A 243,793-nucleotide genomic window follows, 5' to 3' on the forward strand; every position below is an offset into this window, starting at 1 on the left:
TCGACGATTCCAAGTCCCCCTTCTTTGCGTGGTAGTGAAACTCTCTCCAGTGCCGATTGAGGATGGTGCATTCCGGCCTCTTTGAATGCTTTCCTCATCCTCCTCTCAAGGTCCTCTAGGTTAGTTTTGCTCCATTTGACTACACCAAAACTGAAGGTCAGCAGGGGAACCGCGAATGTGTTGATCGCGCGTACCTTGTTCCCCGCGTTGAGGAAAGTCCTCAGGACACAGTTCACTCGACTCAAGAACTTGTCTCGCAGCTCCGTCTTGATGTCGGAGTGGCGAATCCCGGTGAGCTGTCGGAATCCAAGATATTTATAGGATTCGCCACGAACCATGTCTCTTATAAACTCGCCGTCATAGACCTCGTAGCCTCCGGATTCGGTAAGTTGTCCTTTCAGCAGGTGGACACAGCGACACTTGTCGAGGCCGAACTCCATACAGATGTCCCTGCTTATGTCTTCGACAACCCGGATAGCTACACCTAGACGCTGACGTGAATCAGCGTAGACCTTGAGATCGTCCATGTAAAAGGTATGGGTCACTTCTTCGTGGGCGCCGTCGCCATACCTTATTTTATAGCCATGACCGTTTCTATTGAGCGTCCTACTGAGGGGGTTCAGTGCCAGACAAAACCAAAGCGGGCTGAAAGAGTCGCCTTGGAATATCCCCCTCTTTATCTGCAGCGTTCTAGACTGCAACACATTTTCCCCATCACTGAGGTGCAGAGACGTACTCCACTGCCTCATCGCATGCTGCAGGAACCTAACGACGACGGGATCAATTTTGTAGAGCTCCAATACCCGGACGAGAAACGAGTGAGGTATGGAGTCATAAGCCTTCCTGTAATCGATGTAGGCCATACTTAGGTTCCGCTGGTTATATACCGACTGGCCGACTATGGCTGCGTCGATGATGGCCTGGTCTTTGCAGCCATGCGTATTTTTCCTGCATCCTTTCTGCTCTTCTGCGATGATGTGATGCTGTTCGCAGTGAGCAGAAACTTTGGCGGTAATTATGCTGCTCAGTATTTTGTACAGACTCGATAGGCACGTTATCGGTCTGTACTTTGATGGGTTCAATGTGTTGCTGTCTTTCGGGAGGAGGAAGGTGACGCCACGGGTGGCGAATTCAGGAAGGTTGTGTGGGTCACGTAGCACCTTGTTGAAGCACTCAGCTATCTTTGGATGTGCGACGGTCAGCTTCTTGTGCCAAAAGTTCTGGACACCATCGGGGCCCGGTGCTGCCCAGTTCCTCAGGTACCGCGAGGCTTCGCGGACATCGTTCTCTCCGACGATGATAGCTGGCATCTCTCCAATTTCACCACAACTCTCCTCCTCCCGTCTTAACCACATTTGCCCGTCGCGATGTTCTACTGGGGTCTCCCAAATACCAGCCCAGAAGTTCGTCACATCGCTAATATCTGGCAAACCTTCGCGGTAGTCGGGCTTCTCGTCGCTAATGTGGTCGTAGAACGCTTTTTCGTTATCTCTGAACATCCGATTTTGTTCCTGGCGCTTTGCAGAGTCAGAGTAACGTTTCAGCCGTTTAGTTAGGACGCTCAATTGCTGTACCAGTGTGTCGAGTTTTTCCGTCAGCTGGTGAGCTCCCAGCTGGCGAAGTTCAGTAGGCCGCACGATCACAGCAACTTGGCGACATAATTTCGCCGATCTGCTGCCTCTTTTGTACGCCATCAGTCTTCCAATTGCGGCGCGCTTGTTTAGGATCCGTTGCTCCAATCTCCTTCGCCATGGAGGCTCACGCCTTTCACGGAGATGTTGGAGCAGTCCGCCTCTTGGCCTAATACGGTATCCTAAACTTTTGGCGGTCGCCACAGCAGCACAGTAAACTTTCAGTTGCAGCTCCTCCATGTTCTCAGCATCAACCAAGTGCAGCGGAAGAACGTGCTCGTTCATGAGCTTTACTGCACTTGTCAGCCTGCGGGAATGCTGCAACTTCGGGATCCTGGGGCGCGACAAAGGGTCCGTGTCGCGGAACTGTGAGATCGCCTCGTCGTAATGGAAGACCAGATCGCGTAGTAGTTGTTGATCTGGCTGTGGATCTTCCGGCTCAGGGGGTTGTTGTACTGTGGCCTCCACTGGTGCTGATTCGCGTGCCCCACTCGCGAATGAATTGCTCAGCCGTACTGAACTTCGTCTCGACACATCGCTTGCTCTGCTTGTTCTGGAGCTTAGTTCTCTCTGCACCTGCTGCTTGATCTCGTCGACTTGCGTTTGGGAGAGCATATTGTTGCGTACAATCGCTCTACGCCTCGCGTTCATCGCGTTTTGGTCAAGCCTCCCGACGAACTCTGGATACGCTTCCTCGAACATTGCGAGTATTCGAGGGCGACCGCTCATGTCCGTCTCCAAAGCAGTGCAGATGTAATAGGCGCGGATCACGAATTCATTCATTTCATGTGTCCACATGATCCGTCGCCTAGTAGTACCCACAAGTGTGGACGACTGTCGTCTGACAGTCGCAACACGCCTCGTAGGCGCAGCGTTTCGTTGGTGATGTCGATGGCTGCTGTTTCCGTGTGGCGGTAGCTCTTCGGGTTGAACCCGGCTGGTGGCCCGCTCTTGCACATCGCCCTCCAGCCGCTGGCCGCTCGCTCTTACGCCCGTTCCAGGACCAGCTCCAGTTCGGGGACCCTCCTCGGGCGATCGCATTCTGAGTATTCTTCGTGAACGTAGCTCCATTTTCTGGGTGTATCTCCTTTGCCCGGGAGACAGCGGGTTGGCAAGGCCTCCATGACCCGGGAGGCCTTCCCCGGGAGAGATATAGCGCTCTGACTCGCTCGCACCCCCTCACTTAGCCACTTTCGACACCCGTTCTCGGAGCCAAGACCAGGTGTGTGTTTCCAGTTCACGCCCGATCTAAAAATGTCGTCATATGATCTTCGTGGAGGCGTGAGATAGGAACATTTGAGACCAACAGGTAGGCTCCTACCCTAGTGTTGATCCCCATTTGAGAACCAAATTTATTTTAAAAATATTTATAAATATTTTTTTTTTTGGCAGACTTATCTCACTTCTTAACTAGGCGAACCTAGCCAGAATTTTCACCTGCCCCCGGGCTTCTGAATGCCAAAGGGGGACTAGGCTCTGCGGAATGCACGTATCTGCATGCTCGTGCTGTTTTAGTCCTGACCGAGGAATTGTCGGACAATCGCGCAGGTGCTAAGGATGACCGACTTTTGGATGCCGGCCAATTCCTTCTCGATGTTCAACACCTTTAGCGCTTCCAGAAGTGTCTTCGGGATAATTCCAGTTCCAGAGAGAACGACTGGAACAATTCTTGGGACCTCCCTTAGCCCCCACAGTTCCTTGAGCTCCACGGCTAATGGTCGGTACTTGCAGATTTTGCGACCGTGGGTCTCCTCCAGATTCTGGTTCAGTGGAATAGCGACATCGATGATGGTGACTTTACGGTCGCTCTTGTCGTAAACCATTATATCTGGGCGGTTGTGGTGGATCGAGAGGTCGGTCAGAACAGTGCGATCCCAGTACAGCTTGAAACGGTCATTTTCCAGGACAGGTGCAGGCAGGTACCGGTAGTTTGGTACGTTGTCTTCCAGTAGAGCACATTGGAGCGCCAGTTGTCGATGAACAATACGGGCCACGTTGTTGTGGCGCTCGGTGTAGGCTGCGTTGGCCAAAACGGGACAGCCTCCCATAATGTGCTCTATGTTTTCACCTGGTTGATGGCACATCCGGCAAATGTCATCAACGTCTTGATGCCAGACGTACCGCCTGCAGTTTCTCGTCGGCATTATCCTGTCCTGGATGGCTATCATGTCGGCTTCTACTACTGAAGAGAGTTCACCACGCGTTAGCCACAGATTAGATGCGGCCTTGTCGACGTGTGGCCGGTCCAGTTGATGGGGGTGGGCACCATGCACTGCCTTCTGCTTCCAAGCTGCAATCTTCTCCTCCACTGTCTGCAGATTGCAGTTGAGTTGGTACTCCGCTTGCGCCAAGTGCAGAGCGCTGTATCCTCTGTCGGCGGCGCAGACAGCCCGGTATAGCGCGTTTTGGTTGGCGCGTTCTGCGAAGTACTCGCGCAGTTGTCGTACCTGGGCAACACACAGTGCAGATATGTCGACTATTCCAAGTCCCCCTTCTTTGCGTGGCAGTGAAACTCTCTCCAGTGCCGATTGAGGATGGTGCATTCCGGCCTCTTTGAATGCTTTCCTCATCCTCCTCTCAAGGTCCTCTAGGTTAGTTTTGCTCCATTTGACTACACCAAAACTGAAGGTCAGTAGGGGAACCGCGAATGTGTTGATCGCGCGTACCTTGTTCCCCGCGTTGAGGAAAGTCCTCAGGACACAGTTCACTCGACTCAAGAACTTGTCTCGCAGCTCCGTCTTGATGTCGGAGTGGCGAATCCCGGTGAGCTGTCGGAATCCAAGATATTTATAGGATTCGCCACGAACCATGTCTCTTATGAACTCGCCGTCATAGACCTCGTAACCTCCGGATTCGGTAAGCTGCCCTTTCAGCAGATGGACACAGCGGCACTTGTCGAGGCCGAACTCCATGCAGATGTCCCTGCTTATGTCTTCGACAACCCGGATAGCTACACCTAGACGCTGACGTGAATCAGCGTAGACCTTGAGATCATCCATGTAGAAGGTATGGGTCACTTCTTCGTGGGCGCCGTCGCCATACCTTATTTTATAGCCATGACCGTTTCTATTGAGCGTCCTACTGAGGGGGTTCAGTGCCAGACAAAACCAAAGCGGGCTGAAAGAGTCGCCTTGGAATATCCCCCTCTTTATCTGCAGCGTTCTAGACTGCAACACATTTTCCCCATCACTGAGGTGCAGAGACGTGCTCCACTGCCTCATCGCATGCTGCAGGAACCTAACGACGACGGGATCAATCTTGTATAGCTCCAATACCCGGACGAGAAACGAGTGAGGTATGGAGTCATAAGCCTTCCTGTAATCGATGTAGGCCATACTTAGGTTCCGCTGGTTATATACCGCCTGGCCGACTATGGCTGCGTCGATGATGGCCTGGTCTTTGCAGCCATGCGTATTTTTCCTGCATCCTTTCTGCTCTTCTGCGATGATATGGTGTTGTTCGCAGTGGGCAGAAACTTTGGCGGTTATGATGCTGCTTAATATCTTGTACAGACTCGATAGGCACGTTATCGGCCTGTACTTTGATGGGTTCAATGTGTTGCTGTCTTTCGGGAGGAGGAATGTGACGCCACGGGTGGCGAATTCAGGGAGGTTGTGTGGGTCACGTAGCACCTTGTTGAAGCACTCAGCTATCTTTTGATGTGCGACGGTCAGCTTCTTGTGCCAGAAGTTCTGAACACCATCGGGGCCCGGTGCTGCCCAGTTCCTCAGGTACCGCGAGGCTTCGCGGACATCGTTCTCTTCGACGATGATAGCTGACATCTCTCCAATTTCACCACAACTCTCCTCCTCCCGTCTTAACCACATTTGCCCGTCGCGATGTTGTACTGGGGTCTCCCAAATACCAGCCCAGAAGTTCGTCACATCGCTAATATCTGGCAAACCTTCGCGGTAGTCGGGCTTCTCGTCGCTAATGTGGTCGTAGAACGCTTTTTCGTTATCTCTGAACATCCGATTTTGTTCCTGGCGCTTTGCAGAGTCAGAGTAACGTTTCAGCCGTTTAGTTAGGACGCTCAATTGCTGTACCAGTGTGTCGAGTTTTTCCGTCAGCTGGTGAGCTCCCAGCTGGCGAAGTTCAGTAGGCCGCACGATCACAGCAACTTGGCGACATAATTTCGCCGATCTGTTGCCTCTTTTGTACGCCATCAATCTTCCAATTGCGGCGCGCTTGTTTAGGATCCGTTGCTCCAATCTCCTTCGCCATGGAGGCTCACGCCTTTCACGGAGATGTTGGAGCAGTCCGCCTCTTGGCCTAATACGGTATCCTAAACTTTTGGCGGTCGCCACAGCAGCACAGTAAACTTTCAGTTGCAGCTTCTCCATGTTCTCAGCATCAACCAAGTGCAGCGGAAGAACGTGCTCGTTCATGAGCTTTACTGCACTTGTCAGCCTGCGGGAATGCTGCAACTTCGGGATCCTGGGGCGCGACAATGGGTCTGTGTCGCGGAACTGTGAGATCGCCTCGTCGTAGTGGAAGACCAGATCGCGTAGTAGTTGTTGATCTGGCTGTGGGTCTTCCGGCTCAGGGGGTTGTAGTACTGTGGCCTCCACTGGTGCTGATTCGCGTGCCCCACTCGCGAATGAATTGCTCAGCCGTACTGAACTTCGTCTCGACACATCGCTTGCTCTGTTGTTCCTGGAGCTTATTTCTCTCTGCACCTGCTGCTTGATCTCGTCGATTTGCGTTTGGGAGAGCATGTTGTTGCGTACTATCGCTCTACGCCTCGCGTTCATCGCGTTCTGATCAAGCCTCCCGACGAACTCTGGATACGCTTCCTCGAACATTGTTAGTATTCGAGGGCGACCGCTCATGTCCGTCTCCAAAGCAGTGCAGATGTAATAGGCGCGGATCACGAATTCATTCATTTCGTGTGTCCACATGATCCGGCGCCTAGTGGTACCCACAAGTGTGGACGACTGTCGTCTGGCAGTCGCAACACGTCTCGTAGGCGCAGCGTTTCTTGGGTGATGTCGATGGCTGCTGTTTCCGTGTGGCGGTAGCTCTTCGGGTTGAACCCGGCTGGTGGCCCGCTCTTGCACATCGCCCTCCAGCCGCTGGCCGCTCGCTCTTACGCCCGTTCCAGGACCAGCTCCAGTTCGGGGACCCTCCTCGGGTGATCGCATTCTAATTACTCTTCGTGAACGTAGCTCCATTTTCTGGGTGTATCTCCTTTGCCCGGGAGACAGCGGGTTGGCAAGGCCTCCATGACCCGGGAGGCCTTCCCCGGGAGAGATATAGCGCTCTGACTCGCTCGCACCCCCTCACTTAGCCACTTTCGACACCCGTTCTCGGAGCCAAGACCAGGTGTGTGTTTCCAGTTCACGCCCGATCTAAAAATGTCGTCATATGATCTTCGTGGAGGCGTGAGATAGGAACATTTGAGACCAACAGGCAGGCTCCTACCCTATGTTGATCCCCATTTGAGAACCAAGAACCATTTTTATTTTTTTATTTTTTTTATCCAGTTCATTTATTTGTAAGGCTCAATCGCATAAGCTTTGCGGAGCCGCTAATTCAAGGTTTGTTTATACAAAGTTTCAACTAATTTCTATGTTTAGTAGGATTCGACCGAATACTCGCGGTTTACTCGAGGTTAAAAGGGCAACATTTTTGTGGGACGGGTCAGGTTGGGGATATGGATATGAGGTATCGTTGTCTCAACCGAGGGTTGCCGCACGCACTGTAGCATTGTGCATAATGACCAGGGATAGCATCTGGTGTTCGACTAGCTGTCGAGGGTGGGCGACGGTGAGATGGGGGGACAAGACAAACAAACTAATAACGAAAAAGAAAAACACAAAAGCATTAAATACTTATACTAGACCGTTTCACAAACATATAGATCAACTGCATATAGCAGATGTCGCGAGTTCCCAACACGTCTCTAACAGGAACATAGGGTTGTCTTCCTTGGACCTCAAGGGCATTCAATAGGTACTCTCTGGCTGCCTAATTATCCGTACATTGCCAAACTGCGTGATCGATGTCATCGTAACCGTTTCCACACCGACAGACGTTGCTTTGAACAAGATTTATTCTGTGGAGATGCACATCTAGCGAGTAGTGGTTGGACATAAGTCTACTCATTACACGAATGAAGTCACGACTTAAGTCCAAACCTTTGAACCACGCTCTCGAAGAAACCTATGGAATAATTGAATATAACCACCGCCCAAGACTTCCAGTGTTCCAATCAGTTTGCCAACTCAAGAGGGAACTCTGACGCAGTAATTGGAAAAAATCATCGTATGAAATCTGTCTATCAAACAATTCGCCTTTCTGGGCACCCACCTTTGCGAGAGTGTCCGCCTTCTCATTGCCAGGAATTGAGCAATGAGAGGGGACCCAAACAAAGGTTAACTTATAAGATCTTTCGATCAGTGCACTCATCTGCTGTCTCACTTTTGTGAGGAAATAAGATGGGTGCCTACTAGTTTTCATCGACTGGAGAGCCTCAAGCGAACTGAGACTATCCGAGAAAATGAAGTAATGGTCTGCAGGCTTGTTGGAGATCATCCCCAATGCGAAGTCGATTGCTGCCAGCTCAGCAACATAAACGGAACTAGGTTCCTGCAGTTTACGGAAGGCGCTTGAATTTTCATTGAAAACACCGAAACCAGTGGATCCATTGAGGCGAGACCCATCAGTGAAGTATCTTTTCATGCAATTGACTTTTTGGTACTTTCGGTTAAAAATACGGGGAATGAAAGTTGGTCGAAGCTGATCTGAAATCCCAAGTATTGCTTGTTTCATCGACAGATCGTATTCAATTGAGGAACTGCTGATGGTGAAGTGAGCACGGTCTGGAGTAAACGATGGAAGACAAATATCTGATGAAATATAGTGATGATAAATTCTCATAAACCGAGATTGTATATTTAGATGAAGCATTTTATCAAAGTTTTCAATCACAAGTGTGTTCGTGATACCGCATTTCACCAGTATTCTGAGAGAAAGTTCCCAGAATTGGTTCTGTAGAGGAGTTATTCCTGCCAGAACCTCGAGACTCATGTTATGCGTTGAGTGCATACAGCCGAGAGCTATACGCAGACAATGATATTGAATTCGTTCCAATTTTAGAAGGTGACTTTTAGCTGCTGAGAGAAAACAGAAAGAGCCATACTCCAGAATAGATAGAATAGTTGTTTTATAAAGCGTTATGAGATCTCCCGGATGAGCTCCCCACCACGTGCCGCAAATCGAGCGGAGAAAGTTGACTCTTTTTTGACATTTTTGCTTCAAATACGTAATGTGGGTATTCCAAGTGCATTTTGAATCAAACCAGACACCAAGGTACTTGAAGGTCAATGATTGGGTAATGTTTCTCCCCAAAAGCTTAAGTTGCAATTGGGCTGGGGACCGCTTTCGAGTAAACACTACCAGTTCTGTTTTCTGCGGCGAGAATTCTATCCCTAAGTTCCTTGCCCAAGAAGACAAGTTATCTAGGGAATTTTGCAATGGTCTTTGCAAGTTTTCGGCATGGGGACCTCTGACGGAAACCACACCATCATCTGCAAGTTGTCTTAGCGTGCATTGTTCTGCCAAACAACTGTCAATATCTTTCACATAAAAATTATAAAGAAGGGGGCTGAGACATGAGCCTTGGGGTAGACCCATATAACTATTTCTGGAAGTTGTCAGCTGTCCAAGGGTGAAGTTCATTTGCTTTTCTGACAACAAATTGTACAAGAAGTTATTCAAAATTCCAGGAAGTCCACATCTGTTTAGATTGTCTGACAGAATTTCTATGGAAACTGAATCAAAAGCTCCCTTAATATCCAAGAATACTGAAGCCAGTTGCTCCTTGTGCGCAAAGGCCAGTTGAATATCTGTAGAAAGCAACGCTAGACAATCGTTTGTTCCTTTGCTCTTGCGAAACCCAAATTGTGTACTTGATAGCAAATTATTTGTCTCGATCCATTGATCGAGTCTTCGAAGGATCATTTTCTCCAGCAATTTTCTAATGCACGAGAGCATAGCAATCGGACGGTATGAGTTATGGTCAGACGCTGGTTTGCCAGGCTTTTGAATTGCTATCACTTTGACCTGTCTCCATTCGGGTGGCACAATATTGTTTTCTAGTAGAGTATTGAATAAGTCTAGCAAGCGTCTTTTCGCGATATCGGGAAGATTTTTTAGAAGAACGAATTTAATCATATCGCTTCCGGGTGAAGAGTTGTTCGATGAAAGAAGAGCCATAGAAAATTCCAGCATTGAGAATGGTCTGTCCAGAGGTCCACCGCTCGGAGACGTTTCTCGAAGAATATGTTGGGCTGGAACTGAGTCTGGACAGACCTTTTTAGTGAAATCGAATATCCATCGGTTGGAGTATTCTTCACTCTCGTTGGTAGATGAGCGGTTACGCATATTGCGAGCTACCCTCCACAAGGTGCGTATTGAGGTTTCACTAGAAAGACCTTCGATGAAATTGCGCCAGTAACCGCGTTTTTTTGCTTTAACTAATTGTTTCAGCTGTATTTCAAGCTTTGAATATTCCTCGAAGTGTGTGGATGTTCCATGTCTGCGAAAAGCTTTGAAAGCATCATATTTTTTCAAATACAATTTTGTGCATTCATCGTCCCAGCCAGGAGTGGCTGGTTTTCTTTTAAATGAAGCACTTGGAACTTTTGTTTTTTGTGCTTCCAGTGAGCTTTTATACAATAAATCGACGAAGAATCGATATTCTTCCAATTGTGGAAGTATATCTATTGATTCGACACCGATTGTTACCGCCGTTGCAAATTTTTGCCAGTCGATGTTCCTTGTTAGATCAAATGGAATTCGAGATGGTTCAGTGGATTGCGGCCTACACTTGATTGATATATTGATTGGCAAGTGATCGCTACCATGGGGATCATTGATGACCTTCCACTGACAATCTAATGATAGCGAGTTTGAGCACAAAGATAGATCGAGTCGGCTTTCCCGAGCCGGAGGTTTTGCAATTCGTGTCACTTCACCAGTGTTCAAGATAGTCAATTTGAAATCGTCACATAAATCGTAAAAAATAGCCGCCCTAGCGTCATCATAAAGATCGCCCCACCCAGTACCATGGGAGTTCATGTCACCCAAAATTAGAACTGGGGTTGAGAGAATCGAAATTAGATTCCAAAGTTGACTACGGCTAATGGAAGTATTCGGGGGAACGTATGCTATGCAGAGTTCTTTATTCTTTGCTGTTATTTGACAAGCGACGATTTCGACGTCTGATAGAGCTGGGAGAGGAATTTTATAGAAAGAGTAGCACTTTTTGATCCCTAAAAGTACTCCACCATAGGAATCATCTCTATCCAGGCGAATAATATTAAAATCGTGGAAGTTGAGTTCTGTGTCAGAAGAAAGCCATGTTTCACAATCATAATTTTGAAGTAAAAATTTGAACGAGTCTAGTTTAGGCACTAGACTACGGCAGTTCCATTGTAGCACATTGATCATATCTTCCACTACGTTAGGTGAATTATCCATCGAAAGATATGATTGATGCAAGGAGGGGCCATGAAGCAGTCAATTGCTTAAGATAAGACTTTAAAGATGGAAGCAAGGCAGAAATAAGGCTTCTGAGGGGGTCTTGAATTTTGAACGTGTTTAGTATGAAGTCCACAATGTCCGAAAAAGCTATCAATCCTCGATTAGACGCGAATTTTCTACGAGAAGATCGAGGAGCAGCGTTTTGACGTAGGACTACGTCTAACCGGAAGATATAGGGGGTGAAATGGAAATCTAGGCACTGAACAAGTACGAAAAAATGCAAGATTTGGAACGCTTATAACTCGAGCATTTCTCAATAGATCGCAAAGGTTTTTGCATCAATTGATAGGAAATATATCTACGCATATATCATAACGAATAACATTTCATTTTTCTTGAGATAAATAATTGAATAATTGTGAAATATCAAGCATTCTCAAAATTCACTATGTGCCCATTTTTGATTGGTCCATTTTGTGCTCCTCAAATCGTACCGACCAAAACGGGCAACCAGAGCAGCAGCGAAATAGAATGAAGCACGATTGGAAAGGAAAAAGAAAAAAATGAACGAAACATTGGTCGCAGTCTCACACATGCGTAATTCTCGAGGCAGCCAGTCAGCTTAAAAATCCCCGCTCCGCTGCCGTAACGATCATTCTCATTCAAACCGTACACCACATCGGTTCGCATCACAACACATCAACAAACCAACCCAAGCACCCATGTCTGGACATGGTAAAGGAGGAAAAGTGAAGGGAAAGGCAAAGTCCCGCTCGAACCGTGTTGATATGGAGTTCCCCGCAAGGGTAGCTAGGCCGAGCGCGTTAGTACCAGTGCACCAGTCGCCGCCGTTATATAGTTTCGGCCGCCGAAGTGATCGAGTTGGCTGGTAAAGCTGCTCGCAACGATAAGAAAAACCGCATTCAGAACAGAACACATCAAGACAACAACAGGCAGTTGCAGCGAGTGGCGAGTGGCAAACGCAATCGCAAAACGGCAGCAGGTAGCAGAAGAAAAAAGTTTGTTCTTTTTACAATCTGCTTTGGTGGCAAATCCAGAACAAGGCGGCATCGAGGGCGTTCGAAATGGTTTTTTTTTTCAAAACCACGAGTACTAAGTTTTCTGAATTGGAACCATTCCATAAAACAAGGCGCTTTTCAGGGCCATTAAACTTTCCAAAAAAAGAGTTTAGGAAATAAAGTTCAATGCGTTCTAAAACATTATCCAAAATAATAATAAAACACAAATTGATGTTTTCATAATTTGTTTGCCAGGATCTGATGAGTATGTGAATTTGGCAGTAGTTCTGAGCTTATTGATAGTTGGGGACTTTCAAGATTATTCAATTTTCACCAACTCTTAAATTGTTTCCAGATTGAAAGTACAGTAATTTACAATTAGTTCGACATTTAGCTAAATGGACGGACATGTAATGCGACTTATTTAGTTGGACATTTTTGTAAACATAGAGATCCAAATTATGACCGCACATTGAAAGTCGACACTGTACCACTGTCATCGCAAATGTTCAATTACAGGTTCAAATCGCCTCCAATGCGACACTGAGTGGCGCTTCGGTACATTGCATTGAATGTAATTTACTGTAAAATATGTCACAAGCTGGATGGGAAGAAATTTTCCAACTGTGAAAGATGAGGCGAGTGGCAAATGCAATCGCTAAACAGAAAGGTTTAGCCGAACAAGATGGGGATATCGAGTGACAACAAAACAATAAACTCTTTAGATTGAAGATAATTTTGTGATCCTGAAAAGGACCCTTTTCAGCCTGCATGTGAATCCAACGAGCGAACAAATCGTAATGAATGTATTTTTTTTGCCATCGCTCCCTTTTAACGCTCATTCGTTCGTCTCGTTGGACTCGCCCCTCTGGCTGAGTCTGCCGATTTGTCTCTATCCTGTGAGTGTGTACCGCTAGAGTATAAAACACGCGGACCCCAAAAAAATATCTTATTTTCTTTCAAACAGTAAACCCGTGTGGTTGTACGGCATCGGCACCGTGGACGTAACAAAGGAGGACAAGTTAAGGAAAAGGCAAAGTCTCACTCGAACCGTGCAGGTCTCCAGTTCTCTGTTGGTCGCATTCACTGATTGCTCCGCAAGGGTAACTAGGCCGAACGGATTGATGCCGGAGCACCAGTATACCTAACAGCGATTATAGAGTTTCGGCCGTCGGAGTGCTCGAGTTGGCTTGCAAAGCTGCTCACGACAATCAGAAAACCCGCATCAAGAACAGAGCAGCTTCGGTTCGGCGCTCATCAAGGCAACAATTAGTTTCAGTGAGTGGCAAACTGCTTCTCCGGCACGTCGCATTAAATGTAATTTACTGAACAATATGTCACAAGCTGGATAGGAAGAAATTTTCCAACTGTGAAAGCTGTGGCGAGTGGCAAACGTAATAGCTAAACAGGAAGGTTTAACCGAACAAGATGGGAATATCGAGTGATAACAAAAACACAACACCAAAGGTTCTTTTCAACCCTCAACATATTCATAAAGAGTAAACAGTAAACTAATCCATTTTTCAGGTAGATAGGTAGGTATTCACGTAGGAGAAGAAAATAAAACAATATATTTAAAATATATATTTAACAAAAGCTGTCCCCTTTGTATAGTCCTACGTCACTCCGGTTATGTCCCTGACATTACCCACCCGTCTTTTTATTTCTCTCTTCTCTGGGTAATGACGTAAAATCCTTGCTGCAACCAGGAACTGGCTGAGAAGGAGCCTTCGGATTCGTTTTTTTGCTACTATTACCCTTGGAATTAGACAATCTTCCGAGGGTCATTTTAGCTTTCTTACGGTGCACCATTGGTGAAGAGAGCTTTCTTTTTGATGATTCATCCTTTATTGAAGATTCTGGTGCAGCCGAAGTATGACCCTCATCAGAATCAGAATCCGATTCTTGAGATGACAAAATCGAAAATTGGTTTTCATTTTGAGCGGCTGATGCGGTCTTTAGCATTTCAGCATAAGTCCGCTTGGAGCGTCCAGCGATAGAACGCTTCACATTATCGGAATGCTGTTTGTACCTTGGGCACTCTTGTAGAGGGTGAGGATTCTCGCCACAGTGAATGCATTTTTCCACTGTTTGAGTGCAAGAATCCTCACTATGTTTATCGCCACATTTGCCGCAACGAAATTTGTTGCCGCAGTGGCTAACCGAGTGTCCCAACTTTTTACATTTGGTACAATTATAAACCCGCGGTACAAACAGGCGCACTGGGAAAAAAAACATTTTCTACTTTCACATAGTTTGGGAGAACAGAACCTGCGAAAGTAACTCGAAAAGAGTGCGAGGGCTTATAAACTTTTTTATTTTCTTCCAAAGATGCTGAGTGCAGATTTCTAACATCCAGGATCTTTACAAGATCTCCAATCATCGAGTTTTTGAAGGAACCCGACGCTTGTTTTAATTCATCGACACTCAGACTCGCGTCGGTTACTACGCCTTCTATCTCCACATCTCGAGAAGGGATGTAGATGTGATACTCCCTGTTAAAAACTTCGTGGTCAACAATCTTGTTGGCCACATCAAAAGTCGGTGCTTCTACACGCAGTTTGTCCGGTCTCTCTTTATGTATCGAGACGCCCTTATAATTACGCAGCAAATCTCTTGAAATATCAAGAGTTCTCAAAGCTTTTTCCTTGGGCCGAAAGAAAACAACCCATGGTGCCTTCGAGGACTGTTGATAATAACGCGTCCGCGCAACATTGGCATCAGCAGATGTCATAACGGTTGCGCAGACGGTGCGCAACCGCCTATGAAAACGAAAAAAAAAACTCGCACGCACACACACAACTCACACGCACACACTCGCGCAAAAACTCAACTTAAAACTAACTTAGACTAAAAACTAACTTAAACTAAAAACTAGCTCAAATCAAAAATCTTCTTGAAAAAAAAAACAATAATTTCGTAAAAAAAAAAAAATTAATAAATAAAAACTCAATAAAAAAATAGTCTGATGAGTTCGAGCAACTTGAACAACCCTATTCAGGGATCTATACAACGCTGCACGCTACGGTATAAGCACAATAGCGAGACGGCAAAAGCTATTCTATTGTACTTCTCTGTTTGATGTTTGGTGAAGATACAAATGTGACGCTCAATGGAACCAATTCACAGAACACCGGTCCAGCGTCGCTGGAGAGGTGCTGCTTCCTCGCTGTTCCGGATGCGTTGGCACGTAACTTGTCACCAATGGGCGAAAGAAAAAAAAAACAACCAAAAATCACTTTGGCGGAGGGGGAAAAAAAACTTTCCAGCTTCGATATTGTAGCGGAGGACGGACAATGTGTGTCCGTCTCTTGCAAATAATCGATGAGGAATCGCTGCGCTTTTATGTACATGACAAACCACTTTTAACATGCGGGGGAAAAATCTTATATGAAAATTGCCAGGTGTCAATGTTGCCAAGCGTAGACGACATCCGCGCGACGAGCTGTGTATACGAGCGTCGTCTTTAGACGACATGAAATTCATACTGCTCTTCACACCAGCGCGATGTGCATACTTTTCGGCGCAGTGCTTCGTACAGGGGTAGCACTTCGGCACATAGCGTTAGGGTAGCGTTAGTTGCACATGATCAAAGAAAATGTAAAAGTAAACAGTATTTTTGATCGTAGTTTTATATCATTTTTATGATAAGTGGAAAACAATACATTAAACTCTTTCGTTTCAAAGCAATATCGAAAGTCCTGAAAAGGACTGGAATGGTTAAATGGGTTGTACGGAATCTGCTGCGTGCTAATGTGAGGTTTCAGTCGGGTGTAGCAGTTGTTAACTTTTTGGCAGCGGTAGTTTTTTCGGAGTCGCTGCTGCTTTCCTTGGCTTTGGCATCTTCGGCTTCTGTGCGTCGGTTTGCAAGGGTTTCGTTGATACCATCACGGTGAGTTAAACAACGGATAGCGGGTTTGATACACTGGATGTTGTCATGTGGAACCTTGCGATACACTCTTCCTCAACCGGATCTTTTGTCTCCTTTACCTCCATAACCGCATCCAATTGTATTGGTTGATGTGAACAGGAGTACCAGCAATGCACACTAGAAACACATATGTTTATCGATCTGAGCGTCCAACAAGAATGAGAAATTTGACTGAGTAGCAGCAGCAGCAGCAGCAGTAGAGAAAGAGAGCATGCCTGAAACTCTCTACTCATGATGTTTGTTGTTGCCAACAGTAGTGGACCGGTGCGAGACACAGCTCGATTGTTGAGGTTCAGCCTCGATGTTTACCGCCGTTGCTGCTGCTACTGTCACTTATGTGAGACACAGCTCAATTGTTGGCCGCTCAGATTCGATACTGCACTTTCACGATGCCATGAAACGTTCTCGCACTTCTGACGGAGAGAGCGTGCCTGAAACGATCCGCTCGTGATGCTTGCTGCTGCCATTAGTAGTAGACCGGTTTCAACAACCGTTGCTACTGTTTGCCGCTGCTTATGCTGCCATAGAAGCTCGGTGTGAGACACAGCTCGCATTTTGACCGCTCAACTTCTATGCTTGCCTATATATTAGCCGCTTCCACTGCTGCTGCTCTCCACTTGTTGTTGTCCGTTCCACGTCCGTTGTAAGAATGAATGAGATCCACGAATGCTTCTTTCTTTTATATCATTCGGTATGTGTGAAGTAGGCGCCTCCTACTCGATTGCCATGCAGCTTGCCGGTGAGAGAACGAATCGGGCGCGAAAAAGAAATGACGTCAGTTTCGACCAATCAGGACTGGGTATCTCTGTTTAGATAGGGGTTGAATTTTTTCAATTGTTCGATAGTTAGTTATATGATATATACTATTTTATTCAATGTGAAAAATTGTTATGGAGTGCCGTAATCGTTTGATGCAAAAATCTCATCAATCCATCATGAAATGAATGAGTAACAAGCGTTTGAAATTGGACATTTTTCACGATGCGATCGATTTTCATTTTTCAATTTGTACCCCAATATGTTCCCGAAAGACGTAATCCTACGTCAAAATGTCACTCCTTCTATAGAGTCACTCTCCCATCGATGACAGGCATTGAAGTTGTTGCTTGCCGGACACAAATCAATGGCAAAGACCTCTGCATTGCTTCGATATATATCCCTCCCAGAACTACGGTAGGCCGCCATCAGTTCTTTGATACTATCGAGGCAAAGCCGGAGCCGCGGTTAATCTTAGGTGATTTCAACTCCAGTGGACCCGTTTATGTATGAACCGTCAGTAAAGAACATGTTGGATCTGATAAAATGTTCTTTACTGACGGTTCATACATAAACGGGTCCACTGGCTTCGGCATCTTCAATGAAAATTCCAGTGCCTCTTTCAAACTCAAAGATCCTTGTTCCGTGTATGTCGCAGAAATGGGTGCGATATACTATGCTCTAGGGATCATTGAAACACTGCCCATCGACCATTATTTTATTTTTTCAGACAGTCTCAGCTCAATAGAGGCAATCCGCTCAATGAAAGTTGATAAACGCTCATCTTATTTCCTAACAAGAATAAGACATCTATTGAGTGTTTTGGTCGAAAAATTATTCAAGATTACCTTAGCATGGGTTCCCTCTCATTGCTCGATTCCGGGGAATGAGAAAGCGGACTCGCTAGCTAAGGTGGGCGCTTCAGAAGGCACACTTTTTGAAAGGCAAATTGCCTATAATGAATTTTTTCACATTCCTCGTTAGTTGGCAGCGCATGTGGAGTGAAGATGAGTTCGGTCGTTGGTTACACACGATTATCCCTAAGGTCTCGACGAGTGCATGGTTCAAGGGATTGAATGTAGGTCGTGATTTCATTCGCGTGATATCTCGGCTTATGTCCAATCACTACAACCTAAACGCGCATCTCTATCGCATTGGGCTCGCAGCAAACAATCTTTGTGATTGTGGCGATGGCTACCACGACATCGAGCATGTTGTCTGGTCGTGTATCCGGTTCCATGCTGCTCGCTCTCAGCTCTCTAGAGCACTGAGAGCAAAAGGCAGACAATCGGATATCCCCGTCCGGGATATCTTAGGTAGCCGGGATCCTGATCTTCTGCTTCATCTATACCTGTTCCTCAGAAACGCCGATGTCAACGTTTAATGATGTTTCCTTCGTTGTTTTCCTGTTTCATATCCCTCCTATCCGATCGATAAACTTTTACTTAGTCGCGGCAATACATGCACACACTCTTTGCAGATGCACGGGCCAAAGGTTGTGCAGTCCACTGATCATTCAACAAGAGCCAAAGGTTGTACCGCTCATGACAACTCTACACGAACTGATGATTGCGCCGGCTAGTGACCATTCTATCCTGGATTCCTCGAGTCGAGAAAGACGCACCACGCTAGATATGGGGTACAGACTAGGGAGCGTTGCTGATTAATGGTCAGCTGCATCCCAATAGGAAGTAGCCCGTGTCGGGCACACGTATAGAGCATCGAAGACTGCAACATACCAATTATGAGAACACTTGTAATACTAACCTCGAGCCAACCGCGAGTAATCGGTTACATATTACTAACATAGTTGTAAGACAAAAATTGTCAAAATATTGGACTCCCGGCCCCGTCAGGCTAACGCCACATGTGCCTTAATAAAAAATATATTTTGGGGAAAAAAAACTCCCATGGAACAGCATGGGGATCACTCTACGATGACAATCGTGCCACTTTGATTTATGATCTGTGCGACAACTTCAAATTGACAGTTTTGAATACTGGGGAAGCAACCAGAATAGCCAACCCTCCTGCACGGGCAAGCATGCTAGACATATCTCTATGCTCTTCTTCGTTATCCCTGGATTGCATGTGGAAGGTAATCCAAGATCCCCACAGTAGTGATCACCTACCAATAATTTTATCGATCGCTAATGAATCAAGCTCTCGTGAGTCAGTCAATATTTCGTATGACCTCACGAAGAATATTGACTGGAGAACATTTGCGGAAATAATATCTGAAGCAATTGTTTCAATGCATGAACTTCCTCCACTCGAAGAGTATAACTTTATATCGAGTTTGAGCCAAACTAAAAGGTTTGATTAAAGCAAAAAAGCGTGGATATTGGCGGAAGTTCGTCAATGGTTTGTCAAGGGAGACCGCTATGAGCACTCTTTGGAATACGGCTAGGAAAATGCGTGGCTGGAACCATACAAACGAAAGTGAGGAATACTCTGACCGTTGGATTTTTAACTTTGCAAGGAAGGTTTGACCCGACACCGTTCCTGCACAAAACGTCGTACGTGACATTCCACTTCAAAGCGATTATGAGAATTTTTCGATGGTGGAATTCTCAATTACCCTTCTCTCATGTAACAATTCAGCTCCAGGGTCGGACAAGATTAAATTCAACTTGTTGAAGAATCTTCCCGACTTGGCAAAACAGCGTTTGCTGAACTTGTTCAACAAGTTTCTGGAGCTGAATATTGTACCGCATGACTGGAGACAAGTGAGAGTGATAGCCATACGGAAACCCAACAAGCCGGCTTGCGATCACAACTCGTATAGGCCGATTGCAATGTTATCCTGTATTCGTAAATTGTTAGAGAAAATGATTCTACTTCGTTTGGACAAGTGGGTCGAAACGAACAATTTGCTGTCAAATACGCAGTTTGGCTTCCGCCGAGGTAAAGGGACAAATGATTGTCTCGCGCTGCTATCTTCTGAAATCCAAATCGCATTTGCTCGCAAAGAACAAATGGCTTCCGTTTTTCTCGATATAAAAGGGGCATTTGATTCAGTTTTCATGGAAATTCTCTCAGAGAAGCTTCATAATCGTGGACTTTCACCAATTCTCAACAATTTCCTGTACAATTTACTGTCAGAAAAGCACATGATTTTCTCTCATGGCAGCTCGAAATCTTCTCGTTAGAGTTTTATGGGCCTACCACAGGGCTCCTGCCTAAGCCCCCTCTTGTACAGTTTTTACGTCAATGATATGGATGATTGTCTAACTAGAGACTGCACGCTGAGACAACTTGCAGACAATGGAGTTATTTCCATCACGGGTACTAATCCCGTCATTCTACAAAAGTCGTTGCAAGATACCCTGAACAATCAGTTCACGTGGGCCCTCAAGCTGGGTATCTAATTCTCCACGGAGAAAACTGAAATGGTCGTTTTTTCTAAGAAGCACGAACCCGCCCAATTCCAGCTTCACCTATCCGGAAAAACGATCCAACACTCTATGTTTTTCGAATACCTGGGTGCATATTTTGATTCTAAGTGTACCTGGGGGAGACACATTGCGTATTTGAAACAGAAATGCTAGCAAAGAATCAATTTTCTCCAAACAATTACCGGAACATGGTGGGGTGCCCATCCAGGAGACCTCATTCAGTTGTACAAAACAACGATATTATCAGTGTTAGAATATGACAGTTTTTGCTTCCGATCAGCTGCCAGGATTCATATTCTCAAGCTGGAGAGAATATAATATCGTTGCTTGCGTATAGCCATGGGGTGTTTGCATTCGACACATACGATGAGTCTCGAAGTTTTGGCAGGAGTACCCCCGCTTACTCTTTGGTTCACAGAATTATCCTACAGATTTCTCATCCGTTGCAAGATCATGAATCCATTGGTGATTGATAACTTCGAAAATCTACTCCAACTGACTTCTCAGTCAAGTTTTATGTCTTTATACCATGAGTACCTTACCCACGACGTGCACCCTTCACCAGGCATCTCCAACCAAGTTTTCTTCCCATACTTCTGCAATTCCTCTGTCATTTTTGATCTGTCCATGCAACAAAAAATCCATGGAATCCCAGATCACCTACGCTCCGATTCTATTCTGCCGATATTTTCGGCAGAATATGGGAAAGTTAGATCTGATAAAATGTTCTTTACTGACGGTTCATTCATAAACGGGTCCACTGGCTTCGGCATCTTCAATGAAAATTCCAGTGCCTCTTTCAAACTCAAAGATCCTTGTTCCGTGTATGTCACTGAACTGGGTGCGATATATTTCGCATTAGGGATCATTGAAACATTGCCCATCGACCACTATTTTATTTTTTCAGACAGTCTCAGCTCAATAGAGGCAATCCGCTCAATGAAAGTTGATAAACGCTCATCTTATTTCCTATCAAGAATAAGACAACTATTGAGTGTTTTGGTCGAAAAATTATTCAAGATTACCTTAGCATGGGTTCCCTCTCATTGCTCGATTCCGGGGAATGAGAAAGCGGACTCGCTAGCTAAGGTGGGCGCTTTAGAAGGCACACTTTTTGAAAGGCACATTGCTTATAATGATTTTTTCCACGTTCCTCGTCAGTATATGCTCGTAAGTTGGCAGCGCATGTGGAGTGATGATGAGTTCGGTCGTTGGTTACACACGATTATTCCTAAGGTCTCGACGAGTGCATGGTTCAAGGGATTAAATGTAGGTCGTGATTTCATTCACGTGATATCTCGGCTTATGTCCAATCACTACAACCTAAACGCGCATCTCTATCGCATTGGGCTCGCAGCAAACAATCTTTGTGATTGTGGCGATGGCTACCACGACATCCGGTTCCATGCTGCTCGCTCTCAGCTCTCTAGAGCACTGAGAGCACAAGACAGACAGTCGGATATCCCCGTCCGGGATATCTTAGGTAGCCGGGATCCTGATCTTCTGCTTCATCTATACCTGTTCCTCAGAAACGCCGATGTCAACGTTTAATGATGTTTCCTTCGTTGTGTCCCCGTTTCATATCTCTCCTATCCGATCGATAAACTTTTACTTAATCGCGGCAATACATACACACACTCTTTACAGATGCACGGGCCGAAGGTTGTGCAGTCCACTGATCATTCAACAAGAGCCAAAGGTTGTACCGCTCATGACAACTCTACACGAACTGATGATTGCGCCGGCTAGTGACCATTCTATCCTGGATACCTCGAGTCGAGAAAGACGCACCACGCTAGATATGGGGTACAGACTAGGGGGGCGTTGCTGATTAATGGTCAGCTGCATCCCAATAGGAAGTATCCCGTGTCGGGCACACGTACAGAGCATCGAAGACTGCAACATACCAATTATGAGAACACTTGTAATACTAACCTCGAGCCAACCGCGAGTAATCGGTTACATATTACTAACATAGTTGTAAGCAAACATTGTCGAAATATTGAACTCCCGGCCCCGTCAGGTTGACGCCATATGAGCCTTAATAAAAATATATATTTTGGATAAAAAAAAAAGAATAATATTCATAATCCTCAATGACTCAATTCCTTCTATAATAGATTGAACAGCAGAATCAGTACGACTTAAGCTCAAATTATCCGAAAAACATGAATATGTACTGATTTAACAATCGAACGGAGTTCGCAACACCGGCAACGGCAACTTCGACTTGCCGTTGCTGGTGTATGTGAATGCTTCAATAGTAATTGCATGGAAGAATAATTAACGCAACATGACGTGACGGAACTTGAACGTGACGTGGATGTTGTATGTGAATCGCACTTAAAGGTGAATCGGAAATCCACGTCACGTTACGTCAATTATTCATCCATGCAATTCTTATGGAATCATTCACATACACCAGCAACGGCAAGTCGAATTTTCCGTTGCCGATGTATGTGAATGCTTTCATAAGAATTGCATGGGAGAATAATTGACGCAACATGACATGACGAAACGTGAACGTGACGTGGATGTTGAATGTGAATCGCACTTTAGTCGGTAGCGCAAGTCAAAACATTTTCGCCATAGTTCGGAGAATTTTCAGAGGGTATTGAAGGCGTTTTAAAATATTTTATTATTTTTCAAATCCCATTCTGCATTGAGTGTCTAGATGACTTTCAAAGTGCATGCGGGGAAAAATGACATCAGACACTTATGATACATTGATTCCCAACTATGGAATTAAGCTCAAATCTCAACTGTGAAAGTTGAATTTCTCTTGAGACTCATTTTTTGGTCTAAATTGACCTCAATTCAAAATTACGCTACTTAGAAGAATTTAATTGCATTCATTTGAAAGATGAGAAAATTTTCTGTTGTGGAACATTTTAAATAGTAAAAGATAACAATAGGAATAACATTGTAGTGTCGATGAAGGAATTGTAGAAGGGTTGGAGAGCTTTAATTTTGTTGATAGAAACAATCAAGTTTATTTTTATAATATTTATAAAAAAATATGAAAACCCTTGAAAAATGACAAATTTTATTTTTTTTTATCTTCTAAAAGCTACTTCAATCCATCAATTCAAATGTTTTACAACTGCATTATATGCGAAATTTTCGGAAAAAAATAGAATACTGGATCAACTGATTCAAGTTTGACGACTAGTGGTGCATGGATCATTTCACGCAAATGTAAATATTAATTCCTAGAAATTGACGGAATTCCAATACTTTGAAAAACTCTACCTTTTCGAGAAAAGTACAGGAAAACCTGTTTTTGTACGGTTGCTTTTTAAGCGATTTCTCATTTGTGTGACTGTTAGGTGCGATAGTATTATTTGTGCGATTAGTTTGTGTGATTCAGAACCGATGTCATAATAAAATCGCACAAAAAGAGTCGCATGAACGAGGAATCACGCAAAAAGGGACCGCACAAAAACAGGACCGCCTGTAATGCGAGAAAATAATTTTACACAAAATTCTGCATGAAAAATTATACAGACATTATTATCCTAAGACTTCTCTAAGTTCTCGAGATAGAACAAAATTTATAGTAAATTATATTTGATGAAAAAACCATATGTGTAATATCATGAAAACTTAACCATTATGGAATCATTTATTTTTTATAGGTTTGCGCTATGAACGTCTATGCACAGCCCTCAACTATAAAATTATAGGATCATACAAATTAGCTCTGTCGCTCACAGTTTACATGAGTTATTTTCAGAATATAGATTTCAGTGAAGAAGTTCAATGATATTATTGAAAATATATGAAGCACTCTCAGGCAGCTAAATCCGTTTATTGATAAATACGGAGTACTCAGGATGGGCGAAAAGTTTAAAAATTCTTGAATTCTTGGATCAGTTTTTATTTAATTTAGAATGTATCGGTGATTATATTTGAAAAAATATTTATTTTTCGTGTCCACGTGGACATAGTCTACCCCTCCCCCCTCTCCGTGGACAAGCGTGGATATTTTCATGCCCCTACCCCCCCCTAAAATTGTCCACGTGGTATGTGGACAGCCCCTAAAATGTACCAATCGTTGGTAGGGATGTGTATTGCATCTGACGTTTATTTAACTAAAGGTGGCTGTACACTGTTTGATCGGAGGTCAAATATTTGACACTTTTTGACAGAAAAAATTTGGTCAAAATTTAGTACAAATTTAATGTTCGACGGAAAAATTTTACAATCATAATTACACGTATTTTTTTTATCCAAAATTTGACATAAAACTATTTGGCGAAATACAGCTATTTTGAATAAATGACAAACACGGTTATTACATAGTACACTGTTTGTCAAGTCGGATATTATTTTTTGTGCGTCCGCTGTCATTTTTCAAAGCAGAAAATATTTATAAATAAAAATGTCTTCAACTGTGCATCATATGGCGCTATAGTAGTAGATCTGGCCACTGCAGCTATGATAACTGAAGAAAATAGACAAAAAAAAACAAAAACAGTCTTGTAACCGCAGTATCTGGATGAGTAAGTGGGTCAAAAAGCGCAACTTTACAGTCAACTTGAGCTTTTGTAAATTTCATAAAAATGTTTTTTTGTTTGCAGCCAAGATGTCATGGAACGCTGTCGCAATCAGGTGCGCATCAAAATCGCTAACTATATGATGGTTGAAACATCAGTCGGCTGCATTGTGATGATCTTTTGGGTAAACATGTCCAGGAGCGGGGCGAACCCGTCCAGAAAATGAACTTTGACTGGTACAAGGAATACAACGAGAAATCTGCAAAGGAAGAGACTGCCGCGAAGATTTAAGAAAGTGCTGGTGCCTTTCTTTCTTTTCCGAAGGTTTTTGTGATTAAATTAACGCCCTTTTTAGAAAGTGTTTCCTAAGTACTGACAGAGAGTTTTAAAATGCTCGTGCCTGTTTTATTAGTTTATCGCAGGATTATAACAAAAATATATTTTGTAAAATGTCTGACATTCGCAGTTAATTCTTCTTCTTCTTCAGCCTTCAGCCAAGATGTCATGGAACGCTGTCGCAATCAGGTGCGCATCAAAATCGCTAACTATATGATGGTTAAAACATCAGTCGGCTGCATTGTGATGATCTTTTGGGTAAACATGTCCAGGAGCGGGGCGAACCCGTCCAGAAAATGAACTTTGACTGGTACAAGGAATACAACGAGAAATCTGCAAAGGAAGAGACTGCCGCGAAGATTTAAGAAAGTGCTGGTGCCTTTCTTTCTTTTCCGAAGGTTTTTGTGATTAAATTAACGCCCTTTTTAGAAAGTGTTTCCTAAGTACTGACAGAGAGTTTTAAAATGCTCGTGCCTGTTTTATTAGTTTATCGCAGGATTATAACAAAAATATATTTTGTAAAATGTCTGACATTCGCAGTTAATAAAACAGAATATATTCTCGATCGTATAGGATTGTAGTTCATTGGTAGTTTACTTACTATAAAAACTCGAATGTTTGTAAGAAAAAATCTTAGGTATCCAACGGCATTAACGTGTCTGAGAAGCATAGACACATGATTTCTCGTTAGAATAAAGATTCCGACGTCAGATAACATTCATTCATTGTACTTTGTGGTATGAATCGAAATGTTTGTCGGAATTTTGAAATAATTCTAGTGGAAATTGTTAAATTCTTTCTTTCACTGATTAAAATAAACCAACTGTTCGGAGTGAGCACTCGAATACGAATGCCTTTACTTTTTATTTCTCGCTTTGTTCAGACCAAGGCGTCTCTATATACACCAGGTGAAACAATCATATGAAATGCACTTTCAGCCATATTGGAATTGCTGTCGGTATTGTTTACAAACTGCATCAGAACGCTGCCGGCGGCTTTCTACAAACTGCTACGACGCCTATTAGAACGATGCCTACTATGTTCGGCTTTCGCGAATTTATTTGAAAAAGGAGGGGAACTACTCTTGCATGTATAAATGCAAAAATGGCGTATCCTAGCAATAACAAAACAAACAACCCCCGCTCCACAAACCGTAATCCACTTCTTATTGAAGTGATGATGTTGCTTCACCTGTTATACATTGATATAAGCGCCTTGGTTCAGACCTTCGTCTGCGTTATGACATTTTCACCATAACTGTGTTGGTGACCGTTAAACGGAATATACACTCAGATTATAATTTACTCATTATACCAGTCAAGGTAAATATATAATTATTACGAACACTTCAGCTCTTCCCCTTTTGGAAGCTCAGAATTCTAACTATTCTCAGGACTTTTTACTTCATGTTTCAAAAAATTCAAATGTACATTTATAATCCATTTTAAATAATTCAAGAATCTTCACTAATGCTAATACAATAATTCGACATCACTAACTGTGAACAACATTATAAATATAATCTTCGTTAACATTCGCTCTTCTTATTCTTTTCGAGCGCCTTGGAAAACCATTCGGCAATTCATCGATATCTTGCGTTGACCTTTCAACCATGATTTTTCTTTTCCTCCTACACCGGATTTCTTCGTTTGAGAACCCGTGAATCTCCTCCTGGCTGGTACCACTGATGTCTAGCCTCGGCCGTTGCCGGACCAAGCGAATATTGGGTTTTTCGTGAGTACCATCACGTTTACTCATTCGTAGTTGACCGCGATGCGCCATAGCCAGCACGTTTCCAATTTGAATCTGAAAAGTATTGCGGGAAAGCCTTTTAATAAAATCTGCTTTGATCCATTTAGCTGTATGATGAGGGTTATGGTTTCTGAACCAAACTTCATCCCCCGGTGTCAGATTGTCGAAAGGATCTATTAGACTTTTCGGGATATTCCCGCCATCCTTCGAACCAAAATCATCAATTACTGGGACTTTTTCATTAGTAGTCTGATCATAATGCTTATGTTCTTCCCACAAAAACTTTTTATAATAATTTTTTGGATTAAGCAAATCCAATATTGTTTTAGGCTTATAAGAAAAATTCATTTGGGAAGGAAAATTTCTATCAAAAGAAAGACAGTTATTTCTATAATTGATTAAGAATAAGCTGATCTGATCCTCTGCATGCAAATGTGTAAATTCAGGGTCAATTAAAAACTTTTTAAGTACATCTTTTACAGTTCTCACCAATCTTTCAGCTTGTCCATTGCTAGATGGATTATACGGTGGACTCTTTAGAACATTAATTCCTTGTTGCTTCAAAAAGTTCACAAAAGCATGCGCATTGAATGGAGGACCTCCGTCTGATACCACAACGTCTGGTAATCCAAACCTAGCGAATAGCGCTACTAATTTTATCAAAATCTTCTTACAGTCTGTGCCATCGCGCATCAGCTCTATCTCAACCCATTTAGAATAACTATCAACCACTAACAGATATGTGCGGTGCTCGAAGTGGAAAAAATCAATGTGGATTCTGCTAAAAGGTCTTGTTGTTGATATCCACTTGGACTCAGTTTTTGTCTTTGGTACAATCATCATACTGTTGCATATATCGCAAGCCTTTACATAATTTTCAATGTCGGAATTTACACCAAACCAATAAACACATTGTCTAGCTAGTCTCTTCATTTTAACAATCCCTGCATGATTGGCATGTAAAAGTTTTAAAATTCGTTTTTTCATTGCTACAGGTACTACTACTCTATTTTGATATAGTAGACATTCATCCACCAATTCTAAATCTTGCTGATTAGCATGCACATCTATGTATTGCTTGTTTACTTTTGCGGGCCAACCATTTGTCATGAATGAAATAACATTCTGTAAAAATTCATCTTCTTTGGTTTTACTAGCTATCACAGTAAAATCTATAGGAATTTCCCTACTAAAATTAATGCTATTGATTATATTCAAGTCAAATTCAACAGGGACAGGTTGATCTAATGGAAAACGTGAACAAAAATCAGCGTTTCCCAAGCGTTTTGAAGGTCTATAATTAATTTCAAATTCGTAAATCGACAGTTCCAATATAAATCTCTGCAATCTAGTAGCATAAATTGTATTCTTTCCTTCTTTACCGAAAATGCCGACTAAAGGTTTATGATCTGTATAAATAAAAAACTTTTTGCCAAACACAAACTTATGAAACTTTCTCACAGTACAAACCAAAGCCAATGCCTCCAAATGCAGAATTGGATATTTTTATTGAGCTGCATTCAACGAAAAAGATGTGAAATAAATTGGTTTTTCAACACCGTCAATTAGATGAGCCATCACTCCACCCAAGCCATAACCAGAAGCATCAGAAACTATTACAATTGGCTTATTGGGATCATAAAATTCTAAAAATTGTGCTTCCACGAGTGCTTTTTTACTTTCTATGAAGGCTTCATTACAATTGCGATCCCAGTTAAATTTAACATCTGTTTTCAATAAATTATACAAATAATAAAGCTTCGAAGACAAATTAGGAATGAATTTATGATAGTAATTGATTAATCCTAAAAATGACTTCAGTTCCGTCTCATTTTGAGGCAACTTTGCTTTATTTATTGTAGAAATTGTAGAAAAAAAAAATCCAACCATGGCCTTCCAATCAAAGGTGTAAAATTGTTGCTGGTATTCAACACCAAAAGCCTTAAAATTTTAGAATTTCCTTTAAAATTCACCAATACATCTACTTCACCTTAAATCATAAGTTTTGACCCATTCACAACAACCAATTTCTTTTCACTTTTCGCTAAAACTTTAGAAAAATTTTCGTAATATTGTTTTTTACTCATAACAGTTACAGACGAACCACAATCCACCTCCATGTCAAACCAAACGTTATTAATTTTCATTTTCAAAAGACAAGGTTCACTTATTTTACCAACACACAACACATGCATACATTGAAATATATTGTCCTTACCATCCACATCATGTTCACTGTCTGAATCCGCTCGCATACGGTTGACCATAGCACTCAAAATGTCATCCGGGTTGGATTCAGCATTATCAGTATTAACCATATTAACCGCGTTCCTTTGCATGTTTTGACGTAGGACTACGTCTTTCATTTCTATACCGGGGTGTAAAATCAAAGTTTCGAAAACGAAAGCGTTACGCCGGAGACCGAGATTTTGAGCGTTAATAGCTCCTAAACAACTGAACGAAATGGTATGATAAACACTTCATTCGAAAGATAAAATGTCTACGCGTTATATACTTGTTACTTTTTGATCCAAAAACTTGTTTCAATAGTCGTAAAATTGCTTTCAAAACAGGCTATTGAAATCACCAATCGGTATATAAGCGAGCGACGCTCGGAAATCCACTCAGTTCTAATTGAACAGCGATTGGAGCATGTTGTCGCTGTTGCGGTGAAGCTCTTTATTTATCATGAAAGCGCGGATGAACGGTGTCACCAAGAGCCTGTTTGTGCACCCTAGGCCAGAAGGGAATCTATCAGGAGGAGAGTGATGCCACAAACGGTTACCTGGGAAGACATCGCTACATACACATACACGCGCGGCTATTAACAGGTGGTTATCGAGTTGGCATTAACCACTGGTGGGCTTCCAGTATCGAGGAAAATGTGGAAATATCTAATCGTTACTGAGAATAATCTGCCAGTTCCTCTGGGAATTTTCAAAATATATTCATGTGAAAGAGTTTAATTGAATGTTTTCTATCCATGTAACACTGTGACCAAATATGTTTCAATCAAGTGCTATTAACAGGTGGTTATCGAGTTGGCATTAACCACTGGTGGGCTTCCAGTATCGAGGAAAATGTGGAAATAACTAATCGTTACTGAAAAAAAACAGGAAGTGGGTTATATCTATGGTATAACCGCAAGGGTGACGTAGGACTATCGTTGATTTAGAGATCATTTGTTTGAAGTTGAATCTGAATTCATTCTGAATGAATGAATATTTGGAGAACTTCGAAAACGAGAGCGTTACGTTGGAGGCACAAGGTTTTATGCATCCAATATTGGATACGGAAATATCCTACTGATGGGGAAGAATAATCTTCTGAAGCTATCCTGTTAATTGCGATTGATTGAAAAACCACAAAACCAAATGTATTTGGTCACAGTGTTACATGGATAGAAAACATTCAATTAAACTCTTTCACATGAATATATTTTGAAAATTCCCAAAGGAACTGGCAGATTATTTTCAGTAACGATTAGATATTTCCACATTTTCCTCGATACTGGAAGCCCACCAGTGGTTAATGCCAACTCGATAACCACCTGTTAATAGCACTTGATTGAAACATATTTGGTCACAGTGTTACATGGATAGAAAACATTCAATTAAACTCTTTCACATGAATATATTTTGAAAATTCCCAGAGGAACTGGCAGATTATTTTCAGTAACGATTAGATATTTCCACATTTTCCTCGATACTGGAAGCCCACCAGTGGTTAATGCCAACTCGATAACCACCTGTTAATAGCACTTGGTTGAAACATATTTGGTCACAGTGTAACCTGGATAGAAAACATTCAATTAAACTCTTTCACATGAATATATTTTGAAAATTCCCAAAGGAACTGGCAGATTATTTTCCAGCAATGATTAGATCTTTCCGGAACTTTCTCGATGCTGAATGGCATCCTAACGGAAAGAGTTCTGCGCGTGTATGTGTCGATCCTTCGCCATCCACCTCCTCCAGCACGTTAGGCAACGATGTTGTCTTGTCGATGTCCTCACGAAAAATGAATGTGTCTCACCACCAGAATATCGCTTAAGTATGCTTTTTGTGTGTGATTGAATCGAGAGAAGGTGTGGTTTACGATGGCAATTTGGAAGGCAAACTAGAGGGGAATGAACTCTCTGCGATCGGAATTTTCGGCGACTGAGCAATAATCGATTGCGGGCGCATACAATATTGGATACGGAAATATCCTACTGATTGGGAAGAATAATCTTCTGAAGCTATCCTGTTAATTGCGATTGATTGAAAAACCACAAAACCAAATGTATTTGGTCACAGTGTTACATGGATAGAAAACATTCAATTAAACTCTTTCACATGAATATATTTTGAAAATTTCCAAAGGAACTGGCAGATTATTTTCAGTAACGATTAGTTATTTCCACATTTTCCTCGATACTGGAAGCCCACCAGTGGTTAATACCAACTCGATAACCACCTGTTAATAGCACTTGATTGAAACATATTTGGTCACAGTGTTACATGGATAGAAAACATTCAATTAAACTCTTTCACATGAATATATTTTGAAAATTCCCAGAGGAACTGGCAGATTATTTTCAGTAACGATTAGTTATTTCCACATTTTCCTCGATACTGGAAGCCCACCAGTGGTTAATACCAACTCGATAACCACCTGTTAATAGCACTTGATTGAAACATATTTGGTCACAGTGTTACATGGATAGAAAACATTCAATTAAACTCTTTCACATGAATATATTTTGAAAATTCCCAAAGGAACTGGCAGATTATTTTCCAGCAATGATTAGATCTTTCCGGAACTTTCTCGATGCTGAATGGCATCCTAACGGAAAGAGTTCTGCGCGTGTATGTGTCGATCCTTCGCCGTCCACCTCCTCCAGCACGTTAGGCAACGATGTTGTCTTGTCGATGTCCTCAGGAAAAATGAATGTGTCTCACCACCAGAATATCGCTTAAGTATGCTTTTTGTGTGTGATTGAATCGAGAGAAGGTGTGGTTTACGATGGCAATTTGGAAGGCAAACTAGAGGGGAATGAACTCTCTGAGCTCGGAACTTTCGGCTACTGAGCAATAATCGATTGCGGGCGCATACAATATTGGATACGGAAATATCCTACTGATGGGGAAGAATAATCTTCTGAAGCTATCCTGTTAATTGCGATTGATTGAAAAACCACAAAACCAAATGTATTTGGTCACAGTGTTACATGGATAGAAAACATTCAATTAAACTCTTTCACATGAATATATTTGGAAAATTCCCAAAGGAACTGGCAGATTATTTTCAGTAACGATTAGATATTTCCACATTTTCCTCGATACTGGAAGTCCACCAGTGGTTAATGCCAACTCGATAACCACCTGTTAATAGCACTTGATTGAAACATATTTGGTCACAGTGTAACATGGATAGAAAACATTCAATTAAACTCTTTCACATGAATATATTTTGAAAATTCCCAGAGGAACTGGCAGATTATTTTCAGTAACGATTAGTTATTTCCACATTTTCCTCGATACTGGAAGCCCACCAGTGGTTAATGCCAACTCGATAACCACCTGTTAATAGCCGCGCGTGTATGTGTGTGTAGCGATGTCTTCCCAGGGAACCGTTTGTGGCATCACTCTCCTCCTGATAGATTCTCTTCTGGCCTAGGGTGCACAAACAGGCTCTTGGTGACACCTTTCATCCGCGCTTTCATGATAAATAAAGAGCTTCACCGCAACAGCGACAACATGCTCCAATCGCTGTTCAATTAGAACTGAGTGGATTTCCGAGCGCCGCTCGCTTATATACCGATTGGTGATTTCAATAGCCTGTTTTGAAAGCAATTTTAAGACTATTGAAACAAGTTTTTGGATTAAAAAGTAACAAGTATATAACGCGTAGACATTTTATCTTTCGAATGAAGTGTTTATCATACCATTTCGTTCAGTTGTTTAGGAGCTATTAACGCTCAAAATCTCGGTCTCCGGCGTAACGCTTTCGTTTTCGAAACTTTGATTTTACACTCCGGTATAGAAATGAAAGACGTAGTCCTACGTCAATAATCTGCCAGTTCCTCTGGGAATTTTCAAAATATATTCATGTGAAAGAGTTTAATTGAATGTTTTCTATCCATGTTACACTGTGACCAAATATGTTTCAATCAAGTGCTATTAACAGGTGGTTATCGAGTTGGCATTAACCACTGGTGGGCTTCCAGTATCGAGGAAAATGTGGAAATATCTAATCGTTACTGAAAATAATCTGCCAGTTCCTTTGGGAATTTTCAAAATATATTCATGTGAAAGAGTTTAATTGCATGTTTTCTATCCATGTAACACTGTGACCAAATACATTTGGTTTTGTGGTTTTTCAATCAATCGCAATTAACAGGATAGCTTCAGAAGATTATTCTTCCCCATCAGTAGGATATTTCCGTATCCAATATTGTATGCGCCCGCAATCGATTATTGCTCAGTCGCCGAAAGTTCCGAGCTCAGAGAGTTCATTCCCCTCTAGTTTGCCTTCCAAATTGCCATTGTAAACCACACCTTCTCTCGATTCAATCACACACAAAAAGCATACTTAAGCGATATTCTGGTGGTGAGACACATTCATTTTTCGTGAGGACATCGACAAGACAACATCGTTGCCTAACGTGCTGGAGGAGGTGGACGGCGAAGGAGAACACATACACGCGCAGAACTCTTTTCGTTAGGATGCCATTCAGCATCGAGAAAGTTCCGGAAAGATCTAATCATTGCTGGAAAATAATCTGCCAGTTCCTTTGGGAATTTTCAAAATATATTCATGTGAAAGAGTTTAATTGAATGTTTTCTATCCATGTAACACTGTGACCAAATATGTTTCAATCAAGTGCTATTAACAGGTGGTTATCGAGTTGGTATTAACCACTGGTGGGCTTCCAGTATCGAGGAAAATGTGGAAATAACTAATCGTTACTGAAAATAATCTGCCAGTTCCTCTGGGAATTTTCAAAATATATTCATGTGAAAGAGTTTAATTGAATGTTTTCTATCCATGTAACACTGTGACCAAATATGTTTCAATCAAGTGCTATTAACAGGTGGTTATCGAGTTGGCATTAACCACTGGTGGGCTTCCAGTATCGAGGAAAATGTGGAAATATCTAATCGTTACTGAAAATAATCTGCCAGTTCCTTTGGGAATTTTCAAAATATATTCATGTGAAAGAATTTAATTGAATGTTTTCTATCCATGTAACACTGTAACCAAATATGTTTCAATCAAGTGCTATTAACAGATGGTTATCGAGTTGGCATTAACCACTGGTGGGCTTCCAGTATCGAGGAAAATGTGGAAATATCTAATCGTTACTGAAAATAATCTGCCAGTTCCTTTGGGAATTTTCAAAATATATTCATGTGAAAGAGTTTAATTGAATGTTTTCTATCCATGTAACACTGTGACCAAATACATTTGGTTTTGTGGTTTTTCAATCAATCGCAATCAACAGGATAGCTTCTGAAGATTATTCTTCCCCATCAGTAGGATATTTCCGTATCCAATATTGGATGCATAAAACCTTGTGCCTCCAACGTAACGCTCTCGTTTTCGAAGTTCTCCAAATATTCATTCATTCAGAATGAATTCGGATTCAACTTCATACAAATGATCTCTATATCAACGAGAGTCCTACGTCACCCTTGCGGTTATACCATAGATATAACCCACTTCCTGTTTTTCAATTTGAAACATTTCCGCTTAATGTGTCCCTTGACACCGCAGAAATCGCATACAAACTGCGAGTAATCTCGACGACTCGATTGATAATTCCTATGCTTGTCCTGTTCACGACTTTGCCATTGCCGATTCTGCCCGTGCCTGCTCTGCCATTGCTGATTTTGACGATGATCACTTTGGTACGGTGAATAACCTAACCGGCTCTTAACTGCACCTTTGTTCTGCTCAGCACCAGTCATACCATTGGATCTGGCAGCTAGCTCAAAAGTAGTTTCTAATTTCCGCATACTTGATCCCATTGGACTCCCTCTGGGTTTCATCGAAGCTATTAGACTTGCAGTATTATTATAATCCATGTTTTTTACATTGTTTTTAGCGATTTCCCAAGTCGCAATCAACTTTTCCGCAGTTTGCGAAGTAAGTTTTTCTTCGTTCAAAAGTCTTTGCTGAAGAGCTTTATCATGAACACCCGCTACAATGCGATCCCTAACAGCCATTTCTTTGAAATTTTCAAAGTTACAGAATTCCGCTTGAAGTTTCACAGACAGCACGAAATCCTCTAACGATTCATCCGGTTGCTGTACTCTCACATTAAACTTTAATCGCTGCACAAGATCTGATTCGGTCTTGTCCAGTCGTGCCTTTAATTTAGCAACCATATCATCATAAGAAACATCAGCTAAATTGCTGTTGGGATACAATAATTTAAGCTCTCTAAAAATTACAGGGCCACTCAAGGTTATGAAATGGTCTCGTTTCTCCCCCTCGAGAACCTTATTCATATTAAAGAAAAAACCTAAACGTTCAACCCAGTCACTAAAGGAATTTCCCTTGCGGAATGGTTCCAAAGTACTATTAATATTCGATTGAGTCATATTGTATTGTAAGAAAAATAAAAATTATCGCAGATAATGACTGCCACTTATTCTTCAGAAAAAGGTAAAGAAAAAAACTGACTCACCAGAAACACCCCAGTAAACATTAAATCGCATAACAAGCGTATATATAACATCATATGCCCTAAAATTTGGTTGGCATATAATGCGCCTAACTGGCATATGCATGCAAAAGTGGAGGCCATATACATACATGGCAAATGCTTATCGAATTTGTTTGGATGAATATGCAACTTTGACCGGCTATAATAGCGATTATGTTGAAATTGAATTGCGATCTAATATGAATATATTCAAGAATTGTTAAAGCACCAAATACGACTTTTGCCATACTCATATATGATTTATTACAGACATAGAAAAAAACAAATGGCGCAAAATATTTTCGTGAAATGTTTATTATAGCCTCACGAATCGCCATTTTTATATATGAGTATTTATGTTTGTAGAAATAATAATTGTTTGATGGACTTGTGCTGGGAGTGGAATATGAATGTTTAAAATGGCACAGATTGATGTTTGGTGAAAACTGCTCCGATGTGGGTTCGAACTCCGGTCGTCTGGATTATCATCCACCAGCTATGTCGCGCGGCTATCTGAAATTTAATTCAACAGCGGTTGAAACTTTCGAGTGCATCAAAATTTCATTGACATTTCAATATGATGAGATATGTTCTTTATTAGGATCTAATATGATTTACTGTTTCATGATTTGCTACAGTACTGAATCGATTTAAATTATACGCTTATACGACACACAAACTGCATCAGCGTAATATACGCATATGATGCGGATTAAATATATTTTACGACAATGTACATCATAAAACTGATGTTTGTTATACCGAATTGCGACTTAATTTGATAATGGTATATAAAATCGAGTTTTGCATTTTATGCGATATCAAATATACACGACACATACTTTGATTGATATTATATGCGATTATGATTTATTCGGATTTCTTGTAAGACTTGGCACGTGCAAAATTATACGATTTAATGTTTGCTGGGACCTCTCAGCTGTTGCCGACTCGGATTGAAATCGCTGTATCTGCTAGCGGACTTCACCCTTTGGCGAGCGCACAAATTGATGCTGCAGTGCAGCCTGATCCGACACTGCTCAAGAAGGACGAGCCGACAAAAACGGGCCACTATCCAAACCAGATCGATTGTGCTGATAATAAGGATGAAGTGGATGCGCTAGAAACTCACCAGGAGCTACGACAGGACACCTCAATCCGATAACAAAGGAATAATAAATCTATTATTCCTTCAGCGTAATGGCGTCCGTTGGCGTCTATGGGCTGCGATGCTGAGAAAAAAAATTTCCTCACAATAATATGTTGCACATATGTGTTCGTGACCCACAATCCAATCGACGAAAAAAACATCGACCTAACAACGACCGTAACGCTGTTACCTATTCACGATGACGACGATTAGGTATCGACATCTGGATACGGCATTAGTTTGAATGAGGCAAACTATTCTCTATCATATTAGTCGGCCCAAATCAGTTTTTATTTGCTAAAATTTGTATGAAATTTTTTTCTTGGCATAATTTTTTCAACTTAAAGTACGTTGTCATGACCCTAAATTGAATTATTTTTTATAGACGTTCAGATATTCTCAAAAAAACTTGTCATTATAATATAAAATTATCTTCAAACATATTTTTTCATGACGTTTTTTCACCACTTGCAGACAATGGTGATTTTCACTTACATAGAGTACTAATTTGATTAAGGAAAAATCATGTTCATTCATAATTTTCATTTTAAAAGTGTATTCATTCCTTCTGCAAATCCATACTGTCATGCCTATTCCCCAATATCGTCAACGCGGATAGTTCGTTAGTCGAAATACTGAATAATTAAACAAACCAAATGGCATCACTGGTGGTTCTTTTTTCCACTCCGCTAAACTGTCATCTCAAACAAATGGATCATACAACTGGTGAGTATGAAATATATTTCGGCTTTTTAATTATTAATTATTTTATCTTGTCTTATCAGCTATGAATACATTCGACTCGTTTGCTTCCATCAATCGGTAAGGTAGAAAGATGATTTCTCCCATCACCACAGTGCGGATTTCCACTTCTATCACAGCAGCCAACAACATCCGTTTTCCTTCAGCAGTAACCTACAACCCCTGTTGGCAATGCCGGGGGACAGCATTAACAGCAGCAGCAGCAGAATTTGACCATGGTATGGTATTGCGAAGAACTTTCCCCATTAGAGGTTCCGTGCTTCGCGCACATTCAAAAATCCTCTTCAGACACGAAAACTCAACAAGGAAGTATTTATCAACTTGCTCAGCTGAATTACCACCCCGGAAGAACCCGAATGCACTGATTCCGTTGTATAGTAGAATGAAAATAGGTGAGGTAAGCGAACGTAATCGCATGATATTTTAATGTTCGCATTTTTATCCGGATCATACAACTGGTGAGTAGGGAATTCATTTCTGCTTTTCACTTACTAATCATTTTATTTTGTTTCAGCTATGAATACATCCGACTCAATCAATCGGCGAGTGAGAAAGATGATTTCCCTCATCACCACATTGCTTATTTCCACTTCTGTCACACCAGCCAACAGCATCAGCTTTCCCGCAGCAGTATCCTTTAAGTCCAGGGTGTTATTCCGGGGAACAGCATCAACAGCAACAGCAGGTCCTGGCCATCGATAGTATTTCGAGCAATTTTCCCCATCGGAGATCCCGTTCTTCACGCACATTGAAGAATCCTCCTCAGCCACATATCTGTGTCATCAAGGGCAAGGAGGTATTCATCAATGTACTCAGTCGGATTTGAATCGTCAATCCAGACAACCCGGATGCACCGATTCCATTATATACCTTATTTTTATTATACATGGATTTTTATTATTTTTTTTCAATAAAATGATTAAAATCGATCAATGTATTTCCTTTTCATTTTCAATAACAAACCAATACAAACAAGCAGCAAGCAGTGCTGAAAGCAGCGCTGCAAGCAGGTCGACGCCTTGCACATGTTGGCGAAAAAGTGGCGTCAAGTTGTTCGATGAATGCATATGAAAGGTCGATAACTCGATTGCAAGGTGGCAGCATTTGAGGTCGATTGTTGACATTTCATCGACCCGATCTTGGCAGGCAAAACGGAATGTGGGGATCGTTAAACGGAATATACACTCAGATTATAATTTACTCATTATACCAGTCAAGGTAAATATATAATTATTACGAACACTTCAGAAATGAAGATTTTTTGAACATTTTGGAACGTCTGCCAAGCCTCTGTGATACATTCAATTGCATCTCCAATGATGTCGAAACAACAAGCATTCCGCGAGCGCGTTGTACGGTTCTTCGAAATGCGTGAAAGTCTAGGAAAGTTCAAAGTAGGCAACACTCGGGACGGAAATGTGCTGATGAACACTGTTCCCCGGATCCTGGCATCCCGGAACGTCGAACGGAAGACCGGTAGTAGCCGTCCAGTGAAGATCATGAGGAAAAGAGAAGAAGGAATCTCTGAAGAAGCTGTTACTCGAGAGTTATTTTCTGTTGTCAAAGTCCCACATTCCCGGCAATGGCCGGTACTATACCAGCGACAAGGCGTCTAAACCCCCGATGAGAAGTACGAATACAAGCATAAGTTTGAGAAAAAAGTTATGCTGTATATTGCAATCTCCGACAAAGGGATTTAAAAGCCCTGGTATACCAGGAGGAGTGCTTGAAGAAGATTCTGGTTCCGTTCTTAGAGGAGCATCATTCTGATGGGAAGTACGTCTTCTGGCAGAACAAGGCGTCTTCCCATTACGCAAAGAAGACGTTGGAAAAACAGATACCGTATATACTCAAGGAACGGGATCCGACCAGGATTTTTTCGTATTACTCAGTGCCTTGGTGTACAAGAATAATTGGTGGACAACGGACACCAAGCAGCTGACCACGAGGATTCGGAATTGCATTCGGAAGATGGATGTCAGTGCGTCCAGCGCTCTTGTGAGAGCATCTCCACCAAATCACGCCGTACAGCTGCGCACGGCCCATTTGCCAACATTCACTGACTTTTTTTTTGAAGAACAACCGTTATGTTTTTAATAAAAAATACTGAATTACTTGAAATATATATTTTTATTTTACTATAAAGGGTGTGTCACATCAAATTGCATCGCGGAAAAAACGCTGTAGAAATTTAATTTTTAGGAATTATATCTTCAGCTTTCGCTTATAATCAGATAAGAGTGTATAGATCACGTTGGCCATGCTTCACTGTCAATTTTTCGTAAATTTGGAAAAATGTCGTCGAACGAAAAAGAGAGTCGTGAATTAATCCTGCGCACTCATTTCGAGAATCCGGAGTTGTCACATCGGGACATCGGTAAGATGCTGGGAATCGTCCAATCCACGGTCAGCAGAGTACTAAAACGATACTTCGAGAACCTAACCATCGACCGGAAGGTGAAGAACGGCAAAAATGGATGCTCCGTCAGTGAAAAAGATCACAAGCGCGTAGTTAAGCAGTTTAGACGTGATCCGAGAAGTTCGGTCCGGGATGTCGCAAATAAGCTGAATTTGTCAAGTTCATTCGTCCAGCGGACCAAGCAGCGGGAGGGCCTGCGTACATACAAGGTTCAGAAGGCTCCTAACCGCGACGAAAGGCAAAACATGGTGGGGAAGACGCGAGCCCGGAAGCTGTACACCGAAATGCTGACGAAGCCGCATTGCCTGGTAATGGACGACGAAACCTACGTCAAAGTGGACTTTCGTCAGCTGGCGGGCCTGTTGTTCTTCTCCGCAAAGGACAAATTCAGTGTTCCGGAGGAGATTCGCAAGCAGAAACTATCCAAGTTTGCCAAAAAGTACATGGTGTGGCAAGCGATCTGCTCTTGCGAAAAGCGAAACGCCCCCTTCGTGATGACCGGCACGGTAAACGGGCAGGTTTACCTTAAGGAGTGCCTACAGAAGCGCTTACTACCACTATTGAAGCAGAACGAGGGCCCGACCATCTTCTGGCCGGATCTCGCTTCGTGCCACTATTCAAAGGACGTGTTGGAGTGGTACGAAGCCAACGGGGTCACCTTCGTGCCAAAGGAAATGAACCCGCCCAACGCGCCGGAGCTTCGCCCAATAGAGAAATATTGGGCGATTATGAAGCAGGCCCTCCGGAAGAACCCAAAAGTTGTCAAATCGGAGGCGGACTTCAAGAGAAAATGGATTTCTGTTCAAAAAAAACTACAACCTGACGTTGTACAGAACCTTATGGACGGGGTAAAGAGGAAGGTGCGAGCATACGGGCTTGGGCTCGAAGTATGAATAAAAAGAAAATGCCAAAAGTTGTTTAATAGTTTTTATTTTACTGTCTAAAATTTTCAAAAGGATCGGTCTACTGGGCGAATTTCTACAGCGTTTTTTCCGTGATGCAATTTGATGTGACACACCCTTTATCACTGAAGAAAGTGTCATTGTTTATTGAACACCCATTACATACGTCCAAGACACATAAGTGTGATTCACATACAACATCCACGTTACGTTTTCGTTTCGTCTCTTCACGTTACGTCAATTATTCTCCCATGCAATTCTTATGGAAACATTCACATACACCGGCACCGTAACGACCCGTCAGCATACCGTTAAACGGAAACAACCGGCAGGATTTGTAGAAAAGAATACAGTAGAACCCCGATTAATGAATAACGAAAATAGCGGATAACGCGATATTCGACTAAAAATGAGGTGTACGCGAAATAAAGATATTTGGGTATGAAAACTATGTTTTATCAATGCAGAAATCATTAAACTTTCCATCTGTAACGTAGTGTGCACCAGTGGTTAGATAATATAAAAACTGTGGCCTAAACAAAAGAGCAAGCGCCATCGTCTCACTGACAAATTTTGGAAAGCTCTATAGAATTAGTATGGAACTCACTTTCTATTCCAACATATCTCCCAGTTCCAAATTTCTCAGTCAAAACCATTCGCGACTAGCTGAGAAAAACAGTATATATATATTATTATTGTTGAATAAGGGTCGTGACTAGTGTTGTCACATTTTAAAAAAAGATTTTTAACCCCTCTAGTACAGGTTAAAAATCTTTCTCACCTGTACTTTTTCTTCCAATAATCTGTACCAAAAAACTGTACCATCAAAAATATTGGTTATAGAGAAAAATCTAGTTTACGAGTACGAAAGGAATACTCGTTTATTTACTACAAACACTACATTTACATTCACAAGTCATTCGTGGGTTTGATGATGCTTATACATAGTTTTTCGGAATCTAGATTGCTAGGTTGCAATACTGCGGCGTAAAAGTCATTTTGTACCTTGATGTTGCATTGTTTAACACTCCTATACTCGCGCATTGGTCTGTCAGACCGAGAAATCAATAATTCGTTCATTTCTCAGAAAATATCAACACTACGACTTTGCGATTCTCTCTAGCTTCGTTATTCGTCGTTCGTCATCGTTTAGCGTATCGCATGTGTTGGTACAAAGGGGACATGTGCCACTTTTTCAATACTTTCGGTCTGACACACCGACGCGAGTATAGGAGTAACTTTTTTGGACAAGTGCATTTTTTCATATTCTAGAATATTGTATCAAAAATTACTCTGTTTTGAGGAAATTGAATTAGATACAATTAGAATTAGAACATAATGAAGACGAATAAAACATATTTTTTGGAGTTTTTTCATTCAATCATACCCTCTTCTTCAAATAAATGCCAATAAAGCCTGAAAAATACACAATGGAAACATCACAGAGAAGTTCAATTTTCGGTCTGTGACACCGTGCGCGAGTATACGTGTTATGATTTTGCACGCGAGTACAGGAGGGTTAAATGTGAGAATTTCACACTCGGAAAAAATCTGTATCAATATGTACTTTTTGATAAAGATCTGTACTCTGTACTGTACAGAATCTGTACCAAAAATAACGAAAAAATCTGTACCTTTCCAGATAAATCTGTCCGTGTGACAACACTGGTTGTGCTAAAGAGAAATTTCAGGACTATTACTTGGACATGGCCCGGGTTTTCCGCTGCATGTCTCATCATTGGGAGGAAAAAAGTAAATTTGAGGTTATATTCCGCAATACACGAGGAGACTGCAGAAACGCCATACTCGCTGTTAATTTTCGTACCATTGCTAAACTGAAAGAGTTCGGAAAAAATTGACTTGTTAATTTGGACATTATATCAACAAACTGAAAGCAAATACATACCGCGCACGTCCCAAATCGATGAGTTGGAGCAATGGAAAACCAATTCAGTTTCAACAGGTCCAATATTAATAATTATCCTAGAAGAAATTTGAAAGAATTTTCAAAACAAAAATATGATAATAATGCAATGCAATCATGGAAAAAATGGGAACCCAACATAAAAGGAAATAAAAACAGAGAATGATCCTGGTTCGAAATCGATGAGTATAGGGAGGGCCAAAAGTTCATGTCATGGGTTCGTAGATTGTACCAGAAAAGTAAACACTTTCTGTATCACAGCTCTTGAACAACTTGGTTACTTACGTGTTGAAATGGACGCGAACGAAAATGAGGAAATTTCTTTGATGCTTATCACACTTAGCAATGATCTCAGATCATTTGCAAAAGTTGGTATATTAGGTATTCCAGTAATTGGTCTGCTGGATAGTGGTGCAGCTAGGAGTTGGAAGTGAAAAAATCATTGAGAGACATAAAAATTCAACCCACTGAAATGAGTCTTAAAACTGCTGGAGGGGAGAGATTGGAATTACGGGGATGTACAGACATTCCTATAAGCTTCAATGTAAAACAAAAATTCTACTAGTACTAATTGCACCGAAATTATAGCGAAGATGAATTTTAGGATACGATTTCTGGCAGAAATTTGGAATTCGTCCCACTGTACAAGACTTTATCGAGGCTATCGAAGAAGATGATGAATTAAGCAAATAGAATAAGGAACATTTAAGTGGAGCACAACTACAAGATTTGGAAAAGGTAAAAAGTATGTTTTTAACAGCTAGTCCTGGAAAACTCGGTAAAACTAGCTTGATAACCCACAAAATAGAATTAAAACCAGAATTCGTAAATGCGAACCCAGTTAGACAAAACCATGGCAAAGCCATGGAGCCCAAGGTTCAGAAAAAAATGAAGCAATAAAGCACTTGAAAACATGATTCAAGATAATTTTATTGTACCTTCAAATTCAGATTGGGCTTCATCCGTTGTCCCAGTCAAAACGAAACACGGTGATGAGGTGAGGCTATGCTTAGATGCCCGAAAGATAATCTCGATTCCTGGGAAAGGGCTGTACCAATTTACACGCTTATCATTTGGTTTGATCAATAGCCCAGCCACCCTGAGTAAACTGATGGATCGAATCTTGAACTATGGTGCATTGGAACCATTTATATTTGTATATTTGGATGATATAGTGGTAGTCAGTAAAACGTACGCAGATCATGTAAAAAAGTTGAAAGAACTAGCTAAAAGGCTAAAGGAAGCAAATTTGTACATAAAACTGGCAAATTCGAAATTCTGCTGTTATGAATTGCCGTATCGCGGCAAAAAAAAATGTTATTATTTATTTATTCATTTTCGTCAAATAAATGTAGACTACAGACTTATACACTAATGTTACAATGTTTTCTTAGGTTAAATATTATTTTTGCGGTACATGTTTCTTTTTAGCTGTTTTTTATTCATTGTTGTGTCAATTATTTCGCAGTGCTGATTGTATATACGCATCATGCGATTGATAGGGGCGTTATTTGCATAATTTGTTCTGGATGTTTTGGTTAGAAACAAATTTCGCGTTCTTAGTTGATGCATAGAAATTTAGTTTTTCTAGTAATTCAGCTGACTGTACTCGTTGCGAAATTAGATCATTAACAAAAGAAAGCATTGCAAATTCATGGCGTTCTTTTAGTGTTTGGATGTTTATGAGCATGCAACGTGCTTCATATGAAGGAAGTGGAAATGAGGTCCAGTTGAGTTTACGAAGTGCAAATAGAAGAAACTGTTTCTGGACTGACTCAATGCGTTATTCATGTACGACCATATACGGGTTCCAAACGTTGTTACAGTATTCCAGAATAGGCCTTACATATGTAATATATAAAAGCTTTATTGTGTATGGGTCCTGGAAGTTATGTGAGAAGCGTTTGACAAAACTTAACACACTATTCGCCTTATTTATTACAGAGTTGTAGTGTTCTATGAATGTGAGTTTACAGTCCAGGACGACGCCTAGATCTCTAACTATTTCACATTTTTCTACATTTTGATTTCCAAGACATATTACAATATTTGGTACATGTTTTTTTCTGCTAAATGTTATAGAGTTGCACTTTTTCACATTCAGTGTTAGTAGATTTTTATCACACCAAGTATGGAATACATGTATTTCGTTTCGAAATGCTTCGATGTCGTTTTCATTTCCAATTTCCGCGAAAAACTTCATGTCGTCGGCATACACAAGTACATTGATACGCTTGAGAACGAAGTAGATGTCATTAACGTACAGAATGAAAAGAAGAGGACCAAGATGAGAGCCTTGTGGGACTCCCGAAGTGACTTTTACTGGATTTGAAAGAGAATTTTGAAAATGAACAATTTGTTCACGGTTTGTTAGATAAGAATTGAGCCAGTTTAAGAGTCTTTGTTCCATTCCTATTTTCTGCAATTTGAAGAGTAGTAATGGAATGTCGATGCGGTCAAATGCTTTACTGAAGTCAGTGTAAAGAGTTTCTACGTGTTTGCCATTTTCCATTGCATTCAAAATAAAAGTCACAAAAGCCAACAGATTAGTTGCAGTTGAACGGCCTTTGAAGAAGCCATGTTGCATACACGTAATTCTGTTCTTTACTTGTTGGAAGACTTTTTCGTTGACTATAGCTTCGAATAGTTTAGGAATGCAAGAGATAATGGCAATTCCACGATAATTACGTACGTCAGATTTAGCGCCTGATTTAAAGATAGGTACCAAAAAAGATTGTTTCCATTTTTCTGGGAATATTCCAGTTTGTAGTGACATATTGAAAATGCAATGTAAGGGAAGGGTGAGTTCCTCAGCCAGGTTCTTTAGGAATATAGGTGCTATTCCGTCAGGTCCTGGTCTTTTTGTTCCGTCTAATTTTTTTAGTGCATGGCATATTTCCTGTTGTGAAAGATAGTTCACCGATATGTCATTTGGATAATCCGGTAAAAATGAAAAGTAGTTCCGATCGCGATTTTCTTCGGAAAATGTGGTATATACTTCCTGAAAGAAATTTGCAATGAGATTACAAATTTCGTTCGAAGAATTCTTCACATCCTCATCGAGATGCATCTGCGATGGGAAGTTATTGCTTTTGAGCTTAGACTTTACGTAATTAAAGAATTTCTTCGGGCATGATTTGCCTTCAGTTTCGACCTTTCTATTGTACTCTTCGTGTGCACTTTTAATTGCAAAATTTAATTCTTGGGAAATATTTTGATATTCAAGCAAATTTTGATGACTTTTGTCCATTTTGTATTTTTTATGTGCTTTTTGTTTTTTATTCTTTAGATTTCTTATTTGAACGTTAAACCAAATAGGATATTTGCTGGTTGAATTTCTTCGTCTTCTTTTCTTCGGCACAAATTCTGATATTATGTTATTCAGAATTTCGTGAAGAATATGTACAGTTAAGTTGACATCTCGTTCGCTGTTTAATAAAGTTTGCCATTCTATGGCTTGTAAGCTACATTTGATTGCTTCAAAGTTCGTCTTGTTATATTCCGGTACTTCTTCATACTCCCAGTCGATGGGCAATTGTCTATTATGTATAAACATTGAGTATTCAATTGCTGTGTGAAATTTTTCATTTTTCCAAAGAGGAGTCATGGACTCATTCACACATAAGTCGTCGTTGATGTTAGTGAATAATAGGTCTTGTTAGCAGCTCCTGGTTGCAAACGCGCACCCATCATACAACATACAACAACCTTGGACAACACATACGAACACAAGTAGAGTAGAGAGCAATAGAGAAGGTAAATAAAACAACCATTGTAGTGCTACCATTTTGATCCCAAGAAAGTCACCGGTGAATCTAAATCACATAAATTTCAATCACACACAAGAATTACATATAAGAACATTAAATATCGAGGAATAAACATATACAAGGAATTTAAAAAACACTTAGGGGACTAAACGTATATTATAATCTCCATTGAACTACACCAAGTTCCTGTGTTTTATTCTTTGGAGCATTATAATCCCGGAATCAACCCCTTCAGTCCCGTTGGTGGAAAACCAACATCTTATAATATACGTTTATTTATTAAATTCCGAAATGTCGAGTAAGAATCATGGTGTGTCCGAAAATAGCCAAAAGGGCAAAAGTACAAAGTCGAAATCGGGTGAATTAACTCAAAATCGTGCTGATGTGGTAGTCGTGGTCACGGGAGATCTAGAGCAATCGAGGGCAGAAAAAACATTACCTGGGCGGGCGTGCAAATCTTGTCCGGAACCGGATACAGAGAACATGGTACAGTGTGACGGGTGCGATAAATGGCATCATTTCAGCTGCGTTGGAGTAACAGAGGAAATAGAGAACAAAAGTTGGAGTTGTCCGAAATGCGTATCAGCAAAAGGAATCCAGCAAACTGCATCTACTTCCAACAAGAATCTTCAACCAACAGCTGGAGCGAAGCATCTTACTACGAAACACAAACCAAAACCAAATGTGAAAGTTCAAGAAAAACTATGGATGGGTTATACCTATGATATAACCGCAAGGTTGACGTAGGACTGCCGTTGGCTTAGTAATCATTTGTGTTTTTTCAATTAGCAATAATCGCACCTCGGACGTTCCACATTGGGTACGATATCGCCGCTGCGCAGAGCTATCTTTCGCATGTATTGATTAAACTAGTGAATGAATGAAACAATTTACGAATTTAATTGCAAACAAATTCTAATTTAGGTCAATTCATGCATAATGGTACTGGTTATCGCAGCAAATAGTTATCAACATTTTGCCTAATCATCAAACGGTATGCTCGAAGGTTCAGTGAGCCAGTGACATTAAGGGATATGCAGTCTTGAATAACCGAGCCAAAGCGTTGCATTTGTACCCGCTTTTGTAGACCGTGTTAGCAAAACCATTTCCGAAGTGTAAAAATACATGGGAGTATAAAAGTACTGCCAAGATCTGCAATGCCGATTTTCCCAACTTATTGGTTTCGGAATCTGTGTTGGGAAAACACATTCCGGTTTGCAAACAAAGTATAGTAGAGTACAAAAGTACTCGCAGCTTGCATCTCATTTGCAATGCCAATTTACCCACGCTTCATGGTTTTGAAATCCGTGTTAGGGATACATTCCGATTTGAAGAAACGCAAACGAGTCCAATATTACCCGTTGATTGCATCTCATTTGCAATGCCAGTTTCCCCAGGCTCCATGGTTTCGAAGTCTGTGTAGGGAAAAATTCCGATTTGCAGAAATGCAAACGAGTACAAAACTACCCGCTTCTTCTTCTTCTTCAATGGCACTAACGTTCCTAGAGGAACTTCGCCGTCTCAACGTAGTATTACTTGCGTCATTTTTATTAGTACTGAGTTGAGATTTCTATGCCAAATATCACGCCTTGCAATGCATTCTGAGTGGCAAGCTCTATAGAATACGCGTGATCACAGTGCAAGTCGGAGGAAATTTCTTTGACGAAAAATTCCCCCGACCAGAACGGGAATCGAACCCGAACACCCGGCATGTTAGTTATGACGCTAACCACTCGGCCACGGAAGCACTAAAACTACTACCCGCTGCTTGTATCTATTTTGCAAGGCCGATTTCCCCAGGCGCCATGGTTTTGAAGTCTGTGCAAGGAAAACATTCCGATTTGCAAAAGCGCAAACGAGTACAAAAGTACCCGTTGATTGCATCTCATTTGCAATGCCAGTTTCCCCAGGCTCCATGGTTTTGAAGTCTGTGATATGGAAACATTCCGATTTGCAGAAATGCAAACGAGTACAAAAGTACCCGGTGCTTGTATCTATTTTGCAATGCCATATTTGCAATGGTTTTTAAGTCCGTGTTAGGGAAACATCCATTTATTCCACCGATGGTATCTCGATCATTGCACAATCATAACTGAGTGGATTTCCGAGCGACACTCGCTTTTATACCGATTGGTGTGGTTTCAATAGCCTGTTTTGATAGCAATTTTGAGGCTATTGAAACAAGTTTTTGGATCAAAAAGTAACAAGTATAGAGCGCGTAGACATTTTATCTTTCGAATGAAGTGTTTATCATACCATTTCGTTCAGTTGTTTAGGAGCTATTAACGCTCAAAATCTCGGTCTCCGGCGTAACGCTTTCGTTTTCGAAACTTTGATTTTACACCCCGGTATAGAAATGAAAGACGTAGTCCTACGTCAAAAAAACCTGCACAATCGGCTGTCGAGCAGTCAACAAATGAACCTGTAGATGTTAAGGTAACTCATGCTCCCAACGACCAGAAATCCAGTTGTCCGCCCGCGAAGGCACAAAGTGTCGTAGCGTCGACGTCGTCTCGTAAATCGTCAAAGACACTCATCAAGCTGCAGCTTCAGAAGTTGGAAGAAGAACGGAAATTAGAACATGATTATATAGATAAAAAGTATACACTTTTAGAAGGAATTGCCAATGCATCTAGTTCTTGTTCTGGAGTTAGTATGAACCGCGTGCGTGAGTGGGTCGATGATAACACTCATAATGTAGAAAAGTGCGTTCACTCTGGTAATTTTGAGCCTCAACGACATTCTACTCAAAATCAATCACTCGCATCGTCGAATTCAGTTGTAAGCAATAGTTCGATTCCTGAAGTCAATGACGGTCTGAGGGCCATGGCCGTTAATTGTACGGAGCAACCTAACAATCAACAATCGACGAGGAATCTGTGTCCTGAAGAGTATGTTGAATGTCCTATCACCAAGAAACAACTTGCCGCGCGTCAAGCGATTCCAAGGGATCTCCCCTCTTTCTCTGGGAATCCCGAGGATTGGCCTATATTTCTGTCGTCCTTCACCAACACCACTGTAATGTGCGGTTACACGGATGCAGAAAATGCAATCAGATTGCAAAAATGTCTTACGGGAAAAGCATATGAAGCTGTCAAGAGCCGTTTGATGTATCCATCGAACGTGAAGGGAGTCATCGATACACTGCGTATGCGTTTTGGTCAACCTGAAGCTATTGTCCACTCATTGATAGCAAAAATCAACGCGTTGCCGGGTTTAAAAGAAGACAAACTAGAGACTATCATGGATTTTGCGGTAAATGTTCAAAATTACTGCTCTATCGTAGATGCATGTGGGTTGGAAGACCATCTTTACAACGTGTCCTTACTTCATCAATTAGTCAACCGACTTCCACCGTCAATTAAACTTGACTGGGCTAGATATCGTCAAAAGCTTGTTAGCGTCAATTTGGCGTGCTTTGGAAACTGGATTTATTCACTTGCAGAAGCGGCCAGTGCCATTACTGTCCCAGCGATCCAGGAGTCTAAATCCACGCGGAGTGATTTTCATCAACCCAAGAAAAGTGGTGGTTTTCTTAACGCTCATCTAGAATCCGAATCCCCACCTCATGATCTTCAGACACAAACCTATCATAAAAGTTATATTCAAGACTGCGTTGTGTGTGGAGCCGATTGTAAGGGCGTCGAAAATTGTAAGCAGTTCATGGGGCTTCCTCGGGATTCTCGCTGGGCTGTAGTGAGAGAATTCGGTCTATGTCGTCGATGTCTTCGTAAACACAACGGAAGTTGCAGAGCCAAAGTTTGTGGTAAGGATGGTTGTACTTTTAAACACCACGAGCTCCTCCACAATGAACAGCAACACAAAGAAGTTTCAAGACCCGATGATCCTCGTCCAGGAACCAGTTATTCGCACCACGAATGCAACGCTCATCGTGCTAGTTCAAATGCTGTTCTGTTTCGTTACCTTCCTGTCACAATACATGGAACGAAAGGGTCCATTCAAACATTCGCCTTCCTAGATGAAGGCTCTGCGTTGACTTTATTAGACCATGACCTCATGGAAGAGCTTGGACTGGATGGAACAGAAAGTCCATTGTGTCTTCGGTGGACTGGTGGCACTGAGAGATATGAAAAAGACTCTCGAATAACACACGTGTCTATTGCGGGCACGCAGGATGGAGCAAAGAGGTTCAAACTGAATGAGGTGCGAACGGTGAAGGAGCTGCAGTTGCCATATCAATCTCTAAACACAGATGAAATGAGGATCAAGTATCCACATTTACGAGGTCTGCCCATAAGATCATACAACGACGCACGGCCGCGAATCCTAATAGGATTGAAGCATGCTCACGTTAGCTTGGTTCTACAAAGTAGAGAAGGAAATCCAGATCAACCGATAGCGATAAAGACTCGTTTGGGTTGGACCGTTTGTGGTGGTAATGGCGAGAACAATGCGTCGAATTTGGTGCACTACTCTTTCCATGTGCATTCCGAAGAACATTCGGACGAATTCTTACATAACGCCATGAAGGAGTACTTCGCTCTCGATAGTCTTGGAGTAGTAAGACCCAGTCGTGCTCTGTTGTCGTCCGAAGATCAAAGAGCCTGTTCAATGCTCGAATCTCTCACTAAGTACACTGGAGACAACTTCGAGACTGGTTTGTTGTGGAGATACGATGATATTCGTTTACCTGATAGCCGGCCAATGGCTCTTCGTCGGTATCGGCTACTGGAAAAAAGAATGCAGAAAGATCCGGAGCTTTTGAAGGTTATGAACCAGAAAATAGTTGATTACCTGCAGAAAGGATACATACGGAAATTGTCTAAAGAAAAAGAAAATTTGCCTGTTTCACGCGCGTGGTATTTGCCAATATTCCCAGTGGTCAATCCAAACAAACCTGGAAAGGTTCGATTAGTCTGGGATGCAGCAGCTACCGTATTCGGAACGTCTCTAAATTCTGCACTCTTGAAGGGCCCGGACCAAATGTGTTCGCTCTTCTCTATTCTGTTGCAATTTCGGAAGCACCGTGTAGGACTAACTGGGGATATACGCGAAATGTTTCACCAAATCCAAATCCGCGAAACAGACCGATCATGCCAGCGGTTCTTTTGGAGAGACAATACAGGAGAGATTATTGTTTATGAAATGTGTGTAATGACTTTCGGTGCGTGCTGCTCTCCAAGCAGCGCTCAATATGTTAAAAACATAAATGCTGAACGGTTCTCTAGGAAATACGCAGATGCAGTGAACGCTATCGTCCAGCAACACTACGTGGACGATATGTTGGTGAGCGTAGACTCCGAAGAAACAGCTATTCGACTAGCTCAGGAGGTAACGTACGTACATGCCCAAGGCGGGTTCGAAATCCGTAACTGGGTCAGTAACTCAACAGCTGTTATAACTGTATTGAATCAGCCAAAAGCGAACGCGAAAAGTCTGGATTTGTCTACCGAAATATGCACCGAGAAAGTACTAGGATTGTGGTGGTGTACAGAGTCGGATTCGTTCACATACAGAGTCGGATGGGACCGATATGAAGAAACGTTGTTGAAAGGACTACGTCGACCAACAAAACGAGAAGTGCTTCGAGTTCTTATGACAATTTTTGACCCTCTCGGATTGATTGCGCATTTTCTCATATTCCTGAAGATTTTGCTGCAGGAAATTTGGCGCTCTGGTGTTCAGTGGGACGACACCATCAACGATGTTTTGTTCGATAAATGGCGATCCTGGCTGCGTGTGCTACCAACAGTTGAAAAAGTACGAGTTTCCCGGTGTTATTTTGTTCAAACGTCCTGCGAGTATCAAGCTGAGTTTCACACCTTTGTCGACGCTAGTGAGAACGGGTTTGCTGGTGTGTCATTCCTTCGTTTCATCTGTGGTGATCAGATAAAATGTACCATAGTTGCCGCAAAAACCAGAGTCGCACCGTTAAAGTTCCAATCTATTCCAAGACTCGAACTGCAGGCCGCCGTGTTAGGAGGAAGATTAGCACATACGATTCTAGCATGTCTCTCAATTCAAATTACAAGACGCATTTTTTGGACTGACTCTCGCGACGTTTTATGCTGGATTAATTCCGATCACCGTCGTTTTACACAGTTCGTAGCGCACCGGGTTAGCGAGATTCTCGACATAACAGAGGCGGAAGAGTAGCGTTGGGTGCCTACGAAACATAATGTGGCAGATGATGCAACAAAGTGGGAGACTAAACCGGATCTGACACCAAACAGCAGATGGTTCAACGGTCCTAGATTCCTGTGGAAAACCGAAGAAGATTGGCCACAACAACCAATACGAAAGAGCTCAACCAATGAAGAGTTGCGTCCCAATTTGGTGGCTCACCTGTCGAACCAATCACCGCTAATATGTGTTACTGATTTCTCCAAATGGCAACGGCTGATCAACGTCGTCGGATTTGTGTTTCGTTTTCCGAACAACTGTCGTCTGAAGAGCAAACATCAATCAACTTGCACCGGACCGTTATATTTAGAGGAGAAACGTGCGGCCGAGGAACATGTGGTCCGTCAAGCCCAACAGGATGTTTTCCTTGATGAAATAACTGCTCTAAGAAAACAACAACTCATATCGAGAAGCAGTTCTCTAGTTAAGTTCAGCCCCTGGTTAGATGACCGAGGAGTTCTGAGGATGCGAGGCCGAATTTCCAACTGTGTGTTCATTACAGAAGAAGCAAAAAATCCTATAATTTTACCCCGTGACCACTACGTTACTACCTTGATTATCATGCATTACCACCACAAATTTCACCATTTAAACCATGACACTGTTATAAATGAGATACGACAAAAATACTCGATTTCGCGAATTCGCGTTTGCTACGCCAAGGCTAGAAGAGCCTGTCAACGCTGCAAGAACGCCAGAGCAGTACCATCTCCTCCAATCATGGCGGACCTTCCAACTGCTAGATTAGCAGCACATTCTCGACCCTTTACCCACGTAGGGATAGACTATTTCGGACCGATGGAGGTAGCCATAGGAAGAAGAGTTGAAAAACGATGGGGAATGCTGGCTACATGTATGACGATCAGAGCTGTTCACATAGAAGTCGTCCATTCACTAAGCACCGATTCCTGCATCATGGCTATCCGCAATTTAATTGCTCGTCGTGGAGTTCCTCGTCACGTTTACTGTGATCGCGGAACCAACTTTGTTGGCGCTAGCAACGAGTTGACTAGAGTGGATAAACTGCTGAACAAAGAAGCCATCATAAAAGAGTTTTTGGGTTACGAAATAGCATGGTCGTTTAATCCACCAGCATCGCCCCATATGGGTGGTAGTTGGGAGCGTATGATCCGCAGCGTGAAGAGCAATCTGATGTCTCTAGAAATACCCCGTAAACCATCAGACGAAGTACTACGTAATGCGCTGACTGAAATAGAAGGTTCATTAAATGCAAGGCCGCTTACACACGTTCCAATCGAAGATCACGCGGCTCCAGCACTAACCCCTAATCACATTCTTCTTGGAAGCTCTAACGGGACGAAGCCACTTACGTTTTTAGATGATAGCAGCGTTGTCGTGCGTCAATGTTGGCGAACTTCTCAGATCATTGCCAACCAATTTTGGAAACGTTGGCTATCGGAATACCTACCAGAGATAACTAGGAGAACCAAGTGGCATTCAGCCTGTGTGCTACCGGTGAAGATCGGTGACGTGGTCATCGTTGTAGATCCAAAGTTACCTCGCAATTGTTGGCCAAAGGGAAGGGTAATAGCAACTCGTCCTGGCAAAGATGGAGAAGTAAGATCCGCAACGGTTCGAACATCCGGGGGAGTGTATGAGCGCCCTGTGGTTAAGCTTGCTGTATTGGACGTTCGCGAAGGAAAGTAAGTCGACTAGGTGGTCGACATACGCGGGGGAGTGTTAGCAGCCCCTGGTTGCAAACGCGCACCCATCATACAACAACCTTGGACAACACATACGAACACAAGTAGAGTAGAGAGCAATAGAGAAGGTAAATAAAACAACCATTGTAGTGCTACCATTTTGATCCCAAGAAAGTCACCGGTGAATCTAAATCACATAAATTTCAATCACACACAAGAATTACATATAAGAACATTAAATATCGAGGATTAAACATATACAAGGAATTTAAAAAACACTTAGGGGACTAAACGTATATTATAATCTCCATTGAACTACACCAAGTTCCTGTGTTTTATTCTTTGGAGCATTATAATCCCGGAATCAACCCCTTCAGTCCCGTTGGTGGAAAACCAACAGGTCTAGATAATATTTTTGGAAATTTTTTACATGATTTATTTGGTTAAGACCGAGATGTGCAATTTCGTCAAATATATATTGTAGGGTTTCATTTTCCCCGACGACTGGGAGTAGAATGCATTAATTATCATTATCGGGAATGAAGTCTACTTTATTTTGATTGAAGTCGCCATAGATATGCAATTTCACTTCTGGTTCTAGTGTTTCTGCAATTCGATTTGCCGTCTGAAAAAATAATTCATACGACTTTTTATTTGCATGTTCGGGTGGGAAATACACAGAAGCAAATATGTGTACTTCGCCATCTCGGCTATATATTGTCCTAGAAGGATTGCGACCTAATCCAGATCGAGTTCAAGCGATCCTTGGATATGAGGTCTATAAGGGCATTAAGAAAATTCCTTGGTATGGGGAATTACCACCGTAGGTTCATCGAACTGACGAAACCTCTGACGGACTTGTTGAGAAAAAAGCCGATGAGAGTGCAGTGGAATAAAGCAGCAGATGAAGACTTCAAAGCAATCAAGGAGCAGTTAATATCAGCCCCTGTAATGGCCAATTCCGATTTTACGCTACCATTCTGTGATCAGACAGATGCCAGTGATACAGCTCTCACGGGTGTACTCACCCAATAACAAAATGAAGAGAAAAAGATCGCCTATCATTCAGAGAAGTTTAACATATTAAGGTGAAGGTGGAAGCTAGCCACAAATGGCTGCCACTATGGCGCTCATTTCTTTCATCTCCCTCCCTCACCCCTTGCCCAGAAATCAATAATTTTGCGAGACAGTGTGAAGAAAATGATCGCTTTTGCACACTTCCCATCAAGTAATATCAACCAAACTCTAATCGATTACTCACAAGATATTAAAATTTCATCTGCTGTCGCACTGTATAGTGAAAAACTTCGAAAAACGCTGGCAAATGCTCTGAAAGATAAATTTTCATTTTTCAATCTTCGACAATGGTTTTGTTTGTATTGGTGAAAGCATCGTAATTTTTTCGACCAGACAACAACAGACAACATTATCGAAACAGCTATAAAAACCACTCAATAAAATGTTATTCCTGAGTCATAGCGTTTCATGTCATGAAAATCAATAGAATAAAATTGTGTTGATATCAATACAATTATTATTTTTACGTTTAATGGGTCTATAATGTTAGTTTTAGCAACATTAACATTGGGTAAGAAAATTGTATTGCAGAGCTCGGAACACTGCCACGGCTGCCTATGCTTTCAAAAACAGTAAACGAAAAAGTATTACATTCAATCAAAATGCCTCGGCCAACGAAGAGAAGGGTTAAGGCTCTCCAACGTGAATATGTGAAAACAATACGATCAACGAAGGAAAATATTAAGGAATTATCAACATAAAGTTACTATGCGGAAGAACTTGTTAATACCAAAAGATCCCCAATTCGCATGTGTTAAAAATTGGCTCATGTTACGCTCGCGTATAATCAGAATTTTACTTCATATGCAAATGCACCTTCTGTATATATTTATATTTGCAATTGTTCATCGGAACATATCGTTCATACATTTTACTTTAGTATTAAATTGTTATTTTTTTTTCAAATGTATTCAAAGGCTCGTGTCAATGAAGCGCCACACAGTCTGATAAGTGAATTGATCTATTTATGTGTGCTTTGCTCTTTTCTCACAAACACTATTACACCATTTTTACACGTGGGTTTACCTATACTACTACAATGGCTAGCTTCCACCTTCACCTTAAGGACCGCAAAGAAATGTGTAAGACATACGCCTGGGACCACACGTTTTGGGGCAAACTACGAATGAGATCGTTTCTTTCGGTGTGGATTAGACGAACGCGAGCCATCAATAGGCCTTGTTAGATTCTTGGCAGACCAAGGATTTAATCATCAAGTGTAGAAAACACGGGTTATTCCGTTATCCATCCGTAACAGACGGAACGTGAAACACGAGAAAACTCGTTAGCGGTCCGCAACAGATGGGACGCGAAACACGAGAAAACTATCAAGCTGCCGAAAAAGAAAGTTTAGCCGCCCTTCGATGCATCGATAAATTCAGGTGCTACATCGAGGGTACCCGGTTCACGTTAGTGAAAGATGCATCCGCGCTTTTTTTCATTATGAAAGCTAAGTCGAGAACTTCTTCTCGCCCCAGTCGTTGGAGCATAACTCTCCAACAATATGATATGGAGATAAAAGATAGGAAGCGAAAGGACAACGTAGTCGCGGATGCATTATCCCGGTCAATCGAATCACTAGATTCAGAGGTTGAAGACAGGTGGTATACAAATTTGTACAACACAGTTAAAAATACACGAATTTCCGAATCGAAAACAATAAACTATAAAAAATAATTTCAGCACGTTCCGACGTTTTCGATTACAGGTTCGAGTGCAAGGAATTCATTCCTGAATCTGCGCGAGTCAGAATCATGGCTAAAGAACATGATGGGAAAGGGCCTGGCTGGTGAGGGAGTAAAAAGTGCCCTCAAACCAAATCACTTCAAATAAAAATTTGAAGAAAAAAAATACTGAATGTGCATTTTACTACGGTGTATCAAGAAAAATTATCAAAAAAAAAATTCATCAAAAGTTTTAGTACTAAAAAAAATATTGAAATTTTGATTTTTTTTTGTTGGGATTAAGAAATTCAGTACTACTCTAATTCATATTTAAAAGTGTTTCTACGGCTTTTCTAGATATGTGTGATTTTTTTCAGAATTTTTTCATTGTTGCGCGGCACAAAAAAAATATTTCCAAAGAGTCTGGCTGGGTAAGGAATTAAAAAGTCCCCCAAACCAAATCACCAGCTGTATGTTAAATATTGTATAGGGTACTAAAAAACATTTTGGCAGTAGTACCATACATTTGAGTCCTTATATGGTACACCATTGTGTCTATGGTGAAAAATGTACCTTTTCGTTTTTTCACGCCATTCTCAATAGCTTTGAGACAAAAATATGAAAAAATATCTTACTAAGGTAAACTGACCAGACGTCCCGCGTTACGCGGGACAGTCCCGCATTTCAACAAAATGTCCCGCGTAAGATTACGTCCCGTATTTGGCAAAAGAAACGAAAATATCCCGCGATATCAATATATTTCAATATTACAATTGTTGATTTTATTAAATGGATGAACTGTTCAAGAGATCTTCCAATGCATCCAAAGATTAATACGTTGAGCTGGTTTCGTCGCACCGACAGTGGACTTTTTGTTTAGCGAGTGTCAAATGGAAACGACAGCAAAAAAATTAGAAAATGTTTATTATAAAAGTTGCCTATTGATCCGCAGGGACCAACGTGAGTCAGACGAAAAGTTCATCTTTGGTCCCCTAGCTCGGTCAGGGCTTAACGTGTTAAATAAGCCGGAATAACTAGTGAATACAGGACAGGAAGAGACAGGGTTGTTTGATGAAGTATCGTAAATGAAACGCCTGGCGGCCTTACGGAAGTTGGCCGGAACCTCAACTATGGCCGATGAGAAGGTATATGTCAGCGCGTTCTTTTATCTTTTCGTGGCATTGGTGGTCGGCTGTCTCTCCATTTTGGCCATTCGCCCAAAAGTATTCTATCTGTCGCAGCTGGGGGATGTTGGGAAGGTTGGCGGTTTATCTCCAGCCAATCCATCCTCCAGTGATTTTTTGGCATAATGGGCTGATTCCCGGTTAGACCACATCACCTTCGCAACTTCCGGCAAGCATTTCGTACTGTATATCTCCCAGTTTACCATATGACTCGATAGAAGAGCGGCTTGGACATTCCCATCTCGTTTGTCAGAGAATGAGCTTCTCGGAGAACTTGATGTGGGTGATATATTCGTCGCCATCACTTATCTGGGGAACGTAAAGTATCCGGTCCCTTGCATTCGTTGAATTCTAGCATCAAGTACGTTTTGTCTTTCATTATAAGTACGAAAAGAAGTTTTTCATTTCTTTAACCGGAAAGAAGTTCTTCACCGGTACCTCAAGCTACTCCTTCTGGATGATTGCCTGCTGCTCAGATACGGTCGGTCTTGCCTGACGCTTCCGCATAAAAATGTCCATTTTGACCAGATTCTCCTTCATCAATTGATCGGTTGCTTCGATCTCCCTGCTTAAGGAGCTGCAGAGAGAGAATATTGTAAATACCAGATTGGCTATATCTGGCGGACACAAAGTGCCTCAGAATGTCCAACTCCTTCGCGGTGGGGTGGAGCAGGTAGTATGGAAAACTCATCAAGTTGCTTGACAGTGCTGATGTTGCGAATCAACAGCTATGAATCATTTTTGTTGTAGGCCTCATAAACCTAACATTTAAGGAAAATTTGTTCCATTAAATTATCTTTTGTCGTTTTTTTTTCATCGCCATCCGAAATTAGTCCATTTTTTTAATGCATACGTTAACCCTAAAATCGATGAAAAATGGATTAGAATTTTCGGGCATTCCATTCGAAAATTGGAAGAAAATTGTAGAATTTGAATCGTGCTTGCCAGACCTAAATGCTCTGACCGAGTGAAAGATTTTCAGGCGTAAACAAAATCTAAACCACCGAAAAATTACAACTGAGTGATTACAGGTCAGGTTTAATTGCTGGGACACATGTTAGAGTTTCACGAATAAATGAGACTCTTTAAACTATGGTTTTCGTTCACATACGTATATACAGAACGTTTTGTTTTTTGTGTCCCGCGTTAGACCTCTGACCATCTGGTCACTTTATACCAAGGTGTATCGATAAATATCTTCAAACTATTTTTCCATCAAAAAATCCAATAATAAAAAAAATTAAATACGCAGTACAAAAAAAAAAATTATATATTTTCTGGTATTTCGAAATTTTGGAAAAAAAAACTTTGAGACCTTTGAGACTGCTCTAATTTTTATTTAAATGCGTTCGTATGTGTCTTTTTTCCACATGTGGCGTAATTTTTCCTGAATTTTTGAGAGCATGGCGAGACACAAAAATAATTTCTTTCATCGTCTGCATTCGTTCGATAACTCTCAAGTAGATCGGACAGGTTTTCGAAACGATCCAACAAAGGTGTTTTTTTCCACATCGAATCAGACTGTGTTATTTTTTCATCGGTTGCGCTTGCGAGTAGAGCGAAGCTCAAAGTGGTGCGCGACCGAGACGCAGAGGATACAATTCAGACAGATTCATCACACACGCCACACAGCAGCGGCAAGTATTAGTTTATTTTTCTTTTGTCCTCCTATCATTCCTTCTACCATCTGTGCTCGATTTACACCATTGTTCATCTGTGTGTTTACCAAATCGGCAAACGTTGGCATTAGGGTGTCTATTTTTTCTTGGTTACATTACCGTTGAAATTTTATTGGAACTTTTTTTCATTTTAGAATTTTATATAAATAAAATAAATTAATATAAATATTATCCGCAGCATAACCTTATAATATTTTTTTACTTATTCATTTTGATAATTATTATATTCTGTTCATATCGAACAGTTGGCCGATTTTTCTAATATGGCTGAGGGCGGAAAGGACCCCCCGTTGATGCAATTGAATATTTCTAATACCGAACCTCCTCCTGAAGAGCAGGAGGATGAAGCAGAAATTGAGGTAGAAAATTCTGTTTACGAAGTTAATAGTTCCGAAGATGAAGAAATCGACGAGAAACAGGACTTTCGTCCTAAACAATACCCTGCGAACAAAATAACGCGCTGCGACCTCTTTGCGATTGAGTATCGTGTATACGTACCCTGTTGCAACGTCGAAATAGACGGCGTAATAACCGAAAAGGGTTTGACCCGAAAAGAGATAATCGATGGTGTCGGTCGCTTCAAGAACTCCACACTAAAAACTGTGAAGATTCTTGCATGCGATCGACTGAAATCTGTGTCACATAAAAATGACAAAAGAATTCTCAATCGGACAAACTCTTTTCGTGTGACTTTTGAGGGTTCCGCCCTCCCAAATTACGTTGCAATAGGGGCACTTCGTTTACCTGTTCGATTGTTTGTACCCCGGGTAATGAAATGCAACAAATGTATGCAACTCGGTCATACGGCCGCCTATTGTTGCAATAAAAAACGTTGCGCAGATTGTGGAGAGAGCCATGATGAGAATCCTTGCGCGAAAGAGCACAAGTGTCTTCATTGCGGCGGGACTCCTCATGATCTTATTCAATTCCCGGTGTACAAATAACGAGGGGAAAAACTCAAGCGTTCCTTAAAGGAACGTTCCAAGCGGACTTTTGCAGAAATGCTTAAGAGTTCCGTGCCAACGACACAGGACAATCCCTACTCCATTCTGCAGAACGACGAGCCTGTTGCTGACGCTCCCAATGCCGGATGTTCCGGTACATCGCAGGGTGCCATCAGGAAAAGAAAAATTACTTCTTTTCCATCACTCCCCAGAAAGAATACCGAAACTTCCCAAGTTGGAATGAAGCCTCGAACTGAACGTGCTGAGAATAGGCCGAAGCAAGTACCTCCCGGTTTACGTGGTCATGCTACCAACCAGGGGTCCTCAGCACTTCCCGGAACAACAACGAACACGTCTGTTCCATTTTCGCGGTCGAAGCAACAGCCACTACCTGGCCTGCTTGCGCTTTCAGACCTTGTGGATAACATTTTGAATGCTTTAAATATAAATGATCCTCTTAAAAGCATAGTATTATGTTTGCTTCCGGTTGTGAGAACATTTTTGAAAGAAAAATGTGGCTTTTTAGCAGCGTTCATTTCCCTCCATGCCTAATTCAGCGCAAGAGGTCAAGGATTTGACCACTGTCATACAGTGGAATTGCAGAAGCATCATCCCTAAACTAGACCAATTTAAATTTTTAGTTCACAGTTCTAACTGTGATGTATTTTCTCTCTGTGAAACATGGCTTTGTTCAGCCGACGAGCTGAATTTTCACGATTTCAACATTATTCGCCTAGATCGTAACGACTCGTTTGGTGGCGTACTATTGGGGATCAAAAAACGTCACTCCTTCTATAGAGTCACTATCCCATCGATTACAGGCATTGAAGTTGTCGCTTGCCAGATACAAATCAATGGCAAAGAACTCTGCATTGCTTCGATATATATTCCTCCCAGGACTACGGTAGGCCGCCATCAGTTCTTTGATATTATCGAGGCATTGCCGGAGCCGCGGTTAATCTTAGGTGACTTCAACTCCCATGGAACAGCATGGGGGTCACTCTACGACGACAACCGTGCCACGTTGATTTATGATCTGTGCGACAACTTCAACATGACAGTTTTAAATACTGGGGAAGCAACTAGGATAGCCAACCCTTCTGCACGGGCAAGCATGCTAGACACATGAAAAGCACATGAATTTCTCTCATGGCAACTCAAAATCTTCTCGTTACAGTTTTATGGGCCTACCGCAACGCTTCTGCCTAAGCCCCCTCTTGTACAGTTTTTACGTCAATGATATGGATGATTGTCTAACTAGAGACTGCACGCTGAGACAACTTGCAGACGATGGAGTTATTTCCATCACGGGTACTAATCCCGTCGCTCTGCAAAAGTCGTTGCAAGATACCATGAACAATTTGTTTACGTGGGCCCTCAAGCTGGGTATCGAATTCTCTACGGAGAAAACTGAAATGGTCGTTTTTTCTAGGAAGCACGAACCCGCCCAATTCCAGCTTTACCTATCCGGCAAAACGATCCAACACTCTATGTTTTTCAAATACCTGGGTGTATATTTTGATTCTAAATGTACCTGGGGGAGACTCATTGCGTATTCGAAACAGAAATGCCAGCAAAGAATCAATTTTCTCCAAACAATAACCGGAACATGGTGGGGTGCCCATCCAGGAGACCTCATTCAGTTGTACAAAACACCGATATTGTCAGTGTTAGAATATGGCAGTTTTTGCTTCCGATCAGCTGCCAGGATTCATATTCTCAAGCTGGAGAGGATACAATATCGTTGCTTGCGTATAGCCATGGGGTGTTTGCATTCGACACATACGATGAGTCTTGATGTTTTGGCAGGAGTACCCCCGCTTACTCTTCGGTTCACAGAATTATCCTACAGATTTCTCATCCGTTGCAAGATCATGAATCCATTGGTGATTGATAACTTCGAAAATCTACTACAACTGACTCCTCAGTCAAGTTTTATGTCTTTATACCATGAGTACCTTACCCACGACGTGCACCCTTCACCAGGCATCTCCAACCAAGTTTGCTTCCCATACTTTTGCAATTCCTCTGTCATTTTTGATCTGTCCATGCGACAAAAAATCCATGGAATACCAGATCACCTACGCTCCAATGTTATTCCGTCGATATTTTCGGAAAAATATGGGAAAGTTGGATCTGATAAAATGTTCTTTACTGACGGTTCATACATAAACGGGTCCACTGGCTTCGGCATCTTCAATGAAAATTCCAGTGCCTCTTTCAAACTCAAAGATCCTTGTTCCGTGTATGTCGCAGAAATGGGTGCGATATTCTATGCTCTAGGGATCATTGAAACACTGCCCATCGACCATTATTTTATTTTTTCAGACAGTCTCAGCTCAATAGAGGCAATCCGCTCAATGAAAGTTGATAAACGCTCATCTTATTTCCTAACAAGAATAAGACATCTATTGAGTGTTTTGGTCGAAAAATTATTCAAGATTACCTTAGCATGGGTTCCCTCTCATTGCTCGATTCCGGGGAATGAGAAAGCGGACTCGCTAGCTAAGGTGGGCGCTTCAGAAGGCACACTTTTTGAAAGGCAAATTGCCTATAATGAATTTTTTCACATTCCTCCTCAGGACACACTCGTTAGTTGGCAGCGCATGTGGAGTGGAGATGAGTTTGGTCGTTGGTTACACACGATTATCCCTAAGATTTCGACGAGTGCTTGGTTTAAGGGATTGAATGTAGGTCGTGATTTCATTCGCGTGATATCTCGGCTCATGTCCAATCACTACAACCTAAACACGCATCTCTATCGCATTGGGCTCGCAGCAAACAATCTTTGTTATTGTGGCGATGGCTACCACGACATCGAGCATGTTGTCTGGTCGTGTATCCGGTTCCATGCTGCTCGCTCTCAGCTCTCTAGAGCACTGAGAGCACAAGGCAGACAATCGGATATCCCCGTCCGGGATATCTTAGGTAGCCGTGATCCTGATCTTCTGCTTCATCTATACCTGTTCCTCAGAAACGCCGATGTCAACGTTTAATGATGTTTCCTACTACTGTGTCCCTGTTTCATATCCCTCCTATCCGATCGATAAACTTTTACTTAGTCGCGGCAATACATACACACACTCTTTACAGATACACGGGCCAAAGGTTGTGCAGTCCACTGATGATTCAACAAGAGCCAAAGGTTGTACCGCTCATGACAACTCTACACGAGCTGATGATTGCGCCGGCTAGTGACCATTCTATCCTGGATTCCTCGAGTGGAGAAGACGCACCACGCTAGATATGGGGTACATACTAGGCGGGCGTTGCTGATTAATGGTCAGCTGCATCCCAATAGGAAGTATCCCGTGTCGGGCACACGTACAGAGCATTGGAGACAGCAACATCCCAATTACGAGAACACTTGTAATACTAACCTCGAGCCGACCGCGAGTAATCGGTTACATATTACTAACATAGATAATAAGCAAAACTGTCAAAATATTGAACTCCGGCCCCGTCAGGCTAACGCCATATGAGCCTTGATAAAAATATATATTTTGGAAAAAAAAATCGTCTGCATTATTTTTTTTTATTTTCTTGAAATTGATTATTTTATTGTATTCGTGGTTTTGAATTGTAAGGTTAAAATAAAAAAAAAAAACAATATAAAAATAATTCGGATTTTTTAAGTGTAATTTTCATTAACTCAATGATCTTTCCACAAGGATTTTTTTTTCACAGATCTCTATCGTACTGCTGACTCCTATGAATTTGATAAACCATCTAAATCCAATGTAAAGATAATCTCATATATTTTAAGATACGAGAAAAAAATCGTACAGCTCAATGCTCTAAATATACCGACAAAATTTAGGGATATGGAAAACAAGATTGAAAAAATATTAGATGGAAAAAATATTAATGGGTCTCTAAATTTAAAACAAATTAAAAATGCCCAAAGGCAAAAAAAAAACATTTTCGAAATGCCTGAAAATATATATATATATATATATATATATATATATATATATATATATATATATATATATATATATATATATATTTTTTTTTTTTGTTTTGTACCGCGAAAAGCACTCTAAAAATTGTGAAAAAATCACATATACCTAAAACAGACGTAGGAAGAAATTTGAATACAAACTAGATTAGTACTGAATCTCAAAATAAAAAAAAATAATAAAAAATAAAAATAAAAATTAATTTGTAATTTTTTTTAATGTTTGATTTTCTGATGAAAAAATTGTTTGAAAATATTGATCGATACACCTAAGTAAGATGTACTTTCAGTATTTTTTTTTTTCATATTTTTGTCTGGAAGCTATTGAGAATGGCGTGAAAAAAACGATAATAGATCATAGATCCTATGGTGTACCATATAAGGACTCAAATATATGGTACTGCTGCCAAAATATTTTATTTAGTACCCTATACAATATTTTCCATACAGCTGGTGAATTGGTTTCGGGGGACTTTTTACACCCTTACCTAGCTAGACCCTTTGGAAATATAAAAAAATATTTTCTTGTACCGCGCAACACTGAAAAAAATTTGAAAAAAATCACACATATCTAGAAAAACCGTAGAAACACATTTAAATATGAATTAGAGTAGTACTGAATCTCTAAATAAATAAAAAATGATTTCATAATGTCAATTATTTTTTTAGTCTACATTTTTTTATGATTTTTTTAAAAATAATTTTTCTTGATACACCGTAGTGAGATGCACATTCAGTATTTTTTCAAATTTTTATCTCGAAGCTTTTGAGGATGACGCGAAATAAACGGAAAAGTACGGTTTCCACTATAGATCCTGTTTTAAACCACATAAGGGTTCAAATAAACCGCCAAAACTTCTAATTTAATATCCTATACAATATTTGCCATACAGCTAGTGAATAGGTTTGGGGTACTTTTTGCTCCCTTACCCGGCCAGGCCCATTTATCTCGATCTCGTGAAATCGAAGTTTTTGGACGCGCATCAACGACATGCGGATCGGTCAAATGGTAAAACGGAGGACGAAAAAGCCATGAAATCAAACACAAAGTGCGACGATGAGAAAAAAGTGTTTTTTCTGTAAGAAACCGGGACATTTGAAAATAAATTGCCGGAATTTCTAGAATGACAAGTTCTGCTCCACAGAAAGTGAAACAACTTCAAATCTCACGTGAACCCTCGAGTTTTATCGCAGGGCAAACAGTGTAGAATGGCCGGATCATGAGCAGTGGTGCGTCATGTCATATGACGAGTGAAAGAATTATTTCGGTGAGAAGCCGAAGATCATCAGATCAGATGGAGGTGGTGAATACATTAATAAAGACTTACAATGTTTTTATTCCGATGAGAGCATTGTTGCCCAGTAAACTACAGCGTATTCACCTCAATCTAACGGAGTATCGGAATGAAAGAATCGCTCCATTCAAGAAGTGACCTCATGTATGCTTTTGGATACTGGAATGGAAGAAAGATACTGGGACGAAGTATCAAAGGTGGTATGGTAGAAAGCCGGTGTTGGATCACCTGCGGGTTTTCGGAAGCGAAGCTTACGTTCACGTTCCAGACGTATAGTGGGGTAAGCTAGACCCCCTGGGTTGAAAGCTGACGTTCGTGGGGTATGCGGAGAATCGGAAAGGATACCGGTTCTTGAATTGTGCAACAGATAGAGTAGTTCGAGCAGAAATGCTACTTTTATCTAATGGAGCAACGGTTCGTCACAAGTGGGACTCATTGTGAATAGCAAGAATTCCGAATCAAGTAAGGGAGTGCGCCAACAGGTAGAATCCGAATTGATAGAGACGACGGAAGTAACTACTGGTGAAGAAGGCTTGGACATGAAGAATAGTGGAGAAATCCAGTTGCAGCGATTCAGGAGGAGAATTGTGATGATATGAAGAAACAATTACCGTACAGATATACCCGTGGCACAATACCTACTAAATTATCTGATTATTGTATTCAATAAATCTTTCATTCTAATAACGAGTGTTACTCCAGTACAGTTCGTGTGAATAAATCTACTTTTATTTTGTACTAGTTCTCGAGTTATGCAGAGATTTGTGTTTCATTTGTATGGCATTCCCCCTTAGAGAGGCGGTAGAGTGTCTAACCAACAAAGAAACATTAATTGCATCCTAAAATCTCCATATGCCTAATTTGGTTTCGTTTGCTTGATTAATTCTCGAGTAACGAAGAAATTTATGTTTTATTTGTCTTAGAGGGGGGGGGGGGGATCTTGAACTATTGTAAGAACCTTCCCCGGCCTAAGCACCCCTACATACCAATTTCCATGTCGATCGGCAGTAGTTTCCGAGTCCATAATAATCAAACAGACAGACAGACAGAAATCCATTTTTATAGATATAGATAACCACGTGTTTGTTTCTTCCCGAATAAACGTGTTTTCCCACTAGCTACAAACCTCTCACATGTCTAACTCCACTCCTCAAACTACATTTCCGGTCATTTAGGGCCGTTTTCTCTGTTTTCCTCTTTTTAACACTCGTGAAACCCATCGACGAGTAGAAAAACTAGTTAAATAGTTATACTATACATTTAAATGCAGAAGTCGTCAAAAACAAGAATTTGATTAATTATATATATATATATATATATATATATATATATATATATATATATATATATATCTTCCTTTATCTTCCTTTTAGTACTTTCCCACGGTGTGTAAACGGTCGAAAATAATAACTCCTAGCTCGTTCCCGAGTTTTTTAAATTTTCGAGTAGAGTTTTCTTACCATAATGCTTCAGCTACACATAAGTACAGGGTTTTCCAACTTCAAATTCCGAAAGTAAATTGAAATAAAACACACTTAGAATTCGAATTTCGGAGAAACTTTTATTTCAAACCTCGAGCCGACCGCGAGTAATCGGTTACATATTACTAACATAGATAATAAGCAAAACTGTCAAAATATTGAACTCCGGCCCCGTCAGGCTAACGCCATATGAGCCTTGATAAAAATATATATTTTGGAAAAAAAAATCGTCTGCATTATTTTTTTTTATTTTCTTGAAATTGATTATTTTATTGTATTCGTGGTTTTGAATTGTAAGGTTAAAATAAAAAAAAAACAATATAAAAATAATTCGGATTTTTTAAGTGTAATTTTCATTAACTCAATGATCTTTCCACAAGGATTTTTTTTTCACAGATCTCTATCGTACTGCTGACTCCTATGAATTTGATAAACCATCTAAATCCAATGTAAAGATAATCTCATATATTTTAAGATACGAGAAAAAAATCGTACAGCTCAATGCTCTAAATATACCGACAAAATTTAGGGATATGGAAAACAAGATTGAAAAAATATTAGATGGAAAAAATATTAATGGGTCTCTAAATTTAAAACAAATTAAAAATGCCCAAAGGCAAAAAAAAAACATTTTCGAAATGCCTGAAAATATATATATATATATATATATATATATATATATATATATATATATATATATATATATATATATATATATATATATTTTTTTTTTTTTGTTTTGTACCGCGAAAAGCACTCTAAAAATTGTGAAAAAATCACATATACCTAAAACAGACGTAGGAAGAAATTTGAATACAAACTAGATTAGTACTGAATCTCAAAATAAAAAAAAATAATAAAAAATAAAAATAAAAATTAATTTGTAATTTTTTTTAATGTTTGATTTTCTGATGAAAAAATTGTTTGAAAATATTGATCGATACACCTAAGTAAGATGTACTTTCAGTATTTTTTTTTTCATATTTTTGTCTGGAAGCTATTGAGAATGGCGTGAAAAAAACGATAATAGATCATAGATCCTATGGTGTACCATATAAGGACTCAAATATATGGTACTGCTGCCAAAATATTTTATTTAGTACCCTATACAATATTTTCCATACAGCTGGTGAATTGGTTTCGGGGGACTTTTTACACCCTTACCTAGCTAGACCCTTTGGAAATATAAAAAAATATTTTCTTGTACCGCGCAACACTGAAAAAAATTTGAAAAAAATCACACATATCTAGAAAAACCGTAGAAACACATTTAAATATGAATTAGAGTAGTACTGAATCTCTAAATAAATAAAAAATGATTTCATAATGTCAATTATTTTTTTAGTCTACATTTTTTTATGATTTTTTTAAAAATAATTTTTCTTGATACACCGTAGTGAGATGCACATTCAGTATTTTTTCAAATTTTTATCTCGAAGCTTTTGAGGATGACGCGAAATAAACGGAAAAGTACGGTTTCCACTATAGATCCTGTTTTAAACCACATAAGGGTTCAAATAAACCGCCAAAACTTCTAATTTAATATCCTATACAATATTTGCCATACAGCTAGTGAATAGGTTTGGGGTACTTTTTGCTCCCTTACCCGGCCAGGCCCATTTATCTCGATCTCGTGAAATCGAAGTTTTTGGACGCGCATCAACGACATGCGGATCGGTCAAATGGTAAAACGGAGGACGAAAAAGCCATGAAATCAAACACAAAGTGCGACGATGAGAAAAAAGTGTTTTTTCTGTAAGAAACCGGGACATTTGAAAATAAATTGCCGGAATTTCTAGAATGACAAGTTCTGCTCCACAGAAAGTGAAACAACTTCAAATCTCACGTGAACCCTCGAGTTTTATCGCAGGGCAAACAGTGTAGAATGGCCGGATCATGAGCAGTGGTGCGTCATGTCATATGACGAGTGAAAGAATTATTTCGGTGAGAAGCCGAAGATCATCAGATCAGATGGAGGTGGTGAATACATTAATAAAGACTTACAATGTTTTTATTCCGATGAGAGCATTGTTGCCCAGTAAACTACAGCGTATTCACCTCAATCTAACGGAGTATCGGAATGAAAGAATCGCTCCATTCAAGAAGTGACCTCATGTATGCTTTTGGATACTGGAATGGAAGAAAGATACTGGGACGAAGTATCAAAGGTGGTATGGTAGAAAGCCGGTGTTGGATCACCTGCGGGTTTTCGGAAGCGAAGCTTACGTTCACGTTCCAGACGTATAGTGGGGTAAGCTAGACCCCCTGGGTTGAAAGCTGACGTTCGTGGGGTATGCGGAGAATCGGAAAGGATACCGGTTCTTGAATTGTGCAACAGATAGAGTAGTTCGAGCAGAAATGCTACTTTTATCTAATGGAGCAACGGTTCGTCACAAGTGGGACTCATTGTGAATAGCAAGAATTCCGAATCAAGTAAGGGAGTGCGCCAACAGGTAGAATCCGAATTGATAGAGACGACGGAAGTAACTACTGGTGAAGAAGGCTTGGACATGAAGAATAGTGGAGAAATCCAGTTGCAGCGATTCAGGAGGAGAATTGTGATGATATGAAGAAACAATTACCGTACAGATATACCCGTGGCACAATACCTACTAAATTATCTGATTATTGTATTCAATAAATCTTTCATTCTAATAACGAGTGTTACTCCAGTACAGTTCGTGTGAATAAATCTACTTTTATTTTGTACTAGTTCTCGAGTTATGCAGAGATTTGTGTTTCATTTGTATGGCAGTCCCCCCTTAGAGAGGCGGTAGAGTGTCTAACCAACAAAGAAACATTAATTGCATCCTAAAATCTCCATATGCCTAATTTGGTTTCGTTTGCTTGATTAATTCTCGAGTAACGAAGAAATTTATGTTTTATTTGTCTTAGAGGGGGGGGGGATCTTGAACTATTGTAAGAACCTTCCCCGGCCTAAGCACCCCTACATACCAATTTCCATGTCGATCGGCAGTAGTTTCCGAGTCCATAATAATCAAACAGACAGACAGACAGAAATCCATTTTTATAGATATAGATAACCACGTGTTTGTTTCTTCCCGAATAAACGTGTTTTCCCACTAGCTACAAACCTCTCACATGTCTAACTCCACTCCTCAAACTACATTTCCGGTCATTTAGGGCCGTTTTCTCTGTTTTCCTCTTTTTAACACTCGTGAAACCCATCGACGAGTAGAAAAACTAGTTAAATAGTTATACTATACATTTAAATGCAGAAGTCGTCAAAAACAAGAATTTGATTAATTATATATATATATATATATATATATATATATATATATATATATATATATATCTTCCTTTATCTTCCTTTTAGTACTTTCCCACGGTGTGTAAACGGTCGAAAATAATAACTCCTAGCTCGTTCCCGAGTTTTTTAAATTTTCGAGTAGAGTTTTCTTACCATAATGCTTCAGCTACACATAAGTACAGGGTTTTCCAACTTCAAATTCCGAAAGTAAATTGAAATAAAACACACTTAGAATTCGAATTTCGGAGAAACTTTTATTTCAAATTAAAGTTTGGTTTATGCCATTATGTGTGAAATACAACATCATTCAAATGTTCACCTAGGGCTTCCTCGCACACCTTGATCCGGAACAGGTAATTTTCGATGACTTTTCGGCACATATGAGGCGGTATCTCGGTCATAACTTCACGAATGTTGTCTTTCGAATGTTCAAGAGTTTGCGGAAAGTTGGCATAGACACGGTCTTTCGCATAACCCCACGAAAAAAGTCTAGCGGGTTCAAATCGCATGATCTGGACGGCCAATTGGCATCTCCAAAACACGAAATTATTTCGTTCGCAATATGGCCATGTTCGGTCGTGTTGTGTGGCACGTGGCGCCGTCCTGCTGAAACCACATGTCATCCGTATCCATATCTTCAATTTGTGGCAAAAAAATCGGTTAACATGCGGCCATAGCGCTCACCATTCACAGTTACCGTCTCGCCGTCCTCATTTTCAAAGAAATACGGCCCGATGACTCCACCAGACCATAATGCGCATGGATTTTCTGAACCCCATATACGGAAATTTTGGGTGTACACATAGCCAAAGAGCTCGAAATGTGCCTCATCGCTGAAGAAAATTTGATGCGAAAATTCAGCATTTTGCTGCTGTTGTTCGTTCACCCAATCGACGTATGCCCGACGCATTCCATGGTCACCACGCTCTAATTTTTGTACCAGTTGGACTTTATATGGATGTAGGTGCAAGTCCAAATGCAAAATTCGCCACAATGATGTGTTTGACAAACCCAATTGCTGAGCACGCCGTGGAATCGAAACATTCGGGTCATCCTCCACACTGGCAGCAACAGCAGCAATATTTTCGGCCGAACGCACATTACGATGATGCACAGGTTTCACAATATCCGCTACGGATCCAGTTCGTTCGAATTTACGCACTACATTAGCGATTGTGTGCTCTGTAGGCCGTCCATGACGACCAAAATCCGTCCGTAATGCTCGAAAAATATTTGCCGGTTTTTCATCATTTTTATAGTATAATTTAACAAAATTAACACGTTGTGCGATGCTAAAACGTTCCATATTGTAAAATGGCAGACATTTAACTAACGATATGACGCCTTGGTTGACAGCTATGTCAAACGGTTGTCAGCGCAGGTCTGTATACTTTCGGAAGCCCGCAATGGAAAACCCTGTATATTAGTTAAATTATCTAATATCCTAGGCAATTAGTATTCATGGTGATTGGACAACAACGTGGGGGCGACCAAAGTGTTGGATACAAAATGTCATGAAAAGGATAATTTATTTATTTATTATAAAAATCAACAGGCATAATCTATACCTTTTTTTTTTTTTATCCAAAATATATATTTTTATTAAGGCTCATATGGCGTCAACCTGACGGGGCCGGGAGTTCAATATTTCGACAATGTTTGCCTTATAACTATGTTAGTAATATGTAACCGATTACTCGCGGTTGGCTCGAGGTTAGTATTACAAGTGTTTTCGTAATTGTGATGTTGCTGTCTTCAATGATCTGTACCTGTGCCCGACACGGGATACTTCCTATTGGGATGCAGCTGACCATTAATCAGCAACGCCCCCCTAGTCTGTACTCCATATATAGCGTGGTGCGTCTTCTCGAGGAATCCAGGATAGAATGGTCACTAGCCGGCGCAATCATCAGCTCGTGTAGAGTTGTCATAAGCGGTACAACCTTTGGCTTTTGTTGAATCATCAGTGGACTGCACAACCTTTGGCCCGTGTATCTGTAAAGAGTGTGTGTATGTATTGTCTATACCTTAATGATATTTAAGTTGGTTAAAATTCTGTTAAAGTTACGTTTAATAGCTTCCCTACCTAAATTGAAATCGAAGCCCTCTGCAATTCTGTTGAACATTCTGAGCAGACCGGATATAACTGTAAGTGTAATTTCACCGGACCGGTATACGCAGAAAATTTCGGTTCCGCAGACTTCTTGGAGGCACCTGTAGTTGGAATGAACGAAGCAATGCCGGGCGCTATGTTTTCGACGTCAGGACATCAGACACTTGCATAGCACGGGTGACATTGCGGCGAACAGCTAAGGTGTCTCAATTGATAAGAAGGCATCTACTCTCATAGCTGGGTAGCCGATACGGATCCTTCTACGGCAAGTGTCGAAGAGAAAAGCGCACAAACCAGCGCTATACAGTTTCAATTCTGTCGACACCATTTTGGTAGTAAGGACTCCAAACTTGACAGCCGTACTCAAGAGTCGAACGTACCAGCGAGCAGTACAAATACTTCAAGCAATATATGTGACTGAAATCTTTACCGATTCGAAACAAAAAGCCCAGACTTCTGGAAGCTTTGCCAACAATAACGGGTGTTAAATAAAAAATGATAATTTTTTCAATACCTTTCAGTAACTTAAATAAAGAGTGTAAAATTTTCTTTCTTCAAGAAAATTGTTCTTTGGGCTCCCTAGAAACAGTAGGCGTGTTTGGTTTTGCTAGTTTGAATTTAGTCAAAGCAAAGATGGCGTCGAAACAGCACGTGCTCCGCGAACGTATTGTACGGTTCTACGAAACGCATTTCCAGCAAGGAAAAAAGTTCACGGTGGCACATTTTAAGGAAGAAAATGTACCTGTCAGTACGGTATGTCGTATCCTGGGTTCCCTGAACGTAGAGCGGAAGGTCAGAAGTGGTCGTCCGGTGACGATAATGACGAAGCAGAGGAAGACATCGTTAAAGAAGCTGTTTGACAACAAGGACGCAACCAGCCTACGTGACGCCGGTCGGAAATATGGCTGCTCCCACGTATTGATCCATCGGACCCTCAAGATGGAAGGAATCGTCCGCAGGAAGAAGACGAGGTCGCCGGAGTACACGGAGGAGCAGATTGAGACGGTTGAATCACAGTGTCAGTGGATGACCAAAATATACCGCGGGACGTCTTTCGTTCTGGACGACGAAAGCTATTTTCCGCTGTCCAAAACGCATATTACAGGAAATGATAATTACTACTCCAGCGACAAGTCATCCACACCGCCTGAAGTGAAATACAAGTTAGAGCACAAGTTTGAAAAAAAGGTTATGTTGTACATCGCCATTTCCGACCGGGGCATTTCAAAGCCTTGGTTTAAGCCGAGTGGTGTGGCAATCAACCAACAAATCTATCGAGAAGAGTGCCTCGATAAAATCCTGCTGCCGTTCCTAAATGAGCATCACGCGGATGAGAAGTACCTCTTCTGGCCGGATAAGGCGTTTTCCCATTACGCCAAGAAGACGCTGGCGTATCTTGAGGAGAAAGAGATATCGTTCGTGCCGAAAGATCGTAACCCAACAAACTTGCCCCAGTGCCGCCCAATAGAGGATTTCTTTGGCTCACTCAGTGCCCTAGTGTATAAAAACAATTGGAGGGCCAAGGACACGAAGTAACTGACTACAAGAATCCGGAATTGTATCCGGAAAATGGACGTAAGTGCCGTACAACGTTCTTGTGAGAGCATCGCGACAAAGTTGCGTCGAACAGCAGACCACGGGCCTTACTCAAACATTCACTGACATTTTTTTGAAGAAAATACATTATGTTAATAATAAAAAATACTGAAATCGATGAAAAAAAAAATTTTTTTTTATATTTGATTGAAAAATTCTCATTTTTTATTTAACACCCGTTATATGAAATGTGCTGCTGGAACGATAGTTTGCTGTCTAGAAGCACGCCTAGATCATTGATACAGTTGGTTCTCTCGATGGAAATATCCAAGAGTTTATAATCGAACGGTTCCTTTTTTCTTGAATAGGTGATAATGGCACATTTACTTGGGTTCACCTTCATGCAATTAGCAATATACCATTCGGCAAAACTATCCAACTGTTGCTGAAGTAGGCAGGCATCGGCAGTCGAGTTGATTATAAAATAAATTTTTACATCATCGGCGAATGCCAAGCGCGGAAGGTTCAGCTGAAAATTGACGTCATTAAAGTACAAGAGGAAAATCAACGGCCCCAGGTGGCTGCCTTGAGGAATCCCAGAAGGCGCGTCGAATTTGCGTGAGAAATGATCACCAATTTTTACTACTAGTTGGCGACCGATTAGATATGACCGCAGCCAACTGATTATTCTGCCACCGAACCCCAAATTCTCCTTTTGAGAAACCGCAATTTCGTGATTAATGTTGTCAAACCCTGCTGTCAAGTCGAAATATATCGCATCTGTTTGTTTGGCGCTATTGAAACCTTCCGTTATATAAGCCGTGAAAGTCAACAGATTGGTTACAGTAGATTTTTTTTTTTTTTATCCAAAATATATATTTTATTAAGGCTCATATGGCGTCAGCCTAACGGGGCCGGGAGTTCAATATTTTGACAATGTTTGCTTAGACTATGTTAGTAATATGTAACCGATTACTCGCGGTTGACTCGAGGTTAGTATTACAAGTGTTCTCATAATTGGTATGTCGCAGTCTTCGATGCTCTGTACGTGTGCCCGACACGGGATACTTCCTATTGGGATGCAGCTGACCATTAATCAGCAACGCCCCCCTAGTCTGTACCCCATATCTAGCGTGGTGCGTCTTTCTCGACTCAAGGAATCCAGGATAGAATGACGGCGCAATCATCAGCTCGTGTAGAGTTGTCATGAGCGGTACAACCTTTGGCTCTTGTTGAATAATCAGTGGACTGCACAACCTTCGGCCCGTGCATCTGTAAAGAGTGTGTGTATGTATTGCCGCGACTGAGTAAAAGTTTATCGATCGGATAGGAGGGATATGAAACGGGGACACAATGAAGGAAACATCATTAAACGTTGACATCGGCGTTTCTGAGGAACAGGTATAGATGAAGCAGAAGATCAGGATCACGGCTACCTAAGATATCCCGGACGGGGATCTCCGGTTGTCTGCCTTGTGCTCTCAGTGCTCTAGAGAGCTGAGAGCGAGCAGTATGGAACCGGATACACGACCAGACAACATGCTCGATGTCGTGGTAGCCATCGCCACAATCACAAAGATTGTTTGCTGCGAGCCCAATGCGATAGAGATGCGCTTTTAGGTTGTAGTGATTGGACATAAGCCGAGATATCACGCGAATGAAATCACGACCTACATTCAATCCCTTGAACCATGCACTCGTCGAGACCTTAGGGATAATCGTGTGTAACCAACGACCGAACTCATCACCACTCCACATGCGCTGCCAACTTACGAGCGTATACTGACGAGGAATGTGGAAAAATTCATTATATACAATTTGTCTTTCAAAAAGTGTGCCTTCTACAGCGCCCACCTTAGCTAGCGAGTCCGCTTTCTCATTCCCCGGAATCGAGCAATGAGAGGGAACCCATACTAAGGTAATCTTGAATAATTTTTCGACCAAAACACTCAATAGTTGTCTTATTCTAGTTAGGAAATAAGATGAGCGTTTATCAACCTTCATTGAGCGGATTGCCTCTATTGAGCTGAGACTGTCTGAAAAAATAAAATAGTGGTCGATGGGCAATGTTTCAATGATCCCTAATGCGTAATATATCGCACCCAGTTCAGCGACATACACGGAACAAGGATCTTTGAGTTTGAAAGAGGCACTGGAATTTTCATTGAAGATGCCGAAGCCAGTGGACTCGTTTATGAATGAACCGTCAGTAAAGAACATTTTATCAGATCCAACTTTCCCATATTCTGCCGAAAATATCGGCGGAATAGAATCGGAGCGTAGGTGATCTGGGATTCCATGGATTTTTTGTCGCATGGACAGATCAAAAATGACAGAGGAATTGCAGAAGTATGGGAAGCAAACTTGGTTGGAGATGCCTGGTGAAGGGTGCACGTCGTGGGTAAGGTACTCATGGTATATAGACATAAAACTTGACTGAGGAGTCAGTTGGAGTAGATTTTCGAAGTTATCAATCACCAATGGATTCATGATCTTGCAACGGATGAGAAATCTGTAGGATAATTCTGTGAACCGAAGAGTAAGCGGGGGTACTCCTGCCAAAACTTCAAGACTCATCGTATGTGTCGAATGCAAACACCCCATGGCTATACGCAAGCAACGATATTGTATTCTCTCCAGCTTGAGAATATGAATCCTGGCAGCTGATCGGAAGCAAAAACTGCCATATTCTAACACTGACAATATCGTTGTTTTGTACAACTGAATGAGGTCTCCTGGATGGGCACCCCACCATGTTCCGGTTATTGTTTGGAGAAAATTGATTCTTTGCTGGCATTTCTGTTTCAAATACGCAATGTGTCTCCCCCAGGTACACTTAGAATCAAAATATACACCCAGGTATTTGAAAAACATAGAGTGTTGGATCGTTTTGCCGGATAGGTGAAGCTGGAATTGGGCGGGTTCGTGCTTCCTAGAAAAAACGACCATTTCAGTTTTCTCCGTAGAGAATTCGATACCCAGCTTGAGGGCCCACGTGAACAGATTGTTCAGGGTATCTTGCAACGACTTTTGCAGAACGACGGGATTAGTACCCGTGATGGAAATAACTCCATCGTCTGCAAGTTGTCTCAGCGTGCAGTCTCTAGTTAGAAAATCATCCATATCATTGACGTAAAAACTGTACAAGAGGGGGCTTAGGCAGGAGCCTTGTGGTAGGCCCATAAAACTGTAACGAGAAGATTTCGAGCTGCCATGAGAGAAAATCATGTGCTTTTCTGACAGTAAATTGTTAAGAATTGGTGAAAGTCCACGATTATGAAGCTTCTCTGAGAGAATTTCCATGGAAACTGAATCAAATGCCCCTTTGATATCGAGAAAAACGGAAGCCATTTGTTCTTTGCGAGCAAATGCGATTTGGATTTCAGAAGATAGCAGCGCGAGACAATCATTTGTCCCTCTACCTCGGCGGAAGCCAAACTGCGTATTTGACAGCAAATTGTTCGTTTCGACCCACTTGTCCAAACGAAGTAGAATCATTTTCTCTAACAATTTACGAATACAGGATAACATTGCAATCGGCCTATACGAGTTGTGATCGCAAGCCGGCTTGTTGGGTTTCCGTATGGCTATCACTCTCACTTGTCTCCAGTCATGCGGGACAATATTCAGCTCCAGAAACTTGTTGAACAAGTTCAGCAAACGCTGTTTTGCCAAGTCGGGAAGATTTTTCAACAAGTTGAATTTAATCTTGTCCGACCCCGGAGCTGAATTGTTACATGAGAGAAGGGCAATTGAGAATTCCACCATCGAAAAATTCTCATAATCGCATTGGAGCGGAATGTCGCGTACGACGTTTTGTGCAGGAACGGTGTCGGGACAAACCTTCCTTGCAAAGTTAAAAATCCAACGGTCAGAGTATTCCTCACTTTCGTTTGTATGGTTCCAGCCACGCATTCTCCTAGCCGTATTCCAAAGAGTGCTCATAGCGGTCTCCCTTGACAAACCATTGACGAACTTCCATGGTTACAGTAGATCACTTAGGCATAAATCAATGGTGGTCTTATACAATGTAATGCTGGCAGAAACTGAAGATCAGTTCCAAGACAACGAGCTCAAGCAGTTTGGCGACCGAGCTTAGGGCGGAAATTTCTCGGTAGTTGTCGACTTGAGTCTTGGCACCCTTTTTATGCACAGGAATCAAAAACGCCGACTTCCATGAATTTGGAAATTTCCCGCGTGAACCTCGATATGGGAGCAAGACTGGCCGAGAAAAGGTACGTTTCCAGCAGCAGATTCAATTTGCTAGAGCGCTGAGTGGCATCGTCTAAATCAGCTTTTAGGATTTGATTTCAGTTTCAGCTGCATGTTAATAATGTAACTACGATAACACGATTTAGTCATTCGCTTATATGCATTGTTTAGTCGCACATAATAATTCCTAAGTGGCACGGGTCGGTACTTGGCAAATCGACGTAATGCCGCTCTCTTTGCTGTTTTCATTTGACTTAATTCCTTAATCTGCCATGGAGTATGCGAATGCTCTGAAGTAGTCGCTTCGGTACATGCCTGTCAATAGCATAGTTCACTATAATGGAGAACATTTGAACTGCAGTATCTACATCGACACATTCAAAACCATCTTCCTAATCGACAGGACGTTAGAAATGGCGTTATAGTCAGCTTCTTTGAAGTCATAGTACACTGCAGATGCGATTTTGCGGAATTGATTTGAAGCACGGTTTTCCAAAACATGGTATACAGCGGGGTGGTGAGGAGCGGTTTTAACTAGCGGAGCAGCTGCTGCTGAAATAACTGGAGCTGAGTCAGCACTGCTAACGAAGCAGATAATAAGGATAATAAGGTTGAACAGTAGCTTCTGGTTTTTTTTCCAGGAGAGTTGATAAATCGAAGGCACATTTAATGATTCAATTAACTATCATTTGTTTTTTTGCAGTTTCATACAAGTGTTGACCACTGATTACAATAAAACTTTCCATATACATCGTAACATGGGCAATAAAGACTTGAACTAAATATTAATTTTCCTGGTTGTGTTTTTTTTTGGCATCATTACTACATGGAGTGCACGCGTATTTTTTTTGCTTATGTAATTAGTTGTGATTTCTCATGTAAGTATTATTTCCATCACTATTGAAATCCATGGAACTAGGATTGGGCGATCATGGATCGATACATAGAAGATCGATCTTTTCCATTCCGATTTTCGATTTTTTGGATCGATCTTTTGTACTAGAGAAAATCGAGAAAATCGATTTTTTTGTTTTCGATCTTTTCAATTTTAAACAAACTTGCTCAAGATTTGTTTCTCAGTATATATCGATATTTTATCTCAAGGCCAACTAACTTTTTTTTTAAACATAATGTCTACATTTGGATCGCTTCTTCTACGATTTATGTCTGTACAAATGCTGACAGAGACAGAATTAGCAGTAGCTACTGAGGGGATGTACCAGTTGCGCATAGGATCACTGAGCCTGATGCTGACAACAACAGGCGAAAGGTTGTTTTTTAGAACTGGCGCCAAAATCAAGAGTCGGCTTCGACTAAATGACAGATGTATGGCACGATTGGCTTGTATGGGATCAGTGTAAACTGAGTTCTGGGCGGTATCGTTTTGAGCTGTTGTTGAATCTAATAATGCTTTTCCAATTAATTTATTAAATAAAACGACTGCCTTACGGAACAAGATGAATGCATTATGTCCTTTATGCTGAGGAACAAAACAAAATGCTTTTGATGTTTGAATAGAAATATGAAAGTAGTATTCCCTGTTTGAAGAAAAAACGACATTCATATAGAACAAGCAGATAAATCGAAAAAAAGCTTTTAATTTTTCAAAGATCGATTCGGCGAAGATCGATTCTTTGGTACCGATTTAATCGGTGGATCGATTCCTACGCCGGTTGGAAAATCGATTCGACAAGATCGATCTTTTCGAAAAGATCGCCCAATCCTACATGGAACATAAGTTTGTTTATTTTTTTCATTTCTTTCCGTTTTTACTCAGTATCCTGGAACGATTTCCGTGTCTGGTTTTTGACATAATTGATAAGTGAATGTGCGCATGCTGAATTCTATATTCATAGCTCGTGTTTGTGATTATGGTGTAGAAGAACCTACGAATCTGTCAACTATGTTTTTCGATGAAAATTCGTCGAAATAGTGAAAAGCGAGCGACTTTTCTATTTTGAAATAGTAGAAGTAGTATTTTCGTTGAAACGTGACTGAGTTATGTTAATTTTTTAGATGCTCTCGTGAACAGTAAAGGAGGCATTCAATAATGGTATTGGGAAATGTGAAAAACAGTAGTGTTGTGGAATGAAAAGTGGCCGTCTGGTGACTCCAAAGTGGCTGGTATTGTTTTAATAGCTATCAAATAAAAACAAGAGTGTAATGCAGTTAATTAGGTCAAAGCTGTGGCGTAACGTACAATGACACTGATAAACATAATTACTCATAAAACAACCTAAAAAGATATGAGTACTGTAATAGCTTTCTAAAAATATTCACTTTCATGTATAATGAGCTCATTTTTTGACATAAAGTTAAATTTATTAGCATTTGAACATCAAAACACTTTAAAAACATTGATTTCTGAGTCCACTGTTTTGTATTCACATATAATTAGAAAAATAAAAAGCGATTTTGTTATGTACAGAGAGAAGCTTAGAAGAATATAGATTTTCAACACGGGTAAGGTATTATCTTGTTGTGGATATTCCAGCTCGTCGTGTATATATAGGGCGATTTTTGGATTTTCGTTTTTCATACTTTGATGTCTGACAGCTTACGCGTAATTCGTTACATGGGTTAAAAATGTTCATGAATGACTTTTTCACTGAGGTAAGGAAGGAAGATTTAGCAAGATTTCAAGTAATAAGTTTGATCACCGCTACCCGTATTATGGAATTTGAATGAAGGTCAGGGCGATACAGACGTTTACTGGTTAATAGTTATGTTGTAGAAGTATTATTAATCCTTTTTAGGTTTCCAAAAACATAACTTTTTAAAACGTTATATTCCGTATAGTCCATGCCAAACCGATATAGTGGTTCTCATATTTTCGTGAAAATTGTTAGTTTTGTTCTTTCTCGCAAAACATTTGACCCTTTCATTAGGGTGACTATTTCCATTTTAGGATTTTCCGAAAAATCAATTTTTTTCCAAAAATGACTTTTTTTTAAAAATTCATAAATTTTGAATTACTAGACCGATGCGGATGATCGACATATCAAATTAAAGCCAATTACCTTTGTTGAAAAAATACTACACCTGCCGAAAATTCGAATTCTGTTCTCGTTATTATTGATTGTATTCGTTTTTTATTGTTTTCATAGTCTCGGGACGAATCGAATCGAATCGAAATCGAATACGATTTTCCTTAAAGAAGAATTGTGATCATGGTTTGACCACCTCTGATCATGGTTTGCCCAAAAAATGATCCTGGTTTGTCCGGTTTAAGAAATCACCATTTTTGAATGAAAGTCACATTTTACAAGTAGATGTTGCATTTATCATTGCTTAAGTTCATTGTCATATTGATCCATTCATAATTTAGGCTTTCTTCAAAATATTGCCTTTTCTTGGGCATTTTAAAAGTGTTACCCTCAACACACTCAACACAGAGAAACTTTATTTCTGCTATGCGCGAAGGACACAATAAACAAACTGCAGTGCGTCAAGCGGTTGCCATAGAAATCATGTGGACAAAATAACATTATTGAATTGGACAACTCATGATCAGAATTGAGTTCATCAAAATGCATTAATTTAATGGTTTAGCTATGTAAATCTGATACAAATGGTGTGCAAGCATGATATTTACAATATTTGTAAGTGTTATAATCCTTGTGCTCCCGTGGCCGAGTGGTTAGCGTCATAACTAACATGCCGGGTGTTCGGGTTCGATTCCCGTTCTGGTTGGGGGAATTTTTCGTCAAAGAAATTTCCTCCGACTTGCACTGTGATCACGCGTATTCTAGAGCTTGCCACTCAGAATGCATTGCAAGGCGTGTCATTTGGCATAGAAATCTCAACTAAGTACTAATAAAAATGACGCAAGTAATACTACGTTGAGACGGCGAAGTTCCTCTAGGAAAGTTAGTACCATTAAAGAAGAAGAAGAAGAAGTGTTATAATCCAGAAAAGGTCTGAATACGTGCCAAATAATCATCTGGTGATCGATTAAAAGTTAGCTCGAATGAGGGGCGCATTGACACAAATAGAAGGTGTATTTTATAATCCTTTAAAACATGTGATTCCGTAAAAATATACAATAAAACTACTGTAAATCATGAAAAAGACAATTTTATTTATATGTTTTGAAAAATTCGAATACCTTATTTGACACAGAAGCACTGAATTAGAGCATTCAAAAAAGTGGGCAAACCTTGATCATATTTTCGACTGGACAAACCAAAATCATTTACATTATATATATATATATATATATATATATATATATATATATATATATATATATATATATATATATATATATATATATATCACTCTAAATATTAACCTAAATGTGATTCTCATAACATTGATCTGGGAAATAATTTTGCATTTCAGATATACAATGTGTAAAGTCCAGCGGATACATTAGGACGTCTTAAAGATGATCCGATTCTCATTGACAACCATAGTGTTCACTTTATTTGCAAATAGATTACTCCTGGATTTTGTAGTTAGCGGAATGGATAACATTGATTTTGTTAGAAAAAACGATGAGAGCAGCATCAGACCTAAAATGGAATCATTGTTCGGATCTCCGGGTGATAGTACTCAGCCAATATTTTCGGATGGCATAGATGCTACTTACTTCGTTGTAGCTTTGCATGGAGGAGCAAAATTGTGGGGAAGATCATTAACTAGAACGCTTCTGGATATGGGAGCACCATTCTCTAATCCAAAGGGTCCACCGTTGAAGCCACTAATAGTTGAACTACAATCTGACGGAAGGTAAATATTCACTTATAACATGTACAGTCAATCGCAAAATTAAGTATACAACTCGTGCTGGTTTGTTATTGTTGAGTTTCTCGGGGTTAAAAAATAAATAATCAAATGCGACCTATATTCATCGTAAAATCGATACATTTTACTCTCATGTAGTGATAAGAAAAAAATTGAAATGGTCATATTTCTACTTCGTGTTTAAAATACAAAAAAAATCTCTAATTAAGACGTTGCAAAATTGAGTGTAAAGTTCAAGATTTTCTTTAAACGAAAATTGAAATCAGTTCAGAAATGTTTTTTTTATTTAAATCGTTTATTTTTACAGGCTCAGTTACATAGGTTTAAAGGAGCCGAACTCCTTACTGTATTGTTACTAGTATATATACATTTTTCCTTAATTCTAATGTTAATAATATAGGAAACCGATTACTCGCGGTCGACTCGAGATTAGAAGGGTGACATATTTTCTTCAGGAAAAGGAGGGGATATGAGGATATGTTGACAATGATCACACTCACACTCTCAATCACACTCATTACACTCAATTCTTAAACCTATCTTATATCTAATATGTATTTACATTTCATCTTATTCTTAAGAAGGGATCCGATCTCTCACAAAGGAAAAGGAAAAGGAAAAACTAAGGGTATAAGGACAATCACACACGAAGATCGATAGCTTTAAGGAATACATATATTTGGGACATGTAATCAAGGTCTAACCGAGCCAACACGTCTCTCACCGGCATCATGGGCTGCCTTCCTCGGGCCCGAAGGGTGACTACTAAATTCGATCTGGCGACAAGATACAGCTCGCACGACCAAACAACATGCTCGATGTCGTGGTAACCTTGGCCACAATCACAAAGATTGTTGTCGGCAAGATTAATACGAAAGAGTAGCGCATCTAACGAACAGTGATTGGACATGAGTCGGGAGAAGGTGCGAATATTTTGTTCAGAAATGTTAATAGATAACAAAAATCAATCCCCTAGTATTTGGTATGGCCCCTTTGGCATCCAGCACTTCCTGCAAGCACCATGACGAGATTTTTGGTCACTGTAGACGGAAGTACCTCCCAGATCTCCATAATCGTCGTTTTGAGTTCCGCTTCGTTCCCTGGATTTTGATGGATGGTTGGTTCTTGATTTCCCACCATATATACTCAATAGTTCGGTGATTCCGGAGGTGTTTTTAGTTGATTGGGACATAATAGAGCAGGTATTCCAGCACCACGAAGGCAGTTTTTTGCTTCAAGTCATTATTCTGTTGAAAGTAGTAATCACGAGGGAGACCGAATTTCTGAACGGGAGACTCCACGCCATCTATCTTCCATTCGATTCAAAGATATTGTTTTTCGGTTCACCGGGCAGTGTCTGCGGAGACAGGTCTCCCAATGATGCCGGCCACTTCGGAAGTCAATTTTGTTTTAGGATTCTTTCGCAATGTTACGCGTTCATCATCAGAAGATGGGGTCCGTTTGCGTTCTCTACCGGGAGATTTGCCATGGTTCCTTCGTATTTCCACTTGTTTATGATTTTCTTTACTGTAGAGTGGGTTCTTCCGACAGCAACTGCTATTCCGTGCGATGTCTTTCCACGACAATTCATACTTATTATCATTATACGTGTAACAATATCTATTTCCTTCCTCTAACTTGCCATTTTGATAAAAAAAATCAAACATAAATAAAAAACAACACTTCCCAAGCAATGGTTAAGTGTTGACACCAATCACTGATGAATCACACTCAATTTTGCGCTGCCCAGAACAGAGATTATTCTCAACTTTTAGGAATAAACAATTAGCAGAAAGCTTTTCTCGGAATTTTATTGCACGTACAGTTAGTCAAATGTGTGAGTAATAAATATGTATCAAAAGAATCAATGTATTCAAAGTATTTTATACTAAATAAATGGAAAGTATCGTCAAGTAGCATTTGTACACTCAATTTTGCGATAGACTATATATGTTGTGATGTCCTTTAGTCCTAATATTCTGTCCTAATAACAATTCATTTCATATTTTCACACCGTATATGTTGGACCTGCCAAAATTAAGTTGTAGCGTAATTGATTTGTGTCACAACATTTTTCATAGATTTTCATTGGTTATCTCTGATAATTTATTTTGTTTTATAACTTCAAAGATTTAATGATCACAAAAGGCACGCATCACGCTATCACTACCATTACAAAACATCAGGCTTCGCCGGTTACACGTGCGTAGTAAGCTTACACTTACACATATCTTAAGGGTAAAACCTACTCTGGAAAGTCGAAAATATTTTTTTTTCGCGATTTCGGGAGGTTTAGAAATGTTGTGCGAAAAAGGATATTTCGATTGCATTTCATTGCTGTACGAATCTTTAAACGCGTTTTTTTTTCAAAACCATGTTTTTTTTCAGCTGGCTGGCCTAATTTTTTTATAGCACGTAAAAATGAATTCTCCAAATTGTTACATGGCGGTTTTTACAATTGTTCAATTTTTTATGACTTGTTGCGAAAACATCTAATTTTTATTCGAATGGCTGACGTTTTGGCGAGTTTTCAAAAACCGCTACGTAACAATTTAGATAATTAATTATCAAATGCTGAAAGTACATTTCAACCACTAGATTCTAAGAAAAATGTACCACCAGTAAGCAACTGCACGCTCTAGCTGCTAACAACATAATAATCCACATATAATATATTGGCTTCAAGAAATATAAAAAAAACTGGAAGTGGGTCATATTTGTGATATAATCGTCAGGCGGACGTAGGACTAACGTTGGTTTAGCATGCAATAAGTAACAAACATATACTCTTAGACATTTCATCTTTCGAATAAAGTGATTTTCATACCACTTCGTTTAGCCGGATAATAATTATTAACGATCACAGGAGGAATCGATTATTCCTTGGAAAGCACTCGATAATAGAAGTGCTGGTTTCCGAGAGAGCGCCAGCCTATGCATTTCCGAGAGAGCGCCAGCCTATATACGGATTTGTGTGAATTCAATAGCCTATTTTAAAAGCTATTTTTGAGCTATTGTAACAATCTTTCGGGTCAATAAGTAGTAATCATATCATACCATTTCGTTAATCCGAAGCAGAATTATTAACTCTTGAAGAAGGAATGGATTCCTCTTGGGTATCACAGAGCAAACGAAATATCACCTTCCCGACAATTGGAAACGAAGATCGATTGCGGCATTCCTATACAAATAATTTTATAACGCTGATTTCATCAATGTAATTTCTTCGATATGGTGAAATATTCATTACACCATATCAAATAAATCGTATTCTTCACTATCAAATCCATAGTCAATAACTCCCATCGGTATCGAATTATCATCGATACTTCGATTTTCGGATTTCCGAGCTGGCGCCAACTTATATACAAATTTTCGAGCGGAGGCCAACTTGTATACGGATTTTTGTGATTTCAATACCCTTTTTTGAAAGCTATTTTTAAGCTATTGAAACAAATTTTCGGGCCAATAATTAACAATCATATAACTAAAAATAGACACACTTTAGCAATTGTTGTATTTTTGTTTCAGGTTTTCTTCAACCCTTCTCAAGACATTGTGTGACCTTATTGATGGAACACCCATAGTGGGAATAGTGGTCATAGGAGATGGACAAGCAGCAAAAATGATCGCATTTGCAGGAAGTGCAATGAAAGTACCTGTTCTATGGGCGAGAGGAGGAATGGCGTCTTTTCAATCCACAGCAAACGAGGTATATTACACAAATGGAAATATGCAGAAGTATTTGTTTAATTGCATGTACATCATATTAAAACTTCATTCATTGTCATAGTTTTCATTGTGAAAATTTAAAATCTCATTTTCAAATATTAATTCGTGTGAAAAGTGTGTTAGAAACAAAAAATTACTGAATTCATTGCAGCACATGTCTACTTTCCAAGCAATATTGTACCCTTCCGCACGTCAAATTCTGGAGGCTTTAAGATCATTGCTACTACAGGTGTGTATGTTCACATCACTTCATATTTATATGTTGAAAATGCATACATAAATTTTAACTTCAGGCGCATTGGTATTCGTTTTACATATTATCGGACATAAAAACTACAACTTTGCTGGCTGGTTCTGAAGGATTTGTTTTGAAACGAAAACCACTTCATCCAACCATTCTTCAACTTCCAATAGAGGACGAATTTATATATCGGTATGTGCAAAAACAATTTAATTAATTGTTCGTGAATTTTTTCTCCATCTTCTGTCCATAGATGAATCTTACAATTTACAATTTTTTTGACTGTAGATTTCTTGTTACGTTTCAAGTGATACGGTACTTCGTCGATAAATTTAAACATTGTGTATTCCACACCTTTTATGTTTTTCATTGGAATGCGGCATATTATTAAAAGTTAACAAAACTGCGAGCCTCTTTTCGATTTGTTTTTATATTTTTCAACATCGTATGACTATTTTTAGTTGTTACTTTTTGCTTATCTCCATCAATGATCTTTTTATGAAACAAAAAATTATAGACCGTTACTGTTGATATAGGTTTACAAAATTATATCATGTCATGTAGGCTATGGAAACCCCCACTATTCGTTTCGCTGCAGGGCAGCTATTTTCAGAGAATCAGACAAGGGCGGGGCTTCCGATGCAAAGTCTCAATTTTTTCTTGCGATGTCATGTTTCGCTTTGCTTTTTCTCTTCCATCCATTATTTAGGGGACGTGGGGGTAAAAGGGACATGTTAAGGAGAACTTCAAATATATCTTTGGAAACTCATGTTTCCGCAAAACTTTGATGTAGTTTCTTGCAATTTAATATACTGTGTTTCTACCTTATTGTCCAAATATTTTACAAAAAAGTGTTTTTGAATGTTTTTTTTCTAAAATTAAAACAGACCGAAAAGTACAACATTTTTTTCGATGCGGGTACAATGGACATATAGTGGGGGTAATATCGACAGGTTTGTAGTATATGAAGCGTAGAGGTTTATCGATCGCGATAGGAATAATTTTATACAACCAAGGTATGAACTCATCACGAATGTCCGTTAAATGATGAAAAAAAACAGGAAGTGGGTTATATCTATGATATAACCGCAAGGGTGACGTAGGACTATCGTTGATTTAGAGATCATTTGTTTGAAGTTGAATCTAAATCCATTCTGAATGAATGTGTAAATGAATATTTGGGGGACTTCGAAAACGAGAGCGTTACGTTGGAGGCACAAGGTTCTTCACAAGGATAATCTTCAGAAGATTTCCTGCTAACTTCACTTGATTGAAAACTCACAAAACCAATTGTATTTGGTCGCAGCATCATATGAATAGAAAACATTAAAATAAACTCTTTCGCTTGAATGTAATTCTCAATTCCAAGGGGAACTGGCAGATTATTTTTCAGCAACGATCATTTCTTTCCAGGTTTCTTCTCGATAACCAGCAAACGAAAAGAGTTGCGCGCGTGCATGTGTGTGTGTGGCGGCTGCTTCGATGTCTTCCCGGGGAACCGTTTTTCGATGCTGATACTCTCCTGGTCACCTTCTCTTCTCCTTCTGATCGATCGGCTTTTCTGCGCTCCCTCACAGTTAAAACAAACTGATTGCGTTTCAGGTCAGGTCAGGCCAGGTAATGAATCCTTCGATCCCTCGATCCTTCGCCGTTCAGCTCGTTCAGCTCGTCCAGCTAGTTCAGCTCGTTCAGTAACGATGTTGTCTTGTCGATGTCCTCACGGAAATTGAATGCGTTTCATGATGATGATGTTGGATTAAAGAGGCTTTAAACTTTTCAGTTCATTCGCCTCTAAGCGAATGCGTTTCACCACCAGAATATCGTTTCACCACCAGAATATCGTTTCACCACCAGAATATCGTTTCACCACCAGAATAAATGCTTTTTGTGCGCGATTGAATCGAGAGAAGGTATGGTTTACGATAGCAATTTGAAAGGCAAACTAGAGGGGAATGAACTCTCTGAGTTTGAAACTTTCGGAGACTGAGCAATAATCGATTGAAAATTATATAATTTTCGCGAAACGAAACATTTTCCGTTGCGTACGCATACAATATTGGATACGAAAATATCCTACTGATGGGGAAGAATAACCTTCAGAAGCTTTCCTGCTAATTACACTTGGTTGAAAAATTACAAAATCAAATGTATTTGGTCGCTGTGTTATATGGTTAGAAAACATTAAAATAAACTCTTTCACATGAATGTATTTTTCAATTCCCAGGGGAACTGGCAGATTATTTTTCAGCAACGATTAGATTTTTCCAGATTTTCCTCGATACATGAATGTATTTTTCAATTCCTACGGGAACTGGCAGATTATTTTTCAGCAACGATTAGATTTTTCCATTCCATTCCTTCTTTAAGCGTGATTCATTCTGCTTCGGATCAACGGAACAGTATGATAATCATTTCATACAAAAGATAAAATGTCCAAGAGTTATATCATTGCTATTTATTGACTCGAAAAATTGTTTCAATAGCTTAATGATAGCTTCGAAAACAGGTTATTGAAATCATACGTATCCGTATGTAGCGCGCCCACTTGGAAGCCCATTAATCCTATTGGAATGTGAGATGGGGAAGCTCATACTCACGTCTATGCATTATGCTGTACTCTTCCAATTAATTTCGTTTTTGCAGGCCGAACTGAAAAATTTTCAGTTGAGTTAACTGTACTGTAAAAGAAGTAATGCTTTTGAATCCGGACACTGCATTACATTCAAAATCATACCACAGCCATAAAATTTTTTTTCATGTTCAATTTATGCGATTAATAGTTACTAATATAGTTACTGATAGTTACTTGATACTTACTAATCAATCGTATTAATTCAGCATGCACGAAATGTTGTGGCTGCGGTATGATATTGAATGTAACACAAAGTGTCCGGATTCAAATACATTACTGTATAATTACTTCGATGTTATTCTTTTCTCTCTCAGGCTAAGCTAAGAATATAATAAAGAGGGTCTCTTATGGTATATAATATCACGCTTCCTTTGCTTTCGTTCATTTCTTACTCTACTCTCGCACCGTGAGGACTTGTTTGTTTGGGACCAAGAAGACAGCTCGTTAGTCTTTCGGTGGTAAGGCACCATGAAAGCAGCTCGGATAAGCGCACCAGCCGCAGAAAGCGTGAAGAAGCCACATCGCTATCGACCGGGAACTTTAAGTGAAATTCGTCGCTTTCAGAGGTCGAACAAACTGCTGATCCGCAAGCTACCTTTGCAGCGTTTGGTTTGTGGAATTGCCCGGAACTTCAAAACCGACTTGCTCGTCAAACTTCGCGGTTATGGTACTGCAGGAGGCCTATTCGAAGATACCAATTTGTGTGCTATCCACGCAAAGCGCGTCACATTATGCCCAAGGATGTCCTTGGCCCATCGTATCCGAGGAGAGCGTGCTATTAGCTTAGCATATAATCAGCAGCCCTTTTCAGGGCTCCTAATTTGATGTATTAGAGTTCAGGAAAGTTTTTTGCAGGCCGAACTGAAGAGAGCATTTAGCGAAAATCGTGTTGTCGATGACAATTCGATACCGATAGGTGCCATGGATATGGATTTTGATAGTGAAGAATATGAAATACATGACATGATGTAGTGAATATTTCCCCATATCGAACAAATCACTTTGATGAAACTGCATTATAAAGTTATTTGTGTACTAATGGCGCAATCTATAGTCGATTCTAATTTGCGCTGGGTATTTCCTCGGAGGAATCGATTCCTCCTTTGAGCGTTATTAATCTGTTTCCGGCAAAAGGAAGTACTATGATAATCACATTATTCGGAAGATAAAATGAAGATGTTTTCTGCTAATTTCCTTCAACCTTCAAACATCTCTTTCTCCCGTTTGTCGTTTTTGCGTTCGCTAATCCTTTCTCACAACACCCATTTCTCGTTTGAGAAACTGTTGAGTAAACATCGTTTGCCAGTGCGCGTAGAGCGGGAATTCCTAAAGATTCATTGCACCTCTAATAAATTTCCGAAAGACGTGGTCTTACGTTGATCGCAATTGATTGAAAAATCCAAAACGAAATGTATTGGGTCGCAGCAATATATGAGTAGGATGCAAATAATCGCTCGAAAATGACATGATTTTCGCGATGTGTAACATTTTCCGTTTTTCATGTTATGCATCCAATATTGGATACGAAAATTATCTACTGATGGGGAAAAATAATATTCAGAAGCTTTCCTGTCAATTGCGATTGATTGAAAAATCACAAAACCAAATGTGTTTGGTTGCAGTGTTGTATGAATAGAAAACATTAAAATAAACTCTTTCGCATGAATGTATTTTTCAATTCCCAGGGGAACTGGTACGCGGAACGCGGAACGAGGGTTCCGCGCGTGTATGTATGTGTGGCGGCTGCTCCGATGTTTCAAGCGGAACCGTGGCATCACTCTCCTTCTGGTGGATTCCCTTCTGGCCTAAGGTGCACAAACAGGCTCTTGGTGACACCGTTCATCAGCGCTTTCATGAAAAACGAAGAGCTTCACAACAACAGCGACAACATGCTCCAATCGCTGTTCAATTATAACTGAGTGGGTTTACGAGCGGCGCTCGCTTATATACCGATTGGTGATTTCAATAGCCTGTTTTGAAACCAATTTTAAGGCTATTGAAACAAGTTTTTAGATGAAAAAGTAACAAGTATATAACGCGTAGACATTTTATCTTTCGAATGAAGTGTTTATCATACCATTTCGTTCAGTTGTTTAAGAGCTATTAACGCTCAAAATCTCGGTGTCCGGCGTAACGCTTTCGTTTTCGAAACTTTGATTTTATACCCCGGTATAGAAATGAAAGACGTAGTCCTACGTCAAAAACAAATTTATCCACCTAGAAATGATATCGTGCTTTTCAGCAGTATAAATGGACAGGCCCTCAACTATTTTGCTTTTGGTTCCAGTCAGCTTCTAAACATACATTTAGCTATTTGATTTCCATTTATAGACGCAGGGAATTCCTTATGAATAGATTTAACAGACTGTTCACAGTTCACCTCACTCCCACTGGCAACTGTCCGTTTTACCCCACCAGTACAATTATTTCAAAAATTTATTGTCTTTCCACTCAAAAATGAATTTACCTTTCCGTACATACCTAATATCGCTTCTCTGTTAACTCACAAACCGAAATATAACCATCAGCGAATTGAATTTTGATATTAAACCACTCAAAATGCTTAATATCGAAGCAGCTAAAATTACATCCTCACGCGGAATCATGTATGATTTTCGGTTTTTGTTTCCCTTTTCCACTTTCGATCGGTATTCATTGGGTGGCCTAAATATTATAGAATAACATGTATAGGGTGTTCTTATTAACAGAAATCGGAAATTTAAAATGTAACTATACAAATCAACCACCTGTCCATACTACGCCCACTATCCGTATTACCCGGTTTCCCCTATATCTTATTTATTTTTTCTACCGTTGTGTGTGATGGTAGGCTGATAAGTAATGTTAACAGCAGACGAAACAAATAAACATCAGAAGCGCGCCTGGTGGCATTTTCTACACTTTCGTGTACCGGTTTTCTAAAGATTTAATGTTGATTTTTCGTACGTTCCACCTTCTAAATAAAGCCCACGGATGGGGTCACTGTTCGAATGTGCTCTTCCGGTAACTCTTTCATTCCCGGCGAATTGATTGATTGATGGCAAGGATGCAAAATTTCGAAAGAACATGTTGAAATCGAAAAGCAATTTTTATCAGTGCAAAATATCTCCACCGATACTCTTCACATCTTTCTATCGTGGTGCCGCTGTGCCTATGACCGCTGGCTCACCATCTCGTTTGTTTTGATATAGTTTTCGTTCCATCAACAGAAATATCAGTTCATTCTCGATGTCAGTGAATGCTCAAGCCGAAAATATCACCTTTCATTGCGTCCTGGTGAAATTTTCGTTGGTCATACACCCATAAACTCAGTACTCAAATGTGCCGTTGCCCATCGATGTGTGTGCAATAAGCGGCACAAAAATGGGACCGGGGCTAGAAACATACCAGGAAAACATACACACGAACACGCGTTTAAACGTCTGACGCGGTGTCAGTGAGATGATATTTCCTTGTATGGAATTTTGTTCCCTTCCACTGTCAGCTGATGGAAGATGCGTATGAAAATTTCGGGCGTAAATTCTCAGTGAGACAGTGGAACGAATGAGTGTGGGGAATAATGCAAAAACCAAATGTTCCACGTGACGGAGTGTCGGTCGCATGTAATTAAGTTTGGTTCATTTGTCATGAACTGCAGGGGCGTTGGTGGTTGATTTTGATGTTGTTTCAATATCTTGCGCTGTCAGTAAAGTGAGTGTGAGATTTTGCAACTCTGATTGAGGGTGTCGCCACTATGGCAGCCTTCAGTGCTGATCTTGATCCTCAAGATACCCCAAAATGAAGTAATCTAGTAAATCAAATTCCGGAGATCAGACTCCCGCTTGTCAAAAAAAACAATAAACTTTTATAGATTTTCGGGTTTGATTCCTTATAATTTTTTTTTTCAGTTTAGTCCAGTATGTAAAACCAACATTTTGTGATTTAGTTGGTCAATTATCTTTTTACTTTTTATTGTGGTCAGTTTTGAATCACTGGGTTATCTTTAGTTCACGACCTGTAGCCTAGAATATTATATTTCCGTGAACTATATGAATGAATAATAACATTTGAATATAAACATTCCCTATCGTAGGCAATTGGCAATCATTTCGAAATCTACCAGAGGTATTGTGATATTATTATGTGAACTCCATGTAGCCCGTCGTATACTTTTCGAAGCGAAGCGGATGAAAATGCTCAATGGACACTTCATATGGCTGTGGGCGAATACTGTACTTCATACAAACCTTCATGATTCTGCACAGATGCCTTTTGGAATATTTGGTATGGATGCTGAGGAGGAGATTACCAAACATGCAAACAATCCATTCCGATCAGTTAAAACAGAACTTGAAGAGGATTTTTACGACACTTCAGATATCATTCGTCAGTCACATATTGCCGATTTGGTTGAACGTAAAATGGATTTTGAATATTTCCTCCTTAAAAACAAGAAAAACTATACAGATAGTAAGAAAAATATTGACCATCTAAACGATGATAATAACAATTCATTGAATTTGAAAAATGGATATCGGAACGCCAAAGAAGATAAACACAACAATCGGACTATGATTGATCAAAAATATGTATTGAATGGAAGCTTCCATTTATCTTTTATTGATGATTATTCTCCATTTGAAGATGACGGTGCAAACATGCGTAAAAATAGAAGTCGAAATGTCAATCCATCTAATGGTGCTACCTTAACATTCATCGGTACAAGTCCAAACGATCGCAATCACAAGGACAGAATTCCTACAGAGAACAACGAATTATTTGATTGGACGACAGAAAAACAAAAGAATGCGGGTTTGAAAATAAAACGTACTAAAAACTTTCTTAAGCAATACAATGCCTCCTCGTATGTGCTTTTTCACCACTTTCAAGATTTTCCTGTTGGACTTCTTGCATTGAGAGCAGTGTCAATGAAATTGGATCGTCATATGATTCGTTCTACAATTCGATTATTTGCATCTACGTGGGCCAAGGTAGAACAAGAAGACTATGCAGCGCGGAAGCTTTTGCAATCTCGAGAAAAACTAATAGTTAAATCAAATCAACGTTCTGACCATTCCCAGAAGTATAAGCGATCCGTATTTAACAAAACTTATGAAAGTTATGCGGAAATTGTAACAAGTTATAATAGCAGAATTAAGGAAAATGATGTTAACAACAACAAAACCTTGGAATATAGTGGCAATAATGATATTACTAATAAACGACTGTTAGATGTTGACACTGAAACAATTAGCACAGAAAACATTTATATAAGTGATAGAAACGATAGAGTAAATAAAACCATAGCAAAAACATCCCAGAAGAAGAAACGTCGGCAATCGTGGTGGTCTACGAAAGATCATAGTGAATCAATCAAGAATTTACGTTCATACAATGATGGGAATAGCTCATATCGAAATGGTTGCTTCGGAACGGCTAGTTGTGATAATATAAGAAAGAATAAATTATTCACGAGGTAAGTGTAAGTCCAATTGCTTTTTTGAGATTAGAAAAATAAGCTAAAAACCTTTATGGGTATTGTAATTTCAGTTTGTCAGTGTAGTTTTTGGAATATTTGTACTACATTGAATGTTGATTCTTTCGTTTTATTCTATTTCATTTGCCCATTAAATTGTATTTTTAATTTTCTAATGGTTCTGATAGAAATTTGTGAACGTGGGTTTTAATTGCGAATAAATCACAGGAATTCAAGGTGGACACGGCTTATTTACATTCGTTTTCATCACAGAGAAAATCTCAAAAACAGATCCTTATAAATTTACTCTCATTGACAAAAATGAAGTATCAGTAGTTAACCAAATGAACTTCAAGTTCCAATCGACACAAAAACATGGATCAGCAAATAAGATAAAAGAAACTAGAATAGTTAATTTATTTAATTATACCCCTTCATCGAAAAATAACCAGAGAATCATTTGTTCGACTTATTTCTTTTATTTAACGTCATTATAGGTCTGAAGAAAATGGCCAACTAATCCCACACACGGGGTAAGTTGGTCAATATATGGGGCATGTCCATCAATAACTATGTTGTGTTTTGTCAATAATGAGCGTTCTCCTGTTGGATGATTCATTTATTATCAAGTAAAAAAACAAATGTTTTTTTTTTTTTTTTTATAAATTCGTTTATTTTTACAGGCTCAGTTACATAAGTTTAAAGGAGCCGAAATCTTAAATATATTTTTAAAACTATATATATGAACAATTTTCTTAAATCTATGGTTAGTAATGTGGGAAACCGATTACTCGTGGTGGACTCGAGATTAAAAGGGTGACATTTTCTCAGGAAAAGGATGGGGTATAAGGAAATTATTACAATGTTGATAATCACACACACTCAATTCTTAAATCTATTCGTACATCAGTTGTGAATTTACATTTCATTCTTCTGTTTATAGCAAGCGGACCAATTACTCACAAAGGAAGAAATGGAGGGTATAAGGATATAAGGATAATCACACACGAACATCGATAGATTTAAGGAAAACATATATTTGGGACATGTAATCAAGGTCTAACCGAGCCAACACATCTCTCACCGGCACATTGGGCTGCCTTCCTCTAGCCCGAAGGGAGTTCTCTAAATTCGATCTGGCAACAAGATACACCTCACACGACCAAACAACGTGTTCGATGTCGTGGTAACCTCGGCCACAAACGCAGATATTGCTGCCGGCCAGATTGAAACGAAAGAGTAGCGCGTCTAACGAACAGTGATTGGACATGGGTCGGGAGAAGGTGCGAATAAAGTCCCGACTCAAGTCCAGACTTTTGAACCATGGTTTGAGGCTAACCTTAGGGATAATCGAGTGAAGCCACCGGCCCAATTCATCTTCGTTCCATTTGCGTTGCCAGTTAGCGATGGTATTTTTACGGACTAAAGAGTAAAATTCATTGAAGGCGATTTGACGCTGATAAATATCGCCTTCAATCGCACCTACCTTTGCTAATGAGTCAGCCCTCTCATTACCCGGAATTGAGCAATGAGAAGGGACCCACACAAAGGTAATGACATAACAGCGTCTGGATAAAGCACTCAAAATTTTTCGTATTCTCTCAAGGAAGTACGGCGAGTGCTTTTCCGGCCTCACTGAACGGATAGCTTCGACAGAGCTAAGACTATCCGTTACAATGTAATAGTGTTCAACAGGTCGTGAGGCGACGCTGTCCAGCGCCCAATGAATTGCTGCCAATTCAGCAATATACACTGAGCAAGGATTCTGAAGACTGTGTGAGGTGCTAAAAAATTCGTTGAACACTCCAAATCCTGTGGACTCATTTATAGTGGACCCATCAGTAAAGTACATATTATCACAATTGATACCCCTATATTTTTCATCGAAGATCGTTGGAGCGATCCTCGATCGTTGGTAATCTGAATATCCATGGATATCTTGCTTCATGGACAGATCAAAATGCACAGAGGAATTGATGTAGTCAGGGAAACAAACACGGTTGGGAATATACGAAGAAGAATCAACCTGCATGGAGATGAATTCATGATATGAACTCATGAATCCGGAGTGAAAATTTAGCTCGATCAGCCGCTCAAAATTTCCGATCACCAATAGGTTCATGACCTTACACCGGATGAAGAACCGAAGAGATAATAAATTGAAGCGATCTTTTAGTGGGAGTAGGCCTGCCAAAACCTCGAGACTCATGGTATGCGTTGAGGGCATACATCCCAACGCAATACGGAGACAAAGATACTGAATTCGCTCGAGTTTAATTAAGTGTGTTTTGGCAGCTGATTGAAAACAGAAACTGCCATACTCCATCATTGAGAGAATAGTTGTTCTATACAACATTATAAGATCTTCGGGATGGGCTCCCCACCAGGTGCCGGTAATTGTACGGAGAAAATTTATTCTTTGTTGGCATTTTTTACTCAGATACCTAATATGGGCCCCCCAAGTACATTTGGAGTCGAACCAGACCCCAAGATACTTGAATGACATAGCATGAGTGATCGGTTTACCCAAAAGTTGAAGCTTTGGTTTTGCTGGTCTATGCTTCCTAGAAAAAACCACCATCTCTGTTTTCTCCGTAGAGAATTCGATCCCTAGCCCAATGGCCCAGGTTGAAAAATTGTTCAAAGTATCTTGTAAGGGTTCTTGTAGGTCGGATTCTGTTGATCCTACGACAGAGACCACTCCATCATCTGCAAGTTGTCTTAGGCTGCAATTTTGTGTAAGGCAATTGTCGATGTCGCTTACATAGAAGTTGTACAAAAGGGGGCTTAAACATGAGCCCTGGGGGAGGCCCATGTAAGAGACCCGACTTACTGCCGAATCTCCGTGAGAAAAGTTCAAATGCTTCTCACAAAGCAAGTTATATAACATATTATTCAATAGAGGCGGCAGACCCCGAGAGTGTAATTTGTCTGTCAAAACCTCTATTGAAACAGAATCAAAGGCCCCCTTTATGTCCAAGAATACTGAAGCCATTTGTTTTTTTCCGGCGTAAGCCATTTGAATTTCTGAAGAAAGCAACGCAAGACAATCATTCGTCCCCTTGCCCCTGCGGAACCCATATTGTGTATCTGAGAGTAGGCCATTCGTTTCAACCCATCGATCAAGGCGAAACAAGATCATTTTCTCCAACAATTTCCGTATACAAGACAGCATTGCTATTGGGCGGTACGAATTGAAGTCGGACGCGGGTTTTCCGGGTTTTTGAATAGCTATAACTCGTACTTGTCTCCAATCATATGGAACAATATTATTCTCCAGAAACCGATTGAATAAATTCAACAAGCGATGTTTCGCCACATCAGGGAGGTTTTTCAGCAAGTTGAACTTAATTCTATCCGATCCCGGAGCAGAATTGTTACATGAAAGCAGAGCAAGAGAGAATTCTACCATCGAAAACTCGGAATCAAGATCGCACCTATCTTGTGGTATATCTCGAACAATTTTTTGCACAGGAGCGGAATCAGGACAAACCTTCCGTGCAAAATTCAAAATCCATCGATGTGAATATTCCTCGCTTTCATTGGATGAAGAGCGATTTCTCATGTTTCGAGCCACTTTCCATAATTTTTTCATTGACGTTTCTCGTGACAAACCTCCCACGAAATTTCGCCAATAAGCACGTTTTTTCCCTTTGATCAAGTTTTTAAATTGATTTTCAAGGTCCAAATACGTCTGAAAATTTTCAGGGGTTCCACGTTTCCGAAAAGCTTTGAATGCGTTCGATTTATCCTGATAAAGCTTGGAACATTGGCTATCCCACCATGGATTGGGAGGCCTTCGACGAATAGTGGAGCCTGGGATGGGTTTCGTTTGAGCGCGAACCGCGCTGTCATAGATCAAACGAGAAAGGAAGTTATACTCCTCCAATGGAGGTAAACCATCTCTGGAATTGATGGCTAGAGCAATCGCGTCCGCATATTTTTTCCAGTCAATGTGTCTTGTGAGGTCATATGCCATGTTTATAGATTCAGAAAAATTCGACCCAATGGTGATGGAAATTTTGATTGGCAAGTGATCACTACCGTTGGGGTCCTGGATTACATTCCACTTGCAATCTAACGATAGTGAATTCGAGCAGAGCGAGAGGTCAAGAGCACTTGGGTTAGCAGGAGGTTTAGGTACACGTGTTGTTTCCCCAGTGTTCAAAAGTGTCATATTGAAGCTGTTACAAAGATCATATATCAACAGTGAACGATTGTCGTCGTACTGTTCCCCCCAGGCAGTTCCGTGAGAATTGAAGTCTCCCAAGATCAATCGTGGCTCAGGAAGGAGTGAGCACATGTCAACAAGTTGCTTGAGGCTAACCGCAGTTCTCGGAGGCCAATACAAGCTGACAATACAGAGGTCTTTTCCTCTGATGTTTGCATGACAAGCAACAGCTTCAATCCCTCCAATAGGTGGAAGGTCAATTCGAAAAAATGAGTGGCACTTATTGATCTCCAATAGCACCCCTCCGTATCTGTCATCACGGTCCAAGCGTATAATATTAAAATCGTGGAAAGAGAGATCATCTCGCGAAGAAAGCCAAGTTTCGGACAGAGCAAAAACATCACAATTGAAGTTATGAATTAAAAATTTGAATGTATCCAATTTAGGGATAAGACTACGACAATTCCACTGTAAAACAGTGATATCTCCGACCTCTCTATTTGAATTAGACATCAAGAGATAATCATTGCAAGGAGGGGCCATGTTTGCATCAATTGTTGCAAAATTGTCTTTAATACTGGAAGCATTGATATGACAATGGTTCTGATGGAGTCGGAAACATTAAAGCATGTGAAGATTTGAGCCACAAGGTCAGTCAACTTTATAAATCCCGATTGGGAAGTTGAACTGGTCGGTAAAATAGGGACAGTTGGGGTTTTTGATGTCCCTTCGAGTGCTGGGTCGTTCGAAGGTGAATTATTCCCACGGAAGCCAGGAGGAACCTGATTTTGCTTGTCCGCTGCACTCGATTTTTTAGGCATGCTAACAGAGGGTATAACCGGAGGGGCTTGTCCTTGAACTTTGGGAGTGGTCACATTTTTGCGCCGGGGATTCCCTTGGAAGATGTACGGTGTGCCCTCGTTAGCTGTATCCGCTTCCATTTCGTCAACTGGCAGCGAAGCGAAGACATTGTTTGCGGTTAAAGGTTGTTGCTGTTGGGCCAATGGAGAAGCGCCCTTCAAAATTTCCGCAAAAGTGCGCTTCGAGCGTTCCTTTAAAGAGCGCTTCTGCTTCTCCCAGCGACTCTTGTAAGTTTCACAAGCCGAGAGCACGTGCGGATTTCCTCCGCAATATGGACACTTTTGCTCAATCGCACTGCAGGATTTGTCCACATGTTGCTCTCCGCAAGTGGCACAGCGCTCCTTGTTGGCGCAGTAAGCTGCTGTGTGACCAACTGACTTGCATTTCAGGCAAGTCATGGGCTTTGGCACGAAGAGTCGCAGCGGTAGCCTCAATTTGTCCACCATAACGTAGTCAGGGAGGGCGGAGCCAGCAAAAGTGACTCTAAACGAGTCGGACGGCGTAAATTTCGATTCTTTCCCTTCCTGGGAGACTTTGCCGAGTTGTCGGCATTCTAAGATTTTAACCTTAAACAAAGGCAGCTTTTTAAATCTGCCATCTCCTTCCATAATTGATTTGCACGTCAGACCCGTTTCGGTTATCACCCCCGAGATTTCTACGTCATGGGAAGGCACGTAGACACGATATTCCAGGGTAAACCTCTGGTCGACGACAATACCGTTTGCGTCTTTCCGATCAGCCACGACAACACGCAGTTTGGTCGGTCTAACCTTCGTAATTTCTGTCACGGAGGAGTATCTTGCCAGATCTTTCATGATCTGAATAACATTAAGTGCTTTTCCGTTTGGCTTAGGCCTGAAGAAAACAACCCACGGACCAGTTCCAGGTGCATCTTCAGGATAGACCTTGACACGTGGAGAGAAGACAACAGGAGGAGAAGGAGATGACGAGGATTGAAGGGGATCGGGGACAACAGGATGGGGAGGCGAAATCTGAGCTGGGGTAGGAGCGAGGGGGGTTGGAGAGGAGATATTTGCAGGTTTTTTAGAGGGGGGCTTGCTAGAGTTAGCAGACTCGTCCCCGGACGAAACATCCTCTGATGTAGGAACGCGTTTAAGTGTCTTCGCTGTTCCTTTATTTGTTTTTTCAACCAGAGGGGAGTCATCATCAGAGATCTCCATATCTGGAGATCCTCCCCCTCCTTCTGCCATTCCGTAATTGGTACCTCTAATCTAATATTTTGTTTTAATAATAATAATAATTAAAAATAAAAAAAAAATAAAAAAAAAAAATAAAATCTTATATCTAATTTATTTCTATTCACCACAATGCACCCAGTGCTGATGAACTGGCAACCGCTGCTTGCTTCTCAATCGGAGCGCTTGAGCGCTTGAGCACTCGGCACTATCACACACCACTAAGAAGTGATGCTCTCCTTCACACTGCTGTAAGTGAACAGCGAATCGCGCTGCTATTGTGTGCGTGCAACTGAGCACCGATGTCCGACTTCGATTGCGATGGCGACAAATCGGCGAAAACTGAAAGCCGGCTGGCCTTGCCAGGCTTTGATGATTCTGCTTTTCTCACTAATTCCGAGTTCACACTGCGTTTTACGATATCTCGAACAGTTCGAAAACGCGCGAAAAAAGCACACCCGGGCGATAAAAAAAAATAACAGCCAACGGTAACCGAAAACAATGCTTAACGGAGACGCTCACAGCACATGACCGGTTACTCGAAGCTTATGCCGAAGGGAAACAAATGTTAATGTTTATTATATTTAATGGAAACTTCAAGCAAAAAATACAAATATGAATATTATATTGCAAGTCAGCCATTCCAAATGAAATCGTCCTAATAATACAGATTTTAATAACTTGTATTTTTGATTCCAATGAAAGTGTATATTCCGTTTGGGTTGGAGGAAATATGAGTTTTTCACAGCAATTGGGAATTTTTTGACTCAAGCGTAACTTTTGAAAAGGGCGTATCGATTTGAGTAAGAGAAATCTTTGATAATTTATATCTCAAAAACTATGAGTCGTACAGAAATAGTGTCTTAGAAAGAGTTATAGAGTATTGATGGTTGAATATAAAAAAAAGTACACTGAGAAAAAAATAAGTACTCTTTTTTTTTATTTACAAAATAAAAATTCAATTTGCAATATCCAAAATACATTTTTTTAATTTTTTTAAAATTTTTTCATACAAAATAGAAGTCATGCAGAAAATTTAAAAAATGAGCCCAAGATGGTAAAACTATTTTTGACGAACTTTGTGGAACATTGAATTTTTAGGAATTTTCAAAACTTCGAATTTTTGTATGTTAACAATCATTTTTAACCACAAATTATGAATTCTGATGTGATTTAAAACAAAAAAGGTTATCATCAATCTCCTTTTAAATGTAACCATTCTCGATATATTTAAAAAAATATTTCAAATTTATTGTCTTTTTTATAGTAAATAACCCCTTTTAATATGTTTGTCGTGTTATACCGTCATGTTCATGAAATTTTATGAATTTGCTTATAATTTCCAACAACTTTTCCAAATATATCATCATGGTTCATTTTTTGACTCAAGCGTAACTTTTGAAAAGGGCGTATCGATTTGAGTAAGAGAAATCTTTGATAATATATATTTAAAAAAAATATGAGTCGCACCGAAATAGTGTGTTAGAAAAAGTTATAGAGTATTGTTGGCTTAATTTGAAAAAAATATACACTGAGAAGAAAAATTATTTTTTTTTATTTACAAAATAAAATTTTAATTTGCGATATCAAAAAATATGTAATTTTTTATATTTTTTCAATTTTTTCATATAAAATAGAAGTCATGTAGAAAATTAAAAAAATGGGCCCGAGATGGTAGAATAATTTTTGACGAAATAGAGTCGAATTTTTAGGAATTTTCGAAACTTCGATTTTTTGTATGTTAGCAGTCATTTTTAATCACAAATTATTATTCCTGATGTTATTTAAAACAAAAAAGGTTTTTATCAATCTCCTTCTAACCATTCTTCGGCATAAGCTTCGAGTAACCGGTCATGTGCTGTGAGCGTCTCCGTTAAAGCATTGTTTTCGGTTACCGTTGGCTGTTATTTTTTTTTATCGCCCGGGTGTGCTTTTTTCGCGCGTTTTCGAACTGTTCGAGATATCGTAAAACGCAGTGTGAACTCGGAATTAGTGAGAAAAGCAGAATCATCAAAGCCTGGCAAGGCCAGCCGGCTTTCAGTTTTCGCCGATTTGTCGCCATCGCAATCGAAGTCGGACATCGGTGCTCAGTTGCACGCACACAATACCAGCGCGATTCGCTGTTCACTTACAGCAGTGTGAAGGAGAGCATCACTTCTTAGTGGTGTGTGATAGTGCCGAGCGCTCAAGCGCTCCGATTGAGAAGCAAGCAGCGGTTGCCAGTTCATCAGCACTGGGTGCATTGTGATTAGAGGTACCAATTACGGAATGGCAGAAGGAGGGGGAGGATCTCCAGATATGGAGATCTCTGATGATGACTCCCCTCTGGTTGAAAAAACAAATAAAGGAACAGCGAAGACACTTAAACGCGTTCCTACATCAGAGGATGTTTCGTCCGGGGACGAGTCTGCTAACTCTAGCAAGCCCCCCTCTAAAAAACCTGCAAATATCTCCTCTCCAACCCCCCTCGCTCCTACCCCAGCTCAGATTTCGCCTCCCCATCCTGTTGTCCCCGATCCCCTTCAATCCTCGTCATCTCCTTCTCCTCCTGTTGTCTTCTCTCCACGTGTCAAGGTCTATCCTGAAGATGCACCTGGAACTGGTCCGTGGGTTGTTTTCTTCAGGCCTAAGCCAAACGGAAAAGCACTTAATGTTATTCAGATCATGAAAGATCTGGCAAGATACTCCTCCGTGACAGAAATTACAAAGGTTAGACCGACCAAACTGCGTGTTGTCGTGGCTGATCGGAAAGACGCAAACGGTATTGTCGTCGACCAGAGGTTTACCCTGGAATATCGTGTCTACGTGCCTTCCCATGACGTAGAAATCTCGGGGGTGATAACCGAAACGGGTCTGACGTGCAAATCAATTATGGAAGGAGATGGCAGATTTAAAAAGCTGCCTTTGATTAAGGTTAAAATCTTAGAATGCCGACAACTCGGCAAAGTCTCCCAGGAAGGGAAAGAATCGAAATTTACGCCGTCCGACTCGTTTAGAGTCACTTTTGCTGGCTCCGCCCTCCCTGACTACGTTATGGTGGACAAATTGAGGCTACCGCTGCGACTCTTCGTGCCAAAGCCCATGACTTGCCTGAAATGCAAGTCAGTTGGTCACACAGCAGCTTACTGCGCCAACAAGGAGCGCTGTGCCACTTGCGGAGAGCAACATGTGGACAAATCCTGCAGTGCGATTGAGCAAAAGTGTCCATATTGCGGAGGAAATACGCACGTGCTCTCGGCTTGTGAAACTTACAAGAGTCGCTGGGAGAAGCAGAAGCGCTCTTTAAAGGAACGCTCGAAGCGCACTTTTGCGGAAATTTTGAAGGGCGCTTCTCCATTGGCCCAACAGCAACAACCTTTAACCGCAAACAATGTCTTCGCTTCGCTGCCAGTTGACGAAATGGAAGCGGATACAGCTAACGAGGGCACACCGTACATCTTCCAAGGGAATTCCCGGCGCAAAAATGTGACCACTCCCAAAGTTCAAGGACAAGCCCCTCCGGTTATACCCTCTGTTAGCATGCCTAAAAAAACGAGTGCAGCGGACAAGCAAAATCAGGTTCCTCCTGGCTTCCGTGGGAATAATTCACCTTCGAACGACCCAGCACTCGAAGGGACATCAAAAACCCCAACTGTCCCTATTTTACAGACCAGTTCAACTTCCCAATCGGGATTTATAAAGTTGACTGACCTTGTGGCTCAAATCTTCACATGCTTTAATGTTTCCGACTCCATCAGAACCATTGTCATATCAATGCTTCCAGTATTAAAGACAATTTTGCAACAATTGATGCAAACATGGCCCCTCCTTGCAATGATTATCTCTCTTGATGTCTAATTCAAATAGAGAGGTCGGAGATATCACTGTTTTACAGTGGAATTGTCGTAGTCTTATCCCTAAATTGGATACATTCAAATTTTTAATTCATAACTTCAATTGTGATGTTTTTGCTCTGTCCGAAACTTGGCTTTCTTCGCGAGATGATCTCTCTTTCCACGATTTTAATATTATACGCTTGGACCGTGATGACAGATACGGAGGGGTGCTATTGGGGATCAATAAGTGCCACTCATTTTTTCGAATTGACCTTCCACCTATTGGAGGGATTGAAGCTGTTGCTTGTCATGCAAACATCAGAGGAAAAGACCTCTGTATTGTCAGCTTGTATTGGCCTCCGAGAGCTGCGGTTAGCCGCAAGCAACTTGTTGACATGTGCTCACTCCTTCCTGAGCCACGATTGATCTTGGGAGACTTCAATTCTCACGGAACTGCCTGGGGGGAACAGTACGACGACAATCGTTCACTGTTGATATATGATCTTTGTAACAGCTTCAATATGACACTTTTGAACACTGGGGAAACAACACGTGTACCTAAACCTCCTGCTAACCCAAGTGCTCTTGACCTCTCGCTTTGCTCGAATTCACTATCGTTAGATTGCAAGTGGAATGTAATCCAGGACCCCAACGGTAGTGATCACTTGCCAATCAAAATTTCCATCACCATTGGGTCGAATTTTTCTGAATCTATAAACATGGCATATGACCTCACAAGACACATTGACTGGAAAAAATATGCGGACGCGATTGCTCTAGCCATCAATTCCAGAGATGGTTTACCTCCATTGGAGGAGTATAACTTCCTTTCTCGTTTGATCTATGACAGCGCGGTTCGCGCTCAAACGAAACCCATCCCAGGCTCCACTATTCGTCGAAGGCCTCCCAATCCATGGTGGGATAGCCAATGTTCCAAGCTTTATCAGGATAAATCGAACGCATTCAAAGCTTTTCGGAAACGTGGAACCCCTGAAAATTTTCAGACGTATTTGGACCTTGAAAATCAATTTAAAAACTTGATCAAAGGGAAAAAACGTGCTTATTGGCGAAATTTCGTGGGAGGTTTGTCACGAGAAACGTCAATGAAAAAATTATGGAAAGTGGCTCGAAACATGAGAAATCGCTCTTCATCCAATGAAAGCGAGGAATATTCACATCGATGGATTTTGAATTTTGCACGGAAGGTTTGTCCTGATTCCGCTCCTGTGCAAAAAATTGTTCGAGATATACCACAAGATAGGTGCGATCTTGATTCCGAGTTTTCGATGGTAGAATTCTCTCTTGCTCTGCTTTCATGTAACAATTCTGCTCCGGGATCGGATAGAATTAAGTTCAACTTGCTGAAAAACCTCCCTGATGTGGCGAAACATCGCTTGTTGAATTTATTCAATCGGTTTCTGGAGAATAATATTGTTCCAGATGATTGGAGACAAGTACGAGTTATAGCTATTCAAAAACCCGGAAAACCCGCGTCCGACTTCAATTCGTACCGCCCAATAGCAATGCTGTCTTGTATACGGAAATTGTTGGAGAAAATGATCTTGTTTCGCCTTGATCGATGGGTTGAAACGAATGGCCTACTCTCAGATACACAATATGGGTTCCGCAGGGGCAAGGGGACGAATGATTGTCTTGCGTTGCTTTCTTCAGAAATTCAAATGGCTTACGCCGGAAAAAAACAAATGGCTTCAGTATTCTTGGACATAAAGGGGGCCTTTGATTCTGTTTCAATAGAGGTTTTGACAGACAAATTACACTCTCGGGGTCTGCCGCCTCTATTGAATAATATGTTATATAACTTGCTTTGTGAGAAGCATTTGAACTTTTCTCACGGAGATTCGGCAGTAAGTCGGGTCTCTTACATGGGCCTCCCCCAGGGCTCATGTTTAAGCCCCCTTTTGTACAACTTCTATGTAAGCGACATCGACAATTGCCTTACACAAAATTGCAGCCTAAGACAACTTGCAGATGATGGAGTGGTCTCTGTCGTAGGATCAACAGAATCCGACCTACAAGAACCCTTACAAGATACTTTGAACAATTTTTCAACCTGGGCCATTGGGCTAGGGATCGAATTCTCCACGGAGAAAACAGAGATGGTGGTTTTTTCTAGGAAGCATAGACCAGCAAAACCAAAGCTTCAACTTTTGGGTAAACCGATCACTCATGCTATGTCATTCAAGTATCTTGGGGTCTGGTTCGACTCCAAATGTACTTGGGGGGCCCATATTAGGTATCTGAGTAAAAAATGCCAACAAAGAATAAATTTTCTCCGTACAATCACCGGCACATGGTGGGGAGCCCATCCCGAAGATCTTATAATGTTGTATAGAACAACTATTCTCTCAGTGATGGAGTATGGCAGTTTCTGTTTTCAATCAGCTGCCAAAACACACTTAATTAAACTCGAGCGAATTCAGTATCTTTGTCTCCGTATTGCGTTGGGATGTATGCCCTCAACGCATTCCATGAGTCTCGAGGTTTTAGCAGGCCTACTCCCACTAAAAGATCGCTTCAATTTATTATCTCTCCGGTTCTTCATCCGGTGTAAGGTCATGAACCTATTGGTGATCGGAAATTTTGAGCGGCTGATCGAGCTAAATTTTCACTCCGGATTCATGAGTTCATATCATGAATTCATCTCCATGCAGGTTGATTCTTCTTCGTATATTCCCAACCGTGTTTGTTTCCCTGACTACATCAATTCCTCTGTGCATTTTGATCTGTCCATGAAGCAAGATATCCATGGATATTCAGATTACCAACGATCTTCGATGAAAAATATAGGGGTATCAATTGTGATAATATGTACTTTACTGATGGGTCCACTATAAATGAGTCCACAGGATTTGGAGTGTTCAACGAATTTTTTAGCACCTCACACAGTCTTCAGAATCCTTGCTCAGTGTATATTGCTGAATTGGCAGCAATTCATTGGGCGCTGGACAGCGTCGCCTCACGACCTGTTGAACACTATTACATTGTAACGGATAGTCTTAGCTCTGTCGAAGCTATCCGTTCAGTGAGGCCGGAAAAGCACTCGCCGTACTTCCTTGAGAGAATACGAAAAATTTTGAGTGCTTTATCCAGACGCTGTTATGTCATTACCTTTGTGTGGGTCCCTTCTCATTGCTCAATTCCGGGTAATGAGAGGGCTGACTCATTAGCAAAGGTAGGTGCGATTGAAGGCGATATTTATCAGCGTCAAATCGCCTTCAATGAATTTTACTCTTTAGTCCGTAAAAATACCATCGCTAACTGGCAACGCAAATGGAACGAAGATGAATTGGGCCGGTGGCTTCACTCGATTATCCCTAAGGTTAGCCTCAAACCATGGTTCAAAAGTCTGGACTTGAGTCGGGACTTTATTCGCACCTTCTCTAGACTCATGTCCAATCACTGTTCGTTAGACGCGCTACTCTTTCGTTTCAATCTGGCCGGCAGCAATATCTGCGTTTGTGGCCGAGGTTACCACGACATCGAACACGTTGTTTGGTCGTGTGAGGTGTATCTTGTTGCCAGATCGAATTTAGAGAACTCCCTTCGGGCTGGAGGAAGGCAGCCCAATGTGCCGGTGAGAGATGTGTTGGCCCGGTTAGACCTTGATTACATGTCCCAAATATATGTTTTCCTTAAATCTATCGATGTTCGTGTGTGATTATCCTTATATCCTTATACCCTCCATTTCTTCCTTTGTGAGTAATTGGTCCGCTTGCTATAAACAGAAGAATGAAATGTAAATTCACAACTGATGTACGAATAGATTTAAGAATTGAGTGTGTGTGATTATCAACATTGTAATAATTTCCTTATACCCCATCCTTTTCCTGAGAAAATGTCACCCTTTTAATCTCGAGTCCACCACGAGTAATCGGTTTCCCACATTACTAACCATAGATTTAAGAAAATTGTTCATATATATAGTTTTAAAAATATATTTAAGATTTCGGCTCCTTTAAACTTATGTAACTGAGCCTGTAAAAATAAACGAATTTATAAAAAAAAAAAAAAAAAAAAAAAATCTCCTTCTAAATGTAGCCATTCTCGAGATATTTAAAAAAAATATTTGTAATTTATTGTCTTTTTAATAGTAAATAGGCCCTTTAAATATGTTTGTCTTGTTATACCATCATGTTCATGAGATTTTATGAATTCGATTATAATTTCCAACAACTTTTACAAATACATTGTTATGGTAAAGACAAATGTTTAGGAATTACGATACGAAACATTCGAAGACATGTGGGTTAATACAAAACGTAGCGAAACTAAAAAATCTTTTTTATCTTAATACAAACTTCAATCAATCAAAAAAATTGTTGGAAATTATAAGAAAATTCATAAAATTTCATGAACATGACGGTATAACACGACAAACATATTAAAAGAGATTATTTACTATAAAAAAAGATTATAAATTAGAAATATTTTTTTAAATATCTCGAGAATGGTTGCATTTAGAAGGAGATTGATAATATAATAACCTTTTTTGTTTTAAATCGGATCAAAATTCATAATTTGTGGCTAAGAATAATTGCTAACATACAAAAATTCAAAGTTTCGAAAATTCCTAAAAATTCGATGTTCCACAAATTTCGCCAGAAATTGTTTTTCCATCTTGGGCCCATTTTTTAAATTCTCTACATGACTTCTATTTTATATGAAAAAATAAAAATATAAAATAATACATATTTTTTGATATCGCAAATTAAAATTTTATTTTGTGAATGAAAAAAAAGAGTACTAATTTTTCTTCTCAGGGTATATATTTTTCAAATTGAGCCAACAATACTCTATAACTCTTTCTAACACACTATTTCGATGCGACTCATATTTTTTGAGATATAAATTATCAAAAATTTCTCTTACTCAAATCGATACGCCCTTTTCAAAAGTTACGCTTGAGTCAAAAAATGAACCATGATGATGGTTTTTGGAATAGTTGTTGGAAATCATAAGCAAATTCATAAAATTTTATGAACATGACGGTATAACACGACAAACATATTAAAAGGGATTATTTACTATAAAAAAGACAATAAATTAGAAATATTTTTTTAAATATTTCGAGAATGGCTACATTTAGAAGGAGATTGACAATAACCGTTTTTATTTTAAATCACATCAGGATTCATTATTTGTGGTTAAAAATGATTGTTAACAAAAAAAAATTCGAAGTTTCGAAAATTCCTAAAAATTCGATGTTCCACAAAGTTCGTCAAAAATAGTTTTGCCATCTTGGGCCCATTTTTTAAATTTTCTGCATGACTTCTATTTTGTATGAGAAAATTTTAAAAAAATTGAAAAATATGTATTTTGGATATTGCAAATTGAATTTTTATTTTGTAAATAAAAAAACTATTTTTTTTCTCAGTGTACATTTTTTTCATATTCAACCATCAATACTCTATAACTCTTTCCAAGACACTATTTCGGTGCGACTCATAGTTTTTGAGATATAAATTATCAAAGATTTCTCTTACTCAAATCGATACGCCCTTTTCAAAAGTTACGCTTGAGTCAAAAGGTTCCCAATTGCTGTGGAAAACTCATATTTCCTCTAACCCAAACGGAATACACACTTTCATTCGAATTAAAAATACTCATGTTTTGTCATTTGTCGATTTCATTTGGAATTACTCAAGTGGTTTGTACGATGATTGAAATCAGGTTGTCATGTTTCGAATACATAAGTTTTAGCAAAAGAGCATATGATTTCTATATTTGTTTATAGCTTGCGTAATAAAACGCGGCATACCTGAAAATGTTATATACGTTGCTCTCAAACGATCAATTTCTACAACCGTGTTATTCATATGCCCAACAGGCCCCATTGTTGGGTGACCAACTAGCCCCTCTATATATGAAATATAAAATTCATGAAAATTCAATAAAAATCATTTTAACAGCTATTTCCATTCACACTTAAAACTAATACGTACAAGAAACCATTGTTTCACGTTTGAGCCGATTTTTTTTCATAATCATTAACCATTTTAGAACAAATTTCATAATGCGCAAACCGTGAATGATTTTTGGCAAAATCGGAACAATGTTCGAAATTTTTTAACCTACTTTTTAATAAAAAGATTTTCCAATTTGCTTATTTTATTGCATTAGCAATTCGCTATATTTTATCCATTGAATTCCTGTGATTTCTTCTTAATTTTGTCCATTGAATTCCTGTGATTTTTTCTTAATGTAAACCCACCATAAAACCCATTTTGGCCTATGTTTTGGCAAACTGAGTACGCAGAATGATTGGGATGATTTGCATTCTTCCTTAACCAATCCGAGATGATATTCACTAAGCTTTCTTGTAGGTACTTACAGGAAGCCGTTGCCAGAGGCTTATCAGGACAACCGATTATAGATGGTGTAGCGGAGAAGTCATTCATCACACATTTTGAGCTACTCAACCTAGTTCCTATAATAAAGCGAAACCCGATAAAATATGATAAGAATCAAGAGACCGCGAGTGATCATTTTACTGATACCAACTTCACTAAATGGCGACGTGTTGGATTCATATCTGGGAGAGTGGTTAACCTTGATACCATAGTGTGGCCGAATGGTGATATTGTAGTCGCTGGTAATTTTAAGCTATCATTAGGAGGACCTTCTAGTGTTTACGTTGGGGACTTTTGAGTTTAAAACCGAAAACGTTGGAAATAATTTTATTTAATTTATTTTAAAATATCGTGATATGTATACGGTTGGAATTTTTGATGGCTATTTATTTTTTTCTTGTTTTAAACAGACAGTATTTTGCCCAATGATAGTAGTAGAAATTCCGTTGCACAGACTATTAAACAGACATTGAAGACCTACAACAACTAAGTTGGATCATTAGCTGGTACGACGGGAAGGAACTCGGAAAAATGCGTGATTCCCTAAAGCTTGAGGTTGAACTAGAAACTTGATGTTCTACCAAATCACCGACCATTCTCTCCTAGCCAATACAATAATTTCTGTCAAATATATACCGAAAATTTATGTGTTTAAGAAAAATGCTTTATTCATGATCTAAATACATATTACCGTCATAAAAATAGGCTCCTTCTGATACAATACACTTTTCACAACGAACAATCCAGTCATAAAATCACTCTTTATAGCTGTATTCGGGAATTGCCTTCACGCAGTGAATTAGTTTTCATGTTTTCAATGCTGTTAAAACGGGTCTCACGAAGTGGTAATTCAAGTTTCGGAATTATGAAAAAGTCACACTCATGTCTCGTCGCTAGTAATTATGCGCTGCATTTCGAAGAAACTTGAGTTTTTTTTTGGCACTAGTTGTGCTGCGACTTTTCTCATCCCCAAAACATCAACCAAAATATGATGAACGATCTCGTTCTTCAACACATCTTCGTTTGCAACATAAAATTTCACACAATATCTTTGACCAATAGAATTTTCCACATAAAAAATTACCAAGCAACTTGTTCCTGATGACGCTATAAACAAATCAAATAAAAGATCACGCTCAAAATTGACATTAGGACACTGACAGTAGTACCAATTTAAAAAAAAGAAAATGTTCAGCGGGAAGATTTAAAATTTTCAATTCCCTGTATATATTTGACTTAATGTATAAATAAGGTGCGGTTCAGATCCCTTCGAATATGTAGCTTGATTGGCCATTAGTTGGTACCGGCTTTCATAGCAAGGTAGTCGATGATGGTTACTCCAGGACAATCGCCCTGAAGCGAAATAAATTCATCGCTATTGCACGGCTCATATTGACTCCATTCAGGTTACTAATGAGGGGTCAGCTGGAATACAAGCAGCTTTTCGAAAGATCGAGTAACTATGCGGGTATGTTAACACGGGAGACCAGTTTAAGTATTATAGCAGTTCATAACAACGGTTGTGTACTAGGTTAGGAACGGCGTATATTCAGTATTCACAAGATGAAGTATTAAAATGTATCCAAATAAACCTCAAAGATAAAGAGATAAAAATAAACAAAAAAAAATCAACTAAAGGGTGTGTCACATCAAATTGCATCACGGAAAAAACGCTGTAGAAATTCGCCCAGTAGACCGTTCCTTTTGAAAATTTTAGACAGTAAAATAAAAACTATTAAACAACTTTTGGCATTTTCTTTTTTTTCATACTTCGAGCCCAAGCCCGTATGCTCGCACCTTCCTCTTTACCCCGTCCATAAGGTTCTGTACAACGTCAGGTTGTAGTTTTTTTTTTTAACAGAAATCCATTTTCTCTTGAAGTCCGCCTCCGATTTGACAACTTTTGGGTTCTTCCGGAGGGCCTGCTTCATAATCGCTCAATATTTCTCTATTGGGCGAAGCTCCGGCGCGTTGGGCGGGTTCATTTCCTTTGGCACGAAGGTGACCCCGTTGGCTTCGTACCACTCCAACACGTCCTTTGAATAGTGGCACGAAGCGAGATCCGGCCAGAAGATGGTCGGGCCCTCGTGCTGCTTCAATAGTGGTAGTAAGCGCTTCTGTAGGCACTCCTTAAGGTAAACCTGCCCGTTTACCGTGCCGGTCATCACGAAGGGGGCGCTCCGCTTTCCACAAGAGCAGATCGCTTGCCACACCATGTACTTTTTGGCAAACTTGGATAGTTTCTGCTTGCGAATCTCCTCCGGAACGCTGAATTTGTCCTCTGCGGAGAAGAACAACAGGCCCGGCAGCTGACGAAAGTCCGCTTTGACGTAGGTTTCGTCGTCTATTACCAGGCAATGCGGCTTCGTCAGCATTTCGGTGTACAGTCGTCGCGGTTAGGAGCCTTCTGAACCTTGTATGTACGCAGGCCCTCCCGCTGCTTGGTCCGCTGGACGAATGAACTTGACAAATTCAGCTTATTGGCGACATCCCGGACCGAACTTCTCGGATCACGTCCAAACTGCTTAACTACGCGCTTGAGATCTTTTCCACTGACGGAGCATCCATTTTTGCCGTTCTTCACCTTCCGGTCGATGGTTAGGTTCTCGAAGTATCGTTTTAGTACTCTGCTGACCGTGGATTGGACGATTCCCAGCATCTTACCGATGTCCCGATGTGACAACTCCGGATTCTCGAAATGAGTGCGCAGGATTAATTCACGACGCTCTTTTTCGTTCGACGACATTTTTCCAAATTTACGAAAAATTGACAGTGAAGCATGGCCAACGTGATCTATACACTCTTATCTGATTATAAGCGAAAGCTGAAGATATAATTCCTAAAAATTAAATTTCTACAGCGTTTTTTCCGTGATGCAATTTGATGTGACACACCCTTTAAATATGGAAGATCGCAGAGTGGCTGCGATTTCTAACTGCGTCCATATTTTGTGGGGCAGTCTTTGCATGCCTTTTTAATCTGCTGCGCAAGTGACTTGAAACAACAAAATTTCTTAGTGGTCTTCTTAGCCTAATTGGTTGCGTGTCTGCTACTAAGTTAACGATAATTAGCTCATAACTCAGGGCCCCCAACTACCCATCTTTGGTGTTATTCTAGCTACTATGTCCACGCAACAATCATCATGTGACGGTAATTTCAGCCCCTTGCCGCTCACATTACGATCTGCTGCATCGGTAATTTGCACTATGATTAACACAACAATGGATGCCTCATATCAACAGCCCTGCTGTGAACAGTTCAACTGTGAACATTCGAACAATAGGAATATTCTTACACCGAAAAAGGCGGCATGTGTTGTGTATCGATAGAATTGGAATACTCTTAGGCCTAAACAGCTACTGTGTGATAGATAAAAAACAAATGTTTATCGACGGATAGGAATACTCTTGGCTACAGTGTAATATACAACAATAGTTATCTTAAGATAAAAATGTATACGGATAAATTCGGCTCTATTACAGCTGAATTGCTAATAAACAAATGGGATAAAAAAACAAGATTTCCTGCTTTATTTTGGAAGCCACCACATTTTTTAGCTCATATTTCAGCCATTTTATGCCTAACCGATATAGTGGTTCTTAGATTTTCGTGAAAAGTGGTAGTTATGTTCCTTAACGCAAAATTTAGGCCCGAAAAATATGTTTTTCCCTTTTTTTCAAGAATGACCCTTTCAAATTTTCTAATGCTGAATATATATTTTTTTTGCATATGTAATGCTTTTTCAAAGAAGCTTCAGATACTGATTGCTTGCAGAAAGTCATTGAAGTTAGCTCATTGGCTTTAATTTGATATGTCGTTCATTTAATTCAGTTTATTAGTTATGTAAAGTAATTATTAGTAGGTTTATTAGAAGTAAAAGTTATGAATTTTATGAAAAAAGGCAGTTTTGGAAAAAAAGGGAAAAATGATTTTTCGGACCACCCCAAAATGAAAAAGGCGCCCTAATGAAAAAAAAAATACGGGTCTGATATTTTGCGATAAGGACCAAAATACCCCTTTTCACGAAAATCAGAGAAACACTATGTGATTAGAGGTTTATCTATTGATTTCTTTGCATAATAGCCTTAGATAACAGTTTCTATAGCTTTACTCTGCTCTGGTTTTTAATAGTTTCAGGTTCTTTTTCGGACATCTACTATAATGATTCGCCATTCGCCACGGGAAATGGAGGTGATAAAGTTTTAACAGAGAATAACGAGAATGTTTATTTATCATGATTGTTGTATCATGTATATTGTCAAAGATACATTTGTTCTTTCGGAAATACTGCGCTTACATCAGCGTTTCTTTCAATACTAGACCTTTTATTCTGATGGGTGTTCAGTTGCCTCGACGATGTGAGTCATCAACGATCACGAAACATCGTTATGACTACGTAATTTATAATTGTTTTTTTTGTTGTTTTCATAGATTTGGACTAGAGGATCGTTTTGGCATGGAATGGCTGTTATACTATATACCAGGGATATTAGTTGAAAGAGTAAATATTTCTTATTCAAATTTCTGTTTTAATATTTTCATTCCGATGGTTAGTTATTTAATATTAACACATCCAGTTGTTCTACCATATCTTGTAATAAAGCAAAAAAATTTCTCTAGGATCAATTTAAACAATGTTTTCTTCAGGCTTATCATTTTTTAAAAGACCAATTGAAAATGCTGGGAACTTCCGAACACAAACACAATTTTGTTTTTATTGATTTTCGAATATTGATGCTTGTAGCATTCCTGATGCTTTTGGAAACATTTAAGCAATGTTTCAGAATATGCGATTCGCCGACGTTCGAGAAATAACTCGATTCGATAAGACTCTATCAATTTACAACATACGAAAATTTGGTCGATGTGATAGTTATAGGGATCGAATCAACCATTACGGTCCAATCACTCCTCATCAAAATCACATGTTCAAATAGTATTTTTTGTGGATGCAGTGGTGTTTCTTGAAGCACATGTGTGTTTGCATCTGACCAATAACGCCTATTTTGCTTGTCATCATTCATAATCATTCTCTTTAAGATTCGCCAGAGCCCAATCGGAGAAGTTTCGGCGCTTCATATGGGCAAGTGGCTTCAGTTCAATTTGATTTTGTAAGGATGAAGCTATTTTCGCAGAATGCGCCATAATGAAGTTTGGAAGATGCCCAATTCTTGAAAACGCCGTGCAATTGACTGATTTGGGTCATTTCGGATGGATTCACTACTTGCGGTTGCGATATTTTCGGTACTTCGTGCGGGGTGGCATCTCATTGACACGGGTACATCCAACAGCGAAAATGTAAACTCAAATTTGATCATTAAAGTAAGCGCAGCCTGCCGGTTGGAACGGTTATTACGACCGAAAATTGGAGTAAGTACTCTTAAAGTACGGAACAGGTACAATGTTCCTACAGAAGATGTATTTTTTAAATCCCCTCAATATCGGTATCAAATGAAATGATTTGACTAATAATATAGTACATCATGAAAATATTCCGAAGAAAATTAGGTAATTAATAAACGTTAGATTTCCATTATCCACAGTTAGTTGTTTCATTATATACCCCACGATTTTATTTTAGTCTCATAATTGCCCTAGATTAATGAAGGAACGGATGTAATAACTACTAACTGCTACTTGTCTAATTATTTTCTAGCTCTTAGTACATTATTTTTCCAAATTTTTTTTTACTTATTTTATTTTCTAGTCTTTAGTAAATTATCTGTATTATAAGTATACTTCTCTACAATAAAACCATATTCTATTAGTAAAATCAATTCATTTGATACCAATACTGAGAGGATTGCAAAAAATACATAATCGACCATTTTGTGGCGGCGATCTTTTAGAATTTATGTTGTTCATAGTGTAGTGTATTCTTCAAGTCAAGCCATTCAGCCATTTTTTAGCGGCGGCCAAATTGAATTTTTCAAGATCATAGAATTGGTAGTTTTATAATGACAGCAGAATTAAAGGAATGTTCCAAATTTCAGATCAATCAGTGATGAAGAAGGGGATTTAATTTCTGGGATAACCCTACAACACTCCAACATACATACAAACAGGTGAAGCTGAATGATACCATTGAAACGTAATTGTTTATTTGGGAACTAAGACCATTTTGGATTTGGATTTTTCATGATCTACTGTGTTCTAGCAGTCGAGCACTTTCATTTGATACTCATATTGATGGGGCTTTAAAAAACAATATGTGGCTATTTTGGATTTGCATTTTTCATAAATAACTGTGTTCTACTAGTCAATCCCTTTCATTTGATATCCATATTGATGGGGTTCTGTAAAAATATGTAATCCGCCATTTTGTAGCGGCCGCCATCTTGGATTTGCATTTTTCATAAATAACTGTGTTCTACTAGTCAAGCCCTTTCATTTGATATCCATATTGATGTGGTTGTAAAGAAAATATATATGGGGCCATTTTGTGGAGGCGGCTATTTTGGATTTACATTTTTAATAAATAACTGTATTCTACTAGTCAAGTTAGTCAAGCCCATATTGATTATCCAATATGGAATTATTATACAAATTATTCAAAATTTTCAATCTAAAAAAAAGAAAAATCAGAAATAAAATACTCCGGATAATCGAGTCTAAAATTTCGGATAATCGAATCCCGGATAATCGAGTCCGACCTGTACTTATCAATTATTTAGTAACCGATAGTAATTTTTATTTTATAAAATGATTTTTCTTTGAATATTTATTAATATGACCTATGTGTTTCCTTCAATCAATCCTCTCACAGTCTCGGTCTTACAGACTTAATATTTTGTTTTGAGGAGGCTGAGTCATCTATAATAAACTATAGGTAGGTAGTCATCTATAATAAACTGAATGAAGCTGAAAAAAATCTGGAGTATTTTCAATTGATTACATTTTTTTTTATTTTAAAGTATAAATTTCAAAATTACAGAGACACGAACAGTTTGTGACATAGAGTTATGATTTTGCGCGCCAGTACAGGTACTTGGAGTGTCTAGTACTTCATTCATTTTCTATTGACTTCTTGATATAGTCAACGTTGGTAGATTGCGGCCTAAGAATTGACAAATTATTCGCCCGTAGTGGTCAAAAGTTTGGCCACCCCTGCTGTATATCATTAGATGGGAAATTTATTCAACATTTTTTATTTGAAGCACAAACAGTGATGGTAGTAAAACAAGTGAACAACATGCGAAATAAATCAGGTATTTTTTTATATATACTCGCTGCTTGCGCAGTGGGGAAGAGTAATAAAGAACATGTTTGCTATCAATAACCTACAGAGATTGTGTTGATTTTGACGTGGAACTACGTCTAACCGGAATATATAGGGGGTAAAATGAAAACCTAAACACAGAACATGCAGGAAAAAATGCAAGATTTCGAATGCATATAACTCAAACATTTCTTACTGGATCGGGAAGATGTTTGCATCAATCGATAGGGAATATTTCTACGCATCTATCGCAGTTAATAAAATGTTATTTTTCATTAGATAAACATTTGAATAATTGTAAAATGTTAAGCGTTATCTAAACGTCCTAACTGCCTTGTTTTGATTGGCCCGATTTACTGTTTCCCTAGCACAGCTATCAAAACCAAGCAGCCTTTGGGAAATCGGCATTGCAAATACATGGAAGTAGGGGAACTTTTGTTCTCACCGAAATATGTTCCCTAACACAGACTTCAAAACCAAGCAGTGTTGGAGAAATCGGCATTGCAAATACATGAAAGTCGGGGGTATTTTTGTTCCGACTGAAATGTGTTTCCTTAACACAGACTTCAAATCCATGGAGCGTGTGGAAATTGGCAAGGTGTCCGGGGAAATCGGCTTCAAATGCAAAATGCGAGCACTTTTATACTCGCTTGCCTTTGTACAGAACCTGGGAACCTGGGAAAATCGTGCAGACACTAGAGGCGAATGAACATTCAAGTTTAAAGCATCTGTAGTATAAAAAGTAGAAGTTGAAGATATTGATTCATGCAAGCCGGGGATACTTCTGCACATGTATGTTTTGTTCTGCAAAAAGCGTTCTCATAACACGGATTACAAAAGCGGCTACGAATACAACGCTTTGGCTCGGTTATTCAAGATTGAATTGAAGGATATGCCTTCATATACTCTACTCACTGAATTTCTACGCCTACCATTTGATGATTAGGCAAAATGTTTATAACCATTTGCTACGATAACGCCTCTTGATTGAACAATATACGTTCGACGTACGTATCAAAATCGAAACTGAGTGTCTGAAGCTCATCAAATCCAGCAAATTAGCGGTTCGAGAAGTACGTAAACTTGAGAGATGCAAACTTCAGAGGGAAATGTAAAATAAAATAATCGTTTGATAATTCTTCCGTTCATATATTTTGTCCTAGGAATCATACCAATCGTAAAAGGACTGTCATTAAATTTATTTGTAGCGGAGAACATAATCTATCACAATGTATGAATTGACCTTACATGGCATTTATTCTGTCTTTTTACTCACACAGCAATTAAATTGAATTCAGTTGAATTCGGAAATAGTTTCATTCAATCAAAAACTTAATCAATACAAACAAATGATTGCTAAGCTAAGGTAGTTCCACGTCAACCTTGCGGTTTTATCATAGTTATAACCCACCCATTTTTATGATTCCAACCTTGCGGTTTTATCATAGTTACGTCAACCTTGCGGTTTTATCATAGTTATAACCCACCCATTTTTATGATTCCAAATTCTAAGTGACTAGTGTTTCAAGTTGAAAACCACAAGTATTCATTCTGTTTTAGTCTAGGTTCTATTGAAATAAAATGTATGATCAAGAAAAAAGATAACAACAGTGACAATGAGATCAGCCTCTCGTCTCGAAAAATTCCATGTGACTGCAGATATCGATGCGACTCTCGAAATAACCCATAGTAGTATGCCGTCAATATGGGAAACCGACGAAACCATAATCATCCGTTCAATACGTTACCCGCCGGATTTTTTGAGACATTATAGTTTATTAATTGAAAACAAATAGAGTAGGTGCAGATGGACCTTTATTCAACAGAACAAGCACATTGAAATTAACAAAAAACATGCTTTTCAAGGCTGAATTTGAATATTCATTCAACGCGGAATTGGTCAGTGAATGGCATATGTCTACTAACACCCAGAGAATGCCGTTTTCAGCCTAAAAAGAAGAACGTATTCTGGTGCAAATGATATTCATGTTAAAAAACGGCAAAACACAATGAAATTCAAGTTTGGCAGCTGACAATACAAGAATACAAGGATATATTTTCAGTATGAAAAAATGATGACCATTTGTAATCTGATTTCCTTTTTGCTTTCCGAATTCATGACTGATGCTGATGTAAATATTTCTAAGCGAAGAATCAATTTCTTTACTCGGCACTAGAAGTTCCTCTTTCGTTATTATTCCGTAGGCTGGTGATGTGTAGCTATAGTTAATATTGACAATTTTTTATTTATTCCCATACATAGGTCTTACATCAAAAGCACGATCGGTCTTTCGTGTAGTGATTGCGTTAGCTCCACCTTTCGTTATGGAAACCGAGCTAGGAGAGCACGGACAATGTTTACGAGGGCTTATATGCTATAAGATCCATGTTACCGGAAGGCAAAATTTAACACAAATGTTTAACCAAATTGAAACTGAAACCAGGCACAATAGACCCGGAGAATCCGATAAAATTATTAAAAAATCATCATCGAACAACTTCTACAGGTAAGCGTAAACTCATTGAACGATAGATATAATCAATTATGCTGAATGTTGGACTGTTGTAGTGTAAGATGTTGTTATGGATTATCGATGGATTTATTGCAAAAAGTTGCTCGAGATATCGGCTTCGAATTTCATCTGTACATAGTCCATGATGGTCTATTTGGTCGGAAGATACCATCCTTGACTGATTCATCACCGGCACCCAAAAAAGAAACTAAGAAAAGAGTTCAGTTTTCAAAATTCGACGGTAATTTGAATTGTTTCTATCGCCCATCAGTATACCACGATAACTATTTTGAAATGTTTACAACTATTGTTTTGCATCTACATCTTATTCACAGCTCAATCTGGAAGAAGTCTAAAGCGCGGTTCTAAGTTGTTACGAATTATGGATATTGAGCAGGAAGCTATGAATGCTCGAGTACAACCTGAACCACATATAAAAAAACTAAAACGATCTAAAATTGAATGGAATGGTATTATAGGCGATCTAGCAACTGGGAGTGCTGATATGTCCTTTGCTCCACTGACGATATCCAAGTAATGTACATGTTCAACAGTAGTAATACATTCTGTCAAATATACACTCTGTCCAACTTTTATAAGACCACCCTGATTCTATTTCGTTGCAACACAAACAGTACATTCATACATTGTTGAATGCTTAGAATAAAACAAAGGAGTTGTTTGTTTATTTATTGTGCTTAAATATGATAATTTCAGCTGTTCAGTTTCCATAAGACCACTTCAAAATTCATAAGTATTATAAATGAAAAATTCAAAACGATCGGCTGATTTACATGTCAATAATTGGCAACCTTGCCATTTCGACTAATATTTTTTTTTGTATTATAGTGACTTTCAACACTTTTGGCTGGTCACTTTTTAGTTCTATTTTTGAAACAATGACGGGAGCGAGAATTGAACTCGTGACCTTCAGCGAGAGAGGTATGGATGTTACCACTACGCCAGATCGCCTCCTAATAATAATAATTGAAAATGTTGCAGAAATTTGGTGACTCAACTATGTCGAAAAAACGGGTGTATGATGTCATGGTTCGCTAGCGAAACCGGAACAAAAAAAACCCAGCTGAATTCAATGAACAGGAATGAGAAAAGAACCTGAAAGAATTAACCCCTTCCCGTATTATTTAATACGTCACACATCAAGTGATTTCACTAGCCTGCTGAGTGTTCTAGTGCCTATGTTTTGCAAGTACACCACAAATGAGACTCGATGTTGTACGGGAAAGGGTTAATAAATATGAACCAATACTTACCCAATAATTATCCATACCTACCTGTACGACGATGCATGCTGTTACAATCATACCTGCGAAACTAACCAAAAATAGTACTAAAAACCGTCATCTGGTCGGCGAATTTCCGGCCCGGAGAATGAAAGAAAGAGGAAAAGAACTACGAGAAGAGAGATGAAAGGAAAACGAGCTTTGGAATGAAAGACAGGAGTCGACAAGGAAAGTATGGGAGGATCATGTTTTTTTTGGCTACCGGACCGTCGAAGATAGTTGATACGTTGATACGGAGTCGATACTTTTAAAGAAATTTTCTTGAAAAGTTCCATGCGAGAGAAAATAAGGGTGGTACACATCGCATTCCCGGGAATCGTAACGGTCGAGCAAAGTTCGACCCTCCTCGCCTTGGTCCGACGGAGAACGCATAGAATTGGAAAGTGCCAGTGGTCAACGTGTCCTATTGTCATCGTTGCTCCACAAGTCAACGGAACGCTATAGACTGGTTGATCCTGGCGACCGCTCACCGTAGCTAGAATCGAGAAGGTTGACTTCCGTTTACGAGCATCGTGCGTGAGTAGCCACAAAAAAAAACCATACCTTTTTCCTTTCCTCGATCTAAGGGCCCCAACGAATCCTACTCTGCCGCATCGTATACTAACACCTGAAAAAAATATATATAAATAAAATACTTACCTTTCTCTTCTCATTACCTTTGGAATCCATTGCTAAATCTAGTATCGTGAGTCCGCTTTGTTTGGTGAAGAGCCGACCCTGAGGACAATGATAGCCTCTGAGCTAGCCGCCAATGCATTCAAAAACGATCGGTAAGAGATAAACTATTTGCCCAGTCAAGTACAATCATCCATCTCTTCAACTTATGAAAACATCGACAAAATAAAAGGAATGGTGCTCGGAAATCATTATTTGAGAGAGCTAGCCGTATTGTCTAGGTGTTGTGAAAATTCATCGCAAACGGCCAGATATGTGTAAGGATAATACTTGGATTTTGCACCAGCTCACTGTGAACGAATTTTTGACCAAAACTGGCACGAATGTGATTGAACAAGCACCGTACTCTACAGATATGGCCCCGCGTTACTTTTCCTATTTCCGAAATTCAAATCGAACTCTTTTGGTAGCAATGGAGACATAAGAACGAATTCGCTGCGTGATAATTCTTGATTACAGCTATACAAAGTGTTTCGATGACTTGATAATCCTTTGGAAAAAGTGTATTGCTTCTGAAGGGGCCTATTTTGAATAATATACAATTAGACGAAAAATAAACAATTTTCCTTAAAAACACGAATTTCTTGTGTATATTTGACAGAATGTATATTCTCAATTGTTTTATTACACCACTATTACATCGATGCGACATTTATATCACCAGTTGTAGTGCTACACCCACGCCTGAATCCATATTGAAGCTTGTAAAAAACATTGTTTTTATTCAGGAATTCAAGAAATCTCTTCACAAGCAATTTTTCAATTATTTTATTTACTACAGATAGTGTTGAAATGGGTCTGTAATTGCTCGGATTCGTAGAATCACCAGACTTAAAAATTGGCACAACTCTAGCTACTTTCAGGCACCTTGGATAAATTCCCGTAGACAGCATTTTATTGAATATATCTGAACAAATAATTGAGAATGCGGCTGAATTCCCTTTTATGACACTTACTGGAATGTTATCAGGACCGCAACTCTTCTTGCTATTCAACTCACTTATAGTCAGCAGCACCTCAGCTTGGGTTGAGGGAAACAAAAGTATCGTATTTCGGACGGGTTGGGAATTCATAAGAGAAATATTGTCATTATTTTTAGGGATTGCGCTGGACAACTGAGTTCCAATGTTCGAAAAATAGTTGTTAAAAATGTTGCATATTTCGTTGTCGCTTTCAAATTCCCTACCATTATGAATTAGTCTAGTTTGGGGTTTTTCTTTGGAACGTCCTAGAATAGAATTTAATTTTTTCCACATATTGGATTGGTTCGTACTGTTCAACATTTGTTCGAAATATACTTTTTTACTCTTCCATTTTTCAACCTGTGTCTTCTTCGATACGTGATTTAGCAATTCTCGTAGATGGGAGTCGCTAGGCCGTCTTTTTAATTTCTTTAAATATCGATTTTTGATTTTTGTCAATTTCCATAGATCGTAGGTCATCCAAGGGCAATAATTACCCTTAGTATTGACCTCTACCGAGATGGTTCTGGAACATTCCAATAGCATCGAGTTGTATGTCGACGAGATATTAGCAAGACACTCGTCGACATTTTCTCCGCAAGTCACTGTATTTAAGAAATTAGAGAAGCATGCGTTCAATTTATTGTGATCAATTATTGTCTTATTCAATTTAGTTTTCGCTTTGGGACCATGCATTTTGAATGACGACACTATCAGTGAATGGTCACTGAGATCGGAAAACACAGTATCGTTGCGAATGTTCGGCGCGTCTATAATTTTACACACAACATGGTCTAAGATGTTATTACTTGCTGTACGTGTAGTGAATGTATTTGAACACAAGAAACCTAATGATTGAAGGAGGTTGCTATAACGTAACACAGTATTATTATTAGACAGATTCACAGGAACATTTATATCACCTACAATAAAAAATGGTCTTTGTTTTGACGAATTTAGTCTATTCTCTAAGAAGTCATAAAATTTATTAAAGTCAAACGAGGGTGGACGATACACAGTTAAAACATCGAAAAATTGAGTATTTATTGAAACTTCTATTTGTATATAGTGAAATCCATCAAAGTTTTGGTTGTCAATAATTTTATGTTTGATGGAATCTTTTATAAAAACAGCTAGGCCTCCAGCGGATACATCCCTGCAAGAAAAAATTGCTCTGTATCCCACAATGTTATAAAGGCAACAAAATTCGGCTTTAAGCCAGGTCTCACCAATCACTATTACATCTATGGACACTTCACACTGATTTAGAAACAAATTTATACTGTCAAATTTATTTAGGTCATTTATGCCACGAACATTCCATTGAAGTATTTTGAGATAGTCACCGTCAATATTTTTATAACTAATGTTGAAGTCATTTACGTCGAGGTGGGAAAAATTTGTAGCGTCTGTATGAGTCATTGATGTAGTGATTGTCATTGATGTAGTGATTGTCCAAGAAAATTTTATCAATCAATCGTTTTAGTCGAAGAAAATTAGAGAGCGTTGTTGTCTGTTCGTTTTCTTTTTGGTGACGGTGTTTTCGTCAAGTTCAAGTATCGTGTTATTAATTTGCTAAGATCGTCTCTGTTTCTTATAATTTCCGGTCTATCGCCATCCCCCTTCTTTACTAAGATTGTACCATGTCTGCCGGGCCAGACATATTTAATTTTTAATATTTCCTGAGATTCACGCAATTCCTTGAGTAACTCAAAACCAAACGGAGTCAGCTCATCGCGAATAGATACCGAGGTTGGCCTACCATTTAACAGTAACGACGGGTCAACTGATGTTGATAGCAGTTTACCTTTTTGTTTCTTCTTGTCGAGTACTGTTTCTTTATCTGCTACGTCCTTGAAAACTACTTTGATTGGTACCAGTGTGTTATTTGTCATTTTTGAATTTAGTCTGGATACTGATACTATCGATTCTGATTTCAATTGTATTCCCAATGATTCAATTGTTTTGTCGATTAATTGTTTTGTATCTTCATCGTGTGTAACAGGAATACCCATGAATATAGCGTTTTTTTCATTCATTACTCTGTTTGTTTTGTCTGAATTTAATTCCAGTTTATGAACCGTTTCTGTTAATGCTGACTGAGATTTTTTTAAATTTAGTATTTCAAGCTTTAGATCTTCATTTTCTAATTTTAGTTTATGAAAATCTTCAGCAATAGTGTCAAATTTTGCAGAGAGGAATTCCTGGGAATTTTCAATAGCTGTTGTTATTTGTTTAAATTCAGATCGAACATCGGACATTTCTGCAGTTACGGCACCCGCTACAGCGGTTTTCAATTCGTTAGTGAGCGATACAATCAATGCTTGTTTATCATTAGACATCTCGACTATGCGTTGGTAGATCTTCGCACAGTCGGGAGTGCAAAAAAAGGGCTTTTCACGTACACGACGACACGCATTGCCGATTATGTTTCTGCATTTCAGAGACATTATTACACACTTCTTCATGTAATTATGTTACAATTGGTATTCAATGAAATTATATATAAAAAATTCCTCATAGTAGATCATAATACAAATCAGGCATCGTTTCTGCATGAAATTAATCATATTTTTTTTTTGGAGCGCTGTCAGAAAGAAATGATCTATTGAAATTAATCCACCGCGAAAATTAAGTCTGAAAGTCTTTGTATTATGTTTGAATTACATGAAATTATATCTATTTTTGGCATAAAGTGTTCTAAAGTTATTATAATTTCATTGAAAAACTTTAACGAAGCATTTAGCATTTAGTACATTTCTTCAAATTGACAATTGACCAGTTTTCCTGAAACGGCCCTAACTCAGTGATATTGGCCAGCTATTGGACCCCTCTAATTTGAATACGGAGAGGTCGGACCAGAAAATGCTGCTCCAGAAAAGGCAGCAACCTCGTCAGAGGGCACTCTTTCTGATAAATTTGCACGATTCAAGTCGTTACGAAATCATCAGCGAAATTTCAGCCCACAGTTACAAATTGCTTGCCAAACGTGTGACGAATTCTTCCTTGTTCAACCATAATTTTTTTGGTGACGTTCAGCTTACTCAAATCACAATATTCAAGAACACATTTCGGCAATGACGTAATGAAACTGGGTTGAAGAAAATTTTTATTTGATTTTTCACACTACACCAATAGTTTTTTTTTCTTATTGATTCTTATACAGGAAATTTTGAAAGGAAATCGGTGACCTCTTTTTTTGTTTTTTGCTTTGATTAACTTGAAGAAAACAGCATGCAGAGCTCCGGTCCCTTTACACTATTGTCATACCTTGCATTATTTGGGTAATTTTTAAAACAATTACATTTCTTCATACTATCGTTTTAGAGAACGGGCGGAGATAATAGATTTTACAGTACCGTTTTTTCACGGAGGAGTTTCCCTGCTCGCTGCACCACAATCGGTTCCTGATGTCCCACTTTTCGTATTCCTCTTGCCATTTTCACCGGAACTATGGATTGCCATTTTTACATCATTAAACATAACGGCTATTGCTGTTGCCATATATGAGTGGTTAAGTCCATTCGGGTTGAATCCGTGGGGTAGACAGCGGAGCAAAAACTTTAGTATATCGTCAGGTAGAAATATTGTATTTTTGTTTGATAACAATGATACAGCCCAGTTTCTTTGCAGCTCTATGGGTGATGTGGGGGCTACTATGTGGACACTTAGTTGCATTCAAGGCTCCAAAATCCTGGCCCAATAAATTTCTGATTAATGTTTGGGGAGGATTCAGCGTCATATTCATTGCCTCATACACAGCTAACATAGCTGCATTGATAGCAGGTCTTTTCTTTCATAACGAAGCAGGAAGCTACAGTGGACCGGTACTTTTCAATGTGTATTGTTTTCCATATCACACTCACCTATTCTTTTTTTCAGCTTTTGAAGCATCGAGTTGGAGCACCATATGCCACCGCAGCAGAATCTTACATACAGCGTAACGATGCGATTCTATGGGAGCACATGAAAAAATACCAACTTATGAGTATTCAAGAAGGAATTGAAAGATTAAAGTAAGTCTGCGTATCCCTCCTTGTTTTTAAGAGGCTTTAAACTTTGCATTATATTCCCCTCAATCATATGTTATGTTATGTTATGTTATGTTATGTTATGTTATGTTATGTTATGTTATGTTATGTTATGTTATGTTATGTTATGTTATGTTATGTTATGTTATGTTATGTTATGTTATGTTATGTTATGTTATGTTATGTTATGTTATGTTATGTTATGTTATGTTATGTTATGTTATGTTATGTTATGTTATGTTATGTTATGTTATGTTATGTTATGTTATGTTATGTTATGTTATGTTATGTTATGTTATGTTATGTTATGTTATGTTATGTTATGTTATGTTATGTTATGTTATGTTATGTTATGTTATGTTATGTTATGTTATGTTATGTTATGTTATGTTATGTTATGTTATGTTATGTTATGTTATGTTATGTTATGTTATGTTATGTTATGTTATGTTATGTTATGTTATGTTATGTTATGTTATGTTATGTTATGTTATGTTATGTTATGTTATGTTATGTTATGTTATGTTATGTTATGTTATGTTATGTTATGTTATGTTATGTTATGTTATGTTATGTTATGTTATGTTATGTTATGTTATGTTATGTTATGTTATGTTATGTTATGTCACCATCAACTCGTCTAGGATTGCTCGTTGGATGGTCATCCACACCATGTAACATTAGGTAACCTGTAGGAATTTTACACCAGCAGAAAGTGTTCTAAACGGAATATATCCGGAGAGCCAACCTGGTTTCATGCATCCTACACCACTAGACTTCGAAACCTCAGCACTAGGTTTGTTCCTTCCTCATTGTGGTGAGAGTACTGTTGCGACTTCCTCGTTGACTTCTTCCATTTCTACACTGAAGCCGCATAATCATGGACGTCTCAAATCGTATTCACAATTCTCTGCTGCTTCTCAATTTCCTCCCCTCGCTTGGGAATTGATGGTAACTCCTCCGGAATAATCAATCCAGAATCGACGCCATCGCTTCGGGTGGAAATATTGCTTCTTTGAATCATCGAAGATATCGGGGATCATTTTTCGCGATTACTGATCCCAGACACCATACTATGGTGGTGCGAGCCAAACGCACTTTCGTTCGTTCGATCCAGTATACCTTTTTTTTGCTTGGGTACCTAGGAGAACTCAACACCCGCACACTCTCAGCTTAGCGACGTCTGGTTTCTCTTCATTCCAACGCTCCGCAGACATTTAGTTATCTCTTATCGTATCTGTTGGGCTTTTATTGATAACATACACTGTATTTTCAGTTTCAGGATCACTTCTCCCCAGAGATATTTTAATGTATTCGATTCCAACAGCATTGCTCTCATCTTTTCGACAATGGTGCGGTTGAAACGTACCACCACACCATTTTGCTGTGGCGAGTACCCTTCCGTTGACTCTACCTGAATTATCTTCTTTTCGTAGTAGGAAGCTACTCCTTGGAGAAATACTTACTTCCAAGATTACATCGTAGCTATTTTAGTTCCGAATCCAGCTGTAATCAAACCATGTAAACCATTAAATAATCCAATACTTGACACTATTTCTAGCATATCCGAATTCTGGTTTAAGAGGTGCATGTAGTCTTAGTCTGTAGACGCCTTGGATCGATCGTTCAATCCATTTTCAATTTTGGAATTGTTCAGTTTGAGCGTTGTCAATAATGCATGGTCAGGTTTCAATTCGACGTAAAGATTTTCTAGTCTCCAATGTATACGAGCAAGAGTGCATGAAAAGGCAAGATATTGGATGATAAGTTGGCAATTTTGTAAAAACTGCATCGTTCAACCTAGAGATCCGTATATTTCGTTTTTACTGTTTTTAAATTTATGTCTCAATACATAATTTTGTTTCGTCTACACAGGAACGGTACTATCGATTTGCTGATGGCGGATTCTCCAATCTTGGATTATTATCGGGCCACCGATCAGGGCTGTTCTTTTCAAAGAGTTGGTGATACCTATGTGGATAATGCCTATGCAATTGGGATGAGTAAGGGGTTAGTACCCTATAAATCCATGTGAATGGAAGCTTGTCATTATTTTAAATTTCTTTTCATATTGCATTAAGATTCAATTTGTAAGTAGCTCATTTGTTGTTTCTGTTCCAGGTTTCCGTTGAAAGAAACGATTTCCGCTCTAATCTCTAAATATTCGAGTGACGGTTATTTGGATATATTGACGGAAAAATGGTATGGAGGATTGTCTTGCTACAAAATGGACCGTGAAATTGTTCAGCCTAGACCGCTTGGAGTAGCGGCGGTTGCAGGAGTTTTCATTTTGCTTGGTTTGGGAATGATATTGGGTTTAGTAATATTACTTTTTGAACACTTGTTTTATAAATATACTCTACCGATTCTACGGCATCAACCGAGTAACACGATATGGAGAAGCAGAAATATTATGTTTTTCAGTCAAAAGTTATATCGATTCATAAATTGCGCTGAACTTGTTTCCCCACATCATGCCGCGAAAGAACTAGTTCATAGCATACGGCAAGGACAAATTACTAGTTTGTTCCAGAAAAGCATAAAAAGGGTAATTGTAATATTCTTTAATTATTTGTGAATCAATATCTAATATAATTTGGCCTAGAAGGAAGACGAACAAAGACGACGACGCAAAAGTAAAGCCCAATTTTTCGATATGATACAGGAGATAAGAAGGTAAGTTTTAAAAATGTGTGTACCGGAAATTATCCGTAACTAATACTTGCTGGCAATAGCTAGCCTGCAATAAAAATTTAGTTATATTCTTGTGGCGTTTGACTAACGAGGGTATTACGAATGTTAGTTGAATATAAATGGGATTTCCGATAATAAGTATTGTTCTCTTCAGAGTTCTTGCGCTTCTTCTGATATATCGGGTTTTTCAATAAGAGCGCTACAATTTTTTTAAATAAAACAAAAACGGTTTTGGATATCAATGAAATTCTCTATTCACGTGAAAATATATGTCATTATGTATGGAACTCGACTTCTTTTGCATGACCATCACGGGCACGCTTGCAGAAGCCCAGATGCTGAACCCAATATACGACGGGTTTCAAGCATAAATCGGCCGAAACTGCTCCAATTTAACGTTCGATATTCGTACAAAGTTCATCAATCGTCGCTAGCTTGTTGGCATAAACCATAGGCTTGACGTAGCCCCACAGGCCGAGGCGGCCAATTGACTGGGCCATTTCGTGAGATAACACGCTCACCAAACTTGGTTTTCAATAAATCGATTGGTTATTTCGCTGTGTGGCTTGTGGCGCTGTCCTGTTGAAACCACATATTGTCCAAGTCCATATCATCCAATTCGGGCCAAAAATATTCGGTTATCATTGAGTGGTAGTGATTCCCATTTATAGTAACGTGCCGGTCTTGATCATCGCGGAAAAAGTACGGCACAATGACGCCGCCGAACCATAAACCGCACCAAACCGTATTTTTTCGGGATGCAATGGTGACTCATGGACTACATGTGGATTGCTGCCTGACCAATAACGCATATTTTGCTTATTGACGAAACCATTCAGCCAGAAATGAGCCTCATCGTTGAAGATGGTTTTCCGATGAAAATCCGGATCATTTTCAAGTTGTTGCTCAGCTTAATTCACGAACTTACGACGCTTCGGGTGGTCAAGCGGCTTCAGTTCTTGCGTCAATTTGATCTGGTAAGGTTCAAGGCAATTTGATCTGGTTTTAGCAAAATTTGCCACAAAGACGTCACAGAGATGCCCAACGCTTGAAAACGACCTGTGAGAGACTGATTTGGGTCTTGATGCGCTAGCGGCAGCAATATTCTCGACACTACGGGCACTTCTTTGTCTCACTGGCACGGGAACATTTTGTACTGTGCCTGTGGATTCAAATTTTTCCACTAGATGCTCAATTGTTGATCTGGCAGGACGATTATGACGACCATAAATTGGACGTAGCGCTCTCAAAGTTGAGGACATTGACTCCGAATTTTAATAATCTCGACACGTTGTTGGATCGTATGGTGTCGTTTGCTGTCCCTATCGGTCTACTTTTGAAGCGTCCCTATTGGAATGCCCATTATTTACTATTTCATGGTTGGAGGAACGAAGAACGGGGATCTTTTAGGGAACTTCAACCTTATTTTTTTATTTTGCAGTTTTCTTGGGCGCGCTGGCATTCGAATGAGGTATAAAATTCTTATAATTTGTCTCCAATTTCTGTCCAGCCAACAGTCTGTTTTAAGGCAAGGAGCTAGGAGCTAAACTACCTTTTAATCGGCCTTACACCATTCGATACTACTTTGGGAAGACGCTATGATTTTCCCTCTGTTGTGATTAGGGATTGTTAACCGGTTTTACAGTTACCGGTTTTACCGATCATACAGGGTCATTTTTCATTACCGAATTACCGGTAATTTTACAATTGATTGACGGTAATTTCGGTAATTTATTTTTTACACCATAAATTATGTTTGCCTTTATGCCGCTTCGAAATATTACTCGAGAATCAAAATAAGATTGAAAAAAACACAGTGTTGCAGTGTTGCCCCGATTCTAGAACCTCAGAGCTACAGCTTCAGAGCTGCTTGATCTGAAGACGAGACGCAGGATAAGCTTCAGTTATGAAGAACATACAGTGATAAAGGAATTGGTTGATGCCCTCGAACCAGTTCTCGTCGCTGTTAACCCCTTCCCGTATAGTTTAATACGTCACACATCAAGTGATTTCAATAGCCTGCTGAGCGTTCTAGCGCCATATGTTATTCAAGTACCCACGAGTGAGACTCGATATTGTACGGGAAAGGGTTAAACTCCTATGACGGAAGAACTGCACCTTTTATGAAGCTGACGTCGGATTGCAATTTTTGTTAGAACAGCTATCGGAAAACCATCAGAAATTTCGAAGCAGCTACCTGTAGCCTTGGAAGGATAAACGTTATGTATAAAACTTGAACTTGAAAATTGAATGACGATTGCAGCAATCAAAAATATTAACAAAGGGCATCAGAGAAATACATGACAATGGTATTCGATGCTTTTTGTACTGTACGCCAAACATCAGTGAATTATGAACGTGCGTTTTTCTCTTCTGGAAATTTCGTTCATGAGATCCGATTAAGATCAGAAAACGACAAAGTTAACATTATTTCTATCTCTAAGTATTACTTTAACCAACAAACTAAATAGCAAAAGCTTGCGAAACGTTTTCTTGTGAACTAATCATTAGGTTGGGGAAAAAGTAATTCATTATTTTTAGGTGAAATTCAAAACTATTTTCAATATGCTTCGGATTGTTCGATTTGGGTCAAATATGTACCGTTTTGTTGCAAAATTTGTTGCCATTCTAAAGGTAGCTTCATAATGTCTCTATCATAGTCATGGTCCTTATAGGCGTTAAACTCAAGCAATATATTTTTACAATCTTCTCTTCGTCCCAATTTCTTATCACTCTGGAAATTTTGCAATGCGAGGAAAAGGTGGTAATCGGTTGGTGCCGGGTCCGGACTATATAAGGACTATATAGGATATAGCATAAAAACATCCCAATCAAGCTCTCGGAAATCTGTGATCTTGCGCTGTCCTGATGGAACACAAAACCTCTTCTGTTAGTCAGTTTTTAACGTTTCTGGTCAATCGCTAGCTTCAAACGGTCCATTTGTTGACAGTAGTGATCTCAATTTAGTATATTGCGCTAAAATAAAAATTAAAAAAAAAGAAACATTTTTTAGAAAAATAATAAAAAAAATCTTTCTTTCTTATGTTTCTCAAATTCTTAAATTCTCATGGTTCTCAAATGAAGATTAACACTAGGGTAGGAGCCTACCTGTTGGTCTCAAATGTTCCTATCTCACGCCTCCACGAAGATCATACGATATTTTTAGATCGTGCGTGAACTGGATAAACACACCTGGTCTTGACTCCGAGAACGGATGTCGAAAGTGGCTAAGTGAAGGGGTGTGAGCGAGTTAGAGCGCTATATCTCTCCCGGGGAAGGTTCCTCTGGCAAGGTGGGACTCTAATATACCTTGCCAACTCGCTGTCTCCCGGGCAAAGGAGATACACCCAGAAAATGGAGCTACGTTCACGAAGAATACTTAGAATGCGATCACCCGAGGAGGGTCCCTGAACTGGAGCTGGTCCTAGAACGGGCGTAAGAGCGAGCGGCCAGCGGCTGGAGGGTGAGGTGCAAGAGCGGGCCACTAGCCGGGTTCAACTCGAAGGGCTATCGCCACACGGAAACAGCAGCCATCGACATCATCCAAGAAACACTGCGCCTACGAGGCGTGTTGCGATTGCCAGACAACAGTCGTCCACACTTGTGGGTACCACTAGGCGACAGATCATGTGGACACACGAAATGAACGAATTCGTGATCCGCGCTTATTACATCTGCACTGCTTTGGAGACGGACATGAGCGGTCGCCCTCGAATACTAACAATGTTCGAGGAAGCGTATCCAGAGTTCGTCGGGAGGCTTCATCAGAACGCGAGGCGCAGAGCGATAGTACGCAACAACATGCTCTCCCAAAAGCAAATCGATGAAATCAAGCAGCTGCAGAGAGAAATAAGCTCCAGGACAAACAGAGCAAGCGATGTGTTGAGAGGAAGTTCAGTACGGCTGAGCAATTCATTCGCGAGTGGGGCACGCGAATCAGCACCAGTGGAGGCCACAGTACAACAACCCCCTGAGCCGGAAAACCAACAGCCAGATCAACAACTACTATGCGATCTGGTCTTCCACTACGATGAGGCGATCTCACAGTTTCGCGACACAGACCCTTTGTCGCGCCCCAGGAACCCGAAGTTGCAACATTCCCGCAGGCTGACAAGTGCAGTAAAGCTCATGAACGAGCACGTTCTCCCGCTGCACTTGGTTGATGCTGAGAACATGGAGGAGCTGCAACTGAAAGTTTACTGTGCTGCTGTGGCGACCGCCAAAGTTTAGGATACCGTATAAGGCCAAGAGGCGGACTGCTTCAACATCTCCGTGAAAGGCGTGAGCCTCCATGGCGAAAGAGATTGGAAAAATAGATCCTAAACAAGCGCGCCGCAATTGGAAGGCTGATGGCGTACAAAAGAGGCAATAGTTCGGCGAAATTATGTCGCCAAGTTGCTGTGATCGTGCGGCCTACTGAACTTCGCCAGGTGGGAGCTCACCAGCTGACGGAAAAACTCGACACACCGGTACAGCAATTGAGCGTCCTAACCAAACGGCTGAAACGTTACTCTGACTCTACAAAGCGCAAAGAACAAAATCGGATGTTCAGAGATAACGAAAAAGTTTTCTACGACCACATTAGCGACGAGAAGCCCGACTACCGCGAAGGTTTGCCAGATATTAGCGATGTGACGAACTTCTGGGCTGGTATTTGGGAGACCCCAGTACAACATCACGAAGGGCAAATGTGGTTTGGAATGGAGGAGGAGAGTTGTGGTGAAATTGTAGAGATGCCTCGCGGTACCTGAGGAACTGGGCAGCACCGGGCCCTGATGGTGTTCAGAACTTCTGGCACAAGAAGCTGACCGTCGCACATCCAAAGATAGCTGAGTACTTCAACAAGGTGCTACGTGACCCACACAACCTTTCTAAATTCACCACCCATGGCGTCACCTTCCTCTTCCCGAAAGACAGCAACACATCGAACCCATCAAAGTACATAACGTGCCTATCGAGTCTGTACAAAATACTGAGCAGCATCATTACCGCCAAAGTTTCTGCTCACTGCGAACAACATCAGATCATCGCAGAAGAGCAGAAAGGATGCAGGAAAAATACGCATGGCTGCAAAGACCAGACCATCATCGACGTAGCCGGCCAGGCGGTAAATAACCAGCGGAACCTAAGTTTAGACTATATAGACTATAGGAAGGCATATGACTCCATACCTCACTCGTTTCTCGTCCGGGTATTGGAGCTCTATAGAATTGATCCCGTCGTCGTTAGGTTCCTGCAGCATGCGATGAGGCAATGGAGCACGTCTCTGCACCTTAGTGATGGGGAAAATGTGTTGCAGTCTAGAACGCTGCAGATAAAGAGGAGGATATTCCAAGCCGACTCTTTCAGCCAGCTTTGGTTTTGTCTGGCACTGAACCCCCTCTGTAGGACGCTCAATAGAAACGGTCATGGCTATAAAATAAGGTATGGCGACGGTGCCCACGAAGAAGTGACCCATACCTTTTACATGGACGATCTCAAGGTCTACGCTGATGCCCGTCAGCGTCTAAGTGTAGCTATATGGGTTGTCGAAGATATAAGCAGGGACATCTGCATGGAGTTCGGCCTCGACGAGTGCCGCTGTGTCCATCTGCTGAAAGGACAACTCACCGAATCCGGAGGCTAGGAGGTCTATGATGGCGAGTTCATTGAAGACATGGTTCGTGATGAATCCTACAAATACATTGGATTCCGATAGCTCACCGGGATTCGCCACTCCGACATCAAGATGGAGCTGCGAGACAAGTTCTTGAGTCGAGTGAACGCGAAAGCATTCAAAGAGGCCGGAATGCACCATCCTCAATCGGCACTGGAGAGAGTTTCACTGCCACGCAAAGAAGGGGGACTTGGAATAGTCGACATATCTGCACTGTATGTTGCCCAGGTACGACAACTGCGCGAGTACTTCGCAGAACGCGCCAACCAAAACCGGGCTGTCTGCGCCGCTGACAACAGCGCTCTGCACTTGGCGCAAACGAAGTGCCAACTCAACTGCAATCTGCAGACAGTGGAGGAGAAGATTGCAGCTTGTAAGCAGAAGGCAGTGCATGGTGCCCACCCCCATCAACTGGACCGGCCACACGTTGAAAAGGCCGCATCTAAACTGTTGCTAACGCGTGGTAAACTCTCTTCAGTAGTAGAAGCCGACATGATAGCCATCCAGGACAGGATAATGCCGACGAGAAACTGTAGGCGGTACAAACAAAAAACAGCAAAAGATATTTTTAGTGTGAAATGTCATCTTTACAACGAGCCTATACCAGAAATTATATGACCGATATTAAGCGAGATTGATCACAAAACCCAGTTATCGAGAAAATAATGAATAGTATTTTCCCCAATCTAATATTATCAATAAAAGACGTTTCTTCAAGAAAATTGTTTATTTCAAATAATTTTTTTTATCGGTAATTACCGGTTTTACCGGTAAAGAAATTTTCTTTACCGAATAACCGGCTATTGAAATTTTGGCACGGTAATGCAATCCCTAGTTGTGATCACACTTGCCATCTTCGTTGGAGCATGGACATTATTTTTTTATGGCACGGTTAACAGTATCCTAGGTACTGTCTTCTCTACAAATTTTCTGGACGATGTTTTCCACGTTTAAATCGGGATTGTTCGCTAAGACTATTTCTCCGCGTTCCGAAGTCAATTGAAAAACACGTGTTTTTGAAAAAAAAGAAAGATGATGATGGTCCCGCCACCTTCCCCTACAGAGGTTTGAGCAAGACGAGTTATCTAGAAGATATTAACTTTTTTCTTAGCTTTGAAATCAGTTTACTAAAAAAAACGAACTGATTTTACCTACAGATATAAATTCAAAAAATGTTATTTTATTACATTATCAAAAGAGAAGCCAATACTCAGTCTCATCCTCCACTGAGCCGATACGGTCCCGACGAGGCCCTTGCAGCCAATTGGTCCACCAGAGCACGAGTCCAACCGCCAGCCTAGTTTTGGACAGACAATGACTATCCCCATCCAGAGAAGTCGAGAAATTTTCCATTACGGAAAAATCCTAGACCGGCTCTCACAAAAACTTTTATTTTATATCCTTTATATCTGTAAGACGCGCGCGAGGCTCAAACTTATGTAGACTACTTTTATTTTTTTTTAACTAATACATAAGAAAACAACAAAATGAAAAATAAAAATAGTCCATCATCACCAAGATCATGACAGACATAATACTGATAAATACAAATTAAAAAAACAAATAATATTGAAAAAAAAAACAAATTCCACATATAATCCGTTAAAAAAACTTCGTCAGTTACTATAATTCGTCAAAAATAAGAAAAAACATTATTCGGCTGTTAAGAAAATACAGATTTAATGTGTGAAATACAGTGCCTCTTGAATTCTGTTAGTGTTGTTGCGCATTTAATATGTCTTGGCATCGAGTTGAAAACATTTATTCCTTTGAAATACAACGAATTTTGTGAAGCACATGACAAGAAATGAGGTGTTCTTAATTCATTCGCGTTTCTAGTGTTATATCTATGAAAATCACTTCCTCTTTCAACTCGATCACTCAAATATCGAGGCAGCAAACCGTTTACTACTTTAAAAATGAACACCATAGTTAAATAAACAATTCTTTGCTTCACGGATAACCATTGCAGAGCGTCCAGCATCAAAGATGAGGAAGTGAACCTATTACATTTTAGAATCAATCGCATTATTTTATTCTGCAAGCGCTGTAACCTCGATATTTGTGTGTCATTGGCTAAAAATAGAATGGAAGAACAAAAGTCTAAATGAGGAGAGATGATTGATTTGTACAGTAGTATTTTGCTGTGAATGGTCAAATCGTTTTTCAATCGACATAAGATTCCATACTTTTTGGCAATTTTCTTGATGACATTGTCAATGTGAGTGTTGAACTTGAGTCACGTTTTCATTAGAACGATTTCGCGAGATTACCATGTATTTAGTTTTATTTATGTTCAATTTTAACTGCTTATACTTCAACCATCTACTTAAAGAATGTAAATCTCCATTCAAATGTAGCACGACCTGATTTAAATCATTAGCTGCAATGAATAACACAGTATCATCTGCAAAAAGATTGATGTCACAAAATCGTAAAACTCGTCGCATGTCATTAATGTACATAATGAATAAAAGGGGCCCTAATACACTTCCCTGAGGTACTCCATGATTATTCCCTACGGGACTGGAAATGAAATCGTTAAAAATAGTCCTTTGAGTTCTGTCATACAAATAGCTTTCAAACCATTTATATGCAGTACCCGTAATTCCAAAGCGCTTAATCGTATTCAACAACAAGGGCCTAGAAATTGTCTCGAAAGCGCGTTTTAGATCCAAGAAAACAGCAATGATGGTATCTTTAGATTCTAATTTCTCTTTCCATTTTGCTAACACCAAATTCAATGCGGTTTCACAGGAATGACCTTCCCGATATCCCGTTGGGGTTTAAATAGTCCAACAGCTGGCCTTTAACAACTAGTTCCAATATTTTCTCTAATGTGTGCAACATGTTGATGGGACGAAACTCTTCGGATTTAATCGTTCCAGCAACCTTCTGAATGGGGACTATTAGGGATTCCTTCCATACCAGAGGCACATGCCCAGTTGATAAAGATTTATTAATAAGGTCCAGCAAGATGTAATCAATGACATGGAAGCAATCTTGAATAACTCTAGCGTTAACATTATCTACTCCAGCCGTTTTTCCTAAAGAAAAGCAAATACTTCTAAGTTTGTCTATTGTAATTGGGTGAAAACACTCAAATCTACAACTACAATTGACGGGCTGTTTTATTTCATCAGGTTCATCGACCAGTTCAATGGATTGGTTGATCAATGAAACACTATTGATGAAATAATCGTTAAACTTAGATGATATTGCCTGTTCAGACTGTTCAAATGTGCCATTAAAAGTTATGGACCGCGGTTTGATATTGCTAGGCTTTAATAAGGATTTCAAAATTTTCCATAACTCTTTGCTGTTGTTTTGATGCTGATCAATCTTCCTCTGCATATATTCACAACGAGTTTTCTTAATCGATTGTGAATATCTATTGCGCGCGATCGTGTACATATACCAGTGATTTCCATCATTTGTTCTCCGAAATTTGTTGTACCACCTGTCTCTCTTACGTTTAAGACGCAACAGATCCAAATTGTACCAGCTGTTCGAGTTTTTCACACAGACAAACTTTTGCGTAACTAGTCGATTGGTACACGTTTTCAAAGCAGTAGTTAGAACAACTGCTGATTCATCCAAATTACTCGTCCCGAATGGAAAATCCAAGCTTCTCAACACGAGATTCGAAACAGCATGTTTCGAATATTTCCTCCAGCACTTTAATTTCACAAAATCGTCGTTATTAACGAAATTATCTGCAATATTAATAACTATGGTCTCATGATCGGTTATTTTCAAATTTTCATCAGTTACAGTACAAATTGTTTCAAAATTGGAATAAACATGATCAATCAAAGTTTTACTGTGCCTGGAAATACGCGTAAAATCATTTACTGTTTGTTTTAAATTGAAGAAGTCAGCTAAATGCTTCAAATGGTTCGAATTATGGTTGTCTCTCCAATTGATATTAAAATCACCAGTTAATATATTTAATCTGCTGGAATCAAGGAATATTTCTAGCCAGTTTTCTAAAATTTCAACAAAACGTTGGTCGCTAGAGCTGGGAGAATGATACAAAACACCATAGTTGCCCATCTTCATGCACGTTCAACTGTAATGCCCAAGAACCAGTTTCCTTCAATAACTTCGTTGAGGCGAAGATTGAATTGAGTGTTTCGATGTTTTTTCTATTTCCATGCTCTTGTCCGCTCTTTTCTGATGCTCTGTACTGGGTGTTCAATAAGTTCGAATACACTTTTGAAATAAGTTAAAGAAATGAAAATAAAAGATATTTATTTCTGGGTCAATTTTGAGGCAATGTTCATTAAGAACCTCTACGACTTATTAGCTGGGAGCACACCCTCTTTGTGCTGTACTGAGATGTTTCTCAAAAGAATCGCACGCGGCACGCACCTGATTCATCGGCATCTTGTCTCAGATCTTGGAAATAAGCATCTTATATTGGTCCATAGTGCTCACTTTATGTTCGTTCTGCTTGGCCAGCATGTACGGCCATACAGAAAAGTCCAGGGTATTAGGTCCCGGGAGCTGGGAGGGCACAAAGTCTTATCGTGAACACCACGCTTGGACGATATTCGCCGTGTGGGCTGTTGTGCCGTCCTGTTGAAAGACGTAATGATGCTTACCGTAGAGATCTCGAAGTGCTGCGGCCACAACCTTCTCCAGAACTTCGGTCTTATAGTACGTGGCATTGATTTTCACGTTCTTCTCGATAAACATCTGTGGGAGTTTCCCACGCCTGGATACGGCCCCCAAACCATCACCGACGTAGCGTTCCGGAATCGCGAGGTGTTTATGTGGGACGGGGGGAGGTTGGCTAACGTCGGCACCCACAAACGATTTTGAACATCGTCCGGCAGTTGTAAGACAAAGAGTTTCTCATTAGAAAACACGAACTCCTGGCCTTCGTGTCGTGAAAGTATCAGTATGGCTCTGTCCAGCCTCTTCTTCGTTATAGTCTTTCTTAAACCGTGAACCTTGCGTTTTTTATACGGCCCATATCCTTCGTCATGATGGTGTGGGCAGTCCCGATCAACACATCTGGGTCAGTTGCGGTCTTCCGGATCGAGCGGTTCATTTTTTGATGAATCCGCTCTCTCACCACCTTGATGAGTGCTGGCGTTCTCGCCGAACGCGGCCGCTTGGATATCTCACGGTTCTTGGCCAAGCCCGTTTCTCGGTACCGATGGATGGTGGTATAGATGAAATTCCACTTCAGCCCGTGGAATTTCAATGGTCGAAATATGTCACCAGGTCGCTAACCTCTCGCTAACAACTTTACTACGACGTCGCGGTACTCCTTCATCGTGAGCGGTAAACAAACAACAAATGACAGTAAGTCGACACCGTGCGCGTCGGTTAGCTTATATATGAAGCTAAAGCTGACACTAATACCAATGATAGAATGCAAATGGTGCGCACCTACACAACGATGAAAAGTTGTATTCGAACTTATTGAACATCCTGTAGTTTGACCTGTGCAAGGCTTTGACGATGGCATCCTGTCTATTGCATGCATTTTTCACGTCAACTGTTCTTACAGTGCAATGCCAATTTCCGCACCTTCTCGGTTTCAATGCTTGGTAGCTTCGACGACTGACAGGATGGCATCCACCGTGGATTCTGTATCTTCGGGAGTTCATGTTTGCTTTCAGTGCACTTCGACAATTTGTTCAGAATTACCCTCTCCAGCAGCTTAGCGCACCCAGATAATAAATGGGGCTATACCTCCAAATATCCAATAATATTAATTAAAAATTTAAGTTACCTTAGGGATAACAGCGTAATTTTTTTTTAGAGTGAATACAACAAAATAAAGAAGATTCGAATCGAACCATTCTTTCCTCTGGTTTTGTTGCATTACACATTACACATTACATTTTTATTTACATTTACACATTAGGCATACATTTTTATTTACATAGATGTGAATTTGCAATAATATTGTGTTTATTTTGATGAAAATCTTCTACAGGGTTCAACAAGAAGAGCGTGACACGACAACCCCGATGTTAACGATGGATGAAAAATCCAAGTCTTCACTAGAGACGACAATGACACCGAAGAAAAAAGTTAAACAGAGCCCCAAAATGAGTATTTTTGGCATAGGAATAAGTAGCTCTAACCCTTCGATGTTGAATATTAGGCGATTTAGCACAGATAGCGTTTTAAGTGAACGGCTTGATAATATAGGAAGACGTTTGAGTCGAGATATGACTAACTCGCCACCTGATTTTGCTCGTAGGTTTGAGACGTTTGGTAAGCAGAGCGATGGGGGCGATAAATTTGATACTTATTCGGGAAAAGAATCAAAACAAATTATGAATGGAAAGAAGTTTGACACATTTAGCGGAACAATCTATAGTTCCAAAAACGATGAGGAAATCGATCCACAACAGCTGATGAAAACGTCTACTAAACAAAATAAAAGGCTGCCATTAAATTCCGAACTCTTCGTTCGCAATAAAAAACATTCAAAAGGAGAGAGTCGAAAGTTGATTCCCATTGAGGAGCGAGTTGCGCACGGTCTTGCACCGGCATTTGTAGAAACTGATACCAGTGGTGCTTTGTTACGAGATAAGTTACATGAAGAACTTCGCATGAAATATGCTTCCCAAGGTATAAATATTCTTAAATCAGTAGGTCCACAACAAAATACAAAGCCTAATAAAACAGAAATCAGTAGTGACATTTCTCAGAGCAAAACAACAAAAATATTACACGACAATTAACTGTAAATAGGTTAATTGTATTTTATATTAGATGAACCAGTAGTCGTCCGTGGTATTGATATTTTGAATGTGAATGAAACTCAACAACTGGTTGATCCTTGATCCAGGGTATACAAAGAATCTCTTACAATGTTATTTAAAATATAAGAATCTATAAATCTAACTGTTTTGCAATAGATATTCTCTTGAAAAACATACGGTTGTGTATAATTTTTTCTTGTTGTTTTTATTTTCAATTAGCTGCATAATCTTGTGTAGGAACTTTGAATTCTATATTTTTATTCTATAATTTGTCGAGAAATATTTTTTTAGCAATCAACATTTCCAACATTGTGCCAAAAACTAATATTTGTGCAAAATGTTTGATACACTACTGTGTACATTTTTCCGAAAAAAATGGAGAACTTTTTGAAGGTCCCAATACAAAAACAAATGATATTTTCTCTCACGAGGAATTTCAAACCTAGGAAAACATCTGCCGACTATTTTAAATATTTTAGAACATTGGGAAATTTAATGAATTTCTCCTTTTTGAACTTTTTGACCAAAGTAGTAATTCTAAACATAACCATGTTGCGTGAAATTATTTCAGAAGGTACGTCATATAGAACTTTCACAATTTGTCAAAATCATGCACAAAATCAAATATTGCCACTGTTTGAATATTTTCATAGACCCGAAATGATGCACATAAAAATAGTTGTTTGAGTTACGTGGTTGTATTGTTTATTGTTGCAATATAATGTTGGTCAGATGAACTACGAACGATTGTTTAGTGAGGATATATTTAACGATAAAAACAGCCAAAAGAAGGTATACATATATTTACAAAATATATGTTTTATGCAGATTGGAAAAACAGTTTGACGAAGTTTGTATACTCGTAGGGAGATTTTTTATTTCTAAACGTTAACATGCGAAGAACATATATTTTTAGGTCCTAATGCTGAAACAGCGAAACGCTTGTTAAACATCGAACTTGTGACGGAGCTCCACTCGAACTATCTCCGACATCTAATTATTTGTGTGCTCATGTTTTAGTCAAATTAGAGACGTTTTTCTGAAAATGGAAGATTACTAATAAGATATGAATACCGATTGATTATCAATGATTTACTGCCAATTTGTAGTCGAAATAAGAGGTAGAATGATAAAACGTTCAAAGTGGTACTTGACATTATAAAATTGTTATCACATCCATTATTTTACTTGTTTTGCTTATCACTATTTGTCCAATCACCTATCATTTTTTTCGTGCATCAACCGTATCTTCTGGCGACTGAAAACGTCCATGCTAGGGCTGTTGTTCGACGTTCTAGCAACGTGTCCCGCTTATTGCGCTTGTCCAAACCTGGTAGCTTTCTGGATGCAGGGTTCATTCTTCTTCTCCATACTCCGTACTCAGCCATGTATTGTTCTGAACATTCGACGTTCGAAAACACCCGGTGCCTGCGAGTCCGTTTCTTATCAGAGATTTGTACATTCTTCGTACGGAGTCGGAATTTTTGGGCTTAAGGGATTTGTGGAGCCCATACCAAGCACAGCTTTCGTTAACTATGTATCTTCGAATTTCACGGTTGTGGTGTTGTTATCAACAAAGCAAGGTAGACAAACTTGCCGAACATCTTGAGCTCGCCGCCGATAGCAATGTTACCACCAAGGGGAATTCTGTTACGATCACCCCTTCCGCAAGCTTGTATTTTGTCTCAAATGCATTGATTCTAAGTCGAATCGGCCCTGCTTCGTGTTACAACCTAGTATATAAGTTCGCTACCGTCGCATATGCATATGCTCTTCAAATTATTCACATCGGCGAAACAGATACACTGACTAAAATAACCGTTGACTGGATTTTTTGAAAATTGTACCTCGCATGTTGAAGCCCGTTTTCCGCATAACACCTTCCCGCGCCATGCTGTACAGCAGACAGGTAAGTCCATCGCCTTGTCGAAGCCCCCGGTGAGATCGCCTACTTAGCATTAGCATTAGCATTAGCATTGAGCAAGTTGCACAATATCGTAGGTGGTACGAATTCAGAACTATTAAGTTAAAAGCTAGCCTCCATCCGTTGCTGATGATTAGTAATATCTCTTAGATGAAGGCATGCTTTCTCCAACAGTTGAGAATTGTCCTGGCCACGTCCTTGCAACTGCTAAGGAAAGGGAAGGAGCGTTAGTTCAACATTTACTTAAGAGAGATGCAGAGAACTCTACGACCTCTCATAAATGTCTCGGGAATTTAGGAATGTGTTAGTAGGGAAGGTAAGCCATGGGATACACTCAGCCGGTGTTACTGGCGAAGGTTGTTATTACTAATAATTTATCGATTCTTAATAATTATATTATTTTACTATTACTATTAGTATAACTAAAACTAAAACTAACTAAACCTAAAACTAAAACTAGAACTAGAACTAGAACTAGAACTAGAACTAGAACTAGAACTAGAACTAGAACTAGAACTAGAACTAGAACTAGAACTAGAACTAGAACTAGAACTAGAACTAGAACCTGTTGAAAGAATGGGTTAATGAAATGAACAGATGCTAAATTGTAAAATGTTATAAATGGAATCCGCCCTTCTGATCGTTGGCCCCCGGTGAGATCGCCTACTTATGTTAAAATCAAAAATATCGTGCACATCGTTAAAAAGCCTACCACATCTACAATATGATACGGAGCCCAGATTTGCACTCCATACTCTAGCACACTGCGAACCACAGAAAAGTACAGTGACTTCATGACATGTACGTCGTCAAATTGCACTGTATTTCTTTTTAGGAAGCCAAGCATGGAGTTTACATTAGTGATTGTCATCGATATGTGATCCTTGATAAAGCTTACTCTCACAAGCGGTGATTCATTCATCAAATACTCAGACGTGACTTCGGCTGAAGGTGATAATTTTACATTCGGCTGGGTTTTTTTTTCCAAAATATACATTTTTATCAAGGCTCATATGGCGTTAGCCTGACGGAGCCGGAGTTCAATATTTTGACAATTTTTCTTATTATCAATGTTAGTAATATTTAACCGATTACTCGCGGTCGGCTCGAGGTTAGTATTACAAGTGTTCTCGTAATTGGGATGTTGCTGTCTCCAATGCTCTGTACGTGTGCCCGACATGGGATACTTCCTATTGGGATGCAGCTGACCATTAATCAGCAACGCCCCTAGTATGTACCCCATATCTAGCGTGGTGCGTCTTCTTGACTCGAGGAATCCAGGATAGAATGGTCACTAGCCGGCGCAATCATCAGCTTGTGTAGAGTTGTCATGAGCGGTACAACCTTTGGCTCTTGTTGAATCATCAGTGGACTGCTCAACCTTTGGCCCGTGTATCTGTAAAGAGTATGTGTATGTATTACCGCGACTAAGTAAAAGTTTATAGATCGGATAGGAGGGATATGAAACAGGGACACAACGAAGGAAACATCATTAAACGTTGACATCGACGTTTCTGAGGAACAGGTATAGATGAAGCAGAAGATCAGGATCACGGCTACCTAAGATATCCCGGACGGGGATATCCGATTGTCTGCCTTGTGCTCTCAGTGCTCTAGAGAGCTGAGAGCGAGCAGCATGGAACCGGATACACGACCAGACAACATGCTCGATGTCGTGGTAGCCATCGCCACAATCACAAAGATTGTTTGGTGCGAGCCCAATGCGATATAGATGCGCGTTTAGGTTGTAGTGATTGGACATGAGCCGAGATATCACGCGAATGAAATCACGACCTACATTCAATCCCTTAAACCAAGCACTCGTCGAAACCTTAGGGATAATCGTGTGTAACCAACGACCGAACTCATCTTCACTCCACATGCGCTGCCAACTAACGAGTGTGTCCTGACGAGGAATGTGAAAAAATTCATTATAGGCAATTTGCCTTTCAAAAAGTGTACCTTCTGAAGCGCTCACCTTAGCTAGCGAGTCCGCTTTCTCATTCCCCGGAATCGAGCAATGAGAGGGAACCCATGCTAAGGTAATCTTGAATAATTTTTCGACCAAAACACTCAATAGATGTCTTATTCTTGTTAGGAAATAAGATGAGCGTTTATCAACTTTCATTGAGCGGATTGCCTCTATTGAGCTGAGACTGTCTGAAAAAATAAAATAATGATCGATGGGCAGTGTTTCAATGATCCCTAGAGCATAGTATATCGCAGAAATGGGTGCGAGAATCTCAAACTGAGGATCTACTTTGATACTATCGTGGCCAAAACGAAGGCCACGAAAAAGCTAAAGAGAATTGTTCGGGCCATCTGCCGTAAGCTCCCCGCAGAACGCCTAAGCATTTTTTTGTAGAAAGCTTAATAAACGTAGAACTGAAAGAAAATTTGTTCTATTGAATTATCTTTTGTAGTTTTTTGTCGCCATCCGAAATTAGTTTTTTTCTTCAATGCATACGTTACAAGTTCGTTTAACTTAGTTTATTGATAACAACTGACTACCACAACAACAGCTGTGAATTTGGGAGACCCATAGTCAATCGTAGACGTGCTTCAAAGATCCGTAAGATTCAACAAACACGAAAGCACTTCGTGTTTGCTCCCGTGAACTATAATCATTCTAAACCTGGCGCCGAAAGTATATGTGCAGCGCTATCGAGTATTGTAAATGACCACGTTTTGATCGATGGTCAGCACTTCAGATATCATCGACGTCAGAACTTATCGTAACGCCAACATCGATTTAAACTACCTGGCGATGGCCAAACGTTCTAAACTGTCAGTCGTCAATAACATAAGACATCAGCGCCTATCAAGATACCACCTACGACGACTGCGACGACCGAACGTTACTGGAACATACTCGCAACGTCTTGAAGCTGCGATACCGAGGGTATCGCACCCATTTCTGCGATATACTATGCTCTAGGGATCATTGAAACACTGCCCATCGATCATTATTTTATTTTTTCAGACAGTCTCAGCTCAATAGAGGCAATCCGCTCAATGAAAGTTGATAAACGCTCATCTTATTTCCTAACAAGAATAAGACATCTATTGAGTGTCAACATTCTGTTTATTTTACATTACGATGTTCAATATAAGCTTTCAGAGCAAAGCAATCAACCGTCGTCTTGATAATATGGTAGATCTATAAATATTCTGCAAATAAGAACTTGCAACAGATTAGGTGATCGCATACGTCGTTATAAAAAGAATAAAGATGAGAGGTCCAAGTGACTACCCTGAGGAACCCCGGACGGTTGGTGAAACGCATTGGATGTAGCATCGTGAATCTTCACGAAAGCTTTCCTGAACGAAAGGAAGGATTCTATCCAGCGAACGATACGTGAAGGAAGACCGGAGCGGCTCAGTTTTGTGATAGCAACCACATGCGGAACTTTGTCAAACGCCTCGGAGAAGTCGATACACACGGCATCAACTTGTCGACGCTTCTCGATGGCACCAACCAGAGTGTTAGTGAAGATCATCAGATAGGTAATGGTGGAGCGTTTCTTCATAAACCCGTGCTGAAACTCCGAGATTAACGATCGGACTGCTGCGTACAGCTTATCGTGTAGCAGTTTTTCTAGGACCTTCGCCAAACAGTTCAGTATCGAGATTGGACGATAGTTTACCATGCTGTGAATGGTTTCTGACTTGAAGATCGGGTTTATGGATGCTAGCTTCCATGACTCAGGAAAGACGCCGTTTAGAAGAGATCGATTGAAGATAAACTTCACGGAGTGGCCAATGATGCAGCACAATTCCTAATTAGGGAGGTGGAATTCAGTCCGGAGCAGGACCTTTGAGACGCCAACAGAACAGAGGGCTTTGAGAATATCCTCGTGGCTGAAAGAATATCGCTACACGAATATCGAAACTAGACAAGTCATCGATGTATTGCTATAGAGTTGGAGCCTGACCGACTTCGTAAACGGTTCGGAAGAATTTCGTGGAGAGGTTTGCAGAGGTAACAGCGTGAGAAGAGCTTTGAGTACAGTATGAAGCATCCACTGGAATTCGAGCTGAGCTTTTCCGAGAATTAACGAAATCCTCGAAAGAAGATGGATTTTTCTTGAAACTACTCTGCAAATTGTCAGTGTACTGTCGAAAGCGGATTTCATGCAAGCTACTATACTCGGCTTTGACCAACTGTACAGCAGACATGTTTGCAGCTGTTTTGGAGCGAAAATAACGTTTCCGAGCTTCTCGCAGACGGTTATGCAGATTACGGTGTTCGGAATTCTACCACGGCTGGGTGAAATTTAGAGAAGGCTTATATCTCTTAACAGGAACTGTATTTTAAATTATTCGATATATGTTGTCGTAGAAGACAGAGACAGCTGCATCAATGTCAGAGAGGTCAAGAAGCTCTGTCCAATCCAAGGATCCGATTCGCGCGTTGATAGAGTTAAAATCACACCGTGCAAAGTCATACTCACTGCGACCTGACGGATCACCGGAATGGACGTCAAGTTTTCAAAATAACGGATTATGATGATGGTCGATTTTTAAATGGTTTGAATCTTAAGGCTTTGCCATATCTAAAAGTTGTTGTACAGACTCGGCGTGCTTGGTATAAATATACACATGACTGTTGGGACGAATATAGATGCAGTATAGGAAAAACGATCGATGCAGAATTTTACAATTTGTACGGCAATTTGCTCGAGGTGCTCACTATCTAACAGATGCACAGATTGTCAATCAAGTCTAGGATTAACAGCAAAAAAACGCCGCTAACGCGTTGAAATGAGTTGGTGCGAGAATTCCGATCACAACGATAGATTTTAAAGTCACGATTCGGTGAAAATTACACAGGAGAGCAACGAGTGAACCAAAGCGTTCGTTTTAGTCACAGCGCACAACGTAAATACTGCAACGTGTCACCCCCCTGCTTATCGATGGCAAACGGCTGCGTCGGTTTGAGCAATCTGACATTTGAGGTGTTCTACATACCGGCAGTATGTAGTGGGCATGGTTCCCAGTCGGCCAGTGGAGGTACAAACCCATTGTCGGAGTTGGGGTTTTTCCGCTCCTCTCCAACAATAGGCATGAAGAATCGGCTAAAGGCGATGGCCATTCTTTCTGCCTAGAACTACGCGCGGGTTTAGAAGTGCGCGTCGTGTGTAGTGAATTGTATTTAATTTTTCTTTTTTTGTGAAATAAGTGTGTTAAAGAATTTTTTATTGTAGGTATAGAAAAAGAAAGTATTTGTTTGTGTTTCGATAGGTTTGAGTAAAATGTGAAATTAGAGAAAAGGTTTGTGTAAATAGTTCCTGAAAAAAAAATATATATAATAGTTGAACAATTTATGATAGGAAGTCGAACCTGAAAAAAACGAAAAAAATACGAAAACTTACCTGTAACGACGATAAAGAACCTGAAACAGAAAAAAAAACTACAAAAAAGGCAAAAATATGTTATAATGATCAAGTGGTGAAAGCGTGGTGATGGTTATGGTCTGAGTTGTTTCTAACCTAAACTGTGCAGGTCCGCACAGTAGGCCTTTTTTATATACATTCTAAAAAAGGCTGGACATCAACTACCACTTTATAGGCAGAAAGTGCCGAGAGCCACCTACGAACTCGATTGAGCAGCTCACAACAGTTCCGAGCAACCTAACCGCAACTTTGGTAACCGGTTGCGAAGGACAATTGACACAGGACAGACGTGTCCCAGATGATGAAATCGGGAGACCGATTAGAACAAAGATACGGATAAACAACGGAAAACACCAGATCGCGGACCACATCGCTCAAAAGACTTTAAAACTACGCAAGTATACAAGAACATAAATTGTGACGTCACAAATAGTAAACATAACCAAACCCAGAAAATCACATGCAATGTCAATTATAAGAAGTACGTACACTTAGAAATAGAAAAGGACACCATTACAGACATAGTACACTTGTAATAAATTGAAAAATTTCTAGTTTACCGTTAATGAATGTTCTTTGTACATATATTTCAATTTATTCTCGTTTTGTCGTTTTGTTTATTCTCAAAAGGAGATTCAGGCCTCGCCCGCTCTAGTTCAGCAGGAAGCGTGAGCCAACGTGAGCCTTTGGAAAACGGCTGAGGATTCTATCCATTGAGGCGTGTGTATAACACTTTCGAGAAAATTACCCCGAGCTCTCGATTGACAGCTTGATGATTAGGGCTCGGCATAGTCATAGTCAACTGAGGATAGTCAGCTAACTATCTGACTGACTATATTCGTAGTCAGTCGAAAATGACTTTTGGCTTCTTCACGCAATTTCTCCACCAAAACGACTAAACAGTCAGTCGGGCGTTTAGTCGCTATCTCCCTCTACCGACTCGACTATATCATTTCGTTCTTCCCAGTCAAGTTGTCTTCATTGCATTTTGAATTAACTTCCCCCAAAACGAATTAGTTCCTCTCTCTCGCCCATGTATTATGCATGGATGCCTCGATGTTTGAGTTCAACGTGGTTTGACATACGCTACAGGTGAGCTAGACTTTTTTGTATCGTACACGAAAATTACTCACACGTATAAAATAGCGTGCAGTGTGTGTGCACTATTGTACACGCTATTTACTAATACTAACGCGAGGATCTTTATAACATACTTGATAAACGTCTAAGTTCGTTGGTTTGAGTTCACGATGGGTAGACAATAAACCGTCCATTGATGGGGTAACTACTTTTTGGCACCAGAAATTAAGTTTTCATTCCTCTTTATATTGACGTAAAATAAGATTGCGTACGTGGGTATAAAATTAGTGTCAGGGGGAAATGGAAGTGTGGACTGAAGTCAGATTTGTATGCATTAGTCGCGTCAGTTAAAATAACCACTGACTGGACTAGTTCACCAGTCATCCTCGCTAGTCAACGCTAGTCAATTCATTTTCTAGTCAAGTCGTTTTTTTGTTGGCGGCGACTGCCAAAGCAGTTCTAGTCGAAGCGAAGGTACCGAGAGTAGAGTCGGTCTTCATTTTTCACCTTCGAAGATTTCGGGCCCTGATAGTGGTTACAGATTACCCCTTTTTGTCCACGTTGTTCGTAGTCTATGACGGTCTCTGCTGTACTGCTAATTGCTGCTTTCATGGTGTTCCAGCAATCATCGAAGGGAGCAGTACTCAGTTCGTTTACCCTCGGTATCGCAGCTTCAAGACGTTGCGAGTATGTTCCAGTAACGTTCGGTCGTCGCAGTCGTCGTAGGTGGTATCTTGATAGGCGCTGATGTCTTATGTTATTGACGACTGACAGTTTAGAACGTTTGGCCATCGCCAGGTAGTTTAAATCGATGTTGGCGTTACGATAAGTTCTGACGTCGATGATATCTGAAGTGCTGACCATCGATCAAAACGTGGTCATTTACAATACTCGATAGCGCTGCACATATACTTTCGGCGCCAGGTTTAGAATGATTATAGTTCACGGGAGCAAACACGAAGTGCTTTCGTGTTTGTTGAATCTTACGGATCTTTGAAGCACGTCTACGATTGACTATGGGTCTCCCAAATTCACAGCTGTTGTTGTGGTAGTCAGTTGTTATCAATAAACTAAGTTAAACGAACTTGTAACGTATGCATTGAAGAAAAAAACTAATTTCGGATGGCGACAAAAAACTACAAAAGATAATTCAATAGAACAAATTTTCTTTCAGTTCTACGTTTATTAAGCTTTCTACAAAAAAATGCTTAGGCGTTCTGCGGGGAGCTTACGGCAGATGGCCCGAACAATTCTCTTTAGCTTTTTCGTGGCCTTCGTTTTGGCCACGATAGTATCAAAGTAGATCCTCAGTTTGAGATTCTCCCTATAAATTTTCTATCGCTCGCATCTGGGGTACGCTGAGAGGATTGGCAGTCTTCGGTACAACGTTTATTTTCAGCGGGTCTATCTCCTCCATTTATTTCTTGTTATAATGAACCGGTCAACAGACTTCATCTTCATTTCTGTGATACTTCCTGATGAAGACGAGAACTTACAATAGGCACTTTTGTTTCCCTATCATTCCTTCTACCTTCTGTGCACGATTTACACCATTGTTCAACTTTGTGTTAACCAAATCGCCAAACGTTGGCATTAGGGGTGATCTTTATTTCTTATATACCGTTGAACTTTTATTGGAACTTTTTTTCATTTAGGATTTTATTTAACATAAAATAAATCATAACCTTATAAAAAAATTTTTTTTTTCACTTATTTATTTATTTTGATTATCATTATATTCTGTTTATATCGAACAGTTGACCGATTTTTTTTTATATGGCTGAGGGCGGGAAGGATCCCCCATCGACGCCATTGAATATTTCCGATACCGATCCTCTTCCTGAAGAGCAGGAAGATGAAGCAGAAGTTGAGGAAGAAACTTCTGTATATGAAGTTGGAAGTTCCGAAGATGAGGACATTGACGAAAAACAGGATTTTCGTCCAAAAGAATACCATGAAGGCTCCAAAGGCCCATTCATTGTATACTTTAGACGAAAATCTAAACCTCTCAATGTCATTCGTATCTCGAAGGAACTTACTCAGAAGTTTTCCGAAGTTACCGAGATTACACGGATAGGGCCAGACAAACTACGAGTTGTCGTCTCAAGCAGGACCCAAGCGAACAAAATAACGCGCTGCGACCTCTTTGCGATTGAGTATCGTGTATACGTACCCTGTTGCAACGTCGAAATAGACGGCGTAATAACCGAAAAGGGTTTGACCCGAAAAGAGATAATCGACGGTGTCGGTCGCTTCAAGAACTCCACACTAAAAACTGTGAAGATTCTTGTATGCGATCGACTGAAATCTGTGTCACATAAAAATGACAAAAGAATTCTCAATCGGACAAACTCTTTTCGTGTGACTTTTGAGGGTTCCGCCCTTCCAAATTACGTTGCAATAGGGGCACTTCGTTTACCTGTTCGGTTGTTTGTACCCTGGGTAATGAAATGCAACAAATGTATGCAACTCGGTCACACGGCCGCCTATTATTGCAATAAAAAACGTTGCGCAGATTGTGGAGACAGCCATGATGAGAATCCTTGCGCGAAAGCGCACAAGTGTCTTCATTGCGGGGGGTCTCCTCATGATCTTATCCAATGCCCGGTGTACAAACAACGAGGGGAGAAAATCAAGCTTTCCTTAAAGGAACGTTCCAAGCGGACTTATGCAGAAATGCTTAAGAGTTCCGTGCCAACGAATCAGGACAATCCCTACTCCATTCTGCAGAACGACGAGCCTGTTGCTGACGCTCCCAATGCAGGAAGTTCCGGTACATCGCAGGATGCCGTCAGGAAAAGAAAAATTACTTCTTTTCCATCACTCCCCAAAAAGACGACCGAAACTTCCCAAGTTGGAATGAAAACTCGAATTTAACGTGCTGAGAATAGACCGAAGCAAGTACCTCCTGGTTTAAGCGGTTCTTCTACGCACCAGGGGTCCTCAGCACTTCCCGGAGCAGCACCCACCCTGTCTGTTCCATTTTCGTGGTCGAGGCAACAGCCACAATCTGGGTTGCTTGCGCTTTTTGGCCTGGTGGACAACATTTTAAATGCTTTAAATATAAATGACCCTCTTAAAAGTATAGTATTATGTTTGCTTCCGATTGTGAGAACATTTTTGAAAGAAACATGTGGTTTTTTAGCTGCGTTCATTTCCCTCGATGCCTGATTCAGTGCAAGAGGTCAAGGATTTGACCACTGTGATACAGTGGAATTGCAGAAGCATCATCCCTAAACTAGATCAATTTAAAATTTTAGTTTATAGTTCTAACTGTGATGTATTTTACCTCTGTGAAACATGGTTTTCTTCAGCCGACGAGCTGAATTTCCACGATTTTAACATTATTCGCCTCGATCGAAATGACTCGTTTGGTGGCGTACTATTGGGGATCAAAAAATGTTACTCCTTCTATAGAGTCACTCTCCCATCGATGACAGGCATTGAAATTGTCGCTTGCCAGACACAAATCAATGGCAAAGACTGCATTGCCTCGATATATATATTCCTCCAAGAACCATGGTCGGCCGCCATCAGTTTTTTGATATCATCGAGGCATTTCCGGAGCCGCGGCTAATCTTAGGTGACCTCAATCCCATGGAACAGCATGGGGGTCACACTACGATGACAGCCGTGCCACGTTGATTTATGATCTGTGCGACAACTTGAACATGACAGTTTTAAATACAGGGGAAACAACTAGGATAGCCAACCCTCCTGCACGGGCAAGTATGCTAGACATATCACTTTGCTCTTCTTCGTTATCCCTGGATTGCACGTGGAAGGTAATCCAAGATCCCCACGGTAGTGATCACCTGCCAATAATTTTATCGATCGCCAATGAATCAGGTTCTCGTGAGTCAGTCGATATTGCGTATGACCTCACCAAAAATATTGACTGGAGAAAATTTGCAGAAATAATATCTGAAGCACTTGTTTCAATGCATGAACTTCCTCCACTCGAAGAGTATAACTTTATATCGAGTTTGATTTACGAAAGCGCACTTCAAGCTCAAAAGAAACGTGTTCCTGCTACCACTTTCCGACCTCGTTCTCCATCTCTTTGGTGGGACAAGGAGTGTTCGAAGGTCTACCTTGAAAAATCATCCGCTTTAAAAAAATTCAGGAAAACTGGATTACTGGAATGGTTTCGAAAGTACCAAGCTCTAGAAGCCAAACTAAAAGGTCTGATTAAAGCAAAAAAGCGTGGATATTGGCGGAAGTTCGTCAATGGTTTGTCAAAGGAGACAGCTATGAGCACTCTTTGGAAAACGGCTAGGAGAATGCGTGGTTGGAACCATACAAATGAAAGTGAGGAATACTCTGACCGTTGGATTTTCAAATTTGCAAAAAGGTTTGTCCCGATTCCGTTCCTGCACAAAACGTCGTACGCGACATTCCGCTCCAATGCGATTATGAGAATTTTTCGATGGTAGAATTCTCAATTGCCCTCCTCTCATGTAACAATTCAGCTCCGGGGTCAGACAAGATTAAATTCAACTTGTTGAAGAATCTTCCCGACTTGGCGAAACAGCGTTTGCTGAACTTGTTCAACAAGTTTCTGGAGCTGAATATTGTCCCGCATGACTGGAGACAAGCGAGAGTGATAGCCATACGAAAACCCAACTTGCGATCACAACTCGTATAGGCCGATTGCAATGTTATCCTGTATTCGTAAATTGTTAGAGAAAATTATTCTACTTCGTTTGGACAAGTAGGTCGAAACGAACAATTTCCTGTCAAATATGCAGTTTGGCTTCCGCCGGGGTAAAGGGACGAATGATTGTCTCGCGCTGCTATTTTCTGAAATCCAAATCGCATTTGCTCGTAAAGAACAAATGGCTTCCGTTTTTCTCGATATCAAAGGGGCATTTGATTCAGTTTCCATGGAAATTCTCTCAGAGAAACTTCATAATCGTGGACTTTCGCCAATTCTGAATAATTTCCTGTACAATTTACTCTCAGAAAAGCACATGTTTTTCAATCATGGCAGCTTGAAATCTTCTCGATACAGTTTTATGGGCCTACCACAAGGCTCCTAAGCCCCCTCTTGTATAGTTTTTACGTCAATGATATGGATGATTGTCTAACTAGAAACTGCACGCTGAGACAACTTGCAGACGATGGAGTTATTTCCATCACGGGTACTAATCTCACCGTTCTGCAAAAATCCTTGCAAGATACCCTGAACAACCTGTTCACGTGGGCTCTCAAGCTGGGTATCGAATTCTCTACGGAGAAAACCGAAATGGTCGTTTTTTCTAGGAAGCACGAACCCGCCCAATTCCAGCTTCACCTATCCGGCAAAGCGATCAGGCACTCGATGTTTTTCAAATACCTTGGAGTATATTTTGACTCTAAATGTACCTGGGGAATACATGGTGGGGCGCCCATCCAGGAGACCTCATTCAGTTGTACAAAACAATGATATTATCAGTGTTAGAATATGGCAGTTTTTGCTTCCGATCAGCTGCCAGGATTCATATTCTCAAGCTGGAGAGAATACAATATCGTTGCTTGCGTATAGCAATGGGGTGTTTGCATTCGACACATACGATGAGTCTCGAAGTCTTGGCAGGAGTACCCCCGCTTACTCTTCGATTCACAGAATTATCCTACAGATTTCTCATCCGTTGCAAGATCATGAATCCATTGGTGATTGATAACTTCGAAAATCTACTACAACTGACTCCTCAGTCAAGTTTTATGTCTTTATACCATGAGTACCTTACCCACGACGTGCACCCTTCACCAGGCATCTCCAACCAAGTTTGCTTCCCATACTTTTGTAATTCCTCTGTCAATTTTGATCTGTCCATGCGACAAAAAATCTATGGAATCCCAGATCATCTACGCTCCGATTCTATTCCGCCGATATTTTCGGCAGAATATGGGAAAGTTAGATCTGATAAAATATTCTTTACTGACGGTTCATTCATAAACGGGTCCACTGGCTTCGGCATCTTCAATGAAAATTCCAGTGCCTCTTTCAAACTCAAAGATCCTTGTTCCGTGTATGTCGCTGAACTGGGTGCGATATACTACGCACTAGGGATCATTGAAACATTGCCCATCGACCATTATTTTATTTTTTCAGACAGTCTCAGCTCAATAGAGGCAATCCGTTCAATGAAAGTTGATAAACGCTCATCTTATTTCCTAACAAGAATAAGACATATATTGAGTGTTTTGGTCGAAAAATTATTCAAGATTACCTCAGCATGGGTTCCCTCTCATTGCTCGATTCCGGGGAATGAGAAAGCGGACTCGCTAGCTAAGGTGGGCGCTTCAGAAGGCACACTTTTTGAAAGGCAAATTGCTTATAACGAATTTTTTCACATTCCTCGTCAGGACACACTTGTTAGTTGGCAGCGCATGTGGAGTGAAGATGAGTTCGGTCGCTGGTTACACACGATTATCCCTAAGGTTTCGACGAAAGCTTGGTTTAAGGGATTGAATGTAGGTCGTGATTTCATTCGCGTGATATCTCGGCTTATGTCCAATCACTACAACCTAAACGCGCATCTCTATCGCATTGGGCTCGCAGCAAACAATCTTTGTAATTGTAGCGATGGCTACCACGACATCGAGCATATTGTCTGGTCGTGTATCCGGTTCCATGCTGCTAGCTCTCAGCTCTCTAGAGCACTGAGAGCACAAGGCAGACAATCGGATATCCCCGTCCGGGATATCTTAGGTAGCCGTGATCCTGATCTTCTGCTTCATCTATACCTGTTCCTCAGAAACGCCGATGTCAACGTTTAATGATGTTTCCTTCGTTGTGTCCCTGTTTCATATCCCTCCTATCCGATCTATAAACTTTTACTTAGTCGCGGCAATACGTACACATACTCTTTACAGATACACGGGCCAAAGGTTGTACCGCTCATGACAACTCTACACGAGCTGATGTTTGCGCCGGCTAGTGACCATTCTATCCTGGATTCCTCGAGTCGAGAAGACGCACCACGCTAGATATGGGGTACAGACTAGGGGGGCGTTGCTGATTAATGGTCAGCTGCATCTCAATAGGAAGTATCCCGTGTCGGGCACAGGTACTGAGAATTGGAGACAGCAACATCACAATTACGAAAACACTTGAAATACTAACCTCGAGCCAACCGCGAGTAATCGGTTACATATTACTAACATAGTTATAAGGCAAACATTGTCGAAATATTGAACTCCCGGCCCCGTCAGGTTGACGCCATATGAGCCTTAATAAAAATATATATTATGGCACTCCGTAAAAATTAACAATACCCCGAGTATTCTCTTCTTCCGTTCATCAGTCATACAAGGACCTTCTTCGGGAATTTGTGGAAGCTATATGTGACGTCATCGATTAGCTCCTTGATGGGGGACGTAAAGTATGTGCTTCACAGTCGCGCAGCACCGTCGGGCGGGCGAACTGACCGACCGTTCGACGCTCCTGCCTTCTTCCAGAAGGGAGTTGATGTTGTGGTTGTCGGATCAGCCATTTTCGGGAGACACGAGGTGCCTCACGATATCCAACTTCTTCACTCCAGTGTGGAGTTAGCAATACGAACGAAGCATCGAGCATATTAGTTTGACCATTTCCGCCAGGAATGCTGCAAATCGTCTGATAAGGGCGTTGAAGCATTTTCGTAGGAGGTTCAATAAACGCAATGTTCAAGAAAAATTTGGAGAATCAATTGGATTATCTTTTATAGTTTCGAAATAAGTTCATTTTTTAATGTTTATATTATTATTGAAAATTTTATCCTAAATAAAAAAAAAATCTTGGCCTGATGATGAGCACTATTTTATTTGAGCAGGACGTTGACCATGTGAAACATTGGATTCCTTGGTAAAAGGTGGCAGGATTTCTGTCCAATAGACAATCGAAATGTCGTTCAATTACATAAAAATTTATGACTCGGACTAGTAGTAACAATTACGGTTGAAAAAAGTAAAGCTAATTTCGGATATTTCAAATAAACATACATCGGAATAAATTAAATTGTATGAACACCATAGGCCAATTTTATTTGTACTATGTTTGACACAAGATTACTGAGCTTGAATTATGTTTTACTGTACTTGAATGGATTTGTTATTTCTATGCGCTCACTATCATCCAATGTTTGCGGCAAACTGATGCCTTTGGTCTCGGGCAGAAAAAGGCTAGCACATCCTCCACAAATCAGCAAGATGCCCATACATATTAGTGGTAACACAGTCAATTCTTCACCCTGTAATAAAATTATTGCATTAGTTTACTTGGTCAAACTTAATATAAAATTTCATCTAACAAAATGTGAATATTTTTACAGCCTCATCGCTGCCACAACGCTTTTCTTCGAGTCATTGTTCCAGTCGAGGCAATAAAGAAGTCATAGGGGAAATGCGGTTAAAATGAACAGGAGTGGTAAAATGGTTATGTTTTCTAAGGCTGATATACCTTATCACATGTTGATCTTCAATAGATTTAACCCTGGAAAAATATGCGACAATTGTGCTTTGATACTTCATTTTAAATATGTGTGTCCATTTAGTCGAACACAATAATGCGTTGCGTCATTAACATCGTTGTACTAAACGCTAACATTTGTTCTAAACTGTCCTCGCCGAATTAGCGATGACAGTGGCATGGTGTTGACGTCTGGTGGCAACTTTAAATTAGGGCCATAATTTGGGTCCCAAACTCATTAGTGTAATCTCTATCAGAATAGAAAACACGAAGCCGGTTTTTAAGTTATAAAATTTGTATGATAATTTTCATATTATGTTATTTGATTACTTGAAACACGTGTTTCTGACTTTCATTCAACCATATGGGTAAACAATTCCAATATTGTTGCTGAATTTCTTCATCATAATATAGAGTTGTCTTCATAAACAATTTTCGTATGAGATTTTTCACCACCTGCGAACAAAAATGTTTTTCATATAAATAGAATACTAGTTTGATATGGAAAAGCTAATTTTCATTCATAAATTTTATTTTGAAAACGTGTCCATTCCGACTGAAAACCAGCTATTCTTTCACGCTCCCCTAAACTAGTAAACGAAGTTCAATGCCACCAGCGCGGATATGTCAATGTGTTGTTTTTAAAAACATTCTACTGATCCGTGGACACAACAAGAACAAGATTTTTTAAATTTTGTTTTTGCTTACATGAAAAGTGGAGACGCGAATGCTAGATTGTGACTGCAAATCAACAGACTGCGTCGGGCGAATGTTTTAGTACAAAACACAAGCAATGACCGCTGATGAGAAGCAACGCACAACGCGGCATTCTGTTTCCACCTTTATATGTTTCTACTGCGTTTTTTGTACGCATGAGAAAATTCTCATTACTACTTTAGGTGTATAGGCCCACATTATTTCAAACATAATAATTCAAACCAATTTCGACATGAAGCAACGTATAAATCTTTCCCATTTAGCATGATACGTGCTCATTATACCGAGACCAGCTGATCATTTTTACCGAACAATAAAAAATGTATCTTTTTTTTCTTTTAATGAAAAATGTACTATTTTCATTTTTGATATCTTGAACAACAAATAGTTAAACTATAATATTCTTCGAAGAACGGAGATTGTAGCGGTATGTGAACGCAGTAAATGGGCATATTCCTTAGGGTGTTCATTTTAACCGCTTTTCCCCTATAGATCAAGTTTGTATCACACGGTGCTGAGGAGTTCATCATTTTGACGAATCATTGGATGTTTTTTTTTGACGAATCAAGTGGATGTTTTCAATACTGAAAACAGGTTTATATGAGCCTGATGAAAACATACCATGTAGTTAATCATGGGTATAATAATTGTCCCAATCATTCCAATAACCGAACTGAAACTCATTCCTAGTCCTCGTACGACTGTTGGGTAAAGTTCTGAAGCAGCGAGAGGCAGAACTACGAAAGCTGAAGAAATTCCCATTTTCCCAACGCAATACAGAATCAGGGTTATGGATTGGTCTGAAAATAAAATAAGATTGATGGATATAAATAAATAATAGATTTAAAAAAACGAAATAAAACGAAACTATGAGGGTCGTTCAAAAAATATGTTTCAGTGCCTCAGAAATCGCGGAAAAATGAAGTTAGGACAAAAATCAAGGTGATTTTCGCAATCTACGTTTTATTTTCTATTTTTCTACATAATAGCCGTAACGTTCGAAGCATTTTTCATAGCGTGGCACGAGTTGTTCTATTCCGAGCGCGAAGTGCGTACTGGCCAACTTTTCGAAGTACGATGTATCTGCGTCACGAATTTCTTCAGTGTTATCGAATCGTTGACCGCCGAACGCCTGTTTCATCACCGGGAATAAGTCGCTAGGGACGAGGTCTGGGAAGTAAGGAGGAACAGCCCATTTGAATTTTTCCAATTGCTCTTGAATTACGCGAGTAGAATGGGGCCGCGCATTATCGTTGATGAGGAACACTCCTTTCGTCAATAAATCTGGCCTTTTGTTCTTAATCGCGGTTCCTAATCGGTCCAAAACTTCACAATAGTACGGTGATGAAACAGGTGTTCGGCGGTCAACTATTCGATAACACTGAAGAAATTCGTGACGCAGTTACATCGTACTTAAAAAAATTGGACGCTACGCACTTCGCACTCGGAATAGAAAAACTCGTGACACGCTATGAAAAATGCTTCGAACGTTACGGCGATTATGTAGAAAAATAGAAAATAAAACGTAGATTACGAAAATAACCTTTTTTTTGCCCTAACTTTATTTTTCCACGATTTCTGAGGCACTGAAACTTATTTTTTGAACGACCCTCGTATCTTCGATTAACTAGTGGTATTTCGTTAAATAACATAAATAACAATAATTTCCAATAAACTACGACTTATGACACAGTTTTCAAAAGTTGGAAAAAATTATATTACTACAAATAAATTGAAGAAAACAACTAAAATACGATGAGCACCACATAATTTATTATAAGCTAGTAACTTACGGCTCTGTGACAGAAAAGTCAATGCACAAGCAGATCCTCCCAGAATCATAGATGTACAGAGAATCCATCTTCTCCCGAATGTATGTAAGCTAGGCCATAGAACGACATAAGTTGGCAGCTCTACTACTCCGGCTAGAAAAAAGTTGAAAATTTCATCCCCGCCAAGGGCTGGTGCGTAGTAGCTTAACCCCACATAAACGCTTGTGTTCGTGAACCATATAAATGTGATTATGATTGTTTTTCGTGTAATTTGTTTCCCAGAGAACAAATGTCTTATGCCAAAATTTTCAACACATTCTCCTGTTATATCCGGAGAAATTTCGAATTTTGCCCTCAGAATGCATTCATAATTTGCTGGAATAGTTTTCCCGTTCAATCTGCAAAAGTACAAATATATATAAACATTAATTGTGACACGCATGATGCATAACGCATAATGCATAATAATATGTATCTAGTAAAAAAAGCTAAAACAAGGGTGTTCAACGAGAGTAATATTAAAGATTACAATAAAACGCATTTGGAACATACAACGAAGCACCGATTATCCACGAGCGAGTTTCTCGCTTTATTGTGGAAGCCACCTTACTTTTCCGCTCTTATCTGATACCCGAGTTGATAACATATGAGTACACGACTTAAAATCTCACCTAATGACAAACTATAGTCACGTTATTCGCCTCCGAACCACCGTGACTTGAGCCATCTCACGTCATTCGCCGCGCTGAATAAAGGGGAGTATTCATGCTGAATTATCTTTTTCGGGTTTGTACCTCATTTCTAGTCTTTCATTGCATTATCCGCGGTGACTTCTTCAACTACTTCTGAAAACCACGCAGACCATCGGTCCCTTTGAGGGTCACCAAATTTTGTTTTCTGAAAGGTAGTTTATACATTTTCCGAAGTACCCATCTAAATGAATGAAATTATTCCGTGGTTCTTCGCCAACAACGCGGGCGCGCCTTGGCTACAACCTACTATAATCTTAGTTCCTTATTTATACTTATTCTCGAAATTTGTTTCCAAGGGGATTCTACTATACGTTGACCTGCCAAACGTATGACCAGTGTACAAACGCTATTTTATTTTAATCATGAAGACTTATCAAAATTTCTACAATCTAAACTCTATATATAACTATCTATAACTGTACCTTGCCATTGTTGTGAGGACTTCAGCAGCTCTCTCATATTGGCGTCTCGCTATCAACCATCGAGGTGACTCGGGGATGAAGTAATAGAAGGCAAACAGCATCAATAGCGGCAAAGATACAGCAAGTGATAAGCTCTTCCAGTCGCGGAATATATACACCACTCCTGATAATAATATCAAACCTATAGAGTATGCGATGTTTGATACGAGGGTACAAAAATCACGTTTTTTCGGCTCAACCAACTCTATTGCTGAATTTGAAATGAAAAATAATATAAATAAGAACCACGTTTAGAACCACGTTAGAACAACTGTACTTACCTAGAACGTAAGGACTTGATAGGATGGCGGGAACTGTAAGGCCAACAATAAATCTAGTGAGCATCCATGATTCAAAATTATACGTGAAAACACCCGAAGCACAAGCTGCCACTTCAATTAGTAAATATATGAAGAAAGGAGATTTCCGACCCCAGTAATCCTGCATGTATCCAAACAGAAAATTCCCGATGAGACCAGCGACACCGAATAAACTTAGTGCTAGAGTTGTGAGAAATTCTTTCTCGCACACAAGGTTCCACTGAAAAAAAGTTTATACATTTAGATTTTTTTTTGTATTTTATCTTGGAAACCCTAGCTAAGCCTATTATTTTATCTTGGAAACCCTAGCTAAGCCTGATTATTTAAAGCTTAGTGTTAGAGTATTTTTAAGGTGAGTAAGTAAGCTAATCTAACTTGGCAATCCATAGAACTTCCTAATTGAATTTAAGTCTTTAATTTTTCCCGAACTGCACACTTGCTTGTTTCTTTTCCAACTATCTCTAGATTTTTATTTTCTAACTATGTCTACTACTTGTTATTTCATTGAAACAATGGTTGCCAAGGTTTCCTTTTCCTACCATTTTCATCCATTGAACTCAAACCAGGTCAGAGTCTGAACGAGGTTTGAGACAGGGGTTAGACATCAATTGAATATAGTTAGCCACTATTCGACTATATAACCGGACCGAGTTGTAAACACCTGTAATTGACAGAACCAAAATGTCAGTGAACCGCAGCAGTATTGGGTACACTGGCAATATGAGGGATTTGACGTTTTAGTCATACCCCTGGTTTGAGTAGGCATTTGGATGTTAAGGTGGGCTCAGCCTGAAGGGCGTAACATCGGTGGTAACATGGCGAATGTTGTCTTCCAAGGCGGTAAATATCTGCGTAACATGGTATGCGTGCTATGTTGTATGATCGTGTTGAAACCATCCATATAAAAAACACTTAATTGTGGTGCAAAAAAGTTGGTGATCACGACCATATAGCGGCCACCATTTAATCTAATATTCTGGTCTGCATTGTTTCAGAAGAGAACAAATCCATGATTCAAAGGGTCCATAAAACTCACGTATCAGTCTATTTATGATTAGATGACAGCTAAAGTTGATCAGAAAACAGATAACAGCTGTCAGAACGACACTCACATCCAACATTTTTGCCAGTTTAATGCAATTCATAACCCAAAACCTATTCTCGGGTATTCTGAATTATGGAGGACGATTATGGCTTATGGTCTCATTTTGCAATCATATTAAAATGCACAAAACTGTCCTCTGTCCTGTGTTTCAACATCCTGCGTCTTGTAGGTTGCAAATTAAAACACATGAGGGAGTGGATGCTCACTCCATGCCACATTCGTTGCATTCGTTGCCTCTACCAAATCATGATATTTGGGTACTTGACTGAACTGTGGTTCAAAGACTGTGGGTTAACTTTTTCGTCTTAGATGCACCAACGTTCCTGCAGGAATTTCGCCTTCTCAATTTGTATGAATTTATCGATTGGTTGTTTGGAAGCTCATGATTGCATTATTGCTTTCCAATCCCACCAGACACAAAGCATAAATTTATTCGGGTGAAGTTCGGTTTCGGGGGTAACTACTGGCATCACCCTTCCCAATTTTGTGCTCAACATCATCACGCAACAAATTTTAATAACTTCTACAAAAGTGAACCGATTTTTATTTAAAAAAAACGAAAATAAAAAAAACCAAAATAAAGCTTACGTTAGGACATTTTTCATGTGACCACCCCTTTTTTTCGATAACGCGTTTTAAACGGTGAACAAAATTCTTCATGCACAACTCTAACATTACGATTTCGATGCTGTTGAGAATCATAGTTATTTCTTTTTTAGGTTCCTCCAAACGTGGCTTATTAATATAGCAACGGTCCTTCACGTACCCTCAGAGGAAGTAATCGACGACGAGAAATGATGAAATTCTTACCATAAGAGGACAAAGCTTCATTAAGGCTTCGGTTGCTCGAGTAATACGACTTCACTAAAAATACACGTTCTTGTAAATTGTACATCTTGACACCAAAAACCATCCGATTAGACTGAACGAGTAGCCGAATATTATCGTTCCGAAATGGGGAATGCAGTGTTATCATCGACGGAGCGAAAATTTTTTTGTAAGGAGCTATTCGATTTTGTTTTGTTGAACGTTTAATCCGAAAGACCCTGTAGATTAGGATGTTTCTTAACCATGAAGAATCGACCATGATGATCCTAGAACACAACTTCACAATCAAATTCCAGTTTCAAAGGTTTTCCGGACTCTGTGGCAGTTTGAATTGTTACAGATTTTGTTGTGGGTTGTCCGATCTGCCTCCATGTATACTCGTAAATTATACTGATATCCGACGTAGTGTCGAACTGATCTGGCTTATCTGCATGCTATTTACTACACTTCACATGCACACTTCTGGTCACATTGTGCATGGCACTACATTTCTGATGCGGCGTTACTGAACCGGCACCTTCTGAGCGGGAATGGTTTCCATCAAACAATTTTCGTTGCACCGCTATCAATAAAGACGGTAGTTCTATCATATTCGTGTCATGCCTGAGGTTCAGAAGGCGTTGACATTCGTCTGAAATCTACCCCAACGTAATGTCCATTCTACTGAGTGGAGACCATTCAACTGGTGGTTGCCTCAAGTGGACTGATCTTCCGAAAACTTCCTCAGTTCGAATTCGACAGTTTGTTCGCCCGACGTTTGTAGTCTTCGGTGGCTTGCTCCTGGACTTGCAAGTACCGGTACCTTTTTCTGATCACGGATTCTGGAATGCCGAATAATGTTTTCAGTTTACTCATCGTGCTGTCGATCTTAACTTCATTAGGGTTTTTTCGGTAGGATGTAACTAGTGACGGTTTGACTCGGCCCGTACCGAAATTCGTAGGGTGTTACTCGCCAGCGAATCGGGAACTTGCTCCTGTTTCATCGGCATTTCAGCGATTGAACGCACCGAAACATTTGCTCCATGTTTGTTGCTGCTGCAGGTGTGACTGAATGTTATAGGTTAGGTTAGGTTTTGTATTATAGAGACTTTCAACTTTTTCAGTTCATTCGTCTCTAGCCTTGAGAAAGGCCCTTGGAAAACTTTACTCTACTCCAACACTACACCTCCACCCTCATTGCCTTGAGAAAGGCACTCGATCCCTCGCCGTCCAGCCCGTCCAGCAACGATGTTGTTCAGTCGGTGTCCACGCAACGAATGGACTGAATGTTATACCTTTCGCCCTTCTCTTATATATGCATTGCACTTCGATGAATATGATTCTCTGAGCGACGCGAAAATGGGCATAGAAACTACATTCCCATATAGAAAATCACGTTGATTCGAAGCGCGATGCATATATAAGAGAAGAATGGAAGATACAACATTTTTAGAGGCGAATGAACTGCAAAGTTTACAAAGAACAAACAAAGAACAGAACATACAGCATTCTTTCACGCTTCGAGCATCTTGATGTGTTGACGTTGAGAGTTCATTTGGGAATGTTGTTGTTGTGTCCATTGCTCGCCCCGCTCAGTAAAAGCAATGAAGGATGCATTGATAAAATAGAATAAGTTGCATCGAGCGTAATAGATATACAGGGTGGCGCATAAGTTACGCAATGCTCATTGAAGGAAAAAAAAATACGATTACGATTACAACTATCGAGCGTGTTGGTTCCTAAGCGGTTCAGTTGTCGACTTTGTATCGTTTTTTATTCGAGAATGAAGCATTTGTATCGTGAGACATTTTTTTTATACGATTGTTTTTTGTGCAGAGCTGCTATCAAAACATTCCAGAACCGATTAGTAGGCGCGCTGCAATAAAATGAGCAGTGCGTCCTATTTATCTTGTACAGTAGAACCCCGATTATCCGCGACCTGATGATACGTGGTGCGGATTATTCACGACAGCGAGTTCCATAGTAAATCTGTAGGCCTTCCTGTCAGAGAGTGGAAGGCTCATGATCTATTGTTGTGGTTATTGCTTTCACATTATCTGACCACTGGTGTACACAACGTTATAGATGGATAGTTTAATAATTTCTGTATTTATAAAACAAAGTTTTCATGTTAAAATATCTTTTGTTTTTCGTGTTTGCTCCTCATTTTTAGTCCATCATTGCATTATCCGCGATTTTTGTTATTTGTAGTGGTCTTGCCAGACTATTCCGCGGATAATCGGGGCTCTACTGTATTGGGGAAAATTTGGAAAACATGAGATTTTAGTCAGCATAGCACAAGAGATTGTTTTCTAATTTGGTAATTGTGAAGTGGAACGGATGTGGTTAGGTTGTAGAATCATGCAAATGAAGATGAACATTTTTGAAAATACAAACCTCTGTAACTACTGTAGATTCAAACACCGAGTGATCATAAACCCAGCCATGTAGACATTTTGTTGTATTGGTTTCCACCGGATAATGTCCCATTAGTATCGAATCATTATTATTATTGTTATCGAGTAAAACCGCAAGCTGTGTATAATTGCGTACATATACTGAACATTGGGATGGTTGAAGGATGCCATCTTTGAGTTCCAAGGGTATACTAGAAAACGAACAAATTGTGTAAATTGTATTAATTCACAAAAACAATTTATTTTTTATCTCTATTATAGTGACTTTCAACACATTCCGACTGATTCGTCACTTTTTACTTCCATTTTTTGGAAGAATGTCGGGAGTGAGAATTAAAATCGTGATCCCTGCGTGAGAGGTTTGGATGTTACCACTACGCCAGATCGCCAGCACAAACAATTTATTGAATATATTTATTTTGAAAATTGAGTAACGCTACTATTAATTAATAAGTGAATGAATTGAATACCACAAATACGGTATGTGGACGTAGGAAATAGAGATATTCCTTAGGGTGACCACTATGCCCCACTTCCCCTAGTTCAAAATAGCTGGAAATATCTTTTTGAATAAAAGTTTGATATAGGTTGCGGAGCAGGATTAAGATTATTAGAAAACACTTGTTTTACGTTGAGTTTCTTAAGGATTGAAAAAACATGCAAATTAAGTCCTTTTACCTTAGAGATTTTGATATATTTGTTGTCCATTTTGGTAGATTTTCTAACTCCGGAATCCTACACCAATGATCTGGTTTTCCTGCAATGAAAAGTTGACTATACTGACATTATTATAGTTCCATGATATTCATCGGGAAGAAGTTTTGTGCGAATTTGGAAAGTGTACATCGTTTCTCATTTAACCAAAAACCATCTAAAATTTTTTAGAAACATAATGTCAACATTTGCAGGTGTATGGTACGGTTTGCTTTTAACACTCCTATACTCGCGCATTGGTCTGTCAGACCGAGAAATCAATAATCCGTTCATTTCTCAGAAAATATCAACACTACGACTTTGCGATTCTCTCTAGCTTCGTTATTCGTCGTTCGTCATCGTTTAGCGTATCGCATGTGTTGGTACAAAGGGGACGTGTGTCACTTTTTTAACACATTCGGTCTGACACACCGACGCGAGTATAGGAGTAACTTTTTTGGACAACTGCCTTTTTTCATATTCTAGAATATTGTTGAATGAAATGTATAAATTAATGTTAGTGGCGTGGAATATTTATTAAATATAATGCATAAGATCATTACCGGACTATTTTTATTTGATTTCAGTACCTTTTGTAACTGGATTGAACGGATCCATATATTAACTATTCGTCGATAAATTTAACGTTAGATTCATACGTTCAAAAGAAAAATATAAATGTTTGACTTTCGTATAGTTATTCGCTAAATATAATGGTCATACATATACACATTTGTGAAAGAATTTCACTTGTGGAAGAATTGTAAACAGTAAACTATAAACTAATCGGTAGCTTATGGTAATTTTCGGGGATATTTTTTTATAATGGACAATATCGACCAGAAAATAAGAAAAAGAAAAGGAAGTTCCTAGAAATCCTTTTATATCATCTTTTTATGCCCCATCTTGAAAAAAGGCATTAATTCTTAGGTTACCAAGAAAACAGAGACAAAGTATATTAGAAATATGCAAATTTTATATTCCAGAACCTTTATCATCTAGTAATTATCTAGAAGGTCACATACATTCTTCTCTTCGATAAAAGACCCGAAAAACACGCAACATGCATGAAATACAAAAAATATGATCGTTTCGAACATATAGTTATGCTATGTTTTGATTCTTACTCCAATGAAACCACAATCGATTAATACGTTTTTATGTTATTTTATAGCTCTTTATACTTCCATGAATTATATTCAGTTGCTTACTTTTAATTAAAAACAGTGAAAAATTCGAATTTCGTTATTTGTGTTGGAGTATCAAAAATCACTCTGTTTTTGAGGAGGCTCAATTAGATGACTATTAAACATAATAAAGACGAAGTAAACATATGTTTTGGAGTTTTTTCATTCAACCATACCCTCTTCTTCAAATAAATGCCAATAAAGCCTGAAAAATACACAATGACAACATTACAGAGAAGTTCAATTTTCGGTCTGTGACACCGTGCGCGAGTATACGTGTTATGATTTTGCACGCGAGTACAGGAGGGTTAACGGACCGCTGAGTTCTGACCAGTTGTTGAATTTCTAATACTACTTTTTAAATTAATTTACTTAATTGAATGATTCCATGGCGACACAAGATGAATGCTCTGGAAAATGCAATTTTTTTGGACTTTGAAGTTTCTTTGTTGGATTCATACTGAGGAACAAAACAAAATGCTTTTAATGTTTGAACAGAATTATGAAATTTGTATATTTGTATTGTCCTCATATAGAATAAGTAGATAAATTTAAAAAAAAATATTCTGATTCCTCAAAGATCGATTCTCTGATACCGATTTAAGTGCGATTCACATACAACATACACGTCACGTTCACGTCCCGTCACGTCACGATACGTCAATGATTCTACTATGCAATTCTCATGAAAACATTCACATACACCAGCAACGTAACGACCCGTCAGCATACGTTCAACGAAAACGACCGGCAGGGTTTGTAGAAAAGAATAATTGACGGAGACGGACGGCTCGTTTGGTTTTTGTCTGGGCCTTGTGTCTCGGCTTTTGTTTTGATTTGGTTGTACAGTAATTTACATCTACATCGACATTAGGCTAATTGAACAGATCTGTGATGCAACACGTTTAATTAGACATTTTTACCTCTAGTTAGACGTTTGTGTAAACATTGAGTTCGGGACCCAAATTATGGCCCACATTGAAAGTCGCCACCAGTCGCAAATGTCCAATTACTGCTCAAAACCGACTCCAATGCGACACTGAGTGGTGCCTCAGCATATCGCTTTATAAATAACTTACTGTACTTTTTATGCCAACATATCTCTTAGCTACAAATTTCGGAGTGAAAGCATTCGCGACTTGTTGAAAGAATTATTCTATTTATTATTATTGTTGCATAAGGGTCGGACTACGGGGTTTAAGCATTTAAATAATTGAATTCAATGATTCTCATTGAATTTTTCAAAATTTAGAACTGATTCTAGGCATGTTGATTTGAAAGAGGGCATTGCAATTTAAAATTTTTGTAGGTGGCGACACCATGAATAAAATTAAATAAATCATTCGTTTGGCATTTTACGTGACGGTGCTGGTGGAAGCATTGACTGCATGTGTGATTTGGATGAGACGTTGACGGAACGTAGACGTTCTTCTCCGTAACATGCTATGTGAATCGCACATTAATCAGTGAATCGATCTCTAGGCCGTTTAGAAAATCGTTTCGTCAAGATCGATTCGATTTTTATAAAAATTGCCCAATCCTAGTTTCTACGTATCCTATAGTTACACTTTGGTGCCTATTCTATCCAATTCATTTTAAAAACATTATTAAATTTGAACGAGGAAAGTGTCACTCATATATGGGTGACGGGGCGACGAACGTGTTAAGTCATTTTTAAAGTCGTTATTGTTAGAAATTAGATGGTTTCTAACTTTTCTATGAAGATTACTCCCATACTTTTTAAATGGGAGTGATGTTGGGAGATTGTGGTGGAGTGTAAATAACTTTTGAGCAGTTGTATAGTAACCTTGTGCGAACTTCATGCGCCTTGTGCCTTGGTTCATTGTTTCGGTAGATCTTTTGTAAGCTCGATACAACCTCATTTCATGACACTTTCCTTCATAGTTTCCTTCAGGATGATCATGTAAATATTCTGATCCATTCGAACGTATTATTGTAGCCGTAGTTTGTTCTATAGTATGACACTGCTATTAGTTATGAGTTCCGAATTCGTCTGGAAGGAATATTGAACAGGATTTGTACGAGGAAATCAGGACAGTCCATACAACCTCTGATGATGGCAATAACCGCTGCTTCGTGACTTCGTGGCACAGCATACACTAGCGTGTACGAACTAGCGAACAGTGAACTAGCAAAGCACAGTGCATGAACTGTGAACTCAGATGCGTGGCGTCTTATGAAGACCGGTACGGAGAAAACTTTTGCGGTCATAACGAACACGTGCTTACTAAATCTGAGCGAAATTTAAATCGATAGTAACTCCAAGGTCGTAGATGGACGATACTCGTTCCAGTTCACGGGGTGCCCGCGAATTGGAGAGAGATATCCACGAACCGTGTTAATTGGAGAAAAATTATGGGTCAGGTCATGTTGTAAAGACGTTAAGCCAAAATCAATAAATAAATAAATGCTCTCGGGAACATAGAAGTGGCGTATCATGGAAGTATAGGAGGTATTCCGTCCGTCCACCATCCTTTTTTGATGTCCAGATCGTCGACAGCTTCCACAATTTCGTTTTCGGTAAACTGCGTGGAGCTCGTCATGGAATATTAATAGAAGTTGATCCGACGTGGATAATCACGTCAATTGTTTACATTCAAAAAAGTTAGTAAACGAGAATTTTTTATACAAACGCTCTCGCAAGTTTATCAACAGAAAATGAATGAATTATCAAACCATTTTGGAAGATGCTATCTTAAAGGGAAATTCCAACATTAGTAAGATTTCACTCTTTAGTATTTTCACAGAGGAGACTGCCAGGAGTGCCGTGTAAACAAATACATATACTTTACTCGCTGTGATATATATTGATATTTTCACTTTTCTTCAACTTATTTCATTTCCAATTAATTTTAGATTCAATATTTAGGATAATCGTGTTGTTTGTTCGATAGATTTGGCAGAACTGAAACACTATTATTCAAAGATTTCAACAATATACACATTGTTGTAATTTTTTTGAAAATTCAGATAGAATAGAATTCTGACAAAAGATTCTTTGTTCTATTATTTTAAACTAATTTGATTGGGAATATAGCTGTTTGTTCTCTGTTGTTGGGAAGAGCTCATGTTGAAAGAAACATATTCACATATAAACACTGTTTGAATGTTCCAAGTCAATTTTCTTCTAGTAAACTATCAGTACCTGTATGCATGAAAGGCACATGGTATAACTGCAGGAAGTAGTAATACACATATAACTAGTTTCTGATATAATCCAAAGCCGCCAAGTTCTGGTAACACTGAGTCAAAATCCATGATTTTACGTATAACAGTTATTGGTCAAAAGAGAAGATCTTCTTGCACATATAGCAATCACACGACTAAATTCAGGAACGCTGCTCATTGCATTCAATGTAGAAATATACGGCAGGGAATAATTTCCTATTATTTAATTAAGTATGTATGTAAATTGATTAAATACGATTTCATAGACATAGAGAACAAATCAGTACATTTGCTAATCAAGATAATAAAAGATAATGAATTAATGTTTTGTATACGGTCGAACCGTATTTATGTGCCTGTGTGTACTTGAATTTTTACCAAACAATGAAAGCTGAACAACAGTATGTGACTGCGTCTCGCAGCCTCCCAGTCTAAGAAATCCTGATTGTTATTTTGGAAGTGCTCTCAGTATATTGAGTGAATCCAAAAATATTACCAAACTCTTTTGAAAGTGTACTTCTAGCAAACTACAAGCTTTCGTGTTATTATCGAGTGGAACTTTCAACGGGTCTGTTAATAAAACGACTGCAAATATAATAGCATCTCAAAATCGCTGAATAGCGTTGTTTGTATCCATTGTTTCCATTTACCTGTTGATATGTGTACCGATTAGAAATTTCCCTCCAACTCGACGCGCAATCCGTCAGTCACCATCGGCGGGATTTTGCACCTGTCGAGACGAGCTGAGTGTCCTCCGAACGTGAGATGCGCCCTGTCGCGGCCACACACGCAGGATATCTCTTCCAAATAACGCGTCGATTAGGAAATGCCCTCAAACATGACGCGCACCACGTCACAGCTGCTCTCCTAGGGTTTGTACATCGATTAGAAGGCGCTCCAGGTTGACGCAAGCGTCACAACGATACTTTTAGGAAAGCTCTACCAGCTTTATCTGGGACGGGTTAACCCATACGTCATGTGGGGCTCGCACCCACATAAATCGCACAAGCATCCGTTTATCCGTCAAGACGTGTACCGATTAGGATTTCCCCTTCAACTTGACTCGCAACCCGTCACAGCCACTCTCGCAGGATTTCTCTTCCCTGGGCCCCAACTCCGAGCCGCTATCTTCGCTCGTTGTACATTTCAGTCAGCTTACTTTTCGGTTTACAGAATGATTTTACAGATTCATCATCCTTCGAAAATCTACTCCAACTGGCTCCATAGTCAACTTTTGTGTCATTATACCATAAGTACCATACCTACGACGTGCACCCTTCCCCAGGCATCTCCAACTAAGTTTGCTTCCCATACTTTTGCTATTCCTCTGTCATTTTTTATCTGTCCATGCGTCAAAAACTCCCTGGAATCCCAGATCATCTACGCTCCGATGTTATTCCACCGATAATTTCGGCGAAATATCGGGAAGTTAGATGTGATGAAATGCTCTTTACTGACGGTTAATTCATAAAGGTCCAGGCAAAGGCAAAGCAATTAATTGAAGAACGCTGCATTTCGCAACCACATCAACCGTTTGGAAAGAAATTTTGAGCGAGCCGTCATCTTTCTGCACCTTCATCAAGAGTAGGAAGGAAAACCATGGATCCCCTTCGGATTTGTTCTACGGCGAGCGCCAAGCCAACAATCACCGTGAGTCTGCGAACCTTTTCGCTGACTTTTTCAGCAGCGTTTACACTAATGAGCCATCCGTCGTTGAAAGCGAACTAAACTCTTCTCACACCCTTCATCTCCCTCGCCTTGCATTGTCACCTAGTGACGTTCAGACGGCGCTTTCATCTGTAGATATATCGAAAGGCGCAGGGCCCGATCGCCTACCACCATTGCTGTTAAAACAATGCGCCACATCGTTGTCGCTCCCCGTGTCGATTCTCTTCAATAAGTCGTTATCTGATGGAGTGTTCCCGAAGGCATGGAAGATCGCATCGATTTCACCAATCCACAAAAGCGGCAATATCCACAATGTCGCCAACTATCGCCCGATCTCAATATTGAATTGTCTAGGTAAGGTTCTAGAGAAAATGGCACATGACGTCATTTACCGCTCCGTTCGACATGTTATATCAGATAGACAGCACGGGTTTATGAAAAGTCGCTCAACTACTACAAACCTGATGACGTTTGTGCATGTACTGTTGGGAAGCTCGAGAAACGGAAACAGGTCGACACAGTCTATATAAATTTTGCCAAAGCCTTCGACAAAGTTCCGCACGCGATAGCTGTTGATAAAATGAGAGGCATAGGCCTGCCGGATTGGATCACTAAATGGACGCGCTCTTACTTAACAAGTCGCGAGGGGTTCGTTAAGTTCAATGGTGCCATGTCTGGCACATTCAACATCCCCTCTGGAGTGCCACAGGGCAGCCACTTAGGACCACTCATTTTCAACATTTTTGTCAACGACATCTGCAGTCTTCTTCGCTTCGATTGTCTGATGTATGCAGACGACCTTAAGATCTATCGTGCCGTATCCTCGTCGCTGGACTGCTGTGTGCTTCAGGAGGATCTAAACTCACTACTAGATTGGTGCTCTTCAAATGGCATGCAATCACCCAACACGCTCTGTGACACTATGTCGCTCTGACTTAAGCCGTCTTGGATGGCAGGAAAAGTCAGCGGAGCGACGACAGCGGTGCTCGACTGTGCCGGGTGGCGTGGGAGCTTCCATTATGCAGTTTTGCGTGCATTCCGTTGGAAGTAACCATAGACGACCGGATGAACGATGACTATATGACATTGTCATTCTTGGTGACGAGATGTGACTAGAACCGTGACGAGTATCAGGTAGGAATTTGATGTATGAAGGGTTGTACTCGTCTGTGCTAATGTACTGTAAGACCCCATTTCCATTTCTAAACACAGATTCGGGACGAGCTGGCCGATGACGGGTGGGACACGACTGTGATAGGGGGACAGGGGCCTTCCGAACGACTTAAACTGTTGCGTCCCGGGCTAGAGGAATCAAATTCAAATCCAAAATAGGCACGATTGGAAGGGATATAGTTTCTGGTGGTAGCAACGGTATAGTAGGCTTTTTGGACTTCGGTGAAGCTCGAAATTTTTGTACGGCATAATCTTCGAATTCCCGAAAAAGCAAAACTTCGATATAGAAACGAACAGATTCCACAATAGAACACTAATAAACAATGATAACACGAAAACAAGATTAAAGGCTTTAAAAAACACGACAAACAACGAAAAAAAAACACGACATAAAATTTCACTTGTAGATAAAATGAAGTGTTGCAAGACTTAATAAAGCAACATGATCGCATGCTAGCGATCCCATAAAGTTCAATTTAGCTAGCGACCAAATAAAGTGAAAGTTATTTTTCGTACGCGCAACCATGAGTATTGATTTTCCGCACCGAGTCCATCCGATTCCAGCTGAGTCATCCGCAAAGCGTCACTAGAACTGCTACACAACACCGCACAAACGGACAACTCTACACGAGCTGGCTGAAGATTGTGCCGGCCAGTGACCATTCTACCCTGGATTCCTGTAGTTAAGAGAGACGCATCACGATACACAATTTATCTTTGTTTTATTTCAATTTCAAGTTGAATGTCTTTATTAAAACACCCTGAAGGTGTCACCGTTGAAGCCCATCCTCCAGATACTTTTGTTTCAAATTTGGAGGAAAGTGTTCCAATCGTTTCATCGTTGATGTGTGCCAAAAGTTGCCTGGCAGACAATATTCTATATAAAATTAATTGAGCTCATTTAGTTGTCAATTGTATTCATTTTCATATTCTGTTTCCTTCATACATAGGTTATTGATTTATGTATTTATTCCATAATGTAGGTTAACTATACTTTTTCTCTCGATAACATCAACTATTGAAAATGTAGCATATATAAAATCATCAAATCAAAATCAACATGTGGTAAACGATGAAATAGCATTTAATGCATGCATCTTTTCGGTATTGTAGATTCCAAGGTCAAGTCCAGTAATCGGAACGCTTAAACTTTACCAACCAAAAGGCTTGTTTGGGTTTTGAAGCGGTTGTTGCGCTTGTTGCTGACTGGCGTATGCACCAGGATAAGTTCCATAATATGCACCTGGTTGCGCTTGGGGAAAACCCTGATAGGCATCTGTAACCAAACAAAAAAAATCGATGAATAAAAATTTACTTCTTTTTATTTTTGAGTTGTACTTGGGTATGGAAGCGTTGCATAGGGATTGAAACCTTGTGGCATCGGAGGTGGCACGTACGTTGGATATGGAACATTGGGCGTTGCTCCATATGGTATAGGCATTCCGTGCATCTGCGTTGGATACGGCGTAGGTTGCGGAGGAGCAGAACTCGCTGCAAGCTCTGTACAATATAAAAGGTTGTTTCTTGCAATATGTTGGATAGCTCAACAAATGATATTACCTTGTGTTGGAGTAGTGGGATTTAAATGTGCAAGTACATTAGATGTGGGTGGTTGTATCTGTTTACTAGCTTGCTGGGTTAGATCTTTCATCAGCTCTTCCTTTTCTGTTTTTCTAGCGAAGCAATAATCAGAAACCTTGTTCTGGAACGTAATTAACAATTGAGTCAAATCGTTGTAAAATTTGACTCCGTCGCGCAAGTTCTGCTGCAGTTCGGAAAACACATCATATGCCGTTGCAAGTTGAGTTAGGAATGAATCTTTCGATTGATCGGACGATCCAGATTCAGTTACAAATTGTTCTTGAGCGTCTTTAATATCTCGCATCAATGTTTCTTGGCAAGAGAGACTGTCTTGCACTTGCCCTTGTAAAGGAGAAATGTTTTTTCCAATTTCAGCTAACGATAACGCAGGCTCATTGATAGCTTCTCCAGATGCAAGTGCAGCGAGAAATTTATCTTTCAAATCAATAGTAGCTGATCGTAGTTCCAATTCAATAACATCTCTTTCGGCCTTTATTTTATCTACGTTTTCAATTAAGGCTCTCAATTTTTGCGTAGCAGATGAATTTGAAATGTTATTCTTTGTAACACTGATAGGAATTTCTTCAGACAACTGTTCTGGTGTTTTAGACAATAGTTCAATCCCATTCCGATTCACCTCGAATTTTTCTCGCACTGTTTTGTCTGCCGTAATGGCATTGTTTATAATTTTGCGATACGTTTCACAGTTTTCTCGGAATGTCTGCGTTAGTTTACTAGACGGCGTTCGTGTCCATAGTTCCTTGAATTTATTTCTTAGTTGCTCATCGGAATCTCCTTCATCGTTTAGCAAACGTTCAGCCTAGAAGAAGAAGAAAGAATTTAGTTAGAATCTGAATGAATAGATAGGCGAAGAGAAAATGTATATTGCAGAAAATTCGAAATCTGTTCTCGTTATTATTTATTGTATTCGTTTTTTATCATTTTCATAGGGTCGGGACCAAGGGCGCTATATCTATCTATCTATATATATAAATGGATTCCTGTCTGTCTGTCTGTCTGTCTGATTCTTATAGACTCGGAAACTACTGAACCGATCGACATGAACTCGAGAATTAATCAAGCAAATGGAACGAAATTTGGCATGTGAAAGTTTTGGGGTGTAATAAATGTTTCTATGGTGGTTAGACACTCCACCCCCCTCTCTAAGGGGGGGCTGCCATACAAATGAAACACAAATTTCTGCATTATTTGAGAATTCATCAAGCAAATGAAACGAAATTTGACATGTGGAGGTTATATACTGCAATGAATGTTTTTACGGTGGCTAGACACTCCATCCCCCTCTCTAAAGGGGGCTGCCATACAAATGAAACACAAATTTCTGCATTACTCGAAAATTTAGCAAGCAAATGAAACCAAATTAGGCATGCGAATGTTTTAGGGGACACAAAACGTTTCTATAATGAATAGACATTCCTCCCGTCTCTCTGAGGGGGAGGGGGACTGCCATACAAATGAAGCATACATTTCCGCAAGAACTAATCAAGCAAACGAAACCAAATTTGGCATGTTTCTTTAGGGTGGGCTGTCATACAAATGAAAAACAAATTTCTACTAACTCGAAAACCAATCAAGCAAATGGAGCCAAATTTGGCATGTGAAGATTTTAGGGGGCACGAAACGTTTCTATGGTGAATAGACAGTCCTCCCCCCTCTCTAAGGGGAGACGAGGGGAGGGGTCTGTCTTTATTCTATCATATTTTCTGTGTCAAACATTTATTCCATGTAACGGAGAAACATGTTATTTGGAAGTGGTTGAAAAATCTTGAACGAGAATTGTGTCTGAAAATAATCTGATATTATAATGATGAGTTTTGGTAGAAGTACTAGGATTTTTTCAGTGAAAGGTAAATTCAATGGGGTCGATTAGAAGATCAATCAAAGAACAGTTCTTTGATTGGACTCATGAATTTGCGCTTAGTAAGAAAACGTGAATGTTTGAGGGTATTGATAACATAAATATTGATAACATAGTTTGCCGGGTCAGCTAATTTTTTTATATTTTATCTGAGGATTTTTCACATAACAAACCAGAGAGGCATTTTTTTCGTTTTTGAATTACGATTTTTCAAAGTTAAGGAATGGTTCGAAAAATCAATTTTTTCCTTTTTTTTTGTTTTTTGGTGAAACCGAGTTGAAAAATGAACTCTGCGTATCCGAAAACATACATTTTGATATCAAACACGATAAAACTGAAAATTTGAAATTTTGCCCTCCTCCCCAATTTTTTGGTGAAACCGAGTTGAAAAATTAACTCAGCGTATCCGAAAACCCCAGTCTACCAAAAATTGGGTTTCTAGCTGAAAAATCTGAGTTTTGGCCACCTAAATTTTCTCAGGGATCACTGCGTCAGATAGAATAACCACTGACTGGTCTAGTCAATCAGTCAGCCTCGCTAGTCAATTCATTTTCTAGTCAATTCACTTTTCGTTGACGGCAACTGTCGAAGCAGTTCTAGTCGAAGCGAAGTTACTGAGAGTAGTGTCGGTCTTCATTTCTCACCTTCGGAGAATTCGGGCCCTGACTCTAAAATTACGACTTCGATGCTGTGGAAAATACGAGTTATTTCTTCTTTAAGTTCCTCCATGTTTTGTGGCTTATTAATATAGCAACGGTTCTTCACGTACCCCCAGAGGAAGTAATCGACGACGAGAAATGTTGAGATTCTTACCAAAAGATGACAAAGTTTTATGAGGACTTCGGTTACTCGAGTAATACGATTTCACTTAAAATACACGTTCTTGTAAATTGTACATTTTGACACTAAATCCGATTCGATCAGACTGAACGAATAGTCGAATATGATAATATTCCCGAAGTGGGGAACGCAGTGTCACCATCGATGGAGCGAAAAAAAAATTATAAGGAGCTATTCGATTTTTTTTGCATGAGCGTTTTAATCTGAAAGACTGTATAATAAATAAAGAAAGGTTCAGTCCAAAGTGTGGATGATGAATTCAAAGGAACTTTGAATATTCATTCCTCTGCAATTCACTGTGAGCTGTAGGTTTTTGTGAAAAATATATGAACGATCAGAAGATTCCAACAGCATTCTCTTAATGGCGAGAACTTGAACTCTATGGCCAGCATAAAAAATACGAGAAAACAAACATGTCCGGGGGGATAGAATTTTTAAGTTGCGTGGAAGATGGCGAAAGATTGTAGAACAGAATAATAAGAATGTAGAATAAAATTGAATATATGCAATGCTGTTTTCCCAAAATTCGGCACGAACTTTCCGGAAAACCCCATATGAGATATCCTGATTTCTCCTGATCGTTATTTTCATTCTTCTTGATTTTTGAAAATTTTATTTGACAACCCTGGTTATCTCCACTTTTCGACCTCTTCACGATCATTCGTCAAAATACGCCCTTCCTTATTCCGATACATTTCTGCTCGCGGTAGTAAGCTCTTTCGAGATGCATTGAGTTTCCGGTAGAATTTGTGCGTCTCATGATAACGGTTCAGCTGTTCTAGCTCTTCAAACTCCTCTGCTCTTCCTAGCGGTGCTTTCATCAGCTCCAGAACGTTCTGACGGGCAGTTTGACGTAGCATTAGCTCCCACACCCCGTTCATTTTTGACGTAGAACTACGTCTTTCATTAAGGGTGTCAAATCAGAAAACAGGTCACGTTTTTATGAAATAAAGTTAACGTTAATAACTATTTTGGTCGAGAACAGATTTTGACGACTTACATACCAAACGAATCGGAATCTTCCTAAGATTTGTTTGCTATATACAGTGACTCAAATCCGTAACCGTACTCCACCATTCAGATCTCATTTCCCATTCTATTTAGATAAAGTCATATGTCATATGTGAGTTAAAAGGTTTACTATCTGTTTTCAGAATAATGGTTTTTATTTCTCTAAAAATGGCGTATGTATGTGCTAACGTATGAAAATTTACTCAAACTCATAATCGTACGCTGGTTGAAATCTCTACTCGATTTCGAAGGCGTTGACCAATTTCCGAATTCCATCATTAGTATGGTATCACTTGTTCATTTCAACTATCTTTAGTTGTTTTTGGCTTTATCTACGAATTTTTTGGTGTATTCGGAAGGAATATTTATCATTTTTTTCATCAAGTGGTTTTTAAAATCGTTATTTTTAGAAAATTAATGGTTTCTAAATTTCCTACACAGATAACTTTCTCAGTTTTTGACTGGGACTGATGTCGGAAGATTGTAGAGAGAGGTAGAGATGAACCAGCCTTTGGCTGAAAATCTCTTTAATAAAGAAAGAAAAAAAAAAAGATTGTAGAGAAATATTAATAACTTGAGTAATTGTAATGTAAACATGTGCGAACTTTATGTCTTGAACCCTGGGTCATTGTCTTGGCAAAACTTGAATATACTCGATTCCATCACATTTTGTTGACGCTTTGCTTCATGTTTTCCTTCAGGGTGTTCAAGTAAATATTCTGATCCATTACACCGTCGATAAAATCCAAATTGTGTATAAGTGTATATTTAGTTGCTTCAAACCATCGATATATGGCTTTGTGTGGGTGCTCCATAACCCGTATGCAGCCATTCCATGTCAAATCGATATAATGGTTCTCATATTTTCGTGAAAAGTGGTAGATTTGTTCTTTATCGGCAAAAATTAGACCCGTATTTTTTTATTTTTTCGGTGGGGTGACCATTTCTATTATAGGGTGGTTTGAAAAATTACTTTTTTTCAAAGATGACTTCAAAAAAATATAACTTTCGAACGGACCGAATCAGATGATCAGCATATCAAATTAATGCCAATGAGCTAGACTTCTTGAAAAAATATTACATTCCCGAGAAAAATAATTCTTGACTATTGATTATATCTGTTTTTTTATAGTGAAGCGTTTTTGGGAAGGGATTTTTGAACCATCGGTTAAATTTGAAAAATCATAACTTAAAAATGAAAAATAACACATCTCTAGTTTTTGGATATGTTATGCGAAAAACCTCAGCTTTCAAGAAAAAATATAAAAAATATAGCGCACTTGCTCCGGGTATATGAAAATATGGGTCTAATATTTTGCGATAAAGAACAAAACTACCACTTTTCGCAAAAAATCTGAGACCATTCTATCGGTTTGGCATGGAATGGCTGTATGTACAAACAGCATCTTCGCTATGCTGAAATCCCAGGCAAATAGACTTTTCCTTTATTCGAAGCAGTTAAAATCGTTTGTTTTCCGTCATCATAAGGGCTACGTTGGTGCCTTTGACATTGCATCAATGCATCGAACTTACGCTATGGGGAAGCAGTCGTTAAGATTGTGCGCACATAATTATTTGAGAAATTTAAGCCTAATTCATAGTGAATGTCGTGCTGGAATGTTGTGTGTTATTTGGGTTCGCGTGCCACTCGCAAACAACAAGGATGGCATTTCGCTAATCTTGATCACACGGAAGCAATGCAAGATTATTGAGATTGACAGACAGAATTTATTTCGTTTATTTAGTCACCAAGAAAGTAAATGTCGTTCTAGAATTTTGTATGTGATTGGTTAGAATTTTGTATGTGATAACATGTAGCATGATGTTTGATACTTGCAAGTATTGCCATTGTTGTTGTTTCCATTCGGTGCCAAAGAATGATTGATGTAGTTATGAGATGTGTAATAATGGTGCTGGTGCCACAAGTATATAATCGGCTGTAGCCGAGTGTATGTCAATTGCGAAGAAGGCCACCGGCGTTCGAGGTAAATTTTCAATGCATTGACATGAAACAAAGAGCGATATGCGATCAGCTTGTGTATTGTTCTGCGATGACAAAAATGAATCATCAATCAATTATCGTCAACTGATGCTACAATGAAAAACCATTCCAGGGCGACCAAACCATTCTACTAAACAGTTATTTCTAAAATTTCGTCGTATTGTAAAACAAGGTTATTCACAAGCGACTGGAACAAAATAACAGCGTAGTTCTACGTCATTAATGTTGTCGTTTCTTGGACACAACATCCTGTCCTGCCAACACTTACTATCGAACAACTTGTCCCAACGTCTTCGTTCCACGTTACCTAGGGTATTCTCTACTACGTTCTTGTTAACAGCTGTTTTAAGTATGTTCCAACAGCCCTCAAAAGGAGCTTCGTTAAGTTCGATCTCTTCCGGACATTTGCTTGCTTCAATCGCGTAAGATTATATCGGTACCGTATGTTGTTTACAACAGAGAGTTTTGGGCCCACCTAAACCACTAGAACTAGGTAGTGTTACGAACCGATGCTAGCATCTCGATAGGTTCTGTCGTCAGTTATCTTTGAGACCATGACGACCATCTATCAGTACATGGTCGATCTGCAATTCTGTTTGATTTGGTGACTTCCAAGTGTAACGGTAGAGTAATTTCTTCTGGAAGAAGATATTACATACGACCATATTTTTTTTGAGCCGAATGAACTGCAAAGTTTATAGCCTCTTAAAAACAAAGAAGAGGAAGACCATATTCTGCGAGGTGGCAAAATAGATGAGTCTTAAGCTGCTTTCATAAGTCTACTGGTGTACGCTATAAATACCAATTACAGGATGAACCCCACTTTTTTACCAATCTGAGCATTAAAATATCCGATGATAATCGTCACGTTCTGGACAGCGGTTATATTCGTGTTCTAGCTTTGTGTAGAATTCGTCTTTGTCGTCATTGAGGCTTGTAAGGTAAGAGAAAGAAAACATTCCAAGCACTAATGTAGGAGAATCCTACATGATTCAAGCATCTGGATTCCGACTATGAATAATTCAAAGAATAATATATGTTATGTAACTTACCTCGTCTAGAATTTCCCGATTTCGATTGAGTAATTCCGGCAACTCATTCACCATCTTTTGTAAACTTTCGATGCCTCCCTTTTCGCGACAGGTGTTAGCTTTCTCTAGTAGAGAAGGTGGTAAACTGGATCCATCTTCAGTTGCTTCAATTGCAGCAGGTAGGTTGTAGCTGGTGAGTAAACTGTTCAGTTTTTGTGTAGCTTCGCGTAGTTTCATAATCTCTCCGTTCACAATCTCATTTTTTCGCATTTCACATGCAGCTATAGCTTGATGCAGAGCAACAGGAACAAGATCGGCGAGCAAATCTTTAAAGTTTTGGCTCATAGTGCTGGGAAGCGGAATATTTTTAGCAAGTTGAGCCTTGCCAGGGCCAGACAGGACATTGATATCGGGTATGATTTCATTATAAATAAAGTCATTGTCTTTTTTTGCCTCTGTGAGATTTTTTTGTGCTCTTGCCTGATATGCTTCTAGAAAATTTAGCTTACCTGAACGAGATTGTGCAATTTTAAATAATTCCACAGATTTCTGCAATCGTGCAATCTCTTCTCCAACTGCTTTATTATTTCTAGACACTAAGCTGTGATAAAACATAGTGAGGGCGTGAAACCCCGCTTGTTTGCCGGCTATCGTTGGAATCCAATCTTTGTCCCAAACGGTACGGATAGAATCTTTCTGCATCAGTCGTAGCGTTTCAGAATACATTTCCTCACAATTGCAACACAGCTTTGCAATCACTAAATCCTTCATATTATCCTTGATTGCTTTAAAAACGAATATTTCTTGCGCTTGGGCTAACATGATACTCGCCAATGCGTTCAAGGTCTCCGGCAATAAGTCTGTGGTTGGATCTTGGTTAATCGCTGCGGGAGCAACACTTTTCAAATGTGAGTAAATTCCGGCACTTTGCTGGAATAGTTTAGCTGCCAGTTTCAAGCCTTCGTCACTGTCCAAGCTCTGCGTTGCAGCTACGGCACTTTGAAGTGCAGCAATATTGAAAAGAACACATATCTTCTCGTAACTCAATGACGATACAGCTGAAAAATGAAGGAAGCATATTAATTCTTAATTTCTTTAATTAGAATGATTTTACAAAGTGTTCTCTCATTTTCGTTGCGATATGTAGTTGCGCGCAGATCACCCGAAAAATGACCAATTCTGACACGACCCTCTTCATTTTTTTAAATTTTTTTTTCAAGATGACTGCTACCTCATTCATAATTTAAAGGTAAACTGCCGTTCTACGCACAGTTGTCCCATGTACTTTACATGTTAAAACGATGTTTTTATGCACAATCTTTCGGAAAAACACGAAAAAACTTATTGTGTTCCCAGCTTAAAAAAACAATATCAAGCTCGATTTTCCCATGTTGATATTCTAAGTTTAAGTGTCCCCCCATGTATTTTTTTGTAAATCCATTTTAAATGAATCGGTTCAAGAACAAGGATTTTATGTCACGCTTTCAGCGTTTGATTGCGTTTTTCTCAGTTGCTGATTTTGGAACTTGGGACAACTATGCGTAGAACGGCAGTAAAATGGTCAGCTGTGGGGGGCAAAGTGGTCACTCGCACAAATCATGGTAGAAGGTATAGAGTTATGCGTTTTCTTGCCCAAATTTGTTTAAATCATTATTTTTTTATTTATTTGCAACGTCACGAATGTTAATGAACAATTCCACAGACTGAACTTAAACCGATAAAGCCTTAATCCTATTTTGAAACATATTTTTGGACATATCAAATTTGAACACTGCACAAACACTATTAAACAAATGAAGACAAACATCCAACGGGTTATTGAGACCATAAGAGGTTCTATGTCGTCTAATGAGCAGTAAGTCACGCTCACGAAGTTGACGGGCAAGCGCATAAAATGAAACACTGGACAACAATGATGGACAGTCGATGTTTCCAGAAATCAAATCGAAAACAAAAAGGCGTTGTAGATTCGAACGTCTGGAGGCAAGCGTTTCGATAGCGATGAGTCTACAGCGGCTTTCATAATCGGACATGTTCATTGGGTCAGACCACGGTAGAGAGCGGAAGGCGTAACGAAAGAAACTACGTTGAACTCTCTCCATTCGGAGTGTTTGGGTAGCGTGAAATGGAGCCCACACACTTACGGCATACTCCAGGATACTACGAACCAATGAGCAGTATAGTGCCTCCATAGCGTAAACATCTTGGAAGTTGCTGGTGCTACGTCGAACAAACCTTAGGGCTGAGAACGCTTTGGCGGTGGTTACGTTGATGTGTTCGTTGAAGCGCAGTTTATTGTCGATGATCATGCCGAGATCGCTGATGGAAACAACACACTCCAGAGGTACGGGCCCGATTTGGTATACGAATTCGATTCGAGATTTTCGGCGACTTAATTTTTTTTACATTCAGTTCCATACCGTTCTCAAGGCATCATTTTTGCAGTTCGTTAATATCCGCCTGAAGTGCACAGCAGTCGAGGTGGGAAGCGACAGATCGGTAAATCTTCAGGTCGTCGGCGTAAAGCAGTTTTCGTGCCTTCAATGAAATAGTAGGTACATGTGTGAAATGAGCCTATTCACCTAGAGTAGTAATTGAAATGTTCTCATACGTACAAAAACGTAGTAGGAAACACATAACGTATTTCATAATGAGGCTTCGTTTTGGTATGGGTTGCATATTTTTCTTGGGTGAAAACCGCAAAAGTAACCCAGTTAAGAGTAGAAGGTGATAATGTATATCAGTTTTTGAAGATAGAACATTGTCAGTAGTGATCCTCCACTGACCACTTTGCCCCCATCTGCATCTACTACTCGTCCGATCACTCCTCATAAGTTCCTGACGGGGTTTTGATTTGGTAAACAAGTTGCCCAGTCCAATCCAATCTGAAGCCCCTATTCATTAAACTATGCCATAGCATTCCGGATTTTATGAATTGATGCCAAATTACCCAATTCTCACATTGTTTTTGATGCAAAAACAGCAATAAATGATTCTGAAGTACTTCGTTGCACTTCTGACAGTTCATTCGTGTTAATGACAAGCTATCTAAACCAGGCCTTTTTGAGAAAATTCTCCCCAAACCATCAAATTGTCGCCTGCAAAGTTACGAGTTGAAAAATTACATGACACGTTCCGTAAGTCCTTCCAGTATGAATAAATTCTATTCAAGTTGATTTTTTTTATCAGAGAAGTTCTCCTGGAATAGTGAAACCCATGGGATTAGCTTCCACATTCTTTTTGAGACTCACATAATTGAAAATGGGATTTTTGTGGTTTTGGGAGAATTTTCTCAAAAAGGGCTGGTTTAGATAGCTTCTCATCAACACGAATGAACAGTCAGAAGTGCACACATCAAATTCTAGCGCCCGCTTAGTCTTCGTTCGTTCTAAGCAAAGCATAAAAACAACAGCGCGCCCCCATTTGAACCGTATGCGCTTGTGTGAAGAAAAAAATCTCAACAGAGAGAGCAATCCAGATTCAAGCGCGAAGCACGGCGCGAATTTCAGCGTAAAACTCAGCTTAAAACTGGGCTTGCGCCCACGGCGCTGGCAACCAAACATCTGTGTTTCGGAGCGTGCTCATTCGCCAGAGCGCGTGTGTGCACAAGGAGTGGGAACTCAACTGGGTACAAAAATCTTGTTGCATTCTGAAGAATTCCAATTCTGGGTTTAACGAATATGGGCTTCAGATTCTGGACTGGTCAGCTTGTTTACCAAATCAAAACTTCACATACCGATTTAAATCCCGTTTTTCGAAGAATATTATTCAAAATAGTACACTTTTCGTCATTAGAAAAAAAGGTGAAAAATCGAACTTTTTTTTTGCTTGGAGGTAAAGTGGTCACCTAGTGTGGGCAAAGTGGTCACCCGCACATATCAAGATAAATGGGATAGATTTATGCGTTTTTTTTGTCCAAATTTGTTCAAATCATATTTGTTATAGTAGGTACATGTATGAAGTAAGCTTGGCCTATTCACTTAGATTCTCAATTTAAATTTTCTCATGCATACAAAAATGTAGTAAGAAACACAACGTTCCGCATAATAAGGCTTCGTTTAGTTGGAATGTCATATTTATCCAGGGTCAAAGCCACAAAAGGATCTTATTCAAGGGCAGAATGTGATGAGGTATATCAGCTTTAGTAAACAGAACATTGTAAGTTGTTATTCTCCTATGACTGCTTTGCCCCCAAACATGAAAATAATTTCTATACTAATTAATCGCTGAGATTAAACAAAATATCTGTTCACCTCTCCTAGAATATGTGAAAAGTCGTCCAAACAGATTGAATAAACTAAATTTCATGAGAAATTCCTTAGATTCCATGCGCACAGATCTACGGCCAAATGGCTATCGAGAGAGAATTTCTGTTTTTATTTGTATTTTGACATACGACAGCTCTACTCAAAAGTCAATAAATTCATCAAACATAAGGTGACTATCAATACGGTATCTATAGTCAATAGTTATACTACCAAACAAGCAGGTGACCACTTTGCCCCCACTACCCCTATCTTCTGTGTAGAACGAGGTACACACTACAACATGGCGCAGCTTGGTCGTAACCACCCCGAATGTGTTATTTCAACTGATTAAGAACTAAAGATGATCTACAAATTAGAAACTTATCGTAATTCATGTGAAATTGACGTCAATTTTGTAAAGAAGTGAGAGTTTTTCCATCTGGTTCTATAGTTATGGAACATTGGGGTTTATGTTTTTTTAAGGTTTCGCGCCTGAACACAACAATTAAATAGAAATAGCTAGTCTCATAAATGATGATAGTTATTGTATTCTACACTATATATTTCAATTCAATTGACTTCTTACATATCTATGGGAATTCAGAAAAAAATAGTAGTTCTATAGTTGTGAAACGCAGTGTATAATCGAATCATATATAATCGAGTCTGTATATACTGAAGTCCGATCTGTATTTAAGATAATCATATATCGAGAACAGCTGGTCCTAGGATAAAGCTTTGTATTTAGTTTTTCCTGTAAAATCAGATGTAAATTCAATTTTTCACATTACTACTAAATGGCTAGGATATCGTAATGTATGGCAATTTAATATTTAAAAAAAAAGCATATCTCCATGTACCAGGCAACTCATCTAATACTAAATATTCTATTTTCATACCATAGATTTATTGCGAAAAGAAATGTGGAACAAGTATACATTGATGTCCTTATGTACCGCTATCCAAATTACAGTAAGTAACAACCGAAAAAAAATTTGTTCTAGTGCAAATTTATTTTGATGTTTCATAAACTCTAAGGCGGCGGTGACACTGGATGCAGAAAAATGGTCGTACGAATTGTATGCAAAAGTGAAAGTAAACAACCACATTGAGTTGTATTGGTGTGGTTACATTGCTTCCCCTTGCTTCGGTCGAATTCGTCAGCTTCTATCGAACAAATTTGTTTGTTTCTCTTCGTACAATCAAATTTCCGTGCGTACTCCAATCCAAAATAACCTTAGCCTAACTTTCGCGTTCATAACCTTTGTTTATACAAATCTACGCCAATCTCAGAGCCCAGAGTAAATAGAATATCAGGTATGTTACATCGTCTGTATCAAAGGAAAAGAAGCTAATTTTGAAAAAAAATCTCCGTTTGTGACACACTTGAAGTTGATCTGACGACAAATATGAAAGTGTAACGGGGTTTCATTGCAGGTAAGGTTTTATGTGATTTTTCCTCAATATCATAGTGATCACTTTTTGTTTGCTTCCGCAAAATATCGAAATGCAACGTCCTATGATGCCGGAACAACATCAGAATTAGAAGTGACGAAGCAATCAGGATATATTTTCATCGTTTTCCAATAGATAAGTTGTTTAGATGATAAAACCGTTGAGATGTATTCAATCGATGGTCTTAAAATTGTTTTTTTTTTCTTCGTCTGCTCCTTCATAAACAAAGCAGGGAGTAATATACCTGGTATTCTATTTACTTCGTTCAAGGCCAACTCAGACGAAAAAAATGCTCCGATACCAAAGAAAACAGGAGTGTCGAATCCACTTATATCGACTACGGCTTAATTTTTTTTTTTTTTATCCAAAATATATATTTTATTAAGGCTCATATGGCGTCAGCCTAACGGGGCCGGGAGTTCAATATTTTGACAATGTTTGTTTAGACTATGTTAGTAATATGTAACCGATTACTCGCGGTTGACTCGAGGTTAGTATTACAAGTGTTCTCATAATTGGTATGTCGCAGTCTTCGATGTTCTGTACGTGTGCCCGACACGGGATACTTCCTATTGGGATGCAGCTGACCATTAATCAGCAACGCCCCCCTAGTCTGTACCCCATATCTAGCGTGGTGCGTCTTTCTCGACTCGAGGAATCCAGGATAGAATGGTCACTAGCCGGCGCAATCATCAGCTCGTGTAGAGTTGTCATGAGCGGTACAACCTTTGGCTCTTGTTGGATGATCAGTGGATATATTTCAATTCAATTGACTTCTTACATATCTATGGGAATTCAGAAAAAAATAGTAGTTCTATAGTTGTGAAACGCAGTGTATAATCGAATCATATATAATCGAGTCTGTATATACTGAAGTCCGATCTGTATTTAAGATAATCATATATCGAGAACTTAATTATACACCCTTATTTTTATTTACGGTCGTAGCTGACTTTCGTTCGAGCGAATTTATTCGAACAGATTCGAAAATATATCCTCGTTTTCGTACTAATCCGTTAGAACGAGATCTTTTTCGAATGTAAAAATGTCGGTGTAATCAGATCCAAGATTTCATGCATCACTCAAGTTTCATGCAAGATTCTACCAAAGCAACGATGTAAGTGTCACTCATACAGTGATTTTTCGTTGACTGGACCGTAAAATCAACCATATTATCAAATTTTGCTCACTAACTAGGCTGGAAAACAGCAAAAGAAATGCTTCAAATTGAAGATGACGTCTATTATTGATATATAACTGCATTACAGCCCAGTTTACGCACGGTTTGTTAAAGATAAGTCCAGTTAGCTGACGGGGCGAGTGGCTTCCTGGTTGCGACAACATGGGCAATTGTACAGCGAAAAACTATATCAATACTAGGAGGATGGAAGCGATTATCATGCGAGGACTTACTGAGATCGGCATAACATCGCATCACAAAAATGAATCGAAATGAAATATGAATAATCTTCATGGCTCATATTCTCAATTGTTTCTATACTGGATTGAGCAGTAGAACCAATATGTCAAGACGGTTAAAACCTTGTACTTGGAGTGGATTCAACAGCTCAGGATAAAAATTAAAAATTACACCCTATGGATTTTTATACATATTTCTAAGACCTCTCATGTTTCTTCGGCTTCAAATCACAGAACCTTTCTTCAACTATTCATGAACCATTCTACAGTATCTGTTGATTATTTTTTTTATTTATTTATTTACAAATGTTAACATGCCTAACGATTGCCTTAATCAACATAAATCTACTGCTATTACTACAACTACTACTATTTCTACAACGAGCTACATCTAACTATTACACAAGTGTCACAGAATAGAGCTTTTAAAGGGACGCATGAGACAGATGGAAATCGAAACATAAACTACAACGATTAAACACACGACACATACTTGTTACAGGTTCGTTATAACCGTAATTGGTTCGTGCAGGTAGTATGTGTAAAAAGCTGTGTGAGCTTAATACACGACGATGAATATTTAAATTGATCAACCGAAAGAGTTCAGGGCAGTCTATATTTGAAGAAACAAGGTCGGCAGTAAATAATGGTCCTGATCACGAACGTCACTTCACGGTGAAAACGAAGCGAATTGAGCTTGAGCTTGAGCTTGGGTAGACTGTACAATTCGTAGTTGCTCTCCGTGATTGACCTGAACCAACCAAATTGCACAAAGAACACACAGAATGACGCATGGGACTAGCAAATCATTCTCGTTGTGCAATTTTCGGTAATTCGAGCTTTAAATGGTCAATAACGACGCCGGCCACGTCCTTACAGGCACCAGGGGAAGGGAAGGAATGTTAGTATGATATTCGCCGCCCGAAGGCCAGAAGGGTCGCCTCTATAGCGTGGTTCCCTAGCGTTTATCATGGAAGGGATAGTTGTTAGTGGGAATGGTTAAGAAAAATCAGGATTCACTGCGGTAAGTGATGTGATTATGTAAACGCGAACTATTGACTACTTGACGAAACAAAAACTTCATGTGTCACAACGCGTAGCAGAGATTATCTTTAAGTTACCTGAGAAGCAAAGTCTAAACAATTTATTGGACCAGCTATTGTTATTTGATTATTTTAGTCGAAATTTCATCGCAGAAAAATAACTTTGGGAAACCTGAGAAGGTAACCGAGAGAACTCCTCCAAGGCCAAACGACTCGGCGATATGTTTCGCTGTTCATCACGCCTACTTCGGGCCTGATCACGAACATCACCCCACGGCGAAAACGAGATGAAGTGTATGAAACCTTGCATATAAATCTTCTCGCTCTCACCGTGAAGTGACGCTCGTAATCAGGCTCTCTGTATCGCAACTTTAATTTGGTTATTTTTGGAAAACCTGAGAAGGTCACCGAAAAAAAACCTCTCTAGTAACAATCGAGCCCTCCCGGTCACCCCATCAGGCCCCTTGCAATGACATCACTCGCCGTCACGATTAGGAATCTAATCGCGACGGCGGAGGGCCTTCTGCGGGGAACCCGACATTGCAACCGAGAGAACCTCTGTAACCAATCGACCCACCATATATTCCGTTATATTGAACCATATGATTTGTGATTTGAAACTTAGTAAAGGGTTGAAGAATTAATTAATTAATAAATCGAAGAATTACATAAGGCAAAAGTCTGAATTATATAAGTCTTGATCCTAACATCCAAAAACTGAAATCACTCACAACACACAGTAAGCATCAAACCTACCCTACTTTGCACGAATAACACAGGGCCTGATCAATATGCAAACATATTTAATTTTATACTACGCGTTTGTTTTGCCGTTGCTAACCAGTACCTGATTATGATATCTGAAATGAAATACGATGTTCGAGATACGACATTCAATATCTGATTTCCAGAATTCAAAGTTATGAATTCTTGAATGAGACAAATGAACTGATGAATTAATGAAACTACTTCACATGTTACCTGTAGATGTGTGAAGAAAAAAATACAAATTCAATATGTATGTGTATGAGAGAGGGGTGCTATCGTTAGATAGAAAACTTATTTGCTATCCTAGGTCTTCACATGTCAGCGATTCCTTTTGTGGTGAGTGATACATTCACTGCGGCACTAAAAATTCGCATTGCGATACCCACAGTCGAGAACGCGACGATTGAGAGCACTGTGCGTAACCGAGAGCGAAACGATTGAAAGCTCATTGGGAATCCGAGAGCGCGACGGCTGAAAGCACTATACGAAATCAAAAGCACACCGACTAAGAGTAAATTGCGAAACGGAGAGCACGACACTTGGGAGCGGCGAAGAGCGAAAAAAAAATTAGGAGCATAACGATCGGAGACAAATGCAAGCTAAAAAAAATGGCTTCACCCGATTTGATGCGTTACTGTGCATACTTATTTCCACAATCACTCCAACGAATTCAACCAAATTCCACTGGTTTTCAGCTTAGCTTAATAAATAGAACACTTTCATTGGTTTCACGATTTATAATACACTTAAACGACAGAAGAAACAAGCACACAGAGGAGACATCGCGGAGTAAGAAAACACACGTCCACTCCCGTATACTGCTCTACTCGCTCTCCCACGAACGTCACTTCACGGTGAAAACGAAGCGAATTGTATACAATCTTACTACGGCTGTCACCGTGTGTGAAGAATCCAGAAGAGTTCATCCGTCGTGACAACTTTTTTGAACTCGGTGTTATTATGAATACCACGATACTGTCATGTCACGGAAAAAAACTGGTATATTTGTCACTTTGTTTGTGTTTCAGATGGTGAAAGCTAGTCACGCGGAATGGAGTATGTTTAATTTGAGGGGCTTAGAATGCAAGGGGTGTAGGTGACTTGATCGATTTCTCTTCATCAACTTTTTCTTTAGTTAATAACTCAATTGCAAAAACGTTCCAATTTAGGTTTGCTATAGAATCTGATAGGTGAGGTTCTGACCTATCTTCCACATTGTCTAATACAGCTGAGAATGTATTTGAGGCTAAGCTATGTCCAAAACAGAGAGTCGATGTAGAGAAATCGATCAAATCACCTACATCCCTTTCATTCTAAGCCCCTCATTTCGTATTTATTTGGCTTTTTTGCTAACATTTTGAATCTTGTCTTGTCTTGTTCAAGAAACAAAAGATAAATAAACAGCAATTTACCCGCCTGGTGGCATTTTTAGAACGGAATTCTGACGTATCCAGAACGTCAATTTGTTTATTTGGATTCGGTAAATGCGCTATGGGATGTAATTAAAGATTAAAAATGTAGTTCCCGTAGACCCATTGGAACATGGCGAAGGTCTACTTCCGATTGTCCTGAATGAACAGAATTTTTTTGTTTCTATTTTTAGGATTAGACTAAGAGAGAGTTGCAACACCAACACCATATTTTATTAAGGCACATATGGCGTTAGTCTGACGGGGCCGGGAGTTCAATATTTTGACAATTTTTGTCTTACGACTATGTTAGTAATATGTAACCGATTACTCGCGGTTGGCTCGAGGTTAGTATATCAAAGATTCTCATAATTGAGATGTTGCATTCTCCAGTGCTCTGTATGTGTGGCCGACACGGGATACTTCCTATTGGGGTGCAACTGACCATTAATCAGCGACGCCCCCTAGTCTGTACCTCATATCAATCGTGGTACATCTCTCTTGACTCGAGGAATCCAGGGTAGAATGGTCACTGGGCGGTACAATCTTCAGCTCGTGTAGATTTGTCATGAGCGGTACAACCTTTGGCTCTTGTTGAATGATCAGTGGCCTGCACAACCTTCGACCTGTGTATCTGTAAAGAGTATGTGTATGTATTGCCGCGACTAATTAAAAGTTTATAGATCGGATAGGAGGGATATGAAACAGGGACACAACGAAGGAAACATCATTAAACGTTGACATCGGCGTTTCTGAGGAACAGGTATAGATGAAGTAGAAGATCAGGATCCCGGCTACCTAAGATATCCCGGACGGGGATATCCGACTGTCTGCCTAGTGCCCTCAATGCTATGGAAAGCTGAGAGCGGGCAGCATGGAACCGGATACACGACCAGACAACATGCTCGATGTCGTGGTAGCCATCGCCACAATCATAAAGATTGTTTGCTGCGAGCCCAATGCGATAGAGATGCGCGTTTAGGTTGTAGTGATTGGACATAAGCCGAGATATCACGCGAACGAAATCACGACCTACATTCAACCCCTTGAACTATGCACTCGTCGAGACCTTAGAGATAATCGTGTGTAACCAACGACCGAACTCATCTTTACTCCACATGCGCTGCCAACTTACGAGCGTGTGCTGACGAGGAATGTGGAAAAATTCATTATAAAAAATTGCCTTTCAAAAAGTGTGCCTTCTGATGCGCCCACCTCAGCTAACGAGTCCGCTTTCTCATTCCCCGGAATCGAGCAATGAGAGGAAGCCCATGCTAAGGTAATCTTGAATAATTTTTCGACCTAAACACCCAATAGAGCTGAGACTGTCTGAAAAAATAAAATAATGGTCGATAGGCAATGTTTCAATGATCGCTAGTGTGTAGTATTTCGCACCCAGATCAGCGACATACACGGTACAAGGATGTTTGAGTTTGAAAGAGGCACTGAAATTTTCATTGAAGATGCCGACCAGTTTATGAATAAACCGTCAGTTTTCCGAAAATATCGACTGAATAACATTGGATTGTAGATGATCTTGTATTCCATGGATTTTTGACGTAGGACTACGTCTAACCGGAAGATATAGGGGGTGAAATGGAAATCTAGGCACTGAACAAGTAGGAAAAAATGCAAGATTTGGAACGCTCATAACTCGAGCATTTCTCAATAGATCGCAAAGGTTTTTGCATCAATTGATAGGAAATATATCTACGCATCTATCATAACGAATAACATTTAATTTTTCTTGAGATAAATAATTGAATAATTGTGAAATATCAAGCATTGTCAAAATGCACTATGTGCCCATTTTTGATTGGTCCATTTTGTGCTCCTCAAATCGTACCGACCAAAACGGGCAACCAGAGCAGCAGCGAAATAGAATGAAGCACGATTGGAAAGGAAAAAGGAAAAAATGAACGAAACATCGGTCGCAGTCTCACACATGCGTAATTCTTGAGCCAGCCAGTAAGCTTAAAAATCTCCGCTCCGCTGCTGTAACGATCATTCTCATTCAAACCGTACACCACATCGGTTCGCATCACAACACATCAACAAACCAACCCAAGCAGCCATGTCTGGACATGGTAAAGGAGGAAAAATGAAGGGAAAGGCAAAATCCCGCTCGAACCGTGTTGATCTGGAGTTCCCCGTAAGGGTAGCTAGGCCGAGCGCGTTAGTACTAGTGCACCAGTCCACCTAGCCGGCGTTATATAGTTTCGGCCGCCGAAGTGATCGAGTTAGCTGGCAAAGCTGCTCGCGACGATACGAAAACCCGCATTCGGAACAGAACACATTCGGTTCGATGGACATCAAGACAACAGGCAGTTGCAGCGAGTGGCGAGTGGCAAACGCAATCGCAAAACGGCATCAGGTAGCAGAATAAAAAAGTTTGTTCTTTATACAAACTGCTTTGGTGGCAAATCCAGAACAAGGCGGCATCGAGGGCGTTCGAAATGTTTTTTTTCAAAACCACGATTACTAATTTTTCTAAATTGGAACCATTCCATAAAACAAAGCGCTTTTTAGGGCCATTAAACCTTCCAAAAAAGAGATTAGGAAATACAGTTCAATGCTTTCTAAAACAATATCCAAAATAATAATAAAACACAAATTGATTTTTTCATAATTTGTTTGCCAGGATATGATAAGTATGTGAATTTGGCAGTTGTTCTGAGCTTATTGATTTTCACCAATTCTTAAATTGCTTCTAGATTGAAAGTACAGTAATTTACACTTATCTCGACATTTAGCCAATTGGACGGACCTGTAATGCGACATATTTAGTTCGACATTTTTGTAAACATAGAGTTCGGGGTCCAAATTATGACCCCACATTGAAAGTCGACACTGTACCACTGTCATCGCAAATGTTCAATTACAGGTTAAAATTACCTCCAATCCGATACTGAGTGGTGGTAATGCAACGTGCCATTGAATGTAATTTACTGTAAAATGTGTCACAAGCTGGATGGGAAGAAATTTTCCAACTGTGAAAGCTGTGGCGAGTGGCAAATGCAATCGCTAAACAGAAAGGTTTAGCCGAACAAGATGGGGATATCGAGTGATAACAAAACAATAAACTCTTTAGATTGAAGATAATTTTGTGATCCTGAAAAGGACCCTTTTTAGCCTGCATGTGAATCCAACGAGCGAACAAATCATAATGAATGTATTTTTTTGCCATTCGTTCGTCTCGTTGGACTCGCCCCTCTGGCTTAGTCTGCCGATTTGTCTCTATCCTGTGAGTGTGTACCGCTAGAGTATAAAACACGCGGACCCCAAAAAATATCTTATTTTCTTTCAAACCGTAAACCCGTGTGGTTGTACGGCATCGGCATCGTGGACGTAACAAAGGAGGACAAGTTAAGGGAAAGGCAAAGTCTCACTCGAACCGTGCAGGTCTCCAGTTCCCTGTTGGTCGCATTCACTGATTGCTCCGCAAGGGTAACTAGGCCGAACGGATTGGTGCCGGAGCACCAGTATTTTTTTTTTCTTTCTTTATTAAAGAGATTTTCAGCCAAAGGCTGGTTCATCTCTAACAGGAGCACCAGTATACTTAACACCGATTATAGAGTTTCGGCCGTCGGAGTGCTCGAGTTGGCTTGCAAAGCTGCTCACAACAATCAGAAAACCCGCATCAAGAACAGAGCAGCTTCGGTTCGGCGCTCATCAAGGCAACAATTAGTTTCAGTGAGTGGCAAAGTGTTTCTCCGGCACGTCGCATTAAATGTAATTTACTGAACAATATGTCACAAGCTGGATGGGAAAAATTTTTCCAACTGTGAAAGCTGTGGCAAGTGGCAAACGCAATAGCTAAACAGGAAGGTTTAATCGAACAAGATGGGAATATCGAGTGATAACAAAAACACAACACCAAAGGTTCTTTCCAGAACCATCAACATATTCATAAAGAGTAAACAGTAAACTAATCCATTTTCCAGGTAGATAGGTAGGTATTCACGTAGGAGAAGAAAATAAAACAATATATTTAAAATATATATTTAACAAAAGCTGTCCCCATTGTATAGTCCTACGTCACTCCGGTTATGTCCCCGACATTACCCACCCGTCTTTTTGTCTCATGGACAGATAAAAAATGACAGAGGAATTGCAAAAGGAATTGCAAAAGCAAACTTGATTGGAGATGCCTGATGAAGGGTGCACTTCATGGATAGGGTACTCATGGTACAAAGACATAAAAGTTGAGTGAGGAGTCAGTTGAAGTAGATTTTCGGAGTTATCAATCACCAATGGATTCATGATCTTGCAACGGATGAGAAATCTGTAGGATAATTCTGTGAACCGAAGAGAAAGCGGGGATACTCCTGCCAAAACTTCGAGACTCATCGTATGTGTCGAATGCAAACACCCCATTGTTATACGCAGGCAACGATATTGTATCCTCTCCAGCTTGAGAATATGAATCCTGGCAGCTGATCGGAAGCAAAAACTGCCATATTCTAACACTGATAATATTGTTGTTTTGTACAACTGAATGAGGTCTCCTGGATGGGCACCATGTTCCGGTTATTGTTCGGAGAAAATTGATTCTTTGCTGGCATTTCTGTAGCGATCATTATGATTGATTATGTATAATATTGATTTGTTTATATTTTGAATATAAAATAATAACTGTAAAGTTTTTCCAACATTGCAGAGCTAGTTTTTTTTTGTAATTCAAACATTAACAATTTGCGGACCAGACTAGAATCAGGACGATAGTTATAACTTTTTACGTTAAAGATATTTTCAACGGTATTGTTTTGAAGACATACTTTGAATGAAAGAATATTAAAAAAGTGATAATAAGTTTCGAACAAGGAAAAAATGGATCTATCATTGCGAAGCATTCACAAGATACTGTTTTTAAATTCTCCTCTAGTTTTTTTTTCCATAATTTTGATATCCGTCTAAAGAAAATCTGATTCACTTTCCGCTTTTATCAAATTCCTTGAAACCCATCAGATGTTTTCTATGAGGATTATGCTTCTGACCGACGCTGCTGACCAGTTTCTGTTTAAATAATTAAATCAAACCACATGTCTCGTATATCAAATTACACGAGAATGGGAAGGATAAAAGGATTAAACTTCAGAACCCCATATGGGAGTAGCTCAGATTATACTAATGGTGAGGTGGATAAATTCGGGTTTGTTCCGAGATATAGAAGATAATATTATAATATTATTCAATTGTAGAAACGGTTCATAAAAAATGATTCTAAATATTTCTCACTATTCAAACGAGTAAGACAGAACTAAGTACAAGAGTATGCGAGTTTTGACGTAGGACTACGTCTAACCGGAAGATATAGGGGGTGAAATGGAAATCTAGGCACTGAACAAGTAGGAAAAAATGCAAGATTTAGAACGCTTATAACACGAGCATTTCTCAATAGATCGCAAAGGTTTTTGCATCAATTGATAGGAAATATATCTACGCATCTATCACAACGAATAACATTTCATTTTTCTTGAGATAAATAATTGAATAATTGTGAAATATCAAGCGTTGTCAAAATGCACTATGTGCCCATTTTTGATTGGTCCATTTTGTGCTCCTCAAATCGTACCGACCAAAACGGGCAACCAGCGGCAGCAGCGAAATAGAATGAAGCACGCTTGGAAAGGAAAAAGAAAAAAATGAACGATACATTGGTCGCAGTCTCACACATGCGTAATTCTCGAGCCAGCCAGTCAGCTTAAACATCCCCGCTCCGCTGCCGTAACGATCATTCTTTGTGTGGACACCGACTGGACAACATCGTTGCTGGACGAGCTGGACGGCGAGGGATCGAGTGCCTTTCTCAAGGCAAGAGGGCGGAGGTGGTAGCGCTGGAGTAGAGTAATAGAGTAGAGTAGAGTTTTCAAAAGGCCTTTCTCAAGGCTAGAGACGAATGAACTGCAAAAGTTTAAAGTCTCTATAATTCAAGACCTTCCTTCCTTCCGTAACGATCATTCTTTGTGTGGACACCGACTGGACAACATCGTTGCTGGACGGCGAGGGATCGAGTGCCTTTCTCAAGGCAAGAGGGCGGAGGTGGTAGCGCTGAAGTAGAATAGAGTAGAGTTTTCAAAGGGCTTTTCTCAAGGCTAGAGACGAATGAACTGCAAAAGTTTAAAGTCTCTATAATTCAAGACCTTCCTTCCTTCCGTAACGATCACTCTCATTCAAACCGTACACCACATCGGTTCGCATCACAACACATCAACAAACCAACCCAAGCAGCCATGTCTGGACATGGTAAAGGAGGAAAAATGAAGGGAAAGGCAAAATCCCGCTCGAACCGTGTTTAGTTTCGGCCGCCGAAGTGATCGAGTTAGCTGGCAAAGCTGCTCGCGACGATAAGAAAACCCGCATTCGGAACAGAACACATTTGGTTCGGTGGACATCAAGACAACAGGCAGTTGCAGCGAGTGGCGAGTGGCAAACGCAATCGCAAAACGGCATCAGGTACCAGAAGAAAAAAGTTTGTTCTTTATACAAACTGCGTTGGTGGCAAATCCAGAACAAGGCGGCATCGAGGGCATTCGAAATGGTTTTTTTTTCAAAACCACGAGTACTAAGTTGTCTAAATTGGAACCATTCCATAAAACAAGGCGCTTTTCAGGGCCATTAAACCTTCCAAAAAAGAGTTTACGAAATACAGTTCAATGCTTTCTAAAACATTATCCAAAATAATAATAAAACACAAATTGATTTTTTCATAATTTGTTTGCCAGGATCTGATGAGTATGTGAATTTGGCAGTTGTTCTGAGCTTATTGATAGTTGGGGACTTTCCTGATTATTCAATTTTCATCAATTCTTAAATAGTTTCCAGATTGAAAGTACAGCAATTTACAATTAGTTCGACAGTTAGCTAATTGGACGGACATGTAATGCGACTTATTTAGTTGGACATTTTTGTAAACATAGAGATCCAAATTATCCTTTTAACGCTCATTCGTTCGTCTCGTTGGACTCGCCCCTCTGGCTGAGTCTGCCGATTTGTCTCTATTCTGTGAGTGTGTACCGCTAGAGTATAAAACACGCGGACCCCAAAAAAATATCTTATTTTCTTTCAAACCGTAAACCCGTGTGGTTGTACGGCATCGGCATCGTGGACGTAACAAAGGAGGACAAGTTAAGGGAAAGGCAAAGTCTCACTCGAACCGTGCAGGTCTCCAGTTCCCTGTTGGTCGCATTCACTGATTGCTCCGCAAGGGTAACTAGGCCGAACGGATTGGTGCCGGAGCACCAATATTCCTAGCAGCGATTATAGAGTTTCGGCCGTCGGAGTGCTCGAGTTGGCTTGCAAAGCTGCTCACGACAATCAGAAAACCCGCATCAAGAACAGAGCAGCTTCGGTTCGGCGCTCATCAAGGCAACAATTAGTTTCAGTGAGTGGCAAAGTGTTTCTCCGGCACGTCGCATTAAATGTAATTTACTGAACAACATGTACAAGCTGGATAGGAAGAAATTTTCCAACTGTGAAAGCTGTGACGAGTGGCAAACGCAATAGCTAAACAGGAAGGTTTAACCGAACAAGATGGGAATATCGAGTGATAACAAAAACACAACACTAAAGGTTCTTTTCAGAACCATCAACATGTTCATAAAGAGTAAACAGTAAACTAATCCATTTTTCAGGGAGATAGGTAGGTATTCACGTAGGAGAAGAAAATAAAACAATATATTTAAAATATATATTTAACAAAAGCTGTTCCGTTTGTATAGTCCTACGTCACTCCGGTTATGTCCCCGACATTACCCACCCGTCTTTTTGATTATTAAACATAATACTCATGTTTTATCTCTAGATCAACAACTGAATTATTCCCGAGCAACCAAGTATTCCTCCTCATTTTTGAGTCAGCATTTGATTCAGCATACTAATCATCGAGGTATAATCGCAAACTTGTCATTCTAAAATATGCGATTAATTAAATTGAATATTATCTCATATTGCTGTATTAACTGTATTAATTTTACCTACATAACGTTCAAACGTCCGAAATTATGCAACCGACACAACGTTCAAACACCCGACATTATGCAATCAACATGTCTCTTATAAACGGGAATGAACACTTTACACGTAACTGTCCGTGACAATGATGATAGATACAAAAAGATGAGGTGAAGTGTAAGTGACGTGAAAGCGTGCGTGGCAGTGATGTTCGTGATCAGGCCCAATGCCTTGGTTATCTCTCTTCTTGAAGCTAATAATTGTAAATCAATTAGCCGGCAATGTTCTTCATACCTAGGAAGATTCAATGGGTCATTCCACGGCAATTTTCGAAGGGCAAAACGAACGAATTTCCGTTGAATCGACTCAATTCGCTGGATACTATTATTGTAGTACGGAGACCATACTATACAGGCATATTCGAGGCTCGAACGAACCAATGCACAATACAGAGCCTTCATGCAATGTACATCATCGAAATGTTTTGTTGCTCGAAAAATAAAACCAAGAGTTTTAGACGCCTTAGATGTGATGTATAAGATTTGATCTCGAAAGGTTAACTTGGTATATAACATGATCCCAAGGTCTTTGATAACATAAACACGGTTTAAAATTTCACCGCGCAGCTAGTACTTGAGAACAATGGAAGATCTTGCGTGTAAATGAAATAACAGAACATTTCGAAGGATTCAAAACCATTCTATTGATTGTGCACTATTCCGCGAAAATATTTAGCTGCTGTTGTAGAAATTCTGCATCTTCAGTAGACTTCATAGGAAGGAACAGCTTAAAGTCGTCTGCGTAGGATAGTTTGAAGCATCTCAAATGTAAATTAACGTCATTGAGATACAGCTAGAAAATATACGGACCGAGATGACTCCCTTGTGGAACGCCAGATGACACACGAAAAGGAGTAGATATAATGTCGCCTATTTTCACCGACATCTCACGATTGACGAGTGTGGTACCTTAGTGTGGGCCTGACATTCATATGCTACTATCTTCAGTGTTCCTAGATGCGGGCCTGTACCGAGATGTCATTATTAGTTGGAATTTCATTAGAGATCGGATGTTGTTCTGGAGTGTTGAATAAAAATACATTTAATTAAATAATAAAACGGCGTTATTTATTCGAAGTATCACAGTGGCGACGAGGAGTAACAACAGCAGCATAAAAAAAAAAAAAAGAGAAAATTTGCTATTGACGCATCGTTACCATCGCGATAGTTTGAATAGCGAGGAAATCCCGCAGAGGCAGACGGTGAAGTCTGCAAAGGCAGATTGAGAAAACCGCAGAAGCGGACAAATAAACCGCAAAGGCGGATGCTGAAATCTGCAAAGGCAGGTTGAGGAAACCGCAGAGGCGGACAAAAAAAAAAAAAACAAAACCGCAGAGGCGAACAAAAAAAAAAAAAAACAAAACCGCAGAGGCGAACAAAAAAAAAAAACAAAACCGCAGAGGCGAACAAAAAAAAAAAAAAAAAAACAAAACCGCAGAGGCGGACACGTCACTTTAGAGCATGTATAGACGGAAAGTCTATAAAGAAAGACAAAGGTCATCTGTAACTTCCAAAGGGAAAATTTAAGCAAGTTTAACTGTGCTGGTATGTAAAATACACTCAGAATCTGAATGTATAATTTCATGGACTATATTTATTTTAGGACAAAACTGTTGATGATGGAGAAGTGGGATATTCCCCAATTTAAGTTGAAATCGTTTCCCCAAAATTTAGTCCGGAACGAATGGGTCAAGTATAAAAGAAATATTGACTACATAATCGCGGCGACAGGAGAAACTGATCGCACACGGATTAAGAACATCTTTTTGGCCAAAGCTGGACCAGAATTGCAAGAAATCTTTACTTCTATTCCTGGAGCAGATGTACAGGAAGACCCCGAGAAATCAATCGATCCATTCGCAGTGGCAATAAACAAGCTAGACGAGTATTTTTCGCCGAAACAGCATGAAACTTTTGAACGAAACATGTTTTGGACACTGAAACCAGAAACAGAGGAAACACTAGGGAAGTTTATGCTTCGATGTCAAGACCAAGCTGCGAAGTGTAACTTTGGTAGTAATGCTGAAGAGAGTCGGGCTATCAGCGTGGTTGACAAGGTGATTCTATACGCTCCGAGCGATCTCAAGGAACAGCTGCTGCAAAAAGATGTTTTGAAACTGGACGACGTTACCAAAATTGTCAGCTCGTATGAATCAGTGAAACAGCAAGCGAAATCGTTTAGTCTTCCAGGAACAAGTTTTTCTAGTGATACCGATTGCATACCGTTATCCAACGTGAATAAGGTTAAACACATGACGAATAAAGGATGCACACGATGCGGTCGAAGCGGCCACTTCGCAAATGACTCTGCTTGCCCGGCAAGATTGAAGGAATGTATAAAATGTAAGCGAATCGGACATTTTGCCGCGCAATGCCGATCTCTACCTGCACTGAAGCATAAACAGTTTCCAAAGCAAGAGTCAAAATGGCAAGGTAAACGATTCAAGTCACACCAAGTGAACGAGATAGGAACATCAGATGACAATGAAAGTAAAAACTTTCTGTTTAGTATCAGCGATGGAGGCGAGCTAATTAGAATCAAGCTGGGTGGAGTAGTACTGCAGGTGCTCGTGGACTCTGGGTACCGCTAGAGTATAAAACACGCGGACCCCAAAAAAATATCTTATTTTCTTTCAAACCGTAAACCCGTGTGGTTGTACGGCATCGGCATCGTGGACGTAACAAAGGAGGACAAGTTAAGGGAAAGGCAAAGTCTCACTCGAACCGTGCAGGTCTCCAGTTCCCTGTTGGTCGCATTCACTGATTGCTCCGCAAGGGTAACTAGGCCGAACGGATTGGTGCCGGAGCACCAATATTCCTAGCAGCGATTATAGAGTTTCGGCCGTCGGAGTGCTCGAGTTGGCTTGCAAAGCTGCTCACGACAATCAGAAAACCCGCATCAAGAACAGAGCAGCTTCGGTTCGGCGCTCATCAAGGCAACAATTAGTTTCAGTGAGTGGCAAAGTGTTTCTCCGGCACGTCGCATTAAATGTAATTTACTGAACAACATGTACAAGCTGGATAGGAAGAAATTTTCCAACTGTGAAAGCTGTGACGAGTGGCAAACGCAATAGCTAAACAGGAAGGTTTAACCGAACAAGATGGGAATATCGAGTGATAACAAAAACACAACACTAAAGGTTCTTTTCAGAACCATCAACATGTTCATAAAGAGTAAACAGTAAACTAATCCATTTTTCAGGGAGATAGGTAGGTATTCACGTAGGAGAAGAAAATAAAACAATATATTTAAAATATATATTTAACAAAAGCTGTTCCGTTTGTATAGTCCTACGTCACTCCGGTTATGTCCCCGACATTACCCACCCGTCTTTTTGATTATTAAACATAATACTCATGTTTTATCTCTAGATCAACAACTGAATTATTCCCGAGCAACCAAGTATTCCTCCTCATTTTTGAGTCAGCATTTGATTCAGCATACTAATCATCGAGGTATAATCGCAAACTTGTCATTCTAAAATATGCGATTAATTAAATTGAATATTATCTCATATTGCTGTATTAACTGTATTAATTTTACCTACATAACGTTCAAACGTCCGAAATTATGCAACCGACACAACGTTCAAACACCCGACATTATGCAATCAACATGTCTCTTATAAACGGGAATGAACACTTTACACGTAACTGTCCGTGACAATGATGATAGATACAAAAAGATGAGGTGAAGTGTAAGTGACGTGAAAGCGTGCGTGGCAGTGATGTTCGTGATCAGGCCCAATGCCTTGGTTATCTCTCTTCTTGAAGCTAATAATTGTAAATCAATTAGCCGGCAATGTTCTTCATACCTAGGAAGATTCAATGGGTCATTCCACGGCAATTTTCGAAGGGCAAAACGAACGAATTTCCGTTGAATCGACTCAATTCGCTGGATACTATTATTGTAGTACGGAGACCATACTATACAGGCATATTCGAGGCTCGAACGAACCAATGCACAATACAGAGCCTTCATGCAATGTACATCATCGAAATGTTTTGTTGCTCGAAAAATAAAACCAAGAGTTTTAGACGCCTTAGATGTGATGTATAAGATTTGATCTCGAAAGGTTAACTTGGTATATAACATGATCCCAAGGTCTTTGATAACATAAACACGGTTTAAAATTTCACCGCGCAGCTAGTACTTGAGAACAATGGAAGATCTTGCGTGTAAATGAAATAACAGAACATTTCGAAGGATTCAAAACCATTCTATTGATTGTGCACTATTCCGCGAAAATATTTAGCTGCTGTTGTAGAAATTCTGCATCTTCAGTAGACTTCATAGGAAGGAACAGCTTAAAGTCGTCTGCGTAGGATAGTTTGAAGCATCTCAAATGTAAATTAACGTCATTGAGATACAGCTAGAAAATATACGGACCGAGATGACTCCCTTGTGGAACGCCAGATGACACACGAAAAGGAGTAGATATAATGTCGCCTATTTTCACCGACATCTCACGATTGACGAGTGTGGTACCTTAGTGTGGGCCTGACATTCATATGCTACTATCTTCAGTGTTCCTAGATGCGGGCCTGTACCGAGATGTCATTATTAGTTGGAATTTCATTAGAGATCGGATGTTGTTCTGGAGTGTTGAATAAAAATACATTTAATTAAATAATAAAACGGCGTTATTTATTCGAAGTATCACAGTGGCGACGAGGAGTAACAACAGCAGCATAAAAAAAAAAAAAAGAGAAAATTTGCTATTGACGCATCGTTACCATCGCGATAGTTTGAATAGCGAGGAAATCCCGCAGAGGCAGACGGTGAAGTCTGCAAAGGCAGATTGAGAAAACCGCAGAAGCGGACAAATAAACCGCAAAGGCGGATGCTGAAATCTGCAAAGGCAGGTTGAGGAAACCGCAGAGGCGGACAAAAAAAAAAAAAACAAAACCGCAGAGGCGAACAAAAAAAAAAAAAAACAAAACCGCAGAGGCGAACAAAAAAAAAAACAAAACCGCAGAGGCGAACAAAAAAAAAAAAAAAAAAACAAAACCGCAGAGGCGGACACGTCACTTTAGAGCATGTATAGACGGAAAGTCTATAAAGAAAGACAAAGGTCATCTGTAACTTCCAAAGGGAAAATTTAAGCAAGTTTAACTGTGCTGGTATGTAAAATACACTCAGAATCTGAATGTATAATTTCATGGACTATATTTATTTTAGGACAAAACTGTTGATGATGGAGAAGTGGGATATTCCCCAATTTAAGTTGAAATCGTTTCCCCAAAATTTAGTCCGGAACGAATGGGTCAAGTATAAAAGAAATATTGACTACATAATCGCGGCGACAGGAGAAACTGATCGCACACGGATTAAGAACATCTTTTTGGCCAAAGCTGGACCAGAATTGCAAGAAATCTTTACTTCTATTCCTGGAGCAGATGTACAGGAAGACCCCGAGAAATCAATCGATCCATTCGCAGTGGCAATAAACAAGCTAGACGAGTATTTTTCGCCGAAACAGCATGAAACTTTTGAACGAAACATGTTTTGGACACTGAAACCAGAAACAGAGGAAACACTAGGGAAGTTTATGCTTCGATGTCAAGACCAAGCTGCGAAGTGTAACTTTGGTAGTAATGCTGAAGAGAGTCGGGCTATCAGCGTGGTTGACAAGGTGATTCTATACGCTCCGAGCGATCTCAAGGAACAGCTGCTGCAAAAAGATGTTTTGAAACTGGACGACGTTACCAAAATTGTCAGCTCGTATGAATCAGTGAAACAGCAAGCGAAATCGTTTAGTCTTCCAGGAACAAGTTTTTCTAGTGATACCGATTGCATACCGTTATCCAACGTGAATAAGGTTAAACACATGACGAATAAAGGATGCACACGATGCGGTCGAAGCGGCCACTTCGCAAATGACTCTGCTTGCCCGGCAAGATTGAAGGAATGTATAAAATGTAAGCGAATCGGACATTTTGCCGCGCAATGCCGATCTCTACCTGCACTGAAGCATAAACAGTTTCCAAAGCAAGAGTCAAAATGGCAAGGTAAACGATTCAAGTCACACCAAGTGAACGAGATAGGAACATCAGATGACAATGAAAGTAAAAACTTTCTGTTTAGTATCAGCGATGGAGGCGAGCTAATTAGAATCAAGCTGGGTGGAGTAGTACTGCAGGTGCTCGTGGACTCTGGGTGCAAGAAAAACATAGTGGATGAACAATCTTGGAACTACATCAAAGCGAATGGGGCAAAGATATGGAACCAAACAAAGAACTGTGACGAGGTATTTCTACCATATGGTGAAAATGCGAAGCCGTTGACACTTTTGGGAAAATTCGACGCAACTGTATCCATAAATGACATTGGCAAGATCCATGAAACCATAGCTACATTTTATGTAGCCAAAGGTGGTCAACAGTGCTTATTAGGCCGAGTCACTGCCACTGACTTAGGCGTCCTTTTTATCGGTTTACCGAGTACTCATGGAGTTAACGCAATAAAAACCACGGGAGTTCAGCCATTTCCCAAAATTAAGGGTATCCAGGTTAAAGTACCGATCGATGAATTTGTACAACCAGTATGCCAACCACCAAGGCGGCCTCCCATCGCCCTCATGACGAAAATTGAAGATAAATTGAATTCGCTGTTGGCTAGTGATATCATAGAGCGCGTTGAAGGTAGCAGTCCGTGGGTATCTCCATTGGTAACAGTGGTTAAAGATAACGGGGATCTTCGATTATGCGTTGACATGCGCAGAGCAAATATGGCCATTGTGCGGGAACGACACATAATGCCAACAATCGAAGATTTCCTACCAAGATTCACATCTGCAAAGTGGTTTAGCCGGCTTGATGTGAAAGAAGCGTTTCATCAAGTGGAGCTTGAAAACGGAAGTCGTTACATAACAACTTTTATAACCCACATGGGACTTTTTTCGATATAAGCGTCTGATGTACGGTATAGCTTGTGCACCAGAGCTATTTCAAAGAATCCTTGAACAAATTCTGAGTCCTTTTAGCAAAAATGTGGTTAATTTTATAGACGACATTCTGATATTTGCTAGCACAGAACAGGAACACGATAGAGTACTCGACGCAGTGTTGTCAACGCTGAACAAATATGGAATGCTGTTAAATCAGGGTAAATGCGTGTTCAAAGTTTCGGAATTAGAATTCTTAGGACATGTTATATCTCCTGACGGAATCTGCCCTTCGAACAGTAAGGTTGAATGTCTTCAAAAATTTCGTGCTCCCAGCACCTCGGAAGAAGTTCGGAGTTTCCTGGGGTTGGTGACATACATTGGTCGGTTCCTACCGAATTTGGCGACAATAACTGCTCCACTCCGTGAACTGACTCATTCTGGAGTCAAATTTATTTGGGGTGAAAAACAACAAACATCTTTCGAAAAGCTTAAGGAGCTGATAGGCAATGTGCAACACTTGCGATTCTTCGACAACACTTTGCGGACCAGGGTTATCGCTGATGCTTCACCGGTGGCGCTCGGAGCTGTTCTTTTACAGTTCAAAGGACCCACCGATGATGATCCACGACCAATTGCCTACGCCAGTAAAAGTCTCACATCGACAGAGAAACGTTATTGTCAGACCGAAAAAGAAGCTCTCGCGCTGGTCTGGGCCGTGGAGCGTTTTTCCGTATATCTCTTGGGGCGAAAGTTTGAATTGGAAACCGATCACAAACCATTAGAAGCAATTTTCAAACCGACGTCCAGGCCATGCTCGCGGATTGAACGATGGGTGCTTAGGCTCCAGTCGTTTTCATTTGTAGTTAAATATCGTAAAGGCATCAATAATGTGGCGGATCCATTTTCAAGATTGGTTGAGGAACAACCGCCAAAAGAGTTTGACGCTGAAAGCAAGTTTATGGTGCTAGCAGTTCTGGAATCAGCGGCGATCGATGTTCAGTTGCTTGAGGAGAGGTCTAGCGCTGACGCTACTTTGGGAGCCGTTAAGCAATGCCTACATACCGGAAACTGGGATATACAGCTAGTTAAGCCTTTCACTCCTTTCAAGAACGAATTAGGATTCATCGGAGATCTAGTAGTCAGAGGAAATAAATTAGTTGTACCAGATTGTTTAAGACAACGCATGCTAGATTTGGCTCATGAGGGCCACCCAGGTGAATCAGTGATGAAACGACGCCTGCGTGACCGTGTTTGGTGGCCTGGAATGGACCGGGATGCAGAGAAACAGGTTAAAGCATGTGACGGATGCAGACTGGTGAGTTTGCCTAATAAACCAGAACCAATGAGCCGTCGTGAGATGCCTTCAAAGCCATGGATTGAGGTAGCCGTAGATTTTCTCGGCCCATTACCTTGTGGAACCTATTTACTTGTGATTATCGATTACTACAGCCGTTACAAGGAGGTGGAGACGATGGCCAAAATAACTGCGAAAGAAACCGTCGAAAGACTTGACCGAATATTTAGTCGACTCGGTTATCCACAAACAATCACTTTAGATAACGCGAAGCAATTTGTTGGAACTGAATTAGATGAGTACACCAAAATTAAAGGAATTACCCTCAGACACTCAACTCCATATTGGCCACAAGAAAATGGATTGGTTGAGCGTCAAAATCGCTCCCTATTGAAACGCCTTCAGATCAGCCATGCTCTAAGCAGGGATTGGCGGCGGGATCTCCGTGAATATTTGCTGATGTATTACACCACGCCGCATTCGATCACGGGGAAAACTCCGACGGAACTGCTATATGGTAGAACCATTAGATCCAAAATACCCACACTGGATGACATCGAGACAATGCCCATCAGCAGTGAAGCTCGTGACAGGGATCTGGTTTTGAAGGATATAGGAAAACAATCAGAAGACATGCGGCGCCATGCTAGAAAATATTCACTCGCAACAGGCGATACTGTGCTTATGCAGAACCTTTTGCCTGGTAATAAGTTATCAACGACGTTCAATCCAAAGGAGTACGTTGTGATGCATCGCTCTGGACCGCGTGTTACCATTGAAGATCCAGCAACTGGCAAGTCGTACGATCGCAATATATCTCATCTGAAAAAGGTGTCTGAGAATGCGGAAGGATTAACGGAAACGAATCCAACATCTGAGGAAGTCAACGAGAATCACAATAATCCATCACCCGAGTTTTTGCCAGAATCTTCCAATTCAGATGGTGAATTCAATGGGTTTAACATCGGGTTGAATCAAAATGATGAGTCTAATTCACTTCCTAAAAAACGACAGCAACGTGCTACGAAGAAGCCTTCTAGATTTGCAGATTACGTACCGTAATATACATTTATATAAAAGGGGAGATGTGGTACCTTAGTGTGGGCCTGACATTCATATGCTACTATCTTCAGTGTTCCTAGATGCGGGCCTGTACCGAGATGTCATTATTAGTTGGAATTTCATTAGAGATCGGATGTTGTTCTGGAGTGTTGAATAAAAATACATTTAATTAAATAATAAAACGGCGTTATTTATTCGAAGTATCACAACGAGGTAAGAACGTAACCAGCTAAGAGAGGGGCCGTGAAACCCCAGTCGTTCAAGTTTAGCTACTGCGATTTTGTCAAAAGCCGCTGAAAAATCAGTATATATTGCATCGATCTGCTGTCGCGATTCTAGAGAACGAGCAATACATGATGTGTAAAGGACGAGGTTAGTTGAAGTTGATCGTTTTGCCATGAATCCATGTTGTTCTTCAGCGACGTAATTGTTGCAAGCATGAGGCATAAAATCCAGGATGATAATTTCGAAAACCTTCGAGATGGCGCATAGGCAGGCGATTCCTCTATAATTTTTTACATCTTTTTTGCAGCCTTTTTTGAAGACTGGGAACACAAATGACTTCTTCCATGCACTCGGAAAAGTTCCACATAACGAATCGAAAATTCCCTAAGATTTGTTTAATATGCTATACATTAGAATCCTCTGGTTTGTAAATGGTTAAAATTCATGAAAAATTTAAGCGTTTCATTTTTCCCATACATTTGTTTTGTCCATTTGCGTGCTTTCCCGAACAGAGCTGTCAATAACGAGCAACTAATCGACGACCAAATACTTATCGACGGAATACTTGCCTAGAGTATAAACAGTGGATCTCGCTGAGGCAAATTTTCATTCGGCATCGGACTGTTGAGCAATCCAGTTCACTTTGCTTTCGCTGCGCTTCGATCTAAGATTGGACCCCACCAGTGGTAATCCAACTTGGATATCAACGTTTGGTTTTTCTGTTCGTTTTTCGTATCGTGTGTTTTTCTTTCCGCGTCATAAATTGGACGCTTCGCATTGTGTGTGATGAGCAAGAAGAAGAGGAAGGCAGGCTCGAGCCCTGCAAAAAACGAACGCATTGCCAGGAGCAAAAAAATTAGTTATATCTATGATATAACCGCAAGGTTCACGTGGAACTACCTTAGCTGAGCAATCATTCGTTTGTATTGATTAAATTCTTGATTGAATGAAACAGTTTCCAAATTCAATTGAGTTCAATATATTTGCTCTGTGAGTGAAAAAAATGAACAAATGCCGTGTAAAGTAAATTAATTTATTGTGATTGATTGTTCTTCGTTACAAGTAAATTTAATGACGGACCTTTTACGTTTGGTATGATGACTAGAACAAAATATATGTACGGAAGAATTATCAAACGTTTGATGAACCAGCCTAAGGCTGAAAATCTTTCCAATAAAGACAAAAAAAATTATCAAACGATTATTTTATTTTACATTTCCCTCTGAAGTTTACATCCCAAAAGTGTACATACTTCTCGAATCTCGAATTTGCTTGAAACTGGGAAGTTCATTCGCTTCTAGCGGCTGCACGATTTTCCCAGGTTCCTAAGTTTAGAAGATCATGTTAGGACAGACATATTCCACTCTGCACAAAGGCAAGCGAGGACAAAAGTACTCGCAGTTTGCATTTATTTGCAGAGCCGATTTCCCCAGAAACCTCGGTTTTGAAGTCTGTGTTATGGAAACACATTTCAATCGGAACAAAAATACCCCCGATTTGTATGAATTCGCAATGCCGATTTCCCCACGCTTCATGGATTTGAAGTCTGTGTTAGGGAAACACATTCCAGTCGGAACAAAAATACCCCCGACTTGCATGAATTTGAAATACCGATTTCTCCAGGCACCTTGGTTTAGAAATCTCTATTAGGGAACACATTTCGGTGGGAACAAAAGCTCCCCCTACTTTCGTGTGTTCTTTTTCTTCTTTTTGGCTTTAAGAGGGTTTAAACTTTTCAGTTCACTCGCCTCTAGGCTCTTTCGTGTGCTTGCAATGCTGATTTCGCTGCTTGGTTTTAAAGTCTGTGTTAGGGAACATTTTTCGATGAGAACAAAAGTCCCCCTACTTTCATGTATTTGCAATGCCGATTTCCCCAAGGCTGCTTGGTTTTGATGGCTGTGTTAGGGAAACCGTAAATCGGGCCAATCAAAACGATGCAGTTAGGGCGTTTAGATAACGCCTAATATTTTACAGTTATTCAATTGTTTATCTAATGAAAAACAACATTTTGTTAGTTGCGATAGATGCGTAGAAATATTCCCTATCAAGTGATGCAAACATCTCTCCTATCCAGTACGAAATGTTCGAGCTATAAGCATTCGAAATCTTTCATTTTTTCCTGCATGTTCTGTGTTTAGGTTTTCATTTTACCCTCCATATATTCCGGTTAGACGTAGTCCCACGTCAAAAAAATCGAGGCAAGCGTCATCTGATGCACGCGATGTTGCTGCAGTGAAAAGCGCTCGCACTGAACCGAGCCTTCGAGAGTGTGACATCGCATCGAACAACAGCGAAGTAGGCGATTTCGGCGCGTCGGTCGAAAATGTAAACGCCGTTACCCAGGCAGCAACCAAAATCTAGCTCCCCCCGCTGGTGGGGAAGGCGGTCGCTCTTGACAAACTCATCGGCGAATTCGCATCGATGGGTGTTACAGCAGAGTACAAGCTGTGTGGAACAATTCAGTCTTTTTCCAAGCAGTTAACATTGTTTGTTTTCCGTCATCATAGGGGCTTCGTTGATGCCTTTGAGAATGCATCAATGCATTAAACTGACGTTATAGCGAACCAGTCGTTAAGTCGATAAAGCATTATAATATCCGAAGGTATAAACAAGCGACTTATATAAAATAACAGCGTAGTTCTACGTCAACAATGCGGTCGTATCTTGGACACAACCTCCTATAATTTTTTAAATTTGCAGAAGGACCTTGTACAACCGTAGCGTTTATTTCAGGAGAGGTTCCGACAGATGAGAGGCAGGGAACATTACTGACAGATGCAGAAACTTGATCGTCACCGAGCCATTCGCTAACGAAGACACTGTTGAACTGATCCTTGAACAACTCACAAACACTTTCCCTGTTTGATGCTTCGACGTTGTCACGTTTCATCTCGACGGGCAGTCCAGATTCTTTCAGATCTCTGAACTTATTAGGCATAAATCGAGGATGCGATTATTATCATTGAGAATTTCGTTCTTTTGGTACAAGCCGGCCGTACTGAAACTATCTAGTAGACGCTCGCTTAAACAAGTCATAGTCGAACGCGAATAAACAGGATACAAATAGTTGGCTGAGCATAAAGACCAGCTGATACCGGGCAAATTGAAATATCCAAACAAGAGGACGTAGTCAACAAATTTCATTTGCTGTGTTATCCATCGAAGTGAAGAAACATGCTGATCTATCACCGCTGCATCATTAGTGCGATCAGGAGGAATGTAAACTACACCAACGTATATTGAACGAATGTTCGAATGAAGAACTACTCAAATTTGTTGCACAGTTCGACCATCAGGTGGGAATAATTCACGATCTTGGAGTTGATGGCCAGCATGACTCCGCCACCGGAGAGCTTACTACTATTCTCAGAGGACCTATCTGAACGGTAAACCGTGTACGAAGAGCCAGAAATTTGTTGTGATAGTGTACTATTGCTGAGCCACGTTTCAGTGAAGGCGTAAACATCATAAGAGGCATCGGAACAGGCAAGATAGTAATCGGCGATGGAACTATTCATACCTCCGACGTTCTGGTAATAAATCAAAAGTTGAATGTTCACATTAGAGAAGTTCTCGCTTCTCACTGCATGTTGTTGTTCAGCGTATTCATGAGTTGCGGAAGACAGGGGTACCTTGAGGCAATGTTCCTGTATGTGACGATGCCAGATTGGTTGGAGGCTTTTTTGAGAAGAGCTCGAATTTTAACAGAATACAAAAATTGATGGGGATGGGGGTGAGACCGACATCCTATCTGGGTAAAACCGCACCTTTAGAGAAACAAATGAAAACATATTAGAATAATTTCAAAGTATTAGGCTAGTATTAAAGGGCTACCTATATACTATGAGGACAATTTAAGAGGAATGAGGGGGGATAGTTGCTAATTTTATCAATACAGCTCTGCCGTTTTGTAATCCAAATATGAACATGAGGCTCAGAGATGCCAGGTTCGAAGACATGTCTTCATTTTGAAGACATTTCAGTATGACAGCGTATGTGAATTATTGAGAGATATTATTTCCGTAAAATTCTAACTATTGGTTGAAAATATCGTCGAAAGAAGTAGGGATTTTGTCTTAGTGTCAATTGTTTACTTTTGTTCTTAGTTATCAACGGAGACTTTTGTCTCGGGGTCATTCACTCACTTTTTTCTAACTTTTCCAAACAGAAAATCCAAAAGTATATAGAATGAACTCAACAAAAAAGCGAATTTTACTTCTGCAAATTCTGGAGAACTTCAAGCGATCTGAATACACATTGCTTCTAGAAGATATTGGTTCATTTGCACTCGAGAATTCGATTGATCGTGACATTTTTTGGGGCCTATACTGTACAATAAATTTAACTAGATTTTTCAAACGAGTGCTTCACAAATCGAAAGGTTTTCCAATTACTTACCGTTTCAATAATTAGTTTTAAGGATATGGTTTGAGTTATAACCAAACTTCAAACCTAAAATAAACAAATTGAGTTATCACAGTTCAGTTTTTGTGGAAAACTGGAGCGATATTTACTCAATCTATTTTTTTTTTTTTTTTTTTTTTTTTTTTTTATATCTGTATTATAGTGACTTTCAACTCATTTGGCTGGTTCGTCACTTTTTACTTCCATTTTTGGAAGAATGTCGGGAGTGAGAATTGAACTCGTGACCTTTAGCGTGAGAGGCATGGATGTTACCACTACGCCAGATCGCCTCCCACTCAATCAATGGTATATCAAGCTAATTATCATTTCTAAACTTTTGTTTAGTTCGCAGTTGCGAAATATAGGGTTGGGGAAAAATAAATGTCGTATTTCTGATCGAAATTTGACGCTATATTTAACATACTTAAAATTATCCAATTTAAGTCAAATATGCGCCGTTTTGTTCGCAAACTTGTTGCCATTTAGAAGGCAACTTCATTATCCCCCCCTTATAAATCCCCCCCCCCTCCCCTCCTTATTTGCAAGAAACTCAGACAGTCAGTTTTCGCAAGCCTCTTTTGAGGCCAACTTAGTATCACCAAGAGCGTTTTGCATGGACCGGAAGAGATGATAATCACTTGGAGCCAGGTCCGGACTTTACGGTGGGTGCAATAGGATATCCCATCCGAGCTTCCGTAGCTTCTGGCGGGTCATCAAAGATGTGTGAGGCCGAGCGTTGTCCTGGTGGAAAACAACACCATTCCTATTGATCATTTCTGGCCGCTTCTGGTTAATCGCCTGCTTCAAACGGTCAAACTGTTCACAGTAGAGAACCGAGTTGAGCGTCTGGCCATAGTTGAGCAGCTCATAGTGGATGATTCCCTTCCAATTCCACCAAACACGCAGCAAAACCTTCCTGGCCGTCAATCCGGGCTTGGCGACGGTTTGGGCCGGCTCACCGCGCTTCGACCACGACTTTTTTCGCTTCAGGTTGCCGTACGTGATCCACTTTTCATCACCAGTCATCATCTTATTCAAAAATGGATCGAGTTCGTTCCGTTTCAGCAGCGCATCGCAGGCGTTGATTCGGTCTAAAAGATTTTTTTGCGTCAACTCGTGTGGCACCCTTACATCCACCTTTTTCTGGAATCCAATCTTTTGCAAATAGTTCCAAACGGTTTTATGGTCTATACCCAGTTCCTGGCCAATCGAGCGAGTGCTCACATGCCGGTCTACTTGGATGAATTCAACAATTTTATCGGTTTCCACGACGATTGCGACGATTGGTGTATCTTCGACAGCCACTACACCAGAACGTAATCGATCAAACCAACGCTGTGCTATACGAATCGTTACAGTATACTACACGAATTTTTTCGTGAAATATGGCGAATTTCTTGCTTGGTGGACTCCATCTTTGACGTTCTATAACTTGAGACTGAAAAGGACAATCACAACACTGTCAAAACGACACTTGTAGCACAGATTGTCCTCTTTAAATAGTCGTATAGTATGATCCGATAAGTACAACACAAGATATATTTAAGTGTTGCCATATATTGACAATATACAACATTTTATTTACTTCAACCCAATATATTCTTTGTACGCATATTATTATTATTGAAATAAACTTCAACACCTCAAGGTACGTTTAATGAAATGCGCTATTTAACAATGCCAATTAGAATAAACATTGAATAAGCTATCGAAATTTGTTCAAAAGTAAGTTATGAATTTTAGTTTCCTTCAATAAGATTGTGAAGACATTTGAAGACATTTTTTCGTACCATTTGAAGACATTCGAAAAAATCAGCTGGCATCCCTGATGAGGCCTTTACAAAGAGTAAGGACGCATGTTTCCTGTCAGTGAAACACAAGCTAGGTGTCGGTTTTACCCTAATTTCCCCTACAGAGATGTATTTGATTGAATTAGAAATAAACCTCTAGGCTTTCATTATCACTGAATGAGACACCGATTATACGGTTATGGAATTAGATTATCGCGGATAACGAATATTACTAATATCGCAGAACCTTAATTATCAACGAAATGATCGGGCAAGCCCGCGAATAATCGGGATCTACGGATCTACTATACTAAAATTAGATGCAAACACGAATACACCATTTATCAGATATTGTGAAAACCACGATCGAAGCAAAACCGCCTGCAACTCGCCGACTAATCTAAGGATAGCCTGTGGAATTACGATGTGCAATGAATCCGTCAGCAATTGTCAACGCTCGCGTTATAGAGTTTATTGAGCCTGTGGGATTCGAGTCGCGAGTGAGGAAAAACGTTTTATTGACGTGGGACTACGTCTAACCGGAATATATGGAGGGTAAAATGAAAACCTAAACACAGAACATGCAGGAAAAAATGAAAGATTTCGAATGCTTATAGCTCGAACATTTTGTACTGGATAGGAGAGATGTTTGCATCACTTGATAGGGAATATTTCTACGCATCTATCGCAACTAATAAAATGTTGTTTTTCATTAGATAAACAATTGAATAACTGTAAAATATTAGGCGTTATCTAAACGCCCTAACTGCATCGTTTTGATTGGCCCGATTTACGGTTTCCCTAACACAGCCATCAAAACCAAGCAGCCTTGGGGAAATCGGCATTGCAAATACATGAAAGTAGGGGGACTTTTGTTCTCATCGAAAAATGTTCCCTAACACAGACTTTAAAACCAAGCAGCGAAATCAGCATTGCAAGCACACGAAAGAGTCTAGAGGCGAGTGAACTGAAAAGTTTAAACCCTCTTAAAGCCAAAAAGAAGAAAAAGAACACACGAAAGTAGGGGGAGCTTTTGTTCCCACCGAAATGTGTTCCCTAATAGAGATTTCTGAACCAAGGTGCCTGGAGAAATCGGTATTTCAAATTCATGCAAGTCGGGGGTATTTTTGTTCCGACTGGAATGTGTTTCCCTAACACAGACTTCAAATCCATGAAGCGTGGGGAAATCGGCATTGCGAATTCATACAAATCGGGGGTATTTTTGTTCCGATTGAAATGTGTTTCCCTAACACAGACTTCAAAACCGTGGTTTCTGGGGAAATCGGCTCTGCAAATAAATGCAAACTGCGAGTACTTTTGTCCTCGCTTGCCTTTGTGCAGAGTGGAATATGTCTGTCCTAACATGATCTTCTAAACTTAGGAACCTGGGAAAATCGTGCAGCCACTAGAAGCGAATGAACTTCCCAGTTTCAAGCAAATTCGAGATTCGAGAAGTATGTACACTTTTGGGATGTAAACTTCAGAGGGAAATGTAAAATAAAATAATCGTTTGATAATTTTTTTTTTGTCTTTATTGGAAAGATTTTCAGCCTTAGGCTGGTTCATCAAACGTTTGATAATTCTTCCGTACATATATTTTGTTCTAGTCATCATACCAAACGTAAAAGGTCCGTCATTAAATTTACTTGTAACGAAGAACAATCAATCACAATAAATGAATTGACTTTACACGGCATTTGTTCATTTTTTTCACTCACAGAGCAAATATATTGAACTCAATTGAATTTGGAAACTATTTCATTCAATCAAGAATTTAATCAATACAAACGAATGATTGCTCAGCTAAGGTAGTTCCACGTGAACCTTGCGGTTATATCATAGATATAACCCACTAATTTTTTTTTTATTACAATTCTTTATTCTCTTGTTCTAGCGTCGACTGATGGAAGCTAACTGAAACTTCTCAGTCTGAAAAACTAACTGCCTAAAATATATGATGGTATGTGTGTGCGTGTATCAGTGCTTGGAAATATCTGTATCACATCAATCTTTTCAGCTGAATTTCCGGCCACATTCGATCATTATACCATTGTATTCGGGATACCGAAAATGAACCAACGCCAAACCTCACGATCACAGCAAGCCACTCACAGTTGATTCATCCATTTTTTTTTTCATTCTGTTTTTCGTTCCGTTCTGCGTTCACGGAATGTGAGCAAAACAAAATATCCCTAGTTTTGTCATTCATTGACATTAACATACTAGTTCATTCACTATCAGCATCGTTCTCGGACACTGGCGAAACGGAGAAATTCGTTGAGGAAGATAAGAAAGTACAGAATGCTCATAATAGTGACAATAAATTAAATTGTTCAAGCATGCAAGGTTTCCGTCTCAGTTAAATTGCTTTCATTTTACATAGTGAATATGCAGTTCCAAATCCACTTGTCAGAAATGCTTCAAAAGAAGAATTCCGATGTAAAAAATACCGTCTTGACTCAAATTTCAAACATTTAATTTTTTTTTTAATTCTGAACACACGAACATAAAATGGTGGTGTCCAAGACACGACCGCAATGGGAATATTTCGAGCTTCCTTTTGCAAACGGATCAAACTATGCTATAGGATTAGCGGATGAAATTGCCAACATCTAGCTTTGGCTGACATAGTTTGCATTCGCTCCTTGGATCGATTCTGCAGAATGCCCCCTCGCCGTCCAAGCCTAAGCAATCCTTAGCTGTGAGTGTGCATGCAGATCTTGCTCTTTTGTTGGTATTTCCGCTTGCGCCACCGATTGGCGTTGCCCTCTCGGAGTAACTTCAAAAACAACTGAATAAGCAAGGCACTGACTTAATGAGAAAATCACGCACATATCGGGATATTGAAAATGAACAGTCAGAACATTCATGACAATTCAATGGCAATGAATGAATGTGAATGAATTCTCATGACTCGAGCTTTAAGGAAAGCTCAGAGAGCACAGAATGAATATGAATGAACACAGTTGTAAATTTGTTTGCCGTCGAATGAATGACAGTAGCATCGACAAGCAAAATAAACGCGTTACACTGATAAAAATATATTTTCAATGTTGCTTAACAAGCTCAATATTTCCAAGCTCTGGCGTGTATACTTGGTGCGAGGGGCTAATCAATTCGAGCGTGTCTCCACAGTACCCCCTCCAGTTACACCAAAAATCGTATACGATGACCAGATGGTGTCACTTTAGTTTTAACGTCTTCATTCACTTTTTTGTTGTCATTCTCTTCTAATACAAATGCAGCCTTGATTCGATCGATTGATATTCGTTGATGTTTCCCTGCCACCAATAAATCGAAAAACTTGTCACCTCTATCTAAGATCTTGAACGGTCCTTCGTTCCTAAGGATTTTTTTACCAGGTCAATCCGTACGAATGCATATTTACAATCCTGAAGTGCTTGTTGTTTGAATATCTTCTGTTTAGCGTGATGAGTTTTCGAACTTGGTTTCAGATTATCAAAAATCTGATGCAGCTGCTGAGCATAATCACTACGATTCAGTTGTTTCCCAGGTTCGTCGAAGAACTCGCCAGGTATGCGTAATTGTTGGCCGTAAACTAGCTCTGCTGCAGAACAGTTAAAATCTTCCTTCAGTGCTGCCCGAATTCCCAAAAGTACCAATGGGAGCCTATCCGACCAGTGTTTCGCATCTACGCACATAAGAGCAGATTTGAGAGTTCTGTGAAAGCGCTCCACCAAACCGTTGAACTGTGGGTGATAAGCAGTCGTTCATAAATGCTCCGTTCCCATAATTCTGTTAAGTTCGCCGAAAAGAATTGACTCAAATTGCCTGCCTTGATCAGTAGTGATGCGATGCGGTACCCCAAAGCGTGCTACCCACGAAGACATAAACACTTTAGCCACCATCTCCGCCGTAATGTCCGTGATGGGTACTGCTTCTGGCCAACGAGAGAATCTATCAACCATAGTAACTAAGTAGCGGAAACTATTTGAAGGTGGAAGCGGACCAACAATATCAACATGAACGTGACAAAAACGTGATTTGGGAAGGTCAAATACTCCAATTGGCGCCATAGTATGTCGCCAAACCTTTGAACGTTGGCAATCGATACAATGCTTAACGAAATTCTTCACATCTTTGTTCATTTCTTTCCAAACAAATCGGTCGGCAAGCAGTTTACGAGTAGCACGAGCTCCAGGATGTGCTAATCCGTGGACAACGTTCAACACAGTTTGACAATGTTGTGGCGGAATATAAGGTCGAACTCTACCTTCAATCGACACGTCGCAATAAATTGGAATTGTACAAGCGGGAAGGATTCGCTTTTCAAGTTTTAGTGACGACGACAGTAATAATTTTCGCATTTCGACGTCATTTATTTGGTCTGCTGCAACAGCACTGAAGTTAATCGATGACGACACAGAATCCACTGACTCCACTCGTGATAATACGTCAGCGACCACATTGTCCTTACCACTGATATGACGAATATCACTTGTGAATTGTGAAATAAATTGCAGATAACGGTCTTCATGTGGTAGTCGTGCGGAGGAGTTGGGTGATAAGGCGTGAGTCAACGGATGATGATCGGTATAAATAGTGAATGTGCGTCCTTCCAAAAGATGTCGAAAGTATTGTACCGCCATTTTCATTGCCGTTAGTTCTCTTCCGAAAGTGGAGTACTTTTGCTGTGCAGACGAAAACTTAGCCTAATAGAAGCCCAATGGCTTCCAGCCCCCGTTCGAGAACTGCTGCAATACGGCACCAGCTGCAGTATTTGAAGCGTCCACCATTAGCGCCATTGGTTTGGTTGAGTCGGGATAATGCAACAACACGGCATCAGAAAGAGCCTTCTTGCAAAGTTCGAATGATTCTTTTCCAGCATTTGTCCAAATCAGTTTTCGATTATCATTTTTTTTATTTCCTGGTACCATCGCACGGAGATCTGCTTGCTGATCACTAGCTTGAGGAATGAATCGTTTGTAACCGTTCACGAGAGCGAGGAAACGACGGAGTTGTTTCACAGTTGAAGGCTGCTCGAATCTCATAATGGTTTCTACGCGATCCGGAAGAGGCATAATCCCATCACTACGGATAATGTATCCGAGAAATTCCACCTGAGGTTGTGCGAAACGACATTTCGCAAGGTTTATAACAAGGCCATTTTCTCTCAAGCGTTCGAAAACGATACGTACGTGATCCCGGTGTTCTTTCTCCGAAGTCGAAGCAATGCATATAACATCGATGAAAGTGATGACGAAATCCAGATCTCCAAATACCCGATGCATAAACCGTTGAAATGTTTGCGAAGCATTGCATAAACCATTTTGCATCGTTAAAAACTCGAACAGTCCAAACGGCGTGATAACTGCAGTTTTTTCGATATCGTCTTCGTTAATCGGGGGATAAGCTCGTTCGAGATCGATCGTGGTGAAAATTCTCTTACCCTGGAATGTATTTAACAAATCGTGAATGTGTGGCACAGGGTAACGATCTGGGACGGTTACTTTATTTAACGCACGATAGTCGCCTACAAAACGCCACTGTCCATTTTTCTTCGGTACACAATGTAACGGACTTGCCCATGGGCTACTAGATGGTCGACACAAGCCTAATTCGGACATAAGTTGAAATTTCTTCTTCGCAGCGTCCAATTTATCCGGAGCTAATCTCCGTGCTTTTGAAGCAACAGACGGGCTCTTCGTAACAATGTGATGCTTCACTTCACGTTCTTGCACTGCAGCTCGCATCGTTGATGGTAGCGTTATCTCGCGGTATTCCAACAACAGATCACGAAAAGGATGATCATCACTGATTGTTGTTACACCATACACGCAAGCAGTAATTAATCCACCAATTGAGTGAAGTTTTGTTTCACTATCTACCAAACAGTGATTTTTGAGGTCAACGAGTAGACCAAAGAAAGCTAGAAAATCGGCACCAATGATAGCAGTGTTTGTGTCAGCTACCAGGAAATTCCAAGAAAATCGTCGTCGTAAGCCTAAAACTGTGGTAACAAATCGAGAGTCATAGGTCTTGATAATTGTTCCGTTTGCAGCATGAAGTTAAAATGATGTGGGTCCTTTCAAACGATCTTTTCTGATAGCAGGGATTATGGAGACATCTGATCCGGTGTCTATCAAAAAACGACAGTTACTAGTACGGTCGAAGATGTGTAGGCGGCGGCTTTCAGGAGGTGCATCCACTGTTGCCGCTTCAAGTGGACACAAATCTAGTTTTTTCAACTGACGAACGAACAGGGTTTTTGGCACTGATGTGCGTTTCTACCATATTTTCTATGGTACCAACATACGGTTTCATTTGATGGTTTACGGGTTCGTGACGATGAGCGGCTGCGTAACCCACTTGTTTTCAAACAGCGAATTTCAGCTGTGAGCGCGGCAATTTGATCTTGAATGGTATTCAACTCAGGTTCAGTCACCATTGAAGACGTAGAGGCGACTGTGACGGAGTTTGAGGATTCCAGCATTTTATCTGCCATTTCTGCAATTTTCGACAGTGCATCCTCACTGATCGTCAAAACCGGCTTAATTCTTTCTGGCATTCGTTGGAGAAAGAGCACTTTCATAATATTTTCATTTATATTCAGTCCGGCTGCCAATTCCTGCATGCGTGCCAGTAGATGTGTCGAACGCATATCTCCCAAATCACACGCATTTAGTAAGCGTTCCAATTTTCCTTGAGGAGAAATCTCGAAGCGGGAAATGAGTCGCTCTTTCACTTTTTTATATTTTTCGGTTGCCGGAGGGTTTTGCACAAAATCAGCAATATGGCAGATTACAGATTGATCAATTTTGCTGATGATGTGGTAATATTTTGTGTCATCAGCAACGACTCCGGCCAAAACGAATTGTGCTTCGGTTCGTGCAAACCACATAGCCGGATCATTTCCCCAAAAATCTGGTAGCTTTACAGAAACAGCGGCTGCTGTTTGATTTACTCTTGCGACTTCGTCCACCATTTTGTATCGGTAAAATTATAAACGATCGTGGTGAATTATTTTTATCGATTTTCCTTTAAAAAACGTCAAATAGAGTGATTTCCGGACGCGATTCACTTTTAACGAACCGGCGGGGTCACCAATGTGGGATTCGAGTCGCGAGTGAGGAAAAACGTTTTATTTTAATTACAATTCTTTATTCTCTTGTTCTAGCGTCGACTGATGGAAGCTAACTGAAACTTCTCAGTCTGAAAAACTAACTGCCTGAAATATATGATGGTATGTGTGTGCGTGTATACTTGGTGCGAGGGGCTAATCAATTCGAGCGTGTCTCCACAGAGCCTATCTCTTGGTGCTGGTGCTTACATTAAAATTAACTTCTCTCTAGATCGTTTTTTTTTTAATTCGCGTTCACAGATAATCCGCTCCGCGAATCATCTCAATGATGTTTTTGCTACGTCACTAGTTGACGAAATGTGTCCACTTCCAAAACTCAAGGGCAAGTTCCTACGGTGAAACTACTTGGACATTTGCCTATATAAACGAGTGGAGATACGCTGTAGACCCTCTTTGCAACGATTATCTCCCCTGATGTCTAATTAAGATAGAAATATCGAAGATGTCACTATTTTATGATAAAATAGTTGTGGTCTTATCCTAAATAGGATATGTTTTCGATTGTGATTTTTCTGCTCTGCCCAAAAGTTTGTTTTCTTCACGAACTGATCTCTCTTTCCACGATTGTACGCTTGGATTGTGATGACGCGGAGCGGTGCTATTGGAAAGCAGTTAGTGCCATTTTTTCAAAATTGACTATATGACTATCACCTACTGGAGGGATCGACGCTCTTGATCAAAAATCAGAAACAAGGACCGTGACAATGTGTTCGCTTCCGAGAGTTTCGGTAATCATCTGCTAAACCAAGTGCTGTCGACGTATCACTGCACAAAATCGTTATAGTTAGTTTGCAAAAGAAATGCAATCCAAGATCCTCGCATGGACATCTAAACAGACCTCACCATACACTTTGACTAAAAAGAAAACATGCTGACGCGATTGCTTTAGCTATGAATTCTTTCATCCTTCTCGGAGGAATAACACCTCCTTTTCGTGCGATCTAAGACAGCGATTCGCGCCAATCCCATCCCAATTGGATAGCCAGTGTACCATGGATTAGGGAGATTGTTTCTTCTTGTTTCAATTTTCTCATCTTTCTTTCCTTTTCCCGAACGAATAAATCACCTCACAAATCTCGGTAGTCAATTTCCCATCCTGCAAACTACAGGGTTTAGGGGAAAAATGTGGATGTAATCAAATTTAGTTCCATTAAATCGTCTCGCAAAAATTATTTTTCGTCTAGATATTCTCAATAACGAACCACTTGTTAATTCCTGCATCTTGTATCAGACTCATACATATCAATGTATAAGTTATTTTAGCGAAACATGTAACAAGGAAATGCGAATTAGAGCAAGTCTGCTACAATTATACTTATTTTGTCCAAAAATCTTAAAACAGCATAAACAAATAATTGCGAATGATAAACTCACTTAAACTTGATCGTCCTCCAAAAATAGAGCCTTTATCGAATGCATCCTTCCACTTGAACGGAACTTGGAAATCGGTTTCCGAAATTTTAGTCTCGAGAGCACAAAGTTGGTCGTAGTAACTAGTATGAATAATAAAAAAAAAAGACGAGTTGTTAAAAATTGAGTAAAGAAATTGTTCCTACCTATATATTATTTCCAGGGAGCTCTCATATTTATCGAAAACTTTCCAAATTGCAGTATTCCGTTGCTGACTAAATTTATTTACAGCCTCGTCAAGCTCTGTTATTTTTTCCGGGCCTAGGTTATTGTACGAACATTTGATTAAATTGTTCAGTGGCCTTATTAAATCGACATCCGCTGGTTTTTTCAAAGGAACACTTAATAACTCGGTCATCTTGATACTGGTGTTGAATGAAGAAGTCCAAATAATGTTTAGTTCTTCAGATTGAAATAGATTGCTGCTTGTAAAATGATTCATAGAAATACTTAAATCTGACGTCGACAGAATTCATTGCTGACAGCTCGTGTTTGAAACGTCAAAATAAAGGTCCGTTCACACCAGAGTGAAAATGCAAGGAATATAGGGTGCTCAAGCATTGTTTGGCCGAAACCAAATATTTGACTTTTTTTATAGATAAAATTTGATCAATGCGTACTGACCAAATATATTCGATACAAAACACGACAAGAAAATAGGAATTCGGTTATTAGATGCCTGAAATTATTTTTCGGTCTGTTTGTCAAACCTGTCGGTACATGCTTAGGTTGCCTTAAATATTTCAGTCGAGTTTCTCCCATGTTCGATACAAAGTGGTAAACAAAGTAGTGTTTGCACAAAATTCCAACCATACTTTATCTGTCAAAAAGTTTAAAATATTTGACCTCCGGACAAACAGTGTAAGGCCACCTATGCACCCTCATTCTTGTCTTCAAACGAATAGAAAATGTTCGAAAGTATGCCCCATTTGTATTCTTGTTTTCGTACGAATTAAGTCCATCCATTCCAACTTTCGAAAATTGAACAATTTAAACGAAACGCCCATTCTAGTTTTCGTATGAATGCGTTTTTTCAACTGCCTACGAAACGTCATTTTTTTCTTGCGAATCTCGTTCGTTTGTTAAATCAGTATTCCATCTTTCGGATAATTCGAGCTTAAGTTGTGTTGGTTCTACTGCTCAATCTTGTACAGGAGGTATTCAAACATTGAGAATTATCAATATCAGTCATGATCATGAGTCATAAAGTCATAAAGTTTTAAAATGTTCTTAATGTTATTATTTTAGTTCAAATTGTTGTTCGTTCAATTTCAAGCTTTTGTAAATTTTTATGTATACTTTACGTCATAGACCATGCGGCAATGTCTATTGCCGTCGTTACAGAGGCGAACCAACCCAGGAGGCTGAAAGCCTCTCAAATAAAGAATAAAAAAATGGGTCATGAAGATTATTAATTTTTCATTTTGTTTTATTTTTGTGATTCGATGTGATGTCGGTCTCAGTAATGTGCAATTCACATAGAATGTTACGGAAAAGAACGTCTACGTTCCGTCAACGTCTCCACCAATTCACACATGCATCCTCGTAGTACTGATATCATTTTTCGCTGTATAATTGAATATGTTGCTGTACTTATCTTTAACAGGGCATTCGTTAACTGGACTGCAAAACAGCTATGTATCAATAATAGACGTCATCTCAAATTTGAAGTATTGCTTTTGCTGTTTTGCAGCCCAGTTAGCGAGTGAAATTCGATAATTTGGGTTGATTTTCCGGCCCAGTTAACGTACGATCACTGCATGGGTGGTACTTTCATTGTTGCGTTGATGAAATTTGAGTAATGCATGAATTCTTGGTTCTGATTTCTTCGACATTTTTACGTTCGAAAAAGGTCTTGTTCTAACGGATTCGCACGAAAACAAGAATATATTTCGAACGAAAGTCAGATACGATCGTAAACAAGAACAAAGGCGGATATCAATACTAGGATGGTGGCAGCGACAATCGTGCGAGGACTTACGGCATTACATCGCATCACAAAAATGAAACGAAATGAAACATTAATAATCATCATGACTCATATTCTCAATGACTCATTTTTTTGACGTAGGACTACGTCTTTCTTTTCTATACCGGGGTGTAAAATCAAAGTTTCGAAAACGAAAGCGCTACGCCGGAGACCGAGATTTTGAGCGTTAATAGCTCCTAAACAACTGAACGAAATGGTATGATAAACACTTCATTCGAAAGATAAAATGTCTACGCGTTCTATACTTGTTACTTTTTCATCCAAAAACTTGTTTCAATAGTCTTAAAATTGCTTTCAAAACAGGCTATTGAAATCACCAATCGGTATATAAGCGAGCGCCGCTCGGAAATCCACTCAGTTCTAATTGAACAGCGATTGGAGCATGTTGTCGCTGTTGTGGTGAAGCTCTTCGTTTATCATGAAAGCGCGGATGAACGGTGTCACCAAGAGCCTGTTTGTGCACCTTAGGCCAGACATGAATCCATCAGGAGGATAGTGATGCCACAAACGGTACCCCGGGAAGATCTCGAAGCAGCCGCTACACACACACACACACACACATACACGCGCGGAATTCTTTCCGTTTGGATGCCATTCAGCATCGAGAAAGATCCGGAAAATAATCTGCCAGTTCCTCTGGGAATTTAAAAATACATTCATGTGAAAGAGTTTATTTGAATGTTTTCTATCCATGTAACACTGTGACCAAATATGTTTCAATGAAGTGCTATTAACAGGTGGTTATCGAGTTAGCATAAACCACTGGTGGGCTTCCAGTATCGAGGAAAATGTGGAAATATCTAATCGTTACTGAAAATAATCTGCCAGTTCCTCTGGGAATTTAAAAATACATTCATGAGAAAGAGTTTATTTTAATGTTTTCTATCCATGTAACACTGTGACCAAATACATTTGGTTTTTTGATTTTTCAATCAATCGCGATTAACAGGATAGCTTCTGAAGATTATTCTTCCCCATCAGTAGGATATTTCCGTATCCAATATTGTATGCGCCCGCAATCGATTATTGCTCAGTCGCCGAAAGTTCCGAGCTCAGAGAGTTCATTCCCCTCTAGTTTGCCTTCCAAATTGCCATCGTAAACCACGCCTTCTCTCGATTCAATCCCGCACAAAAAGCATACTTAAGCGATATTCTGGTGGTGAGACGCATTCATTTTTCGTGAGGACATCGACAAGACAACATCGTTGCTGAGGATGCTGGACGGCGAAGGATCGAGATCTGCCCTGAAACGCAAGCAGTTTGTTTGAAACTGTGAGGGACCACAGAGAAGCCGATCCTTCAGGAGAAGAGAAGGTGACCATCGAAGCAGCCGCTACACACACACATACACGCACGGAATTCTTTCCGTTTGGATGCCATTCAGCATCGAGAAAGATCCGGAAAATAATCTGCCAGTTCCTCAGGGAATTTATAAATACATTCATGTGAAAGAGTTTATTTTTATTTTTTCTATCCATGTAACACTGTGACCAAATATGTTTCAATCAAGTGCTATTAACAGATGGTTATCGAGTTAGCATTAACCACTGGTGGGCTTCCAGTATCGACGAAAATGTGCAAATATCTAATCGTTACTGAAAATAATCTGCCAGTTCCTCTGGGAATTTAAAATTACATTCATGTGAAAGAGTTTATTTGAATGTTTTCTATCCATGTAACACTGTGACCAAATATGTTTCAATCAAGTGCTATTAACAAATGGTTATCGAATTAGCATTAACCACTGGTGGGCTTCCAGTATCGAGGAAAATGTGGAAATATCTAATCGTTCCTCTGGGAATTTAAAAATACATTCACGTGAAAGAGTTTATTTGAATGTTTTCTATCCATGTAACACTGTGACCATTTGGTTTTGTGATTTTTCAATCAATCGCAATTACCAGGATAGCTTCTGAAGATTATTCTTCCCCATCAGTAGGATATTTTCGTATCCAATATTGGATGCATAAAACCTTGTACCTCCAACGTAACACTCTCGTTTTCGAAGTCCCTCAAATATTCATTTATTCATTCATTCAGCATGGATTCAGATTCAACTTCAAACAAAGGATCACTGAATCAACGATAGTCCTACGTCACCATTGCGGTTATAACATAGATATAACCCACTTTCTGTTTTTTCTATACTAGGTTGATCGCGCGTACCTTGTTCCCCGTGTTGAAAAAAGTCCTCAGGACACTGTTCACTCGACTCAAGAACTTGTCTCGCAGCTCCGTCTTGATGTCGGAGTGGCGAATCCCAGTGAGCTGTCGGAATCCAAAGTATTTGTAGGATTCATCTTCAATAAACTCGCCGTCATAGACCTCGTAGCCTCCGGATTCGGTGAGTTGTTCTTTCAGCAGATGGACACAGCGGGACTTGTCGAGGCCGAACTCCATGCAGATGTTCCTGCTTATATCTTCGACAACCCGGATAGCTACACCTAGACGCTGACGTGAATCAGCGCAGACCTTGAGACTGCCATGTAAAAGGTATGGGTCACTTCTTCGTGGGCGCCGTCACCATACCTTATTTTATAGCCATGACCGTTTCTATTGAGCGTCCTACTGAGGGGGTTCAGTGCCAGACGAAACTAAAGCGGGCTGAAAGAGTCGACTAGGAATATCCCCCTCTTTATCTGCAGCGTTCTAGACTTTAACACATTTTCCCCATCACTAAGGTGCAGAGACGTGTTCCACTGCCTCATCGCATGCTGCAGGAACCTAACGACGACGGGATCAATTTTGTTATTTCTGAACATTCGATTTTGTTGTTGGCGCTTTGCAGAGTCAGAGTAACGTTTCAGCCGTTTTGTTAGGACGCTCAATTGCTGTACCAGTGTGTCGAGTTTTTCCGTCGGCTGGTGAGCTCCCAGCTGGCGAAGCCAGTATCACAGCAACTTGGCGACATAATTTCGCCGATCTGCTTCCTCTTTTATACGCCATCAGGGTCTGTGTCGCGGAACTGTGAGATCGCCTCGTCGTAATGGAAGTCCAGATCGCGCAGTAGTTGTTGATCTGGCTGTGGGTCTTCCGGCTCAGGGGGTTGTTGTACTGTGGCCTGCACTGGTGCTGATTCGCGTGCTCCATTCGCGAATGAATTGCTCAGCCGTACTGAACTTCGTCTCGACACATCGCTTGCTCTGTTGTTCCTGGAGCTTATTTCTCTCTGCACCTTGAAACGAGCATAGTCGTTTCAAATAGAGTTTAAGTAGATTTGACGCCTAGTAGTAGACAACCTATTGGAATCAGACTTAAGTGATAAATCGATGTAGACTCCATATTCAAAAAATGACGCGGCGGGAATTAAGTCACGAACAATATTCGTGAAACCGGAAGCAGTAAGAAAAACGGACAGAAAAAGGTATTCTAGAATATTCGATAGGTTTCGAATTCACGAAACAAAACCGACTCGATCTTTTCCTACTGAGCCGCCGAGCGAATCAGTTGATTCTTGGAGTGTTAAATTTAAATAGTTGTTTTGAAATTTTCGGAGTTTTTTTTAAATAAAAATCGTGAGTTTGTGTGGAATCAAAAAAACAATAGAAGATTATTGTAGAACAATTCTACAAGAAATACGGTTGCAGCAGTTTTTGCGCACCAAGTGAACGGAGCCTTGTGGCTCCGCGTCCGGAGTTTATTCAATTCATCATTGTGAATCGGTGCGTCGGTAGAATCCCCCGGAGTGGACTATCGCCTCGTAGTTGCGTACTACTATAGGCCATTCTGGAGTGCGTTGGTCATCGGTGAGGAAGCTCGGTCCCACGGCTGCCGTACGCTACAAACGGCAACACTCCACCGTGGTTTTGCCTCAGTCAAGGGAAAAGGCTGCCAACGCCAGCGAGATTCCCGAAAACTCACGTCGGTGAGCGGAACGGTGTGCGAGCGCATCAGCAAACATCAGGCTGCTCCATCGTTCCATCACCGGTGCTGCAACGTCATCGTTCGATTCGTGAGTACCCTGAAACAAAAGTGTGCGCACACAAACCCCTCCCAAGTAGGGAAAACCATTATAGAGATAGGATATACACATAGAGCAGGGCTAAGAGCGACGTCATCGTTAGGAGTTAGGTTTAATTTGGAAAAAATAGACGATTGAAAGAAGGAAAGTTTCTGGATTAGTTTTTTTTTTTTTTTTTTTAATTTTACTTAATTTTTAGTGAGGTAATCTAACTGATTTGGTCGATTTGGTTGTTTCCGAAATCGAAAATTTCGGATCGGTTGTAAGTTGGTCGGTAAGTTGGTTGAAAGGTCAATTGAAGGTGGATACTGTCGCGTGGCCATGCGAAAACGCTAGTCCGGGCAACTATAACTTTGAATCCCGACAGAGGGCCGTGGTCCTCTGGCGCGAAAGTCGGAGATTTTGAAGACCCGAGCAGGATCCCCCTTACAACCTGCCGCTTGATCTCAACGATTTGCGTTTGGGAGAGCATGTTGTTGCGTACTAACGCTCTACGGCTCGCGTTCATCGCGTTTCGATTAAGCCTCCCGACGAACTCTGGATGCGCTTTCTCGAACATTGTTAGTATTCGAGGGCGGCTGCTCATGTCCGTTTCTAAAGCAGTGCAGATGTAATAGACGCGGATCACGATTTCGTTCATTTCGTGTGTCCACATGATCCGGCGCCTAGTGGTATCCACAAGTGTGGACTACTGTCGTCTGGCAGCCGCAAACGTCTCGCAGGCGCAGCGTTTCTTGGGTGATGTCGATGGCTGCTGTTTCCGTGTGGCGGTAGCTCTTCGGGTTGAACCCGGCTGCTGGCCCGCTCTTGCATCTCGCCCTCTAGCCGCTGGCCGCTCGCTCTTACGCCCGTTCCAGGACCAGCTCCAGTTCGGGGACCCTCCTCGGGTGATCGCATTCTCAATATTCTTCTCGATCGTAGCTCCATTTCATGGGTGTATCTCCTTTGCCCGGGAGATAGCGGGGCGGCAAGGTATATTAGAGTCCCACCTTCCCAGAGGAACCTTTTCGGGGTGCCGCCCCTAACATGGAGACAGACCCACCCCTAAGCCTCCAATGACCCGGGAGGCCTTCCCCGGGAGAGATATAGCGATCTGACTCGTTCGCACCCCCTCACTTAGCCACTTTCGACACCCGTTCTCGGAGCCAAGATCAGGTGTGTGTGATATATCATAACTACTGGAATCTATTCCATGTAAAACTCCTATTCTTCCAAACACGTCTATCTTCATTGACATGTTTAACAGCACTCCCTTTGTTTGCCGTTCACTAGCAGAACTACACTCTAAATTCAGGATACCACATCCTCCCCTGGCAGTAACAACAATGTAGTAGAAAATAATTTATTTAACGAATTCAGTTCATAATTTTTCAATAGAACTTCTTCTTCTTTTCTTTGTTCACGGATACATTATACCATACGATTCATTCACCTCCGATTTAAATCGAATAGCGTTCTTGTTATGTCAGTATGTAGTCAGTATCCAGGTGAATTGACTTCCGCAGTATCACAATACACACAATTGATTGGTTTGCTGTAATAAGGAATCCTCATCCTCCAAAAACACTAAACATGAAAAAGAGACTGGCGCTCATTGGTTCGAAAAGAAAAATAACTCAAATATATTGTCCGTCTCATGTTTATTCAATTCTTAATGCTAACTAAAATTATTTGCTCCATCAGCGTTAGCATTCGTTACTTTCCAGCTATTGTATCTTCTTATTTTTGTTTTTAAGAGGCGTTTAAGAACCTTGCAGTTCATTCGCCTCTCAACTATATATTAAAATGTTTTTGTCGACCTTGTATTTTTGTTGTTTTGTTAGCCACCTTGATAAATCCTTCAAACTTCTTAATAAATTTTCCTTTCAAAATGTTGCTTTCGGGTTTGAGTCTCAAAATTCTTCATCATGCATCTGTCACTTATTCATGCGTAGGTTTGTTCCATTAGTTCTATTGTTCGGAACTCATAACGTGACAGAGAAATGAACACGTTGAATATTTTGACAATTCTTCCCTCCAATATAATTAATCATCAATACACTCTTTTCAGAGCTCTATTTTTGACTTACGTATCCGTTTCGCTGCTACGAGGAACCACGAAGAATTGTCCATCATCCGATGCGTTTATGAGACATAGGGATATGTAATACCTTGATGTTTGATAAATTTACAATCATTTTCATAGATGCTGCTACATATCGGTTCTCAATGTTTTCATCAATACTATAATTTATATCGAACTAATCGGTACCTTGGCACAAGAATGTCACAAATATTTCAAACAATGCATACTTTCCAAAAAGGTAGATATTTTTTTACATAGAACACTTTCCAAAACTTAACGACTATGCTCAACCGCAGGTAGACTTCTACATATAGCGTCCTTTCGAAATAATTTCTTCAACTCATAAAAACAACTGCATCAGCTGCAGGATACCGCTTTCCAATTCATTGAACAAACTTTTTGCAATCGTCTCTGATCACCCCGTTTTATATTGTGAACGCACCTTCAACCGTACACCATGATATTGGTCTTGAACATAACTCGACTCGAAAAACAACTGCACTGGATTTAGTTAAACTTAGCACGACTCCAACCAAATATTGGTCTTGGGCTTTACTTGACTCAATATAGTAAGTAAGTACTACAATGCACACATACAAGCTGGCCTTGGGCTTAACCCGACTCAACTGCTTCAAATGCAATAATTTTGGCTTTAAGCTGAGCTCAGCGCAAACAAACCAAATATTGGTCTTGGGCTTCACCCGACTCAATAAGTTATATAAGAACATGTACACTTGCAAGCTGGCCTTGGGCTTAACCCGACTCAACTGCTCCAAATGAAACGATTTTGGCCTTGAGCTGAACTCGGCGCAAATCTAACCATACATTGGCCTTGGGCTGAACCCGACTCAATATGGTATATAAATGACACTTAATGTGATTACATGCATATATACTAGTTGGCCTTGGGCTTAACCCGACTCAACTGAACTGAATGCACTTGGCGCAAATCTATCCAAATATTGGCCTTGGGCTGAACCCGACTCAATATAGTATCTGAATAAAATAATATATGTAACTAATACGTACGCGTTGGTCTTAGGCTCAAACCGATTCAACTATTTTATTCTCGAGATGATTTCACACAACATAAAGTGCAACAAGTTGGATTTTATGTTTTCTGCATTACTAGCAGCACTTCAGAGAAAATATAATTTCCTCTATCACCGTTATCTTCATTGTTCCAAAACACTGCCTATCGGATGCGGAAAAATCTTTTTTTTTGTTAAACATTACACTTTCTTCCTGCTCACTTCCATCATGGCAGGATCGCCAATGTGATATTCCATAACTACTGGAATCTATTCCATGTAAAACTCCTATTCTTCCAAACACGTCTATCTTCATTGACAGGTTAAACAGCACTCCCTTTGTTTGCCTTTCACTAGCAGAACTACACTCTAAATTCAGGATACCACAGTGTGTGTTTCCAGTTCACGCCCGATCAAAAAATGTCGTCATGTGATCTTCGTGGAGGCGTGAGATAGGAACATTTGAGACCAACGGGCAGGCTCCTACCCTAGTGTTGATCCCCATTTGAGAACAAATGCCAACGACACGCGACGCTCCCAAGCGGTCACCCATCTAAGTACTGATCGCGCCCGATGTTGCTTAACTTCGGTGATCGGACGAGAAACACCGGTTCTACAACATGGTATGATCGTTGACAAATTTTTTATTATTTTTATTTTTGATTTTTGCTTTTTTTTTGATTTGATGATTTGATTTGATTTTCACCCGTTATAATTTACTACATAAACGGTGTGTTCTCGTTGCGTTTATGACGTGAAAAATGGAGATGCGATCCATCAAATGTTTTGGGTCTAATAGTGTGGATCTCATTACAACGTTTTACCAAGCTTCAAATGTGGTTTTAGATACTTGTAATGAAGCTGTTTACTCATGTGCCGTGTACCAAGGATTATTCTTGATCAGCGTCTTGCTTTGATTGTCATCATTGACACAAACTTTCCGAACAACCGAACAGAAATTCTGAGGTCTCACAACTTTCTTCAAATACAGTTGTCCCGTACGAACTACGGTTATCATGAGCCATTGTCGAGTATGTGTCGAATATTCAATAGGCACAGTATTTGTTTTGATTTCTGTGTATCTCGTACAGTACTTAAGAAGCGATACATCACTTCAATAGCAAACACTCCTATTAGCTAATAAGTTTATAATTATAATTAGTACGTAAGTGTCATTAGGGTTCTGTATACCTGTTGATTTGTTGAATTAAAATGAAAAATGTTGACATTCGAACATTAGGAATATTTTCACGCCGAAAAAGGCAACATGTGTATCGAGAAGAAAGAAGAAGAAGAAGGAATACTCTTACGCCTGACAATGGTTATTGTGTTATATACACCAATTTATCGTTAGAAAAAAATGTACACGAATAAATTCGGCTCTGTCACAGCTGAATTGCTAAATAAGCCTAATAAAATAACAGATGGAATAAAAGAAAACGCAACGCAAGAAACGCATTAAAAAATAGCACATTTTCTTGAACAGGACATTTCTTGTAAGAGTTAAGAATTCATTGTTCGTCTTCCATTTCCGCAGAACCTCTACAAATTCCTAAAGATAAAAACGAATCGAGTTTTAACTTAAGAGAGGAAGCTGGATCGAAAACCACATTAAAGAAAACAATATCGTGCATTTTTAATATTATAAAATTCTAACATATTTTGGTGGTGTCCACATCTCGGCGGAATGTTCTGCTACCAATGGGAATAAATCGATCGTTCATAGTTAGAGCTCCCACAGACTGCAGACTTTTTATCGACCGATAGTTTGGTCGGGTTGGGCTGATATTGCAAACACAGGTCCAACTGAATCGGTGTAGGAGAGGTGCGAGTAAGACTGACAGTGGGACAGGTGGTTGATTTGTATAGTTACATCATGAATTTTAACTTTCTGATAATGAGAACATGTTATTCTATAATAATTAAACCAACCTATGACAATAAATACTAAAAGCCGAAAATCATATATTTAGTATTTTGAGTGGTTTAATTTCAAAATTCGATACGGTGATGGTTATATTTCGGTTTGTAAGTTAACAGAGAAGCAATTTTAGGTATGTTCGAAAAAGTAAATTTATTTCTGAGTGGAAAATTTAAATTATTGAAATAATTGTACTGATTGAGTAAAACGGACAGCTGCCAGTGGGAGTGAGATGGACTGTGGAAAGTCTGTTTATTCTATTCCTAAGAAATGCCCTGCATCTATAAACGGAAATCAAATCACCAAAAGTGGACTGTGTAGAAGCTGACAGAAATATTTACATTTATATTTATTCACAAAACGTCAACAGGCTTCACATAAATACCCGAACGAAACTAACTACTACAAAAAAACTTCTTAAAACTAATTAATTTGTAAACTAAATCTATGTGAGGACTACAGAAAACAGAGTTTTAAGGGACGACCGAAAAAAATCACAATCGAAACAAAAACTACGTCGGTTAAAAAACGACACATGATTGAAACGGGTTCATTGAATCCGTAATTTGTGCGTAATGATGGGAGGAACCAGTAATTATTAGAACGCAAATTACCTCGACTAATGTGAAAAATGGTTTAACTGAAGGAGTTCAGGACAATTAATGTTCGAGAACGTAATGAGTCCAGCCCTATCAGTCTACAATGGTCCTCATAACTGGGAAGATTAAGAGGATCATTCCAGGGTAAACTTCGTAAGGCGTAAGGCGTAAGCGGACAAATTTCCGTTGAATTGATTCAATTCGTTGAATGCTATTTTGTAGTATGGTGACCATATAAGCATACTCAAGAATTGGACGTACCAATACGCAGTAGAGTGCCTCGATGCAATGCACATCTTTAAACTGCTTTGAAACGTGAAAAACGAAACCGATATTGTCGATAGTGTCCGTAACCAATCTGTATGACTTTGTGCCAAAGATGTCGATAAATAAATACATAAATATCACGCCATGCAGCTTATAATCGAAGATTATCAAAAAGTGCGCTTGCGGCAAAACGATATCACAGAACTGAAAGCTATTACTTCCGGGGAACAGATGGACCTCCCGCAACACCTCGGTTCCTGGTCTAAGCCTCATGAACCTTTGAGGTTGGACTCTAAAGGCCTCTTTCATGATAGCAAGTTCGAGCTTGAGGCCAATCGCTCTCAGGGTCCGCTCTTCGGGGGAACGCTAATCAAGGCTCGGATGTGGAGTGTAATTTAAAAGTGTGTATATATTTTTTTCTTTTTCATTATCCATCCGGCACAAATCTGTGTGAGTGTGTGTCGGTGTCTGGTGTGGTTTTCCGCTGGACTCCTAATCGCCGGCTTAAGGGGGTCTCTGCACGCTGCTCATCGCTTTCCTGCTTTCCTCTATATATTCATCATTGTTTATATCTAACTCCATCTCTACTTTCGTTGCATCCTCTTCTTTCATTCTAGCTTTTATGTGAGTATGTAAATGTTACTTAGCCTAATCCCTCACAATTGTGATAAGTATTTTTATGGCATAAGCACTGATATATTACAAATAAACATTATCGACAATAAACAAACGGTAACAAAGCAAAATAGTTGAGGGTCTGATCGTTTGTACAGCTGAAAAGCACAACATCACTTCTAGGTGGATTACTTCGATTTTTTCATCATTCAACGGATATTTGTGAAGAGTTCCGACCTTGGTTGAATAAAATTCTTCCTCTCACGAGTGATAAAATTCTATATTCCCCCACTTGTTCATATTACTCGCATCGAAAAATGTACTACTTTTTGGTCTGTTTTAGTTTAATTTAAATCCATTCTGAATGAATGAATAAATGAATATTTGGGGGACTTCGAAAACGAGAGCGTTACGTTGGAGGCTTAAGGTTTTATGCATCCAATATTGGATACAAAAAAACCTTGTTCTGAAGAATAATCTTCAGAAGCTTTCCTGCTAACTGCACTTGACAAATCCCAAAACCAAATGTATGTGCTCGCAGTATTATCTGGATAGAAAACATTAAAATAAACTCGCTTCAATGTAATTTTCAATTCCAAGGGGAACTGGCAGATTATTTTTCAGCAACGATTAGATCTTTCCGGAATTTTCTCGATGCTGAATGGCATCCAAATGAAAATAATTCCGCGCGTGTATGTGTGTGTGGCGGCTGCTTCGATGTCTTCCCGGCGAACCGTTTTCGATGCTGATACTCTCTTGGTCACCTTCTCTTCTCCTTCTGATCGATCGGCTTTTCTGCGCTCCCTCACAGTTAAAACAAACTGATTGCATTTCAGGTCAGGTCAGGCCAGATAATGAATCCCTCGATCCCTCGCCGTCCAGCTCGTCCAGCACGTTGATACTGAATTTTTTTTGTCCATTAATTACAATGGGATCTAGCTCATAGATTCAGGGTCGTTTCGGATGTGAGGCGTTCTAAATCACGACAACTAGATTTTTAGACTAAACTAACCTTAACATTTATTGTTCACATGAATTTTGTTTGTCTCCGGATCCACCCAAGCCACCACGCCACGTCTCCTGCTGCTGCTGCTGTTGCTGGTACCCGATGTCCTGGATGACTCCTCTTCAAGAACTGCCGGTATTCCGGCGGGAAAACTTCTGCTGTCACGCAATGCTGCGCGTGATGACGTCACAAGATGTACGCTTTCTCAAATAACTCCACTATTCTTGGGGGTAGGCCGTGGCACTTTGAAAACTGTCACACGGCTTTCCGTTCACTTGCTCGAACGTTTTCTGGAACTTTTCCACAGGAATTTCGATCCCTACTTTCTCACTCGAGTCACACCGTTGATGCGTGATATAATCGGCGAATAATTTCCACAGAACATGTGGTTTAACAACGTGTTGCCTCTTAGACTCTCGAGGGCCGAATAATCCTCTCCACGTCATCCTACGTCCTTTTATTATCTCTCCCATTCCTATTGATCAGGCATGGCGGGAACCGGATCCTTGTTTGTGGTGAATATGGCATGGTAGCTTGGGTGACTGGTGGCTACCCAGCAAACATTAAATCGTATAACTTTGCACATGATAAGTTACATATAATTTCGTATCAAATCACAATCGCATAAAATATCAATCAAAATATCGATCATATATATCTAAAATCGCATAAATTGCAAAAACACGATTTTCCATGTCATCGATGGATTGAGTGGTAACGTTGTCGTATCAAATCGCATATCAGTCCAAAAAGCATCGCATACCGTTATATACGGCTTTATATGCGTACAAAATATGGCATATACGTATATCGCCTCCACTTTTGTGTGTATATGCTAGTTATCTGCATCATATATCATACAAATGTGTCTTGGTTGTATGTATATCGCCTCCAATTATAGCTATTCATACGACTTAATGTTTGCTGGGTAGCTTGGGTGGCGGTTGCTTAAGGTTTTAAATTATATAAATGATATTTCGAGTTTACTGAAATGTATTTTAGGATAACGTATCGATTGTACTTTTACTATGAATAAAATAGAAATTTTATTTCAAACGAAAAATATTAATTTGTTTCAAGCGTTACGAGTGGTGAATACAATAATGAGCCGACTTCATACATAGTAAATACATATGTTACCGCACACTGGTAACAACGTTCAGCTCGTTCAGTAACGATGTTGCTTGTCGATGTCCTCACGAAAAATGAATTGGTTTCACCACCAGAATATCGCTTAAGTATGCTTTTCGTGCGTGATTGAATCGAGAGATGGTGTGGTTTACGATGGCAATTTGGAAGGCAAACTAGAGGGGAATGAACTCTCTGAGTATGAAAATTTCGGCGACTGAGCAATAATCGACTGAAAATTATATAATTTTCGTGATACGAAACATTTTCCGTTGCGCGCGCATACAATATTGGATACGAAAATATCCTACTGATGGGGAAGAATAATCTTCAGAAGCTTTCCAGCTAATTACACTTGATTGAAAAATTACAAAATCATATTTCACATGAATGTATTTTTCAATTTCCAGTGGAACTGACAGATTATTTTTCAGCAACGATTAGATCTTTCCGGAATTTTCTCGATGCTGAATGGCATCCATACGAAAAGAATTCCGCGCGTGTATGTGTGTGTGTGGCGGCTGCTTTCGATGCTGATACTCTCTTGGTCACCTTCTCTTCTCCTTCTGATCGATCGGTTTTTCTGCGCTCCCTCACAGTTAAAACTGATTGCGTTTCAGGTCAGGTCAGCCCAGGTAACCCAGGTAACCAGTAAGCACTAAGAAATGGTCTTAAATCAGCACTGTATCCACATATAGAATACAGAATAAATGCTTATCAAGCGCTATAAACCAATATAGGGTGGATATAATGCTAAAAAGGCGAAATATAGGGCTCTTTTAATGCTTAAGTTACAGCTTTAAATAAGCATTACTAAAGCTTACCTATGGCTATCTGAAAAAATCACTTGTGATGGCAGGCTTAAATAAGCATCATTCATGCTAAAATATGATTCCATAAAAACGTCAAGATGTTTTTCTTCCGAAAAAGCCATTGAAATCATTCGACAGAAAACAAAAAAAAAATCATATACATTTCATGGGCCCACCCACACAGATTTATTGCAGATTATTGCCAAGTTGTTGAGGTTATAACAGTATTCTTCTTTATTTCGATCTACGGCACACTGTTTGGAATGAGAAATAATTATTATATTATAAATTACCTTATGAGATTCGAACCGGGGTACTTCTGCAACATGTGTGTTTCTCTGTTGTGCCTTTGCTATCTGGACCATTGTTGATATAGAGGAATGAGTTGAAAATAGTCATATTAAAACAACCGCTCAGATGCCTGCTCAAAAAGATCATGTATGAGCGGGTTTTGCTGGCCGGCTTGGAAGCATATTTTTGGCATAAAATATCCATGTTATGTTTATTTTGAGACAAACACTTGCATCCAGATATCTAATGCTGAATGCATGAATGTTTTATCCTAATGCTTATAAGCATTATATGATAGCACTAAATGCGTATATAGGGCTTTCATTAATGGTTATTTTCATATGTTTTATCTTAATGCTTGTAGGCATTATATGGTAGCATTAAATGCGCATATAGGACTTTCATTAATGCTTATTTTCATTAATGTTTATATGCATTAATAATGTTGATATAAGGCCTATAAGCA

General features: G+C 39.9%; 6 protein-coding genes, 2 long non-coding RNA genes and 2 pseudogenes across 14 annotated transcripts in view; 5 read left to right on the plus strand and 5 right to left on the minus strand.

Moving 5' to 3' along the window:
- Positions 1-25,894, minus strand: part of LOC129770006 (translation initiation factor eIF-2B subunit gamma) — an 87,923-nt gene extending 62,029 nt beyond the window's left edge. For both annotated transcript variants that reach the window (XM_055772584.1, XM_055772581.1), the window contains exon 1: positions 25,661-25,894. The gene's annotated coding sequence lies outside the window, so the exon portion shown is untranslated. The remainder of the gene's footprint in view (positions 1-25,660) is intronic.
- On the plus strand, positions 24,416-25,618 carry LOC129770013 (uncharacterized). The gene is made up of 3 exons (XR_008742011.1): positions 24,416-24,729; positions 24,808-25,047; positions 25,211-25,618. It is a non-coding gene; the product is annotated as an uncharacterized LOC129770013 (long non-coding RNA).
- Positions 25,895-37,316: 11,422 nt separating the features above from the next.
- Positions 37,317-38,347, plus strand: LOC129770011 (uncharacterized). The gene is made up of 3 exons (XR_008742009.1): positions 37,317-37,382; positions 37,442-37,876; positions 37,933-38,347. It is a non-coding gene; the product is annotated as an uncharacterized LOC129770011 (long non-coding RNA).
- Positions 38,348-38,737: 390 nt separating this feature from the next.
- LOC129766440 (uncharacterized) lies at positions 38,738-55,276 on the plus strand. The gene is made up of 4 exons (XM_055766971.1): positions 38,738-38,894; positions 48,862-52,546; positions 52,631-54,241; positions 55,069-55,276. Exons 1-4 carry the CDS (start codon positions 38,738-38,740, stop codon positions 55,274-55,276), a joined length of 5,661 nt encoding a protein of 1,886 aa, XP_055622946.1.
- Positions 47,203-47,279, minus strand: LOC129772306 (U4 spliceosomal RNA; annotated as a pseudogene).
- A 25,232-nt stretch (positions 55,277-80,508) lies between the features above and the next one.
- On the plus strand, positions 80,509-144,815 carry LOC129769999 (uncharacterized). 5 transcript variants are annotated; one of them, XM_055772568.1, is made up of 18 exons: positions 80,509-80,785; positions 81,156-81,274; positions 83,006-83,395; positions 86,942-87,122; positions 87,294-87,371; positions 87,436-87,575; positions 94,088-95,470; positions 111,858-112,126; positions 121,367-121,610; positions 121,673-121,857; positions 121,952-122,150; positions 127,885-128,135; positions 128,191-128,384; positions 128,440-128,573; positions 130,464-130,598; positions 130,710-131,136; positions 131,194-131,264; positions 142,895-144,815. In XM_055772568.1, exons 3-18 carry the CDS (start codon positions 83,052-83,054, stop codon positions 143,649-143,651), a joined length of 4,992 nt encoding a protein of 1,663 aa, XP_055628543.1. In that variant the 5' UTR covers positions 80,509-80,785; positions 81,156-81,274; positions 83,006-83,051; the 3' UTR covers positions 143,652-144,815. The 5 variants fall into 5 exon arrangements, with proteins under 5 accessions (XP_055628543.1, XP_055628542.1, XP_055628546.1 ...); XM_055772567.1 differs by lacking the exon at positions 81,156-81,274; XM_055772571.1 differs by lacking the exon at positions 81,156-81,274 and having other exon boundaries at positions 131,197-131,264.
- A 15,236-nt stretch (positions 144,816-160,051) lies between these two features.
- Positions 160,052-174,094, minus strand: LOC129770004 (beta-alanine transporter). 2 transcript variants are annotated; one of them, XM_055772577.1, is made up of 8 exons: positions 173,904-174,094; positions 169,536-169,631; positions 168,838-169,048; positions 164,490-164,748; positions 164,170-164,419; positions 163,017-163,393; positions 161,845-162,023; positions 160,052-160,288 (listed from the first exon to the last, which is right to left on the minus strand). In XM_055772577.1, the coding sequence occupies exons 1-8, from the start codon at positions 174,014-174,016 to the stop codon at positions 160,121-160,123; spliced, it is 1,653 nt and encodes a 550-aa protein (XP_055628552.1). In that variant the 5' UTR covers positions 174,017-174,094; the 3' UTR covers positions 160,052-160,120. The 2 variants fall into 2 exon arrangements, with proteins under 2 accessions (XP_055628552.1, XP_055628553.1); XM_055772578.1 differs by having other exon boundaries at positions 169,536-169,614; positions 173,904-174,047.
- Positions 174,095-177,472: 3,378 nt separating this feature from the next.
- LOC129770000 (programmed cell death 6-interacting protein) lies at positions 177,473-228,117 on the minus strand. Its single transcript, XM_055772572.1, has 6 exons — positions 227,788-228,117; positions 227,606-227,724; positions 185,133-186,169; positions 178,328-179,168; positions 178,106-178,267; positions 177,473-178,043 (listed from the first exon to the last, which is right to left on the minus strand). Exons 1-6 carry the CDS (start codon positions 228,081-228,083, stop codon positions 177,919-177,921), a joined length of 2,580 nt encoding a protein of 859 aa, XP_055628547.1. The 5' UTR covers positions 228,084-228,117; the 3' UTR covers positions 177,473-177,918.
- LOC129770001 (uncharacterized) lies at positions 208,437-212,132 on the plus strand. Its single transcript, XM_055772573.1, has 2 exons — positions 208,437-208,588; positions 208,647-212,132. Exon 2 carries the CDS (start codon positions 208,660-208,662, stop codon positions 210,373-210,375), a length of 1,716 nt encoding a protein of 571 aa, XP_055628548.1. The 5' UTR covers positions 208,437-208,588; positions 208,647-208,659; the 3' UTR covers positions 210,376-212,132.
- Positions 228,118-237,204: 9,087 nt separating the features above from the next.
- On the minus strand, positions 237,205-237,325 carry LOC129772040 (5S ribosomal RNA; annotated as a pseudogene).
- Between the last annotated feature and the right edge of the window lie 6,468 nt (positions 237,326-243,793).

This window comes from Toxorhynchites rutilus, chromosome 2, assembly GCF_029784135.1.
Source record: "Toxorhynchites rutilus septentrionalis strain SRP chromosome 2, ASM2978413v1, whole genome shotgun sequence".
NCBI lineage: Eukaryota > Metazoa > Arthropoda > Insecta > Diptera > Culicidae > Toxorhynchites > Toxorhynchites rutilus.

Coding starts and splice junctions, on each gene's coding strand:
- LOC129769999 (XM_055772568.1), top strand. CDS start 83,052: ATGATCCGATTCTCATTGACAACCATAGTGTTCACTTTATTTGCAAAT. Junction 112,127..121,366: donor TGGTGATATTGTAGTCGCTG/GTAATTTTAAGC, acceptor TCCCATACATAG/GTCTTACATCAAAAGCACGA. Junction 121,858..121,951: donor TCAGTTTTCAAAATTCGACG/GTAATTTGAATT, acceptor TCTTATTCACAG/CTCAATCTGGAAGAAGTCTA.
- LOC129770004 (XM_055772577.1), bottom strand. CDS start 174,016: ATGGATTTTGACTCAGTGTTACCAGAACTTGGCGGCTTTGGATTATAT. Junction 169,049..169,535: donor AATATATCAAAATCTCTAAG/GTAAAAGGACTT, acceptor TTCGTTTTCTAG/TATACCCTTGGAACTCAAAG. Junction 164,420..164,489: donor ATCAAGTCCTTACGTTCTAG/GTAAGTACAGTT, acceptor TTTCAAATTCAG/CAATAGAGTTGGTTGAGCCG.
- LOC129770001 (XM_055772573.1), top strand. CDS start 208,660: ATGATGGAGAAGTGGGATATTCCCCAATTTAAGTTGAAATCGTTTCCC.
- LOC129770000 (XM_055772572.1), bottom strand. CDS start 228,083: ATGAATCATTTTACAAGCAGCAATCTATTTCAATCTGAAGAACTAAAC. Junction 227,725..227,787: donor TCCCTGGAAATAATATATAG/GTAGGAACAATT, acceptor TATTCATACTAG/TTACTACGACCAACTTTGTG. Junction 178,268..178,327: donor TCCCACTACTCCAACACAAG/GTAATATCATTT, acceptor TATATTGTACAG/AGCTTGCAGCGAGTTCTGCT.
- LOC129766440 (XM_055766971.1), top strand. CDS start 38,738: ATGTCGAAACAACAAGCATTCCGCGAGCGCGTTGTACGGTTCTTCGAA. Junction 38,895..48,861: donor GAACGTCGAACGGAAGACCG/GTAGTAGCCGTC, acceptor ATGAACCTGTAG/ATGTTAAGGTAACTCATGCT. Junction 54,242..55,068: donor TTGGACGTTCGCGAAGGAAA/GTAAGTCGACTA, acceptor TTACCACCGTAG/GTTCATCGAACTGACGAAAC.